General features: G+C 40.8%; 4 protein-coding genes across 7 annotated transcripts; 3 read left to right on the top strand and 1 right to left on the bottom strand.

The window, feature by feature from the left end:
* The first annotated feature begins 46,146 nt into the window (after positions 1-46,146).
* Positions 46,147-78,210, top strand: ACTL6A (actin like 6A). Its single transcript, XM_003412869.4, has 14 exons — positions 46,147-46,286; positions 50,944-51,020; positions 51,174-51,348; positions 57,858-57,958; positions 58,806-58,903; positions 67,731-67,825; positions 68,138-68,244; positions 68,341-68,430; positions 70,532-70,593; positions 70,917-71,031; positions 71,185-71,265; positions 74,363-74,458; positions 75,771-75,857; positions 77,361-78,210. Exons 1-14 carry the CDS (start codon positions 46,262-46,264, stop codon positions 77,439-77,441), a joined length of 1,290 nt encoding a protein of 429 aa, XP_003412917.1. The 5' UTR covers positions 46,147-46,261; the 3' UTR covers positions 77,442-78,210.
* MRPL47 (mitochondrial ribosomal protein L47) lies at positions 77,943-96,731 on the bottom strand. Of its 2 annotated transcripts, XM_010592774.3 has the most exons (7): positions 96,600-96,731; positions 93,125-93,276; positions 92,532-92,592; positions 90,215-90,311; positions 86,268-86,398; positions 84,580-84,675; positions 77,943-78,378 (listed from the first exon to the last, which is right to left on the bottom strand). In XM_010592774.3, exons 1-7 carry the CDS (start codon positions 96,695-96,697, stop codon positions 78,255-78,257), a joined length of 759 nt encoding a protein of 252 aa, XP_010591076.1. In that variant the 5' UTR covers positions 96,698-96,731; the 3' UTR covers positions 77,943-78,254. The 2 variants fall into 2 exon arrangements, with proteins under 2 accessions (XP_010591076.1, XP_064135802.1); XM_064279732.1 differs by lacking the exon at positions 93,125-93,276 and having other exon boundaries at positions 96,600-96,622.
* Positions 96,732-96,826: 95 nt separating this feature from the next.
* Positions 96,827-117,813, top strand: NDUFB5 (NADH:ubiquinone oxidoreductase subunit B5). The gene is made up of 6 exons (XM_003412871.4): positions 96,827-97,018; positions 110,463-110,551; positions 112,983-113,049; positions 113,423-113,484; positions 114,503-114,609; positions 117,541-117,813. Exons 1-6 carry the CDS (start codon positions 96,895-96,897, stop codon positions 117,659-117,661), a joined length of 570 nt encoding a protein of 189 aa, XP_003412919.1. The 5' UTR covers positions 96,827-96,894; the 3' UTR covers positions 117,662-117,813.
* A 17,046-nt stretch (positions 117,814-134,859) lies between these two features.
* Positions 134,860-285,631, top strand: USP13 (ubiquitin specific peptidase 13). 3 transcript variants are annotated; one of them, XM_003412873.4, is made up of 21 exons: positions 134,860-135,059; positions 169,245-169,370; positions 188,615-188,675; positions 192,753-192,874; positions 198,530-198,672; positions 199,891-200,075; positions 208,873-208,967; positions 209,902-210,098; positions 232,847-232,918; positions 233,277-233,370; positions 244,956-245,081; positions 246,358-246,511; positions 249,513-249,687; positions 253,022-253,110; positions 255,447-255,569; positions 256,915-256,941; positions 258,259-258,402; positions 261,019-261,185; positions 262,996-263,149; positions 279,891-279,975; positions 283,909-285,631. In XM_003412873.4, exons 1-21 carry the CDS (start codon positions 134,892-134,894, stop codon positions 284,000-284,002), a joined length of 2,601 nt encoding a protein of 866 aa, XP_003412921.2. In that variant the 5' UTR covers positions 134,860-134,891; the 3' UTR covers positions 284,003-285,631. The 3 variants fall into 3 exon arrangements, with proteins under 3 accessions (XP_003412921.2, XP_023407263.2, XP_064135781.1); XM_023551495.2 differs by lacking the exon at positions 256,915-256,941; XM_064279711.1 differs by lacking the exons at positions 279,891-279,975; positions 283,909-285,631 and adding an exon at positions 263,678-263,780.
* The last annotated feature ends 2,727 nt before the right edge of the window (positions 285,632-288,358 follow it).

Raw genomic sequence — 288,358 nt, 5'->3', positions numbered from 1 at the left:
TTTAATGTTGTCTTCTTTTATATAATAACATCACTGTTACCCTGTGTTGGGCTTTTTTTTTTTTTTTATATCTTGACTTTTTTTTTTTTTTTTAATTTCCCTGTCTGGGTTGACTTCTGGTTGCTCTGCCCCGTGTTCTAGTCTTGGGTCAATACCTGATATTATTGATTTTCTAACCAAAGAACTCCCTTTAGTATTTCTTGTAGTTTTGGTTTGGTTTTTACGAATTCCCTCAACTTGTTTTTATCTGGAAATGTCTTAATTTCACCGTCATGTTTAAGAGACAGTTTTGATGGATATATGATTCTTGGCAGGCAATTTTTTCTTTCAACTCTTTAAATATGTCATCCAATTGCCTTCTTGCCTGCATGGTTTCTGCCAAGTAATCTGAGCTTATTCTTACTGGCTCTCCCTTGTAGGTGACTTTTCTTTTATCCCTCGCTGCTCTTATAATTGTCTCTCTATCTTTGGTTTTGGCAAGCTTGATTGTAATACATCTTGGTGACTTTCTTTTAAGATCCACCTTATGTGGAGTTCGATGAGCATCTTGGATAGGTATCTTCCCATCTTTCACAATATCAGGGAAGTTTTCTGCCAATAAATCCTCAACAATTTTCTCTGTATTTTCTGTTATCCCTGCCTGTTCTGGTATTCCAATCACTCGTAGGTTATTTCTCTTGATAGAGTTCCACATGATTCTTAAGGTTTCTTCATTTTTTTAAATTCTTTTATCTGATTTTTCTTCAAATACATTAGCGCCAAGTGATTTATCTTCGAGTTCAGAAATTCTAGCTTCTACTTGCTCAGTTCTGCTCCTGTGACTTTCTATTGAGTTATCTAATTCTGTAATTTTATTGTTCATCTTCTGAATTACTGATTGCTGTCTGTCTATGGATTTTTCCAGCTTATTAAACTTTTCATTATGTTCCTGAATAATCTTTCTGAGTTCTTCAGTTGCTTTATCTGTGTGTTCCTTGGCTTTTTCTGTGTATTGCCTCATTTCCTTCCTGATGTCTTGAAGGGTTCTGTATATTAAACTTTTGTATTCTGTCTCTGGTAATTCCAGGAATGCACTTTCATCTAAAAGATCCCTGGATTCTTTGTTTTGAGAGCCTGTTGAGGTGATCATGGCCTGTTTCTTTATGTGACTTGATATTGACTGTTGTCTCTGAGCCGTCTATAAGTTATTGTATTAGTTTATGCTTGCTTACTGTGTCATAGCTGCTTGCTTTCTTTTGTTTTCTATACCCCTATGGGTTGCTTGAGTGAGCTAGCTTGATTATTTTTTCCTTTGGAGCTCTGGTGTCCTGTCCCCAGCTGGCTAGAGCTGTTATCAGGTATATCAGTCTAGGAGTCCATTCAGTTTTCTTGTATGAATTCAGCTCAGGTTTCCAGGTAGCTAATATCAAGTGTGTGGTACAGGCTCTGTCCTACAGTCTTAGAGGGGCAGGGGTGATTGGCGTATATACCCGTATCTGATTGCAGCAGGGGGTCATGCTCTGAACAAGGCAGGGGGCTGAGAACCGGCCCCCAAGTTTCTCTGAGGAAAACACGTCTCTGTTCCCTAGAGCATGCTGGTGGGTGGGCTCTGCAAAGAGACCATGGGCACCCAAAGTTTTTGTTGTAAGGACTGGGAGGTACCAGTTATCCCTGGGCCCCTGTCACAGGTGGCTGGGTGACCCAAGTGGAGCCACCAGTCCTTAGGTCCCTGTTGTGGGTAGGTGAGGACCTAGTTTAATAGGCAAAGCAATGTCAAACATCAAACACCCACCTCTCCACCACACCGCTGAAATGGTTGGAGTTTGCCAACAAGGGCCTATTCTCCTGAAATAGGCCCACACAGGTCCATGCAGAAGAGAATGGTGCTCAAGGTCCACGGACGGTTTATGCCTGGGCAGGAGCCGCTTCTGTCCTGAGCTCCCCCAGTTAATGGAGCTAGCAAATTATCTTTTCCCCCCAATTGCAAATTTTTTCCTTCCCCAAGGCTGGTAGGACGGCTCCAGGTGCTCACCAGGTTCTATCACAGGCCTAGGGATTCACCCACTGAAGGTGGATGGGGGCGGGGGGGGCATGGTGAAATATACACAAGTACTTACCTTTTGCCGAGAGCGCCCTTCTCCTCAGGTTCCGGAGGTGTGAGTGGGCTGTGTGGCTGGCTATTTCTCCCTGAGGAAACTGTGGCTGAACTCCAGGACCAGCCCGCTGCTGCTGCTACTCTGGGAATGGTGCCTGAGGGCTCCCTGCGATTCAGATCTGGTAACTCCTCTCCGATTCTGAACGGTCTCTTCCTTCCCCTGCCCCTCAGTTTGTTGTCTAAGCTTGCCTTTGATGCTCAGGGCTCCCAGCTTGTCACAAATATACTTGTTTCACTTATTTTTTCCGGTCTTTGTTGTAAAGAGGGCTCGACGGAAGCGTCTGCCTATTCCACCATCTTGGCTCCGCCTCCCCAAATCATTTTTAAATAATATGCATGCCTTCTTCATTATTGGTTAAATTCTTATAATAAAAGGGTCTATTTTTAGGATACATGTTCTATTTCATTGATTTATCTGAAATACATTAGCTATAACTTTTTTTAAATTGTGCTTTAAGTGAAAGTTTACAAATCAAGTCAATCTCTCATACAAAAGCTTATATACAGCTTGCTATGTACTTTTTTTTTTTATGTACTCTTAGCTGTTCTCCCCGTAATGAGACAGCACACTCTTCTCTACCCTGTATTCCCCCTGTCCATTCAGCCAGCTCCTGTCCCCCTCTGCCTTCTCATCTCGCCTCCAGACAAGAGCTGCCTACATAGTCTTGTGTGTCTACTTGAGCCAAGAAACTCACTCCACACCAGTGTCACTTTCTGTCTTATAGTCCAGTTCAATCCCTGTCTGAAGAGTTGGCTTTGGGAATGGTTCCAGGCTTGGGCTAACAGAAGGTCTAGGGACCATGACCTCCGAGGTCCTTCCAGTCTCAGTCAGACCATTAAGTCTGGTCTTTTTTATGAGAATTTGAGGTCTGCATCCCACTGCTCTCCTGCTCCATCAGGGATTCTCTGTCGTGTTCCCTGTCAGGGCAGTCATTGGTTGTAGCCGGGCACCACCTAGTTCTTCTGGTCTCAGGCTGATGTAGTTTCTGATTTATGTAGCCCTTTCTGTCTCTTGGGCTCATAATTACCTGTGTCTTTGGTATTCTTCATTCTCTTTTGTTCTAGGTGAGTAGAGCCCAACTGATGCCTCTTAGATGGCCACTTGCTAGCGTTTAAGACCCCAGATGCCACTCACCAAAGTGGGATGCAGCATGTTTTCTTAATAGATTTTATTATGCCAATTGACCTAGATGTCCCCTGAAACCATGGTCCCCAGACCCCCACCCCTGCTACCCTGGCCTTCGAAACACTTGGTTTATTCAGGAAACTTCTTATCTTTTGGTTTAGTCCAGTTGTGCTGACCTCTCCTGGATTGGGTGTTGTCTTTTCCTTCACATAAAATAGTTCTTGTCTACTATCTAAGTAGTGAGTACCCCTCTCCCTCCCTCCCTCCCCACCCTAGTAACCATCAAAGAATATTTTCTTCCGTGTCTAAACTATTTCTTGAGTTCTTATAATAGTGGTCTCATACAATATTTGTCCTTTTGCAGCCAATTTCACTCAGCATAATACCTTGTAGATTCCTCCATGTTATGAGATGTTTCATGGATTCATCATTGTTCTTAATCGTTGCATAATATTCCATTATATGAATATAGCATAATTTATTTATCCATTCGTCCGTTGATGGGCACCTTGTTTGTTTCCATCTTTTTGCTATTGTAAACAGTGCTGCAATGAACGTGGGTGTGTATAACATATTTTTTTAAAGCTATAGAATCATGTATTTATTTAGTAGAGTTAGGGCTTCCTCTTATTTTTCTATTTTAGACTTTTCTGTCATAAATATTATAATCATTTTGCCATATTTTAGGGGAAAAGGCCCATTGATACATGTCTCATTGATATTTGAATTGAATTGTCTTAAGCTTATAATTTGGGGAGAACTGACATTGATACAATGTTTAATCTCCACTCAGGAATATGGTATTGTTTTCATGTTATTAAAATTTCCTTTTATCTTTCAATAAAGGTTTATAGTTTCCTTTATTTATGTCACAGAGCCCTGGTAGTGCAGTGGTTGAGAGCTACGGTGAGCTACAGCTGCTAACCAAAAAGTCAGCAGTTCAAATCCACCAGCTGTGTGTTGGAAACCCTATGGGGCAGTTCTACTCTTTCCTATAGGGTCCCTATGAGTCAGAATTGACTCAATGGCAACAGGTAGAGGTTATTTATGTTACACATTTCTCTTTTAAATTTATTCTAAAATATTTTTATATTTTGGATGCTATTGTGAATGACATCATCATTGTATTTTCTAGTTTGCGATTGCTGGCAAATTTGCTGAATGAATGAAGGGTATAATTGAAGAGTGGGTGGCTGGAAAGATACAGATTATTCTGTTGTGGTCTTTGAAATGCAAACTTTTGAAAAAAAAATTGAACTTCTGTAAAATCTTCTAATGAAGTGGCACATGCAAGCCCTCAAAGTAAAAGGCAGTCATTTTAACCAGGGATTAAAACTCAATGTTCTATGTGTGTGTTTGTTAAAACTTGTTGAGTGGTACGTTTAAGACTTGCACATTTCACTGTATGTAAATTTTACCTTAAAAAAACTATAGACAAATATTGAACTCTACTTAATGAGAGCCATGCTGGAGTGTTTAGAAGTCGAGAACTGACGCCTGCAACTTGCTTTAACATGCATAAAAATAACTAATATGCATTGATGGATGGGTAAAAAAATGAATAGGTGGGTATATCTAATGAAGCAAATATAGGAAAATATTAATTATAGATGATAAGTGTTGGGTTAATGTGTGGTCACTGTACAATTTTAACAACTTTTCTGTATGTTTGAAATTTTTCATAATAAAATGTTGGGAAAAATTCTTATTATCAACTGTACAGTTCTTTATAGTACTCTGGGCGCCATAGCTGGCAAATAGTTCAATAACTTTACCTTCAAAGACAACCTCTGCTGAACTCAGACTTGGCCTGCCATTTGTTCACTAGTGGTGAATTAAGAGCATCCTCAATTTTCTGGTCTCTTCATTTCTATTCTAAGATCCTGATAATTAACACTGTCGGGAGCATGATGTCACAGCACCCAGTGTTACCTAGTGCTAGCCAGCAGACCAGACACAGGCTTCAGTCTTTAAGGTGGGTTGGCTCATTATCCAAAAACTGAGAGGCAAACCTACCATAGCTGCACTAAAAAGATTAAATTAAAGGGCACTGGCTTTAAATTGCAGAATGAATCACAAGCCAAACTTGTTTAATCCATTTTTCATTTGCTTGCAGCCAAGATTGAGATATTACTCCTGGGCTTCTGCATTGCTTTAATAAACCCATTGCTGTTGCTTTGATTCCAACTTATAGCGGCCCTATAGGACAGAGTAGAACTGCCTCATACGGTTTCCAAGGAGTGGTTGGTGGATTTGAACTGCCGACATTTTTGCTGGCAGCCGAGCTTTTCGCCACTGTAACACCAGGGCTCCAAGATGAATAGAGATAAGGCTAAGTTGAACTAAACTGGGGAATGGCTCTGTGTTCTGAACGTGCAGAACTTCCAAGCACACTTTCCCCCTTTTACACTGCTATACCCCCACTAAGATGGCTAAGATAGAAAAAAACAAAACAAAAAAACAGGAAATAAGGATGTGGAGAAATTGGAACCCTTGTCTGCTGCTGGTGATAATGCAAAATGGTACAGCCACCATGCAAAACAGTTTGGTGGTTCCTCAAAAATTTAATAGCGCTACCATATGACCCAGCAATTTCACTGCTAGGTATACAGCCAAGAGACTTGAGAGCAGCGACACAAAGATGCATGTACGTCAATGTTCATTGCAGCACTGTTCATAATACCCAAAAGGTGAAAACAACCAAAATGTCAACTAAAGGATGAATGGATAAAGAAAATGTGGTGTATACATACAACGGAATATTAATCAACCATAAAGAGAAATTAAGTCCTGATACATGCTACAATGTGGATTAACCTTAAAAACACGCTGAGTGAAAGAAGTTAATCACAAAAGGACAAACATTGTATGCTCTCACTCAGGGACAGATTACCCAATAAGCAAGGGTACACACTGGCTTACTTGTGCTTACTTACTAATCTGTAGTGCACAATTTCACCTGTTTTTCACCTGAGAAGGCAGTCTTTCTTTCTAGTGTCCAGGATCAAGGCTGGAATAGGGTACCTTCTGTTGACTTGTGTTTGCATTTGCACCACCTACTGGTTAAAGCCACGAAACAGAATGAGTTTGCTGAAGAGAAAGAAGCTGCCATGTGAGCCTTGGGGAAAACCCACAACTGGGAAGTGGAAGGAAGACATGAGCCTATTTGCCCTTCCTCCTTTCCTTCCTTTTTTATCCCTGACTTGTAGAATTCAGACTCAGTCCTCCCACCCCTCGCTGGAGCAAAGAATCTGCAGTCAGAAGCTCTGAGGCAAATCTCAAATACAAACCTCCTGCTCCCATTCAGTGGCCCAGCCTTCACACATATCCACCTTGACACTGCTAACACAGACACATGCACAAAGATCTCATTTGTAAGTTGTGTGCAGGCAGGCTGAAACCCAGATTACTTCTGATCCCCATTACAGACATCAGCCTGCATTCCATTTTTAACTCTGATGAAGGCTCATACCCTAGAGCCCAGGACATGTGAATCCGGGCAAACCAGGGAGGAGAGTGCCCTGAAGGGAGAGCAAGCTTTGTTTCTCTGTGGTCCTGTTCACCTGCAGCTTCCAAGTCTATCTCTCATTACCACCCCCTACTCACACAGACCTGTGGTAAACACGCAGCCATGGGGGGCAGGTGGGCACATGGAACTCTCACTGGATGGCAGCAGCCCAGGCAGAGTGAGGTTCCATGATCACCTCTCCTCTCAGTGTTGGCCTGCTCAGAAGAGCCACGTCTGGCCTCCCAACTGGATCAAATCTCCTTATTAAATACTCTCAAAGTACCTACAGCCCATCTTTTGTCACAATGCTGCCTTTTGTAACTTTACATGTATTTATGTGGGTAGTACAAACTGTTGTAAGTTCAAGTCCACCTACAGGCACCTCAGAAGAAAGGCCTGGTGATCTACCTCTGAAAAATCAGCCTTTGAAAACTCTATGGAGCACAGTTCTACTCTGACACCCATGGTGCTGCCATGAATTGGGGTTGACAGCAACTTGTTACTGATCATGTGTTGGATTAATGCCTGTTTCTCTTACTCTGAGGGCAGGGACCAGGTCTGCTCTGTTCATCAACATATATCCTGCATCTAACATACTTCCTGGCACAGAGTAGACACTCAATTGTGTAAATGAATAAATCCCAAATAATTGCTACTGGAAAGAAACTTAAGAGGTCCACTTTCCTATTTGACAGATGAGTACACCAATGAAGTAATTTTCTCAAATGACATAGATTTTCACAGAGGCAGCATTAAGTAGTGTTAAGACCACAGACTGAAGGTACGATGCCTGAGTTCATATTCGCTCTCCCTTATCAGCTTGGTAAGTTATTTGAGATCTCTGTGCCTCAGTCTTATTATCTAGAGAATGAGGATAAGAGTATCAGCTCACAGAACTGCTGTAAGGATTAAATGATATTTGTGAAGCGTTAAAAAGGGTACTTTGTACATTAAAAAAAAAAAAAAGTTGCTATGGGATCTACTCTGATTAATAGTGACCGCATGGGTGTCAGAGTGAAACTGTGCCATAGGATTTTCAATGGCTAATTTTTCAAAAGTACGTTATCAGGCCTTTCTCCTGAGACACCTCTGGGAAGACTTGAATATCCAAATTTTCAGTTAACAACTGAGCACATTAACCATTTGCACCATTCAGGGACTCTACTTGATACATACTGAATACTATACAAGTATTTGTCAAAAAAAGAAATAAAATAAATAGAGGCTGGAATAGCACCAAGTGCTTTTCATAAAACAGTAATGTTATTTTGTCGTTGGTGATGATTGGTACTGTCCAAAAGAACTTTCTGTGATGATGGAAAGTCTCTGCACTGTCTAATACAGTAGCCACTAACTACATGTGGCTGCTGAGCACTGAAATGTAGCTAATGTGACTGAGGAAATTAACTTTTAACGCGAATTTAATTTAATTTAAATTTAGACTATCCTGATGGACAGTGAAAAAAGCAGGGATCTTTGCAGCAGCCAAGTCATCACAGCTGGTGTCTCTTAAGCTGGTGTCTCTTAAGCCCAGAGAGTATTTTTTTTTTTAATAATTTTATTGTGCTTTAAGTGAAAGTTTACAAATCAAGTCAGTCTGTCACATATAAGCTTATATACACCTTACTACATACTCCCATTTACTCTCCCCCTAATGAGTCAGCTCGCACCCTTCTTCCAGTCTCTCCTTTCATGACCGTTTTGCCAGTTTCTAACCCTCTCTACCCTCCCATCTCCCCTCCAGTCAGGAGATGCCAATACAGTCAGAGAGTATTTTTGAGTGAGAACATCGCAGAGTTCTGGAAGCCAGAAACTCCCCCGCATCTTTGTCAGGCCTCCCAGGCCAGTCGCCAGGCAGCGAGCCAAGGTTGCTATTCTATCAGGTAGCTGTGCAGGTTGGCACATCCCTCCAGCGCTGTGGTTGACTAAACCAATCAAAGGCATTTTTATTTTTAAGGGCCACATAGCATGAATTAAAAAAAAAAAAAAAAAATCTTATAGGTAAACAAAAGCTTTCAAAGCTCTAGTAAGAACATTTTTGTCAACCAGCTTTAGAATTCTATATTCTTTGAGAATAATTACAGTGCTCCTTTTGCAGAACTCCTTGTCCATATTTATAGATATCTGCTGCCATTTAAACAAAAATTCCAAAAAAATGGAAGACCTCATGTGCTTGGTCACTGTGATGCTCTAAATTAAGCTACAGCTTGAGCTAAAAATAGCTTAGCCAGTGTGGAGAATCTGTGCTTTCTGAATTTAAATAGCTCACCTCTCTCCCGGAAGACAGCATTCACTATGTTCCATGGCAGAACTGGGCTCAGGCAAAGCACACTTTGTTTTCTCTGGGCTCATTTCTACTGCATGTTCAAAGCAGAGGAAAAGGAACCAATCATAGTTTCAGGTCCTATACCTATGCATTGTTCTTGAGCTTGTAATGAGCCTAAATATCTAGATCTAGTTTTAGTAGGAGGGTGTGTCTGTGTCTGTGAGTGTGTGCATCAGTTCAGCTCTGTGTAGATAATCCTGAAGGCGTCTACAATGGCCTATTCTGAAATAGTTTTTACCTTCTGCTTTAAAATTTTTTTTTAAAAAGTTAATCATGTTACTGTTTATTCTACCCAAACCTACCTCCTTCTCCTGTCACTGAAAGATATTATGCTTTTTTTTTTTTTTACTTTATGCTTTCTAATTTTAAATATAATCTCTATTTTTTCTGACATCTCCTGGATCTCTGGGATAGATTTCTATCTGGTATTGAACGCTGAAAGAGGAAAATAAGACATGATAAGCTGCAGGCCCAACGTATGAGAAAAGTTAGATTTCAAAATCAATTGCATTATTTTTATTGAACAAAATTTTTGGAATACAAAAGAAAGTATAAGGCATTTATCATTGAAACATTTTTTAAAGTTTCCGTTCCATCAGCTATACATACATTCACATAGTTTAAAGGATCACATAAAGCAGAGTATAAGCCTTGTAGTTATGTTTTAGGATGGGTCCTTCTACATATATACATACACCTGCCAGGTACCTCCAAGGCCCTCCTTCTTTACTATATCGGCCACATGGAAACACATTTTAAGTATAATGGCTATACTTCCTGACACCACTATTCTCCCTCCCTCCCATCTCTTTTTAACATTTTTGACACCTTCAATATTTTTTCTTATTAAAATAGTAATGCATCCATATTGCAAAAATTTCAAACAATCCAGAAAATATAAAATGAAAGCCCTCTGAAATCTCACTGCTTTATGGATAACCAGTTGCTACCAAGTCAATTCTAACTCATGACAGCGGATGAGCCAAGATGGAGGCTTAGTCAGACATACCATGCCATCCCTCTACAGCAAAGACCTGAGAAACCAAGTGAAACAGATACAGATGGCAATACAGATGGCATCAAATGAAAGCATAAAGAATTATATCAAACACTGACTGGAAGAAGAAACTGATTGAAAACAGTTAATGAGGAAAGATACAGAGCAGAGTTGCCCTGGTGGGTGGCCCAACACAGCGTGGCTATCTTGAGGCAAAGCCAGCGGTGATCCCAGATGAGGAGCACGTGAAAGCAACTTCACAGAAGTCCAACAGCAGAGAGAGAAACTGTGTAGACCTACCTGGTATCATGGATTGAATTATGTCCCCCCAAAAATGTGTGTATCATTTTGGTTGGGCCATGATTTCCGGCATTGTGTGGTTGTCCTCCATTTTGTGATTGCAATTTTATGTGAAGAGGATTAGGATGGGATTGTAACACCACCCTTACTCACCTTACCTCCTGATCCAAAGTAAAGGGAGTTTCCCTGGGATGTGGCCTGCACCACCTTTTATCTCTCAAGAGATAAAAGGAAAGGGAAGCAAGGAGAGAGTTGGGGACTTTATACCACCACGAAAACAGTGCCAGGAGCAAAGTGCATCCTTTGGACAGGAATTTCCTGTGCTGAGATGCTCCCACACCAAGAGAAGACTGACAACAAGGACCTTCCTCCAGAGCAGACAGAAAGACAAAGCCTTCCCCTGGAGCCGGCACCCTGAATTCGGACTCCTAGCCTGCTGGACTATGAGCAAATAAAATTCTCTTTGTTAAAGCCATCCACTTGTGGTGTTTCTGTTATAGCAGCACTAGATGACTAAGATACCTGGAGTTGAAGCAAACTGAGCAGGGCATGATCCAGCACTAAGGAAAGAAAGGACTCGAAAGGGGGTGAGAACTCCAGGGATCCTGATGTCCACAGAGCAGGGAGAGAGTTAGGACCCAGAGACAGGGCTACTCACCAGTGGTGGTCCCCATCCATTGGGGTAGGCAGTGCACACAGAGTAATAGATCCATAAAGTGTCAACAGGAGGCCCCTCTGACCCGACTGTACTGTAGGCATCCCTCTGTCCCTGCTCTTGACCAGGGCAGGTCCTGATTTCCAGCTGCAGCCAATGCGAAGTGCCCAGGCACCCTCATCCAGAGGAGCACAGTTCCCTTTCCATCACCTTCCTGGTGATGAGCAGCATAAACCCCCTCATCCCTGAAGCCCCAACTGCTGAGGATCACATTACAATCCCCCACTTTCCCCTCCACACAGCCCCATCCACCACCCTCCCTGCCAACCCACCGAGGAATGAGAGTGTACTCCTGCATGCCCGGCACCCTGGCTGCCACACCTTCCCCCTGATCCACCAGGTGGTACTCCAGCACTCCAGTACACTCAGCCATCACCCCCACCCCACCTTGCTGAGCAGCACTCCAGTGCTCCAGCACTTATGGCTGTCACTCCCCCTGCCAATGCACCAAGTGGTGAGAGAGTGCTCTAGCTCACCTGGCTGCCTGGTGACCACCCCACTGCTGACCCACCAAGAAGCGCAAGAGCGCCCATTCACCAACACCCCTGCCAGCCCGCTGAGCAGTGTGAGAGTGCTCAGATGTTCCTACCTGCCCACCACACTCCCCAGTCACTGTCCCCCCCACACACAAGACTAACAGTAGGCGGTGACCAGCTCCTGTCCAGCCTATTCTCAGCGATTTCACACACCCACTGAAAAGTGAAGTGGGCTTGTCCTGCTTGCTGCTGCCCTATTCCCCCAGAGACAGGTGGTGAGTGCCCCTGTGCCACCAGATAAGCAATTAGCAAAGCAGCCCTGACCTACCTGCCCTGATACATCAAAATAAAACAAAACAGGATGCCCTTTATCACCACTCTTATTCAACATTGTGCTAGAGGTCCTAGCCAGAGCAATTAGGCTAGACAAAGAAATAAAGGGCATCTGGATTGGCAAGGAGGAAGTAAAATTATCTCTATTTGCAGATGACATGATCTTATACACAGAAAACCCTAAGGAATCCTCCAGAAAACTACTGAAACTAATAGAAGAGTTTGGCAGAGTCTCAGGTTATAAGATAAACATACAAAAATCACTTGGATTCCTCTATATCAACAAAAAGAACATCAAAGAGGAAACCACCAAATCAATACCATTCACAGTAGCCCCCAAGAAGATAAAATACTTAGGAATAAATCTTACCAAAGATGTAAAAGACCTATATAAAGAAAACTGCAAAGTACTACTACAAGAAACTAAAAAGGACCTACTTAAGTGGAAAAACATACCTTGCTCATGGATAGAAAGACTTAACATAGTAAAAATGTCTATTTTACCAAAAGCCATCTATACATACAATGCACTTCCGATCGAAATTCCAATGACATTTTTTAATGTGTTGGAGAAACAAATCACCAACTTCATATGGAAGGGAAAAAAGCCTCGGATAAGTAAAGTATTACTGAAAAAGAAGAAGAAAGTGGGAGGCCTCACTCTATCTGATTTTAGAACCTCTTATACAGCCACAGTAGTCAAAACAGCCTGGTACTGGTACAACAACAGGCACATAGACCAATGGAACAGAATTGAGAACCCAGATATAAATCCACCCACATATGAGCAGCTGATATTTGACAAAGGACCAGTGTCAGTTAATTGGAGAAAAGATAGTCTTTTTAACAAATGGTGCTGGCATAACTGGATATCCATTGGCGAAAAAATGAAACAGGACCCATACCTCACACCATGCACAAAAACTAACTCCAAGTGGATCAATGACCTAAACATAAAGACTAAAACGATAAAGATCATGGAAGAAAAAATAGGGACAACGTTAGGAGCCCTAATACAAGGCATAAACAGAATACAACACATTACCAAAAATGATGAAGAGAAACCAGATAACTGGGAGCTCCTAAAAATCAAACACCTATGCTCATCTAAAGACTTCACCAAAAGAGTAAAAAGACCACCTACAGATTGGAAAGAATTTTCAGCTATGACATCTAAGACCAGCACCTGATCTCTAAAATCTATATGATTCTGTTAAAACTCAACCACAAAAAGACAAACAACCCAATCAAGAAGTGGGCAAAGGATATGAACACACACTTCACTAAAGAAGATATGCAGGCAGCTAACAGACACTTGAGAAAATGCTCTCGATCATCAGCCATTAGAGAAATGCAAATTAAAACTACGATGAGATTCCATCTCACTCCAACAAGGCTGGCATTAATCCAAAAAACACAAAATAATAAATGTTGGAGAGGCTGCCGAGAGATTGGAACTCTTATACACTGCTGGTGGAATGTAAAATGGTACAACCACTTTGGAAATCTATCTGGCGTTATCTTAAACAGTTAGAAATAGAACTACCATACAACCCAGAAATCCCACTCCTCAGAATATACCCTAGAGAAATAAGAGCCTTCACATGAACAGATGTATGCACACCCATGTTTATTGCAGCTCTGTTTACAATAGCAAAAAGCTGGAAGCAACCAAGGTGTCCATCAGCAGATGAATGGTTAAATAAATTGTGGTATATTCACACAATGGAATACTACGCATTGATAAATAAGTGACGAATCTGTGAAACATTTCATAACATGGAGAAACCTGGAAGGCATTATGCTGAGTGAAATTAGTCAGAGGCAAAAGGACAAATATTGTATAAGACCACTATTATAAGATCTTGAGAAATAGTATAAACTGAGAAGAACACATATTTTTGTGGTTATGAGGGGGGGAGGGAGGGAGGGTAGGAGAGGGTTATTTACTGATTAGTTAGTAGATTAGAATTACTTTAGGTGAAGGGAAGGACAATACTCAATACATGGAAGGCCAGCTCAACTGGACTGGACCAAAAGCAAAGAAGTTTCCGGGATAAACTGAAGGCTTCAAAGGTCAGTGGAGCAAGGGCAGGGGTTTGGGGACCATGGTTTAAGGGGACTTCTAAGTCAATTGGCAAAATAATTCTATTATGAAAACATTCTGCATCCCACTTTGAAATGTGGCATCTGGGGTCTTAAATGCTAACAAGCGGCCATCTAAGATGCATCAATTGGTCTCAACCCACCTGGATCAAAGGAGAATGAAGAACACCGAGGTCACACGATAACTATGAGCCCAAGAGACAGAAGGGGCCACATGAACCAGAGACTTACATCATCCTGAGACCAGAAGAACTAGATTGTGCCTGGCCACAACCGACGACTGCCCTGACAGGGAGCACAACAGAGAACCCCTGAGGGAGCAGGAGATCAGTAGGATGCAGACCACAAATTCTCACAAAAAGACCAGACTTAATGGTCTGACTGAGACTAGAGGAATCCTGGTGGTCATGGTCCCCATACCTTCTGTTGGCCCAGGACAGGAACCATTCCCGAAGACAACTCATCAGACATGGAAGGGACTGGGCAATGGGTAGGAGAGAGATGCTGATGAAGAGTGAGCTACTTGTGTCAGGTGGACACTTGAGACTGTGTTGTCATCTCCTGTCTGGGGGGAGATAGGAGGGTAGAGAGGGTTAGAAACTGGCAAAATTGTCACGAAAGGAGGGACTGGAAGGGCTGACTCATTAAGGGGAGAGTAAGTGGGAGTATGTAGTAAGGTGTATATAAGCTTATATGTGACAGACTGACTTGATTTGTAAATGTTCACTTAAAGCTCAATAAAAATTATTAAATAAATAAAATAAAACAAAAATCAGCACAAAACATACGATCAATGAATAAATAAAATAACACCTTATTGCCTTGGAGAAAACAAACAGTAACAAATCATACGAAGAAACAGGACAAGATGGCTCAAATAAATGACCAAAATAAAGGGGCAGAAAACCTTCCTGAAGAAGAAATGGTAATAGAACTACCAGATAAGAAATTCAGAAGACTTATATACAGGATCCTGAAAGAGATCACGGAAAACAAACAAACAAACAAAAACCCTAGAAGAATTCAGGAAGATATTGCAAGAATAAAATGCCAAAATATATAGGCAATTAGAAACCATACAAATCAACTAGAAATCCAGAAGATTAACAATAAAATATCAGAATAGAAGGACATAGAAGTAGAATTGAAACAATAGAAGAATCAGCAAAACAGAAGACAAATCCCTTGACACTAATCTGTTTGAGAAACAATCAGAAAAAAAGAATCAAGAAAAATGAGGAAAGCCTAAGAGTTGTGTAGGAAACTATCAAGAGAAAGAATTTACTGGTAATTGGAATTCCAGGAGAGGAAAAAAAAAAAGCGCACAAAGAACTTTTGAATGTTTGTTGACAGAAAACTTTCCGAATACATGAAAGATGAGAAAGTTTCCGTCCAAGAAGCTCAATGAACCCCATATAGGATAGAGTGCCAAAAAAAGTCACCAAGACATGACATATCATAATCAATCTTTTTAAAACCAAAGACAAACAGTTCTGAGAGCAGCTCATGAAAAACGAAATACCACCTACAAGGGGGCACCAATAAGACTAATTACTGCTGGTTTCTCAGAAGAAACTATGCAGACAAGAAGGCAGTGGGATGACATATATAAAATCCCAAAAGAAAAGAATTACCAACCACAAATCATATATTCAGCAAAACTGTCTTTCAAATATGATGGTGAACTAGGACATTCCCAGATAAACAAAAATTAAGGGAATTTGTAAAAACTAGACTAACTTTACAAGAAATATTAAAAGGAATCTGTTATGGATTGAATTGTGTCCTCCCAAAATGTGTGTCAACTTGGCTAGGCCCTGACTTCCAGTATTATGTGATTGTCCACCATTTTGTCATCTGTTGTGATTTTCCCATATATTGTAACTCCTGCCTGTATGATATTAATGAGGCAGGATTAGAGACAGTTATGTTAATGAGGCAGAACTTAATCTACAAGATTAGGTTATGTTTTAAGTCAATGTCTTCTGAAATATAAAAGACAGAAGTGAGCAGAGAGACTAGGGGACCTCATACTACCAAGAAACAAGAAACAAGAGCCAGGAGAATAGTGTGCCCTTTGGATCCAGGGTCACTGTGCTGAGAAGCTCCTTGACTGGGGAAGATTGAGGGCAAGGACCTTGCCTCAGAGCCGACAGAGAAAGAGAGCGTTTCCCTGTAGCTGGCACCCTGAATTCGGACTTCCAGCCTCCTAGACTGTGAGAGAATAAATTTCTGTTTGCTAAAGCTATTCACTTGTGGTATTTCTGTTGTAGCAGCACTAGATAACTAAGACAGAATCCTTCGGACAGAGAACAACACCAGACAACAACCTGAAATTAAGACACTTGACAGCATCACCCAGATGCCAAACCAGGCAATTCTCAAATGTAAAATAAAACTGAAAACAAGTAACCAGAGATATCATTCTGGAAATAAGGACTTCAAAACAAAACAAAAAAAGGGAATAAACGGTGTAGTTATAGAATTTCCATATGGAGAGGAAGTTTAGGTGATATCAAAATACAACAGATTGTTTTAAATTTAGGAAGAAAAAGGTAAATTCCAGAGTAACCACAAAGAAAATAAATAAACCTACTCACCAAAAAAAAAAAAAAGAAGAAAATCAAAAAGACTCATCAAACATAAACTCAACAACAATAAAGCAAACAAAAAGAAAATCCATAAACAAAAAGAACTCAGCACAGAAAATTAAGTGGAACAAAGAAACCACTAAAACCACAATAAAAAACGTAACAAAATGGCAGCAGTAAATTCATAGCTACCGCTAATCACACTGAATGTAAATGGTTTAAATGCACCAGTCAAGAGACAGAGAGTGGCAGAATGGATAAAAAATCATGACCCATCAATATATTGCCTACAAGAGACACACCTTAGGCATAAAAACATAAAAAGTTTAAAAATCAAAGGGTTAAAAAAAAATCATGCAAACAGCAACCAAAAGAGAGCAGGAGTGTCAATAATAATCTCTGATAAAACAGACTTCAAGTAAAAATGCATTATTAGAGACAAGTAAGGGCATTATATAATGATTGAAGGATCAATCCACCAAGAGAACATAACCATAACAAAATTTATGCACCCGATGACAGAGCTCCAGAATATATAAAACAAACTCTAACAGAATTGAAAAGAGAAATAGACAGTTCTACAACAACAGTACGAGTCTTTAACACACCACTTTCGATGATGGACAGAACAACTAGAAGGATACTCAACAAAGACCTAATTAACACATCAACCAACTAGACCTCACGGACATTTACAGAAGACACTACCAAACAGCAGCACAGTCCATATTCTTCTCCAATGTGCATAGATCATTCTCCAGAACAGACCATATTTTAGGCCAGCAAGGCTCAATAAATTCAAAAGCATCGAAATAATACAAAGCGTCTTCTCTGATCATAATGCTGTAAAATTAGAAACCAATAACAGAAATAACAAGAAAAAAATTAAATACATGGAAACTGAATAACACCTTACTTAAAAAATATTGGGTAATAGAAGAAATTTAAAATGAAGTTAAAAAAGTCCTAGGATCAAATGAGAATGAAAACACAGCATACCAAAACCTTTGGAACATAGCAAAAGCAGTGTTCAGAGGAGAATTTATAGCAATAAATGCATACATCAAAAAAGATGAAAGGGCCAGAATCATAACTTACCTCTACAACTTGAAAAAATAGAAAAAGTGTAGCAAAAGATGTCCACAGTAACCAGAAGAAAGGAAATAATAAAAGATCAGAGCAGAAATAAGTGAAATAGAAAACAGAAAAACAATAGAAAGAGTCAACAAGACTGGAAGTTGGTTCTTTGAGAGGATCAATAAAATTGACAAACCAGTGACAAAATTAACAAAGGAAAAAAATGAGAAGATACAAATAACCAAAATAAGAAATGAGATGGGTTACATTACAATAGAACTATCTGAGATAAAAAAAAAATCATAACACAATACCGTGAAAAATTATACTCCAACAAATTTGAAAACCTAGAAGAAATGGACACATTTCTAGAAACGCACAACTTACCTAAACTAACACAAACAGAGGTAGAAAATTTGAACAGACCCAGAACAAAACAAGAAATAGAAAAGGTCACTAAAAAAAACAACAACAAAAAAAATCCTGGTAACAAAAAGCCCTGGCCTAGGCAGCTTCACTGGAGAATTCTACCAAACATGGAGAAAAAAAGCTGACATCAATACTACTCAAACTATTCCAGAATATAGAAAAGGAAGGAATACTCCCTAATTCACTCTATGAAGCCAGCATAACCCTGATACCAAAGCCAGGCAAAAAAAAAAAAAAAAAAGACACCCCTAAAAAAAGAAAATTACAGACCAATATCTCTCATGAATATAGACACAAAAATTCTCAACAAAGTTCTAGCTAACAGAACTCTACAGCATATTAAAAAAAAAAAAATCCACGATCAAGTGGGATTCACACCAGGTATATAAGGATCGTTCAACATCAGAAAATCAATCAATGTAATTCACCATATACATTTAAAAAAGATAAAGAATCACATGATCATCTCAGAAAAGGCATTCAACAAAATCCAACATCCTTTCCTGATTAAAAAAACTCTCAGCAAAATAGGAATATAAGGGAAAATCTTCAATGTAATTAAGGCCATGTGTGTAAAACAAACAGCCAACATTACTCTCAATGGAGAACGATTGAGAGCATTCCCCATTGCCCATGAGAACAGGAACGAGACAAGGTTGCCCTTTATCACCACTCCTATTCAACATTGTATGGAAGTCCTAGCCAGAGCAATAAGGCAAGAAAGGGAAATTAAGGGTACCCAAATCAGAAAGGAAGAACTATCCATATTCTCAGATGACATGATTCTATACAGAGAAAATCCCAGAGGTTCCACAAGAAAGTTACTGGAATTAGTAGAAGGATTCAGCAAAGTGGCAGAGTACAAGATTGACACACAAAAATCAGTTGGGTTCCTCTACACTAACAAAGAGGATTATGAAAAGGAAATCAAAAAATCAATAACATTTACAATAACCTCCAAAAAGATAAAATACCTAGAAATAAACCTAACCAGGGACGTAAGAGACTTTACAAGAAAAACTTAAAGAGACCTACGTAAATGAAAAAACATTCCATGCTCATGGATTGGAAGGCTTAACATTGTGAAAAGGCCAATACTATCAAAAACGATCTATAGACATAATCTAATTCATGGCGACCCCATGTGTGTCAGGGTAGAACTGTGCTCCATAGCGTTTTCGATGGCTGATTTTTTGGAATTTGATCACCACCAGGCCTGTGTTCCAGTATGCTTCTGGGTGGAGTTGAACCTCCAATCTTTCGGTTAGCAGCGAGCACGTTAACCACTTGAATCACCTAGGAAGTCTCCTATATGGATAACTACAATTCAAGTTTGTTTATCATTGGTGATACCTCATACTCTGCCCCCCCCCCCAGTTGTCATACATGCAATCAACATTTCATTTATTCATTCAACACATACTTTTCTGAGCATCTATGTAGAATAAGGCACTGGGCTGGGGAAGGATAAAAGCAAAGACAAGGACAAATCAGAACTGGCCGATACCCTAGGAACTCACAGAGGAGCTAAGGCATAGACTGATATAACAAAAAGAAAATGAAAATTGTTGAAAGGGAGACATGGCACTTTGGGAGGTCAGCTGAGAAGAGAGAATTTCCATCAGGGAAGACTGGAACTGGTTTTTTGGAGGAAGTTGCATTTAGGCTGGATCTGAGATGCAAGTACGATATGGACATACAGAGATGGGGGATGGCATTCTAGGGGCAGAGAACAGAATTAGTACAGACTGAGCAAAACAATGCGTGACTAGTTTGCTCAAGATATGGAAGGGGCCTGCAGGGAAATGTTGTGGAGAGTAACCTTTAGCCATCATGTCTTAGGCTGGACTTGCTCTGAAGGCAATAAGGAGAGCTTAAAAGTTTCAGGGGAAGGAACTGCGGTGAACAGAGCTTAGCATTTGGTATAGAACATTTCTTACTAAATAATAGCCTTTATTTAGAATGGTCACATCTTTAAATGATAGAATTCCTCTGACCCTTTGTGCTCTTTGCTTCTCCATTTAAACAAGTGAGGCTGTCTCCATTGCTGTGTTTTATTATAATTTAGTATGATGGTCTGGTATCGAATACCCATTCACGTTTCCAAAGACAAACTCGTTGCCGTGAAGTCGATTCTGACTCATATTGACCCTATAGCACAGAGTAGAACTGCCCCATAGAGTTTCCAAGGAGCTGGTGGTTTTGAACTGCCAACATCTTGGTTAGCAGCCTGAGCTCTAAACTGCTATGCCACCAGGGCTCCCATTCATGTTTTCAGCGTGCATATGTTCTCTCTATATATTGTATGCATTATACAGTGTGGATGATTTCTATGCAAATATTCAAAAGCCGCAATTTTAGCACCCTGAGTGATTTCAGGTGAAATGGCTCAATAATAAAAAATAACAGTGAAATTAATGTACTGCCTAACACTGAGTGCTCACAGTGTATCAGACACTATTCTAAGTGTTTTACAAGTATTGATTCATCACAATAATCCTCACAATAACCCTATAAAACAGTTACTATTATCTCCACTTTGTAGATGAGAAAACTAGTCTTGGGTTAAATAACTTGCCCCAGGCTTTACAGCTAGGGAATGCAGAGTTGGAATCTGCCTAATTTAATTAGACGTTTGTCTATATTATTAGCATCCTAATAGGAAGTATTATCATTTGACACACTGAGGACATTTTCTGATGCAACTGAAAATTTGAATAGAATATGAGTTCTGTGATCAAACTAACCGCTTTGAGTGGAAGGCAAGTTAGGAGCATTTGGCTTCAAAGTGAACTCAGTTCCTCTTGGTCTTGCCCCATCCCACTGTTGCTGAAGTAGTGTAACTATATAAATAAAACGTATTACGTTCCAATTTGTAGAAATATGATCCAACATCCCTCACAAGATCCTGACAGCTAAACCAGAAACAGAGTTTCTGGGCCCACAAAGCTGAGGGTGACCCTTTGGACTTCGGAGGGCCACCCTGTAAAGGTGTTTGAGTGGTCTCCTAGCCTTCCTTTTTGACATCTCTGTTTCTCTTTCTAACTCAACGCCATCTTCATTATCTTTATTGCAAAAGTCTGAAATGTGCTTCTGTGCCAGGACTCTGTCAAGTTATATTCTGAGTTTTCTTAATCTGGTTGTATAAACTCTGGAAAACAGAATAAAATTTTCCTCATTGGGTAGTTTCTTAGTTGATAAATTACAGTGTTTATACATAGAAGATATTCAATAAACAGTTCTGAGCTATAGAAAAATTGTTTTGGGCACCATCCCCAGAATTAACAACAAAAATTTTTCTAATTTTATATAGGAACAATACAAATGTATTGTAAAGGAGGAAGAATTCTGTGGACAAAATCCTCTAAGTCAGCACTTTTCTGGGAAGAGAGTCCCTAGCAGTTAAATAGTTAAGGTTCCAGTGAAGACAGGCAGCAGCTAGAAAGTGTTTACAGCGCAAAGCAGGAAGTGGAGGCCCCGAGTTCTGCCGGCAGGAAGGACAGAGGGAGCAGGAAGTGCGGTCTGCGAGTTCTGCCCTAAGAGGGAGCAGGAAGTGCAGTCCCCGAGTTCTGCCTGCACGCGGAGCAGGAAGTGCGGTCCCTGAGTTCTGCCGGCAGGGGGAGCAGGAAGTGGAGTTCCCCGAGTCCGCCGGCAGGAAGGCCAGCGGGAGGGAAGGGAGAGGAGAAGGGCTTCCGGCAGAGACGGGAGATTCTCCTTGATTGGTCTCCGTCTGGAAGACTTTCTCTCACAACTTGAAGCCGGCTATTGACCAGAAAACTTCCCCCACTGCTTCAGGGAAAGGATGAAAAGGTGCTGGGAGCAGACAGATGGAAGCCAAAGAACATACAGGCACTGTGCCCAGAAGACACTTGGAACCTCCAGCGGTTCCACGGAGCTACATAAAAAGTAGGAATTGAGAGGTTAATTGATAATGATAATGAATAGCTAATACTTAGAAATTTTTACATGCCAAGAGTTGTGCTAAATGTTTTATATTCATGATCCCATTTAACTCTCAAAAACCCTGTAGGGAAGGGTCCGTATTTTAGAAATTATCCTCATTCTACAAAACAGCAAACTGAGGTCTTGCAGGTTAAATACTTTGCTTAAAGTATGGATTGTAGTTTGCCCCCGTCAAAGCACAAATTTCAAAAAGTTAGTAGTGAGTTAACGTCCATGAGGGAACCAGCTGGTTCAAAGAACAGATCCCCTAGAACCACGTAGTCCCTACACGGAAGGCAAGAAGGCTAGGTAAAATTGCAAGGTTAGGGAGAAAACTGGCTGATGGCCTGCAGAGCAATAACATCAAAATTTTTAGGGTTCTTTTCTACTGAACATAAATCATTTGCGTCTCTATAGGACAAAAATAATTTGAACTTACCAGTCTTCTAGATGTTAACATTGTTATTTTAAAGAGTTAGGACGCTAATCAGTAATAAATCAAGCAATATCACACCCCCCAGAATCAGACAAACGAGGCAGGTGAAAGCGATGTGGACTGCGGAGATGCAGAGCTGGGTGAGTGAAGCCAGACAGGAGGTCTGAGCTGGTCTGTAAAAGTCAGTGAGTACAGAGGGGTCGATTGTGCCTAGGTCAGAGTGTCACCGTGCTTCCGCTGTGTTTATTTACATAATCTCTGAAGCTTTATACTTGAGAGAGTCATACCTGTTATAGCCGTTGCCGTCAAGTCAACTTTGACTCATAGCAGCCCTATAGGACAGAGTACAACTGCCCCATAGGGTTTCCAAGGAGCAGCTGGTGGATTCGAACTGTTGACCTTTTGGTTAGCAGCCAAACTCTTAATCACTATGCTGCCAGGGTTTCCATGGGAGAGTCATAGGGAAGAGACAAATACTGTAATATCTCAGTGCCATGCCAGGCACCCAAACAGGGGCTCACTAAATACCCAATGCTAGATTTGTTGTTGTTAGTTGTCATCGAGTCGATTCCAACTCATGGTGACCCCATGTGACAGAGCAGAACTGCTTCACAGGGTTTTCAAGGCTGTGACCTTTGATAAGCAGATTGCCAGGCCTTTCTTCTGAGGCATCTCTGGGTGAGTTCAAACCATCAACATTTTGGCTAGTAGTTGAACACTTATCTGTTTGTACTGCCCCGGGCCTTCTCAATGTTTGATTAACTGTCATAAGGTTGTCCATAAGGGACTTGTCAATAGATGACTCTTACCCTAACATTCAAGTAAAGCAGAAGTCCAGAAAGTGTGAAAAGCTAACGCAACTCAGTGGGTATTTCAAATAGTAATTTCCTCCTCTCTTGCTCCTTTTCCATACCAGCAGTTTTTCCTCCCTGTGAAGATGTTACCATTAAATGTATAATTCACTGGTTTTAAAAATTAAATTGAAACCTATTTGCACACTAGCATGCAATGCGGACTACTTTCAAGGAAGACGTAACGGAGCTGGTGAAGTTCCAATGTAGAACATCCAAAATAATCGAGGGAGAGAGCATGGTCTCCAGTGATTGGAACTTTGACCCCTCGGCCTGTGGTGGAGACTTAGGAGAGTGCCATGATCAAATCCCATGAAGTCAGGCAATGAGTGGACTAGGTGGACGAAAGTAGAATTTCCATCAAAGTTCATACCAGAAGTGCACTTGATCTGAAGCTCGAACATGATAGGTTTTTTTTGTTTTATTGTTACAAATACGTATAGCACAACAGTGAACATGATAGTTTCAAGATGCATAAAAATACATATGCTACAATCTTACATATCGGGTAGTAAGTTTATAAAACCTCTTACAAGAAACAGTTCCGGCTGAAAGTAGAAATTGTATATATATGTTTTAAAAAAGTTTAGATATATTTGATCACCAAATTCATAATGGGTTATTAAGAGAATCTAAGGATGTTTGAGAACAGATATATACCTGGCCCTTTGTTGCTGGCATCCTAGAGGACAAACAAAATGTCCCTATATCTCGTACAAAATATTAAAAATGCTTGTCCAAGCATAAAAAGGCTTCTTCATCTTGCAGAATACTTTTCCTAGGAAATAACTTTTGTTCGATGCTTTCAATTTCATTTGAAAAGTAAATAAATGAATTTTGATAAGGCAGAATACTTAAGAGTGTATAGTAGTAAGAACTTATTTTGAAATAAAAGAGCCACCAACAGAAAGAGAATATCCCAAGTATATGCCAGAATCTAGTTTTCTAATACTAGTTGTTTATTTCAAAACAGAATGAAGCTCAACTTAACAGTGGTGGGGTTCTTTTAAACCACACGGTTTATTTATTGCTGCCACAAAATAAAAACATATTTATGTTAAAGGTTAAAAAAAAATTTTTTTTTTTTACAGTGGTAAAACTTGCCTTTTTGACATAAAACTTACGGTTAGTATAGATCTGTATAGTTGCAAACGTATCCATTAACCATATTGACTGACAACCCCAAATACCATTTCTTCATTAATTATTTAAAAGCACATGCTTTTCAAGCCACATTAAATATTCCTTTTTGAACAGATCCCACTGTTGCCCCATGCCTGCCTTTGAGGTAAACTGGGTCTTTATATTGACTTTATCAAAATGATTTTATGAAATATGCCCAGCTTGTGCTCGCAGCTTTTCCCAGAAAAAAAACAAAACAAAACCGTGGCATATATAAAAGTCTATATATGGTTCTTGACAAATTGTGTAATTAAAAGCAGAACTATAAAGATTAGAGTGGGGAATTTTTTTCCGTACTGTGAAGTTTGGTTTACTGTGAAGTGGAATTTCATCAAACTGGAATGTGTTACGAATTTTAAATATATTTGAAGCTAAAAGGGAAAAAATAAGTATGCTGTCCTTTCTTGTAGGCCTGTTTTTAGATGTGTCTGGTCATTACCTTGGCAACCCTTACAAATGGCAACTGATGTCAAAAAAAGAGGAAAAACACTGCTGAGAGCAAAAACTCCATGAATTATAATTGTGAGAACTTAGGCTCATGCAGTCCCTAGCACTAAATAGCTTTAAAATGAGCGCAAGCAATCCTCTCTCTCATAAAGGTTCTTTTTAAAAGCTTGAGAATCTGAAAATAGCATTTTTGAGTTTTTAACTTAAGTAAAATGAGCTCCAATCATTTCAAATAAAAATTCAGCTTTTAGCTTAGGTGTTCTCATCTCACCATAACTGCCAGCCCCATTAAAATCTTCGGCGTTGTTGTTGTTGTTAGGTGCCATCGAGTCAGTTCCAACTCATAGTGACCCTATGTACAACAGAATGAAATACTACCCAGTCCTGAGCCATCCTTACTATCATTGCTATGCTTGAGCTCATTGTTGCAGCCACTGTGTCAGTCCATCTCGTTGAGGGTCTTCCTCTTTTCCGCTGACCCTGTACTGTGCCAAGCATGATGTCCTTCTCCAAGGACTCATCCCTCCTGACAACATGTCCAAAGTATGTAAGACGCAGCCTTGCCATCCTTGCTTCTAAGGAGCATCCTGGTTGTAATTCTTCTAAGACAGATTTGTTCATTCTTTTGGCAGTCCATGGTATATTCAATATTCTTCGCCAACACCACAATTCAAGGGCTTCAACTCTTCTTCGGTCTTCTTTATTCATTGTCCAGCTTTCACATGTATATGATGCGATTGAAAATACCATGGCTTGGGTCAGGCGCACCTTAGTCTTCAAGGTGACATCTTTGCTTTTCAAAACTTTAAAGAGGTCCTTTGCAGCAGATTTGCCCAATGCAGTACATCTTTTGATTTCTTGACTGTTGGTTCCATGGCTGTTGATTGTGGATCCAGGTAAAATGGAATCCTTGACAACTTCAGTCTTTTCTCCGTTTATCATGATGTTGCTCATTGGTCCTGTTGTGAGGGTTTTTGTTTTCTTTATGTTGAGGTGTAATCCATACTGAAGGCTGTGGTCTTTGATCTTCATTAGTAAGTGCTTCAAGTCTTCTTCACTTTCAGCAAGCAAGGTTGTGTCATCTGCATAACGCAGGTTGTTAATGAGTCTTCCTCCAATCCTGATGCTCCATTCTTCTTCATATAGTCCAGCTTCTCATATTATTTGTTCAGCATACAGATTAAATAGGTATGGTGAAAGAATACAACCCTGATGCACACCTTTCCTGACTTGAAACCAATCAGTATCCCCTTGTTCTGTCCGAACAACTGCCTCTTGATCTATGTAAAGGTTCCTCATGAGCACAATTAAGTGTTCTGGAATTCCCATTCTTCCCAGTGTTATCCATAGTTTGTTATGATCCGCACAGTCGAATGCCTTTGCATAGTCAATAAAAGACAGGTAAACATCCTTCTGGTATCCTCTGCTTTCAGCCAGGATCCATCTGACATCAGCAATGATACCCCTGGTTCCACATCCTCTTCTGAAACCAACCTGAATTTCTGGCAGTTCCCTGTCGATATACTGCTGCAGCCGTTTTTGAATGATCTTCAGCAAATTTTGCTTCCGTGTGATATAATGATATTTTTCTATAATTTCCACATTCAGTTGGATCACCTTTCTTGGGAATAGGCATAAATATGGATCTCTTCCAGTCAGTTGGCCAGGAAGCTGTCTTCCATATTTCTTGGCATAGACGAGTGAGCACCTCCAGCGCTGCATCTGTTTGTTGAAACATCTCAATTGATATTCCATCAGTTCCTAGAGCCTTGTTTTTCACCAATGCCTTCAGAGCAGCTTGGACTTCTTCCTTCAGTACCGTTGGTTCCTGATCATATGCCACCCGTTGAAATGGTTGAATATCGACTAATTCTTTTTGGTATAATGACTCTGTGTATTCTTTCCATCTTCTTTTGATGCTTCCTGCATCGTTTAGTATTTTCCCCATGCAATCCTTCACTATTGCAACTCGAGGCTTAAATTTTTCTTCAGGTCTTTTAGCTTGAGAAATGCGGGGCGTGTTCTTCCCTTTTGGTTTTCCATCTCCAGCTCTTTGCACATGTCATTATAATACTTTGTCTTCTTGAGCTGCCCTTTGAAATCTTCAGTTCTTTTACTTCATCAATTCTCCCTTTTGCTTTAGCTGCTTGACGCTCAAGAGCAAATTTCAGAGCCTCCTCTGACATCCATCTTGGTCTTTTCTTTCTGTCCTGTCTTTTCACTGACCTCTTGCTTTCTTCATGTCTGATGCCCTTGATGTCATTCCACAACTCGTCTGGTCTGCGGTCAGTAGTGTTCAATGTGTCAAATCTATTCTTGAGATGGTCTCTAAATTTAGGTGGGATATACTCAAGGTCATATTTTGGCTCTCGTGGACATGGTCTGATTTTTTTTAGTTTCAGCCTGAACTTGCATATGAGCAATTGATGGTCCGTTCCACAGTCGGCCCCTGGCCTTGTTCTGACTGATGATATTGAGCCTTTCCATCATCTCTTTCCACAGATGTAGTCAATTTGATTTCTGTGTGTTCCATCTGGCGAGGTCCATGTGTATAAAAAAAGTCACCGTTTATTTTGGTGAAAGAAGGTATTTGTAATGAAGAAGTCGTTGGTCTCACAAAATTCTATCATTCGATTTTTGGCATTGTTTCTATCACCAGGGCCATATTTTCCAACTACTAATCCTTCTTCTTTGTTTCCAACTTTCCCATTCCAATCGCCAGTAATTATCAATGCATCTTGATTGCATGTTTGATCAATTTCAGACTGCAGCAGCTGATAAAAATCTTCTATTCATCTTTGGCCCTAGTGGTTGGTGCGTAAATTTGAATAATAGTCGTATTAACTGGTCGTCCTTGTAGGTGTATGGATATTATCCTATCACTGACAGTGTTGTACTTCAGGATAGATCTTGAAACGTTCTTTCTGACGATGAATGCAACACCATTCCCCTTTGAGTTATCATTCCCAGCATAGTAGACTATATGATTGTCCAATTCAAAATGGCCAATACCAGTCCATTTCAGCTCACTAATGCCTAGGATATCGATATTTATGCATTGCATTTCATTTTTGACGATTTCCAATTTTCCTAGATTCATACTTCGTACGTTCCAGGTTCCAATTATTAATGGATGTTTTTAGCTGTTTCTTCTCATTTTGAGTCGTGCCATATCAGCAAATGAAGGTCCCGAAAGCTTTACTCCATCCATGTCATTAAGGTCGACTCTACTTCGAGGAGGCAGCTCTTCCCCAGTCATCTTTTGAGTGCCTTCCAACCTGGGGGGCTCATCTTACATCAGTATATCAGACAGTGTTCTGCTGCTATTCATAAGGTTTTCACTGGCTAATGCTTTTCAGAAGCAGACTGCCAGGTCCTTCATCCTAGTCTGTGTTAGTCTGGAAGCTCAGCTGAAACCTGTCCTCCATGGGTGACCCTGCTGGTATCTGAATACTGGTGGCATAGCTTCCAGCATCACAGCAACACATAAGCCCCCACAGTACGACCAACTGACAGACACGTGGGGAACCCACCCCCTACCCATCCTTTAATTCAACTTATTTTTATACATTTCAAAGTAAATTGCATGAGTAAACTTCCCTCTAAATATTTCAACGTGTATATCATTAACTAGAGTTCAATACTTATTTATAGGGTTTTTTGTTTTTTTTGTATTGAACTAGAGTTCAATACTTGTTTATAGAGTTTTTTTTTTGTTTGCTTTTATTGCACTTTAGGTGAGTTTACAGAGGAATTTAATTTCCCATTCAATAATTTATACACAAGGTGTTCTGTGGCATTTATTGCAATCCCCGTAATGTATCAGCACTCACCCCATTTCCACCCTGAGTTCCCCGTTTGTCCACTTTTCCTGCCCCTCCTGCCTTCTCATCTTTACTTTTGGGCAAATGTTGCCCTTTTGATCTAGTATGGTTGATTGTTCTACGGAGCACTTTCCTCACAGGTGTTATTATTTTATAGACCTTTCTGTTATTTGGCTGAAAGGTGATCTCTGGGAGTGGCTTCAGATCCAAGTTAGAAAGGTGACTAAAGGCCATACTTTCAGGGGTTCCTCCAGCCTCTCAAACCAGTAAGTCCGGTCTTTTTTATGGATTTGGATTTTGTTCTCCCACTCTGTATGGGACCCTCTATTTTGATCTGGGTCAAATGGTTGGTAGTAATAGCCAGGCACCATCCAGTTCTTCTGGTCCCAGGCTAGTGGACGCTGTGGTTCCTGTGGGCCATTAGTCCTTTGAACTAATTGCTTCCTTGAGTCTTTGGTTTTCTTTACTCTCCCTTACTTCAGAAAAGACCAATAGTTGTATCTTAGATGGTTGTTCAAAAGCTTTTAAGACCCCAGACACTACTCACCAAAGTAAGTACTGTCCTACTCTTCCCAAAAGTTACCACTTACCTATTGTCTAGTTAGTGTTTTTCGATTCCTACCCCTCCATTTCCTCGTAACCATTAGAGATTGTTTCTTCTTATGCGTAAGCCTTTTCATGAGTTTTTATAGTAGTGGTCTCATATGATATTTGTCCCCCTGTGATTGACTTATTTCACTCAGTATAATGTCCTTCAGATTTATCCATGTTGTGAGATGCTTCACAGATTCATCATTGTTCTTTATCGTTGCATAGTACTCCACCGTGTGTATGTACTATAGTTTTCTTACCCATTCATCTGTTGTTGGGCACTTAGGTTGTTTCCGTTTTTTTGCTGTTGTGAACAGTGCTGCAGTGAATGTGGATGTGCATATGTCTATTTGTGTGTTGGCTCTTATTGCTCTAGGATATAGTCCTAGGAGTGGGCTTGCTGGATCGCATGGTATTTCTATTTCTAGCTTTCTAAGGAAGTGCCATATTGTTTTTCAAAATGGTTGTACTATTTTGCATTCCGACCAGCAGTGGATAAGAGTTCCAATCTCCCCGCAGCCTCTCCAACATTTGTTATTGTCTTTTTTTTTGATTCGTTCCAGTAATGCCAGGGTGAGATGATACATCATTGTGATTTTGATTTACACTTCTCTAATTTTTTTTTAATGGCTAGTGATCACAAGCATTTCTTCATATGTCTGCTGGCTGCTTGAACGACTTCTTTGGTGAAGTGTCTGTTGATTCCCTTTGCCTATTTTTTAATTGGATTGTTTTGTCTTTTTATTGTAGAGGTGTTGGATCTTTTTGTAGATTTTAGAGATTAGGCCTTTTTCGGATATAGGTTTTCTTTTGATATAATGTTTCATACAATAAAATGCACAAATATTAAGTATACACTTGTTGAGTTTTGACAAATACATACATCTGTGTAACCCAAATTCCTATCAAGGTTTAGAGCGTCACCATCACTCCACAAGGCTACCGCCGCATGCCTCTTCCCAGTCGATCCTGGCCTCACTCACCTCCACAGGCAACCACTCTTCTGAAAGTATTTTTAAAGCCAGGTGTTGGGGCTTGTTACTTCTCAGAGCCTCTCCCTTTGAAGTGTTCCAAGGACTCCCACTTATCCTTCAGATTAAAGAGTAGGACTGTACATGCTCATTTCAGTGTAGTAGTGGTGCACAGTGTTAGTGTGCCCAGCATCGACTTTCCCCTCTTACTGCTTTTCTCTTACATCCACCATGTAACTACAGTACCCAGCCTCCAGGGATGATAGTCAAAGTCAAGACAGACTACATAACTTGCAGGGCTCGGTGCAAAATGACAATGCAAGCACCTCATTCAGAATTTACTGACTTTCTAGATGATGACACCTGAGCGTTAAACTGTGTGGAACCCTTCTAAGCATGGGGCTTATGCAACTAACTGCACAACTTGCAAACTCAGGAAGCCAGCCCTGGTCAAAATATTTAACAACGGTATGCTGTGGCACCAACTGATCAAGTTGCATGCAAATTACAGCAGCCATGGCAACCCCATGTGTAAATAGTAGAACTGCACTCCATAGGGTTTTCAAGGCTGCCTACTTTTGGGAGCAGATTACCAAGCCTTTCTTTTGAGGCACTTCTGAGTGGGTTTGAACCACCAACTTTTCAGTTAGTAGTCAAGCACTTAACCATTTGTGCCACCCTTGGAGTCATATGGGGTCAGCATGAGTCAGAATCAACTCCATAGCAACTGGTTTGATTTTTTGGTTTTATAGCAGCCTAGCAGGGTTGAGAAGCCCTCTGCTGGGCCAGGTATTACCTTTAAGTAGGTGGACGATGAGGGGGAGTTCACTGGGTAAAGGGCCAAGATAGTTGGGCAGCAAAATGGTGCTTGGAGGATTCCAGCAGTGGTTATAGAACAGTAAATATGGACATGTCAGCATTTCCACCTTGGCTATGGCCCTTCTGGTATCCACTAAATAAATATCAGCCCAGTCCCTGGTGGGTGAATCAGGCCAGCCAGTCTCAGTAGCCCATTGCCTGGAATACTAAGGGCACAGGCAGTAGTGTTATGGATTGAATTGTGTGTCAATTCGGCTAGTCCATGATTTCTAGTGTTGTGTGATTGTCCGCCATTTTGTCGTCTGATGTGATTTTCCTATGTGTTGCAGATCCTACCTCTGTGTTAATGAGGTGGCATTAGAGGCAGTTATGTTAATGAGGCAGGGCACAATCTACAGGATTAGGTTGTGTCTTAAGTCAATCTCTTTTGAGATATAAAAGAAAGAAACAAGCAGAGAGACAGGGAGACCTCATATGACCAAGAAAGTAGAGCCAGGAACAGAGCATGTCATTTGGACCTGGGGTCCCTGCACTGGGAACCTCCTTGAGACCGGGGAAAATTGATGACAAGGAAATTCCCCCAGAGCCCATAGAGAGAGAAAGCCTTCTCCCAGAGTTGGCAATCTGAATTTGGACCTCTATCCTCCTTGAATGTGAGAGAATAAATTTCTCTTTGTTAAAGCCATCCGCTTGTGGTATTTCTGTTATAGCAGCGCTAGATAACCAAGACTCCCAGCCAGGCTAATCAGAGACCTTCTCTGTGATTCTTCTCTTTGGAGCTGTAGAAGCAGTACCTTCTTCGTTCTCCCACCCCTCATGTTTTGCATTCTTAGAAGGGTACCAAACCAGGATTTTTCAGGATTCTGATTAGTTTTAGATTTAGCAGGACAATTTTCTACATTTATGATGCTTTTTTTCCAGGGCCTCCATACACACCATTCATTCATTCAACAAATAGTCCAGATACTGGGTATAATTCAGTGGACAAGAAAATCTCTGCTTTCATGAAACCTACATTTTAATGGAGAAAATGACAACAAACATACAGTAGATATTAAGTGGATGTAGTCGCTCGGAAGGTAATTAAAACAGGGTAAGAGGTTAGAGTGACTGGAGAAAGATCATTCTGGCTGCTGTGTACACATAATGGGACCAAGAGTAAAACAGACCATAGTGGGAGCAAGAGCAGGCATGTGGGGAGACCCATCAGGAGTCTATTGCAGTCCTACAAGCTAGAGATGACATGGGCATGGGCTAGAGTGGAAGCAGTGGAGGTGGTGAGAAGCATTCAGATTCTGGACATATTTTAAAAGAAGGAGTGACATAACTTGTCATGGTTTGCGTATAAAAGAAAGGATTCAAGGTTGAAAGCTAGGTCTTAAGCAACCGAGTGAGCGGTGGAGAAATGGGAGGGTGAGGTGGGGAAGGAAAGGGGTAGACAGAGAGAACCAGGTTGGGAGGTGGTGAAAATCCAGGTGAAGATGTCTGTGTAGGTTAGTATCCAGTGTAGGTCAGTTTGAAAGGTTAGGGTCAGAGTATACACCGTCGAGTCTTCAGCGTCTATTTGGTGTACTGGACAGTTTTGTAGGCCCGTCCAGATTCGCTCTCCATCCTCCTCTGCCCTGCTGTCTGCCTCCATACAGACTGACTTATATGGATTAAGCCAATGGACTCCAACCCTCTTGTTTCCATTTAGATTCAGCCAGCCCAACTGCAGAGAAGAGAGAAGACTGAGGTTAGGTGATTTATCCCTCAACTCCCTCCGTGCCTGAATCCCTGGATCAAAAGTTACAGCTCCTGTCAGACAGGAGCCAGCCTGTCGCTCTCCAGATGCAGTGACACCCCCTCCCTGTGTCCCTTTGGGTCCACAGGTGGTAACAGCCTCCTGGTCTTATTAATCTCAGACTAGTAACTTTCCCTGTGCTATGCCCACGCCTGAAAAATAATAATTCTTGGACCCTGACAGAATAGGAGAAAAATGTAGAACAAAACTCAAATTCTTAAAAAGTTCAGACTTAGTGGACCGGTAAAGACTAAGGGAAACCCCAAGGCTATCGCTCTGAGATACCCCTTAAACTTTGAACTGAAACTGCTCCTGGAGGTCTCATTTCAGATAAATGACAGATTGGTTCATGGAAATAAACAATATCTCCCGTGAATACTATGCTCCTTTAAAAAATCATCTGTGTGAGACCAATTGTAAACGTTCACCTTAAAGCGAAGATAAGAAGGTAAGGGAGGGGCAGGGAAACTAGATTAATGGAAATAGAATAACCAGAATGGAAATAATGAGAATGTGAAAAATATAACTGATGTCTCTGAACAATCTGCATAGAAATTGTTAAATGGGAGCCTAATTTGTTATGCAAACTTCTACCCAAAACACAATAAAATGTTATTAAAAAAAAAAGTTCCATTAGTAAACTGCTGGAATTACCCCAATTTGAGTGTGCCATCTCTTTCCTGTTGGGCATTGACTGAATTTAAAACCCTGAGATTGGATGCGATTACTTAGGGAGTGAGAACAGGTAGACGAGAAAAAAGATGTAACAGCCAGCCTCCAGGTCACTCTAATATGTACAGGTCAGAAAGAGGAGGCGGGTCCAGCAAAGGCAGCCCAGTGAGGCAGGATGAGAACCAGGAACACGTGGCGTCTGTGCCTGGGTGGTTCAGTGAAGATGGGTTCAAGAAACAACCCTCCTGAAGTGGTCCCTGGGTGGTGCAAAGCATTTGTGCTCAACTGCTAACCTCAAGGTTGGAGGTTTGCACCCACCCAGCTACTCTGTGGAGGAAGGGCCTGGCAATCTTCTTCTCTTAAGATTACAGCCAGGAAAACCCCATGGAGCAGTTCTCCTCTGTAGCACGTGGGTTCCACCAAGAGTCAGAAACTCTACTGCAGCAGCAGCAACAACAAAGCCCCCCAAGCTGCCATTCCCCTCGGACTACCAGCGCCTCTCACTGCTCTGGCTTAGCATTCTCAACTCCTTCTCTCAGCTGAATGGCCTTTCAAGGGTCTTGAAATCCTTCGCAATTTGATTTCTGACCCCTCTAGATCACCTGATGTGTTGTATACGTCTAAGCCCTAAGATGATGATTTGAGTTCTCCTCTGAGGCTTTCAGCAACTGGACAATTCTATGGATGCATCAGGTTTGGGAGGGAGAGAGAGGCAGAGAGGAGCTGCCAAGGAGTACACAGACACACAGGGAATTTACAGCTACCTCAGGTCCTGTGCTGTGAAAAGGGCCAAGGCAGAAGCTATCGCAGACTCATCATTGTATGTTCGGTGCCTAATACAACTCCCAGTACACAGTGGTGTTGCAATAGATTTTTTTTCTTTTGGATGAATAAATTCTTTTTTTTTTTTTTTTTTTAAAAAAAACCTTATTGGTCAGCTCAACTGGACTGGACCAAAAGCAAAGAAGTTTCCGGGATAAACTGAAGGCTTCAAAGGTCAGCGGAGCAAGGGCGGGGGTTTGGGGACCATGGTTTAAGGGGACTTCTAAGTCAATTGGCAAAATAATTCTATTATGAAAACATTCTGCATCCCACTTTGAAATGTGGCATCTGGGGTCTTAAATGCTAACAAGCGGCCATCCAAGATGCATCAATTGGTCTCAACCCACCTGGATCAAAGGAGAATGAAGAACACTGAGGTCACACGATAACTAAGAGCCCAAGAGATAGAAAGGGCCACATCAGCCAGAGACCTACATCATCCTGAGACCAGAGGAACTAGTTGGTGCCCGGCCACAATCGATGACTGCCCTGAGAGGGAGCACAACAGAGAACCCCTGAGGGAGCAGGAGATCAGTGGGATGCAGACCCCAAATTCTCACAAAAAGACCAGACTTAATGGTGTGACTGAGACTAGAGGAATCCCGGCGGCCATGGTCCGCAAACCTTCTGTTGGCCCAGGACAGGAACCATTCCCAAAGACAGCTCAGCAGACATGAAAGGGACTGGACAGTGGGTAGGAGAGAGATGCTGATGAAGAGTGAGCTAATTATATCAGGTGGACACTTGAGACTGTGTTGGAATCTCCTGTCTGGAGCGGGGATGGGAGGATAGAGAGAGCTGGAAGCTGGCAAAATTGTCACGAAAGGAGAGACTGGAAGGGCTGACTCATTAGGGGGAGAGCAAGTGGGAGTACGGAGTAAGGTGTGTATAAACTTATATGTGACAGTCTGACTTGATTTGTAAACGTTCACTTGAAGCTCAATAAAAGTTAATAAAAAAAAAAACCTTATTGTGTTATAGTTGTACTATGCTTTTGGTGCATGAAGACCCTTTTTAAGACTTGAAAACTAATCTCTTGAATGTCTTTATTATTTTATGTCTCCAGTTACGCTTTTGCATACTACGTAATCTTAGATGTCTGAAGGTACTTTTTTTTTTTTTTTATAACAGAATTGTATTTAGAAGATGACAACATAAGCTCAGAGAAAACAAAGGCTGTGGATTTAGGTCCCTTGGCTTCTGGGGCTGTCAGATAAATATATCAGCATATACTTCCTACAACGATCTTCTTTGTTTTAAAGTGTGAAACTGCTATTCACTAATATCTTGGTGCGATTCCCAGAAAGTGTGCCTCACTTAACTGGCAAGTTTTTGCAAAGGCTATTCTTTATTATGCACTCTTCATATTAGCCTACTTAACTGGTTTCCTCAATATCCTAAGTCAGTGTAAGTGGAAAAAAACAAAAAACTCCCTCTTCCACATTGAGCACAAGGCATGTTTTTTGTTTTGGTTTGGCTTGGTTTTGGACAGCAAAAGTAAGCGTTCCATTTATGTAGCTGTGGCCTTCTAGATCTGACAGGGGTGCACAAGGATAAATGCGATTTGCAGACCCCTAGCCTTGGCATCACAAAGAGGTATGTAGAGGGGTAAGCTTGAGTAGACTCAATAACCAAGAGCTGAATAAACAGCCGAATGAGGTCAGGGGCTTCGGCAGCCTTATTAGGCTCTAGATGGGGGAGTGGGGGTGGGACAAAGTGACTCCCAAACATACCACACAGATAAAAAGTATTATATTCATCAGGACTCTTTTGGTTGCAAGTGACAAGTCTAACCCAAAATAGCATCAATAAAAATTGGAAATTTTGGTTCTTATAAACTGAGGAAAGGGTAGGGCACAACTGGGCTTCAGGGATGCCTGGGAAAAGGAAGTGAAATGCCATTAGGACTTCCTGTCCCTGGGTGGTGCAAATGATTACTACAGTCAGCTGATAACCAAAAGGTTGTAGGTTTCAGTCCACCCAGAGGCACTTTGGAAGAAAGACCTGGCAATCTACTTCTGAAAAAGCCATCGAAAACCCTGTGGAGCACAGTTCTGCTCTGACACGCATGGGGTTGTCATGAGCCAGAATCGACTCCAAGGCTGGTTTTATTGGTCTTTGCCCCTTCCTCAGACCCCACTGTGACTGATAAGTTCAAAGTTCTCCACAGGCTCACCTCTCCAAGCTTTGTCACAGAGGGGCAGCCTTTAATCCCTTTGTTCCAATTTCAAACATCCTGGAGGAAGATTTTGATGGGCCCCTAACCCAGCCCTGTGATCCATATTTGCCTGTCTCCAGATGGTTGGAGTTAGGGCAAGAGCCATGCTCCCTGCTCTTTCCTTCAGTTTCTTCTTCCATTCGGTGTTTGATCTAGTTGTTGATCCCTTCATTTGATAATTATGGTTCCAGGATTGATGTTTATATCTGTTCTACTTAGCTTTTTAGGTCTTTCCTGCAGAGGGACAGCATGATATGTCTGTCTAGGGTGCCATGTTGGCTCCCCCTCTCCTTGGTTGTAATCGTTATGGAAGCAGGTTACTAGGCCTTTCTTCCATGGCACCACTGGGTGAGTTCTAACTGCTAACTTTAGGTTAATAGTTAAGCACAAACCATTTGAGCCACCCAAGGACTTCTATTTGTTGTTGTTGCTAGGTGCTGCGGAGCTGATTCTGACTCATAGTAACCCTGTGTGACAGAGTAGAACTGCTCCATAGGATTTTCTTGGCTGTAATCTTTACAGACGCAGATCACCAGGGCTTGCTGCCGTGGAGTTACTGGTCATATGTATTTACATCTTTATATAAATAGCTAGGTAGTATAAACAAAGGAATAAAAACCTGAAATAATAAGAACCAAAATGTGAACCATGCTCAGTAAAGTACACATATTTCCTAGTTTTCCTTGCCTTATTCCTATTGTATTCTCAGAGTCAGCACTTTGCAATAAATACGGTTCAATAAGTATTAGTTAGTGGTTATGATTATAATCATAATGGTAATGATGGGAAGCTAAGCAATTTTTTTGATTTGGCTTTTTGGGGAAAATCAGAAATTGCAATCACATGTTACTCTAAGGTGTCACTCAAGAACATTCAGAGGGGATATTTTATTGAATCCTTCTGAATCTCTTTGTTCCCATGTTCCAGAGGACAGACACCAAAAAGATCCCAGGAGCATTGTTATCTCTATGTTTATTACTGTAGCACAGTTGAGAATATCTTTGATGGTTTCAACAGCTGACAGAATGATACAAAATGATGAAAGGTTCTGCTTGTAATTTATTCTGCTTGCTTTTGTCATCCAGAGACTGTTGTTGTTAAGTACTCATAGTGACTCCATATACAAGAGAACAAACCACCACCCAGTACTGCGCCATCCTCACAATTGTTTCTGTGCTTGAGCCCATTGTTGTAGCCACTGTGCTGACCCATCTCGTTGAGTGTCGTCTTCTTTTTCACTGAACTTCCACTTCACTAAGCACTGGTCCCTCCTGATAACATGTCCAAAGTATGTGAGGTGTAGTCTCGCGATCCTTGCTTCTAAGGAGCATTCTGGCTGTGCTTCTTCCAAAACAGATTTGTTCATTCTTCTGGAAGTCCATGGTATATTCAATATTCTTCAACAACACCATAATTCAAAGGCATCAATTCTTCTTCGGTCTTCCTTACTTATTGTCCAGCTTTGGTATGCATATGAAGCAATTGAAAATACCATGGCTTGGGTCAGGTGCACCTTAATCCTCAAAGTGACATCCTTGCTTCTCGACACTTTAAAGAGGTCTCTTGCAGCAGATTTGCCCAAGACAATACATTGTCTGATTTCTTGACTGCTGCTTCCACAGGCGTTGATTGTAGATCCAAGTAAAATTAAATCCTTGGCAGCTTCAATCTTTTCAGCATTTATCATGATGTTGCTTATTGGTCCAGTTGTGCAAATTTTTGTTTTCTTTATGTTGAGATGTAATCCATACTGAAGGCTGTGGTCTTTGTCAGTAAGTGCTTCAAGTCCTCTTCACTTTCAGCAAGCAAGGTTGTGTCATCTGCATAATGCAGGTTGTTAATGAGTCTTCCTCCAATCCTGATACCCCATTCTTCTTCATATAGTCCAGTTTCTTGGATTATTTACTCAGCATACAGATTGAATAAATATGGTGAAAGGATGGAGCCCTGACACAAACCTTTCCTGCCTTTAAACCACACAGTAGCCCCTTGTTCTGACTGAAAGATTGCCTCTTGGTCTATGTACAGGTCCCCTGTGAGCACAAGTGTTTTGGAATTCCCATTCTTTGCAACGTTTTCCATGATTTGTTACGATCCACACAGTTGAATGCCTTTGCATAATAAAATCCTTTGAGAGCCCCCAAAATGCACTCCTGGATCTGGTGCACTGCTGATGGCACAAATGGTAAAATCAGAGGCTCTTTAATCCTCGTGTGAGTTTATTGAAGTCTGACAACAGATAATCTAGGAGAGTGAGTTTAGAGTAGCGCGATGTGATTCTGTAGGCTATGTGGGGTGAGGGGAGAGATGGGTTGCAGAGGTTGTAATAAAGAACCCTAACCTCATGGCATTAATTATTGCAATGGACCAATTATGACCTAATTTAACCCTCAAATACCTCACAACAACTGAATAATTCCATCTGGATTATGGGTATTATTTGGCATTGTTATTAGAAATCACCGAACATAATGATAGGCTTAAATACAAGTAGGCTAAATGCAGTCTGTTTAGGTAGACCTGGAAGCCTACAGATATTTGAATTACCTGCGAAGACTGATGATTTGGGTAACTAACAATTAACCCTCTTGCTTCTGATACTTTGAAAAAAAAAAAAAACTTTGATGTTCCCCATCTCTACCTCCTCCCTCAGAGAAAAAACAAAGCAAAAGAAACACCTCCCCAAACCTGCCAATAAAATAAAACAAAACCGCTATCACTGTTGCTGATTAGAGATAGGGTGCTAACAACAATTAAAATATAAGTACCACCTATGAGGTGAGCAGGCTGACTTCTCTTTGTTTGCAGTTATCTTTTCTACAGAGTCACTATGAGTTAGAATCGACTCAGTGGCAATGGGTTTGGTTTTTTGGTTTGTTCGTGTGCCAGGGCGGATGTAAGAGACTTCAGACAGATAGGGATCAGGCAGGTTTATGCTACCACCACGCACATCTCCCCAAGCTTTATTGGAAGACTAAGTGAACATTTGGGGCCCGTTCTCCAAACAGCAACTTGGGATGTAGTTTTCATATAGTGTGAGGACTGTCACCCCTTGAGGAGGAACTGTGACTCACTTCTTGTATCCCTGGTTCCTGGCCTAGAGTAGGTGTTCAGTAAATTAGGGAATGAATGAATGAAAACATCTTATAAAAGTTCCGTTTTAACAGAAGTTTGATAAAGCTCTGTGTTGATGGGGGTTAGATAAAAAAGCGTACTCCTAAACGTGTTAGTGGAGGAAAGCAAGTTGTAGACCCCACATGGAATGTAATTTGCCAATACCCACCAAAATAAAAAACAGACATACCCTGGGACCCAGCGGATCCGATTCTGGGAATTCATCCTGCAGAAAAACTCTCACATACACACAAAGAAAAGAATACCCCTTACAACAGTCTTTGTAAAGCAAAAAACTAGAAACAAATGTTCACATGTAGACAACTGATGAAATAAATTATGGTATATAATACAACGGAATTCTGTAGTGATGTTGAAAAAAGATAAAATTATATGTACTGACATGGAATGATTTCTAAGATACATGGGTAAGTGAAAAAAGTCAGGTGCAAAACAGCGTGTTCAGTGTGCTACTACTGACGTAAATTTAAACAAACCATGGGGGAGGGGATACAGGCATATCTAGTATCTGAAAAGACAGTTTCTGGAAGGTTACATAAGAAGCTGGTAGCAGTGGTTCAATTTGGGGTGAGGAGCTGAGGAATGGGGAGGACTGCAAGACGAGGGAGGGGGACTTGCTTTTCCCCCTTGTATTGTTTGAGTCTCTAGCCGTGTATGGAGTAGCAAATTAAATTTTTAAAATAAAAATGTTCAAAAGTAAATACTTTAACATTAGTTTCCAAACAGAATGGTTTTTAAAGTTCACTAGTATACTGTGAATTACCCTTTGCATCAGAAAAAAAGGGCAGATATATCTACATAATTGCTTGTATAAGCACAGGACATCTCTGGAGAGGAGAACTGGGTAGCTGGGCCCAAAGTTGGAAGGGCAACTTATTCTTGTATATCTTTGTACCTTTTAATTAAAAAAAAAAATAGAGAGAGAGAGATAAATTGTTCTTTTTTACAAAATTCACTAGGAGCATGGAGGCAGTGGAAAGGCAAAGGTACCTTGGGAAGTATGGTAGGGTCAGACAGCTCTGTTTTCAAATCCTGGCTTTCTCTCTAGCTATGTGACCTTTGGCCTCTTCTCTAAGACCCTCATAGGGATGTTGTGTGGATTAAATGGAAAACATCATACATAAAGCACCTTTCCAACGCTAGCACATAAAAGGAGCTCAGTAATTAATAGTCATTGTTATCATGTAGCAGATGAAATCCTTTCTATTCCGAAACAGTTTCAAGGGTTCTAACAATGCAGTACAGAGCAAGAACCTTGGATTTGGTTCAGTGTTTCTCCCAGCACCACAGTGTCATGGTGCTGGCCCATGGTTATCAGCGGGAAGCCCATGACTTGCCCCAAAGTGACCTGAGGTGGCATGGGCCACTTGAACACACAGTTAAGTGTTGACATCGTTTACTTGTCTTGTGATTTCTCACAAGATCTCTGTCAAATGAACAGAGGTTTTTAAAAGTGATAATGAAATAACAGTGAAAACTGACGTTGAAATTGGAAAAACCACAGATCATCTAGCTCTCCATCTTTTTCTTTCTTTCCTTTTTTTTTTTTTTTTAGGACCACAATGTTAATACTACAGTGAAACCTGTGAGAGTTGGAACTCGATGGGGCTGCCTTGTTTTTCCAGGTCTTGCGAGTTTTCCTGCTCTGACAGGGTGCTGTCTTGCCACTTTTCTGTTGCTTCTTTTAGTGGAAAATATTTGCTTTTTCCTTCTCTGACGGTTTCCATCTTACACAGGTCCTGGCTTCGCAGGTTTTACCATACATCAAACCTATTGGTATGCTATAAATGTACCAGATATAACCAAATGTACTTTCATTTGCTTCTTTGTATGTTTATATCACCTTATTGAGATGGTTGGTACTCTGTTCTGTAGGGTCGCTATGAGTCGGATTCGACTCGACGGCACTGGGTTTTTTTGGGGGGGGGTATTGAGGTGGTTAGCAGATTTCTTACAATTTTAATGGCAAACAGATGTGTGAATCTGACTGATCGTATTTCTATTGTTGAAAAACCCTAAATTCCAGGTATTCATTCTCTCTTATGTAGTGTCTACATGAGTGTTATATTTTTAGAACTTCAGTAAACAGAGGATGGTGCTTACAATGGCTTTTTGTACATGTGTATTATATCCAGACAGAAGTGTCCACATTGAAATTTGCTTTTCATAAATGCTAGTGTCATATATAAAATTATGTTATGAAATAACATAATTTTAAGTGTACCTGAATGTTTGTGTCATTTCCTTTAGGACCTGTCTTAACAGATGGATGCTAATGTTCTGAATTTGTATCCTAGATTGCATTAATAACAGTTTTTTTCAACTCTAAACTTAATAAAGGCTGAGACAAAGGACAAGAGCAGTCTTTTTGCAATAACTGCTGTGATTCTATAACCTGAGGACTGGGGAGCCAGTGACAAAAGGAGTAAAGCTGTAGCATCCCAAGTGTCCAGATGCAGCATTACAAGAATGGAAGACCAGTGCCTCCATGAGGCAAAACCAAGTGCTGTCCCTCAGTACATGGAAGACAGTCTGGATGCTTGGATTTTCTAAAGGAGTTTTGAAAGTGCACATGTTTTTGTAGATTTGGATTCAGAGTCAACCACTGAGCATCTACTGTGGGCTAGGTAAGTTAACACACATGCTATTTCAATCTCTTTTGGGTTTAGGTTGACATAACTAATAAGCATTGATTTTTTTTTTTTTTTATTTCGATATGTTATGCCCGTGAAATGGAAGTGACAGATAGTAACCTTGAGTAGCATCTATTGTTGTTGTTTTTAAATTTGACTAGCTGTCTGTAGGAGTTCCTGGGTGGTGCAAAGTGAAAGGTTGGAGGTTCGAGTCCACCCCGAGGCACCTTGGAAGAAAAGCCTGGCGATCTACTTCAGAAAAATCAGGCATTGAAAAGCCTGTGGAGCACAGTTCTATTCTGACACACGTGAGGCTTCCTTGAGTTGGGGGGCGGGGGGGAACTATCTGTAACATAATGTAGCAGAGTTTACATTAGAGAAAACATACTAGGGTACCCACTCAAATGCACTGCCATTGAGTGATCCCCATAGTGACCCCATGGGGTTTCCAAGACTGTAAATCTCTATGGAAGAGATGTCTTTCTCCCAAGCAGTGGGCTGGAGGTTTCGAACGCCCACCTTTTTGTTATTAATTGCTTTAACACTGTGCTACCAGAGCGCCTTGTGTTAGGCTACAGAGGAGAAATATTAATGCAGGAAAAAAAAGCCTCAGGTATTTCACGTTTGGTAAAGTAGATTCTGCTGGGTTAATACTTTTAATGTATTTTCTACTAATTTTTCTAATTATGAGAATGGAAGAAAACAAGCTGCTATTGCAAAAGTTTCCCCAGCATTGACAATGGTATAACAGCTTGTTTAGCCTGCTGAATGAGTGTCCTTTCTTTTTTTTTTTTTTAATAATTTTTATTGTGCTTTAAGTGAAAGTTTATAAATCAAGTTAGTCTCTCACACAAAAACTTATATACACCTTGCTACATACTCCCAATTACTCTCCCCCTAATGATACAGCCCACTTCCTCCCTCCACTCTCTCTTTTCATATCCGTTTCGCCAGCTTCTAACCCCCTCTACCCTCTCATCTCCCCTCCAGGCAGGAGATACCAACATAGTCCCAAGTGTCCACCTGATCCAAGAAGCTCAATGAGTGTCCTTTCTTAACAGTCACCTGTCTCTGCATTAACATGTGATGAGCACTGACACATCAGATGTACCATGAAGAAGTTCATTTCATTTGAAGCTCATTTCAATGGTTAATAAACACAATGAGTTCAGTGATACATCAAGAAAACAGGCTGACCTGAAATTATGAATGGTCTGCTTTCTAATATTTCTCCAAATTACCAAAGAGGGCAAAATCCTTCCTTTAAAATCAAACACATCCAAGCATGACTTAGCAGTCTTCTCTCTAGCTCTCTTCTTGGTACTATCATATCTGAGATTCCCCCTGCCCCCCGCACTGCAGTGTGAAGATGGTGGGAGAAGACAGTCTGAGCATCCCAGGCTTCTCCTCTGCTGCACAAATAAGGTAGGTATCTTATTTCTAGAATATATTCTTTTCCATGCACGGGAGACGATGGAGATAATAAGAGCAGTATGTATAATCCATTTAAGTTGGTGTGTGTGTGTGTGTGTGTTAGCTGAGACTCCATGTATAATAGAATAAAATGTTGCCCAGGACCATACCATCTTCATGATTGTTGGCCTGTTTGAGTCCATTGATTCTGCCACTGTATCAGTCCATCTTATTGAGGATTTCCCATGCCTTTGCTGGCTCTCAACTTTACAAACATGATATCCTTCTCCAGTGACTGGACCTAGTATGATGCATTCAAAGTAAGCAAGTTGAAGTCTCAGACAATGTTCTTGATTGATAGAGTTTTTCATTATGAATTACTATGCATTCAAATGCTAAATTGATTAAATGCATTACTAATTTAAAAAACTTACAAATAGTATCTCTTCAATATTTAACTATTAAAGATCAAAGTATCACAATATTTTATAAATCATCAGCTTTATTAGCCAAACACATCATAAAAACAGAGTGGAAGTAGAAGCATTTTGGGGATTTGAGATGCCCCTACAGTGAGCTACAATCATGGGGACCACAGTTAACACAGCGTACCTCGGTGCACCCTCCATTACATGTGTTATCTGCGGGGTTGGCAAACTTCTCCTGAAAAGGGTCTGAGAAAGTATTTTAGGATTAGTGGACCACACTGTCTCTGTTACAACTAGTCAACTCTGCTTTTATGGAGTGAAAGCAGCTATAAGTGAACGAGCTTGTATGTGTTTCACTAAAACGTAGTTTATGGTCACCAAAATTTAAATTTTCACATCATGAAATACTATGCTTAAAATTTTTTTTTGTTGTTTTTTGGTAAACTCTTAAAAATGTAATAACCATTCTTAGCTCTAGTAATAGGTCATACAAAAACAGATGATAGGCTGGGTTTGGCCTTCAGGCGACAGTTAGCAAACCCCTGCATTACCTCATTGGGTTAAATGATGGGTTAAATAATCAGATGTGATGTGAGATAGTCCTATTGTCAAATGAATGGGAGTTTTCTCACTAGCCCTGTTCAGCACCCCAATTCTCATCTCTTTCCCACTCTGCTGGCTCTGAGACTGATGGGGGCTTTATTCAATCGATCCTAAAGAGTAGCGGCTATCTGTCCAAACTCTAGATATACTAACTTAAGAACTGATATTAACCGCAAGGATATGCAACACCGTTAAGTGTCCGAGTTGGACTGGCATGGCCAGATTTTGTAAAGATTAAGCGTCCTGTAGTGTGGTGAAAAGGCAGAGTAACAAGTTGTTGGAGTAATCCAGGGAAGAAGCCACTGTGATCTGGACTGGACCAGACTGGTGGAAACAGGGGACTATGAACAGTCTAGAGATAGATTTAGGATTAGGATTAGGATAGATTTAGGATTAGGTGGTTGCTGGGATGAGGGTTGATTGAAACCTATCTCACAGGATTAAAAATAAAGGATGACAGTATAAAGTGCTACCTGAATTTACTTATGTCTTTCTCCTTTAAATTATTAGCAACCATTTAAAAAATTCCAGGATCCTTTCAGTTCGTTTGATTTACTGATTCCTTGTACCCTAAATATTTTAATTTTTTCAACATAAAAGTTAGTGAAAACTACTTTTTCTAAAAGAAAAAATATTCCTCATTCATCACATTGCAAAGCCAGGAATCACTGCATGAAAACACTTTGAATTTCTAGACTCTACTTCCAGTGGTTGGAGCCCTGGTGGCGCAGTGGTTTAGAGCTCAGCTCCCAAAGGAAAGGTCGACAGTTCGAATCCACCCGCCGGTCCTTGGAAACCCAACGGTAGTTCTGCTCAGTCCATAGGGTCGCTATGGGTCGGAATCGACTCCACGACAACCGGTTTGGTTTTTTTTTTATTTTACGGGTGGTTTGCCTTCCTTTACCCGGTTCCCGTCGCTCCCCGGAGCCCAGCCACACCCCCGGACCCGCCCCCGACACTGCCGTCCAGCCTTCCTCCTCATCCTCCTGCGCCACCACACTCTCCCCGCCCACCCCGGTAAGCCCCGCCCTTCCAGTTCCGCAGCCAAACTCATTCTCTCTTTGGGTCGCTCCCTCCCCTCCCACTCCCCATGGCTGCCTTCGATTGGCTAAACTAGCTGAGCCGCGGCCGGGAAGCAGCATAAGTTCATTCTGAATGGCCAGAGCGTAGCCTGGGCCGCTCGTGATTGGCTGGCAGGAGGGGCCAGCAAGTTTGGCTGTGCTCCAGGGTGTGCGGACGCTGCTTTGTTGCCTGAGGGGCGTGGCGTTGGAAGTTGAGGGGGTCGGCGTAACGCGTCGTGGGACCTGCAGTTGCAGCCGCTGCGGTTCCTTGGCCGGGTGTCCTGTGGCGTAAGCGTCGCGCCAGAAGCAACCATGAGCGGTGGTGTGTACGGGGGAGGTGAGTGAGTGCGGCCAGAAGGGAGCGCGGCTCCTGGAGTGTGGGGTCCGTGACTGCCGTCCGCATCCCTCCTCGTCGGCCCTTTCGGGTTTCCCACTCGGGACCGGCTCCCCGCCCCATCCCCGCCCTGCGCTCTGCCCGCCCCAGACCCCCGGGCTCGGTGAGCGCCTCGGGCTCAGGCCCTTCCGCGGCCCCTGGAGGGCGCTCGGGCTCGGGCTGCGCAGGAGCTCCGCTCGGGGCCGCCGTTTTCCGGAGTCTCCACAGCCGGCCGCGTCGGGGTGCGTGTGAGCTCGGGCTTGGGAGGTCCGGCAGTTCGCTAGCGTGGAGCCTGAATCGCAGAGCGCGCCGCGACGGGCGGAAGGGCTTGGAGGCCCGGCGGCCGCTCGGGACCAGCCCTCCGTCCGCGATGCCTCCCGCCTTCAGTAGCTCCCGGCGCTTTGTTGACTGGAGTCCCTGACTGGGACCCCTGACTGGGGGCCCTGACTGGAGTCCCCAGAGTTCCTCGTGGGCGGGTTTGTTTGGGATTACTTGAGGAACACGTGTGATTGAAGGGTGTCGCAGAGAGCTTGCCGCCATCCCGCGTGCCTTTTGGTTTGTTTCTGTGGGTAGGCTGTGGTGTGGGGGAAGATCACAGCGGGCCTGGGACCGACACAGACCTGCGCGGTAATATCATCCGCCCCATTTGTTCGGCCCTTGGGGCGAGTCACCTCTCCACTTGAGGCTCCTCCTTTATGGAATGAGAACGATCATACTTACCTGAGGGGGTGGTCGTGAAGGTAAACTGAGATAATGCGTATCCATATTACTCAGTGAGGTTCATGGACCAGCAGTATAAGCATCACGTGGGAGCTTTGTAGAAATGCAGAATCTTAGGCCTTCCTCTAAATCTACTGAATCAGATCCTGTATTTTTGTAAGATTCCCGGGTGATTTGAAGCACTGATGTATATGGTTCACATTTTGCATTGTGTTTGATGAGTTAGAGAACAAGGAGACAAATCCAAAGTATGGGCATTGTTACTGTTTCTAGTAAGGATTTCTTTTCTGAAGATGGCATTTATTGGGTAGGGGGTAAACAAAAACAAAGCTTCAAAGTTCTTAGTTTTTGGAGTGTAGTTTCAGAGTCTCTTCTGAGGTAGTATAGGGACCCTTGCCCCCTCTCTCCCTTTTTGTTTATGTCCTTGGTTTGCATTTCTGAATGTAAGAGTCAGTAGTTTCCCACTATTATTTTGGAGAGGTCCTAGAGGATCTTCATGATTTACGTCTTCCCAGTCTAAAGGTGCAATCCTGACAGAAAAACAGCGTCTATGTGCCCTGTGCCTCATGGAGGCTGTTGATGTTATTACGACTTTAGGTTCACTGATCCAAGAAGTATTTCCTGACAAGGTGTCTCAGCTATCTATTGCTCCTATAACAGAAATACCACAAGTGGGTGACTTTAACAGAAATTTATTTTCTCACAGTTTAGAAGACTAGAAGTCTGAATTCAGGGCACCGGCTCTAGGGGAAGGTTTTCTCTCTGTTGACTCTGGGGGAACGTCCTTGTCATCAGTCTTCCCCTGGTCTAGGAGCTTCTCAGCACAGGAACCCGGGGTCCAAAGGACCCCTTCCTCTCCTGGTGTGAGGTCCATCTCCTCTCTGCTTGATTCTCTCTTTTATATCTCAAAAGAGATTGACTCAAGATATAACCTAATCCTGTAGATTGAGTCTTGCCTCATTAACATAACTGCCTCTAATCCCGTCTCATCAGAAATGAAATGGAACACATAATGGTTGATGTCCTAGGCGTTGTTAGTGAGTTGAAATGGACTGGTATTGGCCATTTTGAATAGGACGATCGTATGGCTGACTATGCCAGTAACAACAACTTGAAGAGGAATGGTGTCAAATTCATCATCAAAAAGAACATTTCAAGATATATCCTGAATTAAACCCTACCAGTCGTAGGATAATATCCATTCGCCTACAAGAAAGGCCAGTTAATACGACTATTATTCAAATTTATGCACCAACCACTAATGCCAAAGGTGAATAAATTGAAGATTTTTACCAACTTCTGCAGTCTGAAATTGATCAAACGTGCAATCAAGATGCCTTGATAATTACTGGTGATTGGAATGCAAAAGTTGGAAATGAAGAAGGATTGGTAGTTAGAATATACGGCCTTGGTGGTGGAAGTGATGCCGGAGATCATGTGATAGAATTTTGAAAGACCACTGACTTTTTCATTGCATGTACCAATTTTCAGCAACATAAATGGCAGCTATACACGTGGACCTCGCCAGATGGAATATATAGGAATCAGATCGACTGTATCTGTAGAAAGAGACAATGGAGAAGCTCAATATCATCAGTCAGAACAAGGCCAGGAACCGACTGTGGAACAGAACATCAGTTGCTCATATGCAAGTTCAACTTGAAGCAAGTTAAAGAAAATTAAAACAAATCCATGAGAGCCAAAGTATGACCTTGAGTATATCCCAGCTGAATTTAGAGACCATCTCAAGAATAGATTTGATGCATTGAACGCTGATGACCAAAGACCAGACATCAAGAACATCATACATGAGGAAAACAAAAGGTCATTAAAAAGACTGAAAAGAGAAAGACCAAAATGAATGTCAGAAGAGACTCTGAAACTTGCTCTTGAACGTGGAGTAGCTAAAGCAAATGAAAGAGATGATGAAGAAAGTGAGCTGAACAGAAGATTTTAAAGGGTGGCTGGAGAAGACAAAGTATTTTAATAAAGTGTGCAAAGATCTGGAGTTAGAAAGCCAAAAGGGAGGAACACGCTTGTCCTTTCTCAGGCCAAAAGTACTGAAGAAGAAATTCAGGCCTCGAGTTACAGTATTGAGGCATTCTATAGTTGCAGCAGTGCGTTGACAGGGGAGCTGCTAGAAATTCAAGCTGAATTCAGAAGAGGATGTGGAACCAGGGGTATCATTGCTAATGTCAGGTGGATCCTAGCTGAAACCAGAGACTATGCAAAGGCATTTGACAGTGGATCATAACGAATTATAGGTAACATCGTAAAGGATGGGAACTCCAGAGTACTTAATTGTACTCACGTGGAACCTGTACACAGACCAAAAGGCGGTTATTCAGACAGAACACAGGGATACTGTGTGATTTAAAATGAGGAAAGGTATGTGTCGGGGTTGTATTCTTTCACCATGCTTACTCAATCTGTATGCTGAGCAAATAATCAGAGAAGCTGGAGCACGTGAAGAAGAATGCGGCATCGGAATTGGGGGAAGACTTACTAACAACCTGTGAGATTCAGATAATACAACCTTGCTTGTTGAAAGCCAAGAGGGCTTGAAGCAGTGATGAAGATCACACTACAGCTTTCAGTATGAATTACACCTCAACATAAAAAAAAAAAATCCAGCCATGATCCATGGACCTTCCGTTAGCCTAAGACTGGAACCATTTCCAAAGCCAACTCTTCAGACAGGGATTAGACAGGGACTGTAAGATACTTGTGTAAGATACTTGTGAGGAGTGAACTTTTTGGCTCAAGTAGACATGTGGAACTGTGGGCAGCTCCTATCTGGAGGCAAGATGAGAAGGTAGAGGGGGACAGGAGCTGGCTAAATGGACTCGGGGAATATAGGGTGGAGAGGAAGAGTGTGCTGTCTCGTTAGGGGGAGAGCAACTAGGAGTACACAGCAAGGTGTATACAAGTTTTTATATAAGAGACTGACTTGATTTGTAAACTTTTACTTAAAACACAATAATAAAAAAAAGATGCCAAAAAAAGAAAACACAAAAATCCTTACAACTGGACCAATGAGCAATATCAGGATAAATGGGGAAAATACTGAAGTTGACAATTTCATTTTACTTGGGCCCACATCAATGCCCATGGAACCAGCTGTCAAGAAATCAAAAGACATTTTGCACTGGGCAAATCTGCTGCAAAAGACGTTTTTAAAGTGTTAAAAAGTAAAGATCTGTTATTTCTCAGGGTCAGCCATGGATGGCTGCATTCCTCAATTGAAGGTCACAGCTTCTATCAGGTAACCCTTCCTTCACAACTTTCTCTCTAGGTTCTGTTTAAGAGTTTCTTCTCCTTGCTTCTAAGGTTGGTAACAGATCTCTGTTATTACTAGCTTTAGGGTACTGATGGCGCAATGGCTAAGCACTCGGCTGCTAACCTAAAGTTCATTGGTTCAAGCCCACAAGCAGCTCCACAGGAGAAAGATGTGGCAGTCTGCTTCCATAAAGATTTACAGCCTTGGAAACCCTATGAGGCAATTCTGCTCTGTCCTATAGGGTCTCTGTGAGCTGGAATCGACTCAGTGGCAATGGATTTGGTTTGGTTTCTATTTCAGGTACTGCACTGTCCCTTCTGGTTTCCCTAAACCATGCCTATATAGTCCCTTTATTAAATAAATTATTCTCAATTTATCCAGTTTTAGTGTACCATCTCTTTCCTGATTAAACCTCTCCCAAAACACAATGTTTGGGTTGTTTTATTTTAATTAAGTTTTTAATTTGAGATGTATTTCAAATTGGTACTAGTAATATTATGAATGTAATACCTGGTTTAATTTTTATGGAGTTTTCACATGTATTATGTCGTTTTAAGCACGTTAAGTACTTTAATTTTTGTATAGTAATTGTTAATGTTAATTATATTTTCATCTTTTCAGATGAAGTTGGAGCACTTGTTTTTGACATTGGGTCCTATACTGTGAGAGCTGGTTATGCTGGTGAGGACTGCCCCAAGGTAAATGTAATGTGGGTTAACTCAGGGCAATTCGTGTGGAATTCAATTATGTAGAAATTCTGATTCAAGACAAATATGGTTAAAGACATATTTAGGGAAAGGAAATGACTCCTTAATAAAAACAGGTGAAAGGTGATGTTTTTGACTCCACAGGTGGATTTCCCCACAGCTATTGGTATGGTGTTAGAAAGAGATGATGGAAGCACCTTGATGGAAATCGATGGTGATAAAGGCAAACAAGGCGGTCCCACCTACTACATAGATACCAATGCCCTGCGTGTTCCAAGGGAGAACATGGAGACTATTTCACCGCTAAAAAATGGGATGGGTATGATGTTTTTTCTATGGATTTGATTATAAATACACAGTGTGCTTAATGCATTTTCTGTGTAAAGCAGTGGCTTCTTATAAATAAGTTCAATATCAGTTATATTTTTAAATTTTTCTTCTACAAACTGATATGCCAGGCACTGAGAATACAGAGATGCCTAAGACGTGGTCGTTTCCTTTAAGTTATTTATAGTCAGGTAGGGGAAACAAATGTGTACATACATATATGGTATTCTCTGAGGCAAGTGCTATAACATATTGTTGTTAGGTGCTGTCCGGTCAGTTCCGACTCATAGTGACCCTGTGTACAACACAACAAAACACTGCCTGGTCCTGCGCTGTCCTCACAATTGTATGCTTGAACCCTTTGTTGCAGCTGCTGTGTCAGTCCTTTTCATTGAGGGTCTTCCTCTTTTTTGCTAACCCTCTACCAAACATGTTGTCCTTCTGTAGGGACTTGTTACTTCTGATAACATGTCCAAAGTATATGAGATGCAGTCTTGCCATCCTTGCTTCTAAGGAGCATTCTGGCTGTACTTCTTCCAAGAAGATTTGTTCGTTATATATTTAGTATTCCTTGCCAACACCATAGTTCAGATGCATCAATTCTTTTTTGGTCTTCCTTATGCATTGTCGAGGTTTCGTATGCATATGAGGCAATTGAATACACCGTGTGCCTGGGTCAGGCTCACCTTAGTCCTCAAGGTCACGTTTTTGCTTTTGAACACTTCAAAGAGGTCCTTTGCAGCTGATTTGCCCAATGCAATAGTCTTTTGATTTCTTGGCTGCTGCTTCTCTGGGTGTTGATTGTTGATTCTGTGGGCGTTGATTGTTAATTCTTGACAACTTAAATATTTTCTCTGTTTATCTTGATGTTGGTTATTGTTCCAGTTGTGTGGACTTTTGTTTTCTTTATGTTGAGGTGTAATCTGTACTGAAGGCTGTAGTCTTTGATCTTTATCAGTAAGTGCTTCAATTACTGACAAGAGTTGTGTCATCGCATATTGAAGGTGGCTAATGAGTCTTCCTTCAATCCCAGCAGCACATTCTTTTCATATAGCCCAACTTCTCTGATTATTTGCTCAGCATACAGATTGCATAAGTATAATGAAAGGACACAACCCTGATGCACACATGTCCTGACTTTAAATCATACAGTATCCCGTTGTTATATTCTAACACCTGCCTCTTGATCTATGTACATAAGCACAATTAAGTGTTCTGGAGTTCCCATTCTTTGCAGTGTTATTCATAACTTGTTATGATCCGCACAGTTGAATGCCTTTGCATAGTCAGTAAAACACAGGTAAACATCTTTCTGGTAGTCTCTGCTTTCAGCTGGGACCCATCTGACATCAGCAGTGATATCCCTCGTTCCGTGTCCTTTTCTGAATGTGGCTTGAGTTTCTGGCAGCTTCCTGTCAAATTTCTGCTTTTAGAACGGTCTTCAGTAAAATTTTTCTTGTGTGTGGTATTAATGATATTGTTCGATAATTTCCACATTCTTTTGGATCACCTTTCATTGGCATAGGCACACATATGGATCTCTTCCAGTCTGTTTGCCAAGTAGCTGTCCTCCATATTTCTTGGCATAGACCAGTAACCACTTTGAGTGCTATATCTGTTTGTTGAAACATCCCAGTTGGTATTCCATCAATTCCTGAAGCCTTTTTTGCAGTGCAGTGCAGTGTATTTGCCAGTGTCTTCAGTGTAGCTTGGACTTCTTCCTTCAGCACCGTTGGTACTTGATCATATGCTACCTCCTGAAATGGTTGAACATTGACCAGTTCTTTTTCGTACATCTTCCTTTGATGCTTCCTGCATCATTTAATATTTTCCCTGTAGGATCCTTCAATATTGCAACTCGAGGCTTAAATTTTTTCGTCCAGTTCTTTCAGCTTGAGAAATGCCCAGCGTGTTCTTCCCTTTTGGTTTTCAACTCTAGGTCTTTGCACATTTCATTATGATACTTAGTCTTCTGGAGCCATCCTTTGAAATGGTCTGTTCAGCTCTTTTACGTCATCATTTCTTCCTCTCGCTTTAGCTACTCGACGTTCAAGAGCACGTTTGAGAGTTTCTTCTGATACCCATTTTGGTCTTTCTTTTCTGTCTTTTAAATGACCTCTTGCTTTCTTCTGTATAATGTCCTTATGTTATTCCACAGGTCGTCTCGTCTTCTGTCGTTAGTGTGAAATATATCAACTCTGTTCTTGAGATAGTTTCTAAATTTAGATGGGGATATACCCGAGGTCGTACTTTGGCTCTCATGGAGGTATTTTGATTTTCTTCAGTTTGAGCTTAAACTTGCATGTGAGCAGTTGATGGTCTGTTCCACAGTTGGCCCCTGGCATTGTTCTGGCTGATGATATTGAGCTTTTCAATTGTCCCTTTCCAGATATGTAGTCGATCTGGTTCCTGTGTATTTCATCTGGTGAGGTCCAGATGTATAGTTGCAGTTTATGTTGTTGAAAAAAGGTTATTTGCAATAAATAAGTCATTGGCCTTGCAAAATTCCGTCATGTGATCTCCAGCATCATTTGTATCACCAACGTCATATTTTCCAACTACTGTTCCTTCTTTGTTTCCAACTTTTGCTTTCCAGTCACCAGTAATTATGAGTACATCTTGATTACATTTTTATCAATGTCAGACTGCAGAAGTTGGTAAAAATCTTGAATTTCTTTATATTTGGCCTTAGTGGTTGGTGCATAAACTGGAATGATAGTCATACTAACTGGTCATTCCTGTAGGAGCATGGGTGTTATTCTATCACCGACAGTGTTGTACTTCAGGACGGATCTTGAAATGCTCTTTTTGACGAAGAACGTGACACCATTCCTCTTCAATTTGTCATTTCCGGTGTGTTAGACCATATGATTGTCCTATTCCGAATAGCCAGTACCAGTCCATTTCAGCTTACTAATGCCTAGGATATTGATCTTTATGCGTTCCATTTCATTTTTTGATTTCCAGTTTTCCTAGACTATTACTTCGTACATTCCACATCTAATATTAACAGATGTTTGCAGCTGTTCCTTTTCATTTTGAGCCGTGCCACATCAGCAAGTGAAGGTCCAGAAAGCTTGACTCCATCCACATCATTAAGGTTGACTACTTTGAGGAGGCAGCTCTTCTCCAGTTGTGTTCTGAGTGCCCTGTAACCTAAGGAGCTCCTCTTCTGGCACCATATCACTGTGTTCCACTGCTATTCATAAGGTTTGCAATGGCTAATTTGTTTTCAGAAGTAGATTGCCAGGTCCTTCTTCCTAGTTTGTCTCAGCCTGGAAGCTCAGCTGAAACTTGTCCACCATGGGTGACTCTGCTGGTATTTGAAATTCTAGCGGCGTAGCTTCCAGCATCACTGCAACATGCGAGCCCTGCAGTACTACAGATTGACAGACACGGGTGATATAGTGTGCTCGATATGCAGTGGGTTTAGAGAGGAGAGGTATGTAACTGTCATTGTGAGTCAGGGATGGTTTTCACAAAGGAGGTCACGTTTGTGCTGAATCTTGTTGTTGAGGATATACACAACAAAACGTACACCAATTCAGCAGTTTCTATATGTACCATTTAGTGACATGGATAACATTTGAGCTGTGCAACCATTCTCACCCTCCTTTTCTGAGTTGTTTCTCCCTCATTAACACAAACTCATTGCCCTCTAAGGTTCCTTTGTAATCATTTGAGTTGCTGTTGTCAATTTGATCTCGGCGGGAAAAAAAAAATCAGTGCCATAGAGTGGATCCTGACTCATAGCGACCCTATAGAACAGAGTAGAACTGCCTCGTAGGGTTTCTAGGGAGTACCTGGGGTATCTGAACTGTTGACCTTTTAGTTAGCAGCCATAGCTCTTCACCATTACGCCACCAGGGTTTCCTTGATCCAATATGGATAGTTCTTAAAAGAGCATAATGCTCAAGAAAGACTTTTTTTCATTTTACTAGTTACGCTAAGCTATTGCTTGGTTTAAGAAGACTTCAGGGAATATTTTTTGTTTAAGTTTTCTTTTGTGGTGAATCTTGATCAATGAGTGAGAATTTCCCTGGCTGACAGGCTGGATAAAGCAGAGGAACCAGCATGTGTTAAGGAATGAAGTTGTGAAAGAAACATAGGCATTTAGTAATGTCATACAATTAAGTACGGTTTCAACATTGGGTGTGTTAGGGCCCGTAGTAGAAAAGGTAGGCAGAGAACAGTTGTAAAAGGGCTTGTGAACCATCCCAGAGGTTTGTTGAACTGATCACTGAAGGATAACCCCAAAGAGTTTAAACAGAGGCGTGATTTGCCAGTTGGAAAGAATATTCTAACACCAATACGTAGGGTGGATTGGAAGTAGATACGAGGGACAGGAAGACCAGTTAGGAGGTGAGAGTCCAGATGAGAAGACATCGATGGTGGGGATACAGAGGTGACTTTCAGAGCTATCCAGGAAGGAGACAAAAAGTTACGAAGTCATTGAAGGGGTAAAAGGGAGAGAGAAGTTGAGAAAGTTTCCTAGATTTTTGATTTGTGTGTCTGAATGGAGGGCACCATGCTCTGAGATAGGAATAAAAGGGGAAGGAGCAAGTTTTAAGACCTTAAAAGGCAAGTGTGTCAGGATTACTCTGAGGTTCAGTTACTCACTAGGACCCACAGGACTCATTACATTGAAAGACTGATTACACTGAAAGGATACAAAGCAAAATTGGCAAAGGGAAAGGGGCATGGGATGAAGTCTGGAGGAAACCCAGGTGCAAGCTTCCAAGAGTATTTTCACAGTGGAGTCATATAGGACATACGTAATTCTTCCAGTAGCGAGTTGTAACAACACATGTGTTATTTACCAAGGAAGCTCATTAGAGACTCGGTACACAGGATTTTTATTTGGGGTGAGCATATAGGTCCCTTTTGTCTAGCATGTACCAAAATTCCAGACTCCCAGAAGGAAAGTAGGTGTTCAGCATACAGCTTGTTGTACAAACAGTTTAGGCACTTAGGACCATTTTTTATCAATGTAGGGGACTGTTTATCAGTTCCCAGATGCCAGCCAAGGTTAACTCTGCCAGGAGGCCCTTCTAAGGATAGCAGAGTTTGGAGTTTTGGGGATATCCAGATGGTGGTCCAGTAAGCAGGTGACTAAAAGATCATGAGAGAAAGATTTTAAGATGCGGAATTGTATTATGTTACCCGGAAAAAGTGTGAGAAGAGGGTTGAGGATGGGGTTCCTAATGAAAACTTACCTTGTATTTAACATAGAGAAGAAGAGAATGAAAAGGAACAGCTAGGCGTTTAGGAGAAGGCCAAGAGAATAAGAAGTTTTTGAAAGTATAGAACAGTCCAGCGACTCTCATTATTCCCTGCTGGGACATTGAGATTTACACTTAAAAGGGGAGACAAAAGTTGAAGCCGTCAACAAAGTCCATTGACAAACACACACACAAAAAAATCCAGATACGCCTGTGGAGCTGTGGTATACAGATTAACGACATTGCTCCTTTGGGCTGTGTCAGAAAAATTTTGTAAAATCTTGAGTGGTCAGTAGCGTCAGAGGTCAAGTAAAGTTAGAAATGTGAAGGATTTACATCTTAGAAGGTTGTTAGTGACTTATGTGAGCCGTTTCAGTGGAATGTTTAGGTGAAAGTCCAGTTGAAGACTTACTGTCTCAAAATTCCTTTTTTTTTTTAAATCTTAATGTTTTATAGCCTTCTTTTTCCAAATTGTGAGCTTTGAGAGTCAGATATATATCATGTAACTATTTTGAATATTTGCTATTTCAAGTCTGTTAGATATATTAATTACATTTGGGACAGGTCAGGGGGTCTTGATACTAATGAGGTTGGAGGGACGAAAAAGCCGTTCTGTATCTAGCAAATAAAGGTGATCTATAAACAGTTAGAAGGTGAGCTATATATAGTTATTTGTTATGAAATAGACATGTAAAATAAGTAGATTTTCTTTGTTGAAGTATTAACTGCTAAATCATAGATACAGTTGTTCAAAACGTGCTGTATTACATGAGACTAAATGGGAAGCTACTGTCTGGAGGAAAGATGAGAAGGCAGAAAGGGATAGGAGCTGGTCGAGTGGACACTGGAAGTCAAGGGTGGAAAGGAGGAATGTGCTGTCATATTATAGGGAGAGCAACTAGGGTCACATAACAATGTGTGTATAAATTTTTGTGTGAGAAACTAACTTGAGCTATAAACTTTCACCTAAAGCACAAATAAAAAAAAAAAAAAAATGAGACTGAATGGACACACCAGCTCAGGGGCGAGGATGAGAAGGCAGGAGGGGACACGAAAGCTGGTAACGGAGAACCTAAGATCGAGAAGGGGAGAGTGTTGACATGTCTTGGGGTTGGCAACCAGTGTCACAAAATAATATGTGTATTAATTGTTTAATGAGAAACTAATTGGCTCTGTAAACCTTCATCTAAAGTACAATTTTAAAAAATGAAAGAAAGAAAAAAGATGCTGTATTTATCTTTAAAAGTATTGCTTTCAAGGTGTTAATCTTATATTCTAGTTGAAGAATGGGATAGTTTCCAGGCTATTTTGGATCATACCTACAAAATACATGTCAAATCAGAAGCCAGCCTGCATCCTGTTCTCATGTCAGAAGCACCGGTGAGACAAAGACTTTTCTTTTCCAGGTTTCTCTAAATAGTATTTTTTTCCTTTAGATTTCTACTATTTGAAGAATGTTTCTATTTTCTTTAAAGAGGCATAGAAATTCATATTTTGAATTCTGAAAATTAAGAAATGGGGGTTACATTAAAATATTATAATTTTTCTATTTTTTTTCTTTTTTCAGTAAAATAGAAAGTTAAAACAACAACAAAATGCCTTAGTGAATTCTAGTGATTATTTCTTTGCCTAGGGATTGGTTTAACTTTTGATTTCCTTTTGAATTTGAGTGGACTGCTTCCTGTTTTAGTTTATGAGTTGTCCTCTGTATCCAAAGGCAGTATGTATCTACTTTTAAACCCAGGTCTCCAAGACAGAAGTCAGATGTTAAAACAGGGTTTGAAATTGCTGCACTGAAGTCTCTTGTAACATACATTTGCCAAAAGACTAGCATAATGATTTAATTTATCAATATTTTGTTACTGTGTCTAAACTCCATTTTCTTTTATGAGTACCAGCTATAGGTGGGAGAATTTGGTGGTTTACAGTTCCAAATTCGGATTTTGATAGCCAGATACTCTGGTTCACTCTTAGAATTTAATAGTACATATTTATTATATTTATAAGAATTCTGATTGTAATTTCTATAATTTATAGCAGCAGGTAGTTTTCCTTATGCTCAAATTAAATATTATAAAATATTGTAAAAGGTTATTTGCCATCATTGTATTTTATTCTGATTTTTAATGTTTTACATCTTTGTTAATATACTGTTACATGAACCTTCAAATAAATCAACAGTATTTAAATAACAAGTAACTTGCATTTCTTTTTCCCTCCTCTCAAGTGGAACACTAGAGCAAAGAGAGAGAAACTGACAGAATTAATGTTTGAACACTACAACATCCCTGCATTCTTCCTTTGCAAAACTGCAGTTTTGACAGCGTATCCTTGAAAGAGTAACACTGAACTTTTCTGTAGAAGTAAATATGGTGCTACTAAATATGGTACCCTGGCAGGAAGACATGAGCCAATTCTTGGTTTTCAGAGGTTTATTATGTTTTTTTGTTTCTCACTTGATTTTTTTACCATCTGTCTTTTAGAATTTCTTATTAGAATTGATATACCAGAAGATATGAAAGAAAAGTCAGAAAGTAACATACAAATACTGCTTATTAACAAGGATTTTTTTTTTTAGAAGAGAATGTGGAGAAAGGTCAGTGTTTAACTGGTTTAAATGAGTTCCAAGATTGCCATTTTCTCCCTTCCCTCCAGTACCTTAGAAAATTGGAAATTGGCTGTAAATTCATTTAAGATTTAATTATCAGATATTTATTGCAAGCATGTTAGGGAACAGACAAGGAAATACTATGCCCTGACCTCAGAGAATTTATAACATAGTACAGGCAGTCCATGACTTAAAACGAGGTTCCATTCCAATGACTCCGTCGTAAGTTGTTGCTGACATAAGTCAAATACCTCATTTTTTTTTTTATAGTTTTCATTGTTATTGCCTTTTATTATGAGTATCTGATCTTTATTTGTCTTTGGGGATGAGAATGATAACATCAGCAAATTATGCACTGCAACATTGTATGGTCGTCAGTGCGGTTAGTTGTAACTTGAATATGTCGTAAGTTGGGGACTACCTGTATTTCTAAATAACAAAGATTTAAATAAAGTAGTCTTTAAAGTAACATTGGGAAAAGTCACAAAGAAGTACTTGATTAATTTGAATTGTTTAGAAAACAATCGTAGTAGTTCGTGAGAGAAATACAGTAGTCTGGCAAACCTTTATAAAGAAAATAGAATTTAGTTGCATGATGTAGGGAAGGTCCTGTATATGGACTCCAAGTTGCACTGCTTTTAAACTGTGATCCTGTGTCAGGTACTTAACACCTGAGCTTCACTTTACTCATCTATCCTGTGTACCTCCCTGGATTGTTGTCATAGCCACATAAGTTTTTTATGTATTTGAGAATCACTGTAATAACTGTTATCTAACATTTGTCCTTCGAGATGACTTTAGCAAAAGTGTGGAGATGGAAAGTATGTGTTTGTCCCAGTGACTTGGTTTATAATTGAAGATTTAGTTAAACTTCAGCAGGAGTTGGAAAAATAGGTTTAGAGTTGATCGTGGAGGCCTTGTGTATAAGATTTAAAAAATTTAACTTTAGAGAACCATAGAAGGTTTTTGAGTAGGGGAAGAGACAACTAGCATATTCGTTGTGTGCACGATTCCAATTAATTTTCATGATAACCTTGTCAAGAAACTGAGTCAGAAAGTAAGAAAACTAGTCCAAGTCTACAACTTGAAAATGGAGTCCTGAATTTGAACATTGGTCTTTCTGGCTGCTTCCTTAATATGGAATATGTGAACAAAATTGGGCATCTTTGAAAAACACTTTGATATATTTGAATCAGGACCCAAATAAGTTTTACACATTTTATTTGTTTGCTGTGTTTCTTCCAAAAACTAAACCCATTGCCATCAAGTCGATTTCTACTCATAACAATTCTAGGATGGGGTAGACCTGCCCCACAGAATTTCCAAGGCTGTAGTCTTTACACAAGCAGACTGCCACATTTTACACAGAGCAGTTGATGGGTTAGAACCGTCGTTGACTTTTCAGTTAGCAGCTGAGTGGTTAACTGCTGCATCACCAGGGTTCCTTGCTCTGTCTCTTAGATCTCTTTAATTTGTAGATTCCTTCCCTTCTTAGCCTCTTTACAGTTTATTTGTTAAATGAAGTAGATTGTTTATCTTCTAGGATTTCCCATATTATGGATTTTGGTGATTGGTGTCCCTTTACTGTGTCCTTCTAGCCCAAAGGTTATCACCTTTCTGGTTTCAGGGCCTTTTACACTCAAAGTGAGTTATGGCTGTTAGTATTTACCATGTTAGAAATTAAAACAAATTTAAAAAACATATTTACTTATTGTTGCTTTAAATAAATTAATGCTAATTTCAGTGTATATTAATATAAATATATCTTAATGAAACATTATTCAAAACCAAGAAATTACAAGAGTAGCATTGTTTTATATTTGTTCAGATCTCTTTAGTCTCTGATCTGATAGAAGACAGTCAAATTTTTGCATCTGCTTTTGCATTCAGTCTCTTAGGTATCACGCATCATGGACCCTCCAGAAAAGGCCCCCATGTACTGATCTGAGAATGAGAGTGAAAAAGGCAAATTACATCTAAGTATTATTATAAAAATCGTTTTGAAGAAAAAAATAGTTGTGAATTTTCAAACATCATGGCTTCAGAACTGCTTTACGCTGTTAAAAATTATACTTTAAAAAATTTTAAAGGACGCTAAAGAGCCTTTGTTTATATGGGTTATTATCTATCAAGATTACTGTATTAATAAAACCAAGAAATTTTTTTAACATTTATCTGTCAACTCATTTAAAAATAACATTGGCTATTAATGTTAATACAAATAACATTTTTATGAAAAATAGAACCATATTTTCCAATTACTAGTGAGAAGAGCAGCAGTATTGTTTTATCTGACTTAATTGAAGAGAGCTGGATTCTCCGATCTGCCAGCCTCAGGCTCTGTCCTCAAGCTAGTGAGGCCTCAGCCCTCTGCTGTCCAAGCTGTTGGGGGATGCGTCTAGTTAGAAAGGTAGCAGCATCACAGAACTTACCTGGTACAGCTCTGTCTTCTCTCTTCTCTGCTTTCTTGTTGATCCCCTGAAGGTTCTACACTTGCATAGTTTAGTGGTCAGCCAGGGATTTGAGTAGATTTTATACTCAGATTTTGGGTTTCGCCCCTTCTGTGGTTCTCTTGGAATCCCTGGGTGGTGCAGACAGTTAATGTGCTCAGTGCTAACTGAAAGGTTGGTGGTTCGAGTCTACACAGAGGTGCCTCAGAAGAAAGGCCTGGTGACCTCCTTCCAAAAAGTCAGCCACTGAAAACCTTATGGAGCACAGTTCTACTCTGACACGACCAACTTGATAGCACCTGGTTTGGTTTTGCCTTTTAGTGATTGTTTTTCTTCCAGGGTTTCCACCTTACATCCAACTTTGAACTCTTTTGTTAACTCAGGAGGTGAAGGAGCACCAGCTCTGGGGGCTGGAGAACACTTGTAGGTAAGAAAACTGAATACTTAACAGTTCCTACCTTTGCAGTGGCAGTTTCTCCAGAGTAAATTCTTTGGATTCTGACTGTTTTTGGACACTGCATTTGAACACAGTTTTTATAATTTGTCCAGATTTTATAATTGCTATTTATACAAATAACATTTTATAATTTTATATATGTGTGTATAGTGGTGGTGTTCACACAACCGCAATAGTGTACTTGTATTTCTGGAAGTTCTAACCCATCCCTTTTGATACTTTTAGCCTGTGTTACTGTATCACTTTGTACTGATACAGATAAAATTTGTATCTGTAGTTGACCAGGGGTTGGTTAAGTACCGGTAATAAGAAGAGTAGCTAACTAACTTACCTTTCTGGTCATTTATTCTCGACTCTTTCCTCCAATCATTCCTACCCATTCCTTGGGTTTCTGCCCTTAACCGTTTGCCTCTCTTGACACACTCCCTCCTGGTTTAGCTCATCCATTTCCTTGGCTCTAGATACCACTTACAGACTGACAGATCCAGATCTGTATCTGCATCCCAGATCTTTCTTGTGAGCTTTGGGCCTTCGTCCAGCTGCCTACTAGAACTTTGACTTAGCTCTCCGTATAAGTACTTCAGACTCAATATATCCAAGCCTGAGTTTATCTTTCTTCCTTCAAACTTATCCTTTCTCCTCTTGTGTACCCTGAATTTATGATGTCATCATTTTCCACCCATTTGTCCAGACCAGAAATCTTTTTCTCTAACCTTTCAAAGTTAGTCTGTCACCAAGATCTAGCTATCCTTCCCTGGTATCTCTCAGATTATTTGCTTCCCTCTGTCCCACTGCCACTGCGGTAGATGCAGAGATGACTGCAGGTCTTCTTTTTATCTTGCCTGTTCTTCATACTCTAGCAATCTTTCTAAAGTGCTGTAAGCCAGAATCATCTTGTACATTCTTTCCTTCGTTCTGCTTTCAGGTTGTACTGAACTACTCGCGGTTTCCCTGACTCCACCATGTTCTCTTGCCTCCTGGTTTTTCCATGTACTCCTACTCCTCCCTCGCTCCTTCCCCAGCTTACATAGTAAAACCTGCAAAAGCCAGAACCTATGTAAGGCAGAATCCTGTCGGAGGAGGAAAACTCAATTTTTTTCCACTAAAACGAGCCTAGAAAAATGGTAAGACTACACCCTCTCAAAGGTAGAAAACTTGGAAGATCTGGAAAAACAAGGCAGTCCTGTCTAGTTGTGGCTCTCACAGGTTTTCAGTGAACTTGGATTTCTCAGATGTAGGTTAGGTGGTCTCTCCTTTATGTCCCTGAGGACATTGTGAGCTTTTCTGTTGACAGCTATACTGGTCTCTGCATCCTTCAGGGCAGAGACAGTTCCCACTCACGTTACCTGTCTTCTGTGCTGAAGAAATGCTAGTGCATGCCTGCCTGCCTTCCTTGTAGCAACAGATAAGTTACTAAGCACCAGACTGAGCAGTAGACACATAGGAATTGCTCAGTATGTGTTTGTCGAACGAGTGAATTGTACTACCACTAAACGTCAGTTTCTCCTTCTGTAAAATAGAATAACTTTACCTGTCTCTCTCGTGTGGTTATTTGGAGGAGAAACCTTTGCAAACTGTAGGAAACAACATGAATGTGAAATTTAGTAGTGTTGTTAGGAGTATGAATCTGTGAAATGACTTTCTAAAAACTATAAATTATTTCTAAAACCCTGCCTTCAGAATAGTATCTTTCTAATCAGTGACTCAGAACTGTAGTGGTTGTATAGATCTGCTGGGGTTATATTGTGGTTCAGTGGAAGCATCTTTATGTCTACTGATTTATTTCACCATCTTACATTTCTGTCATTTTAAAAACAGCTGTATTGAATATAATTCATATACCATATAGTTCACCCATTTAAAGTGTACAGGTCAGTGGTTTTTAGTATATTCTCCGAATTATGCAGCCATTACCACAATCTAATTTTAGAACATTGTTTATCACCCTCTTGTCTCCAAAACATCCATCCCCCTTCCTTCAGTCCCATTTTAGGCAACCATAATCTGTCTTCTGTCTCTCTTGATTTGCCTCTTCTGGACATTTTATATAAATGGAATAATACATGGCCTTCGTGACTTGGCTTCTTTCACTTAGAACAGTATTTTCAGCGGTCATCTATATGTCAGTGCTTCATTTCTTTTTATTGCCACATAATATCCTGTTGTATGGATAATACCACATTTTATTTATCTGTGTACATTTGGATTGGTTTCATTTTTGGTTACTATGAATAATGCTGTTATGAACATTCACATATAAGTTTTTGTGTGAATGTATGTTTTCATTCCTGCTGGATATGTACCTAGGAGTGGAATTGCGGGTCGAAATCGACTCGACAGCAGTGGGTATGGTAACTCTATTTAACTTTCCAAGGAACTGCCAAACTTTTCCAGAGTGCTGCCCCATTTTACGTCCCCACTAGCAATGTAGGAGGGTTCCAGTTTCTCCGTATTCTCACCAACCCATTTATCGTCTCTCTGACAATAGCCATCCTAGCAGGTGTCAAGTACTATCTCACTGTAGTTTGATTTGCAGTTCCCTAATGACTAAAGATGTTGAGAATCTTTGGAGAAATGTCTATTCAAATTTTTTGTCCATTTTGTAATTGGATTATTTATCTTTTTATTGTTGAATTGTGAGAGTTCTTTATATATCTGGATACTGGACCCTGATCAGATACATGATTTGCAATCATTTTCTCCCATTCTGTGATACCAGCACTTTCCTGATGGTCTCCTTTGCTGTCCTGGATTCTCCCTTGACCTGTGTGTGGGGGTGGGGACAGAAGTTGTGCTGTTGCCGCTGTCCAGTGTGGATTTCCACAGCCCAGAGCCAGGGAAGATGAGATCTGCCAGTGTCCGCTTTCTGCTGAATCTGGGGCCCCCTGGGGCAGCGCTCCTGAAATGCAGATCAGTGCAGGGTGGGTGGGTGGGGATGGGTGCTACAGCCTTCACCAGCCACTCTGCCTGGATCCCCCCTATGTAGTGGGAGTTCAGTTGGAGTGGGGAAATGGGTGCTTCTGCCTGGCCGTCACCACCCATGCGATATAAGCTCTCTGCTGCAGAGCTGTGGAAAATAGGATCTCTGCATGTTCACTGCTGAATCCACCTGCAATAGCTCTTTTACTCCACTGAGTTGGGAGAGATGGGAACTACCACTCTGTTGACAAATGGTTCTGAAATGGCTCTTCTGTAATGGAGAGCTGTGGGAGAATAGTTGTACTTCTGAGCTCAGATGCAATGGCCTCTTACTGTTCTTACTGAGTTTCCATAGATTCTATTAAATAAATGCTACTCAATTTGTTGTAAGTGCTTTGCTCAACCTCCAGAGACTTTGAATGATTGTCCATGCTAATTTTTTTTTTTACACTGGGTAAAAGGTTTTATTGCAAATTAAATTAACCATGAAATAATTTGCTTGTTTCAACAAATAAATTCACTATTTTTTTAAATTAACTTTTATTGAGCTTCAAGTGAACGTTTACAAATCAAGTCAAACTGTCACATATAAGTTTATATACGCCTTACTCCGTACTCCTACTTGCACTCCCCCTAATGAGTCAGCCCTTCCAGTCTCTCCTTTCGTGACAATTTTGCCAGCTTCCAACTCTCTCTATCCTCCCATCCCCCCTCCAGACAGGAGATGCCAACACAGTCTCAAGTGTCCACCTGATACAAGTAGCTCACTCTTCATCAGCATCTCTCTCCTACCCACTGTCCAGTCCCTTCCATGTCTGATGAGTTGTCTTCGGGAATGGTTCCTGTCCTGTGCCAACAGAAGGTTTGGGGACCATGACCTCTGGGATTGCTCTAGTCTCAGTCAGACCATTAAATATGGTCTTTTTGTGAGAATTTGGGGTCTGCATCCCACTGATCTCCTGCTCCCTCAGGGACTCTCTGTTGTGCTCCCTGTCAGGGCAGTCATTGGTTGTGGCTGGGCACCAACTAGTTCTTCTGGTCTCGGGATGGTGTAAGTCTCTGGTTGATGTGGCCCTTTCTGTCTCTTGGGCTCGTAGTTATCGTGTGACCTTGGTGTTCTTCATTCTCCTTTGCTCCAGGTGGGTTGAGACCAATTGATGCATCTTAGATGGCCGCTTGTTAGCATTTAAGACCCCAGATGCCACATTTCAAAGTGGGATGCAGAATGTTTTCATAATAGAATGATTTTGCCAATTGACTTAGAAGTCCCCTTAAACCATGGTCCCCAAACCCCTGCCCTTGCTCCACTGACCTTTGAAGCCTTCAGTTTATCCCGGAAACTTCTTTGCTTTTGGTCCAGTCCAGTTGAGCTGGCCTTCCATGTATTGAGTATTGTCCTTCCCTTCACCTAAAGTAGTTCTTATCTACTAACTAATCAGTAAAAAACCCTCTCCCCCCCCGCTCATAACCACAAAAGTATGTGTTCTTCTTAGTTTATACTATTTCTCAAGATCTTATAATAGTGGTCATATACAGTATTTGTCCTTTTGCCTCTTAATTTCGCTCAGCATTGTCCATGCTAATTTTGACCAGCTTAATAGATGTCTGTCTGAGAGAGCGGTTTCCCTAAGCTCCTCACAACATCATGCCAGCAGTCTTTTCTCATGTGATTTGTTTTTAAACCAGAATTGTTATTTCATACTAATTGTCATTCCTAGATTTACTTTAACACACTTTAAACTATAATGCACATTTTTTTTTAATGGCTTATTACATAACTGGACTAAACCAAAAGCTATTAAGTTTCCTGAATATAATCAAATGCTTAGAAGGCCAGAGTAGCAGGGACGGGTCTGTCAACCATGGTTTCAGGGGACATCTAGGTCAATTGGCATAACAAGATGTATTAAGAAAACGCTCTGCATCCCACTTTGGGCGTCTGGGGTCTTAAATGCTAGCAAGCGGCCATCTAAGATGCATTAATTGGTCTCAACCCAGCTGGAGTAGAGGAAAATGAACAGCAAAGACACAAGGTAAATAAAGAGACAGAAAGGACCACATAAACCAGAGACTCCATCAGCCTGAGGCCAGAAGAACTAGATGGTGCTTGGCTACAACCGATGACTGCCCTGACAGGGAAGACAGCAGAGAATCACTGATGGAGCAGGTGATCAGTGGGATGCAGACCTCAAATTCTCATAAAAACACCAAACTTAATGGTCTGACTGAGACTAGAAGGACCCTGGAGGTCATGGTCCCCAGACCCTCTGTTAGCCCCAGACTGGAACCATTCCCAAAGCCAACTCTTCAAACAGGGAATGGACTAGACTATAAGACAGTAAATGATACTGGTGAGGAGTGAGCTTCTTGGATCAAGTAGACACATGAGACTAGGTGGGCAGCTCCTGTCTGGAGGCGAGATGAGAAGGCGGAGGGGGACAGGAGCTGGTTGAATAGACATAGGGAATCCAGGGTGGAGAGGAGGAGTGCGCTGTCTCATTAGGGAGAGCAACTAGGAGTACATAGCAAGGTGTGTATAAGTTTTTGTGTGGGAGACTGACTTGATTTGTAAACTTTCATTTAAAGGACAATAAATTAAAAAAAAGAAGTGATACCTAATTTTTTAAAAATGGCTTATTATGGTAGGAGTCTGTTCTTTACAATAAAAATTATTTTAGGAGTCTCGATACTTTGCTTTCCTTAATACTTTTAAACTAGATTTGCTAATGGTCGTTCTACTGGGCTGATTTTGGACAGTGGAGCCACTCATACCACGGCAATTCCAGTTCACGATGGCTATGTCCTTCAGCAAGGTAAATGTATTTAACCAGGGCACACTGAGATGATTTTAGATGTCATGAGGACAGAGATAATGAAATAAAACATTGAATTAGACTATCGAAGCACAGCAGTTGCCAAATAAGGTCTTTGAGTATTTTTAAATAATTTAGTTTATAACGTATATCTAAAACTGATTTATGCTGAGAAGTATGGCCTTACTCATGCTTTAAGGGATAGCTTAGTTGATTGTCCTTGAAAAAAACTACTCATCTATAAACACACAGGTAATTTATCCTGAGGAGTTTGGGCGTAATGCTCTCCTACCAGTTTAATCTGTCTCATAGGCATTGTGAAATCCCCTCTTGCTGGAGACTTTATTACTATGCAATGCAGAGAACTCTTCCAAGAAATGAATATAGAATTGATCCCTCCCTATATGATTGCATCAAAAGTAAGTAATGGTTCAATCTTTTTTGGAAATTTATCTCCAACTCCCCACCCCATGATTTTAACTTTATTAACCTAGCACATGCTGTTGTAACCTCAGGAAGCTGTCCGTGAAGGGTCTCCAGCAAACTGGAAAAGAAAAGAGAAGTTGCCACAGGTTACAAGGTCTTGGCACAATTACATGTGTAATGTAAGTAACCCTTACTCTCTTCAAGAGAATGTTAAAGGCTGTAAGTCCTTGAATAGAATCTGGGCACTTTATATTTTCAATAATGTTTTACAAATAAATTTTTAAAAATAGCTTACTTGGGATGCTTTTCATACTTGCTGAATACCTTTACAAACAACATGTTGGATCACTACGGTGGAACCTGGGAGGAATTTTGGTTTTGAGGTAGAAACAAGCATTATGCTAGTCTGTAATAACATTTGAGTCACTTTGAGGACTAAGGTGTGCCTGATCCATGGTATTTGCATTTGCCTCATATGCATGCAAAAGCTGGGCAGTGAATAAAGAAGACGAAAGAATTGATGCATTTGAATTGTTGGTGAAGAATATTGAATATACCACAGACTGCCAGAAGAACGAACAAATCTGTCGTGGAAGAAGTACAGCCAGAATACTCCTTGGAAGCAAGGGTGGCGAGACCGAGTCTTACATACTTTGGACGTGTTCTCAGGAGGGCGAATGAAAAAGAGGGAGACCTTGAATTGACACAGTGGCTGCAACAGTGAGCTCAAACATAGCAATGATTGCAAAGATGGCGTAGGACCGGGCAATGTTTTGTTCTGTTGTTCATGGTGTCATTATGAGTTGGAACCTACTCGACAGCACCTAACAGCAATAATAACATTTACATTTTTTGGCTATGAACTCTCTACCGAGACCTACTATTATGGCTCACGTGTGTTTTCTTTCCTGACATCAGTCAGCCGTATAAAAAGCATGTTCTGTGGGGTCTTAAACGCTAGTAAGCGGCCATCTAAGATGCATCAATTGGTCTCAACCCACCTGGAGCAAAGGAAAATGAAGAACACCGAAGACACAAGGTAATTATGAGCCCAAGAGACTACATCAGCCTGAGACCAGAAGAACTAGATGGTGCCAGGCTACAACTGATGACTGCCCTGACAGGGAACACAACAGAGAACCCCTGAGGGAGCAGGAGAGCAGTGGGATACAGACCTTAAATTCTCATAAAAAGGCCAGACTTAAGTCTGGTCTGACCGAGACTAGAAGGACCTCAGAGGCCATGGTCCCTAGACCTTCTGTTAGCCCAAGCCTGGAACCATTCCCAAAGCCAGCTCTTCAGACAGGGATTGGACTGGACAATGGGATAGAAAATGATACTAGTGGAGAATGAGGTTCTTGGATCAAGTAGACACATGAGACTATGTGGGCAGCTCCTGTCTGGAGGGGAGATGAGAGTGCAGAGGGGGTCAGAAGCTGGCAGAATGGACACAGAGAGTGGAGGGAAGGAGCGAGCTGTTGCCTTCGGAGTATATAGCAAGGTGTATATAAATTTTTGTATGAGAGATTGGCTTGATTTGTGAACTTTCACTTAAAGCACAATAAAAATTAAAAAAAAAAATACATATTCCTAGCAAGAAGAGAGTCTCTCTATTGAAATCCATCTGTGAACATATGATTTACTACTGGGAAGAGGTTAGTAAAACAACCTCTCACACCAGGTATATGTTCTAACAGTAAAAGGATATGAAAGCCATAACTTACTATGGCAGGGATATATCTTATTTGACGTTTTTTTTGCACCTAAAGAGAGAAAAATTTTCGTAGGCATTATTTGTACAAGACAGAGTTGTGAGGATGATGACTAATTTTGCCCAGGTTTTAGATGAGATTTTTCGTGAGTTAAATGTGTATTTCAGCAAAATTAAAAGTAAATGAAAGTTATAGTATGATATGACATGAGTGTATATTCAGGTAATGAAATCCGGCTTCTAAGTCTAAGCTTCGGAAAAAATAGTGTTCTGAAACTGGTCTTATTATGCAGGACTGTGGTACGAGGGTTCCCAGTTATCTCTTGTTATTTTCCGTAGGTCTTATAATTTACGTGTTAAATAATTTAGCATCTAACATGAATATTCAGAATTGAGTTTGTATATACTAAAAAGCACTGAGTCCTTGCTGGGTAGATTTGTACCCTGGAAATGACTTACCCATCCAGAAACTTAGTCCAGTTTCATTCAGAAAAGTATTGTAAATATAGTTTTACAAAAGTATATATTGCAAAGAAAAATCTCAGTAACTTTTTTTTTTTTAAATCTAGTGTGTTATCCAGGATTTTCAAGCTTCAGTACTTCAAGTATCAGATTCAACCTATGATGAACAGTATGTTTTCCTATTTTGTCTAAGAGGCTTTAATATTTAATAGCACATTAAAACCTTCAGAAAAACTATATACTTGATAAATGAGCTTTTTTTTTCATTTATGTTAAAAGATCTATTTGCAGTTTTAGAAGGGGACAGAAATTCGCTAAAAGAAAACAAAATTGTATGTGCTTAACTGGCTTAAAGGTATAAAGCTATGCTGAGATATTGAGTAATGTTTTAAAATATTCACTCTGATTTCTTCCAAGTTGATGATTTCTTAGTAATTTATAATTTTGAAGATGAGTCTTTTTGTCTTTATTTCATATTTAATGTGTTTTCAGAGTAGCTGCACAGATGCCAACAGTTCATTATGAATTCCCCAATGGCTACAACTGTGATTTTGGTGCAGAAAGGCTCAAGATTCCTGAAGGACTATTTGATCCTTCTAATGTAAAGGTATGAAAGCTTAGTTCTTAATTAGCCTGGCTTTTCCTGTATATGTAAAGATCTTATGTAATTATAAACCCAAGTGAGACTGACCACATATTTTTGGATATGCTTTATTGTGTGATGTTCTTACATGTCACTGCTTGTTTTATTTTGTTGTAGGGGTTATCAGGAAATACAATGCTGGGAGTCAGTCATGTTGTCACCACAAGTGTTGGAATGTGTGATATTGATATCAGACCAGTAAGTGCCAGTCTCTGTTATGTTGACAGCTTTGGCCATTGGGTTTGAGGCCCATTTTATAATAGAATATGTAAGAAGATAAAGTACTAAAAAAAAAAAAAATAAAGTACTAGACGGCCATAAAATACTAGATGCAATAAAAATGAGTTCCTGAAACATCTTTCAGCATGGATGAACTTGGAGGACATTATGCTGGGTGAAATAAGTCAATCACAAAGGGACAAACGTATGATACCAGTTTTATGAAATGACAAGAATATATGTACAGAGACCAGTGTTCTTTGGTGATTACCAGGGGTGGGGAGGGAAGGAAGAGTTGGATCATTCTCTAGAGAGTAGTCACTTTTTGTTAATGGTGATGGGAAAGGTAGTCCTGAATGTAGGTGAAGTGTGTACAGCTTGACTAACTGATGCCACTAAGTAGTTACACGAGAACAACAACGTAGTGGTAAATACTATGTTATATATAATCTTGTAACCACCACTACCACCCCCTAAAAATTTTGTATACACACGTGCGCTTGCACGTGTGTGTGTGTGTGTGTGTGTGTGTGTGTGTGTGTGTGTAGGGGTTACAGATACTCATATTTCATAGACATAACTAACCACCTCACAGAATTAGTTTTCTTGGTTTGAAGACTTAGGGTCATAGTCTTATGGGACAGCTTGGTTGACTGGCATAATATAGTTCACAAAGTTTATGTTCTACATCCTGGTTTGGTAAGTAGTATCTGTCTGGTGCCTTAAAAACTAGCAAGCAGTCATCTAAGGTACAACTATTGGTCCTTCTTCATCTGGAGCTAAAGATAAAGAAGGAAACTCAAGGATCAGAGAAGGAACCTATCTACAGGACTGACGATCTCCATGAACCACAGCCTCCTCTACCTTAGAGACCAGAACTAGATGGTGCCCGGCTACGACTACTGAATGTTATGATCAGGGTCAGAATAAATGGATTCTGATAGAAAGGCAGAAAAATGTGGAACAGAACTTCAAATTATCAAAAAAAATCCAGACTTGCTGGACCCATTGAGACTGGAGTAATTCCTGAGACTATTGCCCTTAGATGTTCTTCAAACCTTGAATGGAAACTATCCCCTGAAGTCACCTAAATAAGTAGCAGGTTAGCTCAAAAAGTAAAGAATGTCACCCTTGATTACTGCACTCTTTTAAAAAAAATCATATGAGACCAAACAGTCAACAGTTACTGTAAAGAGTGGATGTGGGAATGTTGGGGGCAGTGAGATTGAGTTAATGGAACTGGAACAACTGGAAAGGAAATAATGAGAAAGTTGACACAGTGTGAAGAGTATAACTAATGTCACTGAACAGTGTGTGTAGAAATTGTTGAATGGGAACCTGTCTTGCTGTGTATACTTCCACCAAAAACACAATAAAAATTTTTTAACAAGTCCCAGACAAGGAAAAAGGCAGAACTCTAAACTTGTGCTGTTCAGTGTGGTAGCCACCAGTCACGTGTGGCTATTTAAATAACAAAATTTAAAAATTGATTTCTTCAGTTCCACTAGCCATGTTATAAATGTGGCTAGTGGCTACTGTAGTGGATAGCGCAGACAGAACATTTTCGTCGTCACAGAAAATTCTACTGGACGGTGCTGCTCAAGAGGCTTCCTAAAATGTGACAAACCAAAGTACATATTGGTGATTCTTGTATGGAGAATCATTTTTTTTTTTTCACTTTTACATGGAGTTTGTGATCTTACCTTCCTATTTCTTGTGCTTTGTCAAGTTTTAAATAAACTCCATACATTACTCATTATTAGATTATTTAAACTTTGGATTCAGCTTGTAGCCCACATACTGCCTTGTTTTTTCTTTAATTTGAATTAATTTGTTTGCTTACAGGATGGTGCTAATAGCTAAGGGTGTGGAAAAAATCATGTATTGAAAAAAAGGCTACCAACAGCATTCTTTATTTCAGCCAGTTCCTAGTAGGCATGTACTGCTTCTGGGAGAATAATGGTATTTTTTAGGGTAAACCCAAAGCCACTTTTAGTTGTAGGTAATTGAACTAAAGTATATTTACTGTAAGGGAGTGATAACTTTTCTGTTATTAGTGAGATTTCTCCTTTTAACTAACGTTGGTTGCAAAGGAGACGCTTTTACATTCCATTTTTTCTCTTTTAAAAGTTAGATGATTCAGACATGTGGAGTAAGTTTTTAAAATAATATGAACTTAGCTACCAAAAAAGCAGACTGACATTTAACATTTCTGATGCGTACATACAAACTAAAAACCCATATTCACCCCTCTTGCCCCCGGCATCCCCTCCCACCCACCTACCATCTTCCGCTCCCCCCCATATCCTTACAAATAGGAATTGATTTTTTATTTGGGGAGGCCACAGCATATATGTTTTGAAAAGCTCCCCATGTGGTTCTGATGCAGAAGAGCAAGGTAGTCGTCATTTTGGCCAGAATACTTTCAGAGTAGATGTTATGTCATTATCCATCATAATGATAAAATAATTTCACTGTCTAATTTAAAATATAACTTCCAAATGAACACTTGAAGATGAAGTCATTATAAAATGTACTTCTAACTAAATATTGGCAGCCATCTGCCAACGAATTGATTAGATTTTAGGATAATGAAGTTAGTGGTTCTTAAACCTTAGTGCACATTAGAATCATATGGACAGCTTTAAACAGACAAACTTTCTCAGACCCCACCCACTCCAGAGATTTTTATGTAATTAGACCCAGACATTAGCGTTTTAAAAGCTCCCCAAAAACCAAAACGAAATCCGTTGCTGTCGAGTTGATTCTGACTCACAGTGATCCTACAAGACAGAGTAGAACTGCCCCATAGGGTTTCCAAGGACCAGCTGGTGGATTTGAACTGCCGACCACCTGGTTAGCAGCCGAGCTCTTCACCACTGTGCTGCCAGAGCCCCAGAAGTTCCCCAGATGAGTGTTAATATGCAGTCAGGATTGAGAACAACTCCATCCATATAGAAGTAAAACTTTTCCAAAAGAAGGGGGAAAATTGTTGCGAAGGATCTTGGTTTATTTTTAGTTGTATTTAAAACTGTTGGAAACATTTGGATCTAATTTGTCTTGCTTTTTATCCTAGGGTCTCTATGGCAGTGTGATAGTGGCAGGAGGAAACACGCTAATACAGAGTTTTACTGACAGGTTGAATAGAGAACTCTCTCAAAAAACTCCCCCAGTAAGTTCTGTTTGTTATTCAGTAGTCTTCAGTCATATGTTATCCTTACTGATGGTGTAATTTTACAGATACGGGTTAATTTTTCAGTAGATTGTTACTTTCTGTGTGCTTGGTATAGTATTACTCAAATAAAATGAATAGATCAGGTGGTTATTTGTAAGGTGTTCTGCCTTAAATACTAAGTTAAAACAAAACTTAGGGGCTACATAGGCCCTAACAGTATCTATAGAATTTGTGTATTTTAATAGTCTCTTGGCTTCCCATATAGAGGAGTGTTTTATCTATGTCACATTTAGTAGCTAACTTTTATAACAATTAAAAGTAGTATTTTAAATATTGCTATAGGGACAAGATTGACATCTGCCTTATGTTTACCACATTTTGGAGCTATAATCTGATGTAGGACATAACCTGAATCACAACACTAATCTTAGATTTCCCTGGTAGGCTCTGAATAATGAATGCAGACACAGGCTGTCCAAGGTACTGGTCAGGACCAGTTAGATGCTGTCCTTGTCCCTTAGGGGGCAATTAAAAAACAATGAAATAACGGGTGAAAGAAAATTCTGTTGTAATAGGTATCTCACCTATAAAAACCCATATTCACCCCTCTTGCCCCTGGCACCCCCTCCATATTCCGAACCCCCCTCCATTTAGTTCACTGAAAGAGACTCAAGCCATGTGATTATATATAGAAATTGTAAAGTGTCAACAACATGCAGACTGCCCTCTTGACAAGAAGTGAGACAGGATAGTACCGAGTCATATTGTTTATCAAGAGTGTGAGTCTAAAACAAACACGTTAATTTGGAGGGAAAGCAGCATGAATAAAAACTTACCTGAGATCTGATGTCTAGACTGAGTTTTGATTTGGAAAGGTGGGGGATGGGGAAGGGGGAGAAGGTAGCTCCAGAGAGGAGGGATTAGGATAGCATCAAGGCCTAGAACTACCGGAAAGGAGCAGGTGGGGATGGTAATTATGTTTCTAAGGGTTGAGGTGAAATAATGTATAAAACACTTAGCACAGTATCTGACTTAGTATTATGGACATGCACTGTGTACATGTTTGCTATTATAGAATATAAACCGTGAGTGCCATACTTTTTAGTATGCAGTTTTATAAAATTTATATATTTTCTTATCACATATTTCACATTACAAGCTCTGTAATTACTTTAAAATTTTTTTCTATTTAGAGTTCTAACCTATGCCTCCTATTAGCCTAGTTTTCACCAAAACTGAATTTCCTAAATTGAGTCACCTATTTTATTTGCTTGTACTAATAACGCTTTTTCTTCCTTCTCTACCTTAGAGCATGCGGTTGAAACTGATTGCAAATAATACAACAGTGGAACGGAGGTTTAGTTCCTGGATTGGTGGCTCCATTCTAGCTTCTCTGGTTAGTAGATAAGCTACTGTGCAAAGCAGTTTAAGATTCTTCCCACATGGTTTAACGTACTTAAATGTACCCCTAAAAATATCAAATTTAGTAAAAATACTAAAAGTAATTCCTCCATATCATTTATCTTTGGATTTTATAACTCTCAGGTGAGTGGAGGGGGCCTAGTAAGAACACCAGTTTCACATGGTCTAACAAAAAGGAGCCCCGGTGGTACAATGGTTAAGCACCCAGCTGCTAACTGAAAAGTTCGTGGTTTGAACCCACCCAGTGGCTCCTCAGGGGAAAGATCTGGAGATCTGCTCCCATAAAGATGACAGCCTAGAAAACCATATGGAGTAGTAGTTCTACTCTGTCACAGGGGTTCGCTATGAGTCAAAATGATTCAGCGCCATCTAACAACAACAATATAACAAAATGCCACATGGCCTTATTAGTGGGTATTTGCTAGCCATATTTCAATGTCTCCTCTCAAACAGCGGTGGAAATCTGTTAACTTATTCACGCCTCTGTTAATAATACCCTCATTGGCACTGGTTAGGACTTGTCTGCAGTATGTTTAAAATTAAATTATTCTTTGTTGGGTTCTGGTTGCTCCCTGGCTTGTTGGTGAGGTAGAAGTCAGGAATTGGTTCTTGGGACAAATGATGAAGTAGTGGTAATAGGTCTTATATGCTGCTTAGACTGGTGCCTGCCTTGGATCAAGAGAAAAAGTCCTTCTACTTACCTGTACCCAGACCCATTTCCCCTTTCCTTCCAGAGCAGCCAAAGTAAATATCACCAAGTAATTAGGTTAAATATTCTTAGGCTGTTAAATGTTTGTAACCTTTTTATTGGTTTTACTTGCTATTTATGTATTTCTTGTCTCTGTTCTATTTTTATCTCTTAATAGATCAGAGATCAAAACTGGATTCCGTGTGAATCCACGTGAATAAAAAGTTCATCACAGTAGTTCCTCTCCTATTGACATGTCCTATTATTGTCCTGTTATTAACGGGGTCATTTTCCTCCCCTCACCTTCCCTATGTATATGGTAGTGTCTGTGTACTATCACTTGTGTACTTGCAAAACCTCATCCGTGTTTTGATGAGCACTTATTGAGTTGTAAACATTACTGTCAGTCCAGTCTTTTCAGTTCTGTACTAGGATCAAGCGTTCCAACAATTTCTGTTGTTGCCTTAGATTGGCACAAATCATAGCTACGCACATAACCTTCCTTGCTGGCCATTTTCTAAACCCTTGTGACAGTGTAGCAGGTAGAGGAGGATTTAATATTCTTTAGAACCTTGACAAGGAGACTGAATAGTGGCTCTGAGAGCTTTGGAGGAGAGTAAAAATAAGTTGAGTAATGGGAGTATTGTTTTGTGGGGAGAAGGTTTGGTTTAAGAGTTCTTGAAAGATCTCCCTTTAGAAGATGTGAAAATAAAGACAGTAAAAAAAAAAAAAAAAGACATTTTCTAATAAGGCATAATCATATATATAATTTTCTTTTCCATCTTACAGGGTACCTTTCAACAAATGTGGATTTCCAAACAAGAATATGAGGAGGGAGGGAAGCAGTGTGTAGAAAGGAAATGCCCGTGAAGAGTTCCCAAACTTCTGCCTTCCCCGTGTCACCTTATGTTTCATAGCTTTAGAATACTCAGGAAAAGAATAACCATCTTTTGTAGAAAGTTTATACATTTTTGCATATTTCAATTTCCACTTAAATTTTTTAAGGCTTTAACTTGTTCTATAAATTGAGTTTGTGCATTCCTTGAGATGCACTTATTCTTATTATAAGCATTTTATAATTTTGTATAAATATCTATTTTCTCTAAATATTTTGCTTTCAGTAAAATGCTTTCCAACCCTATTTAGTATTTTAATTATAAGTGGATTGGTAGAATTGTTTTTTATTGACTAGTAAAACTTAACTGCCTATGCTTTTTACCTCAGGCTTGCAAAATTAAATAAAAGTTACCAGCCATTGCAGAAATACTTCTATATTGTTGTGTGTTATGACTACTTACTTTGAAGTACTAAATGCATTTACAGTTATTCTAAGTGAAACAATTCACTGCTTATGAACAGTATCCAAATCTCTTTGGTATCTTATTAAAAACCATAAAAAACCACTTTATTGCAGCAGTTGACATCACTTTCACACACTCAGGAAGTTATATTAAAATTTGCTTAGATGTCAGAATTTATAAAACAGGAATTAAGTTTGAACACTATACCTGATTTTTTTGGTAGAAGCATGACCGCTTCCAGAATTAGCATGCCATGTTAACACTTAAAACCAACTGAGAGTAAACATAGTCATTTACTGGAAGAAGAAAAAAAAAAAAAGTGTATACTTTCGTGTGAAGGCTTTTACCCATGGGAAAAGAAAATGGTAAGAGTTCGGACATCTTAGGCAAGACTTGACTTCTGGGCATCAGAAAGATGTGGAAACTTCTGCTGAAGAATTTTTTGTTTCTTTTTCTTTAAACTTTTCTTTCTTGATTCAATGCGGGCATATTTCTCAAATCTCAATCTAGAATAAAAAAAGCGTAACGGCAATTTATACAAAACTATTTCACTGTTACCCAATACTATTGCGGTAAAATATGCCCAAATCAATTACTTGAAAGTCTTAATCAAACAGTGACGAATCTGTCAAACATTTCATAACATGGAGGAACCTGGAAGGCATTATGCTGAGTGAAATCAGTCAGAGGCAAAAGGACAAATATTGTATAAGACCACTATTTAAGATCTTGAGAAATAGTATAAACTGAGAGCAACACATACTTTTGTGGTTACGAGGTGGGGAGAGAGGGAGGGAGGGAGGAAGAGGGTTTTTTACTGATTAATTAGCTGATAAGAACTGCTTTAGGTGATGGGAAGGACAACACTCAATACACGGAAGGTCAGCTCGACTGGACTGGACCAAAAGCAAAGAAGTTTCCGGGATAAACTGAATACTTCAAAGGTCCGCGAAGCAAGGGCGGGGGTTTGGGAACCATGGTTTAAGGGGACTTCTAAGTCAATTGGCAAAATAATTCCATTATGAAAACATTCTGCATCCCACTTTGAAATGTGGCATCTGGGGTCTTAAAAGCTAACAAGCGGCCATCTAAGATGGATCAACTGGTCTCAACCTACCTGGAGCAAAGGAGAATGAAGAACACCAAGGTCAGACGACAACTAAGAGCCCAAGAGACAGAAAGGGCCACAGGAACCAGAGACCTACATTATCCTGAGACCAGAAGAACTAGTTGGTGCCCGCCCACAATCAATGACTGCCCTCACAGGGAGCACAATAGAGAACCCCTGAGGGAGCAGGAGATCAGCGGGATGCAGACCCCAAATTCTCATAAAAAGACCATACTTAATGGTCTGACTGAGACTAGAGGAATCCTGTCGGCCATGGTCCCCAAACCTTCTGTTGGCACAGGACGGGAACCATCCCTGAAGACAATTCGTCAGACATGAAAGGGACTGGGCAGTGGGTAGGAGAGAGATGCTGATGAAGAGTGAGCTAATTATATCAGGTGGACACTTGAGACTGTGTTGGCATCTCCTGTCTGGAGAGGGGATGGGAGGATAGAGAGTTGGAGGCTGCCAAAGTTTTCACGAAAGGAGAGACTGGAAGGGCTGACTCATTAGGGGGAGAGCAAGTGGGAGTAAGGAATAAGATGTATATTAACTTATATGTGACAGACTGACTTGATTTGTAAACGTTCACTTGAAGCTCAATAAAAGTTAATTAAAAAAAAAAAATGCCAAGGAGTGAAGAAGAAAAAGTTATCAGTCACAAGTCAGTTACTGCGATAACCTCTGTTAACATTTTGGCGTGCACACTTGGCAGTCGTTTCTTCACACACACTTTTTTTTTTATTATTGTAAAAATACATGTAGCACAGCATTTTCCAATCAGTGGTTTTCACATGTACAGTTAGTCATGTCACACACACACAAATTTTAAGAACAAAAATAAAATCATACTACAAACAACAACAAAAAAGTCTTAAGCCAATCTCTATTTGGTGTGTCATGTATATTATTAAACTTGAATAATCACTGTAAACCCACACAGGTCAAGAGATAAACCTGAAATCAAAAGCACCTTGCCCCTATACTAACTACCCTTACTGTTTCCTGAATGGAAAGAATGCCCAGATCTAAGCTTGTAACAAACTGGGCCTGAAGGGCAATCCTGTGTGACTAAGGGTTTCTACCTTATTTTGGAAACACTAATTGTATTGAAACTGTTGCCGTGGAGTCGATTCTGACTCATAGTGACCCTGTAGGCCAGAGTAGAAGTGCCCCATAGGGTTTCCAAGAAGCACCTGGTGGATTCGAACTGCCAACTTTTTGGTTAGCCAGCCGTAGCCGTAACTACCACGTACCCGGTTATAGGGGGTCACTATGAGTCGGAATCAACTCGACGGCAATGGGTTTTTTTTTTTTCAAATTGCACTGAATACATTCAGTCTCTGACATCCTGAGACCTTTAAAAACTTTAGACTTCCCTAATTTCAAATAGCACTCAGTTCCCCTACAACAGAGAGAATAAGCCAGGCTGGGACAATGGTTGGCAGCTGGGTTGGAATCAGCATTCTGAGTGACTTTGCTCCCACACATCAGCATCCCAGAGTGTGAAGCATTTCTGCCTCAGTTAAATTATGTTGAGGGTCACCTGGGAATCATCAAAATTGCGAATGATAAATTCAGGGACGCCAAGCCTCTACTGTACCTAAACTGATACTTGATAGGATATTTCACTGATCACTAGAATATGTACAGATCCCATAAAGGTGATACTTTGATAATTCTCATGCGTTATTTTAAATGTCATGTTACTTAGAGCTTCACCTTATATGACTAAGGGGCAAAAGGACCAAATGGTATAACATTAAGCTTGGAGAAAATAGTAGTTAGATTTCTTCAATTGCTTAGCATCAGAACTGGATCTTAAAATGTGAACAGGTAGTGAGATTTCAAGGTATAGGAACAGGAGGAGGATAAGAGGAAAATGAGCAAGACAAGTTTAGGAAACAGGAGAAAGGTCTGGACTGGATAAAGGGTAAGTCGCTTACAGCCCTGGTGATGCAGTGGTTAAGTGCTTGGCTGCTAACTGGAAGGTTGGCAGTTAGAATCCACCAGCTGCTCTGCAGGAGACAGATGTGGCAGTCTGCTTCCATAAAGATTACAGCCTTGGAAACCCTATGGGGCATTCTACTCTGTCCTATAGGGCTACTATGAGTCAGAATTAATTCTACAGCAATTTTTTTTTTTTTTTTTTGGTTTTAAGTATGTAGCTAAGACTAAACTGTAGGAACACTGGTTTGGAAGGAGTTTGGATTTTATTCTGTAGACAAGAAACTACATTTTTGAACAGCACTGATGTGATAAAAAAAAAAAAAAAAAAATTGAGGAGTATTAGCCAGGAAGCAATATTTGAATAGACTGGAGTGAGGAAGATGTTCAATAATTGAATTTGATAGAGATTTCATTAAGGCAGAAAAAGTGGGAAAAGAAAGGACAGATCCTGAAGACGTTTTGCAAGAAGAATTAATTCAAGGATTGATTGAATCTAGAGAGTTGAGGATGAAAAAGATGACTGATGTTTAGTGCCCACATAGATCAGACATAAATAAACTGAAATGGGGAGAGGTAGCTGGCTGGGTGGATAAGATGAAAATTTTAGATTATCATTTCATAAAGCTCGGTTTAAAGATACATTCTGTTTCTGTTTAAATTGTTTTTTAAAAGTTTTTTTTTTTTTTTTTTTGTATGAGTACAAGCTTTTTTGGGTGGGGGCATGACAGTTTTTGAATAACTCTTGCTAAGGCAGTTAGTTGTTAAAAGCTGTGGCCTTGTGGTGCTTGGACTTCCCCTTGAAGTTGCCAGCCTTGAATTTTGGTCTCTAGCACCCTAGTAAACCCTGCAGCTCCCTGACTCCTTGTCATTTTCTGTAGTCAAAGCATGGGGGCTGAGCAGCACCCTTGACCCAGGAAACCACAAACTTGCAATTCTTTCCCATTCCAGTTGCAGTTTTGAGGATCAGAATCTTCAAATTCTAATGGACTAGAAAATAAATATGCAAGTCTTTTAAGTCTAAAAATTGCACAATGAAGTCTGAGGAAAAGCTTTAAAAAAATCTATCATCAGAGCAAATAAACATTATCTTTGGTTATTTTCAAAGAAAAATGTAGGAGATGGAGGAAAAATGCAAATGCTGTCTAATAGTATTTCAAAAGTAAAGTCTGATGAGAAAAGGGAGAAAGATGTAAAGTAACTGAACACTAGTAACAGTATAAGAGATTCAAAGGGATAAAAAAGTTGGTCTGTTTAAACAGCTTTACACACATAACAGCCCCAAACTGAAAACAGCTCAAAGGTCCATCAACACAAGAATGGAGAAACTTGGTATATTCTTCCCATAGAATACTGCTCAGAAATAAGAACAAAGATATACTCTACAACAAATGTAAATCTCACAGATAAATGAAGCAAAAGCAGCTGAACATAAAAATGCACATACTGTACGATTTCAATTCTATGAAAAAATTAGAACAGCCATTGTCTCTCGAAGACGGAGGGGATGAGTAAGTAGGAAGCTCCAGAGAACATTCTGGAGGGATGGAAATGTTCTCTATTTTGATTAAAAAAAAAAAAAAATTTTTTTTTTGATAGGAGTGGGTTATTCAGTGTATGCATTTCTCAAAACATCAAATTGACTGCATTTCACTCTGCAAATTTTACCTGAAAAAATGAAAACCCCTTGAGGAGGGAAAAACACGAACTAAATAGTAGGTAAGTGGTAACTTTGATGAAGGGTAATACAATACACAATACTAAGGAAGTCGACACAACTTGACCAGGGCAGAGTCACAGAAGCTTCACAGACGTACCCAAACACCCTGAGGGACTGAGCTACTGGGACGAGGGCTGTGGGGATCATGGTCTCAGGCGACATCTAGTTCAACTGGCATAACATAGTCTATAAAGAAAATGTTCTACATCTGACTATGGTGAGTAGCACCTGGGGTCTAAAAGCCTACAAGTGGCCATCTAAGATACATCTACTATTCCCATCCCAGCTGAAGCAAAGGAGAATAAAGAAAGCCAAAGACACAAAGGAAAGAGTCCAAAGGACTAATGAACCACAACTACCACAGCCTCCACCAGTCTGAGCCCAGAACAACTAGATAGTGCCCAGTTACCACCACCGACTGCTCTGGCAGGGATCACAATAGAGCATTCCGAACAGAGTGGGAGAAAAAGGTAGAACAAAATTCAAATTCACACACACACACACACACACACAAAATGACCAGACTTGCTAGTCTGACAGAGACTGGAGAAACCTTGAGAGTATGGCCCCCAGACACCCTTATAACTCAGTACTCAAGTCACTTCTGAGGTTCACTCTTCAGCCAAAGATTAGACAGGTCTATAGGGCCAACGATAACACACGTGAGGAACGTGCTTCATAGGTCAATCATGTATAAGACACTAACGGGCACACCAGCCCAAATGCAAAGACGAGAAGGCGAAAAGGGACAGGAAAACTGGATGAATGGAAACAGAGTACTCAGGATGGAGAAGGGAGAGTATTGACACATTGCAGGTCTGGCAACTGATGTCACAAAACAACTTGTGTATTAACTGTTTAATGAGAAACTAATTCACTCTGTAAACTTTCACCTAAAGCATTAAAAAAAAAAAAAAATTAACACGCTCCCATTAAAAAAAAATACTAGTTGTGAAAAAAAAAGTTGAGGCTTTCATTTTTTTAAGGATTTTTAAAGATTTTTAACTGTTTCTCGATTGAAATATGTTTAGTGCACGTAAGTTCTCCATAACCACCATCTGATAAAGGATATTCTTAAATGTTTCTTTTCTACATGCGCAGTAACTTCTATCTGTACAGACTCTCTTACTTTTCACCTGTACATGCTAGCTCATTCACTGAGTTCCAGCTACTCTTCTTCTGATGTGAAGAAATCTCACCTAAGATACACTACCATAAACCATAGGATACACTAAATCACAAAACAACTATATTCCTGACAGGGCCACCTTAAATCCTTTTTATAAAGAGGTAAGACACACCACAAAACAATGCTGATCCTAGTGAAAGCCTGGAAATCACCTCTAAATCCAGTAAGAGAGGACTGATTAAAATAACTTACGGAACACATCTGGACTAAATGCATGCGTTAAAAATGACACTACAGAAAGCTATCAACATAAATACTGAGGATCAAGTGAAAAAAGAAAAGCTAATTCAAAAACAGTAGATTCAGTGTTTCGTCTGAAATATACTAAAGCCCTGCAATAATGCACTCCAGGAAAATGTGAATTCAGACATATCCCAACAGGGTCCTCTCCTCTCCCTAGCCCATTTTTTCATTTCTTCAACCTTGTAATACATAACGAGCTCACACTTCATGCAGTTAAATTACTTGGACCCTCATTTTAACATTACAGTAGAATTTTGCCATCTAGATAGATACACATCATAGAAAGGCAGTAAAACTTCTGAAAGGATGTACGCCAGAATGTTAACAGGGGCTATTTCTGATGCTGAGATCATATATGACATCACTTTTCTGTTTTACCTGACTTTTTAAAATTTTTTCCACAAGAATCATGTAATCATGGAAATTAAAATAAAAAAAAAGCTTAACATATGTCATCTGTTGTAGAGATGACACGCCTGGTGAAGGGTCACCGTGCTCACCTGACAAACCGCTCCACATAGGGCATGGCAAAGAATCGTTTCCTGTTGTACCGTTTATTTAGGTACCAAGGTATAGGCCAGTGCTTGAACTTGTGCCTGCAGAGAAAGCAAAAAACCATCACCTTAGAGAAAACATTCAGTACATTTTCACTTTTTTATGAACAGTTTTAACTTTCTTTGGACTATGTTTTCAATAAAATGCATTTTTAAATTTTCCTAGTTTTCAATTATGAAATAGGCTAAACTTAGCAAAAAGTATAAATAATACAGCAGACACTCATGAATCCACCATAAAATTGCATGGATGTTAGTATTTTCTGATCTTTGCTTCAGATCACTTAAAAAAAAAAATTACATATATATATATAAAAAAAATCTCTGACATTACTGACATATGTTCTTTTTGACCAAAAAAATTTGGATGTAATATTTTTAAGAAGGAGCTCTGCATTTAAAGGCTATCTTAACATACAATAGGGAATGAGGAAAATAAAGGCACCAGGATTATAATGTGAGTTAATAAGCTACATTGGAAAGATGATATAATTGCTATCTCACTACTTTTTTTTAGCTCTGGAAAAGTCAAAAAGCAAAATTAAAAAAACAAAGAGAATACTAGTCTTATGACTTTCAATACAGATTCTGCCCTCTACCTCCATCTTTTCCTATTTGATCTCAACCAGACGAATACAAGGAAAAAAACCCAGAAAAACAAAACAAAACAAGGAAAAAACAGCAGAAAAGGAATTTTAGTGAGATGTTTTCAGCAGTTTATCTTTTCTGTGGTGGATCAGAGGGTCACAGACAGCACAGCTGTCCCCTCAACTTGGCTCCGAGCACACCTATTACCATGAATTCCATACAAGACTCTTATCAGGTGAATGAGCCGCCATTATGGAGTATAATTTCAAGGGTACAGAGAAGGTCTCTCCAAAATGCCTTCCCCATTTTGCTGACTGATATTTAAAATTCTACTAACAATGCTTCATTTTGGTTGCTTAACTCATAGGTACATAAATTCCCAGGAAAGAGAGTCTAAACTGGGCCTTCTCAATTATTTATGCCTCAGTGTAAATGTTTATTATCAGATCCTTTTACAAGGTCTGACAGGACTATGAGAACTGGTTGTAGGGGACAAGGTGTCACGAAAAGCTAGAAGATTTAATGAAAAGAGAGACTGAGGAGTGAAATAAACTCTTCCATGAGTTGGCCTAGGGCTTATCCTTATGGCAATGGGAGCAAAGTGAGACTGGTTCATGACCCTTATTCCTCTAGAACGTCTTTTTCATAGTCCCAGGTTCTTAATAGGCAAAAGAGCAAGTGTTATATCCTGAAATTAACTTCATGGAAATATACACCCTCTGAAATCTTATGTCTATGTGTACATTTTTCAGGGGAAAGAATCTATAACTTTTATTGAATTCTCAAAAGGTCATATGGCCCACATAAGATTAAGAACCACCGTTAAAACAAACTTATCGATTATCATGAGGTTGGAGTATCTGGGCTGGTAGTGGTTTTACTAGATAAGGCTACCCTTATTCATAACCCGGAACTGCAAACAGGTTTGGGATCTCTGCTTATATTACATATATCTCATATGGTGAGAGTTTTCTTAAAAGATACTGAGAAGAGGAATGAGGTATGAGATTTTCACTCTCATAAGAGCCACAATGTAATCTATGTACCAGATGATTCTTCCAAAGAGGTCTCTTCTCCAAGCACCGGGTCTAGCTTTTTCTTGACCAGTCTGAAGAAGTCGTAGGGCATCTTCTCTTTCCTGGACGACTTTATCTAATGCATCCATGGACTCTACCACCTGAGAGGAGAGAGATGCAATTTCAACAATCAACTACAACAGAATTCAAAAGGAAGTGAGCATATAAAGACTTCTGCTACACAAAACTTACAGTGAATATTTTCGTCAATGAACCATTCTGTCAAATATTTCCTGAAAATCTTTTTTGGAAGAGGTACACATACACGGGTGTCTGTAATATCACTTTTTGTAGTTTTGAAAAAGTTTATAGTTTCATTTAAATGAAAATCAATTTAGCTCAGACTTCCATATATTAGTTTTGGATGGAGTGAGATACACTTAAATTTCTTTTGAAGACCCAATTTAACTCGTATTACTTCAAGACTCAATGAGCTATTAAGAAGTGGTAACAGCTTGTAACTTATACTTATTAAAAAACATGCTTTGGCCTCAACGCATCAGTGGGTCTTTCACATGCAGGCACAGGTATTTTGGCTGTTTGGCAGTTGCTATTGTAGGGACAGAAATATCAGTCTATCATGATACTTGAGTGATTTCCAAAGTTCCATCAAGATGCAAGAAGATAATATTAGAACTTCTATTTATTTTCATCTTCCTTTAAAGATTTCTATCATGTATTTACTTTACAATGTACATAAGGTATCACGTATAGTGATACATATGTATTTGTTTATAAATAAATATTCAATATACTGGGGATCATAATGTCAGGTGAGCCAAACTTTTTCACAGTTCTAAATACTGAGAGCCATTTTAGGTGGGTACGTGTGCTATCTCAAGCATCATAAACAGGTATCAAACACCGCAAACACACATTTGCTTCTCATAAGAATACTCAGCATGACTGGGGGAACCCCCAAATCTATTGTCCTGAAATACTGTTTAATTCTTGAACCAAAACAACCGTATGATGTCATCAGAACAACAGTTTAGCTCACTTAATAAAAAATGTCAGCCTTAAACGTTTCACTCTTTTCAGGAATTACCTACATGCAATCAAACTGACAACAGTAACACTAAAGCACAGATGAGGACTTTAAAGGGCAGAGAGAATAAAAGTTAATGGTGGTGAAACACGGGTAGAGATAATGAGGATGGTGATACAATGTGAAGAATGTAACCAATGGCTATGATCTGTACATGCAGAAACTGCTGAATGGGTGTATGTTTCGTTGTGTATATTTTCACCAAAAAAAAAAAAAAAATCCCCCGAGACTCAAGGAAAAAGGCAGATCAGATTATAAAGACAATCTCCCTGAAAGCCCCAGGATTTGGATGAACTACCTCAGACGCTGTTTATGTGCTCACAGTCACCACTTCTTCTGCTACTCCTGACTTCACTCAATGCCTTACAATGGCTGAGTTCACGTCTTCCTTTCAACTATATGAATTTCTACAAAATCTCTGAGAAATAAAACATGGGTAAAAATGACAAATCTTATTTTTCAGACAGACAAATTTTGGAGAACGAAGGGATCAGATTAGTAAGGGCCTCGCTCATCAATACACTTAAAAGATTCTTTTAACACTTAACTGTCCTTAGTAGCAGAGTCTGTATATATATCTGAAAATAAAATCACATTACTTTATTAATGCTATGTAGGAACAAGCATACCTACTGCCAAAGTCTTGGTTTCTAAATATACCATTCTCCATGAAAAGAAATCAGGATTCCTCTGTAAAATGGCCGATTCCAGGGCTGGGCAGGGAAGCTACACAATGAACCCGGAACATCTTGCTGGGCACCACCAAAGAATCATGAGGATGCCAAGAGGATGCCACAGCCAGCTTGAGAGGACTCAAATCTAGGATCGTGATACTGAGGGATTATAATCCACTAAATAAAGCTAGAATCCATGAATCTACACTGAAACGGAGGAGGCAAGAATGAAGGAATGAATGAGAGAGAAGGGAAAGCTCTTCCTTACAGAAGAAAGCCAACTGATAAATGTAGAAGGAATGATGGAATTAGAAAATCACCATTTGGCAAACATCGTAATAATAAATGATTCGGGCCAGAATCATCAATGGATGCTAGAACTAGTGGGTGAAAACTGGAGGAATTACAGGACATTTGCAAAATCTCAAAGAAACTCCTCACAAGACACTTATTTAGATACAAAGAAAAAACGGGACAAAGCTGACAGACCAAGTTATCAACACTAGCACCAACAGCAACAGAGCACACCAACATCCTGTGCCTCCTGACATGAAGCACTGACCGGAGAACAGCACCACTTCTATGATACTCCTGCCAATCCCACCACGAAAAACATCAGAGGAGCCCAAAAGTGAGAGACAGCGTACAAAATAACTCATCTATACTCTTAAAAAATGTCATTGTTACAAAGCACACACACACACACACACACACACACACACAAAGACTGAATCTCCAGATTAAAGGAGACTGAAGACACATGACAACTGAACATAATGCATGATCCACGGTTTTCTCTTGCTATAAAGGAAATTGTTGGGACAACTGTTAAAATCTGAATAAAATCTATAGATTAGATAATAGTATTGTATTAATGTCAATTTTCTGATTTTGAAAATTATGCAATGGTTATGTAAGAGAATGTTTTTTTTGGAAATACATATCCACTTAAGCAATTATGGATAAAGGGATCATATCTACAACTTATTCCCAGTTGAGGAAAAAAACAATATGTGTGTGTGTGTGTGTGTGCATGAGTGTAGGCAGAGAAAGGGAGGGAAGAACAAAGCTAATGCAGTAAAATATTAGCATGGGGAACGTGGGTGAAAGGTGTATGAGAATTCTCTGTACTATTTTTGTAACTTTTCTGTAACTCTGAAATTATTTCAAAATAAAAAGTTAAAAAAAAAAACAAAAACATTATGTAACTCAATTTTCACTAAGTCAGAATAACCTTCTCTGTAATCATGGTAAATAGCTAAGCCTTCTTTGGCTCTCAGGAGCAGCATGGTTATGACTGGTGTGGGGAAAGGGAACTAAAGAGCTGAGGTTAGGCAGCAGGACTGAAGCAATTACAATAGGCTGAGTTCTTTCTCACTGACTGCTTACTCTGACTTAGAAAAGTTAATAAACAGCTGACCTTAAAAACCATCTACTAAATAAAAAGATACATCTGACTAAATACAAATATAAAACCTGTACATAGAAAAAAACTTAAACACGTATAGGCAAATTTTGAAAAATAAGTAGATCTGCATATGAAAAGATATCCATTTACACTAGGCCAGTGAAAAATGCAAGCTGCAGAATACATACAGTATAATCAAATTCGTGTAAATAAAGTTAGTCATACTTCTACATGCACAGAAGATTTCTGATGGATAAATAAGAAATGCTGAAGAGTGGCTACCTCTGGGAGTGAGAATAAGGGACCCAAGAGATTTCTTTTATCATGAAGAAAACTTTATTTAAAAAATAATTGACTTGGTTGGTGAGGAAGTGGAAAAACTGGAACTGGAAACGTACAGTGGTGCAGCCATTTTACATAGATTTACCAAGCAACTTCACTCCCAAGAGTGAAAGCATACATTCAGTTAAAATAGTCAATTAAATAAATTAAAATATGTTGGGAGTTGGGAGCAGAAACTGGGAGGGAAATGTTCTAAAATTAGACTGAAATGAGGGTCAGAACTCCATAAGTCTTCTAAAAAATCACTGAATTAATACACTTAAAACGAGTGAATTTTATGGTATGCTCATTATACCTTAATAAAGCTGTTTTTTAAAAAATGATCGAAACTGCCTAAAAATTAAACACAAATAGGAAAAAAGAAAGAAACAAACCTACTTGATAACAGATAGAGGAACCATATAGTCCTTAGTTTACAGCCACACAACAGTCTCCAAAGCCTTACCTTTTCTAACCTCTCCGGACTTGGCATTGGTAATCTCTGCCGCTTGGCCTCTTGCTCCAGAGTTAAGAGCATGTTTCTTTCCTTCAGTAGGACATACCTGTGTCAAAGAACACAAATCTTGGGATGCTATCCTGTGGTTAACAAAGATGCAACTTCTGACATTAAACATTAATCAACAGTACTAAAAATCCTTTAGAAACCTCTATATACCAAATATCATTACAAACAATAACCTTTTATTGGAAAAACTTTCATGTACCACATATTGTATTAAGTGTGACAAGAGTTTAAAAAAAGCATAAAATATTTCTTACATTCCAAATGAAGAGAGAAAAAAAAGGAAGATGGAAGAAAAGCAATGTTTACTGAATACCTGTTATATGCCAGGCAACGTGCTAAGCACTCCATATAAGTTACTTTGTTTAAATCTCTTAACAACCCTTTGGGTTGGTACTATTTCTACTTCCTAAATGAAGAAACCATGGATGAGGGAAGTAATTCAGGAATGAAATCCCAGATTGCCCGTGTGCTATCTACCACACAGCATCTGAAACCATAATTATTGTGGTATCTTGAGTGGTACAGACAAGTACCAGAAGAAGTAAGTGGGAGAGATGAGATACCTCTTCTAGCTAAGATTACCACGGAAAGCTTCATAGAAGAGACGGGATAAGGTACTCAAGCAGCAAAGCTGAAGTGGGGTAGGTTTTCTCTGTTTAAGAATCAGAGCTCGAGAGATGGAAATAAACGTGGAGGGCATCGAAAATGAGACTACGTTATGGAAAAAGACAAGTTTGGGGGAAGGAGTGGCAGAAAATAAGCTGTTTGGTTTTAGCCACAATAAATACTGCAACAGCCCTGTCTCTTTATCAGAGCTTTAATACAATTTACTTTCTACAACGAATAAACCTATAACACTAGTGTTTTTATAAGCACTTCACAAATCTTTAATCTGCCATAAAAGGAAAAAAAAAATGACCCTTTAAATCAGGGAGAAAAATGTGAATGTCTACTACAGTGCCTAGGCAGGTAACAATCTGGACGGAAGTGGACTTGATGAAAGATGACAGGTAAGAAACAGCGGTGTGCAGTGCCCTATCTGGAAGGAGCAGCTGGACACAGTCCCAGCCAGTTGTTACCACGTAGGAATGCAGGTCCAGTGTTGTAGATCACTGAAGGGAAGCCAGAAATCCATCTGTCTGCATGAAATTTCCTAATTTTAAGAACATAGTGCAGTCCAAACAAAACATATCCTTGGGCTAAATAGTGAATTAAATCACTTAAGAATACGACCCTGTCTTAAACTTTTTCAACTCTAATTGATAAGAACTCGCCAGATAAATTTTACTTAAATTCCCAATTAAAATGTACCCTCCAACACACAACCTCAAAGCAAGTAAGCTGGAGATTCCATACAAAATGTAATGAAGAGGGAGGTCTGAGTATAATTACAGGACGATGGATTACTTTTGTATGTGGCCTTTCTAGCCATGGTCTTGTAACTCCCACCCCTGGTGACTGTGTGATAAGGTAATTGTGGCCTACCAAGGGGATTGGTCAGTTTTGCTTAAAAGAGAGCCAGTTCTGGAGCAAAGCAGAAAAGCCTACCAGCACCAAGGAAGACGATACCAGCAGGAGAGATCTGGCAGCAGAAGACAGCGCAGTAGGCTTCCTGGCCCACAGGGAGAGGTAAGGCTGTGAGCACAGCTGGGGAGACGCTGTCCTGATGGAAGAACTCTATCCTGAGCCTGAATTGTTACTGTTACTTTCCTTATAATAAGCCCTATAATTGTGAGTATAGTCTTTGAGTTCTGTGTGGTCATTGCAGTGAATTATGGAACCCAGCAGAGGAGCAGAGGGTGCTGTGGGAGGGAGGGCTGGTGTCAGAATTAGTAAAGATGGTGGAGTGAGGAGGCTTGTCTGGCCTCTGCCTCATGGGAGTCTGCCTTGGGCCACTGATCTTGTGGTTTGGAGGAGGTCAGACACTGCCCCCACACCATTTTTACAGTAATCAACTATTTCCCCATTTCATTTTACTAGTTAATTTTATTGATGTTCCCAGTGCAATAGTGCTATTAAGACAGGCAGCAGTTACAGTCATACTTCTCAACCATTGACTACCTGGTAACTCTAATACATTTGTCTTAATGGAATCTGACCTCTGTCTTATTTACAAAATCTTTAATCATTTTATATATCATCTACAGGTAAATCACTTTACTCAATTTCTCACATCACAGATAGATGCAGTTTCTACCTCATTGTTATACTACAATTGCTTCAAGCAACTAGCTTCTAGTGTACTTCCTATACTTACCAAAGTTTATGCAAGTCTTCATTACTTTTGTTCCTTAACTGTTGACACGTCCATGAAGCTCCTATTAAGATAATAAATTCATAACATGAGATAACGTTTCTAGTTATGTGCCCTTTGGCAAATTACTTAATCTTTCTAAACTTCAGTTTCCTTATCTTTAAAATGTACAATAATAGCTAACAACTTCATAAAGTTGCTGTGAGGATTAAATTAGATAATACACATGAAAATATTAGTAAAGTGACTGGCAATAGCACTCAAAAAATGTTAGTATAATATGTATTTCCACAGCCTACTGTCAAACACTTTATATCAGTTAAAAGTTAATTTCCAATTATCTCTAGAAAATATAATCTAAAACAAACCCCCACGCCTCACTTTAGTTAATAATTTTATCGTATGTCTCTTCAAACCTTCTGCCAAACTGCCAAGGAACAATTAATTCTACTATTATTATTATCCTTTTAATTTTCTTTTATAGAAGGAAAATCAGAAAAAGAAAATCTCTAAATAATTCCCAAACTGGATAAATAACCTCATAAAGAGGAAGGGTTCGATAAATATATTTAATATTGATCAACCCACTGTCTCACCAGATTTTACTTTCTCTTGCCCCCAATTCTTTGGATCATCAAAAAATTCTTCTAGTCCTTTTCTTGACAATGTGGTATGAAGTAATCTACACTGGTGAAAAGATGTGACATGTAGTGTATTCTTAGACAACAAACCAACTGCAAACCTGCAACTGAACATACAAATAAGTGATTAAAGTTTCACAAAATCTGGACTTTACAAGCAATAAACTGAATCATTTCCTCATCTACACTGTTAAAAAATTTATTCAGGGTTTCTGCACAGGAAACAATAAACTTTTAAAATGTATTAGAAAGTATTTTTAATATTACATTGTAAGTGACAGTGACTGTAACTTCACAGGTAACATTTGTACATTATTACATTTTAAGATAACATTTTTATACTCTGCTCAGTGAGTTTATGAACATGTAAAAACATTCTGAAGGTCAATTTTATAACATAAATCAAAACCTCAAAATGCTACCTTTAACCAGTAATTCCACATGTAGCCATTTCAATGAAAGAAATTATCACAGATGGGAATTTTTAAATTAAGATGTCTATTAATGCATATTTTTAATATCAAAAAGATTATAAGGTAAATGTGCAAAAACTGGGAAATGGTTAAATAAATTATCCACATGATAAACCATTATGGAGTAATTTCAAAATCATGGTTTTTAAGAATACTTAATGCCCTAGGAAAATGATTTAAAACAGAGCAATGAAATGCATCACCCATGTTGTATTCCTGCCAAAAATGTTTACTCTGAACCTAATCATGAGGAAGGAGTCCCTGGGTGGGCAAACGGTTAAGTGCTTGGCTACTAGTCGAAAGGTTGGCGGTTCGAGCCCACCCAGACACGCCTCAGAAGACAAGTCTGGAAATCTGCTTCCAAAAGGTCATGGCCTTGAACTCCCTATGAAGCAGTTCTACTCTGCACACTTGGGGTAGCCATGAGTCGGAATCCACCGGACAGCAATTAACAAAAACAACAATTTTAAGGAAACAGAGCAATCTAAATGGAGGCATAGTCTGCAAAGGCTGATCTTGTCAAAAATATCAATGTCATGAAAGAGAATAAAAAAAGGAACCATTCTAGAGTAAAGGAAACTAAACAGACTTGTCAACTAAATGCAATAAACGATACCTGAGTAGGTCATGAATCAAGAAGAAAAAAAAGGAATTACCAGGACAACTGCAGATACTGATTTGAACCATGCACTAGATAACTGCAGTGTAACAGTAACATATTAATATTAAATTTCTTGGGTGTGATCATTGTAATGCGGTTATTAAATGAACGTCCTTGTTCTTAGGAGGTATGGGCTGAAGCTTCATGATGTCTGCAACTCTGTCATATTTCAAATAGTTTTAAAAAAGCATAGATATAAAAGGGATTAAAAAATGTGCAAAATGTTAGTGACTGGTTAACCTACGTATAGGGTATATGCGTATTTTTGGTACTACTATTGCAACTTTTCTGTTGGTTGAAACATTTGAAAAGAAAAAGTTAGGAAAACAATGGTAAGCACAAAAATGAATATATGTGTTACGAGAGGGGGGATGGAGGAAGAGTGGGGGGGCACTCATTAATTAGATAGTAGATAGGAACTACTTTAGATGAAGGGAAAAACAGCACATGATACAGGCGAGGTCAGCACAACTGGACTAAACCAAAAGCAAAGAAGTTTCCTAAATAAACTGAATGCTTCAAAAGCCAGTGTAGCAGGGGCAGGGGTCTGGGGACCATGGTTTCAGGGGACATCTAAGTTAATTGGCATAATAAAATCTATTAAAACATTCTGCATCCCACTTTGAAGAGTGGCGTCTGGGGTCTTAAACGCTAGCAAGCAGCCATCTAAGATGCATCAATTGGTCTCAACCCACATGGATCAAAGGAGAATGAAGAACACCAAGGCCACAAGGCGATTATGAGCCCAAGAGACAGAAAAAGCCACATGAACCAGAGACTACATCATCCTGAGACCAGAAGAACTAGATGGTGCCCGGCTACAACCCGATGACTGCCCTGACAGGGAACACAAGAGAGAACTCCTGAGGGAGCAGGAGAGCAGTGGGACGCAGACCCCAAATTCTCATAAGACCAGACTTAGTGGTCTGAGACTGGAGGGACCCCGGTGGTCACGGCCCCCAGACCTTCTGTTGGCCCAGGACGGGAACCATTCTCGAAGCCAACTCTTCAGACAGGGTTGGACTGGACAATGGGTTGGGGAGGGATGCTGGTGAGGAGTGAGCTTCTTGGATCAGGTGGACACTTGAGACTATGTTGGCATCTCCTGCCTGGAGGGGAGATGAGAGGGTGGAGGGGGTTAGAAGCTGGCAAAATAGACACGAAAAGAGAGTGGAAGGAGAGAGTGGGCTGTCTCATTAGAGGGAGAGCAATTGGGAGTGTGTAGCAAAAAAAAAAACTACTATTTTTAGTTTTTTTTAGCAAGGTGTATACGGGTTTTTGTGTGAGAGACTGACTTGATTTGTAAACTTTCACTTAAAGCACAATAAAAATTATTAAAAAAAGAATATATGTATGTGTATATATGCAAAGTTAAAACGAATGGCAGGAAATCCATTTATCACAGAGCAAGGGAATTATAATTGCTTTTTACTTTCTCCAAAATACCCCATTTTCCAAATTGTCTGAAATGAACAGATACTCATTTTTAATAATAATTTTAAAAGCTTAGACTATTCTTTTTTTTTTTTTTTTTTTTAGGAAAAGGGATGACGTGAAAGAGACAACTGATCTGAATTTGCCACCAGAATCAAGTTACAACCTCTGAGCCTCTGCAAAATAATTTTTTAAGAAAGTTCTTTTCTCCGAGGTTAACATAAATAGCAGTACATAACACTGAAAAATCTGTGCATTCAGGAGCAGGTACATTACTTCAAGAAAATGTGACATACCCTACTACTTATAAAATTCAATTCGCTTTAGAAAAGTGGAATAAATAGAATGAAACCATACACTCAAAAGTAAAAAACGATGGGTCCGTAGAGAAGACAAGCTGTCTTTACACCGCGAAATAATTTCTCACACCTGCAGGGCGACTTTGGATTTATTCAGCTACTTTAATTTTTTTCATTCAACATTTACTTAACAATCTCTTTGTGAGAGAGCTTAGAAATACAGAGGCCTCTTCTTTTTTATCCATTCAAACCTGACGCATCCTTCAGTTCCATAGCAAAGATCTCTACAGTAAAGTTTTCTCGAACCCACCCAGCCCAACAGCATGCTCTGTACCTCTCGGTTTAATTCAACAAATACTGCCGTCTAACAGCAGGCGACGGCGGAATGTCTGAGGAAAGGATAGAGGTACCCGACTTCTCCACGGCCACTCCCTCCTCACAGAGGCGGGGGTTTGCGCTCAGTCACCCAGGTGGCTTTTGCCTCCCGGAGCTCTTCTCAGCCTCTCGGGACCAAAGATCCAAAGCCGGAAAAAATGGACACACCCACTCCTCATACCACTTACCCTGGACTAGTAGGGGCGTGAGAAGTTATTAACGCTCTGGAAGCCTTCAGGGCGGCTGAAACCCCTTGGCACAGAGCTGCCAAACGGGACGCAGCCATTTTTTTCAATAAGTAAGCAAACCGCGTTTCCGCCGACCGAGCGTCACTTCCGCTGTCGCACGCCAATCGGACGGAGGGGGCGGGAACAGGCTCTCGCCCTCTCTCAACATGGCCTCCCTCCGCCTTTTCCTCATTGGTGAATTAGTTCCCTCGACTCCTATTATTCTCCCTGCTGCTTCCGCTTGCCCGGATCAGCCATGGCGGCTATGAGCTTGCTTTCGCGGGTTTCGGTCACTGCATTGGCAGCTCTGTCAGGCCGCCGCCTTGGCACTCGACTCGGATTCGGAGAGTTCCTCACCCGTGGCTTTCCGAAGACTGCCGGTGGGTGCTAACCTTGGGAGGAAGCGCGTGCAGGGCATGCAGAGTGAGAGATGAAGGACTCTCCTGGGTGACCTTGGTGGGATTCGGAGGGAGCGGGGAGAAATTGTGAGCCCCGGGCTTGAAAGGAGGAACGAAGCAGGAGCTGCCTGACGAGGTTGAAGTGATTAGATCAGTCGCGCTTGAACTATTAACTAGCATTTGTAAAACGCTTTACCATTCACCAGCCCAGTTGGTGCTAATTTGCCGATGAAGCTGAAGCTAGGAGGGGATAGAGCTGAGATCCCAGTCTCTCAGGCACCAAATTTTTTGTACGTTGCACCTGTAGTGGGCTCTAGTCACACAAGATGGGAAGTCATATTGCCGAGGAGACAGCTGATATTAAATGTTATGTGGACAAGAGGAGGTTCAGAGACAAATATCCAGAAGGCACAGTGCCTATAGAGCCCACGGTACTTTTAGGGGTCCAGAAAATGTTTTTAATTTTTTTTTAATCGGAAAAAAAAAGAGACGATAGCGTTAATGAATATGGGGTAATGAATCCAACCTGGCTTGTATTCGTTTTATATCAAACGCAGTCAGAAGATATTGTCTTAAATATCTTCTTATAAAAGCAAAGGTACCTAGGTCCCAGGAAAGTTACACTGCAGCCCCCGGAGGGCTGTTTGGAGTCCCTTGGAGAGGATGGCAGCCTTCCAGGGCTATGAATAATCATAATATTCTTTATTATGTGTCTTTACTATGCAGAATGAAATTCTTTATATTCAGTCTTATTCTCTCAAAGACTGCAGAGTAGGTACGCTGTTATTAGTTCCATTTTACAGATGAGGAAACTGAGACTCAAATGTTACAAAAATTATGCTCCATCAATTGGTCTCAACCCACATGGATCAGAGGAAAATGAAGAACACCAGAGACACAAGGTAAATATGAGCCCAGGAGACGGAAAGGACCACATAACCACATAAACATCAGCCTGAGACCAGAAGAACTGGATGGTTCCTGGCTACCACCGATCACTGCCCTGGTAGGGAACACAATAGAGAATCCCTGAAGGAGCAGGAGAACAGTGGGATGCAGACCATAAATTCTCGTAAAAAGACCAGACTTAATGGTCTGACTGAGACTGGAGGGACTCTGGAGGTCATGGTCCCTGGACACTCTGTTAGCCCAAGACTGGAACCATTCCCAAAACTAACTCTTCAAACAGGAATTGGACTGGACTATAAGACAGTAAATGATACTGGTGAGGAGTGAGCTTCTTGGCTCAAGTAGTCACATGAGACTATGTGGGCAGCTCCTGTCTGGAGGTGAGATGAGAAGGCAGAGGAGGATAGGAGCTGGCTGAATGATCAAGGGGAATACAGGGTGGAGAGAAGAAGTATGCTGTTTCATTATGGGGAGAACAGCTAGGAGTACATACCAAGGTGTGTATAAGTTTTTGTATGAGAGACTGACTTGATTTGTAAACTTTCACTTAAAGCTCAATCAGTCACCACTGTAGTAAATTTAATAATAACAACAGCCAATACATTTATTTACTGAGCACTTACTATGTGTCTGATGCCAGTCTAAGAATTTTAAAGGTATTAATTCACTCAATCCTGTTGATCAAAGATGCACTGTAAGCTATTTGCCCAATTCAGCCTTAAGTAGGTAAGAGGAACTGAAATTTGTTACCCAAAAGCCAAAAGGATCTTGTCCAACCTCAAAACAGTTTTTACTATTGTATTACCCTTCTCTTCTTCCAGTTTAATTTGAATTATGCCATTTCACATGATAAGGCAATTTACATAGAACAGACTTGCTGGAAAAAATGATGGAAAGGACAAACAGTATATGACAGATTTCCAGCAGGAATCGTAGCATGTCACAAAACTACCTATGCTAACATTTTTTTTTTAAATTTTTATTGTGCTTTAAGTGAAAGCTTACAAATCAAGTCAGTCTGTCATACAAAAACTTGTATACACCTTGCTACATACTCTCAATTGCTTTCCCCCTAATGAGACAGTCCGCTCCTTCCCTCCACTCTGTCTTTTCGTGTCCATTTCGCCAGCTTCTAACCCCCTCGACCCTCTCATCTCCTCTCCAGGCAGGAGATGCCGACATAGTCTCAAGTGTCCACCTGATCCAAGAAGCTCACTGCTCACCAGCATCCCTCTCCAACCCATTGTCCAGTCCAATCCCTGTCTGAAGAGTTGGCTTTGGGAATGGTTCCTGTCCTAGGCCAACAGAAGGTCTGGAGGTCACGACCACCAGGGTCCTTCTAGTCTCAGTCAGACCATTAAGTCTGGTCTTTTTACGAGAATCTGGGATTTGCATCCCACTGCTCTCCTGCTCCCTCAGGAGTTCTCTGTTGTGTTCCCTGTCGGGGCAGTCATTGGTTGTAGCCAGGCGCCATCTAGTTCTTCTGGTCTTAGGATGATGTAGTCTCTGGTTTATGTGGCCATTTCTGCCTCATGGGCTCATAATCGCCTTGTGTCCTTGGTGTTCTTCATTCTCCTTTGATCCATGTGGGTTGAGACCAATTGATGCATCTTAGATGGCTGCTTGCTAGTGTTTTAAGACCCCAGACGCCACTCTTCAAGATGGGATGCAGAATGTTTTCTTAGTAGATTTTATTATGCCAATTAACTTAGATGTCCCCTGAAACCATGGTCCCCAGACCCCTGCCACTGCTATGCTGGCCTTCAAAACGTTCAGTTTATTCAGGAAACTTCTTTGCTTTTGGTTTAGTCCAGTTGTGCTGACCTCCCCTGTATTGTGTGTTGTCTTTCCAGTCACCTAAAGTAGTTCTTATCTACTAATTAGTGAATACCCCTCTCCCACCCTCCTCCCCTCCTCCCTCTCATAACCTTCAAAGAATATTTTCTTCTCTGTTTAAACTATTTCTTGAGTTTTTATAATAGTGGTCTTATACAATATTTATCCTTTTGCAACTCACTAATTTCACTCAGCATAATGCCTTCTAGATTCATCAATCCTATGACGTGTTTCACAGATTCATCACTGTTCTTTATCGATGTGTAGTATTCCATTGTGTGAATATAACATAATTTATTTATCCATTCATCCACTGATGGGCACCTTGGTTGCTTCCATCTTTTTGCTATTGTAAACAGTGCTGCCATAAACATGGGTGTGCATATATCTGTTCGTGTAAAGGCTCTTATTTCTCTGGGATATATTCCAAGGAGTGGGATTGCTGGATCAGATGTTCTATTTCTAGCTTTTCAAGGAAACGCCAAATCGATTTCCAAAGTGGTTGTACCATTTGACATTCCCACCAGCAGCGTAGAAGTGTTCCAGTCTCTCCACAGCCTCTCCAACATATATTGTTTTGTGTTTTTTTGATTCGTGCCAGCCTTGTTGGAGTGAGATGGAATCTCTTTGTAGTTTTGATCTGCATTTCTCTAATGGCTAATGATCGTGAGCATTTCCTCCTGTATCTGTTAGCTACCTGAATGTCTTCTTCAGTGAAGTGTCTGTTCGTATCTTTTGCCCATTTTTCAATTGGGTTATTTGTCTTTCTGTAGTTGAGTTTTTACAGTATCATGTAGATTTTAGAGATCAGATGCTGATCGGAAATGTCATAGCTGAATCTTTCTCCCAGTCTGTAGGTAATCTTTTTACTCTTTTGGTGAAGTTTTTGGATGAGCATAAGTGTTTGATTTTTAGGAGCTCCCAGTTATCTAGTTTCTCTTCTGTGCTGTTAGTAATGTTTTGTATACTGTTTATACCATGCATTAGGGCTCCCAACATTGTCCCTATTTTTTCTATGATCTTTATCATTTTAGATTTTATATTTAGGTCTTTGATCCATTTTGAGCTCGTTTTTGTGCATGGAGTGAGGTATGGGTCTTGTTTCATTTTTTTGCAGATGGATATCCCGTTATGCCAGCTCCATTTGTTAAAAAGACTATCTTTTCCTCATTTAACTGTTTTGGGGCCTTTGTCAAATATCAACTGCTCATATGTGGATGGATTTATGTCTGGATTCTCAATTCTGTTCCATTGGTCCATGTATCTGTTGTTGTACCAGTACCAGGCTGTTTTGACTACTGTGGCGGTATAATAGGTTCTAAAATCAGGTAAAGTAAGGCCTCCCACTTTTTCAGTAATGCCGTATTTATCCGGGGCCTCTTTCCCTTCCATATGAAATTGGTGATTTGTTTCTCCATCTCATTAAAGAATGTCGTTGGAATTTGGATCAGAATTGCATTAAATGTATAGATCGCTTTTGGTAGAATCGACATTTTTATGATGTTGTCTTCCTATCCATGAGCAACATATGTTTTTCCACTTATGTAGATCTCTTTTGGTTTCTTGCAGAAGTGTATTTAGTTTTCTTTGTATAAGTCTTTTACATCTCTGGTAAGATTTATTCCTAAGTATTTTATCTTCTTTGGTGCTTCTGTAAATGGAATTGAGTTGGTGACTTTCCTCTTCGATGTTCTTTTTGTTGGTGTAGAGGAATCCACCTGATTTTTGTATGTTTATCTTGTATCCCAATACTCTGCTGAACTCTTCTATTAGTTTCAGTAGTTTTCTGGAGGATTCCTTAGGGTTTTCTGTGTATAAGATCATGTCATCTGCAAATAGAGATACTTTTACTTCTTCCTTGTCAATCTGGATGCCCTTTATTTCTTTCTCTAGCCTAATTGCTCTGGTTAGGATCTCCAGCACAATGTTGAATAAGAGTGATGATAAAGGGGATCCTTGTCTGGTTCCCGATCTCAGTGGAAATGCTTTCAGGCTCTCTCCATTTAGGATGATGTTGGAAGTTGGCTTTGTATAAATGCCCTTTATTATGTTGAGGAATTTTCCTTCTACTCTTAATATGCTGAGAGTTTTTATCATGAATAGGTATTGCACTTTGTCAAATGCCTTTTCTCTATCAATTGATAAAATCATGTGATTCTTGTCTTTTATTTATGTGATGAATTACATTAATTGTTTTTTTGATGTTGAACCATCCCTGCATACCTGGTATGAATCCCACTTGGTCATGGCAAGTTATTTTTTTGATATGTTGTTGAATTCTCTTGGCTAGAATTTTGTTGAGGATTTTTGCATCTAAGTTCATGAGGGATATAGGTCTGTAATTTTTTTTTTGTGGTGTCTTCAGCTGGTTTTGGTATCAGGGATATGGTGGTTTCATAGAATGAGTTTGGTAGTATTCCGTCCTTTTCTGTGCTCTGAAATACCTTTGGTAGTAGTGGTGTTAACTCTTCTCTGTAAGTTTGGTAGAACTCTGCAGTGAAGCTGTCCGGGCCAGGACTTTTTTTGTTGGGAGTTTTTCGAGTACCTTTTCAATCTCTTCTTTTGTTATGGGTCTATTTAGTTGTTCTACCTCTGTTTGTGTTAGTTTGGGTAGGTAGTGTGTTTCTAGGAAATCATCCATTTCTTCTAGGTTTTCAAATTTGTTAGAGTTTTTCATAGTAATCTGATATGATTCTTTTAATTTCACTTGGGTCTGTTGTAATATCGCCGGTCTCATTTCTTTTTCAGGTTATTTGATTCCTCTCCTTTTTTTTTTTTTCCCTCAGTTTGGCCAGTGGTTTATCAATTTTGTTGATTTTTTAAAAAGGCCAGCTTTTGGTCTTGTTAGTTCTTTCAATTGTTTTTCTGTTTTCTATTTTGTTCTGCTCTAATTTTTATTATGTGTTTCCTTCTGGTGCCTGAGAGTTTCTTTTGCTCTTTTTCTATTTGTTCAAGTTGTAGGGATAATTCTTAGATTTTGGCCCTTTCTTTCTGAATGTGTACATTTATTGATATAAATTGACCTCTGAGCACAGCTTTTGCTGTGTCCCAAAGGCTGTGATAGGAAGTGTTTTCATTCTCATTGAATTCTATGAATTTCTTTATTACATCCTTAATGTCTTCTATAATCTAGTCTTTTTTGAGCAGGGTATTGTTCACTTTCCAAGTGTTTGCTTTCTGTTTCCTGCTTTTTCTGTTATTGATTTCCACTTAATGGCCTTAGGGTTAGAGAAGATGGTTTGTAATGTTTTGATGTTTTGGATGTTTCTAAGGCTTGCTTTATGAGCTAATATGTGGTCTACCCAGTGCCTTCAAGTCGATTCCAACTCATAGTGACCCTATAGGACAGAGTAGAACTGCTCCATAGAGTTTCCAAGGAGCACCAGGTGGATTCAAACTGCCAACCCTTTGGTTGGCAGCCGTAGCATTTAACCACTACGCCACCAGGGTTTCCATATGTGGTCTATTCTAGAGAATGTCCCATGTGCACTAGAAAAGAAAGTATACTTGGCTACTGTTGGGTGGAGTGTTCTGTTTATGTCTGTGAGGTCAAGTTGGTTGATTGTGGCATTTAGATCTTCCGTGTCTTTATTGAGCTTCTTTCTGGATGTCCTGTCCTTCACTGACAGTGGTGTGTGGAAGTCTCCTACTATTATTGTGGAGCTGTCTATCTCACTTTTCAGTGCTGATGCAGTTTGTTTTATGTATTTTGCAGCCCTGTCATTGGGTGCATAAATATTTAATATTGTTACATCTTCTTTAATCATTATATAGTGTCCGTCCTTGTCCTTTATGATGGATTTAACTTTAAAATTTATTTTGTCGGAAATTAATATTAACACTCCTGCTCTTTTTTGATTGCTGTTTGCTTGATATATTTTTTTCCATCCTTTGAGTTTTTGTTTGTTTGTGTCTCTGAGTCTACGGTGTGTCTCTTACAGGCAGCATATAGACGGATCGCGTTTTTTAATGCATTCCGCCACTCTCTGTCTCTTTATTGGTGCATTTAGTCCGTTTACATTCAGCATAATAATGGATAGATATGAATTTAGTGCTATCATATTGATGTCTTTTTTTGTGTGTTGTTGACGGTTTCTTTTTCCCACTTAGTTTTATGTGCTGAGTAGATTGTCTTTATATATTGTCCTTTCCTCATATTCATTGTTGTTGATTTTGTTTCTGCTGAGTCTCTATTTTTTTCTTGTATTTCATTTTGATGAGTAGGCTAGTTTGTCTCCTTTGTGGTTACCTTATTATTTACCCCTATTTTTCTAAATTGAAACTGAACTTTTATTTCTTTGTATCGCCGTATATCTTCCTCTCCATATGGAAGGTCCATGATTACATTTCTTAGTCCCTCTTTATTATTTTAATGTTGTCTTGTTTTATGTAATAACATAGCTGTTACCCTGTTTTGAGCTTTTTTTTTTTTAAATCTTGCTTTGTTTTTTTGATTTCCCTGTCTGGGTTGACTTCTGATTGCTCTACCCAGTGTTCTAGTCTTGGGTTGATAGGTGATATTGATTTTCTAACCAGAAAACTCCCTTTAGTATTTCTTGTAGTTTTGGTTTGGTTTTTAAGAATTCCCTAAACTTCTGTTTATCTGGAAGTGTCCTAATTTCACTTTCATATTTAAGAGACAGTTTTGCTGGATATATGAGTCTTGGCTAGCAATTTTTTTCCTTCAATTTTTTTTAAATAAGTCATATCATTGCCTTCTTGCCTGCATGATTTCTGCTTAGTGAACCAAGTAGTCTGAGTTTATTCTTATTGGTTCTCCTTTGTAGGTGACTTTTCATTTATCCCTAGCTGCTCTTAAAATTCTCTCTTTATCTTTGGTTTTGGCAAGTTTGTTTAAGACTTTCTTTTCAGATCTACCTTATGTGGAGTTTGATGAGCATCTTGGATAGATATGTTCTCATCTTTCACGATATCAGGGAAGTTTTCTGCCAACAAACCTTCAACAATTCTTTCTGTATTTTCTGTTATCCCTCCGTGTTCTGGTACTCCAACACTCGTAGGTTATTTCTCTTGATAGAGTCCCACATGATTCTTAAGGTTTCTTTATTTTTTTTAATTCTTTTATCTGATTTTTTTTCAAATACATTAGTGTCAAGTGATTTATTTTCAAGTTCAGAAATTCTGGCTTCCACTTGCTCAATTCTCCTTTTACTTTCTATTGAGTTGTCTACTTCTGTAATTTTATTGTTAATATTCTGAATTTTTGAATGCTGTCTATGGATATTTCCAGCTTATTAAATTTTTCATTATGTTCCTGAATAATCTTTCTAATTTCTTTAGTTGCTTTATCTGTGTGTTCCTTGGGTTGTTCTGTGTATTGCCTCATTTCCTTCCTGATGTCTTGAAGGGTTCTGTATATTAAACTTTTGTATTCTGCCTCTGGTAATTCCAGGAATGCACTTTCATCTGAAAGATCCCTGGATTCTTTGTTTTGAGAGCTTGTTGAGATGATCTTGGTCTGTTTCTTTATGTGACTTGATATTGACTTTTGTCTCCAAGCCATCTATAAGTTATTGTATTAGTTTATGTTTGCTTACTGTGTCATACCTTCTTGCTTTGTTTTGTTTTGATACGCCCAAATAGGTTGCTTGAGTGAGCTAGCCTAATTATTTACCCCTTTTCGGCTCTGATATTCTGTCCCCAGATGGCTAGAGCTGTTATCAGGTATATCAGTCTAGGCGTCCATTCACTTTTCTTGTATGAATTCAGCTCAGGTGTCGAGGTAGCTGATCATCAAGTTTGTGGTACAGGCTCTGTCCTACAGTCTTAGAGGGGCAGGGGTGACTGGCGTATGTACTGGTATCTGATTGCAGCAGGGGGTCACGCTCTAAACAAGGCAGGGGGCTGAGAACTGACCCCCAAGTGTCTCTGAGGAAAGCGTGTCCCTGTTCCTTAGAGTGTGCAGGTGGGTGAGTCCTGCAGATGGACCATGGGCATCCACTGTTTTTGGTTGTAAGGACTGGGAGGTAGCAGTTATCCTTGGACCCCTGTCGCGTGTGGCTGGGTGACCTCAGTGGAGCTACCAGTCTTTAGGCCCCTGATGTGTGTAGGTGAGGATCCTGTTTAATTGGCAAAGCAGTGTCAAACATCAAACACCCACCTCTCCACTGCACAGCTGAAATGGTTGGAGTCTGCCAACAAGGGCCTATTCTCCAGAAATAGGCCCACCCAGGTCCATGCAGAGGGGAAAGGTGCTCAAAGTCCACAGACTATTTATGACTGGACAGGAGCCGCTTTTGTCCTGAGTTCCCCAGGGTAGCGGAGCTGGCAAATTATCTTTTCCCCCAAATGCAATTTTTTTGCTTCTCTAAGGCAGGGAGAATGGCCGTAGGTGGTCAATAGTGCCTATCTCAGGCCCAGGGAATTCAGCCGGTGAAGCTGGCTTGGGGGCAGGGGGCATGGTAAAATATATGCAAATACTTAGCTTTTGCCCAGTGTGTGGTTCTTCTCTGGATCCGGAGGTGTGTATAGGCTGTGTGGCTGGCTGCTTCTCCATGAGGAAACTGCAGCCGAGTGCTAGTACCAGCCCGCTGCCGCTGCTCCAGGAATGGTGCCTAAAGGCTCCCCACGATTCAAGTCCGGTAACTCCTCTTCGCTTCTGAACTGTCTCTTCCTCCCCCGCCCCTCAGTTCATTTTCTAAGGTTGCCTTTGGTGCTCAGGGATCCTAGCTTGTAATAAATATACTCGTTTCACTTGTTTTTGGGGGTCTTTGTTGTAAAGAGGGCTTGCTGGAAGTGTCTTGTCTATTCCACCATCTTGGCTCTGCCTCTCATATTATTTGTGCTAACATTTCTTGATAAAGTCTTCTTGTAAGTTATTTTTTTATTACAAAGACCCTCTTCTTCAAATCCTTCACCTAACGTTTAATCAAGCCTGACTGGAGATAAACAGGCAAAATTTCTCTCTCAGCTCTTCCCATTCTTGGAGTTCTGGAAAGATCACTAACAGGTACTCTAAGCCCTTTCCACCTGGAGCAAGAAAAGATCTAATAGCCATCTTTGGGCTACTGTTTCAGTTATGTGTACCTGGCTTTTAAAGATATTTGGCATGCAAAACCTTTGCTTTCACTGTAGAATGAAAGATTTTAATCTGCTTATGTTGTGTTCTTGTTTATGTCTGCCCCTCCTAGAATGTAAACTGCAGTAGAGTAGGGGACCTTGTCATTTTGCTTTATTTTCTTTGGAGCTAGACTGCCTAGGTCCAAATCCTGGCTCAGAACTTTGTAGCTTTGTGGCCCTGGGCCTTCAGGTCTTGGAAGCTAAGTGGAAGGGACTTGGTTAATGTGTATACTTAATTGCTCAGAACCTGCACTTCCTCGTCATTAAAAAAAAAAAATTTGCCATAGAGTTGATTCTGACTTACAGTGACCCTATAGGACAAGGTAGAACTGCCCCATAGAGTTTCCAAGGAGCACCTAGTGGATTCGAACTGCCAACCTTTTGTTTAGCAGCCTTAGCTCTTAACCACTATGCCACCAGGGTTTCCCTGGGGGTGATAATTGTAACCTACCTCATAAAGTTGTTGTGAAGAATGAATGGGTTAATACGTTCAGTGGGATGGATTTCCAGCACGTGGCATCAGCCTTCTGTAGGGCCTTATGACCACTCACACCTTTCTTAAACATCTAGTGCTGTCATGCTGTCTTCATTCAGCCTCGGTGAAAACCTTTGTCAAAAAAAAATGAGCAGATTAAAGTATTCTCTCTATTTAATTAAATATTTTTAAATGTCAGATATCAGGGATTCCAAAAATGAGCTTAAGCTCTCCCTTCAGCTGCAAGAAACTTTAATGGGGAAAACTGATAAGAGCAAATTATGGTTAAAAAGAAACTGAGAAGAGCATTAGAATGGACATAGAATGGAGTTAATCCAGACCGGACAGATGTGGCATTTTAACCGGATTATGGGGATAGTTTTAACAGGTGAAGTTTGCAGAAAGGTAAAGGGCGAGTTTTCTGATATGTCTCAGTATGGGATAGGTAGGTGTTGAGAGAGAAGGCTAAAAAGGGAGATTGGGACCAAATTGGGGGAGAGGAGGGGCTGAATTCAAAGACAAACCTTCTTAACATTGTTTTGTAGCCACCAGAGTGCCACAGGCAGTGTTTTAGCCAAGAATGACATCAGTTGTATGTTTTAGGAAGATGTTTCTGAAGATTGGATGGCTTATAGGGGATACAGACTACTTAAGCCACTGAGGTAATGAGGGCATGGAAAGAAATGGAGAGTTTAAGTCTTATAATCAAGAAGCTTTGAAAACTGATGAATGAGGAATAGTACAGGGAAGATGACTGAGATTTTTGTGTGTTTGAGACACAGTAAGTTTCAACATTAAGTTTCAACATTATCTTACTTGATCTTCTGAAAACTCGCAATTGTCAAAGACTCAGTAACTTTCCTGAGGCTATTTGTATTTTTGAAAAATGGTTACTGAAGCCTTAAAATGGGTTGCTTTTGAGCTGACTCTGACTTGTGGCGACCCCAAGTGTGTCAGAGTAGAACAAGCTCCATAGGGTTTTCAATGGCTGATTTCTCGGAAGTCTATCACTAGGCCTCTCTTCCAAGGCGCCTCTGGGTGGACTCCTACTCCCAACCTTTTGGTTAGCAGCTGAGTGTGTTAACTGTTTGTACCACCCAGGGACTCCATTGAAGCCTTGTTGTTGTTAGTTGCTATGGAGTCGATTCCAACTCATGACCCCATGTATGCAGAGGAAAACTGCTACACAGGGTTTTCAAGGCTGTAACATTTTAGGGAATGGAGGTGGAGGCTCCTCCTGCACCAGCTGTATACTTGTAGTATATCAGGTTAAGATTGAACTGGCCTTTGACTTTTTTGATAACCATATCACATATCAATGATTCTTAAGTTTATGGGCAACTTTTTTTTTTTTTTTTTTAATCTGGTTAGGACTTTACATTTGATTTATTACATTTAATCCTTTAAGAGTCATTCTTTTGTAAATGTACGTGAAGACTTTTTTGGGGATCCCAATTTCATCATCATCATATTACCCAGTCTTGCAGAAACAGCTTTACGTCCTCCTCTAAGACTTGTCAGGAACGCCATCTCGCCTCATCCAAGCCAGTCACAGAAAGTTTGACCGTTAAGAGAGCCTTTGGCAGTTTACTGCATGAATTAATTAGCACCTTTTTGGGTATATCAATCAGTGACCCATTACAGATTCATCTAACTTGCTTTTCTCAGCTTGGGTTGTGCCTCCCTCCCCCACATTCCCACGCTCACTCCTCTGTCATAAGTAGGAATTTTCCCTCTGCCCTGTTCTTCTGTGACACTGCATCCTGCTTCTCTCCTTTCTTGCCCTAATAAACTTGTAATTATGTTTATCTGTTTTCTTACCTGCCTCTCCCAGCAGGATATATACAGCCCTTAGACTGCAGACCTAGCATAGGACCTGAACACAGCAGGTACTTAAAAAAATAATAATAGTGTCTTTCAAATGATTTGCTTTGTCGAGTTCTTTTAGTCATTTTAGAAGGCTTAGTAGTATGAATTGCACTTAGTAAATTCATGTGAGCTTCTAATTCTCATGTGAATTAACTTCCTAAATTCATTGCAAGATGTCACAGGTGTACTAAAATTAAGACAGTTTCTACCTTCAAGACATTTACAGTTCAATGGGGGCAGTGAAAGCAAGCACAGCTGTCACTAGAATACACAGTATTCAAGGGAGAGAGATTGCCTTTGGCTGGGAAGAGTATGGGTCTCTTGGAGGATAGTAGATTCCAGCAGAAGGGAAGGCATTCTGGACATTATAGTGCCAACAAAGGATACAGATCTTCCTGACGTTGTTTGTGTCTGAATTCTTTTAATAGGAAGTTAAAACTTTTCATTCCACGGTGACAGCTAAGGCTTCACATGCAAAATTTCCTTCTGAGGAATTACACAGCTGAAACACAGTAACCCTCAGTTACTCTGACAGCTAGATCCTTTTTGTTATTGTTAGTTGCCATCAAGTTGGAAAGGGGTTAGAGCACCCTCCAGACCTCCAAGAAAGTAGAATAATATAGAAAGAGAATCTGGGAGTAAAATTTTGCCTCAGTTTTTCTCCAGCTAACTTTACTAAATACTAGCTGGGGAGGGATTTGAACAGTAGGATATTTGTAATTAGAAACAATTTACAAAGGGATTTTATCAAGATATGTTAGTGTGTAGTTTTGCAACATGTTTAAGTTTCTACTGAGGATTTGTTAAATAATTGTTGCTGGTCCTTTCCATCTATTTTGTATCACGTGCTTAATGTATATTGCTTCGTGGTGTGAAATGGCATAATTTAAGTTAAATTTCTTCCTTTTGCAGCTTTGGCGCATATTTGTTGCAGATGTAAAAGATGAGTAGCCCACCAAGAGTGTCTGACCTCCCTGCCTGCTGTTGAAACAAACTGAAACAATTATTTAGATATCTCATTAACATTGAGTGAAAATGAGGAGAGCCATAGTTTAGAACAGTGCGTCAACCTATGGTTAAAGATGTCCTATTTGCCCTGGCCTTAGTACTGAAATAAAAAAATGTTTTTTAAAAATCTTAATTCATATTAAACTTTTACAAGTGTACGTGTTATTATATTATCATCTGTTTTATCTTAGACTGTAACAGTATACCTCTGTGAACCTTGTTTAAAACAGGATGTTTTAATATTTGCAGCTCCTGTTCGACACAGTGGAGACTATGGGAAAAGATTGTTTGTCATCAAACCTTCTGGATTTTATGACAAGCGCTTTTTGAATTTACTGGTGAGTTAAAATATTTTGTTGAACTTTTTACATACAAAGTTGTGGGGTTTTTTTGTTTTTTTTTTTTTTTTTGCCTGTTTAGAAAACATTTCATTTTATAAAAGGTTTTATTTTGTAAAATCGTATTTCTTTCCTCAGAAGATACTGAAATAATGTACTAAGATTTGTTACAGTAGTCCCCCATATCCACGGTTTCGCTTTCCATGGCTTCAGTTACCCATGTTCAGCTACAGCCCGAAAATGTTAAATGAGTAGTTGTTATAATTGTTCTATTTTATTATTAGTTATTGTTAATCTCTTAACTGTGCCTAACTTATAAATAAAACTGATATGTATTTATAGGACAAAACATAGTATATATAGGGTTCAGTACTATCCATGGTTTCAGGCATCTATAGAAGTCTCAGAATATATCCCCCATAGATAAGGGGGGGGGTACCGTACTGAATCTTTTCTTTATTAGCCAAACTTGCTTTAAAAAAAAAGATTCATGCTAATTGAAGACAAAACTTGAACCATTCTTTTCTTCCCAAGATAATGGGGTTTTAAAATATAATCTATGTTCCCTGCAGTAAGTACAACAAAATTACAAAATGCAAAACTTCAAACACCGATTCGTTTTAGGATGGTTATTTGTATAACTAAAATGTTCTTTAAATTACAAAAGAACTCATTCAAAGACTTCTTTAAATAAAGAGCTCCCTTACTTTTTTTTTTATTTTTAATTTATGGAAACCCTGGTGGCATAGGGGTTAAGAGCAATGGCTACTAACCAAAAAGTCAGCAGTTTGAATCCACCCGGTGTTCCCTGGAAACTCTATGGGGCAGTTCTGCTCTGTCCTATAGGGTCGCTATGAGTCAGAATTGTCTAGTTTGGTTTTTTTTTCTTCGTGTGTTTATTTTTAATATATTTTACATTTTTAATGTATTTTTCTTTATGCATTATATGAAATCAAGAACGTTGATTTTAGAGAGTGAAGCATGCCTACAGCACAATCTTAATTTAGTAGCAAAATAATAATCGCATTGCTTATTTAGGGTACTTACTTTATCTTTGTGTCTCAAGACTCTTTTAAGAACAAACTGTTTCTAAAGCTGTGAATCACCCACCATTTGAGCACCGACTGGCCTCTGTACTTTTTCTTGCCCTCCCATTGTGGTTATTGCCCCCCTTGGTTGAGCTCCCAGTTTTCTTGCCATGACCAACTAATACCCTCCATGGGGGCTGATGCTTTTGTCTTCTTAATACAAAATTTTCTAATAATTATTACATTTAACAAAAAAAATGAAAAACCACTGTTAAATATATATTGTATTATGAAATTGAGTAATTAGAACAAAAGCACTATGCTTCACTGAGAATATTTCTGGCCAGTGGTCAGTCACCGCTATTAAGGTGGCAACAGTTGAAGGATGGCCAAACGCTAAGGGAAGTGAACTGTTCTGGATTGTGCCACTAACCTCACTGATTATTTTTTTCTCCTTTACAGCCGTCAAACTGCTGATTTTTCTTAATCCTTACTTTTTCCCTTCACTTTTGGTGCTAAATATAACCAAAAACCAAAACCCGTTGCCCTTGAGTCAATTCCAACTCATAGCAACCCTAAAGGACAGAGAGAACTACTTAGGGTTTCCAAGGAGCAGCTGGTGCATTCCAGCTGCCAACCTTTTGGTTAGCAACCAAGCTCTTAATCACTATGCTGTTGAATATAGGCATCTAAAAACCAGAGCAAAAGAAAATCACAGAAATCAGTAATTTGATACTGCATCTCCAATTAGGCAAATTTATTTTACAGTATAACAAAATCAGAATAATGGACCACAACTACCACAGCCTCCACCAGACTGAATCCAGCACAACTAGATGGTGCCCAGCTACTACCACCGACTACTCTGACAGGGATCACAACAGAGGGTCTCATACAGAGCTGGAGATAAATGTAGAACAAAATTCTAACTCACAAAAAAAGACCAGTCTTACTGGTTTTACAGAGACTGGAGAAACCCTAAGAGTATGGCCCCTGGACATACTTTTTAACTCAGTATTGAAGTCATTCCTGAAACTCACCCTTCAGCCAAAGATTAGACAGGTGCATAAAATAAAATGAGACTAAACAGGCACACCAACCCAGGGGGAGGGACAAGTAGGCAGGAGAGGACAGGAAAGCTGATAATGAGGAACCCAAGTTTGAGAAGGGGAGAATGTTCACACATCACAGGGTTGGCAGCCAATGTCACAAAACAGTTTATGTATTAACTGTTTAATGAGAAACTAATTTGCTCTGTAAACCTTTATCTAAAGCACAATAATAAATTGTTTAGTGAGATGGAAATAAAGAAATATAATGAAATCAGGTAATGGGAACAATTTGAGGCTGGTGAAGGAGAGCGAGTTATGAAATAATCATGTGAATATTTTTTTTCTTAACAGAAATTCTACATTTTGTTGACTGGAGTACCAGTAGCAATTGGCATAACTCTGATAAATGTATTCATTGGTAAGTTCTCCACACCCTAGTTGGTAACCAGTTCACCAGTCTCTACATGTACAATTCGGTGACATTGATTACATTCTTCCAGTTATGCAACCATTGTCACTGTCCTTTTCTGAGTTGTTCCTCCCTCATTAACATAAACTTACCACCTAAGGTTCCTATCTAATCTGTCCAGTTGCTGTTAATTTGATCCCATATAGATAGCTCTTAAAAAAGCATAATGTTCAAAGCAGACATTTTTTACTAGTTATGCTAAGCTATTGTTTGGTTTTAAGAACTTCAGGGAATACTTTTGGTTTAAGGTTTAAAGATTGTCTCAGGGTAATATTATAAACTTCTGATGCTAAAGTTGAATGTCATCATTTTCTCTTATTAGGTGAAGCTGAATTAGCAGAAATTCCAGAAGGCTATATCCCTGAACATTGGGAATATTACAAGGTTAGTTTAGGACGTTGAAAATGTCTTCTGTTAGATATCTTGTCAAAGCACTGGTTAATGTTTTAATTTAGCCATTGTAATATAGTTAGTTTTATATATAATTTTTGATATCAAGTAAATGATATATTTTTGTTCTCTCTTTATAAGCAACTTCTCTTGGTACTTTTTTGCATTGATTTCATTATTTTAAGTTTTATGGTTTTTGAACGAATCACTCTGAAATGTTTTCTTGACCTAGCCAAGTAACAGATTTTATCTTTTGTTCAATGCCATGGGAAAGATTTTACCTACTGTGTAGCAGGCACTGCGCTAAGGGTTTTGCAAATATCTCATCCCATGTAAAAGGTACTGTTGTTATTCCCACTTTAGAGATGAGGAAACTAAAGCTTAACAGTTATTAAGCGACTTGTCTCAGAGTTAGGACCAGTATTTGAACCCAGGCAGGCTTGACTCCAGAGCCTGCACTGTTAGTCATCACAGCATACTGGATTCACTACCAAAACGCAAAGTTAATTCTGTAACTTGCCTTGACAAGTGTTGTAGTGAAATAGCTTTGAATATAGAACCCATATGTTTGTAATATGAATGAATTATGTTTTAGAAAAGAAATACTTTGTTATTAAATGTTAAGATAAACCATACATTAGTTTCTTTGCTAACTGATGTAAAGAACTGTATTTGTAGATAACCAAATTGTAGACTTGGCTCCTGAATCTTGCATTTAAGATGTTCGACGTAGTGTAATGGAAAGTGCAGGCTTTGAGGTTAGACAGGCCTGGCTTGAGTTCAGGTGCTGTCACTTAGTAGCAGTATAACTTTGTGCAATTTGCTCATCTATAACATGGGGATGAAAATAGCATCCACCTAATGGATTAAAATTATTGAAAATATATGAAAGTAGTTCACATGTAGTAGGTTGGTTTACCTAACTGAGATGGCCAGTTTTTAAGAACAGTAAGCTAGAAAAGCAAAGTATTGTTTGGAAACTGACAAATTTTAAACAAATTTTCTTTTATAGCATCCTATATCAAGATGGATTGCCCGTACTTTCTTTGACTGTCCTGAAAAGAATTATGAAAAAACAATGGCTGTCCTTCAAATTGAAGCTGAAAAAGCTGACTTACGGTAAAAAAAAAAAAAGGCGGGGGAATATCAACACTCTCCCCATCTATACCCCAGGTTCCCTGTTTCCATTTGTTCAGTTTTCCTGTCCCTTCCTGCCTTCTCGTCTTTGCTTTTGGGCTGGTGTGTCCATTAGTCTCCTCGTATACATGATTGAACTATGAAGCACGACCTTCTTGTATGTTATTGTTGGCCCGGTAGACCTGCCTAATCTTTGGCTGAATGATGAACCTCAGAAGTGACTTGAGTACTGAGTTAAATGGGTGTCTGGGGGCTATACTTTCGGGGTTTCTCCAGTCTCTGACAGACCAGCAAGCCTGGTCTCTTTTTTTTTTGTGAATTTGAGTTTTGTTCTACATTTTTCTCCAGCTCTGTCTGGAACCCTCTATTGTGATCCCTGCCAGAGCAGTCAGTGCTGGTAACCAGGCACCATCTGGCTGTGCTGGGCTCAATCTAATGGAGGTTGTGGTGGTTGTCCATTAGTTCTTTGGACTGATCTTTCCCTTGTGTCTTTGGTCTTCATTCTCCTTTGTTCCAGACAGAATAGGACCAGCAGATGTGTCTTACTTAGATGGCTGCTCACAGGCTTTTAAGATCCCAATTGCTACCAGTGAGAAGGAACTTTTAAATATCGTATTCCTTCATTAAAAAGTTGGTTAATATTGTTAGTTGCTGTCAAGTCAGCTCTGACTCACAGTGATATCTTATGCAGAATAGACCTGTGCTCCATAGGGTTTACAAGGCTGTGATCTTTTGGGAACAGATCACCAGGCCTGTCCTCTGAGTGGAGGTTGTAGTCTTTTACCTTCAGCTGTAAATGCTTCAAGTCCTCTTCATTTTCAGCAAGCAAGGTTGTATCATCTGCATATCACAGGTTGTTAATGAGTTTTCCTTCAATCCTGATGCCATGTTCTTCTTGGTATAGTCCAGCATACAGATTGAATAAATAAGGTGAAAGGATACAACCCTGCTGCCCACCTTTTCCAATTTTAAACCACACAGTAGCCTCTTGTTCCACTTGAATGACTGCCGCTTGGCCTATGTACAGATTCTGCATGAGCACAATTAAGTGTTCTGGAATTCCCATCCTTTGTAATACTGTCCATAATATGTTATGATCCACATGGTTGAATGGCTTTGCATAATCAGTAAAACACAGGTAAACATCTTTCTGAAATTCTCTGAATCTGGTCTGAAAAAAAAAAAAAAAACTTCTGGCAATTCTGTATCAATGTACAGCTCCAGCTGTTTTTCAGTTATGTTCAGCAAAATTTTGCTAGAATGCAATATTAATGATAATGTTTGTTAATTTTCACATACCATTTCATTGCCTTTCTCTGGAATAGGCGCAGATACGGATTTCTACCAGTTGTTGGCCTAGTAGCTGTCTTCCAAATTTCTTGACATAAGCAAATAAGTGCTTCTAGAAGGAGACTCTTAGGAGATGATATCTGTCAGAATAAAAGAAATTCAACTTAAAATATCCTACTTTTTTTTGTGTGTGTGTGCAAGGCAACCCTCCCCCTCCCAATTGCGTTCCCTTCTGCACCCAGTCTCATCCTTAAAGGTGACCCTTGCTTAACAATTTCGTATATATATTCCTAGAAAAAAAATGGATGCATGAGAAAGTTCATATATCATTTAAAAGTGTACTAATACAAATGGACTCATTTTATAAATAACGCTCTTCTGCACCTTTTCTTTATTTCACCTAACACATCTTGTTGCAGCACGTACCCCATTCTTTGTAAAGACAGCATCATGTATTTTATCGGATAGATAGGCCTTTGTTTTTTTAACCAGTTGCCAGTTGTTGGCATTTAGGTTCTTTCTGGGTTTTCTGCTGTTATACATAATGCTGTGGTGAGTATCCTGGTATTTTTGCATACTTAGTGCAACATATCCAGGAAGTAAATTCTGACAGTGACACAGAAAACCAAATTACATGTGCTTTCAAGTTCTGAATAGATCGCCAAGCTCTTGTACCAGTTGTCCTGTCCATCAGCCATGATGATAATTCTTGTTTCTCCAAATCCTTCCCAGTAATTACATTTATCAAACTTCAACATTTTTGCTGATATAGTAGTTGAGAAATGTAATCATTTCAGTTTTGTATTTCTTTGTGATGTTGAGTATTTTTTTCATATATCTATTGGCTGTCTCTATTTCTTTCTCCGTAAATTGCTCCTTTTTCTACTGATTTGTACAATAAGTAAATTAGTCCCCTTTTTTCTTGTTGCAGATGTGTTTTCCCAACTTGTCATTTGTCTTTTGACAGTGTAGAAGTTTTTTGCAGCATAGAAGTGTTTTTATGTTTCCGATAATAAGAGTGTTGTTGTTAGCTGCCATCGAGTCAGCCCCGACTCATGGCAATCTCGTGCACAACAGAATGAAGCACTGTCCGGCCTTGTACCATCCCCACGATTAACTGCAAATCAGACTGTTAATAGCACTTACTAAGTAGCAATGTTTTAATCACTTCATATCTATTTACTTATTTAATTATTGCCAGGTTTGTCAGTCTTTTTCTTTAGCGTCTGGGATTTTGTGTCATGCATAGTTCTCTGACTGTAATTAAATAAGTACATAATTCCAAAATATTTTTTAAAGGTCCACTCATGTTTTCTTTTGCTGCTTTTAAACTTGAACCAATCAGAGATAGAGTTAGGAGTGGGGTATAATATACATTAAGTTCAGTGAGTTTTTGACAGAAACCTGCACCTATGTGACAACTACCACAATCAAGATCATTTCGCTACCTGGACATCTCTTGTGTGCCTCTTTCCCACCCATTCCAGTCAATTCCCATCCCATTCTCTTGGCCCCAGGCTACCACCGATCTGCTTTCTCTTCTTTCTATTTTGAACTTTGTAGCTCCTTAAACTTGAAATTGGAAGTGCTGAAATCACAGTGTTGCTTTTCCATTTGTTGCAGGTTAAAGGAGCTGGAAGTACGAAGATTAATGAGACTAAGAGGTGATGGGCCCTGGTATCAATACTCGACTGTTGATAAGGCACTTGTTGATAATTCTCCAAAAGCAACTCCCGACAACTAATCTTTTATTTCTCTGCATACAAAGTGTATTCTCTTTAGTGACAAAAAATTAAGAAATATACTCTGTATTTTTGCTCTCTGTGATGAATAAAAGAGCCTCTGTCATTGCTCTGTTTCTCAATGTTAGTTCCAATTAAAGTTTTTGATTTTGGAGTTTTGGCTTCCTCTTTTAAGGAGGTTTAAGATGTTGTAATAAAAACTGGGAGAAATAGAAGTGTGCGAACTCCTAAAGTTGTGGCAACTTTGGAAGGTTAGTCTTTTCTTTATCTCATGAATGGAATTAAAGAAGAGAAGGCTAATTATGTTAAGTGTCAGGAGTATAGTTACTTGTACACATGGCCGTATTGTAGACCTCTGGATTATTCAGTGACAACTCAGGATTTTAAATTACACAAATATTGAATCAGTTATGTAAAATAACACCATAATAAACAAATTTTGAGATACCAAATCTTAAAAGTTTGTTTTTGTGTTTTTAGCCACATGCAGTCTTCTTTGGAAACCCTGGTGGCATAGTGGTTAAGTGCTATGGCTGCTAACCAAAGGGTCGGCAGTTCGAATCCGCCAGGCACTCCTTGGAAACTCTATGGGGCAGTTCTACTCTGCGCTATAGGGTCGCTATGAGTCGGAATCAACTCGACGGCACTGGGTTTGGTTTTTGGTTCGGGCAGTCTTCTTTTTTAATGTATGTACATTTTTCTTAAGGTTCCTTAAAGTGCTTTTTTGTAAACACTGCAGAAGTTGTTGCATAAGGTAAAATGATTACTGCAAAGATATGTTAGGTAAGGCTGAAAAGAATAGCTGTTATTTATCAAGCATTTACTCTGTGCAGAGCACTGTGCTAAATAATTTTTTTCATGTTATTTTCAAAATGATGTGAGGTATTATTACTGTCTGCATTTTACAGATGAGAAACCTGTGTCTTAGAGATTTTAAATATACACTCAGAATTTATAGTAATAAGTATTTAAAACATACATTTTAGTGTCCAAAATGGCCTTGTAGCTTCAAACATCAATTTATTTTCAAACCTGTAACAGCAAATCAGTGCATTCTGCATGAAAGTAAAAATGAACCCAGGTCTCCTGAAACTCAGGCCAATGGCCCTCCAATCCAATATGCTGTCCTCAAGGCCAGATGGAGAACTCAGGTTTGCTACATAAACAAAGGAAAGGAAATAAAGCCTCAGGCCATTTGCCCACTCTGCAATCCCACTAATATCCTTAGGAGTGGTTGCATTTTCTAATTTCCCCAGAAGAGGGCTACCACACTCAGCTACTCCCAGATTTTGTTCCTAGGATTCAGATGCAACCTAATTAAAAATGTAAACCAAACACATTGCAGTCAAGTCAATTCTGACACACAGTGGCCCTATGGGACAGAGTTAGAACTGCCTCCGTAGGGTTTCCAAGGCTGTAAATCTTTACAAACACAAACTGCCACATCCGTCTCTGGTGGATCAGCTGGTGGGTTGGAACTGTAAACCTTTTGATTGGCAGCCCAGTGCTTAACCACTGAACCACCAGGGCTCCTTGCAATCTAATTAAAAAAAAATTTTTTTTTGCCATTGAATCCATTCTGACTCATAGGGACCGTACAGGATAGAGTAGAACTGCCCCATAGGGCTTCCGAGGAGTGGCTGGTCGATTTGAACTGCCAACCTTTTGGTTAGCAGCTGAGTTCTTAACCACTGCGCCACCAAACTAAAAAAATCAAACCCGTCTCCTTGCAATTGAATTAAAAAAAAAAACAACTGTCAAGTGGATTCCGACTCACAGTGACCCTATAGGACAGAGTAGAACAGCCCTTTAGGGTTTCCAAGGAGTGGCCGGTGGATTCTAACTGCTGACCTTTGGTTAGTAGCCATGGCTCTTAATTGCTTCTCCACCAGGGCTCTGCAATCTAATTAAAAATTACCACCCCATAATTCTGCCGAAGAGCTGGGGAGAAGGCATACTGTCCCTAAAGCCTCTGCTTATACCAACAATTCCGTTTTGTAGAAGGATAAGGAAATGAAGCAGATGAGCTGCTTAAGTCATGGTTGTAACTGATGTTGGATCTGTATACATTTATGTATTCACTTCTTTTAGACCTCACCTGTTATTTCTTCGTTAGTAATAGATTTTACTGTTTTCTCCTTTTTGCTATTACCATCTAGTAAAAGCTCAATGTAGAAAATATGAAAAGTGTTGCAAAAATACTGGTAGTTCTACCACCCATAAAAAAGTCTGGGAAATTGCTTTCAGTCTTTTATTTTTAAACATAGTTGGGATCATATACATAAAATACAGTTCTTTTTTTTAAGTTTGAAAGTGTTTCTTAGAAAAGTTTAATAAAGGTCACATATATATATAATATATACGTTTTTTGCAAACTTTTTTCCAATTCAAAAATGTATGCATTTATTACTGTTTTATGTTCAGGGGATAAAGGAGTCAGCACAATGGGCATTTCCCTCCAAAGAGCTTATAGCACAGAAGACAGACATTAAATCAGAAATTACAATGCGCTGTAGCAACCTGTGGGGCCCAGACTAGCCTGAGGATCTGGAATGATTGTGAGCAACTACCTGGGGTGGGTAGAGGGGAGGGAAGGGTCTTCCAAGCAGAGGAAGTCTGAGAGGCAAGGGAAAATTGAATTGAAAAAAGTCTAGAGAAGTCTGACAGGTAGGGTATGAGTAGGAGATGTGAGAGAAAACGTGTGATTCAGACCTTTCAGGGTGTTACAGCTCTTGTTGAGGAGTTGGGAATTCATCTTAAGGGCAACGGAATGTCACCGAAGAGTTCACAGTGGGACCTAGCATGATTAGATTTGTTTTTTAAAGAGGCTGGCTACAGTCTGGAGAATGAATTAAAGGGCCAAACCAACAAAACCAAATGCGTTGCCCTGAGTCCATTCCGACTCATAGCGATGCTATAGGAGAAGAACTGCACCATAGGGTTTCCAAGGATCTGGTGGATTTGAACTACCAACCCCTTGGTTAGCAGCTGAGCTCTTAACCACTGCGCCACCAGGACTCCAAATTGAAAGGCCAAAAAAAAAAAAAAAGAACCCATTGCCGATGAGTGGATTTCGACCCATAGGACTCTACAGGACAGAGGAGAACTGCTCCATAGAGTTTCCAAGGAGCGGCTAGTGGATTCAAACTGCTGATCCTTTGATTAGCGGCTGTAGCACTTAACCACTACTCCACCAGGCTTTCCAAATTGAAGGGCAGTGAGTGTAAATCATTCATTCTCAGTAGAGTCGCTATCACCCACAAGGGGGCGAAAATTGGTTCTTGGGAGATAGAAAATAATTGTTTTACTCTTTATGTATAAAGGGGGTCCTGGTGGTGTAGTGGAAACCCCAGTGGCGTAGTGGGTAAGAGCTACAGCTGCTAACCAAAAAGGTCGGCAGTTTGAATCCACCAGGTGCTCCTTGGAAACCCTATGAGGCAGTTAGTTCTTCTCCATCCTACAGGGTCGCTATGAGTCAGAATCCACTTGACAGCAACCGTTTTTTTACGGGAGTCCATTATGTATGTTTTTGAATTGTCTATCATGTTCTCTGCTCGTGTTTTGTTCTTGTATTGGGCTTTTTCTTGACGTGTAAGACCTCTTCCTAAATTAAAAAGAAATTGTTATCTTTAAAGAGTACTGCAGTTAGTTTTCCCAGATTACAACTTAAAATTCATATTTTTTTTAATGTGCTTTAGATGAAGGTTTACAGAGAAAATCCATTTCTCACTAAACAATTAATACACATGTTGTTTTGTGACATTGGTTGCCAACTCCACGATGTGTCAATACTCTCCCCTTCTCGACCTTGGATTCCCTGTTACCAGCTTTCCTGTCCCCTCCTGCCTTCTAGTCCTTCCCCTGGGCTAATGTGCCCCTTTAGTCTCATTTTGTTTTATGGGCCTGTCTAATCTTTGGCTGAAGGGTGAACCTCAGGAGTGACTTCATCACTGAGCTAAAAGGGTCTCTAGGAGCCATACTCTCGGGGTTTCTCCAGTCTCTGTCAGACCAGTAAGCCTGATCTTTTTTTGTGAGTTAGAATTTTGTTCTACGTTTTTCTCTAGTTCTGCCCAGGAACCTCTATTATGATCCATGTCAGAGCAGTTGGTGGTGGTAGCTGGGCACCATCTAGTTGTGCTGGATTCAGTCTGGTGGAGGCTGTGTTAGTTGTGGTCCATTAGTCCTTTAGACTAATCTTCCCCTTGTGTCTTTGGTTTTCTTCATTCTCCTTTCGTCCAGATGGGGTGGGATCAATGAAATAGATGGCTATTCACAAGCATTTAAGACCCTAGAAGCTACTCACCAAAGTAGGATTTAGAACATTTTCTTTATAAACTATATTATGCCAATTGAGCTAGATGTCCCCTGAGACCATGGTCCCCAGCCCTCAACCCAGTAATTCGGTCCCTCAGGGAGTTTGGATGTGTCCGTGACTCTTCCATGACCTTGCCTTGAACAAGATATGCTGGCTTCCCCGGTATTGTGTGCTGTCCTACCCTTCACCAAAGTTACCACTTACCTATTGTCCGTTTAGTGTTTTTCCCTTCCCATTCTTCCCCTCCCTCCTAACCATCAAAGAGTATTTCATTTTGTGTGTAAACCTTTTCATGAGTTTTTATATTAGAGGTCTCATACAATATTTGTCCTTTTGTGATTGACTTACTTCACTCAGCATAATGCCCTCCAGATTCATCCATGTTGTGAGGTGCTTCACAGATACATCATTGTTGCATAGTACTCCATTGTGTACCATAGTTTGTTTATCCATTCATTTGTTGATGGGCACTTAAGTTGTTTCCATCGTTTTGCTATTGTGAACAGTGCTGCAATGAACACAGATGTGCATATGTCTATTCTTGTGATGGCTCTTATTTCTCTAGGATATATTCCTAGGAGTGGGATTGCTGGATTGTATGCTATTTCTATTTCTAGCTTTTTAAGAAAGCACCATATCGTCTTCTAAAATGGTTGTACTATTTTGCATTCCCACCAGCAGTGCATAAGAGTTCCAGTCTCCCTGCAGCCTCTCCAACATTTGTTATTTTCTGTTTTTTTAGATTCATGCCAGTAATATCAGGGTGAGATGGTATCGCATTGTAGTTTTGATTTGCATTTCTCTAATGGCTAGCGATTGCAAGTATTTCCTCATGTGTTTGTTAGCTGCCTGAATGTCTTCTTTGGTAAAGTGTCTGTTCATACACTTTGAACATTTTTTAATTGGATTATTTGTCTCTTTGTTGTAGAGGTGTTGGATTTTTCTATTGATTCTAGCGATTAGACCTTTGTCGGATTTGTCATAGCCAAAATTTTTTTCCCAGTCTCTAGGTTCTCTTTTTACCCTTTTGGTGAAGTCTTTTATTGAGCAAAAGTGTTTAATTTTTAGAAGATCCCAGTTACCTAGCTTATCTTCTGGTGTTTGTGTATTGTTCATTATGGTTTGTATCCATTAATGCTGTGTAGTAGGGCCTCTAGCATTTTTTCTTCTATGATCTTTATAGCTTTTGGCTTTATATTTAGGCCTTTGATCCATTTTGAATCAGTTTTTGTGTATGATGTGAGGTATGGGTACTGTTTTGTTTTTTTACAGCTGGACATTCAGTTTTGCCAGCAACACTTGTTAACGACTGCTTTTTCCCTATTTAATGGACTTTGTGCAAGAGTGGGTGACTGTAGGTGAATGGAGAATTTCCATTTTTAATGGCTGCATTTTATGCACTGTATGGATGTGCTTTTTTTTTTAATCCCCTATTTTTGAACATTTATGATGCTTCTAATCTTATAGGTAAATATTTGCATTCCTCCTTAATTGGTTACCTGGAATAAATTTCTAGAAGTGAAATACTTGTTTTTAGGCTTTAGGTACATGTTTCAAAGTTGCCCTCAGGAAATGTACCAGTTCACACTCACATTGGCAGCATAAGAGGGCATCAATTTTTCTAAGCCCTGAAAGCTTAAAGCCCTAAAGTCCCCTGTGAGCTTGATGGGAGAATTTTGGTGCAGACAGGTTCTTTCAACATCCCTAAGGTCTTGTGAACAGTATAATTCTCAACATACTATTTCCCATTCATCACACACCTTATACCTTTGTTCAGCATTCCAGATTTTGAATATTTGATTCTGTTGATTAAATTGATTTATGTACTCATTGAATTGTAATAAAGTATGATTTATGTCAACAAATTTATTCAGACAGCAGTCTTCTTATCCCTGCAGTTATTTTAAAATTTATCATTAATTTCTTTAAACATGATAATTATGGTTATTTTATATGTGTGTTTGACGCTTTAAATAGCTGAAATCATTTGGATCTGTTTTTGTGTATTATTTCTGCTTGTTCTCACTCATGGAAACTTGTTCTTTTCTTGTACACTTAGCTATTTTTTACTGTGAGTTTTTTGTTTTCCTTGCATTTGATTTTGCCAAGCTTACAAATCCAGGAGCATTTTAAATATGAAATAGGTCTTCACAGATACAGTCATGGCCTACTGTAGTGTTCTAAGTTAGAGGAGAAGGAAAAGGGTAATTCGAGTTGACATTAATTTCCTTTGGCTGCTGTCAAAAATTACCACACATTTGGTGGCTTAAAACAACGGAAATGTATACTCTCACAGTTCTGGAGGCCAGAGGTCTAAATTCAGTATCACTGGGCCAAAATCACAGTATTAGCAAGGCCATGCTCTGGGGGAAATTTGTTCCTTGCTACTTCCAGCTCTGGTGGCTGCTGGAGCTCCAGGTGTTACATCCAGATGCCACACAGGAGAATGGCATAACACCTCGGCTTACATCTCAGCATCTTAGTCACATGTTTACATCTAGATACAAAGGAAATGGGGAAATTTAGTTTTCCACCAGGTAACATTATCCAGGTTTCTCTTTCTAAGGCAGAGGGAAGAATGGCTATTGGGAAACAATTAACAATCTTTTCACAGTAATTTCCTAAAAAACAAACTTTTTTTTTTAAACAACTTTTGTATGTAGAAACACAACTTAGAGCTGGAAATACAAAGATTTTTTAAGATGGTCTCTGCCATCAAGAACCTTGCAATTTATTTAGAAAGACAGAGGGCATACCCAAACCCGTTGCTGTCAAGTCAATTCTGACTCACAGTGACTCTATACGACAGAGTAGTAGTGCCCCATAGAGTTTCCAGGGAGCGCCTGGTGGACTCAAATTGCTGCCCTTTGGTTAGCAGCCGTAGTGCTTAACCTCTACACCAACAGCGTTTCTGAAAGAGTGCATAGATATGGGTAAAAGTAATATACCCAGCCCAGTGCCCTCGAGTCAATTCTGACTCATAGGGACCCTATAGGAAGGAGTAGAACTGCCCCATAGAGTTTCCAAGGAGCGCCTGGCGGATTCGAACTACCGACCCTTTGGTTAGCTGCCGTAGCACTTAACCACTACGCCACCAGGGTTTCCATAAAGAAATTTAGTATCGAATAAGTGATACTAAGGAGTCCTGGTGGGACAATGGTTAGGCACTGGGCTGCTAGCTGGAAAGTCGATGGTTCAAACCCACCAGTAGCTCAGTGGGAGAAAAGACCTGGCAATCTGCTTCCATAAAGATTACAGCCTAGGAAATCCTATGGGGCAGTTCTACTCCATCCTATAGGGTTGCTGTGAGTTGGAATCTACTTGAAGGCATGAAGCAACAACAACTAGTGATATAGGTAGTAAGTGTATGGGGTAGGCTTTCTGAAAAATGTGGGGGAAGTAAGACTTAAAGAAGTGAAGTGAATGAGGTAGGCTGTTCCAGTTGAGGTTCGTCATGAGCCAAAGTATAAAGGTGGGAATGCTCATCAGTTGATCAATGAACATGGAGTAGATGGATTTGGTTAGAGATAGTATGGAGGAAAGCAGTTTGCCAAAATAACTTGCTGTCACTTCCTTAGAGAAGGAAGAGATCAGATTCCTGGCTGATGATAGAGATAATAAGAAAAGTTAGCATGTGCTGGCCACTCTGATGAGTGCCTTACGGACATTTATTTCATAACTTCATAACAGTCCTGCGCGGTGGATATAGCTGTTGCTGTCTTTGTTTGTTGGTGGTTTTTCATTTTGTTTTGCTTTGATTTTGTTTGTTTTTGGCATTCCTTCTTTGCAGAATGACCTCTTCTGAATCATACATTCTGGCAGGTTCTAGGGCTCAGCCCAGCAGATTCTCTCCCAGAAACCTGGATCTCCAGCCGAGACACATGTGGGAAGAATGAAATTGTCGTTGCATCTACTGCTAGCACATCTGTCAAAAAGGTCTGTGAATGGTTGCTATCGTGATTCTCAGAGCTCTGGTTTCTGATCACTCAGCCTACCCTTCTGTACTGGGAGTCATCCATCACCCTCCCAAGACACCCCTGCTTATTGTTTATGTTGGTCAGAGCTGTGTCTACAGTTCACAATAAAGGAAACCTGAGCTTTCAGTCTCGGAGACTGTGGTGCAAGCAGAAGATCCACAGAGATATGAGGGGTATTTGAAATTGTTTTTCTGTTCACCCAGTGCTGTCGAGTCGATTCCAACTCATAGCGACCCTGTAGGATGGAATAAGCGGCATCCATACAAATTCAAGACAGAAATAGCAGACCACAGTACACAGTGGTGAAACAGATAAATCAAGGTAGCATGTGTGCTACCTGGGACTGTCTGCCCAGACCCCTGGGGGTGGAGAGTGTTACAGCTGTGTTTCAAAAGGCATTGGATATTTTGAAGCAAGAGATAGACGTGCTTGAATCTTTAAATTCTTCGAGGAATAAGATGAATTTCAGATTATTTAACTATGATGAAAGAATTACCATTTGTAGCTGTAGAATGATATTCCTAAAAATCAAATTCTAGAGTTGAAACTACTACTTCACTTGCTTTTATGTGCAAGTTATGGTATGGATGAGGAGAGAGTCAGATCTCCATAACTGAGATAGAGAAATCTAGGAGTATGCAGAAGACTTGGAGAATTCCAAATTCTGAAACCCCTCTACCCATACTCTTCCCTTCTCTAAGAAGCTGTAACTTCCACTATGAGCAGGTTAATGTTTTACCCTTTGTCCAGCCCTTCAGTGTTTTCTGCGGATAGCCATTCTCATTGATCACTGAACATGGGCCGCAGGGGCAGACTGCACATGAGAGTGGAAAGAGTTCAGCAGTTCAGTAGTCCAAAAATTCTACAAAATGGGCCAGTGTATATGGAAATGCATTTTGAGAATATTTAGCTAAGGGTAGCAAAACAGATATTTGGATCAGACCAAATGATTGATGTGGATAGACCTCGTAGACATTCTGCATAGAATCTATTAGTGGGGGCTGTGATCCTAATGCCAATCTGGGCTCCCCCATAGAAATCTGGACCAAATGCTGGCTCATACCAAATGATGACAAAGGGTTAGACATCCCTTGGTATAGGGAAGGAACCCAAGAGACGGAAATGCTGAATTTCATTTGGCAAATATGTCTCCAGTGGAGCCCAGGAGACTATCCCTTCGTTCTTGTATTAAGAAATGGATTGCAGAAAGATGCAACAGTATTATCAAATATGGACACTGAACCTTCCTCTTGGCCTTCTCTGTGGCCACTCCCCAGTAACTGTGCACTGGAGAATGGGAAATATCCAAACTTTTCACAGACTATTGGAAACTGACCGATCAAAACTGTAGTTTGTCAGAATGCCACTCCTGTCTGCCAGAGTGGAGGCTAATTGGGGGCAGATAATATATGAGATTCTGATCCTAGTTCATGTCATGGTAGGACCAGTAGGACCCCAAACTCATCCTGTGGATAAGTACCCCCGTTCCTGAAGGTTTTGAAATAAATAACCTTGGTAATATATATAACCAATGTAGAATCTCCACATTGGCTCCCTGACCTGTGGAGTAATAATTACTATAGTAGGAAGGACCAAGAGGATGCCACTGGAGTTCCCCCTCCCTAACATAATGGTAAATATGAAACAAAGCTGCAATCCTAGTGTAACTGCAGGAATTAGTGCCATTATCAAAGACTGGGAAGACACTAACTTGGAGATTCCTATCATAACCAGTTGCCATTGAGTCCATTTGACTCATGGGACCTCATGTATGTCAGAGTAGAACTGTGCTCCATAGGGTTTTCAGTGGCTGATTTTTCAGAAGTAGATTGCCAGGTTTTCCTTTAGAGGAGATTCTGGGTGGATCCAGACTCCCAACCTTTTGATTAGCAGCTGAGTGCGTTAACTATTTACACCACCTGGGTACTGCGATTCCTGTAACAGATACTCTCGTCCTATTTCCTGGCTTGGAAATAGGATGAAGAATGATAGTGGATTGTGGTAAAGATAACAAGGTGGTGATTTCAATTTCATTGAAGTTCCCGAGATGCTCCCCTTACCAAGCCAAACTAATACATCTGGCATTCGGTTTGCAGCTACTGATCTGGTGAAAACATTTTTCTCCATTCTGATAAACAGGTTTGCCATCACCTGAAGGATAAGTAAAGGATAACTTTACTCTCTTACTCATGGCCATGTCAATTCTCTGATGCTGTATCACAGTCAAGCCTGCAGAGATCTTGACTATAAAGGGCCAGATGGTAAATATTTTGGGTCACTATGAGTCTGAATCAACAACAATCCATATGCTCTTTGTTGCAACTACTCAAGCCTGCTGTCATAGTGTGAAAGCAACCACAAACAATATGAAATGAACAGATGTGGCTGTGTTCCAACAAAACCTCATTTACAAAAACAGGCTGTGAGCTAGATTTGGTCCACAGGTTGCAGTCTGCTGACTTCTCATCTTGACTTTTGACATCCATGAGACACCACATTAGTCCCTGCAGGGATGACAACATGCAGATACGACCTGGAGAACAGAAAGTGCTGTGCCCCACTACAGAGTGGGGGGAGATACATTCTGAGGAAATACATGGGCTTGCCATCCCAGTGAAACTCCAAAGGAGGTTTAATAATCTAGAAAAGTTTGTGAATTTCTTCCAAAATGAAGGCCAAGTTCTTCATCTTGAGCTCCCAACATTTAACAGTGAGGTGCAATATTTGGTGAGCTTCTTTGGGTTCTGGAGGCAGTATGTATTTTATCACTTAGTTACTTTGCTTTGACCCATTTATGGGGGAGCCTGAAAAGCAGCCTTTGGTCCCATGGTTAGTTATCTTATCACTACTGTGTTCTCACAGAGCTCCTCTGTGCCTAAGTGGAGGACATGCCTCCTCGTGTGTGCATGGGAATGGCGGTGGTCATGATAGGGACAGTGTTGTCAGGTTGGCCTGAAAGACAACCTGCTACCTCTGCAGGTGTCTTATGAGTCAGGCTCCTGGAAGGCCTGTGGTGAATGTTACACATCCTGAAACTGGAAAGGGGAACAAGCATCTCAGATTTCGTCTTTAGCTGAATAACAAACAGCCTACTGCATCCTGAAGTTAAGAGCCGCTCAAGGCATTTACTCATTCTAACGTGAACCTAAACCTACTTAGGCTGATGGTCTATAAACCTGACATTAGAAGTTGCTCACTTTTGAATGGGTGGTGAAGGCAGCAAGTGGGTAAAAGAAGGAGCCAAATAAGAAAAAAAAAAAGACATGATTGGGGTAAAAAGTTAACATTTCCCCTTTATTCACACAAGGAAATAGATGCTTAATGCGAATGATTTAGATAACACAGAAAAGCACAATGGAAAAAAACGAAACAAAACAAAAACCAAGAGTAGTTTTTTTTATTGTACTTTAGATGAAGGTGTACATAACAAACTAGTTTCTCATTAAACAGTTAGTACACATATTGTTTTATGACATTGAAAACCAAGAATAATTTTATCACCCAGAGCTAACCACCGTCAATATATGGCCTATTTCTATCTAGTCCTCTGTTTTTGCTATGATACGTGTATGTGTCTATGGATTTAAATGGAGTAATGGTATATGTGTTCGTTTGTAGCCTGCTTTTGAAGTTTGCTTTATAGTTGTCACTCTTCCATTTAATGGATATGCTTACGTCACATGATTATTAATGGCTACACAGAATTCTTTCAGACAGAAAACACTACACATTTCTTAACCAATGCTCTACTGTTTTACATTTAAAAATCAGTGCTTCTGGTAGAGGCTATCTGCCATCAGGGAACATTTTATGGATGTTGCTCCACAACAAGCCATTATCATTAAGTGGAAAAAAGCAAAATTCCGCTTCTCAAATCAGACTGTAGGATCAATTGCCCTCTCGAATTAGTCTATTATCAATATTCTGTTCCTCCCTTTTCCACTCCTGTCTGACACCAGCTGTGCATGCAGCACTTCTTCCTCTGACACGAACCACCGTGTTAGGTCAGACCTCACAAGTCATAGGCTCAGTCCTCCAGACTTGCCAAGTCTGCCACCTCAGATGCCAGCCACAAGCTTTGAATCCCCCACAGTATCCTCACTTTTGACCTGCTGGCTACAAATTTGTGGATTTCCCACTACCCTTTCAGGATGCCAGCTGTTAGTTCAAGAGTCCCTGGGGCTTCCCGCACTTCTAACTTGTGAACTACAAATTTAAGGGTTCTCTCTACCTCCTCAGGAGTCCTCAGCCCCTCTCACTTCTGACCTGCTGGCTCCCGCTACCCGCTAAGGCTTGGAAATTCACTAGAACAACTCACAGAACTCAGGAAAATCAATACACTTACCATTACAGTTTTATTATAGCAAAAAGAATACAAATGAAGAGACACATAGGGCATGTTCTGGGAGGGTCCCCAAAGCGGAACTTCCATGTCCCAAAAAGGGAAGCGCTACCCTCCCACACACTTAGATGACTTTCACCAACCAGGAAAGCCCGTGGAGCATCCGTGTCTAGAGCTTTTACTGGGGGTAATTCAAACACCAGCGCCCCTTCCCTGAGGTCCCTTGGTATCATGAGGTGGGTTTTCTGTCACGGCCTGCCCCCACCCAGGCGTTACCTCATTAACGTAACTTGTTAGGTTAAATGTGATCCGGCGCCCTCATCTAAGGCACAGGATTACTGGGGAAATTTCAAGGTTTTACAGGTTATCCAAGGACAAAGACCAAATTCTTTGGGTAAAGTTAACGTAACACCCACAGCTCTGTATGACTTTACCGCAGCACTGGACATAATTGGAAAAGGTCAGAGGTCAAGAGTCATTACATTAATTGAAATAATTAAGATATCTTATATTTCTCTGTAAATTTTCCCGATTTCCCTTTTTGCATTGGTCACAGTAACTCATATTCATGTCATATTTTGGTCTAACCTCTGTCAGTTCTGGGAATGACATTCGTGCAGCAATGCATTTTGCCTAAAGACACAAAATGGACTGAAAAACATATGTATTACAATGTCACAGATGTGAGTTATTCATTTTGTAGGCAATTATTGAGTGCTTAAAATAAACAGAGCAGTACCATTTCAATATTCCAAAAACATGGAGTTTCCACAACATACAAGGTGAGTGATACTAAGAAATAGAATTTCTTCCAAAAAGTTTGCCTTCTAGATAGAGGAGAAGACATGGAACGAATTAAATAACAGTACAAAAGAGCTCATAAGGCCGCATCCAAAGACTGGGATAGGCAATAAAACTGAAAAACCAATTCCATTGCCGTGGAGTCAATTCCGACTCACAGCAACTCTATACGACAGAGTAGAACTGCCCATAGGATTTCCAAGGAGTGGCTAGCAGCCCAGCCCTTAACCACTGTGCCACCAGGGCTCCGGCAGCACAGGCAATAGGAACTGCAATTTTTTAAGATAGGTCGCTGAGGGTTGGGGCAGTCAGAAAAGGCTTCACAGAAAAATACGAGTTCTTGGATGGAAGTGAGAGCTTTCACTTAAGGCTTGGAGACAAGTACATCTATCCTTTTGGGATAGTAAATCTAGCTCATCAGAAGAGTATGAGTGGAAGGTAAGGTCTGAAAAACAGATGAATGCTAGACTGGAGAGGCCCTTGAATGCCGGGTCATCAGAGTCCGGGCTCCACCCTGAGCATCATGCGAAGGGGGCTTTTAAGCAGTAGCCTTGGTGGCATGAACACCTTCATGTGATAAAAGTCAGTTCTTAGGTTCTCTGAAATCCCTGTGGTAAGACTTATTCAATTTATTTTGGAAGTTAAAATTGTTTACTGATCATCACTTCTTCACTCCAGCTGATTGATACAAGATCCAGGTGCAGAAATTGTCCCAGTAGTAAAATAGCCCAGTTATAAATTCGTATGCAGAATTTGCAAAATTAAGTTAAAAGTTCCTGAAAAGTAATAATGAAGACATCGTCTTACTTCTGTGCAGCTTCTTTTAGTAATTTTTTTGCTCTGGATAAATTTTCATATTATAAAACACATGTAACATCCTTGAAGACATTTGAAAATAGGGGGGAAAAAAAAGTATAACCAAATCCTAAACATAAAATTCTACATGTCTTTCCAGTCTTGTTAAAATGCACATTTAGTTTTGCCAGTTGCAATAATATTGTACAAGCATTGTAAGGTTCTTTTTAAGGTAACATTCTACAAACATATGAAAACAATAATTTTGGTAATGATATATATGTATTTTAAGATTTATGTAAGCAACTTTTATAGGTGTACCCAATTTAATCATTCCTCCATGTTCAGATGGTTTCTATATTTTAATTAGATTTTTCCAATTGGTGTTCTATTGGCATTCTGGTCTGCAGAGGTGGGATTCAGGTGTGATAGCCTCTTAGGCCTCTGGGAGGCTCTGGGTAGGGCTTTTGGAGACTGGAGGCCCAGACTAGTTGCCTCCGGCTGTAAGAAGCATCCTTTACTGATTACTCCAATGGACTGTACAAATATTTGAATTTTTGATGTATATCACTACGTGAAAAAAGTTGGAAGGCAATCGTCTTTAGCTTCTATTACTATTAACTGGTTACTAAACTTGCATTATTTTTAAAATTCAGTGTTAATTATTTTTGCAAGTGATAAAAATTCAACTAGTATAGAAAGGTAAAGATAGTGGTAAGCCCCCTGGAACTTCAGGCTTCCTGTTCCTCTCCTCAGAAGCCAACTGTCACCAGTTTCTTGTGTATCCTTCTAGCAACAGCCTAAGGGTAAACAAGCACACACGTGTGTGCACACACACACACATGCATCAAGGGACAATGTTAACAATATTTTCCATAGGTAAGACCAGTTGGAAAGAAAGCCCGCGGTATACAAGATGTGCCAGGGTATCTACTGCCTAGCATCGGCCTTGCACTTATTCCTTGATTTTACATAGATCTGCACTTTTCACTTTTCATCTAATTATGTGATTGGGAGATTGTTCCACCTGTACATATAGAATAACTTCATTCTTTTCAATGGAAGTATTTTAACCACTTCCTACAGGTTGATCTTTAGGTTGTGCCCAGTCTTCCTGCGTGAATTTGTGGAATAAATCTGTAGACAAGGAATTGCTGGAAAAGAGTTTATGCATATAAAATTATGAAAGATATTGTTAGATTTTCTTCCAAAGAGATTTATCATTTTCATTCCCACCAACAATAAAGACAAGACCCTAACATATTCTTGCAAATAACGGCTCACATAAATAAGGCACGTATAATGCGCGCATAGCGTGCCCAGGAAAATAATGGCAAGAGGGTTGCACGGTTGGTCAAAAAAAAAAAAAAAAAAAATAGCGCCAGTACAAAAGAGCGCCAGTTACTTGTATAAAAATGTGGTATATCCCAAGCCCAGGCCAACTCGGTGTATCTTTATCAGCCTGAAGGGTGAAAAATAGTGTCTTTCTGATTTAATTTGCATTCAATCTCAGAGTATTTTAAACTTTAAATTTTGAATGTTTTGAATCAAGTATTCCTCTGTAATCAGACAAGTGACCTTCATCTGTGAAGCTGAAACAGCCACTGATACTAGACGATAAACTGGTGAGGATAAATTCAAAACAAAAGCTGGCTGAATGCAGCTGTCCAATGATGGGAACGACCATAGTGCTTGTGTTTAATTTTTTGTTCTGAGTCTCCTTCCTTTCGCTTTCCACCAGATAGCATTGGGGAGTTGTGAGTTACACAAACGTGTGGTGCGCTTGAGCCTGGCTTGAGCCTATGGGAATCTAACAGCGGGCAAGTAAGGGCTCGCTCGTCTACTTCACATCTACTTCCAGGGGCCGCCGTTTTCTCCCTAGCGAAAACGGGCAAGTCGGAGTCAGGGAGGGTAAGAGAGAAATAACGTAACGAAAAAAAGGAATTTAAGGACTATTTGGTTGTGGTTTGTTTCACTTCATTTCTTGCTATTTCTGCGTTTCCTTAAACGTCAGGGATCATTGGGTGCTCTGACCTGTAAGTACCTCGGGGGCGATCAAGGAAACTCAGTGGAATGGAACTCATGTTTTAAGGGTATTTTGGAGGCAATAAGGGCGTGCTGTGAGGTGTGCTCTGTTCGCATCACCTCCCCCCTCCCCCAGCCCAACCCCATTTGTTATTTATTTTAAGGAACTGCAAGAACAAGACAGGAATATGTATGTCTGCACATAGGGTCCCTTTTGAATGTTCGAGACCGGCACCTTGAAACTCGCCCTAAATGTACCAGAAACCTTTATGATTGCACAATATACCTCTATCTTCACTGTAACTTACTCTATTCTATCTGAGCTTTGGATGTTAAAAAAGTGAGGAAAAAGGCTTAGTGAGGCAACACCGAAGTGCAAAGGGCAAATTTAGATTTGGGCCTGATGTTAGGTTCCAGATTTGCACATGGAGTGCCACCTGGACCCAGTCCAGTGAAGGCACCGCTCTTATCTTAAAAGAACCGTTTTTTAAAAACCCCTAAATCCTGCTTTTTGTGTTGGCTGCATCGAATTGCCCCTTTACAACCGAACTGATAGGAACACCGTGGCCCCGCCACTCCGCAGCTGCCGGCGTGGGCAAGGAGCGCCCCCCATGGAGCCCTCCTTTTCCGGGGTCCTCGTCCCCGCCCCCGCCCCTCCCGGCTCCAGAACCCAGGACCCCGGGGCTAGCCCTCCGCCCCACGCCGCCGAGCCCGCCGGGGCACAAGGCCTCTCTCCAGAGCCTCTTCCCCGGCGAGCTGCGGCTGGCGCTCCCCAGCGCCCCGCCTGACGCTGCAGCTGGGCCGGCCATTCGCTATTGGATTAAAAATAGCAACGTCCCCCCGCCCGCCCCAGTCCCGGGGGCCCGCTCCCGTCCCGTGGCCCGCTCTGCGAGCCCCGGCTGGGCTCTTGTCGCCGCTCGCCCGCCGCCGGCCACCCCGCGCTTCGGTTCCGCTGCGCTCGGGCTCGCCCCGCGGCCATGCAGCGCCGGGGCGCCCTTTTCAGCGTGCCGGGCGGCAGAGGCAGCAGGAAGATGGCTGCAGGAGACATCGGCGAGCTGCTGGTGCCCCACATGCCCACGATCCGAGTGCCCAGGTCCGGGGACAGGGTCTACAAGAATGAGTGCGCCTTCTCCTACGACTCCCCCGTAAGTGAGGCGCGGCAGCCGGCGCCTGGGGGAGGGTCGCGGTGCGGGCGGCCTGTGGCGCCCGCGAACCGCGGAGCTCGGCGGCACATGAAGCCGGGGGCAAAGATGCGCAGCGGCCGCGGGGACCTCCTCCTCCGGGCGGCGGAGTTGGCTCAGGGGCGCTGCAGTTGGGAAAATAGTGAACGCCTACTGGTGCCTGGCGCTGCGTTCTCCAAGGCTGCTGCAGCCCAAGACTGGGGCGCGAGAGTGGTTCGCTCCGCCAGCCTCTCTGGGCTGAAAGGGACCCAGTTCCCAGCAGCCCGCCCACAGCCCCGCCATCGTTTGAAAGACCGAATCTAAGAGTTTCCTGCGCTTAACTGCACGTTGCAGATAGTTTGCTTCCTCCCCGGGGCGAGAGGGAGAGCGGAGGGCGGGTCGGTGGAGGCGATAGATTCCACCGGGCTCACAGCCCTTCCTGTTTCTGTGACCGCTTGCTTTGCCCAGGGATTCCCACTCCTGGACGTGCCAGATAACGCCCTCAGCTTTTCTTCCTTCACGTCCCATGTTCTCCCCACTCCTTTCCTTCCCGTCAGAATGTCAGAAGAAACTGTCGGGTGCTTCCACTCAGGCAGCAGAAATATGGGTCTGCTGGATTATTAAGGTTTTCTTAAGCCTTTCCCCTTCCACCTCAAAATGAGTCACTTGGTAACGCTAGTATAAATTATTAAAAGTTCAATTCCAAGTCGTGACCTCAGAGACTGGAGGGGAAAGATAAGACCGATCAGCGCCTTCCACACAGGGCTGTCGGGGGTGGTTTCCACCTGGTTTGTGTGTGTGTGTGTGTGTGTGTGTGTGTGTGTGTGTGTGAAGGAGACAGAGGATGAATGCCCCTTTCAGGAGTCAAAATGGACTTCAAAGTGACTCAGCTGTCTGGCGTTTATCATGTCTTTTTGAGGACCGGGTTATTTTTATCCACACACTTCAGAGCTCATGTGTCATGGAGCAGATCTCAGTGCTTTGGGAGGTGTGTTGATTGCAGGGACAGGCAGATTTCACAATAGACAAACACATTTTATTCATATTCTGTAGAGTAGTGTTGGGGGGTGACATAGGGGCTGCAAATTATCCAAAGAAAACTTTATTACCTTGTGGGCTGTTTTCAAAGCATTTTGTGTTTTGTTGAGATTACACGCGCGTGCACACACACACCCCTTGCGGTCGAGTCGGTTGGGACTCATAGCGACCCTCTAGGACAGAGTAAAACTGCCCCATAGAGTTTCCAAGGAGCGCCTGGTGGATTCGAACTGCTGACGTTTTGGTTAACAGCCTTAGCACTTAAGCACTATGCCACCAGATTAGAGTCCCAAAATTAGTATCTTCGCTGTGATATTTAGGTTTTTTTTTTTTTTTTGTCAGCCCCGGATCATTTTGGAGATAAAAATCTACTGTTTGTTGATTACTTTTTTCTTCCAAAAAGATTCATGTAGAGTGGAGTGAAATGGTTGTATTTAATCTAGTGATGATACTACTTAAAGCTACTGCGAGCAGTGCCATTAAGTCCTGTTATTCCCAATTATTCGAAAATGCCAATTTCAGATTTTGTGTCTAGTGTTGGGAATGGTTCCCACTGATTGCTCCTGAGAGTGAAGCGCGATGATGGTCCTAATTTAAGCAGCTGAGAGGTTGTGAACTCCAGGAATAGGGAGAAAAGCGGCCCAAGTCTCTTAGGATGGCACAACACGTGGAATTGGAAAAACGGCTTTCTCCGTATTTATTTTGGGTTGCTCTTCGTGTTCTACTTACCAACTTTGTTATCAGAAATCTTAACCACATTATAGACTGTATGGGAGGTTTGAAAAAAACTGGTTATTTTAATTCAATCCCACAAATAGTTATTGGTAGCATACTGTGTGCTGAACACTATTTTAGAAACATCTTGTTAAGTGTAATATGTTGATTCCATTCAAATCACATTAGTTCCTTTGGGGAGATTGGGTTTATTTACAAGGGCAGTATAATCATTATCTATGTTTCAGGGGAGGAAGAGGAGGAAGGTTTTGTAACAAGTTTTTTTTTTTTTTTTTTTTTAGCTTAATGCACAGTGCCTGATAATGAGAGATCTTTCCTTATAAAATGCTTCATGAATCCAGTAAGGGTTTATGGAGCACCTACTGTGTGCCAACTCATACATGCATGAATATAAGAACCATACAGAGCAAAATCTTTAATCTATAACTACTTTGGAACTGTGGTAGAGAAAAAGCTAAAATCGATTGGAAAAAAAAAAAAAAAACACTTCCTTGCATTGGATGCATTTGGAAAAGGTCATAGATAAAGGTGAAGTAAAGGAGACCAACATCCCAGCAGGAGAAATTACATGTGCAAACACATGAACTGTGAAAATTTTTTAATTTTTTTGCCTGTAATGTATTTGGAAGAAGACGCTAATTTGGCAAGTAAGAAGAAGTGAGTTCAGAACCAAGTGGAGAATAGATGATAGGGCCTTGAGTTCAGAGCCAGGTGCAGAATTGATGATGGGGGCCTTGAATGCCTGGGAAAGGATCTTGAGTTTATACAGTCAGTTACAGAAAGTTAGGGTAATTGATGTGATTTTAAGAGGTGTTGGAGGAAGACTGTGAATCAACAAATTATTAATGTACCCAACGTCAGGAAAGAGTATCACGTTTGGTAGAGTAGAGGGGTCATCAAAAACTAAGAAAAACCTCAGTGAGCTAAATGGATTGGCACAACAGCCTCAACAATGGGCTCAGACACATCAAAGATCATAGAGATGGCACAGGACCGGGCAACGTTTCCTTCCGTTATAAAGTCACCGTAAGTCGGAGCTGACTTAACTGCATCTAACAACAACAACAACAACAACAACAACAACTGTGTCTACTGTGTCTAAGGCACCCTATGAACATTGCAATTTACCTTTGTGGGATGTGGGTATTGAGCAGGATAGTGTGATAACTCATTTCAGAGTCTACCCCCACCCCCAGCCTCTCTTCCCACCTTCTAGAGCTAAGCACATAGAAGATGCTCAATAACAGTTATTTTGGGATAAGTGAGAGTTTGTTTTTCTATCTAACTCTTTGCTTTCATCCAGGTCCACCATCAACCTAGACTTGTAGGTTTACCTCCCCATATATTGGTTCATCTTGCCTGGTCTGTAATGTGCCTTCTGAATGGAGTCTTTCTTCAAGACTCAGTTAAAGTGGTTCCCAAGTTAAAGTTTCCCTATTGCTACCACTAGGCCATGAGCATTTCTACCCAACTCCCTGTGACGCACTTACATGATTATCACTGCCTTCTGGAATGTGACTTTCCTGGAGAGTTGTTGTTAGGTGCCCTCAGGTAGAACTGCTGTAATCTTTACAGCAGTAGATCGCCAGGTCTTTCTTCCATGGAGCCGCTGGTTAGGTTTGAACTGCCAATCTTTTGGTAGTAGGGACTTTGTTTGGCCTAGTCCTCTCTGTGTACCGAGTAGCTGGCCTAGTGTCTGGTATGTACCAGGAACTCAATAAATGTTTAGGAAATGTATGAATTACGTGGCGTTATAGGCTCTGAAAATACTAAGGGTACATATGGGAAACATTGGGAAAGAAATTATGTGGGATTATCCTGGTGACTTCACTGATTATGGAGGATAAAGGTGAAAGCTCCAGACTGGCAGGGTTTGAATCCTAGCTCTGTGACCACCTGTGGAACTTCCCTGTGCCCTAGTTTCCCTGTTTCTAAAATGGGGACAATAATAAAACTAACCTCATAGGGTTGTTTTGTGGATTAAATGAGTTGATACGTAAAGTGTGCTTGGCCAATTAGTAATCACTGCATATTTGCCTCTGGTGGCACAGTGGCTAAGCGTTGGGCTGCTAACCAAAAGGTCAGCAGTTTGAATCCACCAGCTGCTCCTTGGAAACCCTATGGGGCAGTTCTGCTCTGTCCTGTAGGGTTGCTATGAGTCGGAATTGACAGCAACGGGTTTGATTCTTTTTTTTTTTTTTTTTTTTAATGCATATTTGCAAGTAGCCCTGGTGGTACAGTGGTTAACTGCTCAACTCCTAACTGAAAGGTCAGTGGTTCGAACTCCAAGAAGCCAGTCTTTGGCTTCTCAGTGTTATTACTCATTTCTCAGCCTTCTCTTTCTGCATCAGATTTCATTCTTTCCTCTGAATGCCTGCATTACTTAGAGTGTGTATTGCACTGCACAGGAGTTAGTTACAGTGTATGTTTTATAGTTTACTATCATTTTTTTTTAACCCATTTAACTCACATATTTGAAGCATCTAGAGGATGGGAAGCACTGTGCCAAGCGTTAGGTTCTGGTAAGGAGCTGTGCCACTCTTGTGCTAATTGTGACCCCTCCCCAATTGTACTGAGAGCTTGTCTTGTGCCTTGTCTTAGCTTTGGTCAACTGCAAATGCAGACTGAGACCAGGGCTTTGGCACAGACAGGTAATTTTAGGAAGGTTTCCCTAGGGGACAGAAGTGGAATAGTGATAAAGGGAAGGAAAAAAAGCAATCCAAGAGTGCGTTATTGAGCTGGTTACCGTGGCGGGCAACTGGCACTCAGTCCCACTGGGGACTTTGAGGACTTATAGAATGAAACTGGGAACTGTCCGCCTGAGACAGGGAAGAGGGCAATATTTACGCACTGGCCCCCATGCCCCATTGCTCAAAAGTTACTCCAGGGGATGGAAACTTCCTCACTCTGAGGAAGGCTGAGAAAGTTCTTGTTAGGCATCCCAGGACCGGGAGAGAAGCAAGAGATCCTTGGACAGGCTCTAGGTGCAGATTCCAGGACTATCAGGCTACAATACACCTGCTGTGGCAATCAGAGGTGGAACCAAAAAGGTGGCTCTTATGGATTGAATTGTGCCCCCCAAAAATGTGTATCAACTTGGCTGGGCCATGATTCCCAGTATTGTGTGATTGTTCATCATTTTGTCATCTGATTTGATTTTCCTCTGTGTTGTAAATCCTACCTCTATGATGTTAATGAGCCACGATTAGAGGCAGTTGTGTTAATGAGGTAGGACTCAATCTATAAGATTAGGCTGTATTTTGAGTCAATCTCTTTTGAGATATAAAAGAGAGAAGTGAGCAGAGAGAAAGGGAGACCTCATACCACCAAAAAAGTAGTGCCAGGACCAGAGCACATCGTTTGGTTCTGGGGGTCCCTGCGCTGAGGTGCTCCTAGACCAGGGGAAGATTGATGACAAGGACCTTCCTCCAGAGCCAGCAGAGAGAGAAAGCCTTCGCCTGGAGCTGGTGCTCTGAATTCAGACTTTTAGCCTACTAGACTGTGAGAGAATAAATTCCATTTGTTAAAGCCATCCACTTGTGGTGTTTCTGTTATGGCAGCACTGGATGACCAAGACAGTGACCATACCAGAAAGGTGACCCCAGAAGTTGTGAAATGCAGTGTAAATGATGCCCCACACCCTCTACTGCCCTTCCAACGTTAGGACTGTTTTGTAAAAAGGAGTTTTTTTTCCATACTCCAAAGCTCTGAGATCTCTTAGTGATGATGAGATGTTACTGTTGGTTCTCCTCCTTTCTGGGAGTCTTTGACTGAAGAGACTGAGAAAGTGACCCTGGTGGACAGGCCCAATCTGCTTGTGGTGAAATATCATATTAGAGGTTCATTAAATCCTTCTGTCTTTCTACCCTTCCTTCCACAAATATTTATTGATGTGCCTGGCACTCTTTTGGGCATTGCCAATAATAATAATGACAACTAACATTTATATAGAGCAGTGGTTCTCAAAGTGTGTTTCCTGGACCAGCATCATCAGCATCTCCTGGGAACTTGGTGGAAATGAGATTTCTACGTAATCAATGACTCTGGGGTGGGGTCCAACAATCTGTGTTTTAATAAGCGCTCGAGGTGATTCAGATGCCAGGTAAGGTTTGAGACTCAGTGATACAGAGCTTACCAGGTGCCAGACGTCTTTCTAAGCATGTATTACATACGTTAAGTTGTTTAATCCACACAACAACCCTATGTGTACGCTATTATTATCACCATTTTGCAGATGAAGAAACCGAAGTACAAAGCTCACATAAATAGTAAGTGGTAGAGCTGGGATTTGAATCCAGGCTGCTTGGCTTTGGAATCTGTCTGGCTTTTCATTATTGTGATGTGTGCGCTGCCCTACAGGCATCGAGACTTGACATCATGGTGCTCATTTGTAGGTGGAAGATGATTTAATTTGGGTTCTATGTGGACAAATCCTCCTAATGGATAAATGGATATAAGATAGTAAAGCAAAATCTAGGAGCTTACAAACTTTTTTTCTCTCTAGAGAGGTAAACTTAATAAAGTAAATCAAATCAGTTTCACATGGCATGAATTTCTCTTCCCAAGAAGACTAGTTGAAAAGTTGTTCTAGGGGAGTGATTCTCAAACTGTTTGTTTCTGGGCAGCTTTATACTCTTAATTATTTTAGAAGACCCCAAAGAGCTTTGTGGTTTCTATTGATATTTACTAGATTAGAAATTAAATCTGGGAAAATTTTGAAACACATTCCTCTTTCCATTAGCTGTGAGAGAGGTGATGGCGTGATGCTGCCCCTGAACAATACTGTGGTACACTCCTAAGAGAAGAAGAGTGAAAAAGGCACACACAGTTGATTCTCATTACTCACAGATTCTGTATTTGAGAATGTGCCTACTTGCTAACATTTATTTATAATCCCAAAACTCTGGTCATTCCTGGACTTGCATATGGGCTGAGCAGTGAAAAATTGGAGTTGTCCAAAGAGTATGTTGCCAGCCGAAGTTGAAAAAGGCTCCGCAGTGACTAATTCAGTGTTAGCAGGGACTTTATAGAACAAAACTACTATGAATAAGGAATCTACTGTAACTTCTTTGTGCTATGAAAATAATTTTGACTTTGTGGATGGCTTGAAGGGTCTTCAGAGCCTCAGAGAGATTCCCAGGTCATACTTTGAAAACCAGAATTCTAGAGTTTAGTTAGTGTCTGCCAGCCCCTACATGTCTGTCAGTTTGTCATACTGTGGGGGCTTGTGTGTTGCTGTGATGTTGGAAGCTATGCCACCACTTTTCAGATACCAGCAGGGTCACCCATGGTGGACAGGTTTCAGCTGAGCTTCCAGACTAAGACAGACTAGGAAGAAGGACATGGCAGTCTCCTTCTGAAAAGAATTAGCCAGTGAAAATCTCATGAATAGCAGCAGAACACTGTCTGATATAGTGCCAGAAGATGAGCTCCCCAGGTTGGCACCCAAAAGATGACAGGGGAAGAGCTGCCTTCTTAAAGTAGAGTTGACCTTAATGACATGGATGGAGACAAGCCTTCAGGACCTTCATTTGCTGATGTGGCGGCATGGCTCAAAAAGAGAAGAAACAGCTGCAAACATCCATTAACAATCGAAACATGGAATGTACAAAGTATGAATCTGGGAAAATTGGAAATCATCAAAAATGAAACAGAACACATAAACATTGATATACTGGGCATTAGTGAGCTGAAATGGACGGGTGTTGGCTATTTTGAATCAGACAATCGTGTGGTCTACTATGCTGGAAGTGACAGCTTGAAGAGGAATAGTGTTGCATTCATCACCAAAAAGAACATTTCAAGATCTACCCATAGTGCAACACTACCAGTGATAGGATAATATCTGTACGCCTACAAGGAAGACCAGTTAATACGACTATTATTCAGATTTACACACCAAACACTAAGACCAAAGATGAAGTCAGAAATTTATCGAATGTGCAATCAGGATGCATTGATAATTACTGGTGATTAGAATATGGAAGTTGGAAAAGGAAGAAGGATTGGTAGCTGGAAAATATGGCCTTGGTGACAGAAATGATGCCAGAAATCGCATGATAGAATTTTGCAAATTTTCATTGCAAATACCTTTTTTCACCAACATAAACAGCAGCTATACACATGGACCTCACCAGATGGAATACACAGGAATCAAATTGACTACATCTGTGCAAAGAGACATTGGAAAAGCTCAATATCATCAGTCAGAACAAGGCCAGGGGCTGACTGTGGAACAGACAGACCATGAATTGCTCATATGCAAATTCAAGTTGAAACTGAAGAAAATTAGAACAAGTGCACAAGAGCCAAATTATAACCTTGAGTGTATCCCACCTGAATTTAGAGCCTATCTCAATAGTAGATTTGACACGCTGAATGCTATTGACCGAACACCAGACGAGCTGTGGAATGACACCAAGGACATCATACACGAAGAAAGCAAGAGGTCATTAAAAAGAACAAGAAAGAAAAGACCAAAATGGATGTCAGAAGAGACTCTAAAACTTGCTCTTGAACACCTGGTAGCTAAAGCAAAAGGAAGAAATGATGAAGTAAAAGAGTTGAACAGATTTCAAACGGTGGCTCGAGAGGACAAAGTAAAGTATTATAATGACATGTGCAAAGAGCTGGAGATGGAAAACCAAAAAGGAGGAACATGCTCTGCATTTCTCAAGCTGAAAGATCTGAAGAAAAAATTCAAGCCTCGGGTTGCAGTAGTGAAGGATTCTATGGGGAAAATATTAAATGATGCAGGAAGCATCAAAAGATGGAAGGAACAAAATGTATTAAAAAAATATTCTGCATCCCACTTTGGTGAGTGGCATCTGGGGTCTTAAACACTAGCAAGTGGCCATCTAAGATGCATCAATTGGTCTCAACCCACCTGGAGCAAAGGAGAATGAAGAACATCAAAGACACAAGGTAATCATGAGCCAAAGAGACAGAAAGGGCCACATAAACCAGAGACTACATCAGCCTGAGACCAGAAGAACTAGATGGTGCTCAGCTACATCTGATGACTGCCCTGACAGGGAACACAACAGAGAATCCTGGTGGAGCAGAACAGTGGGATGCAGACCTCAAATTCTCGTAAAAAGACCAGACTTAATGGTCTGACTGAGACTAGAAGGACCCCAGAGGTTATAGTCCCTGAACCTTCTGTTAGCCCAAGATTGGAACCATTCTCAAAGCCAACTCTTCAGATAGGGATTGGTCTGGACTGTAAGACAGAAAATTTTACCAGTGAGGAGTGAGCTTCTTGGGTTAAGTAGACACATGAGACTATGTGGGCAGCTCCTGTCTGGAGGCGAGATGAGAAGGCAGAGGGGGACAGAAGCTGGCTGAATGGACACAGGGAATACAGGGTGGAGAGGAGGAGTGTGCTGTCTCATTAGGGGGAGAGCAACTAGGAGTACATAGCAAGGCGTATATAAGTTTTTGTATGAGAGACTGACTTGATTTGTAAACTTTCACTTAAAGTAAAATTAAAAAAAAAAGAAGATGGAAGGAATACACAGAGTCGTCATATCAAAAATAATTGGTTGATGTTCAAACATTTCAAGAGGTAGCATATGATCAGGAACTGATGGTACTGAAGGAAGAAGTCCAAGCTGCACTGAAGGCATTGGCAAAAAAGAAGGCTCCAGGAATTGACGGAATATCAACAGAGGTGTTTCAACAAATGGATGCAGCGCTGAAAGTGCTCCCTCTTCTATGACAAGAAATTTGGAAGACAGCTACCTGGCCAACAGACTGGAAGAGTCCATATTTATGCCTATTCCCAGGAAAGATGATCCAACTGAATGTGGAAATTATCAAACAATACTATTAATACCACATGCAAGTAAAATTTTGCTGGAGATCATTCAAAAGCGACTGCAGCAGTATATCAACAGGGAACTGCCAGAAATTCAGTCTTGATTCAGAAGAGGACGTGGAACCAGGGATATCATTGTGCTCATGAGGAACCTTTACATAGATCAAGAGGCAGTTGTTCGGACAGAACAGGAGGATACTGTGGGGTTTCAAGTCAGGAAAGGTGTGCGTCAGGGTTGTATCCTTTCACAGTACCTATTCAGTCTGTATGCTGAGCAAATAATCCGAGAAGCTGGACTATATGAAGAAGAATGGGGCATCAAGATTGGAAGAAGACTCATTAACAACCTGCGTTATGCAGATGACACAACCTTGCTTGCTGAAAGTGAAGAGGACTTGAAGCATTTATTGAAGAAGATCAAGGACCACAGTCTTCAGTATGGGTTACACCTCAACATAAAGCAAACAAAAATCCTCATGACTGGACCAGTAAGCAACATCATGATAAATGGAGAAAAGGCTGAAGTTGTCAAGGATTTCATTTTACTTGGATCCACAATCAACACCCGTGGAAGCAACATTCAAGAAATCAAAAGACACATTGCATTGGGCAAAACTGCTGAAAAGGACCTCTTTAAAGTGTTTAAAAGCAAAGATGTCATCCTGAAGACTAAGGTGCGCCTGACCCAAGCCATGGTATTTTCAGTCACATCATATGTGTGTGAAAGCTGGACAATGAATAAGGAAGACCAAAGAAGAATTGACACCTTTGAGTTGTGGTGTTGGTGAAGAATATTGAATATACCATGGACTGCCAAAGGAACGAACAAATCTGTCTTGGAGGAAGTACAACCAGAATGCTCCTTAGAAGCAAGGATGGTGAGACTGCGTCTTACGTACTTTGGACATGTTGTCAGGAGGGATCAGTCCCTGGAAAAGGACATAATAGTTAGCAGAGTACAGGGTCAGTGGAAGAGAGGAAGACCCTCAGTGAGATGGATTGACACAGTGGCTGTAACAATGGGCTCAACCATAACAATGATTATGGGCTTGACTCAGAACCAGGCAGTGTTTCATTCTGTTGTACAAGGGGTCACTATGAGTCGGAACCGACTCTACAGCACCTAACAACGACAACAATAGGCAAGAAAAGTGTAACCTGTTACGGCAGCCACCTAACTCACTTCACCGTGACTTTTATGGGTTCAGATTTTTGCATTTGTGGTGATTGAATTCTTGGTTGTTTTCTTAATCTTGGCTCATCTATAAATGTCATATGTCACATGTACAGTCTTTTTGGAGCAAATTAAAATTTAGAGAATTTGACCCCTTTTGGAAAAAACTGAAGCTGCTGAAGTTGGGAATTGTTGACTCTTTCAAAAGTAGAATTCCGTGTTCTGGCATGATAGCTAAATAGGAAGGGCAGTTCTGATTTTTAGAGGTGATCACAAATTTTTTTTTCAAAGTATTTATTTATTCATTTTTGGTCATTTTGCTTTTAGGTGCATGTCCTTGCTTTCCTTCCCCGCCCCCTCCCGTCCCCGCCGTGAATTTGATGCTATTTATCTATTTTTTGATTTTTAGTTTTTATTTTTGTCAATGTTATGCCTACAGTTTAAGAAGTTCTACACGATTTCTTTTGAAATCCCATTTTCCTCTGTCCACAGATCCACTTATAACTCATTTAGCTGGTTAGTTTGGTGTTTACCTCTGTATCTCTAACCAAGATGCTTAGATTGCTTCTTCGGGATTTTCCAGAAAATGAAGATTTTGTCCTCCCCCCACACCTTGCTTCCACTGCTCATACTTAACTTCCACCCCCACATCTCCTCTGCAGGTCATAATTTTTTGTTGCGATCGATATTCAGAGTTTACATTACAACCGTATAACAGCTAAGCCAGGCAGAAAACTATGATTGCTTTTCCTTTTCTAAATGACTATTTTCTCTGGAGCTAATAACTTTTGTGTTTTTGTTTTTTAGAGTTATCACTAATTCCACTGAAGACTCTTTGCCATTTGTTTGAATCTCTCAGAACATTCAGGTGTATCAGTAATTCTACCAGTTTTGTGCCCCTAAAGAAGTTTCTTGTGGAGCCTTCTGACCACCTGCAGTCTGAACTGGTTGCTCTTTTACCCTGAGAAAATCCTTGCAAAGGACAATATATGTGTATATATGATAATCCACTAGGAGTACATAGCTGTCATTCTGGAGTCTGCCTTCATCACCATCCTGTGATTCCTGTCACCTCTCCTTTCATCCCATTCTGGAATTCCCTTCACATCTCTCCTGTGGTCTGTTGGCTTATAGCCTTGTTTCAATGAGGTACATAGTCTATTAGCTTTCCAAAAAAGGGTGTGTTGAAGAAAATGGCTTGAAACCTTGTATATCTGAAAAGGACTTTATTCAAGTGATAGTTTGATTAGATGTAAAATTCACGGCTGGAAACAGTTTCCCTTCAGAATTCTGAAGCTTTGTTCCACAGACTTACAGCTCACAGTGCTGCTCTTGAGAAGTCTGAAGCCTCTTCTGATTTCCTGATTCTTTGTATGTGACCCATTGCCCTTCCCCTCCCACTCACCCAAGCTTGTGGAATCTTTATTAAAAAAATCAGTTGCTGTAGAGTTGATTCTGACTCAAGGTAGTCCCAAGTGAGTCAGAGTAGAACTGTGCTCCACAGAGTTTTCAATGGCTGATTTTTTTGAAAGTATATTTCCAAGCCTTTCTTCGGAGGTGCCTCTGAGTGAACTTGAACTTCCAAACTTTTAGCTAGCAGCTGAGCGTATTAACCATTTATACCACCCCAGGGGATCCTCTTTGTCCATAAGGGTCTAGAATTCGGAGATAATATGCCTTGATGTGGGTCTGTCTTCATCCTTTGTCCTGGGAAGTTGGTGAATCCTTTCAATTTGAAAACCTCCAGCTATGGAAAATTTTCTTAAATTATTTCTACAATGAGTTTCTCTCTCTTTTTTTTTTTCTTCTTTTTCTATCTCTGAAACTTTCTTACTTAGCTATTAGACCCTCATGAAGTGGTTCTCTAATTCAATTTTTTTCTCTCATTTTCCATCTCTATTTTTTGCTCTACTTTCTGGGAGAATTTCTCAACTTTTCTTACAAATCTTTTATTGAATTTTTAAGTTCTGATATATTTACATTCTTAAGAGCTCCTTTTTGGTCTCTGAATATTCTTCTTTTTAAAATGGTATCTTGTTCTTGTTTAATGGGTGGACTATCTTACTCTCCTGAGGGTATTAATGATAAGTTTAACGTTTTTGTTCCATTGCTTGTTTTCTCCATGTTGATTTTAGAACGAAAATTGTTTTGATTGCTGTATTTCATGTTGGAGGTTTTCCTCAGATGACTTTTTTTTTCTAAATTGTGATTTAGGTGAAAGTTTACAGAGCAAATTAGTTTCTCATTAAACAAATTGTACACAAATTGTTTTGTGACGTTGGTTGCCAACCCTGCCATGTGTCAACACTCTCCTCTTCTCCACCCCAGGCTTCCTGTTTCCATTTGTACAGTTTTCCTCAGATGACTTTAAGTGGGCTTCTTAAAGCTGATTGGAAGCTACGCGTTGTGTGTGTGTGTGCATGTGTGTCTCTGTGTGTGCATGGGATGTTGACTGTGACAGTCACTGTGGTGTGATTTGGCTGAGCTGTTTCTTTGAAGAGCCTTAAATTTCAGTATCTGAACATTTTTTTCCTTTAATCGTTGGTGCCTGTGCTTTGGAACATGGCAGATGTGAGGTTTTCTAGTGGCTTCTGAGCATCTTCAGTGGTGCAGGAGCCGAGGCCACCTGTGCAGTTTCTGTGATGCTTGAACATTTGATTTCCTGAACATGAGTGGTGGCTTCTCTGACTTTGGTTCTCAGAGCTCTTCCGTTGATTTTGTAAGCCTCTAATTCCCTGTGTTAAGTCCTTTCCTGCCTGAAAGACCTAAAACAAAACAAAAAAACCAAATCCATTGCCAGCAAGTCGATTCTGATTCACAGCCACACTATAGGACAGAGTAGAACTACCCCATAGGATTTCCAAAGAGCAGCTGGTGGATTTGAACTGCTGACCTTTTAGTTAGCATCTGAGCTCCTCTGGACTGATACACATATGTTTTCTGAATTCCTGTGTATTCAGGATGGTACCCTGCTCTCAATTAAGCCTGTTGTTTCACAATTCTGAGACCTTTTTTAGAGTCCCGAGATCTGCTTTAGAGGATAAATTTGTAGTAGTTTGCCAGGTGTGGCGGGGCTACTTGGAGTAGAGGAGGGATCTGGGCTCTGCTACTGAAGCAGACTTCCACCCATCCTCCTCCTTACTGTAGCCCCTGTTTCACCCTGACTTCCGGAGGTACTCGTAGCTGCCAATTCTGGGGTCTTTGGGAAGTTCTGGGAGTAAATCGGCTTGGATCTTGGCTTTCCCTGCTGCTGTCCTACGACTCAGCTCTGTCAGCTTTTCTTAGTCTTTTAGCATTTACCCATCTGCATTTCAGCCTTCCAGATTTTGTTGCTGAGTTTTAAACAAAAGACAAAAAAATTGTCTTTAAACAAAATTTCTTTACTGTTCTTTTTATAGAGTTTCAGAAAGGAGGGAAAATTGATGTATGTATGTAACCCGAAAGTTCTACTTTTCCAAACGAATAATCAAAAAGCTACCCATTGTGACCCTGTAGGTCATGGTTCCTGTACCCTTTGTTAGCCCAAGATAAGAACCATTACCGAAGCGAGCTCTTCAGACAGGGATTGGACTGGACTGTAAAACAGAAAATGTTACAGGTGAGGAGTGAGCTTCTTGGCTCAAGTAGACATGTGAGACTATGTGGGCAGCTCCTGTCTGGAGGGGAGATAAGAAGGCAGAGGGGACAGGAGCTGGTTGACTGGTCACCGGGAATATAGGGTGGAGAGGAGGAGTGTGCTGTCTCATTACAGGAAGAGTAGCTAAGAATACTTAACAAGGTGTGTATAAGTTTTTGTATGAGAGACTGACTTAATTTGTAAACTTTCACTTAAAGCACACACACACAAAAAAGTTACCCACTGTCTCTCTTTGGCAGCAGTTAATTACTTTTAAAGTTGCACCATTTTTAGAGTTTTGGAATGTGAGAGATGATGCTGATCTTGTCAGGAGGCCATTTTGGGAAAGTTTGTGTTCTCAGCTCATGTTGGATCTGGGCATCTGTGCAACTCTGAATTCTCTTTTCCCTCCCTGCATTCTTCTTTCTGTGGACTGGAGCTCAGTTAAGGGTTGTTTTTAGCTGCTGTCGAGTCATCCCCTCACTCGTGGCGATTTCATGCACAATGGGATCCAACTGTTGTCATCCAGCTTTCATTGGCTGATTTTTCAGAAGTAGATCACTAGGCCTTTCTTCCTAATCTATCTTAGGCTGGAAGCTCCACTGAAACTTCTTCAGCATCCCAACAACGTGCAACCTCCACTGACATTTGGGTGGTAGCTGTGCATGAGGTGCCACCATCCATTTAGTGTCCCGGTCTAGAAAGTGCAGTGGTGTCCACTCTGCCTATCTCTCCTTTCAACCTCACGTCCCATTAGTCACCAAGTCCCAGCTCAGCCTCCCTCTCCATCCCCACTGCTGAGGCTCAGCCCTCATTGCTGCTTGCCTGGAGTCTGGCAGAAGCCTCCTGACTGACCACCTTGCCTCTTTTCCAGTCTATCTATCACAAGATACTCTAAGTTACTTTTCTAAAACACGGGTCTAATCTTGTCATTTCTCGCCTAGAAATCTCCGTGGTGCCATTCAGACTTTTCTAACATAGCTCATCAAATCAGTTTACCATGTTGATCCAACTTTTCCTTCCAGTGTCATTAGTAACGCCGGAGCTCTGCTTACATTCCTTCTGGCCCAAGGACTTTCTGTTCTTCAGACACCTCCTGCATTCATATCTCCTCCTGTTTGCCCATGCTCTAGTGGCGTAGTGGTTAAGAGCTACAGCTGCTAACCAAGAGGTCCGCAGTTCAAATCCACCAGGTGCTCCTTGGAAACTCTATGGGGCGGTTCTACTCTGTCCTGTAGGGTTGCTATGAGTCGGAATCGACTCGTCGGCAGTGGGTTTGGTTTTTGGGTTCTTGCCTAAGCCTGTAATGCCTTCTCCCCACTTGTCACCCCCCCTACCCCCACCCTGGGGGAGCCCCACTGATCCTTTAAAGCCAGCTCAGGAGTTCTGTGTGAGGCCTTCCCCCGAATACACCTATTTCCTGTATTTTCAAAGCACTTTATACATCTCTGTGATAGGTGGGGTACTGATGCCCAGAGGAAGGGAATAGCTGAGGTCTTGGAGAATTAAAGGGAAAGGAGCAGAGGACTCAAAATTGTGCTGTTTGTGGAACTGTGCTATTAAGGCCGCATCTTTTCTTATTTCCTATTTTTTAAAATTATAAACATGTATTTTGGAATAAAAAATGTTATTAAAAATAACCAATTCTATATTCTTATTTTATCATCTTATCTGAAAAGTTGTAAGCATGACCCTTGAAAAGCCAGGGGAAGGAGTCTTGGGTACTTGCCACATGTTTTATGTGTTGCCATTCTAGATGCCCCAGATCTCCTTCAAGCCCCTGGGCTGGTCTCTCTGTCTGCGCTGCTGCTCACAGGTCAGTATCATCAGTGATCAGCCGAGGGCTCCCCTGAGGGAGGGAGCAAGAGCACCTATTTTTAGGGCTGCAACAGGAGAGCAATGCAAATATGACAAGAATTTAATGAATCTGAATAAGGCTCCAGACTAGATATGTGGTTTGAGGTGCAGAGTATTGTGTGCTTCCTGCGATAAGATTAAAAATAAACATCTCATTTTGTGCCAACTAGCAAGTATTAGTGCTTATTTAGAACCTACTGTGCACCCAGCACTGTGCTAGGTTCTGTAGGGGTAGAGAGGGCATAAGTGTATGGGAAGAAAGAAGATAAGACGTGGATCCTCCTGTCAGAGTGGAGTGCCTGTCAGAGTGGAGTGTGTGCGCGCTGACTTTGGAGTGTGTAGTATGAGGCAAACACTACTAGGTGCTTTTACATACACCATCTCATTTCAGTATGATGGTAATCGGTTTATAAGTTATAATGACTGTTTTTGCATCTGTTTTACATAGGAAGAAACTGAGGGTCAGAGAGGTTAGGTAACTTGTTCAAGGACTTGCTCAAAGATTGGAAAGTGACAGACATGGGATTTAAGCCCAGATGTGTCAGGAGGGTAAATGCTGAAGCACTTACGGGGTGTTTAAGTTTTAACCAGTGTGGCCCTTGCTGTATGTGAATGGAGATTTCAGACGAGGGAGTAGCTGATAGAATCTGGAAGGGTTACTGACCAGGACAGCAGAAGGGGGTCTGAGTAGGCAGCCTTGTGGCAGTGAGAGGACAAGGCGTGGAGGGGGATGGGCTTGGCATGTGTGACAGAGTAAACTGTGACAGGGAAGACAGGATTACTGGGGAGAATGGAAAGCAAGACTGAATCCTCTTGGATTATAAAGGAGGGTGATCTTGATAAGATTAGGCCATTTAGGAGCAAGGGAACAACAAGAGGACAGTGGTCATTTGGTGCAGCTGGTCCAGAAGTGAAATGAGGACTGGGCTGGGAGGTGGGCGGCCTTGAATAGGACATCAACTAGGAAGCTGTTGTAGTCCTGGAAGTGGGGTGCTTTCATTAGAGTGATGATCTTGGGGATAGAAATGGAGGGGGGGAAGTAAATCCACAAGAGGTCTTGAAGGAACGTTGGTGGTTCGAACCCACCCAGTGGCACCATGGAAGAAAGTCCTGGCAGTCTGCTTGCATCAAGATTACAGCCAAGAAAATCCCGTGGAGCAGTTCTACTCTGTAACACATGGGGTTACCATAAGTCAGAATCAACTCGATGGCGACAGTTTATGGCCTAGCTTAGTGCAGAGTGTACAGTAGGTGAAGGAATGGGATGACTTTTGGCTCCTAGACTGGGAGATGGAGTGTGTAAAGGACATAAGTGAAGAAGGCGAGATAGTCAAATATAAGTGAGCAGGTACTGTGTGGCCCCTGGGAAAACTGGGAAGTGGCATGGAGCTCAGAGATCAGGGTTCATATTCAGAGTCTGGCAGTCTCTAATTTAGAGACACTGGGCTTGTGAGCAGCCCGTCTTTATGAATGGCCACAGGACCCCCACTCTGCTCCTGGGGTCTTGCCCTCTGGGCTGTGGAGGAAGCAGTGATTGGCACATGCTTCTTGCCTCCCACCTATGGGCACAAGTCCCAGAGAAACTCAGACAAGACCCAGGGCCAGCTTTTCCTCCAGGAGTCAGAAATTTGAACAGATATTCTGGCTGAATGAGCAGGTGTAGACAGGATACATGCAGAGTCTACTGTTTTGTGAAATCATTCTAGAGTAAATTTGTCCCATATTAACAACATGGCAATTGGCCAAAAGGCTAACTGTCCTCATAAGTGACTTACAATCATAATAATGTTGTTTTTCCTTGTCTCGGTTAATTCTTTGGGTGTGGTTGGAGACGTGGTGAGCCAGAAGATGTCTCTGCCCCAGCAGCCCTTGGAAATAAGCGTGGAGAGCTCTTAGGGGGATTAATGGTATTGGTTGGCCAGGAGGAAAAACGTAAGGCCTGAAGGTTGCGCGGTGGGTGTGGAGACCAGGATGAAAGTAATCCTCTTTCATCTTACCTCTGCGTAAAACTGTCACATTGCTCCTTTGGTTGTGCCATCTGGGCAGGTTCTCCTGTGAGTCTCCAGGGTGAGGCTGTCTCTCCAGGCAAGACTACTAGTAGACTTGTTGGACACAGACGGGGACGATGAGGGGAGTGGACGGTGGAGAATGCTAAATCTTGCAGCTTCTCCTCTGGCCTCTTGGAGACCAGCTTCTTGGGTCTTGCACTTTTTGTCTGGGAGCTGTCAGCCTGGAGTGGCCACCTCCAGGGACTCAACACTCCTTCCCCGCCTGGTGAGTGGGACCGGTGGGACCAGCTGAAGCCTCTCACCTCCCCTTCAGGAAGGCCTGGCATACTGCCTGGTGCAGGGTGGTTACATAAGTGAGGCAGCTCTCGTTTGCTTGCCCCTCCTGCTTTCCTCGAAGGAAACAGACTTAAAAACAAACAAACCTGCGCATTTCCCCAAGCTCCACGGCTGCGTGAGCTTGTTGACAGCTGCCCACCTCACTCCTGCCACAAAAACGACCTCTGCTGTCCTTAACTTCTCAGTTGTACCAGGCAGCATGTGGGGGGCCAGACTGGCATGGGTTCAAATCCCCCCCTTGCCACTTAGTAGCCATGTGACTTTAGCAGTGCCTTGCTCTCACTGAATTTCTTGAGCCTTGGTTTTGCCTCTGCAGTACTTGCCTTGCAGAGTTGTAACCAAGGTGGACCGTTAAACTGTACTTATTGGAATCGCTGTCTGGGACTCTCCCCTCCATTGCTGTCAGTTTCTAGCCCAAGGATCTGTGACAGAATGTGTTTGCCCTTTTTACTTTGGGGTGGGTGAGGGAGACCTCTTGAAAAGGGGATGAGATGGCACTTAAAGGGTCTTGTTATTAGGTGCTGTTGAGTCAGTTCTGACTCATAGCGACCCTATGTACAACAGAATGAAACACTGTCCAGTCCTGTGCCATCCTCACAATTGTTATGCTTGAGCCCATTGTTGCAGCCACTGTGTCAGTCTACCCCGTCGAGAGTTTTGTGTGACGTCCTTCTCCAGGGACTGGTCCCTCCTGATAACATGCCCAAAGTACATGAGATGAAGTCTCGCCACCTTCATTTCTAAGGGAGTACTCTGGCTGTACTTCTTCCAAGACAGACTTGCTAGTTCTTCTGACAGTCCATGGTATATTCAATATTCTTCACCAACACCACAATTCAGAGGCATCAACTCTTCTCCGGTCTTCCTTATTCATTGTCCAGCTTTTGCATGCATATGTGGTAATTGAAAATATCATGGCTTGGGTCAGGTGCACCTTAGTCCTCAAAATGACATCTTTGTTTTTGGGTTATTTTTTTTAAAGGGTCTAGGGTTGCCAAAGAGAGGCATTCCTGTACTTGGCAATTCTGCTGGGTTCTGCCTTAATTGCTGGCCTCTTCAGGGCCATTCATATTCCAATTCAGCTCATTGTGACAGGCTTTTATGGGGGTAGCCTGGAAACAAAGTCCTCATACTTAACGTAGTTTATCAGGGAAAATTCATTCTGACTTCCACGCAAGAAAACCATCTCATTTAAAAATAATAAGAAATGACTACATAAAGTTTTTACTGTTTACAAGGTGTTTTCACATAATATCTATCTGGCTAGCTATCTAGTTTGAGCACTGCTTACACGGTTTTTTCTAGCCTTCAATTCAGCACCGCTGAAAATGCTCACCTCAGAATCATCATCCGTGACCTGGTCTGCCCGCTGTCCTGTGAGAGTCATAGCGGCTCTCTCTGTCCATTTACCCATGTCTTGCGCTGACTCTTCCCTGTCCGCGACAGTGTCTTGATTGCTCAGGATACCCTGAGCAAGGATTAGGTTTTATACTTAGTGAAAATGTTAATAAATGACTCCTCAATGGACTGACTGGTAAATTTGTGGTGGTCTCAGAATGAAAACCTGGCTGTTTGGTTTGACTCTACTACCTTCAGCTGCCTGGGACTGGGCCGTGCAGCTCTAAGGCAGAGTCCTCTGCAGAGAGGAAAACTTCCACAGTCCGAGAGAGCTGGAAGAGGCATTGCTGCATTAGCCTTGCTGTTTTCTCTTGATGCTTAATGGCCAGAAGCATGATTTACTAATGTTTAGCCAAGGAAAGGGCCTGCACACTCTTAGGATTATATGCATTTGTTTTTTAAGTGGATTTGCTGTTGAAACCAAGCTTCTGGGATTTGCAAATATTGTATTCTGTTTAATTTTGTTCTAGTGGTGAAGTGCTTGGGCCTTCCTTGCTATCCAGCCTGTTTTCTCATAGTGCTTTTTCTGAATTACTTTTTCCCCTTCTGTGGATTGCATGCTTGCTGTTCTTTGCTGTAAGCTTGTTTTATTTTCATATTGCACATTTGCTTCCCACCTGCATGTACTTAATTTTTGCATTTTTAAACTGTTGTTTGTTTGCTGCAGCAGCCAGAATGTATGGGGATCTGTGCTCCGATTACTAGAATATTCATGTCCGCCATTCAGATGTGGAAGCATGAGAGAGGCAGAATTAATAGGCAGGTGTTTGCTTGAAGAAAGCAACAGCTGTAGAGGGAGAGGTGGGTAGTTTTATGGAATAAGGAGTCAAAACAGTTAGAAGTTGTCCTGGCTTCCACCCTTTCATGCATGGCCCTACACCTAATTCATGAGCTCTATCCTGAAATTCTACTGTGAATCTGCCTCAGTTTTTTCCATCTCTGCTGTGAGCCCCATGCCCAGTCTCTTCATTCTCAGGCTCCTCTATCATTCTTTTATTCTCTCACTGTTGGAAATTATTTTCAACATTTCTTTCCTGTTTATTTTGTGTCCCCTTACTCAGATGTAAACATCATTAGGACATGAGCCTCGCTTATCTCTCTCTGCTGTAGTGCACTGAATAGACTACCCACAGGCCTGCGTCTCAAATTCTCTTGTGCCCCGAGGCCGTGTCACTGCCTCATTTTTTTTCACAGCACCTTTTTTTTTGATGATGATGATGATGGTGATAATGGATAAATATGGGGTTTGGGGATCAGCTCTTAGATGCTGAGGTTGGGAGTTTGAGGGAGATTTTTTTTTTTCTAAGACTGAGTGAGAGAGCTTATGGATAAGGTTCCTTTACTCTTGTGTTCTACCACCCATCTCTCAGTTTTTCATACTGTGGTGGCTTGAATGTTGCTGTGATACTGGAAGCTATCCCATGAATATTTCAAAAACCGTCAGGGTCACCCATGATGGACAGGTTCCTACGGAGCTTCCAGGCTAAGATAGACTAAGAAAAGCCTGGCTTTCTACTTCCAAAGATTATCCACTGTAAACCCTATGGATCATAACAGATACATGTTTGATATAGTGCTAGAAGATGAGCCCCCTAAGTGGGAAGGCACTCAAAATACACAGTGGCCACAACAATGGACTCCAGTATACTAACAATTGTGAAGATGGTGTAAGACCTGGCAACATTTTATCCTGTTGTATGTGGGGTCTCTGTGAGTTGGAACTGACTCAGTAGCAACTGACAGCTTTTGTCTTCTTTTGTCCTAGCACAAGGTTGTGTAACAGGTTGGCAGAGAGAGGTGGGTATTCAGAGTATTTGCAGGCTGTTGTTGTCAGGTGTTGTTGTTAGGTGCTGACTGATAGCGACCTTACGTACAACAGAATGAAACACTGCCTGGCCTTGCGCCATACTCCCAATTGCTGCTATGCTTGAGCCCATTGTCGCAGCCTGCCATGTCAGTCCATCTCATTGAGGGTCTTCCTCTTCTTCACTGCCCCTCTACTTTACCAAGCATGATGTCTTTCTCCAGGGACTGATCCCTCCTGACAACATGTCCGAAGTATTCTAGGGAGCATTCTGGTTGTACTTCTTCCAAGACAGATTTGTTCATTCTTTTGGCAGTCCAAGGTATATTCAATGTCCTTTGAAAACACCACAATTGAAAGACGTCGATTCTTCTTCGGTCTTCCTTATTCATTGTCCAGCTTTCACATGCGTAGGAGGCAACTGAAAAGCATCATAGCTTGGGTCAGGTTCACCTTAGTCTTCAAGGTGACATCTTTGCTTTTCAACACTTTAAAGAGGTCCTTTGCAGCAGATTTGCCCGATGCAATGTCTTTTGATTGCTTGACTGCTGCTTCCGTGGCTGTTGATTGTGGATCCAAGTATAATGAAATCCTTGACAACTTCAATCTGTTCCCCATTTATTATAATGTGGCTTACTAGTCTAGTTGTGAGGATTTTTGTTTTCTGTATGTTGAGATGCAATCCATACCGAAGGCTGTGGTCTTTGATCTTAATCAGTAAGTGCTTCAAGTCCGCTTCACTTTCAGCAAGCAAGGTTGTGTCATCTGCATATTGTAGGTTGTTAATGAGAGTTGTTCCAATCCTAATGCCCCGTTCTTCTTCATATAGTCCAGCTTCTCGGATTATTTGCTCAGCATACAGACTGAATAGGTATGGGTGAAAGGATACAACAGTGATGCACACCTTTCCTAACTTTAAACCAGGCAGTATCCACTTGTTCTGTTTGAACAACTGCCTCTTGATCTGTATAGAGGTTCTTCATGGGCACAGTTAAGTGTTCTGGAATTCCCATTTGTAATGTTAGCCATGATTTGTTATGATCCACACAGTCAAATACCTTTGCATAGTCAATAAAACACCGGTAAACATCTTTCTGGTATTCTCTGCTTTCAGCCAGTATCCATCTGACATCAGCAATGATATCCCTGGTTCCAAGTCCTCTTCTGAGTCTGGCTTAAATTTCTGGCAGTTCCCTGTTGATATAGTGCTGCAGCCGCTTTTGAATGATCTGCAAAATTTTATTTGCATGTAATATTAATGATATTGTTTGATAAATTCCACGTTTGGTGGGATCACCTTTCTTGTGAATAGTCATTAATATAGATCTCTTCCATTTGTTTGGCCGGGTAGCTGTCTTGCAAATTTCTTGGCAAAGATGAGTGAGTACTTCTAGTGCTGCATCTGTTTGTTGAAACGTCTCAGTTGGTATTCTGTCAATTCCTGGGGCCTTGTTTTTCACCAATCCCTTCAGTGCAGCTTGGAATTCTTCCTTCAGGACCATTGGCTCCTGCTCATATGGTACCTCCTCAAATGGGTGAACATCAACCAATTCTTTTTTATATAGTGACTCTGTGTATTCTTTCCATCTTCTTTTGATGCTTTCTGAGTCATTTAATATTTTCATCATAAAATCCTTCACTGTTGCAACTTGAGGCTTGAATTTTTTCTTCAGTTCCTTCAGCTTGAGAAAAGCCAAGCATGTTCTTCCCTTTTGGTTTTCCATCTCCAGCTCTTTGCACATGTCATTATAATACTTTGTCTTCTCGAGCTGCCCTTTGAAATCTTCTGTTCAACTCTTTTACTTCATCATTTCTTCCTTTTGGTTTAGCTACTCGACTTTCAAGAGCAAGTTTTAGAGTCTCTTCTGACATCATTTTGGTCTTTTCTTTCTTTCCTGTGTTTTTAATGACCTCTTGCTTTCTTCATGTCTGATGTCCTTGATGTCATTCCACAGCTCATCTGGTCTTCCTTCATTAGTGTTCAATGCAGCAAATCTGTTCTTGGGATGGTCTCTAAATTCAGGTGGGATGTACTCAAGGTTGTACTTTGGCTGTTGTTGACTTGTTCTAATTTTCTTCAGTTTCAACTTGAACTTGCATATGAGCAATTGATATTCTGTCTGTTCCGCAGTTGGCACCCGGCCTTCTTCTGACTGATTATATTGAGCTTTTCCATCATCTCTTTCCTCAGATGTAGTCAGTTTGATTCCTGTGTATTCCATCTGGCGAGGTCCATGTGTGTAGTCACGATTTATGGGTGAAAAAGGTATTTGCAATGAAAATTCGTTGGTCTTACAAAATTCTATCATGCTATCTCCAGCATCATTTCTATCACCAAGGTCATATTTTCCAACTACTGATCCTTCTTCTTTATTTCCAATTTTCACATTCCAATCTCCAGTAATTATCAATTTCATACTGCAGAAGTTGTTAAAAATCTTCAACTTCTTCATCTTTGGCCTTAGTGGTTGGTGCATAAATTTGAATAATAGTCTTATTAACTGGTCTTTCTTGTAGGTGTAGGGATATTATCCTGTCACTGACAGTGTTGTACTTCAGGATAGATCTTGAAATGTTCTTTTTGATGATGGATGCGACGCCATTCCTCTCCAAGTTGTCATTTCCTCCATAGCAGACTATGTGATTGCTTGATTCAAAATGGCCAATGCCAGTCCATTTCAGCTCTCTAATGCCTAGGGTATCGATGTTTTATGCGTTCCATTTTATTTCTGAGGACTTCCAGTTTTCCTAGATTCATACTGCCTATTTTCCACCTTCTGATTATTAATGGATGTTTACAGCCTTTCTTCTCATTTTGAGTTGTGCTGTATCAGCAAATGAAGGTCCAGAAAGCTTGACTCCATCCATGTCATTAAGGTCAACTCTACTTTGAGGAGGCAACTCTTCCCTGTCATCTTTTGAGTGCCTTCCAACCTGAGGGGCAGTGTTCCACTGCTGTTCATAAGGTTTTCACTGGCTAAATCTTTTCACAAGTAGACTGCCGGGCCCTTCTTCTTAGTGTGTCTTAGTCGGGAAGCTCAGCTGAAACCTGTCTGCCATGGGTGATCCTCCTGGTATTTGAATACTGGTGGCATAGCTTCCAGCATCACAGCAATACACAAGCCCCCACAGTACATCAAACTGACAGACACGTGGGGGATATGCAGGTAGTAGATTTTAATGGGCAGAGCTAGGTTACGTTTAAGAAACCCACTGCCATTGAGTCGATTCCGACTCATAGCGACCCTATAGGACAGAGTAGAGCTAGCTGTGACCAAATTTCCAGGTTTGCCAGCTTCTGGGTTGGATCCTTTTGTTACATTCAGTCACATAGTCTTTTTTTTTTTTTTTTAAGTGTCTTATTGTGTCCTAGGTAAAAGTTTACACAGTAAATTAGATTCCCATTCAACAATTCATACACAAATCATTCTGTGACATTGTTTAAGCTCCCTGTAATGTATCAGCACTCCCACCATTTCTGTCCCGCCTGCCCTGCTTCCATCCATTCAGATTTCCTGCCCCTCTGTGCCTTCTCATCTTTGCTTTTCAGTAAATGTTGACTGTTTGGTCTCGTATAGTTGATTGTTTAAAGGAGCACATTCCTCATTGGGTATTATTGTTTATTTTATAAGCGAATCTATTACTTGGCTGAAAGGTGACCTCAGGGAGTGGCTTCAGTTACAGGTTAAAAGGGCATCTTAAGGTGATAGCCTTCGGGGTTCCTCTAATCTCTATCATCCCAGCAAGATGGTCTTTTTCGTAAATTTGATTTTTTTCCTACATTTTTCTCCCTTACTTGTTTTTTATAGTCATCATTCCTCTGCTAAGATGTAAACTTAAGAGGGCGACATTTTGTTTTGCTGTTGCTCTACCATTGTATCAGTGGTTGGCAAATAGTAGGTGCTCAGCAAATACCATTTGCTGGTTGAAATGAATGAATGAATGACTTAGATTGTGTTCTAGAATAAGTGATTGTGTTTTAGTTACTGCAGATTTTCAAAGCAAATTTGGGAGAAGTAAGTCAGTGTGTGTGGCGTTTTGAGCTCCTGGTGAGGGAGAGTAGTTGTTTTAAATAAATATTTTTGTTAAATCCAGTTTGAAGACTGCTTTAAGACGGCATATTCACTGGAAAGGGATCTACATGGCAATGCTTCTCAAACTTTAAAGTGCATAGGGAAAAAAAATGTAAGAACCTGGCAATCTTGTTAAACTATAGATTCTTTTTCAGTAGCTTCAGGGTGGTGCCTGTGAGTCCGTATTTTTAGCAATCTCCGGGGTTACCAATACTGACAGCCACACTCTTATTTTGAATAGCGAGGATATACAGCCCCCTTAAAGCTATGAAATGGGTTTGTAAAGCCTAAGGACATCCTAAGTTAAGAAAAGGGAACATCCAAAAGACTGCCTGTCCTATGCTATATAAACATATTTCGGTTCTAAACATAGTTAAGAATTTTACTACTTCATTAGTAAGAAATGAATTCATGTTCATGAAAGAAAATTAGAAAATGCTGAAAGGCGACATGAAGGAAAACGCCACATTCTCCCCAGGCTGAGATAGCATCTTACACCATGCAGAGCTTTTCCTGTGCACAGGTAGCGTATGTTATAACATCATGCACTCTGTTTAGTTTCCTGTTTTCTTCACTCAAAAATACCATGGACATCTTTTCATATCAGTAAATGCTCACCCCAAAGTCAGTTTTATTTTATATTTTGTTGTTCAGAATATACACAGCTGAATATACACCAGCTCAACGGTTTCTACATGTACAGTTCAGTGATGATTATGTTCTTCAAGTTGTCAACCGTTTACACCCTCCTTTTCTGAACAAAAGTCAATTTTAAAGGGCTTAAGTGTTGCGTTTAAGGAAAGTACCGTAACTTACTGAACAAATCTTTTGTTCCTGGACGTTAAGGTTATTCCATTTCACTGACTCGACGGCACTGGGTGGGTATTACAAATAGCTAATTTATTTTCTCTCTTTTTTTCCTATCACTTTCTCTCCTCCCCTCCCTGCCCCTTTGCAATCTGTGCTCTAAAAAATACTGCCCTCTTGTCCCTTTTCCAGGAGTGTGTGAGTCACAGTCTTCCCCTGGTGTTAGCATGTAACTTGTCCTGAACGTGGACTTGTTGTGATTCCATCTGCCCACATCATGTGGCAATGATCGCTTGTTTTCCACAGGAGACACTGTTCAGTAGTTAAAAAAAAAAAAGTGTTATACAGTGACTCTGTTTCCTGAGCACACTGCTCACACAAGCTCACTGTCCCTTCCTGTCTTCTACAAGGGCGGCTGGTCTCCAAGAAAACACAATGGTAAACAAAGTTCTCTGGACACCTACTGACTGACAATGTGATGTATTTTTATTTAAAATGACTGTTCACTTGCTCCTCTGAAACATGTTGTAACCTTGACCTTTATACTCATGACCGTTTTAACATTCTTTTAAGTGGCAGGCAGTATGAAAAGTGACTTCTTCCTTGATGTTACTCCTGAATAGTACCCAGGGTAATACAGTGTAAAACAGTAAGTGAATGGCAATGTATCTATGGTATATGTCTTGAATTGTACTGAAGAGTGGGTTTTAAATAATACACGGGTTTCTAATGTTGCTTCTCTCTCTTAGGATTTGGTCATGCTATGGGAGAAGTTGTCAGAGGAAATCATTATAAAGCCTTATAGAAGCCCCTGAGCAGTATTTCTTGACGCCATTGTGATGAACCCTTTTTAGGTGACTAAATAAAGTCTTGCACCTTAGTCAAGTTTCTGGTGTTGTTGTTAGTTGCTGTCAAGCCAATTCCGACTCATGGTAACTGCTTATGTTAAAGAGTAGAACTGTTCCGTAGCGTTTTCTTGGTTGCAATCTTTGCGGAGGGCACCTTAGGTGGCACAAATGGTTAAGTGCTGGACTACTAACTGAAAGGTTGGCAATTCAAACCCACCCAGAGGCACCTGGAAGGCAGGCCTGGTGATCTGCTTCTGAAAGGTCACAGCACTGAAAACCCTACTCTGCACACATGGGGTTGCCATGAGTCAAAATCAACTCAATAGCAAATAGCAACCACAACCCTTAGAGGAACAGATTGCCAGGCATTTCTTTTGCAGTGCCACTGAGTGGGTTCAGGCTGCCAATCTTTAGGTTTGCAGTTGAGTACAAATTGTGCCATCTAGGGACTTCCAAGTTTCTGGTTAGTGCTTCATAAAAAAGATAATTAGAATCCTATTTAGCTAAGACCATTCAGAGAAGTGCCCATTGGGTATTCTGGGCTGTGTGTCTCCTGAACGTAGGAGACAGATAGGGTCCATGGTGTGATGGGGTGTGGAGATGGCAGTTGCTTTCCTGAAGAATCATGAGGGGCTGGCCGGTTACAGAGGGGAGAGCTGCGGTGGTAGGGTTCACGTGTCCAAGCCAAGGTCATGACTTTAGCTAAACAAGCCTGAAAAGCTAGTGTTCTTGCTGATGCCTCAAGCTGTTTATCCGTGTGGAGGCCATCAGTTTTTTTCTTTTTTTATTGTGTTTTAAGTGAAAGTTTACAAATCGAATCAGTCTCTCATACAAAAATTTATGTACGCCTTGCTATGTACTCCTAGTTGCTCTCACCCTTACGAGACAGCACATTATTCTCTCCACTCTGTATTCCCCATGTCCATTCAGCTCCTGTCCCCCTCTGCCTTCTCATCTCCCCTCCAGACTGGAGCTGCCCACATAGTCTCATGTGTCTACTTGAGCAAAGAAGCTCACTCCTCACCAGTATCATTTTCTATCTTATAGTCCAGTCCAATCCCTGTCTGAAGAGTTGGCTTTGGGAATGGTTCCTATCTTGGCCTAACAGAAGGTCTGGGGACCATGACCTCTGGGGTCCTTCTAGTCTCAGTCAGACCATTAAGCCTGGTCTTTTTATGAGAATTTGAGGTCTGTATCCTACTGCTTTCCTGCTCCATCAGGGATTCTCTGTTTTATTCCTTGTCAGGGTGGTCATTGGTGGTAGCTGGGCACCATCTAGTTCTTCTGGTCTCAGGCTGATGTAGTCTCTGGTTTATGTGGCCCTTTCTGCCTCTTGGGCTCATAATTATCTTGTGTCTTTGGTATTCCTGATTCTCCTTTGCCTCAGGTGGGTTGAGACCAATTGATGAATCTTAGAGGCCATCAGTTTTATTTTGATGATTCCCATCAAATGCTATGAAGTACTTTAAATCCAGGTCAGAATGGTATTGAGGACAGAAAGATAGAGAGGGAGGAGAAAGGAGAGAAAGAGAGAAGAGACACTTTTGTTTTGGGGGTTTAATAATAAATATGACGTACCTGGGTGGCACAAATAGTAAAGTGCTAACTACTAGCTGAAAAGCTGGCAGTTTGAACTCACCCAAAGGCACCTCAGAAGACAGGCCTGGTGATCTGCTTCTGAAAGGCCACAACAGCCTGAAAACTTCTGTGAAGCACAGTTCTATTCTGAAACGCACGGGGTCACCATGAGTTGGAATTGACTCGAAGGCAACTAACAACAACAATAAATATGACATAATTTTCCTGCCCTCAAGGAGTGAATGCGTGGTTCACCCTCTGAATGGGGTGACCCAATGAAGGAATCTTGGGTTTCTCACAGCTACAGGGTTCAATAAGCAGGCTGCTAACAGTTGTGAAGTGAAAGTGAATTTGGGGGTCAAGGACTGTCAGAGTAGGGGGACTAGCAGGGGGCTGTGGGCGGAGGCTGACAGGTGGTCAGGGGGAAGACGTGAGACCTGGGGAGTGTCCACAGTCCTTCAGGTGCAGATGTGCGTGGTGGGTATTGATGTGGTCTGCCCTGAAAGCTTGATGGCTGACCTCATGTCCCCGAAGATCCTTCAGGTGAAGTTTTCCTGCCAGTGAGAGATACGTTTTCAGGCAACTCTTAGAATTTGGGCAGAGTTCACGTAACTCTAGACCAGTGTTACACAGAGTGAGGTCAGCTGGCTGGTGCCGAGAGACGAGTATAGACACTGAGAGTAACTGGGTGTTTAGAGGAGTCCCTGGGTGGTACAAATGGTTAAAGGCACTGTGCTGCTAACTGAAAGTTTGAGTCCACCCAGAGATGCCTAGCAAGAAAGGCCTGGCAATCTACTTCTGAAAAAGTAGGCGTTGAAAACCTTATGTATCACAGTTCTACTCTAACATACATGGGGTTGCCATGAGTTGGAGTTGCCTTGATGGCTCGAGCAACTTGACATTGCGGCCACGTCCAAGTGTGGTGGAAACATTTGTTTGGTTGAACAGGATACAGACCATTTTTGGTTTTGTGGAACTTATACATATACATTAAGTTGGCATCTGCCATCTGGCTTGAGCTGTGAACTACTGGTGAGCAGTGAGACGAAGTATCTTAATGGACAGAAACAAAACGAAACAAAAAGCAAAACCACCTGGTCCTTCATGACAATAGTTTGGGAAGCAGCACTCTAGACTGAGCAAGGTAGTGGGAGGTGAGGCTTGGGCCCAAGAACCAAGGACTTAAATAAACATAAAACTGAGTATCACATGCCAGTACCACTTCAGGTCTTTGTCAGTAAAGAGACTTCCCTCCCCCTCTTTTTCTTCCCCCCTTTTTTTGTAATGAGGATGTGTTTTCTCACTATTTTTCTATACACATTTTTATACATATTATACATAATTCTATACACATTTTTCATACATGTTATACACAATTTATACATTTGTCATTTTAAATAAAGTCATAGTATTGTGTTCATATACAACAGTTTCTTAGCTTAGCATCTGTGAATATTTTTGTACAAATTACGTATTTTTTACTCCCTTTTAGGCTCCTGAAGTCTGTACTCAAAGGGGAAATACTGTGTCAAAGGGTCACAGTTTTATTGATATCCAGTAAGACTGAGGAAACTCTGGTGGCGCAGTGGTTAAGTGCTATGGCTCCTAACCAAAAGGTTGACAGTTCAAATCCACCAGGCACTCCTTGGAAATTCTATGAGGCAGTTCTACTCCGTCCTATAGGGTCGCTATGAGTCGGAATTGACTTGATGGGAACAGGTAACAACACTGAGCTGATTTCTATTGTAGTTGTAGATACATGGGCTCTTACATTTGTGGCATTAGGCTGTGTAATTCTAATATTTTTTTGCTAGTTTAGAAGGCAGTAATGATGCTTACTTCAGGAGATAGTGAGTCTGATTGTTTTCTTTCAACATTTTGTCACATTTAGACCCAAATGATCTTTTTTAGAAAAAAAATTTCTTATGAAGTTGAACCTGAATGTTGTAATTTTATCAGTTTCTTTTACATAGTTTGGATGTAAGCTTTTATTCATTATACTTTACATATTTTCCCCATTCTATTATTGTTGTTTTTATATTTGTTTCATTACTTTTTTTTTTTGCTTTTCAACACCTTTTTTTTTTTAATTGTACTTTAGATGAAGGTTTACAGAGCAAATTAATTTCTCATTAAACAATATACATATTGTTTTGTGACATTGGTTGCCAACCCCACAACATGTCAGCACTCTACCCTTCTTGACCTTGGATTCCCTGTTGCCACTTTTCCTGTCCCCTCCTACCTTCTTGTCCTTGCCCCTCGGCTAGTGTGCCCGTTTAGTCTTGTTTTGTTTTATGGGTGTGTCTAATCTTTGGATGAAGGGTAAATCGCAGGAGTTAAAAGGGTGTCCAGGGGCCATACTCTTGGGGTTTCTCCAGCCTCTGTCAGATAGTAAGTCTGGTCTTTTATTGTGAGTTAGTATTTTGTTCTACATTTTCCTCAGCTCTGTCTGGGACCCTCTGTTGTGATTGCTGACAGAATAGTTGGTGGTGGCACCATCTAGTTGTACTGGACTCAGTCTGGTGGAGGCTGTGGTAGTTGTCCTTTGGACTAATTTTTACCTTGTGTCTTTGGTTTTCTTATTCTGGATGGGGTGGGACCAGTGGAGTATCTTACATGGCTGCTCACAAGCTTTTAAGACCCCAGACGCTACTCACCAAAGTAAGATGTAGAGCGTTTTCTTCATAAACTATGTTATGCCAATTGAGCTAGATGTCCCCAAGAGCAAGGTCCCCAGCCCTCAGCCCAGTACCATTACGTTTTTTGACGCACAACTTGTTTGTTAGTGTTTATATTTTCATATTAAATTACCTCATCTCTGATGATATCCTTTATTTTATGGGCCAGAAATGATCCCTCCCTTCACAAATGGGATAAGAATTCTATTCATCTCTTTTCTATTCAAAAAAAAAAAGCATATCCCTTGGATCTCTCTGTTTGGTACAAGGTGTGGATGTAGACATACTAAATGTGTAACTGTCCCAGAAACTTTTCTTTCTATCTAGCTGTCTGTCTGTCTGTCCCTTTTTTATTGTGGCAAACATAGAGGTAACAAAACATTTGCCATTTCAACAATCTTTACACGTACAGTTCAGTGACATTAAATATGTCCGTCATGTTGTTCAGCCATCACTATTGACTGTCCTTAATTTTTCCATCACCCTTAGCAGAGGTTCCCCTAAGCACTGAGTCCTCCTTCCTCCGTCTGCCTGTTCGCCTCTAGCAAGCACTAATAAACCTCAGTCTGTATACGCTTGCCTATTCTAGATATCTCATGTAGATGGGATCATACGGTATTTGTCCTTTTGTATCTGACTTATTTCACTCAGCATAACGTCTTCAAGGTTTATCCATGTTGTAGCATGTATCAAGACTTCACTTTTCTTTAACCACTTGTATTAGTGATTCTTTCCCCAGTTTTTGTGTTTCTTGTGGTTCGACATATATTAAACAATTACTATAGTGAATATATTTCTGAAATCTCCACTTTTATCTCACTGGTTATTTTCTTAAATTACTATGATATCATCAGCAAATTGAGACCATCTTACTTCTTTCTTTGCAATCTTTATCCCTTTTATTTTCCTTTCTGGCCTTGTTGCAATGTGTACACTATAGTAAGAAGCGCTGAAATAATGCTGTTTTAATGTTCTTTTCTGTCCTGTCTTATGTACCATAGCTATAACATTGGAGAAGTTTTTTGCTAGAAAGTCTTTTTAATAAACAATCTTGAGTTATTTGAACTTTAACAATTATTTGCTCATTTATTTCTAATAAGCATCAATATCTGTCATGATATTGTTATTTGTGCTGTACTGAAATTTGGCAATTTTGATAGATGTTGCACAAGTGTGTTTTTTATTTGGTGGGGTTAGAATAACAGAAGCTTAATTAAAAAAAATACTTCCATGGAGGAAAAGATGGCTAATTCCGTGGCTAAATTTACAGAGACATATTATCCAAAGTAAGAGAAAAGGAGGGATGAAATTGGGGTAGAAAATAAAGTATCTAAAATGTGAACAGTATCTTTGACTGTTCATTGTAGCAGTATGTCTATAATTAAATATTATCCCGGGGTTTGAAAAGTGAGATGAATGGACAAAAAGAGAAATAGAATCAGTCTAACTCTGATACTTCCAAGCTGTGTTAATTTGGGCAAATGACTTAGCCTTGTTTTTTTTTTTTTTTAACTGCAAAATGGAAATTACAATAAGAAGCTTACAGGTCTGTTAGGATTAGAAATAATATAGGTAAAGCACCTGGCACATATTGGAGCTTTTGGGTGCTGTTGAGTTGATTCTGACTCATAGCAACCCTATGTGACAGAGTGGAACTGCCTGATAGGGTTTTCTAGGATGTAATCTTTAGGGAGCAGATTGCCAGGTCTTTCTTCTGCAGAGCTGCTGGGTGGGTTCGAACTGCCAACCTTTCAGTTAGCAGCTGAGTGCTTAACTATTGTACCACCAGAACTCCTTTGAGCTCATATTAGGCATACAGTAGTGTTTGGCTGTATTACAGGGCTCCATTCTTTATTATTGACTTATTAAGTCATAATTTATTAAATTACTATTCTAATTTATTAATGTTTATCATCAAATACGTGTCACCAAAGGAAGGGAACAATGTCTTCGGAACCCTATCCTGATAAAAGGATCTAAAACTTTATGTTCCTGCACTGATGAATGTGAAAAAATGATGATAAGATAATTGTAGTGATGGTGGTTGCATCCCTTGCCAACTATCTTCCATCCTTTGTTCCCTTGCTCCATTTTGGAGGGCCAGACAAGCATGTTTATTCCCCAGGCATCATGGAGGATCTCACCTGTCTGTGAGTGTAGCCAGTGTTCGGTAAAGCGAGTGCTCAGCTGTCCAGAAGCACTTGCAGCCCAGAGTTGGGTGGGAGCTTTGGGTGGCTGTGGAGCCGCTGGAGGCTCATTGCAGTGACTGTAGCAGCTGGGTGGCCTTTGCCCGGCTTCGTCTTCATTGTTTACCTTCCTTCTCCTTTCCTTTTTCTGTATGTAGATTACTTGGCTAGGTGCCCTTGGCTAATGTTGTAACCTGTCTCTTTCTTCTAGAATTCTGAAGGTGGACTCTATGTATGCATGAATACATTTTTGGCCTTTGGGAGGGAACACGTTGAAAGACATTTTCGAAAAACTGGACAGAGCGTATACATGCACCTGAAAAGACACGTGCGAGAGGTAAGACCACCACTTTTGGAGAACTAGCCTTGGTATTTTTCCTGTGACGTTGTCCTAAGGTGGTTTATCATGTGGAGATTTTACTGTGCCCAGATAACTTCTGACTGTCTTTCATGGTGGGAAACAAACAGCACTATTGCAGAAATTCATAGATTCCTCCAACTTTATCCTAACTGGTTTTATTTTCCTGTTTCTCTAAACCTCTGATTCGAGTTGTTAAAGAGGCTGATTGAAAAAAATATGTTCGAATCTAAAAGTACAGAAAATAATGCCAGAAAAACCCATGGACCCAAAAATCAGAATTGAAAAGTATTAGCATTTGGATTTCTTACTTCATGTATTTAATGAAAGAAATAGTTTTCTTGAAAATTTTAGTCCCTTTTGTTCCCTCCCTCCCCCAAGATAACCGCTGTCATGAATTTGCTGTTTCTCCTCTGTCCTATAGGGTCGCTATGAGTCGGAATTGACTCGACGGCACTGGGTTTTACTGGGTTCCTTCCCATACATGTCATTATATTTTATCTTCATATGTGTTTTCACAAACGATATGTAGTAATGTTTTAAAAATATAGACAAATTCTATTACACCTATAATTATGCATAGAGTTTTCCTCTTCAACACTGTTTTTGAAATCTACCCATGTTGAGATGCATCTGGATGTACTTCATTCATTTTAATGGTTGCTTAGCATTCCATCCTGTGAGTGTCTTGCAATTTACTGTTCTGTACTTCTTTTGATGAACATTTAGATTGTTTCCTTTTGTGTGTGTGTGTGTGTGTGTTTTACTACAACAAGACAACAATGAATATCTTTATACATTTTTTCTGGGGACAAGTGCAAATTGCTTTAGAAAATATATCTGCAAGTGCAGTTTCTGGCTCATGGGTGTGCTTGTCTTCAGTTTTACCGGATATTGCCAGATAGCTCTCCAGCCTTATCTGCAGTGATTGTGAATTCCTGTTTTCTTATACCCTTACCAACCCTTGGGATATTCAGACTGTTGATTTTTGCCAACCTCATGTTCGTTGGCCATTTTGTTTTCTCTTCTCTGATTTGCCTATTTGTATTTTCAGCCTATTTCTCTGTGGATTTATCTTTCTCCTACTACTACATATTAGTTTGAGGAGTTTCTTTTACATTCTGGATACGAATGTTTGTCTGTTACATATGTATTGCAAATGTTTTCTTATAGTCTGCTTTGTCTTTTTACTTTGTTTATGGATTATTATGTTGAGTAAGAGTTTTAAATTTTGATGTGGTTAGATTAAACTTTTTCTCTTATGAATTGCACTTTTTGTATCTTGTTTAAGAAATTGTTTCCTAACATGAAGTCATGTGTATAGTCGCCGTTTATGTTGGTGAAAGAAGGTATTTGCAATGAAGAAGTCGGTCTTGCAAAATTCTATCCTTTGATCTCTGGCACTGTTTCTATCACCAAGGCCATATTTTCCAACTACTGATCCTTCTTCTTTGGTTCCAACTTTCGCATTCCAGTCACCAGTAATTATCAATGTACCTTGACTGAATGTTCGATCAATTTCAGTCTGCAGCAGCTGATAAAAATCTTCTATTTCTTCATCTTTGGCCCTAGTGGTTGGTGCTTAAATTTGAATAATAGTCATATTAACTGGTCTTCCTTGTAGTAATGTGGACATTATCCTATCACGGACAGCGTTGTACTTCATGATAGATCTTGAAATGTTCTTTTTGACAATGAATGCAACACCATTCCTCTTCAAGTTGTCATTCCCAGCTTAGTAGACTATATGATTATCCGATTCAAAATGGCCAATACCAGTCCATTTCAGCTCACTAATGCCTACGATATGGATGTTTATGCATTGCACTTCATTTTTGACGATTTCCAATTTTCCTAGATTCATACTTCGTACATTCCCCGTTGCAATTATTAATGGATGTTTGCAGCTATTTCTTTTCGTTTTGAGTCATGCCACATCAGCAAATGAAGGTCCTGAAAAGCTTTACTCCATCCACGTCGTTAAGGTTGACTCTACTTTAAGGAGGCAGCTCTTCCCCAGTCATCTTTTGAGTGTCTTCCAACCTGGGGGGCTTATCTTCCAGCACTATATCAGACAATGTTCCGCTCCTATTCATAAGGTTTTCACTGGCTAATGCTTTTCAGAAGTAGACTGCCGGATCCTTCTTCCTAGTCTGTCTTAGTCTGGAAGCTCAGCTGAAATCTCTCCTCCATGGGTGACCCTGCTGGTATCTGAATACTGGTGGCATAGCTTCCAGCATCACAGCAACACGCAAGCCCCTACAGTATGACAAACTGACAGACACGTGGGCCTCGCTAGATGGAACACACAGAAATCAAATTGACTACATCTGTGGAAAGAGATGATGGAAAAGCTCAATATCATCAGTTGGAACAAGGCCAGGGGCTGACTGTGGAACAGATCATCAATAGCTCATATGCACGTTCAAGCTGAAACTGAAGAAAATGAGAGCAAGTCCATGAGAGCCAAAATATGACCTTGAGTATATCCCACCTGAATTTAGAGACCATCTGAAGAATAGATTTGACGCATTGAACACGGGTGACCAAAGACCAGATGAGTTGTGGAATGACGTCAAGGACATCATCCTTGAAGAAAGCAAGAGGCCATTGAAAAGAAAGGAAAGAAAGAAAAGACCAAGATGGATGTCAGAGGAGACTCTGAAACTTGCTCTCGAACGTCGAGCAGCTAAAGGAAAAGGAAGAATTGATGAAGTAAAAGAACTGAACAGAAGATTTCAAAGGGTGACTCGAGAAGACAGAGTAAAGTATTATAATGACATGTGCAAAGAGCTGGAGATGGAAATCCAAAAGAGAAGAACACGCTCCGCGTTTCTGAAGCTGAAAGAACCAAAGAAAAAATTTAAGCCTCGAGTTGCAATAGTGAACGATTCTATGGGGAAAATATTAAACGACGTGGGAAGCATCAAAAGAAGATGGAAGGAATACACAGAGTCATTATACCAAAAAGAATTAGTCGATGTTCAGCCATTTCAAGAGGTAACATATGATCAGGAACCGATGGTACTGAAGGAAGATGTCCAAGCTGCTCTGAAGGCATTGGCGAAAAACAAGGCTCCAGGAATTGATGGAGTATCAACTGAGATGTTTCAACAAACAGATGCAGCACTGGAGGTGCTCACTCGTCTGTGCCAAGAAATATGGAAGACAACTTCCTGGCCAACTGACTGGAAGAGATCCATATTTATGCCTATTCCCAAGAAAAGTGATCCAACCGAATATGGAAATTATAGAACAATATCATTGATATCACACGCAAGCAAAATTTTGCTGAAGATCATTCAAAAACGGCTACAGCAGTATATCGACAGGGAACTGCCAGAAATTCAGGCCAGTTTCAGAAGAGGACATTGAACCAGGGATATCATTGCTGATGTCAGATGGATCCTGGCTGAAAGCAGAGAATACCAGAAGGATGTTTACCTGTGTTTTACTGACTATGCAAAGGCATTGGACTGTGTGGATCATAACAAATTATGGATAACTTTGCGAAGAATGGGAATTCCAGAACACTTAATTGTGCTCATGAGGAACCTTTACATAGATCAAGAGGCAGTTGTTCGGACAGAACAAGGGGATACTGATTGGTTTCAAGTCAGGAAAGGCGTGCGTCAGGGTTGTATTCTTTCACCATACCTATTCAATCTGTATGCTGAGCAAATGACCCGAGAAGCTGGACTATATGAAGAAAAACGGGCCATCAGGATTGGAGGAAGACTCGTTAACAATCTGCGTTATGCAGATGACACAACCTTGCTTGCTGAAAGTGAAGAGGACTTGAAGCACTTCCTGATGAAGATCAGAGACCACAGCCTTCAGTATGGATTGCACCATAACATAAAGAAAACAAAAATCCTCACAGCTGGACCAATGAGCAACATCATGATAAATGGAGAAAAGATTGAAGTTGTCAAGGATTTCTTTTTACTTGGATCCACAATCAACAGCCATGGAAGCAGCAGTCAAGAAATGAAAAGATGCATTGCATTGGGTAAATCTGCTGCAAAGGACCTCTTTAAAGTGTTGAAGAGCAAAGATATCACCTTGAAGACTAAGGTGGGCCAGACTCAAGCCGTGGTGTGTTCAATCACATCATATGCATGTGAAAGCTGGACAATGAATAAGGAAGACCAAAGAAGAATTGATGCCTTTGAATTGTGGTGTTAGCAAAGAATACTGAATATACCATGGACTGCTAAAAGAATGAACAGATCTGTCTTGGAAGAAGTACAACCAGAATGCTCCTTAGAAGCAAGGATGGTGAGACTGCATCTTATATGCTTTGGACATGTTGTCAGGAGGGATCAGTCCCTGGAGAAGGACATAATGGTTAGCAGAGTACAGGGTCAGCGGAAGAGAAGAAGACCCTCAACGAGGTGAATTAACACAGTGGCTGCAACAATGAGCTCAAGCATAGCGACAATTGTAAGGATGGCTCAGGACCGGGCTAGGGTCACTCTTAGTCTGAACCGACTTGATGGCACCTAACATCAGAACAACAGCTACATGAAGTCATAAAGATATATTTTCTTCTAATAGTTTTTTTTTTAAGTCTGTGTACTTTTGTGTGTGCTTTAACATTTTAGGTTTAACCATCTATAACTTTGTTTTGTATGGTTGAAGTATGGGAAACTACTTTTATTTTTTGCCGTACTGGTAACCAGTGGCCCCACCACGGATACGGTAGCATATCCTTTCCCAGTGATTTATATTGCCATCTTTTTTATGTCTGAACTTGGGTTGATTTTGAGGCTCTCAGCTCTGTTTCTTTGGTCCTATTTGTCTTTGTATTGATGTGACAAGCTTGATATTTTTCCTGTTTTTTTTTCCAGAACTTTTCTGGATGTTTTTATACCTTTATTTTTCCATATGGATTTTAGAGTCAGTTCACGTAGTTAAAAAAAATCCTGTTAAGATTTTGTTTAAATTTGCATTGAATTTATAGATGAATCTAGAATTGGCGTCATTGTGTCAGCTTCATGGGGGCGGGGACTTTTGTCTGCATTGTTCGCTGCAACATCTTCAGTACCGAACAGTGTCTGGCATGCGGTAGGTTCTTCATAAATACTTACTGAATGACTTCAATATGATACCTGTCTAAGGAGGCCTGGTGGTGCAATGGTTAAGCACACAGCTGCTAACCAAAAGGTTGGCGGATAGAACCCACCTAGTGGCTCCACAGTAGAAAGACCTGGCAAACCGCTTCCATAAAGATTACAGCCTAGGAATCCCTATGGGGCAGTTCTACTTTGTTATATAGGGTCAGTATGAATTGGAATTGACTCGATAGCACCTAACAACAACAGCAACATACCAATCTGTTTATTCTGGTCTTTTTAATGTCCTTCGATAATATTTTGTAAATTTCTATAAAAACCAGAAAAACCAAAACTACTGCCATTGAGTTGATTCCAAATCATAGTGACCCAAAAGGACAGAGTAGAGCTGCCCCATAGGGTTTACAAGGCTGTAAATCTTTACGTAAGCAGACTGCTATGTCTTTCTTCCGTGGAGAGGCCAGTGGATTCAAACCGCCAACATTTTGGTGAGCAGGTGAGTCATTTTAACCACTGACCCATCAGGGCTGTTTATTAGACATTTTTTCCCCGAGTACCTTATAATTTTTGTTACTATTGTTATTGATATCTTTTATTTATGTATACATATATGTATTAATTGGTTATTTGTTACTGGGGTTTGGGGATGCTATTAATTTTCAAATGTTGATTTTATATTGAGCAACAGTATTCAATTATCATTTTAATTCTTATAGTTTATGTAGAGTGTCTTGGATCTTCGAGATAGTCGGTGCTGATTTGAGTTTCATCTAATCTCCCACACTAACCCATTGTAGTCTAGCTGATTCTGACTCTTAGTGACTCTGTAGGACAGAGTAGAACTGCTCCATAGGGTTTCCAAGGAGTGGATGGTGAATTTAAACCGCAGACCATTTGTTTAGCAGCCAAGCTCTTAACCGCTGTGCCTACATAATAATATATTCTCTGTTAAAGCTCCTAATAAAGTAGAGATCCCAAAAGTGGACAGTGGGGAGAGGAGGATGAGAAAGAAAGGCCAGGAGACCAGATAAGCCATAAGCTCAATGAATAGCTATGAAACATTTTAATGTTGGCCTAATATGTGGTTTACATTCACTATTCTGTTAGGTGATACATAGCAATTCTTATGAAATTCAGTTTGTCCATATGTCTTAGTGTAAAGTGATGGAGTTTTTAGGAAACTAGAAAATAAATGAAACTGGGACCTAGAGAGTTGAAATGTCTTGCTCAGCATCACAAAGTTAGAGGCAGAATTGTAGAATGATGGTAATCTTGTTCACTCAGCTCTCTCTCTGAGATGTTAAGCTAAATATTTCACTCTGACTACAACCCCTCTTGTTTTAGCTCTTTCACTCCATTTCATTCCATTTCTGCCTCTTCTTCTTCCTCCTCAAGGACTTCAGGCCCGTGACTTGTCCAGTGCGCCACTTCCACTCTGCTTTTTCACCTCAAGATTCATTACTTTAAACATTCTTTTAACACTACCCTCAACTGACGCATATGCTCTCTTGCCTCTTTAACTATCCTACAGAACATCAACCAGTCAATGCATTAACATCATCCTCTGCTTCCACGCATGGACTACAACCCTCCTTTACCATGTGGTTTGGGACTCTGTCATATTCCAGGTGTTCCTTCCGCCTTCTGCTGGGGCCTCTCATTGCCCAGCAAACCTTCTAGTCTATACTCCCACTCCCATGAGTGGCTACTCAAAGAAACTATTTTATCTTGTACTTTACAGAGAAAACAGGGACCCCGGACAGGAAATCACTTCACTTCTTTCTTGCCTACTGGAAACTCATCAGCATCTACATCCACTTTCCCCCCACCCCATCTCAGCAGGAGGCTGTGTTCCTCTGTCCTCATGGTCCTGTTTCTCCTGTCTCCAGAAACTTGCTCCTTGGCTAACTCTGTTATTGTTTTTAACTGCCATCAGTTGGCCCTGACTTACAGCGACGCCATGCACAATGGAACTAAATCCGCCTGGTCTTGTGCCATCCCCGTGATCAGCTGTGGATTGGACAGTTATGATCTGCAGGGTGTTCATTGGCAGACTCTTGGAAGTAGATTGCCTGGCCTTTCTCCTCATTAACTCCACCCCTTCTTATATCTCCAGCTTCTCCCTCTCCTGCTTATTCTCTCCCACCTTAAAAAAAGAACCTGCCACAAAACTATCCTCTAATGCATGTTCCTTCAGTCGTTTCACCCTCCAATTAAAGCTTCTTGAAGAGATTTTCTGTTTTCATCGTTTCTACTACACTTTCCTTTAAGGTTCAGCATTGCATTCTGATCTATCTTCCTGCCAGTCCACTAAGACTGCCAAGGGTGCCAGAGAGCTCCTAGTTATCACACGTAGTGGATATATGGTTCAGTTTTGATTTTACTTGACTTTTTGGGTATTTGAAATTGCTTTTCTTTTAGAAATTTTCCTCCCTTGGTTCCTTCGGCATCATTCTTTCTTGGCTTTCCTTCTGTCTTCAGACTGCTCCTTCTTTGATTCTGTCACTAGCATCTCTTTCTCCATTTACTTCTTAAATATTGGCATTTTCTGGGATGGTTATTTGACCATCCTCTCTTCTTTCTCTGGAAGCGGTTCTTCGTCATCAGTGTCGTCCATATCCTTTTTAACCTCTATCTCTAAGCTGATGACCTCCAAATTCATCTCTTCCCAGAGCTAAGATCTGACCATCCAACTCTGACTTGGATTTTTCTGCTTGGACATCTCATGGGTAATTCAAGCTCAATATGCCCGGGCTGAACTAATTAACCTCTTTCTCAAAATTGTTTTCTCCCTTGGATTCCAGAGACCTAGACATCCTTTGGACTCTGCTTTCCTTCCATGTCTGTTTGCTGACTAAGTCCTGTCACCTGGGCTTTCCAAATAGTTCTGAAGTTCATCCTGTCCTCTCCATTGGTGCTATTCTTGTCTGAGTGCTCATTATCCCTTAAAAGAAATAGTGCTGTAGCTTAGTGACTAATCTCTCCTCTTTCAAACTTGCTGTCTCTTCCTAGTCTTCACCCTGCACCCAGAGTGATCTTTCCAGATGCCTGTAACCCTGTGGCACACTGAAGCTTGAGTCTCTGATGTCTCTCCTTTGTGGCAGGATGAAGTTCAAACTCTTTTGCCAATGATTACAAGGCCCTCCATGGTCTGGACCCATGCAGTCTTTCTAACCCTCACTTTTACTCCACAAGCTTTGTGCTTCAGCCATAGCAAACCTGCTCTCCTTCCTGGAACCCACTGTGATTTTGTGCCTTTGCACATGCTGTTTTCTCCATCTGGACTGTTCTACTTCTACCTCTAGACTTCTTTTACCTGTTGTACTGCCACATATTTTTTTTTAAATAATTTTTATTGTGCTCTAAGTGAAAGTTTACAAATCAAGTCAGTCTCTCACATATAAACTTATATACATACCTTACTACATACTCCCATTTACTCTTCCCCAAATGAGTCACCCCGCTCCCTCCTTCCAGTCTCTCCTTTCATGACCATTTTGCCAGTTTCTAACCCTCTCTACCCTCCCATCTCCCCTCCAGACAGGAGATGACAACACAGTCTCAAGTGTCCACCAGATACAAGTAGCTCACTCTTCATCAGCGTCTCTCTCCAATCCATTGTCCAGTCCATTCCATGTCTGATGAGTTGTCTTCGGGAATGGTTCCTATCCTGGGCCAACAGAAGGTTTGGGGACCATGACCACCGGGATTCTTCTAGTCTTAGTCAGACCATCAAGTCTGGTCTTTTTATGAGAATTTGGGGTCTGCATCCTACTGTTCTCCTGCTCCCTCAGAGGTTCTCTGTTGTGCTCCCTGTCAGGGCAGTCATCGGTTGTGGCCGGGCACCATCTAGTTCTTCTGGTCTCAGGATGATGTAAGTCTCTAGTTCATGTGGCCCTTTCTGTCTCTTGGGCTCATAATTATCTCGTGACCTTGGTGTTCTTCATTCTCCTTTGATCCAGGTGGGTTGAGACCAATTGATGCATCTTAGATGGCTGCTTGTTAGCATTTAAGACCCCACTCGCCACACTTCAAAGTGGGATGCAGAATGTTTTCTTAATAGAATTTATTTTGCCGATTGACTTAGATGTCCCCTTAAGCCATAGTCCCCAAACCCCTGCCCTTGCTCCGCTGACCTTTGAAGCATTCAGTTTATCCCGGAAACTTCTTTGCTTTTGGTCCAGTCCAGTTGAGCTGACCTGCCCTGTATTGAGTATTGTCCTTGCCTTCACCTAAAGCAGTTCTTTTCTATTAATTAATCAGCAAATAACCCTTTCCCACCCTCCCTCCCTCTCCCCTCTCGTAACCGCAAAAGTATGTGTTCTTCTCAGTTTAAACTGTTTCTCAAGATCTTCTAATAGTGGTCTTATACAATATTTGTCCTTTTGCATCTAATTTCACTCAGCATAATGCCTTCCAGGTTCCTCCATGTTATGAAATGTTTCACAGATTCATCAGTGTTCTTTATCGATGCGTAGTATTCCATTGTGTGAATATACCATAATTTATTTAACCATTCATCCGTTGATGGACACCTTGGTTGCTTCCAACTTTTTGCTATTGTAAACAGTGCTGCAATAAACATGAGTGTGCATATATCTGTTCGTGTAAAGGCTCTTATTTCTCCAGGATATATTCTGAGGAGTGGGATTTCTGGGTTGTATGGTAGTTCTATTTCTAACTTTTTAAGGAAACGCCAGATAGATTACCAAAGTGGTTGTACCATTTTACATTCCCACCAGCAGTGTATGAGAGTTCCAATCTCTCGGCAGCCTCTCCAACATTTATTATTTTGTGTTTTTTGGATTAATGCCAGCCTTGTTGGAGAGAGATGGAATCTCTTCATAGTTTTAATTTGCATTTCTCTAATGGCTAATGATCGAGAGCATTTTCTCATGTATCTGTTAGCTGCCTGCATATCTTCTTTAGTGAAGTGTGTGTTCATATCCTTTGCCCACTTCTTGATTGGGTTGTTTGTCTTTTTGTGGTTGAGTTTTAACAGAATCATATAGATTTTAGAGATCAGGCGCTGGTCGGAGATGTCATAGCTGAAATTTTTTTTCCCAATCTGTAGGTGGTCTTTTTACTCTTTTGGTGAAGTGTTTAGATGAGCGTAGGTGTTTGATTTTTAGGAGCTCCCAGTTATCTGGTTTCTCTTCGTCATTTTTAATAATGTTTTGTCTTCTGTTTATGCCTTGTATTTATGCTCCTAACATCCCTATTTTTAATTCCATGATCTTTATCATTTTAGTCTTTATGTTTAGGTCATTGATCCACTTGGAGTTAGTTTTTGTGCATGGTGTGAGGTATGGGTCCTGTTTCATTTTTTCACAAATGGATATCCACTTATGCCAGCATCATTTGTTAAAAAGAGTACCTTTTCCCCAATTAACTGACACTGGGCCTTTGTCAAATATCAGCTGCTTATAGGTGGGTGGATTTATATCTGGGTTCTCAATTCTGTTCCATTGGTCTGTGTGCCCGTTGTTGTACCAGTACCAGGCTGTTTTGACTACTGTGGCTGTATAATATGTTCTAAAATCAGATAGAGTGAGGCCTCCCACTTTCTTCTTCTTTTTCAGTAAATGCTTTACTTATCTGGGGCTTCTTTCTCTTCCATATGAAGTTGGCTACTTGTTTCTCCATCACATTTAAAAATGTCATTGGAATTTGGATCGAAAGTGCATCGTATGTATAGATGGCTTTTGGTAGAATAGACATTTTTACTATGTTAAGTCTTCCTATCCATGAGCAAGGTATGTTTTTCCACTTAAGTAGGTCCTTTTTAGTTTCTTGCACTAGGACCTTGTAGTTTTCTTTGTATAGGTCTTTTACATCCTTGGTAAGATTTATTCCTAAGTATTTTATTTTCTTGGGGGCTACTGTGAATGGTATTGATTTGGTGATTTCCTCTTCGATGTTCTTTTTGTTGATGTAGAGGAGTCCAAGTGATTTTTGTATGTTTATCTTGTAACCTGAAACTCTGCCAAACTCTTCTATTAGTTTCAGTAGTTTTCTGCAGGATTCCTTAGGGTTTTCTGTGTATAAGATCATGTCATCTGCAAATAGAGATACTTTTACTTCTTCCTTGCCAATCTGGATGCCCTTTATTTCTTTGTCTAGGCTAATTGCTCTGGCTAAGACCTCTAGCACAATGTTGAATAAGAGCGGTGATAAAGGGCATCCTTGTCTGGTTCCCGTTCTCAAGGGAAATGCTTTCAGGATCTCCCCATTTAGAATGATGTTGGCTGTTGGCTTTGTATAGATGCCCTTTATTATGTTGAAGAATTTTCCTTCAGTTCCTATTTTGCTGAGAGTTTTTGTCATGAATGGGTGTTGGACTTTGTCAAATGCCTTTTCTGCATCAATTGATAAGATCATGTGGTTTTTGTCTTTTGTTTGATTTATATGGTGGATTACGTTAATGGTTTTTCTAATATTGAACCAACCTTGCATACCTGGTATAAATCCCACTTGGTCGTGGTGGATTATTTTTTTATATGTTGTTGAATTTTATTGGCTAGAATTTTGTTGAGGATTTTTGCAGCTATGTTCATGAGGGATATAGGTCTATAATTTTCTTTTTTTGTGATGTCTTTACCTGGTTTTGGTATCAGGGATATGCTGGCTTCATAGAATGAGTTGGGTAGTATTCCATCATTCTCTATGCTTTGAAATACCTTTAGTAGTAGTGGTGTTAACTCTTCTCCGAAAGTTCGGTAGAACTCTGCAGTGAAGCCGTCCGGACCAGGGGTTTTTTTTGTTGGGAGTTTTTTGATGACCTTATCAATCTGTTTTTTTGTTATGGGTCTATTTAGTTGTTCTACTTCTGATTGTGTTAGTTTAGGTAGGTAGTGTTTTTTCTAGGAATTCATCCATTTCTTCTAGGTTTGCAAATTTGTTAGAGTACAATTTTTCGTAATAATCTGATATGATTCTTTTAATTTCAGTTGGGTCTGTTGTGATATGGCCCATCTCATTTCTTATTCGGGTTATTTGTTTCCTTTCCTGTATTTCTTTAGTAAGTCTGGTCAATAGTTTATCAATTTTGTTAATTTTTTCAAAGAACCGGCTTTTGGCTTTGTTAATTCTTTCAGTTGTTTTTCCATTCTCTAATTCATTTAGTTCAGCTCTAATTTTTATTATTTGTTTTCTTCTGGTGCCTCATGGATTCTTTTGTTGCTCGCTGTCTATTTGTTCAAGTTGTAGGGACAGTTCTCTGATTTTGGCTCTTTCTTCTTTATGTATGTGTGCATTTATCGATATAAATTGACCTCTGAGCACTGCTTTTGCTGTGTCCCAGAGGTTTTGATAGGAAGTATTTTAATTCTCGTTGCATTCTATGAATTTGTTTATTCCCTCCTTAATGTCTTCTATAACCCAGTCTTTTTTGAGCAGGCTATTATTGTGCAGTTTCCAAGTATTTCATTTCTTTTCCCTGATTTTTCTGTTGATTTCTACTTTTATGGCCTTGTGGTCTGAGAAGATGCTTTGTAATATTTCGATGTTTTGGATTCTGCAAAGCTTTATTTTATGACCTAATATGTGATCTATTCTAGGGAATGTTCCATGTGCACTAGAAAAAAATGTATACTTTGTAGCTGTTGGGTGGAGTGTTCTGTATAAGTCTATGAGGTCAAGTTGGTAGATTGTAGCAATTAGGTCTTCTTCGTCTCTATTGAGCTTACTGGAAGTCCTATCCTTCTCTGAAAGTGGTTTGTGGAAGTCTCCTACTATAATTGTGGAGGTGTCTATCTCACTTTTCAATTCTGTTAAAGTTTGTTTTATGTATCTTGCAACCCTGTCATTGGGTGCATAAATATTTAATATCGTTATATCTTCCTGGTCAATTGTCCCTTTAATCATTATGTAGTGTCCTTCTTCATCCTTTGTGGTGGATTTAACTTTAAAGTCTATTTTGTCAGAAATTAATATTGCCACTCCTGCTCTTTTTTGATTGTTGTTTGCTTGATATATTTTTTTTCCATCCTTTGAGTTTTAGTTTGTTTGTGTCTCTAAGTCTAAGGTGTGTCTCTTTTAGGCAGCATATAGACAGATCGTGTTTCTTTATCCAGTTTGAGACTCTCTGTCTCTTTATTGGTGCATTTAGTCCATTTACATTCAGTGTAATTATAGATAAGTATGAGTTTAGTGTTGTCATTCTGATGCCTTTTTGTGTGTGTTGTTGACAATTTCATTTTTCCACTTACTTTTTTGTGCTGAGACGTTTTTCTTTGTAAATTGTGTGTTCCTCATTTTCATAGTAGTTGAATTTATGTTTGCTGAGCCATTATGTTTTTCTTGGTTTTTATTTTGAAGTATGGAATTGTTAGACCTCTTTGTGGTTACCTTAATATTTACCCCTATTTTTCTAAGTAAAAACCTAACTTGTATCGTCCTATATTGCCCTGTTTTCCTCTCCATATGGAAGATCTATGCCTCCTGTATTTAGTCCCTCTTTTTGATTATTGTGATCTTTTACATAATGACTTCAATGATTCGCTGTTTTGAGCATTTTTTCTTTTTTTCAAATTAATCTTAATTTGTTTTTGTGGTTTCCCTATTTGAGTTGATATCAGGATGTTCTGTCCTGTGACCTTGTGTTGTGTTGGTATCTGAAATTATTGATTTTCTGACCAAACAATTTCCTTTAGTAATTCTTGTAGCTTTGGTTTGGTTTTTGCAAATTCTCTAAGCTTGTGTTTATCTGTAAATGTTTTAATTTCACCTTCATATTTGAGAGAGAGTTTTGCTGGATATATGATCCTTGGCTGGCAGTTTTTCTCCTTCAGTGCTCTATATATGTCATCCCATTGCCTTCTTGACTGCATGGGTTCTGCTGTGTAGTGTGAACTTATTCTTATTCATTCTCCTTTGTAGGAGACTTTTCTTTTATCTCTGGCTGCTTTTAAATTTTTCTCTTTATCTTTGGTTTTGGCAAGTTTGGTGATAATATGCCTTGGTGATTTTCTTTTTGGATCAATCTTATATGGGGTTCAATGAGAATCTTGGATAGATATCCTTTCGTCTTTCATGATGCCAGGGAACTTTTCTGCCAACAGATCTTCAACTATTTTCTCTGTATTTTCTGTTATCCTTCCCTGTTCTGGAACTCCAATCACACCCAAGTTATTCTTCTTGATAGAGTCCCACATGATTCTTAGGGTTTCTTCATTTTTTAAAATGCTTTTATCTGATTTTTCTTCAATTAATTGGTGTCAATTGCCTTATCCTCCAGCTCCCCCACTCTGCATTCCAATTGCTCGATTCTGCTCCTCTGACTTCCTACTGAGTTGTCTAATTTTGTAATTTTACTGTTAATCTTTTGGATTTCTGAATGCTGTCTCTCTATGGATTCTTGCAACTTATTAATTTTTCCACTATGTTCTTGAATAATCTTTTTGATTTCTTCAACTGCTTTATCAGTGTGTTCCTTGGCTTTTTCTGTAGATTGCCTTATTTCATTTCTGAGGTCATCCCTGATGTCTTGAAGCATTCTGTAAATTGGTTTTTTATATTCTGCATCTTGCAATTCCAGGATTGTATCTTCATTTGGGAAGGATTTTGATTCTTTAATTTGGGGAATTGTAGAAGCAATCATGGTCTGCTTCTTTATGTGGTTTGATATTGACTGCTGTCTCCAAGCCATCTATAAGGTATTATAATGATTTATTTTGTATTTGCTCACTGAGTCTTATCTTGTTTTGTTTTCTTTCAATATACTCAGGTGGGCCACTAGATTGCGCTGTTTTGATTGTTGTAGCCTTTGAATCACTTATGTCCTATTACCAGCTGGTTTGGGCTGTTACCCAATATATAAGCCTAAGAGTCCACTCACTATTCTTGAATAGAATCAGCTTAGGTGTTCTGATTTTGGGTCACCAAGTGTGTGGTGTAGACTGTCACCTATTCACTTAGAGGAGTAATGGTGATAGTTGTGTGCACCAGATTCTAGTAGCAGTAGGGGGGTCACACTCCAGGGGTGGCAGGATGCTGACAGCCTTCCCCCACGTGCCAATGTGGTAGGTGTGCATTATAATAGTCACCTTGTTCCCTGTAGGGATGAAAGCCAAATACTGGATCTCATATGCTTGGCTGGAGCTGGTTCTGTATTTTTATTCCAGTTTAGGGAAGCCAGGGAAGGATTTTTCGTCCCTGGGTTTTTTGTAGCTGCTTCTCTCAGGCCAGGAGAATGGATTAGGAAAAGAAAAAAAAAAAACCCGCAGAGCACTTCACTCCCTGGCCCAGCAAATTCCAATGTTAATGAAGCCACCAGGGGCAGGGAGTGGAGGGATCAGATAGATAGGAGAGAGTAGCGCCCAGCAATATAGACAAAGTTACTTATCTTGCTCGGTTATGACTGTTTTATCTGAGATTCCCGAGGGACGTGTAGCCTGTGTGCGCTGGCTGGGTCGAGATTGCCCCCTAGGGTCAGGCCCACATCCCGTGTGGTGCTTGTGCTGTCTTAGAAGCTGTGGTCAGCTCCTCCGCTCCCAGTCCAAAGCCCAGCGCCAAGGTTCCCCAGCTGGGACGCCGCACTCCAGGCTCCAAAAGCAGTCCCTGGCTCCCGGTGACTTCTCCTTCGGTCAGCCGCGCTGCTGTGCTGCTTGCATGCGCTGGCTGGGCTTCCCCTGAGGTCACTTCGGGGCGCTAGGGCTACGTCCCGTGTTTGCGCTGTCTCAGGAAGCCATGCTCAGCTCCGCAGCGCCCAGTCCAAAGCCCAGCGCCGAGGTTTTCTGACTGGGATGCTGGCTTCAGGCTCCGAAAACAGTCGCTCCTTCTCCGTGGTTGCTCATTCTTTCATTAGCCACGTCAGTGTGCAGCCTTCTTGCACTGGCTGAGTTTCTACCGAGGTTACCCCAGGGGATTGGGGTTAGGGCTGTGTCCCGTGCCTGCCCCGCCTCAGCAAGCCGCAATCAACCCCGCCACGTGGCACCAGGGAACGGCGAGGGCTCAAGGCTGTGGTGCAGGAAGCCGGTTCCAGAGGCTGTCGCTGCTTCAGGGCACAGCTTTTCACTCCCCTGTCACTCAGGTCAACTCTTTAGATCTGTGTTTGATGGTCAGGGTTCGTAGATTGTCATGTATGTGATCGATTCACTTGTTTTTCCGAGTCTTTGTTGCAAGAGGGATCCGGGGTAGCTTCTACCTAGTCAGCTGTCTTGGCCTTGCCTCACTACTACATATTTTTTATGTGTCCCCGGTGGTCAGGGATATCCATCCATCCATCCATCCATCCACCCATCCATCCATCCATCCACCCATCCACCCATCCACCCATCCACCCACCCATCCACCCATTCACCCACCCATCCACCCATTCACCCATCCACCCCTCCCTCCCTCCCTCCCTCCCTCCCTCCCTCCCTCCCTCCCTCCCTCCCTCCCTCCCTCCTTCCTACCATCCCTCCCTCTATCCATCTACCCATCCATCCAACACATATTTACTGGTACCTGCAATGTGCCAGGACTGTTGCTTTTCTTACCTGACAAGCTTCCTTTCCCCTTGTGCAGATGAATTGATCATTTCTTCCTTTTGATTGTATCTTTTTTGACCCTCTCTTAACACTCTCCAAAATATATTGTGCTGTTTGTTTACGTATATGTTTCCCTGCTATGCTGGTGAGCTCCTCCAGAGATGCAAAGTGTCTTCTTTCCCTTCGTACTAAGCTCTGGCACAGAGCCTGACACAGGGGCACAGTCTTGTTTGCTGGGACAAGGAGTTCCAGTGCTTCAGCTCTGTTGATTTCTAGTGTTGACTGGTGTAGAAGCAGAGCTGGTGTTCTTTGGAAGAAAGACGTAGTTTCCAATCCCCCAAATGGAAATGGATCTAATCCAAGTGTAAGGTGTGAATACCACCATCAGCGAGAGCCTCATTTTCCAGCAAGTCTTATAAAGCCTCTCTCCTACTTTCTCCCTTCACCATCTTGCAGTACTGAAAAGGGCAGTGAGATTGGAACTATTAAAAGGATGGCACAAACTTCCTTAAAGAAATTTCAAGTGATTTCCAAGACTGTTAAACATAGATTAAGTGGGCCTTTAGTACAGGCTTTATTTAATCCTTTTTTGAGGCAGACACATGGAAAGGAGGGGACAGAGGCTCTGGGACCATGGAAGAGTGGGATTAAGAGAAATATGCATTACCATTAGTATTTGGAGGCATAGGTTTTTGAGCTAAAAAAGCTCCCAAAAAACCCACTGCCGTTGAGTCAACTCTGATTCATAGCAACCGTGTAGGACAGAGTAGAACTGCCCCATAGGGTTTCCAAAGCTGTGATCGTTACAGAAGCAGACTGCCACATCTTTCTCCTGTGGAGCAGCTGGTGGGTTTGAACTGCTGATCTTTCATTTAGCAGCTGAGTGCTTAACCACGGCACCAGCAGGGCTCCTTCTGAGCTGAAGGGTTCTGTAATTTTCACGTTCCTAAGATGTGAATTACACCCACTCCTCACTTATCGGTGTAGGTTCTAAAGACCAGATCATTATGAGAAAATTGGCGTTAGGTAAAAGTTGAGGATGACTACATCATTACGTAACAACTGCCAGATTACATCATTACCCCTTTCGTTATTACGTTTTTTCTCCTTAATTTTTTTCTTTTTTGATGGCCTGTGTTTTCAGTATTGAAATGCATGCTTACTAATTGAGTGTATTTAAATTTTTGTTTGGGTGGATTTTGAGAAATATGTTCTGGTACTTTATTGTGGGTGCCTTTCCATTAAATTACATGGAGGAAACTCTGGTTTTATAGGATGCAGAAAAACCAAAATAAACTCCTCAGGGCTCCATAACTATCATACAGGAAAACCATAGTTATGTTTGCAAGTCCTATTTCACAGAAATAAAGGAAAAAAAGGCCAATTTATAAAATTAACATATCCCAGAAGCATCACCTAATAGAATGCTCAACCTACTCCCACTCCAGTATGCTGAGCTTTATGCATTTCAGAAGGGACCCACCTTGATACTAAATGCGTTAGAACTGGAATAAGGCCTTACCTCTGAGGTCCAGAAGCATAAAAAGTGACTGGTATACCATTAACTCAATCATAATGAAACTATTACATAACTGCCAAACCACTGAGAATCATGGCCCAAGCAAGTTGACACATAACCTTAACCATCACAGCCAGCATTACTCTCACCTCGCACCTCGGTGTTTGTTACTGCCAGACGTATGTCGTTAATGCACAAAATAGTCTGGTAGTGGATTTTTTACTATTGCCGTAAATGCAAAATGTCGGATAATGAGATAGTCGGTAAGTGAGGAGTAGGTGTACAAACCTATAGTAGAAGCTATAAAAACTTAATGTGAGAGTCACAAAGGTGAGTCAGCCTTTGATGTCAAATACTAAAAGGTAGGAAAGGAGACTTAGGACATGCTGCAGTATGCTGAAAACTCTCTCTAATAACTGAAAATATGTAAAGGGTGGAGATATAGTTTTAGATCCCTTTGAAATAAAAATTATTATCCTATTTGAGATTAAAATTTTTTGTGTGAGCATCAGAAAGGTAATGAATGACTCCTATGTAACTGTTTAATGGGCATTTATTTCATTGCTGCTAGGGACTTCCACCAGGGGTAGAAAAATATGTGAAGCTTAGGGTGGCAAACATAGTCATCTATTGGTGCTCCAAAATGTTTATAAAGGTTAGACTTAAGTTTAATTAATCAGAGTATAAGTGCATATTTGCTGATAGTTATTCAGTCTTTCAGTAATAATTGTTGAGCACACCTGGGGCCGAGTACAGGGACCCAGTGGGTAAGCAAGGGAACAAGATCTTTACCTCCTTGAGCTGTGATTCTCCTTCCTCAGTTGTGGCATCATCGGGGTGGATGCCAGCCCTCCTGGGAGCACACGCTGATTGAAAGTTGAAGCATCTAATTTGCCTTGATCTTTGACTCCTCACTTCCCTTTCCAGAAGTGCTTTTATAGTTGGTAAAATGATCAGGTGGAACAAAATAGCATTGCCCTTCACCTACCTTCATGACCCAGGTCAAGTTCCTGTTTATCCTAGACTGTCTTGTCCAGGTTGAATATTTCCCCTTGGCCTTTTATAAAAACTGGGAATCTCCGAGAATACCCCCCACCCTAGTATTGTTTATTCCATAGGCTGCATTTTAACAATCTCCTGTTTCCTTTTCAGAAGGTAAGAGGGGCATCTGGTGGAGCTTTACCAAAAAGAAGGAATTCCAAGATTTTTTTAGGTAATGTAAATAATAAGTATTTCACCCAGATTTCCTCCCTCCCTCCCTCCCTCCCTCCCTCCCTTCCTCCCTCCCTTCCCTCCTCCCTCCCTCTCTCTCTGCTTCCCTGCCTTACTGCTCCCTCTTATATGTTTGATTTGGAGTAATATGTTGCTTATTACTCCACAGTTTAAGAATGAGAGGAACAAATTAAAACCTAGATTGTCTGATTTCACTGTTGACTTAGTGGTGACGGGTGTTCTTAACACCCATTTCTCTGTTGGGTTGAGCGTTTTGGAGTGGTTACACTTGTAGGGACTGGAGAGTAATTGTGATTCTGCTTCTGGTCTTTTTTTTTGTTGTTGTTGTTGCCTTTAAAACAGAGCCAGTGTCTTTTTTTTTTTTTTAATTAGCTAAACTACAGTCTTCATATTTTGTCATTTTTTCCCACTAATGCTCTGTTTCTGTTCCAGGATCCAATCCAGGATCTCACATTGCATTTAGTTACCATGTGTCTATAGTCTGTTCCAGCCTGTGATACTTCTTCAGTCTTTCTTTTCTTTAATAATTGGGGCACTCTTGAAAAGTTCTGGTCAATTATTTTGTGGAATACATCTCAAGTTCGGTTTGCCTGACGTTTTATTGTGATAACCGTGAGGTTAAGTATTAATGGCAAGAATGTCACAGAGGTAATGCGCCCTTCTCGGTGATGTGGCTCTGTCTTCATAGTGGTGATACTTTTAACTGTGTGCTGGGTTTCTCCATGGTAACGTTACAGTGTAATTAATAACTGTCTTGGAGGTGATACTTTGAGACTATTCTGGTATCTTGTTTCTCCTCAAAGCTTTGCCCACTAATTTTAGCATCCATCAGTGGGTCTTGCTTGCAGTAATTATTATTGTGACATTTGCCTAGTGATTTTTTTTCTCTCATTCAGTAGAGCCAGTTTTGCATATGCAAATGAGTATTAACTTATCCTATTAAACATCTGATATAGTTTTCGCAGGAGAAGTGGTTTCATAATATTTGACCAAGTACGTTTAAGTGGTTTATATCCCTAAATACTTGAGATTATTGTTTGAAAGGAAATTTAAAAATTATTTGCATTTTATGAGTTTATTTTGGTAAAAAATATTTACACGTACACATATATATGTATATATATTTGTATTTGTATATGTATTTGTATGTGTGGGAGCCCTGGTGGTGTAGTGGTTAAGAGCTTGGCTGCTAACCAAAAGGTCGGTAGTTCAAATCTGCCACCCGCTCCTTGGAAACCCTATGGGGCAGTTTTACTCTGTCCTATAGGGTCGTTATGAGTCAGAATCAACTCAATGGCAACAGGTTTGGTGTATGTATGTGTGTATCTATGGATCTCTATCTATAAATCTCTCTATATTATTTATATATCTGGAGACTGAAAGAGCCTGGAAAAATGTACTCCAGTTGTTAATATTAGCTATTTCTTGGTGGTAGAATTGAAGTGATTGTTATTGTCTTCCTTTTGCTTATCTGTTTTAAAGTTTTCTTCTACAACAAACATAATGTTACTTTCAAAATAAAAAGACACATTAGTTATATGAAAAGTAAAACCATTGAAAATAGTCACAAAAATGAATTTCCTTCAGTTATTCTGGACTGGACTTGACCTTGACGTCTTCTCTCCTAATTTTCAGCTCATGTTTTTCTTTATATGGCTTATTTGCGTGGTTTAAAGTCAGGAAAGGTATCCATCAGGGCTGTATCCTTTCACCGTACCTATTCAACCTGTATGCTGAGCAAATAATCCGAGAAGCTGGACCATATGAAGAACAGGGCATCAAGATTGGTGGAAGACTCATTAACAACCTGTGATATGCAGATGACACAACCTTGTCTGCTGAAAGTGAAGAGGACTTGAAGCACTTACTGATGAAGATCAAGGACCATAGCCTTCAGTATGGATTACAGCTCAACATAAAGACAACAAAAATCCTCACAACTGGACCAATAAGCAACATCATGACAAACAAAGAAAACACTGAAGTTGTCAAGGATTTCATTTTACTTGGATCCACAATCAACACCCATGGAAACAGCTGTCAGGAACTCAAAAGATGCATTACGTTGGGCAAATCTGTGGCAAAGGACCTCTTCAAAGTGTTGGACTGCCAGAAAAATGAACAAATCTGTCTGGAGAAAAGTACATCCAGAATATTCCTTAGAAGGGAAGATGGCTAGACTTCGTCTCACATACTTTGGACATATTATCAGGAGGGACCAGTCCCTGGAAAAGGACATCACACTTGGTAAAGTAGAGGATCAGTGAAAAAGAGGTAGACTCTCAATGAGATGAATTGACATAGTGGATGCAACAATGGGTTCAAGCGTAGCAAAGATTGAGGATGGCGCAGGACTGGGCAGTGTTTCATTGTGTTGTTCATGGGGTCAGTATGAGCCGGAACCTACTTGGCGGCACCTAATAACAACAGCAACGAGATTTGAATTAACATTAAGTGTGTATATTTTCTGTGGAAAAGAGACACTTAGATGATACCTGTAATGAAACGTATCTGCACATACGAACAAAAGATTTGTGCTTTGGTTACTTAGTATTGTTATATATACAATATTACATCTATAATAAAGAATTTTTTAAGAATAGAGAAAAATTCACCCACTCACTATTTTTATTTGTTCAGGTTTCTTCCTAGTTCTTGTCTATGAATATAACTTTTACAAATCTGTTTTTACAATGAACATAAATTTTGTATTTTTTAACATTAAACATTTCCATGTTTCTACATAGTCTAAATAAATACCATTTAAATAATATACCAGTGAGTTGACACACCATTCTCACTGAATGCTTATAGTCCAAGTGTAGCCCACACCTTTAGCATAACTCTTGGAATCGTCTTTAAGGTTGCTTTTCTCAAATTAACCTCATTGCTGTCTAAGAGTGTTGTTTGGTTCTGTATTTTGGCACCTTTGATTCTTAGAAAAACATATAATTAGAATCTTTTATTAGCATGTTTGGGTTGAGTCTTAGCTGTATCTCCTTTTTTCCTGAAAGTTGACCTTTGAGATTCCAAGAGCAGAGCTTACCCAAAAAGATACTAGAGTTTTGGTTGGAGGCACACAAAAAGGTAATAACAGAATGCAGATCCTTCAGTTCTCAGGCAACTGCTCTGTGCAGTAAAATAACTTTCTTCTGTCTACAGAGCCATATTTGTATGTTTGTGTACCTGTTTGTGTGTACATCAAACATATGAATATATAAACACAATTTGGGATGCCGGCATCTGTGTGAAAGTGCGGCTGAGATGTCCATGTAAATATTGTGACAAGACATTTCCTTGAGCCTTCACCTAACCTTTGCCAGGGATTAGCCAAGCAAAGAGACAAAGACTTGATGAAAGGCTAGAGGAGCTCCCGTTTCTTACAGAGAATTCTCCGCAGCCTGAGGACAACATGATTACATTATGGTGTTTACTTATCCGGGGCTTCTTTCCCTTCCATATGAAGTTGGCTATTTGTTTCTCCATCACATTAAAAAATGTCATTGGAATTTGGATCAGAAGTGCATTGTATATGTAGATGGCTTTTGGTAGAATAGACATTTTTACTATGTTAAGTCTTCCTATCCATGAACATACAATTTCTTACCTAAGCCCATATAAACTGTGTATTATTTTCTTTGTGCTACAAATGAGGGGACTAAAACTTAGTAAGTTTGTGACTGGCCCAAAGCAACATTAAGTTCTGGAGTCCATTTTACACTGTTGTAAAAAACATCCCAACCCATTCTGGTGAAATCAAGGGCCAGGTACCAGACAAATCACAATCTATTCCTTTACAACTTTTAAAAATGGAATTATCTAGCACACTTGTTTATTTTAACCATAGGGCTTTGTGATATGACATCTGTCAGTAGAAGTAAGTGTTCATAACTCATTAAGGTGGAAAGGCCTTGACTCCTGGTGTGGGTCGGATGGACTCACGACAGAGGAGGCAATTCATTGTAAATCCTTGTGGATTTCTGGTTTTCCTAGTGAGTGCTGCCTTAGAGTGGAATATCACTTTCCTCACTTCTTGTTCTTTTTGTTTTCTCCTCAGATCTAGATACTGATGATGATTTGAATAGCGATGATTATGATTATGAAGACGAAGCCAAACTCGTTATATTCCCAGACCACTATGAAATAGCACTACCCAATATTGAGGAGTTACCAGCCTTGGTCAGTGAGTGTGCACCCTGCTAGCTAGATGCGTGTGACTCTGTGTCAGGTGTGTGCGCGCGTGGTGTGCGTGTGGTGTGTGTGCGCGATGTGTGTGAGCGTGGCGTGTGCGCGTGTGGTGTGTACGTGTGGCGTGTGTGCCCGTGGGGTGTGTGCACGTGTGGTGTGTGCGTGTAGTGTGTGTGGTGTGTGCGTGTAGTGTGTGTGGTGTGCGCGCGTGGTGTGCGTGCGTGTGGTGTGTGTGTTGTACACGCGGTGTGCGTGCGCGCGTGGTGTGTGCGTGTGATGTGTGTGGCGTGCTCGCGCGTGGTGTGCGTGCGTGTGGGGTGTGTGCGCTCTGCGGCGGGGGTGGGGAGGCGTGAGAGAAGATGATAACAGGGAGCATCAACGTGAGCACCTACCTTCTCTCCTGTGGGGAGGGTCCTGCAGGGTGACGTTTCAGTAGCGTGGACCTTACCTGCCCTTGGCTGCCTGTTACTTCCCAGCCCTGTCTGGGCTTTATTGCTCCTGCTGCTGCCCTCCAGGATGGCCTGGATCACAGTCTGTCCTTAGATTTTCAAACTGTGCAGCTGAGTTTGTGGGGCTGCTACAGAGGGGCTGTCTTGTATCAGCAGGACAACTGTATCTTTATCTCTTCTATACGTTGACTGCTTATGTAAGATTTTCTTGGGAAAAATAAAAGACCATTGTTGAAACAACAGCAAAACAAGATTAGAAAAAGAACCAGACGTTTACAGATCACCCGTCTGCAGGAGCTCTGTGGTAATGTGAGCTCACTTTTTAGATTGCTCCTCACGTGGACTAAGACCATGTACTTTCTAGGTTTTAGGCTTTTAGTGGTGAGTTTTTCTCCTTCCCTTTTCTTCCTTTTCCTTTCCAATTTGTTTTTGTGGAGGAACTTTAATCTTCCCAAATAACTTGAAACCAAATCCTCTTTTACTCTGATTCTTGCACCTGTAAGTGGGCACAGAGTACCTATGGGGACCCTAAAAGTGGCGGTGGTTCAGTGGTAGAATTCTCACCTTCTGTATGGGAGACTCAGGTTTGATTCCTGGCCAGTGCACCTCATGTGCAGCCACCACCCACCTGTCATTGGAGGCTTGTGTGCTTTTATGATGCTCAACAGGTTTCATCAGAGCCTTCAGACTAAGACAGACTGGGAAGAAAGACCTGACGATCTGCTTCCTAATGTCAGCCAAAAAACCACAATGGTCAGAGCTCCAACCGATCATGGGGATGGTGCACGACTGGGAGGCATTTTATTCCGTTGTATATGGGGTCTTCATAAATCTGGAGCTGACTCGATAGCAGCTAACAATGGAAACATGGAACCTAATCATTTTTCCTACTCTCCTCATTTCCTGTATCGCCTCCTTCATTCCATCCTTTTCTTTTTTCCACTCCATGCACACCCTGACTCCTCAGAGTCTGGCCCCAGATGGCAGTGGGATCAGGGTCAATTGAGTTTAGACATCCTAGTTCATGTCTTCCCTTCTCAAACTCTGCTAGCACCAGAGCCAGGTGCCTAGGTTCCAGAGTTGCTGTATGGCTCTGTATCTGTGGGTACCTGCTCACTTGCCCCTGACAAGAGGGCACATTTGTATTTGGGGTGCCCAGGTCATTAGGGACTAGGTTTCTACTCTTCTGTCTTTTTTTGCATCTGAACTGCTTTATAAATAAATATAAGCTCATAGAAATGAAAATTTTGGGTATTTATCTATTGAAGCTCTTCTAATTATTAAGCTTAACAGAACTTTTTTAGTTCTGAATATATCGTGTTGAGTAAAAAATGTCTGCCTTGAACATTATGCTCTTTTTTTTTAATAATATTTTGTTGAGCTTTTGAAGAAAGTTTACATACCAAGTTAGCTTCCCATTTTGCAATTTCCACACAAATCATTCAGTGACGTTAGTTACATTTATTACAATCTGCCAGCATTCTTTTTATTTTTGAACAGTTTCTCCATGTACAATTCAGTGACATTGATTGCATTCTTTGAGTTGTACAGCCATTCTCACCCTCCTTTTCTGAGTTGTTTTCCCCATTAACATAAAGTCACTGCCTATAAAGTTCCTATCTAATCTTTCGAGTTACTGTTGTCAATTTGATCCCATGTAAAACCAAACCCACTGCCGTTGAGTCAATTCTGACTCATAGTGACCCTATAGGACAGAGTAGAACTGCCCCATAGAGTTTCCAAGGAGTGCCTGGCAGATTTGAACTGCTGACCCTTTGGTTAGCAGCTGTAGCACTTAGCCACTACGCCACCAGGGTTTCCTAATCCCATAAAGGTAGTTCTTAAAAGAGCATAATGCTCAAGGGAGACCTTTTTTACTAGTTAAGCTAAACTGTTATTTGGTTTTAAGAAGACTTCAGGGAATATTTTTGGTTTATGGTTTAAAGATTATCTTAGGGCAATAGTTTCAGGGGTTCATCCTCTCTGTGTGGCTCAGGAAGTCTGGAGTCCATGAGATTTGAAGTTCTGTTCTGCATTTTCCCCCTTTTCGTCAGAATTCTTCTATGGAATCTCTGATCAAAACATTCAGTAATGGTAGTTGGGCACCACCCACTTCTGGTCTCCTGGCAAAGGGGGCAGTTGTTCATGGAGGCAATTAACCACACATTCCATTTCCTCCTCCTGTTTGTTACTCTCATTCTTCTTCTGTTGCTCCAGATGAACCATTATGCTTTTTTAAGAACTATCTACACGGGATCAAATTGACACCAACAACTGGAAAGATTAGATAGGAACCTTAGGGGGTGGTTAGTGTGTGTTAATGGGGACAAACAACTCAGAAAAGGAAGATGAGAATGGTTGCATAACTCAAAGAATGTAATCAATGTCACTGAATTGTACATGCAGAAATAGTTGAAGTGCTGTATGTTTTGCTGTGTGTATTCTCAACAACAACAAAATAAAAAAAGTAAATAACCTCAAGAGCACATAATAATAGTATGATAGAGTAAAATAATTAGGAAGTGATGACTTTTGGGTATTATCTTTTAAAAAAATATATTTTTTTGTAATTTTATATAATTTAATTTTTAATAATGGCTTGAAAAATTTATTAAAATTTAAAAATTGGCTCTTGTGAGCCAGTTTGGGCAGGCTCCAGCACATCACTGAACTTGAGGCTTACAGAGACTTGGGGTAGAGCCAGGACTAGCACCAAGGTTTCTTTACCCCACTCCAGGTAACAAATCCAGGAAAGAATAATTCATAGTGTAATTATAGGATGGTGGATCCTGACCTTCAGCTACGACCCACAAAAAAGGGGCTTTAAGTAACTTTAGATGATTTGCTGAAAACACTAAATCAGTGTTTTATAGCAGCTTAGAACTCTAAGGAAATTTTGTTGGTTGTCACCAGGAAGGATATTCAAAGAAAACAGACCAGTATATCATCGTGCATTGCAAACCAGAACACAAAACGATGTCATGGAGGTGGAGAAAGTCTAGAGGAGGACAGGGAGACATTCCAAGTCGCAGCGAAACACGCAAGGAGGTCATATCAGGCTAAAAAGATTATGACGCTGTTCCCAGAAGTGCTAAAGGCAGCATGGCCCAAACCCGTAAAACCTGGAATGGGTTTTTGGTGAACTTAGCCCTGTTTTCTAGGAACATCCGTGGAAGGGGGTGGGAGATGAATTTCACATAATTCAAGGGAAAGGCTAATGTTATACACCAGCACTTGTGAGAGATGAATGAGAGTATCTCTTCTAAAAGGTTTGCCTGCATTTGTAAATGCCTGATCCATAATAGATGATAAACTTTTCGAGGGCAGGGACCCTTTCCTTATTCCTGCCAAGCCCAGTGTCTTTAATTGATGGTGTTCAGTATAACCATGGACAGTTTTAAGCTGGGGAATGATAGGATCTAATTTTTACAGCAGGTTGCTCTGGCTGCTGTGCAGAGAGGAGGGGATGAAAGACCTGCAAGGAGGCTATTGAATGACCTTTCCAGAGAAACATGATGGTGTTGGGACTAGGGTATGGTTGAATTGGAGAGAAGGTAGACTCCAAGTGTATTTTGGATGTAGAATTTTTAGGATTTGCTTATGGGCTGGATGGGGGTGGGATAGTGGGTCAATCCTCAGTGCTACCCCAGGAAAACATTGTGTGTGAAGTTTAGCTCATTGTGCTGGATGTTAGTGAGCTAGAATCCAAATTTTTTTTTCTTAAACAATTCTATGATTTTTTATTATATTCATAGAGATGGCCATCCATTTCTACAACCAATTTAGAGATTTTCATTACCCCATGAACTCCCCCTCATTCCTTCACCACACCCCCCCTACTCCTACCTCCCCAGCCCTAGGCAACCACTAATCTACTTTTTGTCTTTGTTGGATTTGCTTATTCTGAACATCTTATAAATGAAATCGTACATTGTGTTGTTCTTTGTGACTGGCTCCTTCTGCTAAGCATAATGTTTTCAAGATTCATCCATGTTGTAACATGGTTCAGTACTTCATTCCTTTTTATGACTGAATAATATTCCATCATATGAACATAAATTATATTTTATTTTTTCATGTATCAGTTGATGGGCATTTGGGTTGTTTCTACCCAGTAATAATGCTGCTATGAACATTCATGTTTTTGTGTGGACTTATGTTTTCATTTCTTTTGGATAGATACCTAGGAGTAGAATTGCTGGCTCATACGATAACTCTGTTTCACTGTTGGAGGAACTGCAACATTGTTTTCCTAAGTGGCTGCACCATTTTACATTCTCACCAGACTATAAGTTTTTTTTTTAAAAAGACAGTTAGAAATAGTGATATCATTAAGCCAATAGGAAATATAATGCTGGGCACACTGCCAGGGTCAGTTTGGGTTTGGGAGAGGGCAGAGAAACTATCCTTCCCCTCTCCTGTGGTCAGTTGGTGCCAAGCTGGATATCATAGATTTGCTTATGATGTAGACAGGTCTGGCACAGAGACACCTAGGTATGTCCCTGTCCAGGGTCACATTTGTCCCAGATTAAGAAATGGAGCCATGCCACTGACATTCCAATAAGGTGCCCTTGACCGCATGCCACATGGAAACCCTGGTGGCATAGTGGTTAAGTGCTACAGCTGCTAACCAAAGAGTTGGCAGTTTGAATCCGCCAGGCGCTCCTAGGAAACTCTATGGGGGCATTTCTACTCTGTCCTATAGGGTCGCTATGAGTCAGAATCAACTCGACGGTACTGGGTTTTGACCACATGCCATTGTGTGATGAGTTAAGGATACTGGACATCTGGGCATGAATTTGTTAGGAGGAAAACACACCACTTTGGCAGATCCTAGACTTTCCCATGCTTAATTTGATCCTTGTAAATTGTTCACCTCATGTTTTTCACCCTGCTTGCTAAGAGGTAGGGATTGTTAAGTATGACCCCTAAGCTTGGGCTGACAAACTGGTGGATTGATTGGTTCCTTGCTATCTTGTGTCATTGTCAACACTACAAATTCTAGCCTGAGGACAAAACCTAGCTCAATCCAGGGGGAAATGCTGGTGTCTGGATACCAGGGTCTCACTCTCACGTAATTGTGCAGTTTGAATTTTCTTGAATAAAGTGGTATTTACTAGTAAACTTAAATTTTCTTTCTAGAAGTTGCTGTTCTCTCAAACTGCTTTTACATGTTGCATCTGGGTTTGTCTTGTAGGTAACAATTGCTTGTGATGCTGTTCTTAGTTCAAAATCTCCGTACAGAAAGCAAGACCCAGACACATGGGAAAATGAATTGCCAGTATCCAAGTACGCCAATAACCTGACCCAGCTGGACAACGGAGTCAGGATTCCTCCAAGGTGAGAGTCAGATAGTGAAATGGAGCTTCACCCCAAAACTGGCCAAAGGAAGATTTGCTTCTCTACCTCTTTGGTCTAAAGTTGGGTGTATTTTTGTAGTAAATGCTGTCCGTGCCCAGCTCGTACCCCCTAAGCCATTCTCCACCCTAAGGCTTCCGCTTAAAAGCACCTGCAACTCTTTGCTTGATGGCTTTCTCTGTCTGCTGAAGCCAGATAAGTCTGTGCAGGGGATAGTCAGGAATACCACAGAGTTCATGCCCACTGCCCAGCCCTGGAACAGCCATCAACCAATGACTGGTGGAGTGGGTGCATACATACCCCAGCCTCACTGCGCCTCAGGTGGGTTAACTGTCTTCTGGGGGTCACCAGCTGGACTGAGCCCCAGTTGGCCACAGTGGTCTGTACTGGTCCTTTTTCTTCCCTCCCTTCCACATTCCCTTGTGGTGCGTGCTCAGATCACCTCCCTAACAAACTGATTTCGTTCCAGTCCTTGTCTCAGAGTCTGCTTCTAGGAGAATCCAACTTAAAACAGTCTTTTGGTTGTCAGGTTTTGGCTGGAATGTTCTTTGGACTACATTGGCTGCTCCTCCAATTAGGTGCAGGGGTATTTACAGGGGCAGGTTCTAGAGACAGAGTCGATGGGTTAGGAATGTGTCCCCTACCTGGGTGGACCCTGACAGTACAGCTTTCGTGTTCTGTGTGGCCTTAGTTTCGCCTTGGTAAAAATGAGGATGGTAAGACTGATGCCGAAGGGCGTTTATTAGAATGAAATGATAAAATTTCTGTAAGATGCCTGGCACACAGTCGGCCTTCAGGTAGTTAGTTTCCTTTCTAATTAATTTAGATTCACGATGTAGCAGGGTTTTGTTTGAAGCAGTTTTACTATGCATGGTTACTGCTAGAACTTCAGATGCTTACACACATGAGACCCTTCAAGGTTTAAACTTGCTCAAGCTCTGCTTTCTTCACACGGGGATTTTGTCCCTCGTGTTCCTCATGATTTTCCGAAGCAGAAGAGCCATGTCTGGGAGGCAGGCAGGGTGCTCAGTGGTCATGCTGCTCTGGGGTGGGTGACAGTTTTGAAGGGAGCTCACCAGCAGTCTGTTACTCCAGGGAATGTTTCCTGTGACCCCCACCTTGAGATTTTTTTGAGATGTTAGTTTTCTCATTACGCCTGGCACACTCTGCTGCACTAACTGTTCTTTATTGATTTTCCAGTGGCTGGAAGTGTGCCAGGTGTGACCTGCGGGAAAACCTCTGGTTGAATCTGACCGACGGCTCCATCCTGTGTGGGAAGTGGTTCTTTGACAGCTCCGGGGGCAATGGGCATGCTCTGGAGCATTACAGAGACATGGGCTACCCGCTGGCTGTGAAACTGGGAACCATCACTCCGGACGGGGCAGGTCAGTGGGCCTTTGACAGATTGGGGAACTCACGGTGGCTTGGTCTTAGATTTATCAGGGCGCCAGACCCATAATCCCTATTTTGGAGGGTGTAGGCTTTGGACTCAGACTGCCCAGCTTTGAATCCTGACTGCCTCCTGTTAGCTGTGTGATCTTGGACAAGTTTAAACTCTTTTCTAAGCTTCAGATTCTCACCTTGACGAGATCATGGCACCTCCCTCATAGGTCTGTTAATGTGCATAAAGCATTTAGCCCAGTTCTAGAAAGGTCTCTGGAACAGCTACTATTATTTTTATTATCTTTCTGCATGTTGGCTAAGAGGAAAGGCCAGGAAACAGGAATTGTTTAGTGAATGTGCTTGATCAAATCCCCGCTAGAGCAGGAGGGGAAGCCTTAGCATTCACTCAGGAGATTAGCATCATTTTAGGAAACAATGGATTGATTATGAGGAAGGTGAGTTGTAAAGAGTCCCTGAAATCATCTTGCAAGGAGGTTTTTATGTGCCAGAAGGATTAGAATTGTTTCCTACTTGGAGTGTCAGCTTCAGAATCAGGTCTGTTTTTGTTTCGTTTGCTAGCTTTTGGCATGCTTGTACAGTTAGTTCCTTCTACCATTTTGTGAGGGAAAAGAAAAATAATATCAGGGTCAATAATAAGAAGCATCAATATCAGGCAGGCCACTAGCTGCTCTGGCTATAAGAACACAGTACCCTATCATCATTGAAGACACTTACTAAGCAGAGACCTAGGCCACACCCAGGTCAGTCTTCTCTGTCTTTCTAGGCTTTAGTTTATATTTCCTCTTTGCCTTCAGGTAAGATGATGTTTTTAGGAGAAATATAAAGACATCTGTCTTCTTTCTTTTTTCTTCTTCCCTGTTTCTATGACCAGATTAGCCTCCTCAGAGTTAATTGGCCAAGGTGTTTCCATTAAATGATACTCTTCCCAGGAAACATTGCTTTTCCATCAAACTGGTTTAGTCTCTCGATTGTTTGCTAATTGGGGCCTGATGGTTAGTTCCTATCAGGATTCTTTGGTCTCATATTTTGGAGAATTTTCCTGCATCAAAATTTAGTGGAATTATTTTAACTCAGTAGAGAAAAGTGGGCGTGAGCTTTTGAGATGCTGGTTCCAAACCTTTTCTCCTGAAGTAAATAAACCTATCTGCAAGCCAGGTCTGATCCTAGGTCTTCCAGGATATAAAGAGAAGATTCAGGACCCCTAATTGGATTCCGAGTTACACCATGCGGGGCTTACACGTCATTGGTATTCAATAGATTGTTGTGGCATGACTGCTGTAGAAGGTCTCTCCTTTTCCTTTTAGGGAGTTCCAGAGAGAATGGTTTGCAACGTAGAAATCCTGTGGGATAACACGGCAAGGGAAGAATAATTTAGAATTTCATACTTTCCATGGTGCTTTTATAGGAACAGATATTAGAAACCCAGTTCTCAGAACAACCTGTCCAACACTACAACTGTGTATAGACGTGATTTAATTCTCCTATATTTTCAGTTATTTTGAAGGTAGGGGCTACGTCTTACTCATCTTTGGGCTCCATACAAAACCTTACACATAATAGAAACAAATACTTTTGTTAAATGAACCAACTGGATAAAAGGTATTTAAATAATTAGATTCTATTTAAACATATGTTAATAATAAAGACAAGGGTTAATTCTATTCCCTTTGCAGCTTTAATTTTCCAGAAACTTTTTTTTTTCCTAGTGGAAACTTATTTTCAAGTACTGTCTAGAAGAATAAAGCTAAAGTTTCTTTTCTTTCAACTTGAGGCGGGGAAGTTTTACATTTTTCCCTTGACTATGCAAGCACCAGATGTTCATTGTAACATATTTAGAAATTAGGAAAGTTTAGAGAAGTAAATAAAAAACAAAACAAAACAAGCAAACAAACCAACACAAAACTTGGGTAGTAATACTACTGTCCAGAGAAATCACTGTTAACAATTTAAGCATTTTCTTTCAGTTTTTTTTCTTTTTTAATGATTTAACCAGTTCTTGTTCATATATTCACACACACAGTGCATTTTAATGAAAATTGGATGACACTGTGTAAAATATTTAGCATTAAATTGTATTTTTCCATGTCATTAAATATTCTTCAGTATTCCAAGATACTTCCATGAATTATTTCACTACCCTGTAATTATTACAAGTTTTTGCTACTCTGATGAACATCCCTGTACATAAATGAATCTTTGGGTATTTGCCTAATTCTTTAGGATAAATTCCTAAGAACAAAGGGTTAAACTTTTTTAAGGTTCAGTTAGGGAGTTTCTCTATAAAACAATTGTAACAATTTACATTACCACCAGCAGTGTTTGAAAATACCAGTTTCAACAAATCCTTGAATACTTTGGGTATTAAAACTCAAAAAAACAAGCCATTGCTAATCTGATCAGGTAAAAAAGGGTGTCTTTTTAAAATTTGCTTTACTAGTGGAACTGAACATTATTCGTAATATTTCTGGCCATTTGTAGTTCTTTTTGTGAATTTCTTAGGCTCATTTTCTAGTGGATGTTGTATAGGTTTTTTTATTTTATTTTTTTCTTGTTGGTTTTTAAGAGTTCTTTAGCTGTAAAGAAATTTATGTATGTATATAAATTTATATATATACGAAGTTAAATATATATATTTTAAAAAAACCCAGCGACCCTATAAATATATATATATATATATATATATGTAATTTTTTTTTTGTCCAGGAGGGAGAACTTCTCAAGCTTTCCTCATTGTATAACTGAGAGTATTTTAATAAACACTCCTATTTCAATTACAGAAAGTATAAGACATTGGGCAATAGTGATGCACATCACATACCCTGTGATCAGGGTTCTTGAAGTTATTTAGCTGAAATAATGATTACCGTTTGAAAAAAGATCAGAAATTGATTCTTGCTTGTGTTGTGCATAACCAAAGCCTGTCGCCCGTTTAGTCGGTTCTGACTCAGAGTGACCCCATGTGACAGAGTAGATAGAACTGCCCCAGAGTTTCTAAGGCTGTAATCTTTATGGAAACCGACTGCCACAGCTTTCTCCCATGTGTCGTGCATAAAAAACATACTTAGTTTTAATTCAAATGATCATTTTCAGTCTAATTAATTCATACTAGCTTAAGGGATGTAACAGTTTTGTTAGTTTGCCTTTGAATTTGTTTCATAAATAACTTATTATTTATTTAAAAGCCAAGTAAATCCATAAAGACACGTGAACTGTATCCTTAAATGGTAAATGAGGAGCTTTGTAGATGGTGAGGCCCAGGAAGTCAGGGCACCCTTGGTCTGGGGCTGGGGTAGGTATCTCCTGGTGAGGGTTCAATCTTCCTTCTTCATGAGGCTGACTCAGGCTAATTGAATGCACAGAGATGAAGTCTCAAAGTCAGGGCATTTAATTTTTATTTTAATTGTGCTTTAGATGAAGGTTTATGAAGCATATTAGTTTCTCATTAAACAATTAATGCACATATTGTTTTGTGACATTGGCTGCCAACACCTGGATGTGTCAACACTCTCCCCTTCTCAGCCTTGGGTTCCTCATTACCAGCTTTCCTGTCCCCTCCTGCCTCTCCTCCTTGCCCCTGGGCTGGTGTGCCCATTTAGTCTTGTTTTGTTTTATGGGCCCTTCTGATCTTGGCTGAAGGGTGAACCTCAGGAGTGACTTCAGTACTGTGTTAAAAAGGCGCCAGGGGGCCATACTCTTAGGGTTTCTCCAGTCTCTGCCAGACTAGTAAGTCTGGTCTCTTTTTGTGAGTTAGAATTTTGTCCTGTGTTTTTCTCCAGCTCTGTCTGGAACCCTCTATTGTGGTCCCTGTCAGAGCAGTTGATGGTGGTAGCTGGGCACCATCTAGTTGTGCTGGACTCAGTCTGTTGGAGGATGTGGTAGATGTGGTCCATTAGTCCTTTGGACTCATCTTTCCCTTGTGTCTTTGGTTTTCTTTATTCTTCCTTGCTCCAGATGGGGTGGGACCAGTGGAGTATCTTAGATGGCCACTCATAAGATTTTAAGACCCCAGACCATGACATTTAATTTTTAGCTGATAATGAAAACCATACACTACCAGTCAGTGGGATGTTTATATCATCCTGACCAGTAAATTCCTTCCCTGTGGGACACTGAATTATATTTAGAAGATTGATTAGTGAGCACGGAATCCAAAAAGGTTGTGGACTCAAATATTTAATGGTAGCGTTATGTGATAATCCTGGTTGCCTGTTCGCTAATAAGGATATACCTGTTAGTGACAAACTCCTACTCATCCTTGAGGCCTCAACTTAGATTTTACTTCTCCAAGAAGTCCTGATTCTCTAGGCTATGCTAGTGCAGTGGCACAAGTAATAAAAATAGGCTCTATATTAAATTCCACTCTGGGTCCCCATGGGTACAGCAACAAACAAACCAAGAAACAGATCACCGCACAAACAAACGATTAAAAAGATTTTTTCTGTGTAGGACACGTTGGTTTGGCAAAGCAAGGATGAGTCTCTAGAGGGGGAAGGGAGTAAGGACAGATGCAGATGGGAGAGGATGTTTCATCTTTCCAGGAGTATATTAGTTTACCTAAGAAGATGGATGCTTCAGTGCCTTGAGTAGATGTAGGAGAGGCTTCCACAGATACCCAAGACAGCTGTGAGATTGTCTGTTCCACTGGCCCCTGCACCAGCTCAATATTATCTCACACTGGTCTTTCTTCTTTGGTTTTCTTCACCCCTGACCTGGGAGCGGGCTCTCTTGAGTTTCTCACAGCCCAGGGACTTGGATTCGAGGCACTGACTATTTTGTTCTAGTTTAACTTGGCTTGTGCCTCCCCTGTGTGCATCTGTAGTGCTCTGTGCTGTGTCCTCACGGGACTCTTCACAGGGTCCTGTGGCTGTTTAGTGGTGGTCACCTAGGACAACAGGGCCTGAGCACCACTTTTACTGTGCGCCATTATATCTATCTCCAGCATCTGCTTTTGCCCTTCACGTAGTAGATGCTCAGTAAATGTTTGTGGATTAAACAAATGGAAGAAGAAACACCAACAAAGTATGCTCCTCTGATTCACCTTTTTTCTCTTTCTCTCTTTTCTGTTTTATTGACATCTTTTTACTCTTACCTGCTTTCCTTTCCTGGCCATAGTCCAGGTTTTGTCTGGCCTAGGAGCTATTTAAAGCAATATTACATGCCTCTGACTTTACTCGTTTTGTGTTTAGTTTTTTAGTTTAATTGCCAGAGCATTCTCTCATTTCTTTTCTTTCCATCTATCTATGACAGGTGGCTTTTAGGCACACAGAGATAACTCTTGGTGAAGAGATGTAGTTTGGGTAGAAAGATCATTACTCAAATGGAAAAGAACCTTTCCTCATCCTCTCTTCTCTGACTTATTACTTGGTGTTTGAACAGGAGTGCTGTTTTTCTCTCTACTTGAGATGTGAGGGCAGGCAGCAAAGCCAACTTCCCTCGTTTTGTTTTTCGTTCTTAATACAACAACTTGCTGAATGTGGAGGTACATCTTTACCTCTTCCTCCCTTCTACTTTCTCTTGTGGGAACCTGAGGGCAGGATTTGGACTTCTGCCATTTTCTGGGCCATAGGAAAAGAACTTTAACTTGCATGACTAAACCATAGCCAAGAAGATGTTCGTTGAATTCCCTCACGTGAAATCAGCATTTCTTTGAAGATTATTTGAAACATTAAATTTTAAATGAGTGTAGGCACCCTGCTTGTCTTATTTGACATTATATCCTCAATATCTGTATATATTTGGTGTTCAGTAAATATTTCTTGAATACAATGCCTGACTGAGTGAATCAATGAGGGCGTTCTCTGGTTCTAACAGCAAACCATCCAATAGAATAATTTTAATCTTTGGGAATTACTTATAAAACATCTTTTTTCAATCAAAATATTATAATAAATTTGGAAGAAAAACAGAAAAACAAAGTTATTATTGATAAGCTTCTCATTTAGAGACAACAAATTATTACATATTGATACGATTTCTTGCAGATTCTCAACCTTGGTCTTGGTCTCAGTCTCCATCTCTACTCTAATTAATGTTGGAACTATTTTTTAACCTGCTTATCACATCAACAGACTATTCATGTTCTGCATGTTTTATTCTTTCTGTTGATTTCTGCCTCATGCTCTCCATGGTTAACTTGTCATTTAACTTGAAAACAATGAAGGGCTGACTTCTAACGTGAACGTTTTTACTCATGAAACACTGCAGGTGCTGTTCCTGAGAAAACTCCTTCCTGAATTTCCTGCGGTTCTTGGTTCTAAGTTTTTGAGCCAAGCTCGGTGGGCACGTGGGTGGGAAGCTAATACTTACTGGCTATAGTAATTTCTGAGGTAAAACCTTTGCTAAGCTGAAGATGGAGATAAAATGAAAGTTCCCTGAGAAAAATACTTATAGGGCAGCATTTTAAGCCACCGAGTTCACTTGAAATTTTTCCCTCTCTGGCTATATGTCATTTATAAATTCTTCATGATTACCAGGATTATGGATCACCATTCATTTTTAGATATCTTGTATGTTACTCACTAAACTGTTCTTGTCTTTGTGGTAAGAAATAGCTCTTGTGTCTGTCACGTCTTTGGAGCAGTTAATGACCTTTGGAAGTAGGAAACATTAATTTATCAGTGTAACAAGAGCCTAATGGGTTTGATTTTCACTTATTTCAAAATCCTAGACCAATGCCAACCAGTACAGTTCTAGGAATTTTATTATTTTCTAACTGAGCTCTGATAATTAGAGACCTAAAGTCTTAAGTCTTCTCAACTATCTCACTAGTTAATAATAACCAAAGTTAGTAGTGTCTTCGGAGTGCCAGTTTCATCTTCCAGCTGGTATCTGAGTGTTATTTCTCTGTCACTTTTTTTTTTTGTCATAGATTAAAAATACCATTGACATATTTGTTTCAAATGATTAGTTCAGAGATTTTGTTTTGTTTTAGTATTTAAATTTTTATTATTTCTTAATTGGGGGGCTGGGGATTTTGTTTTCTGTTTGGTTTTGCTTTTGAGAACTCTGAAGTATATTAAAAAGATATACAAATGAGGGCTGTTAGCCAAAAGTTAAAATTAGCCTCTAGGGGAAGAAGGGTACAGAGAGCTATAAAGTGTTTGATCTATTAATAGACTGACTTCCTCTGGTGGAAGGGCATCTCTGCACATCTGGGTTTGGATCAGACTCTCACCACAGCTCCTGTGTGTTTCTTTCCTTTCTTTCTTTTTTTCTGGTGCTTTCCTACTCCTTGGACAGCTTGTATTTTACGGTTCTAAGTGTGATAGGCTCTCCTTTAAGAATCTGTTCTTCTTGTAATGTTGTAATATATTTTCAATTTTAGAAGTGAAGACGTGGTAGTTCTTGAGTCTCCATTCTTATGTAGGGCCTGGAATGGCACTTCACCAAGTCCTTTGGTGTCCGGAGGCATCTTGAGAATTAGTCTGGTGTAGAGGGAAGGGAACTGGGCCAGGAGTCAGGATACCTGGGTTTGGGGCAGCCTGTGGGATTTGAGGCTAATCATTTAACCTTTATGAGCTTGTTTTCCTCCTCTGCAAAATGAGCCTGAAAATGGCCATCCTCTCTGTCTCACAGCACTGTTAGGTAATGCAATGGGTCAGACAGATTTTGAAAACTCTAAACAGTGCTTCTCAAGGTTTACCGTGCACCTGGTGGTCTTGTTAAAATGCAGATTCCCATCAGTAGGTCTGGGATGGGGCCTGATATGCCTCATTTCTTATAAGCTCCCAGGTGATGCTGCTGCCTGAGTCCGTACACCACATTTTGAGAAGCAAGGTTCAGTCTAAAGCAGTCTGCAGGTGTTGTCAGGTACAATATTAGACTCTAAGGAGAGAAGCTTCCCCCTTAGTACAAAGCTTCCTAGCACTACCTATTGCTTTCGAGTCAATTCTGACTCATAGTGACCCTATAGGATAGAGTAGAACTGCCCCGTAGGGTTTCTAAGGAGTGGATTTGAACTGCTGACCTTTTGGTTAGCAGCTGAACTCTTAACCACTATGCCATCAGGGTTCCTTCCTAACACTGGTGTGCCAAGAACGGGTTACACGTATTGCCAAGATGCAGCACCTTCAGCCCCGAGTTACCCTGATGTGTCATACAAACCATCATTTTTCATGTGTGCCAGGAGGTGAACACGTGGAAAACACTACACAGTTTTCACAAATCTCTCAGTAGCTCTGCAAGGTGTGGGTACCAAACTAGGGAATGAGGGGCAGGAGGGAGGTGGGAATTGGTGAGCTGATAGGCCTGAGAATGCAGAGGATTTCATAGGCAGAACTGGTACCCTAATCCTGCCATCCAGCTGTCCCTGAGGGCCACTGTGTTCTCTCTGCCCCACCCACCGTGGGTTGTCTGTGCCCGTGGGCAGATAGCTCTCACCCTCTCCTTCCCTCTTCCTGAACTTATGGGGCCTAGATCTTCTAGTTATGCCACTGTGGTTTTTAGGTTAGGAAAATCAAATGTTAGGCATTAAATTGGCCTGATTTTCAGCTATTCTGATTTTAAATTTAGGCACTTTTTTTCAGAGAACATTTTGTGCCTTTCTGAAATGCTAAAAGAATTGATATGTGGGTATATTTACAAAATATACTTATTTAGTATGTTATTGCTTATCACCTGCTTTCCCTGTTTAAATGTAACTCATGGGCAGAAGTTTTTGTTTGTTTTGTACTTTGATATAGTCCAAGCCTGGTGTATCGTAGGAGTGCTATAGATACAGGTTGAATGTTGAATGATTTGATTACAAATCTCGGTGTTTATTTTCTTTCCACCCTCTAGATGTTTATTCTTTTCAAGAAGAGGAACCTGTTTTAGACCCTCATTTGGCCAAGCACTTAGCACATTTTGGAATTGACATGCTTCACACGTGTGGGGTGAGAACGTCTACTTTTGTTTGTATTCCAGCCTTGCGAAGAGGGAACTGCTGTGTTTATTTAGTTTATAATCCTTCTAATACACATCTTCATTTTATAGAATTTAGGTTTTAATTGTCACATTTACTTCTTGAATATAATTAGTATTTTCTTTTAGTTACTGGCTTAGATTATAATGCTGTAATAAAAAGGTGCCTCCTCAAACACTGTTCTGTTTAGTTGGCGTTTACCTGCAACATTTCTGTCTCTGCTGATAGAGAGCTGCATAAATCACTCGTTGTTTGATAAAGGGAGAAGGTTTGGAGAGACGATGACCTTTAAAATTATCTGTGGCCAACATCATTTTAATTAATTTCAGGAAGGGAAGCAGAGCTCCTAAGGGTGGAAAAAATAAGCCAACGCATTATTGCTGATAGATAAGCTTTATCTCATCTTGTATTGTGTTTTCAAGCTGATAGTATGACTGTGTAATACTTTTCCTCTGTGAGGAGCTATTTCAAATGTGTGTTTTGTTTTAGCCCTTTCCTTGAGGTCCAGGTCATCTCCTCCTTCCCATGTTCTTATTCGCCTCTTTCCTCTTTCTCATTCATAACCATTTTTTTGTTTATTTTCCCTCATCTTTTTTCGGCCTCTTTCCTCTTCCAAGGCATCCCCAAACCCATGTGCTTTTCCACACTCCCCTTACGCTGCCTTGCCTTTTTGTTTGCTGTGTTGCATTGCATCTTCTCTTGTAATTATTCTACTTGCTGTTTGTCTTTCTTTTTTCTGCCTCCGGCCTTCCCTCTCAGTCTCTTTTAATTAGGTTGTTTATTTCTCTACCTAATTGGGAAAAAATGGGCAGAAACATCCATTGCCTTTAGAAATAACTCATGGAACCTAATCCATGAATGACAATTGCATTTAAAATTGTTCTTCTTCCATGACTTCGCCCCAGACAGAGAACGGGCTCCAGGACAATGACATCAATGACATCAAACCGAGGGTCAGCGAGTGGGAAGTCATTCAGGAGTCGGGGACGAAGCTGAAGCCCATGTATGGCCCCGGGTACACAGGTCTGAAGAACCTGGGCAACAGCTGCTATCTCAGCTCCGTCATGCAGGCCATCTTCAGCATCCCAGAGTTTCAGAGGGCGTAAGTTCCTCCCCACTGCCGGCCGGGGGCGGCTCTGCCCTGGCCCCCTGTTTAGGTCTCATCCACTTAGTGTCTGCTGTTAGGCCCATCCTTGCTGGCTTTAGGTCATTTTGCCATATCATCCGTGACATGATTTTATTATTGATCTTTCTTCTGAGGCATGGATTTGAAACTCATACTTATCATTATTTAAAAAAAGTTTTGGTAAAAATACATATAATAAAACATTGGCCATTTCAGTATGTATGATTTTTTTTACACATGTGTTTTTTTGTATGTGTATAGTTTTAGTGACATTAATTACTTTCACCATGCTTTACAACCACTGTTTCCAAATTTTCTCATCGCCTCTAACAGAAACTCCGTGCTCCTGAAGCAATAACTTCCCATTTCCCCTCGCCCGCACCCTGGTCACCACTAATAAACTTTGATCTCTGTTCATTTGCTTATTCTAGATATTTCACGTAAGTTTTTTAGGATAGTACAGTATTTGTCCTTTTGTGTCTGATTTGTTTTCCTGAGCACACTGTTTTCAAGGTTCATCCATGTTGTAGCTTGTATCAGGATTTCATTTCTTAGTGGCTGAGTTGTATACCATTGTATGTTTGTAGCACATTTTGTTTATCCATTCATCTCTTGATGGGCACTTGAGTTGTTTCCATCGTTTGGCTTCCGAAACCACTATTGTGAATAGTGCTGCAGTGGACGTTTGTGTACAAGTATCTGTTTACATCCCAGCTTTCGAGTTTTTTGGGTATATATGACATGACTTCTTACACCGAGTTTGGGTGAGAGGATTTGGAAAAGTGTTATGGGGATAAGGTGAAATAAGTAAAGCTTTGTAAACTGAAAAACATCCTACAGGCTTTTGTGGTATTCATAATAGCTTCCATTGTTATATCATCGCAGCTCTCTGTGCCAAGAATATATTCATCATTAATCCTCAAAGAAAGCCTGCCAAATAGGTCTTATTCCTTTGTATAGCAACAGCACGGGTGGGGCGGGGGGGGGGTGGTGGTGGTGAGATAAGCTAGGAGAGATTCCGTGCTTTATTTGGTCAATGTCTCCCTGTTGGTAAGTGGAGTTGCTTGGAGGATTTAGGGTTTTTATTTTTTGTTACTCAAACTGTGGTTCACAGACTGGTGCTGGTTCAGGAGCTGCTGGAGATATGTTCGAAAATTGAGAGTGAGCATTTAGGATGTTTTGTAGAAATTTGACTTTGCAGCATCTTACAAGTGGCATTTCATTTTACTGGTAGTTTATTCTTTTTTTGTCACATGCATATCTCAGGTTGTTAATGAGTCATTCTCCAGTCCTGATGCCGAGTTCCTCTTCTTATAGTCCAGCTTCTCGGATTATTTGCTCAGCATACAGATTGACTAGGTATGGTGAAAGGCTACAACCTGATCCATACCTTTTCTGGTTTTAAACCACACAGTATCCCCTTGTTCTGTTCAAATGACTGCATCCTGGTCTATGCACAGGTTCTGCATGAGCACAGTTAAGTGTATGCAGATGACACAACCTTGCTTGCTGAGAGTAAAGAGGACTTGAAGCACTTATTGATGAAGATCAAAGACTACAGCATTCAGTAGTAGTCAACATTATTAGAAAACAAAAATCCTCACATCTGAACCAATAAGCAACATCATGATAAATGGAGGAAATACTGAAGTTATCAATGATTTTATTTTACTTTAATCTACAATCAATGCCCATGGAAGCAACAGTCAAGAAATCAAACGACTTTTGCATTTGGCAAATGTACTGCTAAAGACCTCTTTAAAGTGGTGAAAAACAAAGATGTCACTTTGAAGACTAAGGTGTGCCTGACCCAAGCCATGGTATTTTCAGTCACTTCATATGCATGTGAAAGCTGCGCAATGAATAAGGAAGACTGAAGAAGAATTCATATCTTTGAATTATAATGTTAGCTAAGAATATAAATATACCATGGACCACTAGAAGAACAAACAAATCTGTCTTGGAAGAAGTACAGCCAGAATGCTCCTTAGAAGCGAGGATGGCAAGACTTTGTCTCACGTACTTTGGACATGTTGTGAGGAGGGACCAGTCCCTGGAGAAGGACATCATGCTTGGTGAAGTAGAGGGTCAGTGAAAAAGAGAAATACTCTCAATGAGATGGATTGACAGTGCAACAATTGCGCTTAAGCATAGCAACGATTGTGAGGATGGTACAGGACTGGGCAGTGTTTTCATTCTATTGTACATGGGGTTGCTATGAGTTGGAACCAATTCGAAGCCACCAAACAACAACATTTTAACTGTATTTTCAAAAGTATTCTATGAGTTGAAATTAAAAAAGAAAGCTGATCCTTCACCACTGATGATTTGGGAGGTGATTTACATGGCTCCCTTCTTCCCACACCTGGGGGAAGGCTGGCAGTGTCAGTGGCCATTCTCTTCCTTAGGTTGTGATTGGGACAGGAAGCAGCAGAGCGCTAGAGCTGCAGCTGGTGTGCTCATGAGCAGCTACTGTCTAAGTTTAGAAAATAATCTCTAGTGTTTTCCAGAATGAGTAGGTTTCCATCTTGGTTCAAGTATGGCAGAGAGCACACGTGTGCCAGAATGGACTGATGGGCAGACAGCATGCTAGGAATAGCACAGGACAATTTACCTACATGGAGTCAAACACATGTTGAAATCCTCATGGCTTTAATAGTAACTAATAAAAAGCATGTCAAATACCTATTTATTTCCTCTTTTGTAGTTTGAAGACTTGCCACTTTTTTGCTGTTTTCTGAGTTTGAAAATTTATGGTCAGTTTTACATGTCTATTTTTCATCCAACTGACAAAGAGTAGGTTCTGCCCTGCTAAGCAGAGCAATGGGTGTGGGGATTTAGCATTGAACAATAATGATATGGTGCCTGTCCCCATGGAACTCACAGCCATTTGCAGAATGAGACAATTAGAAGAACCTGATTAGCCCCATGGAGGACAAGGGAGGGAGATGGCCAGGCAGAAGCCCTTTCAAGAAGGGACATGCAAGAGATGCCTGGCAGATGTGCGGGAAGAGTGGGGAGAGGGCTTTTGGGCAGAAGGAAGAGAAAATTTTAATCTCTTTAATTTTAAATTAAGTTAAATTTTAAAGGTACATATTGTTTATTTTCATAAATTCTTTCCCAAGTCTCATACTTGCATTATTATCATTTGATTGGGGAACAATGTAGCTTCATCTCATATGACTCATCCTCCATAATTTTTTAAACCATTGCAGGAATGTCCCTATGTTGGTGTTGTATAATTACTATTTCTTTATATTAGAACGGAAGAAACTTGCGTTCTTTTGTTACAAAGCTTAACAACATTTTTAGTGTTTTAGAATCTGCAAATTTATAAATTCTTTTTATACTGCAAAGTTGGATGAAGAATTAAATTTCTAATTTTTTTCTTCAGTGAAAAAATGTATGTCTGTCTTTTGGATTTAAGATTCATATCTCTCACCCTAGTCTTGTTTCAAGAGTTTTAGAAATTTATATAATATTATCTAATATTTTATATACTATTTTAAATATATATATGTTGTCATTGTTAGTTGGTTCTGACTCATGTACAAGAGAAGGAAACACTGCCTGGTCCTACACCATCCTCACAATCGTTATTATGCTTGAGCCCATTGTTGCAGCCACTGTGTCAGTCCATCTCATTGAGGGTCTTCCTCTTTTTCACTGACCCTCTGCTTTACCAAGCATGACGTCCTTCTCCAGGGACTGGTTCCTCCTGATAACATGTCCAAAGTAAGTGAGACGAAGTCTTGCCATCCTAGAGTCTAAGGAGCATTCTGGCTGTACTTCTTCCAAGACAGATTTGTTTGTTCTTCTGGCAGTCCATGGTATATTCAATATTCTTCTCCAGGGCCATAATTCAAAGGCATCAATTCTTCTTTGAAATCTTCCTTATTCATTGTCCAGCTTCCGCATGCATATGAGGTGATTGAACATACCATGGCTTGGGTCAGGCAGGCTTTAGTTATCAAAGTGATATCTTTGCTTTTTAAAACTTTCAAGTAGAGGCGGGGCCAAGATGGCGGACTAGGTGGATGCTACCACAGATCCCTCTTGCAACAAAGACTCGGAAAAACAAGTGAATCGATCACATACATAACAATCTACAAACTCTGAACAACAAACACAGACTTAGAGACGGAGAACGAACAAATACGGGCAGACAGCAATCGTTTTCAGAACCAGGAGCCAGCGTACCAGGCAGGTGACCTTCGGAGCCCGATCTGGGGCAGAGCCCAGGGGGGCAGACAGCACAGACAAGGGGCCCAGCCCTACCCCCCGAACTCATCCCGGGAGGGAGCCTAGCTGGTTGGCACGGGCGGCGTAGCGGCGCAGCCAGTAGGAGAAGCACCCGAGAGGCAGTGACTGATCTTGGAGCGGGGAGAGCAGCATCCCAGCCAGGGAGCTGTCCCGCCGGGAGTTTGGGGGGAAGCGGGCGTGGCGTGAGCGTGGGGATCAGCTATATTTCCCTAAAGCGACCCCGGGGGTGGGCCCAGCCGTTCGTGCGGGTGACGCCCACCCAGTTCGCGCAAGCGGTGCGGCGCACCGGAGGGAGAAGTCCCCGGGAGGAAGTGACATGTCTTGGAGTGGGGAGAGCAGCGTCCCAGCTGGAGAGCCATCCCGCTGGGAGTTTGGCGGGAAGCGGGCGTGGCGCGAGCGTGGGGATCAGCTATATTTCCCTAAAGCGACCCCGGGGGCGGGCCCAGACGTTCGTGCGGGCGACGCCCACCCAGTTCCGTCGAGCGGTGCGGCGCACCAGAGGGAGAAGTCCCCGGGAGGAAGTGACTGGTCTCGGGGGGGGGGGGAGCAGCATCCCAGCCGGGGAGCCGTCCCGCTGGGATTATGGCAGGCGTGGGCGGGGCGTGAGCGCATTCCCCTGAATAGACCCCGGGGGCGGGCCCAGCTGTTCGTGAGGGTGACGCCCACACAGTTCGCGCGAGCCGTGTAGCGCACCGGAGGGAGAAGTCCCCGGGAGGAAGTGACCGGTCTCGGAGCGGGGAGAGCAGCATCCCAGCCAGGAAGCCATCCTGTTGGGATTGTGGCAGGCACAGGCCGGGCATGAGCGCGGGGACCAGTTATATTTCCCTGAATTGACCCCGGGGGCGGGACCAACTGTTCGTGCAGGCACACCTACCCAGTTCCCGCGAGCGGTGCGGCGCGCCGGAGGGAGAAGTCCCGGAGAGGAAGAGACTGGTCTTGGAGCGGGGAGAGCAGCGACCCAGCCGGGAAGCCGTCCCGCCAGGATATAGGCAGGCGCGGGCGGAGCGTGAACGTGGGAATCAGCTCTATATTCTGAGGTGCTACACTCCTAGCTCTCTGATCCCTCCCCCACCCTCCCCAGGCGGCTCCATTAACATCCGAAAACCCTGAGCCAGAGGGAGAATTCAGATAGGGATCTGACTGCATATTTTTTTAGCTGATTACCTGGAAAAACTAGTTTCCCAGTGATGGCTCGGAGACAGCAGTCCATATCAAACCACATAAAGAAACAGACCATGACAGCTTCTCCAACCCCCCAAACAAAAGAATCAAAATCTTTCCCAAATGAAGATACAATCCTGGAATTAACAGATACAGAATATAAAAAACTAATTTACAGAATGCTTAAAGACATCACAAGTGAAATTAGGCTAACTGCAGAAAAAGCCAAGGAACACACCGATAAAACTGTTGAAGAACTCAAAAAGATTATTCAAGAACATAGCGGAAAAATTAATAAGTTGCAAGAATCCATAGAGAGACAGCATGTAGAAATCCAAAAGATTAACAATAAAATTACAGAATTTGACAACGCAATAGGAAGTCAGAGGAGCAGACTCGAGCGATTAGAATGTAGACTGGGACATCTGGAGGACCAGGGAATCAACACCAACATAGCTGAAAAAAAATCAGATAAAAGAATTAAAAAAAATGAAGAAACCCTAAGAATCATGTGGGACTCTATCAAGAAGGATAACTTGCGAGTGATTGGAGTCCCAGAACAGGGAGGGGGGACAGAAAACACAGAGAAAATAGTTGAAGAACTCCTGACAGAAAACTTCCCTGACATCATGAAAGACGAAAGGATATCTATCCAAGATGCTCATCGAACCCCATTTAAGATTGATCCAAAAAGAAAAACACCAAGACATATTATCATCAAACTTGCCAAAACCAAAGACAAACAGAAAATTTTAAAAGCAGCCAGGGAGAAAAGAAAGGTTTCCTTCAAGGGAGAATCAATAAGAATAAGTTCAGACTACTCAGCAGAAACCATGCAGGCAAGAAGGGAATGGGATGACGTATACAGAGCACTGAAGGAGAAAAACTGCCAACCAAGGATCATATATCCAGCAAAACTCTCTGAAATATGAAGGAGAAATTAAGATATTTACAGATAAACACAAGTTTAGAGAATTTGCAAAAACTAAACCAAGACTGCAAGAAATGCTAAAGTAGATTGTTTGGCCTGATGACCAATAATATCAGGTACCAGCACAATACAAGGTCACAAAACAGAATGTCCTGATATCAACGCAACTCAAATACGGAAAGCACAAAAACAAACAAATTGAGATTGATTCTAAAAAATAAATAAATAAACAAAATAATACACATAACAGGGAATCATGGAAATCAATAGATAAATGATCACAGTAATCAAAAAGAGGGACTAAATATAGGAGGCATTGAACTGCCAGATGGAGAGTGATACAAGGCGATATAGAACGATACAAGTTAGGTTTTTACTTAGAAAAATAGGGGTAAATAACAAGGTAACCACAAAAAGGAATATCAATTCCATAACTCAAGAAAAAAGCCAAGAAAAATGTAACGACTCAACTAACATAAAGTTAAACATTATGAAAATGAGGATCTCACAATCTACTAAGAAAACCGTCTCAGCACAAAAAAGTATGTGGAAAAATGAAATGGCCAACAACCCACATGAAAAGGCATCAAAATGACAGCGCTAAAAACTTATTTATCTATAATTACGCTGAATGTAAATGGACTAAATGCACCAATAAAGAGACAGAGAGTCACGGACTGGATAAAGAAACACGATCCATCTATATGCTGCCTACAAGAGACGCACCTTAGACTTAGACACACAAACAAACTAAAACTCATAGGATGGAAAAAAATATATCAAGCAAATAATAAGCAAAAAAGAAGAGGAGTAGCAATATTAATTTCAGACAAAATAGACATTAGACTTAAATCTGCCACAAAGGATAAAGAAGGACACTATATAATGATAAAAGGGACAATTGACCAGGAAGACATAACCATATTAAATATTTATGCACCCAATGACAGGGCTGCAAGATACATAAATCAAATTTTAACAGAATTGAAAAGTGAGATAGACACCTCCACATTTATAGTAGGAGACTTCAACACACCACTTTCGGAGAAGGACAGGACATCCAGTAAGAAGCTCAATAGAGACACGGAAGACCTACTTACAACAATCAACCAACTTGACCTCATTGACTTATACAGAACTCTCCACCCAACTGCTGCAAAATATACTTTCTTTTCTAGCACACATGGAACATTCTCCAGAATAGACCACATATTAGGTCATAAAACAAACCTTTGCAGAGTCCAAAACATCGAAATATTACAAAGCATCTTCTCAGACCACAAGGCAATGAAGCTAGAAATCAATAACAGAAAAACTTGGGAAAAGAAATCAAATACTTGGAAACTGAACAATACCCTCCTGAAAAAAGACTGGGTTATAGAAGACATCAAGGAGGGAATAAGGAAATTCTTAGAAAGCAATGAGAATGAAAATACTTCCTATCAAAACCTCTGGGACACAGCAAAAGCAGTGCTCAGAGGCCAATTTATATCGATAAATGCACACATACAAAAAGAAGAAAGAGCCAAAATCAGAGAACTGTCCCGACAACTTGAACAAAGAGAAAGTGAGCAACAAAAGAATCCATCAGGCACCAGAAGAAAACAAATAATAAAAATTAGAGCTGAACTAAATGAATTAGAGAACAGAAAAACAATTGAAAGAATTAACAAAGCCAAAAGCTGGTTCTTTGAAAAAATTAACAAAATTGATAAACCATTGGCTAGACTGACTAAAGAAAAACAGGAAAGGAAACAAATAACCCGAATAAGAAACGAGAAGGACCACATCACAACAGAGCCAAATGAAATTAAAAGAATCATTTCAGATTACTACGTAAAATTGTACTCTAACAAATTTGAAAACCTAGAAGAAATGGATAAATTCTTGGAAAAATACTACCTACCTAAACTAACACATTCAGAAGTAGAACAACTAAATAGACCCATAACAAAAAAAGAGATTGAAACGGTAATCAAAAAACTTCCAACAAAAAAAAGTCCTGGCCCGGACGGCTTCACTGCAGAGTTCTACCAAACCTTCAGAGAAGACTTAACACCATTACTACTGAAGGTATTTCAAAGCATAGAAAAAGACGGAATACTACCCAACTCATTCTATGAAGCTACCATCTCCCTGTTACCAAAACCAGGTAAAGACATTACAAAAAAAGAAAATTTTAGACCTATATCCCTCATGAACATAGATGCAAAAATCCTCAACAAAATTCTAGCCAATAGAATCCAACAACACATCAAAAAAATAATTCACCCTGATCAAGTGGGATTTATACCAGGTATGCAAGGCTGGTTTAATATCAGAAAAACCATTAATGTAATCCATCACATAAATAAAACAAAAGATAAAAACCACATGATCTTATCAATAGATGCAGAAAAGGCATTTGACAAAGTTCAACACCACTTATGATAAAAAATCTTACCAAAATAGGAATTGAAGGAAAATTCCTCAACATAATAAAGGGCATCTATGCAAAGCCAACAGCCAATATCACTCTAAATGGAGAGAACCTGAAAGCATTTCCTTTGAGAACGGGAACCAGACAAGGATGCCCTTTATCACCGCTCTTATTCAGCATTGTACTTGAAGTCCTAGCCGGGGCAATTAGGCTAGACAAAGAAATAAAGGGTATCCAGATTGGCAAGGAGGAAGTAAAGCTATCACTATTTGCAGATGACATGATCGTATACATGGAAAACCCTAAGGAATCCTCCAGAAAACTACTGAAACTAATAGAAGAGTTTGGCAGTGTCTCAGGTTATAAAATAAACATACAAAAATCACTTGGATTCCTCTACATCAACAAAAAGAACACCGAAGAGGAAATAACCAAATCAATACCATTCACAGTAGCCCCCAAGAAGATAAGATACTTAGGAATAAATCTTACCAAGGATGTAAAAGACGTATGCAAAGAAAACTACAAAGCTCTGCTACAAGAAATTCAAAAGGACATGCTTAAGTGGAAAAACATACCCTGCTCATGGATAGGAAGACTTAACATAGTAAAAATGTCTATTCTACCAAAAGCCATCTATACATTTAACGCACTTCCGATCCAAATTCCAATGTCATATTTTAAGGGGATAGAGAAACAAATCACCAATTTCATATGGAAGGGAAAGAAGCCCCAGATAAGCAAAGCACTACTGAAAAAGAAGAAGAAAGTGGGAGGCCTCACCTTACCTGACTTCAGAACCTATTATACAGCCACAGTAGTCAAAACAGCCTGGTATTGGTACAACAACAGACACATAGACCAATGGAACAGAATTGAGAACCCAGACATAGATCCATCCACGTATGAGCAGCTGATATTTGACAAAGGACCAGTGTCAATTATAACTGGATATCCATTTGCAAAAGAATGCAACAGGACCCATACCTCACACCATGCACAAAAACTAACTCCAAGTGGATCAAAGACCTAAACATAAAGACTAAAACGATAAAGATCATGGAAGAAAAAATTGGGACAACCCTAGGAGCCCTAATACAAGGCATAAACAGAATACAAAACATCACCAAAAATGATGAAGAGAAACCAGATAACTGGGAGCTCCTAAAAATCAAACACCTATGCTCATCTAAAGACTTCACCAAAAGAGTAAAAAGACCACCTACAGACTGGGAAAGAATATTCAGCTATGACATCTCAGACCAGCGCCTGATCTCTAAAATCTACATGATTCTGTCAAAACTCAACCACAAAAAGACAAACAACCCAATCAAGAAGTGGGCAAAGGATATGAACACACATTTCACTAAAGACGATATTCAGGCAGCCAACAGATACATGAGAAAATGCTCCCGATCATTAGCCATTAGAGAAATGCAAATTAAAACTACCATGAGATTCCATCTCACACCAACTAGACTGACATTAATCCAAAAAACACAAAATAATAAATGTTGGAGAGGCTGCGGAGAGATTGGAACTCTCATACACTGCTGGTGGGATTGTAAAATGGTGCAACCACTTTGGAAATCCATCTGGCATTATCTTAAACAGTTAGAAATAGAACTACCGTACAACCCAGAAATCCCGCTCCTCGGAATATACCCTAGAGATACAAGAGCCTTCACACAAACAGATATATGCACACCCATGTTTATTGCAGCTCTGTTTACAATAGCAAAAAGCTCGAAGCAACCAAGGTGTCCCTCAGCGGATGAATGGGTAAATAAATTGTGGTATATTGGGGGGCGGAGCCAAGATGGCGGACTAGGCAGACGCTACCTCGGATCCCTCTTACAACAAAGACACGGAAAAACAAGTGAATCGATCACGTACATAACAATCTACGAACCCTGAACAACAAACACAGATTTAGAGACGGAGAACGAACTAATACGGGGAAGCAGCGATTGTTTCCAGAGCCTGGAGCCAGCGTACCAGTCAGGTACGGCACAAGCACAGAGAGCTACTCCACCCCCCTGAACTAACCCCGGGAGGGGGACCAGCCGGTTCCGCGGGCGACGTGGGACGCAGCCGGTAGGAGAAGTCCCCGGGAGGCAGTGACTGGTCTTGGAGCAGAAAGAGCAGCGTCCGAGCCGGCGAACCGTCCTGCAGGGATTTGGACTGGACGCAGGTACGGCATAAACACGGAGAGTTGCTCCACCCCCCTGAACTAACCCCGGGAAGGGGACCAGCCGGGTCACGCGGGCGGCGTGGGACTCAGCCGGTAGGAGAAGTCCCCGGGAGGCAGCGACTGGTATTGGAGCGGGGAGAACAGCGTCCCAGCCAGGACACTCGGTCACGGCACAAGCACGGGGAGCTGCTCCACCCATCTGAACTAACCCCGGTAGGAGGCCCAACTGGTTCTCGGAGGCGGCACGGCCACGCGGCTGGAGGGACGAGAAGTCCCCGGGAGGCAGCCACTGATTTTGGAGTCGAGAGTGCACCGTCCCAGTAGGGGAGCCTTGACGCTGGGCATGGGGCTGGAAGCGGAGGATCTGAACGTGACTCCAGCGGGCCAGACCCCCCGGGGGCAATCTCCACACAGCCAGCACACATAGGCGATGTGCCCGCGGGAATCTCAGATATAATAGTCATTCCAAGCAAGACAAGCAACTCTGGCTATATTCTGAGGTGCTACTCTCCTATCTCTCTGTTCCCTCCCCCACCCTCCCCAGGCGGCTTCATTAACATCTGAATAGCCTGAGCCAGAGGGAGAACTCTGATAGGGATCTGACTGCATTTTTTTTTAGTGGATTTTCTGGAAAAACTAGTTTCCAGTGATGGCTCGGAGACAACAATCCATATCAAACCACTTAAAGAAGCAGACCATGACAGCTTCTCCAACCCCCCAAACAAAAGAATCAAAATCTTTCCCAAATGAAGATACAATCTTCGAATTATCAGATACAGAATATAAAAAACTAATTTACAGAATGCTTAATGATATCACAAATGAAATTAGGATAACTGCAGAAAAAGCCAAGGAACACACTGATAAAACTGTTGAAGAACTCAAAAAGATTATTCAAGAACATACTGGAAAAATTAATAAGTTGCAAGAATCCATAGAGAGACAACATGTAGAAATCCAAAAGATTAACAATAAAATAACAGAATTACAACGCACTAGGAAGTCAGAGGAGCAGACTCGAGCGATTAGAATGTAGACTGGGACATCTGGAGGACCAGGGAATCAACACCAACATAGCTGAAAAAAAATCAGATAAAAGAATTAAAAAAAATGAAGAAACCCTAAGAATTACGTGGGACTCTATCAAGAAGGATAACCTGCGGGTGATTGGAGTCCCAGAACAGGGAGGGGGGACAGAAAACACAGAGAAAATAGTTGAAGAACTCCTGACACAAAACTTCCCTGACATCATGAAAGACGAAAGGATATCTATCCAAGATGCTCATCGAACCCCATTTAAGATTGATCCAAAAAGAAAAACACCAAGACACATTATCATCAAACTCACCAAAACCAAAGATAAACAGAAAATTTTAAAAGCAGCCAGGGAGAAAAGAAAGGTTTCCTTCAAGGGAGAATCAATAAGAATAAGTTGAGACGACTCAGCAGAAACCATGCAGGCAAGAAGGGAATGGGACGACATATACAGAACACTGAAGGAGAAAAACTGCCAACCAAGGATCATATATCCAGCAAAACTCTCTCTGAAATATGAAGGCGAAATTAAGATATTTACAGACAAACACAAGTTTAGAGAATTTGCAAAAACCGAACCAAAGCTACAAGAAATACTAAAGGATATTGTTTGGTCAGAGAACCAATAATATCAGATATCAGCACAACACAAGGTCACAAAACAGAACGTCCTGATATCAACTCAAATAGGGAAATCACAAAAACAAACAAATTAAGATTAATTAAAAAAAAAACACTACACATAACAGGGAATCATGGAAGTCAATAGGTAAAAGATCACAATAATCACAAAGAGAAGGCATTGAACTGCCAGATGGAGAGTGATACAAGGCGATATAGAACAATACAAGTTAGGTTTTTACTTAGAAAAATAGGGGTAAATAATAAGGTAACCACAAAAAGGTATAACAACTCTATAACTCAAGATAAAAACCAAGAAAAACGTAACGACTCAACTAACATAAAGTCAAGCACTATGAAAATGAGGATCTCACAATTTACTAAGAAAAACGCCTCAGCACAAAAATGTATGTGGAAAAATGAAATTGTCAACAACACACATAAAAAGGCATCAAAATGACAGCACTAAAAACTTATTTATCTATAATTACCCTGAATGTAAATGGACTAAATGCACCAATAAAGAGACAGAGAGTCTCGGACTGGATAAAGAAACACGATCCATCTATATGCTGCCTACAAGAGACACACCGTAGACTTAGAGACACAAACAAACTAAAACTCAAAGGATGGAAAAAAATATATCAGGCAAACAATAAGCAAAAAAGAAGAGGAGTAGCAAAATTAATTTCTGACAAAATAGACTTTAGACTTAAATCCACCACAAAGGATAAAGAAGGACACTATATAATGATAAAAGGGACAATTGACCAGGAAGACATAACCATATTAAATATTTATGCACCCAATGACAGGGCTGCAAGATACATAAATCAAATTTTAACAGAATTGAAAAGTGAGATAGATACCTCCACAATTATAGTAGGAGACTTCAACACACCACTTTCGGAGAAGGACAGGACATCCAGTAAGAAGCTCAACAGAGACATGGAAGATCTAATTACAACAATCAACCAACTTGACCTCATTGACTTATACAGAACTCTCCACCCAACTGCTGCAAAATATACTTTTTTTTCTAGCGCACATGGAACATTCTCTAGAATAGACCACATATTAGGTCATAAAACAAACCTTTGCAGAATCCAAAACATCGAAATATTACAAAGCATCTTCTCAGACCACAAGGCAATAAAACTAGAGATCAATAACAGAAAAACTAGGGAAAAGAAATCAAATACTTGGAAAATGAACAATACCCTCCTGAAAAAAGACTGGGTTATAGAAGACATCAAGGAGGGAATAAGGAAATTCATAGAAAGCAACGAGAATGAAAATACTCCCTATCAAAACCTCTGGGACACAGCAAAAGCAGTGCTCAGAGGCCAATTTATATCAATAAATGCACACATATGAAAAGAAGAAAGAGCCAAAATTAGAGAACTGTCCCTACAACTTGAACAAATAGAAACTGAGCAACAAAAGAATCCATCAGGCACCAGAAGAAAACAAATAATAAAAATTAGAGCTGAACTAAATGAATTAGAGAACAGAAAAACAATTGAAAGAATTAACAAAGCCAAAAGCTGGTTCTTTGAAAAAATTAACAAAATTGATAAACCATTGGCTAGACTGACTAAAGAAATACAGGAAAGGAAACAAATAACCCGAATAAGAAATGAGAAGGACCACATCACAACAGAACCAAATGAAATTAAAAGAATCATTTCAGATTATTATGTAAAATTGTACTCTAACATATTTGAAAACCTAGAAGAAATAGATGAATTCCTGGAAAAACACTACCTACCTAAACTAACACATTCAGAAGTAGAACAACTAAATAGACCCATAACAAAAAAAGAGATTGAAACGGTAATCAAAAAACTCCCAACAAAAAAAAGCCCTGGCCCGGACGGCTTCACTGCAGAGTTCTACCAAACTTTCAGAGAAGAGTTAACACCACTACTACTAAAGGTATTCCAAAGCATAGAAAATGACGGAATACTACCCAACTCATTCTATGAAGCCACCATCTCCCTGTTACCAAAACCAGGTAAAGACATTACAAAAAAAGAAAATTATAGACCTATATCTCTTGTGAACATAGATGCAAAAATCCTCAACAAAATTCTAGCCAATAGAATCCAACAACACATCAAAAAAATAATTCACCCTGATCAAGTGGGATTTATACCAGGTATGCAAGGCTGGTTTAATATCAGAAAAACCATTAATGTAATCCATCACATAAATAAAACAAAAGACAAAAACCACATGATCTTATCAATTGATGCAGAAAAGGCATTTGACAAAGTCCAACACCCGTTCATGATAAAAACTCTTACCAAAATAGGAATTGAAGGAAAATTCCGCAACATAATAAAGGGCATCTATGCAAAGCCAACAGCCAATATCACTCTAAATGGAGAGAACCTGAAAGCATTTCCCTTGAGAACGGGAACCAGACAAGGATGCCCTTTATCATCGCTCTTATTCAACATCGTGTTGGAAGTCTTAGCCAGAGCAATTAGGCTAGACAAAGAAATAAAAGGTATCCGGATTGGCAAGGAAGAAGTAAAGTTATCACTATTTGCAGATGACATGATTATATACACAGAAAACCCTAAGGAATACTCTAGAAAACTACTGAAACTAATAGAAGAGTTTGGCAGAGTCTCAGGTTATAAAATAAACAAAGAAAAATCACTTGGATTCCTCTACATCAACAAAAAGAACACCGAAGAGGAAATAACCAAATCAATACCATTCACAGTAGCCCCCAAGAAGATAAGATACTTAGGAATAAATCTTACCAAGGATGTAAAAGACGTATGCAAAGAAAACTACAAAGCTCTACTACAAGAAATTCAAAAGGACATGCTTAAGTGGAAAAACATACCCTGCTCATGGATAGGAAGACTTAACATAGTAAAAATGTCTATTCTACCAAAAGCCATCTATACATTTAACGCACTTCCGATCCAAATTCCAATGTCATATTTTAAGGGGATAGAGAAACAAATCACCAATTTCATATGGAAGGGAAAGAAGCCCCAGATAAGCAAAGCACTACTGAAAAAGAAGAAGAAAGTGGGAGGCCTCACCTTACCTGACTTCAGAACCTATTATACAGCCACAGTAGTCAAAACAGCCTGGTATTGGTACAACAACAGACACATAGACCAATGGAACAGAATTGAGAACCCAGACATAGATCCATCCACGTATGAGCAGCTGATATTTGACAAAGGACCAGTGTCAATTAACTGGGGAAAAAATAGCCTTTTTAACAAATGGTGCTGGGATAACCGGATATCCATTTGCAAAAAAATGAAACAGGACCCATACCTCACACCATGCACAAAAACTAACTCCAAGTGGATCAAAGACCTAAACATAAAGACTAAAACGATAAAGATCATGGAAGAAAAAATTGGGACAACCCTAGGAGCCCTAATACAAGGTATAAACATAATACAAAACATTACCAAAAATGATGAAGAGAAACCCGATAACTGGGAGCTCCTAAAAATCAAACACCTATGCTCATCTAAAGACTTCTCCAAAAGAGTAAAAAGACCACCTACAGATTGGGAAAGAATTTTCAGCTATGACATCTCAGACCAGCGCCTGATCTCTAAAATCTACATGATTCTGTCAAAACTCAACCACAAAAAGACAAACAACCCAATCAAGAAGTGGGCAAAGGATATGAACACACATTTCACTAAAGAAGATATTCAGGCAGCCAACAGATACATGAGAAAATGCTCCCGATCATTAGCCATTAGAGAAATGCAGATTAAAACTACGATGAGATTCCATCTCACACCGGCAAGGCTGGCATTAATCCAAAAAACACAAAATAATAAATGTTGGAGAGGCTGCGGAGAGATTGGAACTCTCATACACTGCTGGTGGGAATGTAAAATGGTACAACCACTTTGGAAATCTATCTGGCGTTATCTTAAACAGTTAGAAATAGAACTACCGTACAGACCAGAAATCCCACTCCTAGGAATATACGCTAGAGATACAAGAGCCTTCATACAAACAGATATATGCACACCCATGTTTATTGCAGCTCTGTTTACAATAGCAAAAAGTTGGAAGCAACCAAGGTGTCCCTCAGCGGATGAACGGTTAAATAAATTGTGGTATATTCACACAATGGAATACTACGCATCGATAAAGAACAGTGACGAATCTTTGAAACATTTCATAACATGGAGGAACCTGGAAGGCATTATGCTGAGCGAAATGAGTCAGAGGCAAAAGGACAAATATTGTATAAGACCAGTATTATAAGATCTTGAGAAATAGTAAACCTGAGAAGAACACATACTTTTGTGGTTACGAGGGGGGGAGGGAGGGAGGGTGGGAAAGGGTTTTTTATTGATTAATCAGTAGATAAGAACTGCTTTAGGTGAAGGGAAAGACAACACTCAATACATGGAAGGTCAGCTCAATTGGACTGGACCAAAAGCAGTTTCCGGGATAAAATGAATGCTTCAAAGGTCAGCGGAGCAAGCGCGGGGGTCTGGGAAACATGGTTTGCGGGGACTTCTAAGTCAATTGGCAAAATAATTCTATTATGAAATCATTCTGCATCCCACTTTGAAATGTGGCGTCTGGGGTCTTAAATGCTAACAAGCGGCCATCTAAGATGCAGCAATTGGTCTCAACCCACCTGGAGCAAAGGAAAATGAAGAACACCAAGGCCACACAACAACTAAGAGCCCAAGAGACAGAAAGGGCCACATGAACCAGAGACCTACGTCATCCCGAGACCAGAAGAACTAGTTGGTGCCCGGCCACAATTGATGACTGCCCTGACAGGGAGCACAGCAGAGGACCCCTGAGGGAGCAGGAGATCAGTGGGATACAGACCCCAAATTCTCATAAAAAGACCAAACTTAATGGTCTGACTGAGACTGGAGGAATCCCGATGGCCATGCTCCTCAGACCTTCTGTTGACACAGGAGAGGAACCATCCCCGAAGACAACTCATCAGAAATGAAAGGGACTGGTCAGTGGGTGGGAGAGAGATGCTGGTGAAGAGTGAGCTAATTATATCAGGTGGACACTTGAGATTGTGTTGGCAACTCTTGTCTGGAGGGGGGATGGGAGCATAGAGAGAGAGGGAAGCAGGCAAAATTGTCAAGAAAGGAGAGACTGAAAGGGCTGACTCAAGAGGGGGAGAGCAAGTGGGAGTAGGGAGTGAGATGTATGTAAACTTATATGTGACAGACTGATTGGATTTGTAAATGTTCACTTGAAGCTTAATAAAAGTTATTAAAAAAATTGTGGTATATTCACACAATGGAATACTACGCATCGATAAAGAACAGTGACGAATCTCTGAAACATTTCATAACATGGAGGAAGCTGGAAGCCATTATGCTGAGCGAAATGAGTCAGTTGCAAAAGGACAAATATTGTATAAGACCACTATTATAAGATCTTGAGAAATAGTATAAACTGAGAAGAACACATACTTTTGTGGTTACAAAGGGGGGAGGGAGGGAGGGAGGGAGAGGGTTTTTTATTGATCAATTAGTAGATAAGAACTGCTTTGGGTGAAGGGAAAGACAACACTCAATACAAGGAAGGTCAGCCCAATTGGACTGGACTAAAAGCAAAGAGGTTTCTGGGATAAAATGAAAGCTTCAAAGGTCAGCAGAGCAGGGGCTGGGGTCTGGGGAACATGGTTTGAGGGGACTTCTAAGTCAATGGGCAAAACAATTCTATTATGAAAACATTCTGCATCCCACTTTGAAATGTGGCGTCTGGGGTCCTAAATGCCAACAAGTGGCCATCTAAGATACATCAGTTGGTCTCAACCCACCTGGAACAAAGGCAAAGGAAGAACACCAAGGTGACACGACAACTAAGAACCCAAGAGACAGAAAGGGCCACATGAACCAGAGACCTACATTATCCTGAGACCAGAAGAACTAGTTGGTGCCCGGCCACAATCGATGTCTGCCCTGTCAGGGAGCACAACAGACAACTCCTGAGGGAGCAGGAGACCAATGGGATACAGACCCCATATTCTCATAAAAAGACCATACTTAATGGTATGACTGCGACTAGAGGAATCCCGGAGGCAATGCTCCCCAGACCTTCTGATGGCACAGGACAGGAACCATCCCCGAAGACAACTCATCAGGCATGAAAAGGACTGGTCAGCGGGGAGGGGGAGAGAGATGCTGATGAAGAGTGAGCTAATTAAATCAGGTGGACACTGGAGAGTGTGTTGGCAACTCTTGAGTGGAGGGGGGACGGGAAGATAGAGAGAGAGGGAAGACGGCAAAATTGTCTCGAAAGGAGAGACTGAAAGGGCTGACTCAATAGGGGGAGAGCAAGTGGGAGAAGGGAGTAAGGTGTATGTAAACTTACATGTGACAGACTGATTGGAATGGTAAGTGTTCACTTGAAGCTTAATAAAAATTAATTAAAAAAAAAAAACTTTCAAGTAGTCTTTTGTAGCAGATTTGCCCAATGCAAAAGTCGTTTGATTTCTTGACCGCTGCTTCCATGCCCTTTGATGGTAGATCCAAGTAAAATGAAATCCTTGACAACTTCAATCTTTTCTCCATTTATCATGATGTTGCTTATTGGTCCAGTTGTGAGAATTTTTGTTTCTTTATGTTGAGGGGTAATCCATAGTGAAAGCTGTAGACTTTGATCTTCATGAGCAAGTGCTTCAAGTCCTCTTCCCTTTTAGCAAGCAAGGTTGTGTCATTTATGTAATGAAGGTTGTTAGTGAGTCTTCCTCCAATCCTGATGCCCTGTTCTTCATATAGTCCAGCTTCTTGGATTATTTGCTCAACATACAGATTAATAAGTATGGTGAAAGGATGTAGCCCTGATGAACACCTTTTCTGATTTTAAACCACCCAGTATCTCCTTGTTCTGTACGAACAACTGCCTCTTGATCTATGTACAAGTTCCTTATGAGCACAATTAAGTGTTCTGGAATTCTCACTCTTCTCAGTGTTATTTGTTATGGTGCATGCAGTTGAATGCTTTTGCATAGTCAATGAAACACAGGTTAAACATCTTTCTGATATTCTCTGCATTCAGCCAAGATCCATCTGACATCAGCAATGATACAAACACAAGCAATTTACTAGTCACATTCATTCTCAATTTTTTCATTCTTTGACCAAATATCGCTGGACTGAATTATGTGCTCTTCATGTCCCTTGCTCCCTGGTAGGTCTAACTCAGTGGATGTAGGTCCAGAAGCAGTGTCTCCATTCAGTAAGTAGAAAGAGTGACTCAGAAAAATTAAACGACTTAAGCAAAAACAGTATGTAATTCTTATTCTTTGATACTCTACCTGCTACCTGAACCCAGTTTACATTCCGAAATAAGTTTGATGAGGATTGAATTTGAATGAATTGGTGTGCACATTGATGACAACCATGATGAATAGTCAGCAAAGCTGCATTTTTTCTTTGTGAATCACTAGATGACAAACAGAAGATATAATATGTACTTTTAAAATTATCTATCATTTTAATTGAATTCTGTTGTAATGGAGAATATTTCTTGTAGGTTAGAAAAAGAAATTCGTTAGTAAAATGGACTTTTCTGACATGCCTTTTAACTCTTCTTTTCTCTACCAATTTTATCGAGAAACATAAGTCTTTTTCACTAACGTTCATTTTCCTTGTCAGGTTTGTGTTTTCTCATTTGGAGATATAATAAAGATGGGCTCATAAGAGAGATAATGAGCTCATCACATTGTGTATTATATTAAGAGTTCTTTCGTGTGGCTGCTGACTTAGAAAATAATTTGATTCCAGAATTTTGTTTATCTTCTGTTTGGCTCTTGGTCCTTTAGAAAATTTCTAGATGTAGTTGTTGGCTTAGTGCCACCACGTTGAAAAGGCATTTGAATTGGACTGATCCAGAGAAGGGCCCTGTTAATTTTGATATAGGTACATAAACTGAAATAGAAAATCTGAGCGTGTGAACAGCAGGTGCCTAGTAGCGGAGAGGTTGTATCAGATAGAGACGATTATTAATTACTAGTGCTGTCTGCTAGGGCTTTGTTGCAATAATGCCTTTTCTCTTGGGTTACAGGTAATCTCTTGGTTTCTAGAATTGGTTGCTTGTATGATTCCATATATGGATTTACTCATTCAATAAATACTTATTTCATGCCAGATGCGGTTCTAGTGCATCTACCTTTATGGAGATGACATTCTAGTGTGAAATGCAGGTAATAAAAAGAAGAAAAATAAATTATATCATTGCTCGACTCGATGGCACTGGGTTGCTGGCTTGGTCATTGCGAATAGTGATGCATGCTAAGAAAAACGTCAGCCAGGGCCAGGTGATAGGGAGTTATGGAATGGTGGGGAGTGGGCCTTGCTTTTGTTAAGTGTCTGAGGAGATGACTTTTAAACAGACTTGACGAGGAGCTGCCGCCGAGCAGGTCATAACATCCTAGGGCAGACACCAATGTCACTATCCTGAACTAGGAGTGAGCTTGGTGTGCTCTGAGGCAGCTAGCAGGGGCTGGGGCCATGTGGGCTGGGTGAGGGTGGTGGGAGATAAGGCCAGAGAAGCAGGCAGGGCAGGGCTCATGGAGGGCCAGAGAAAGGGATCTACTTCTTGATTCTTCTTCCTAGAGCTTGCAGGCTCAGAGAGTCAAGACTGAAGGGTGAAATAACGAACAGCACAAAGTAGAGGATGTGAAATAGGAAATGAATTTAAGATGTGAATGGAAAGATTGTGTTGAGACTAGAGAGAGGTGTTGTGTCAGGATGAACTGTTTAGAAGGTGAATTTCAGACCCTTCACAGGGGACAGTGGATAGGCAGGTACAGCCAGCAGAGTGGTCAGAGCCCAGCTCTGGAGCCAGGCTGGCTGGGTCCACTCTGGGCTTCATCACTCAAAACTTGGGTGGCTTTGGGGGAGATACCTAATGAATTTGTACCCCGATTTCCCTCTTAAATGGGGTTAATGATCATAACACCTTCCTCATATTCCTTCATATAATGAAGACCCCTACTAAAGGAAGTCCTTAAGAAATAGTAGCCATTACTATTATTACAGGCAGTCCCGGACCTACGAAGGGGTTATGTTCTGATGACTACTCCATTGTAAATTTGGTTCTGACAAAAAAGATCAAATACTTTTTTTTTTTTTAGTTTTCATTATTATTGTCTTTTATTATCAGTATCTTTATAAATCCGATCTTTATTTTTCTCTGGGAGTTGGGAACATTACGTCTGAGAATGATTACTTCAGCAAATTACAAGCTGTAACATTGTATGTAGCACATATTACTAATGATAAGATGTATGGGGAAAAAAACACACAAGACAACAGAAGGTCATATGTTCACTGTATCATAATTTGGATACACTGTAAATTGGGGACTGCCTATAGTATCCATTTTAAGATTACTGGAACAATTCCTAACCTAACCTTTTTTTAAGTTGTGGTACAAATATATATAATAAAACACTTGCCAATTCAACAATTTTTACATGTATTGTTCAGGGACATTGAATACATTCTTCATGTTGTGCAACCATTATCACTATCCTTTTCTGAATTATTCCACCATCATACATAAACTCAGGGCCCCCTAAACAGTATACTGTTTGCTTTTGAAGTAGCAATTGTGATGCCACAAGTCAGTGGTTCTCAACTGTGGCTACATGTTAGACTCACTTGGGGAACTTTTAAAAGAGTCCAAAATGGCAGACCCCAATCTTGATCAATAAAGTCAGAATATCCTTGGGTGGTGCCAATGGTTAATGCACTTGGCTGCTTCCTGATAAGTTGGCAGTTCGAGTTCACCTATAGGTGCCTGGGAAGAAAGGCCTGGTGATCTACTTGATGGCAACTAATTTTGGCGGGGGGAGCGAGTGGGGGCGTTGGTATTTAAAAAAAAACTTTAGTTGATTCTAAAGATGCGGTCATGGTTGAGAACCCCTGAGAAAAGAATAAGCATTTTAGGGAGGTCCAGGATCTCTGGAAAAACTTTTCTTCAGGTGGATAGTTTTATTTTGACACAAAAGCAAGGCGGTCTCAGTGAGAATGAGGGCTTATTTTGGTTCTGTTCTCCTCTCAGTTCCTATGTTTTGACTGTCACTTCTCATCTTCTAGGTATGTAGGAAACCTTCCAAGAATATTTGACTACTCTCCTTTAGATCCAACGCAGGATTTCAACACACAGATGTAAGTGCCAGATGGTTTTTTTTTTTTTTTTTTTAAAGAATCCACTAAAGCATTCATAGTAATTATCTCTGGTTTGCAGAATTAAAGACAATTCTCTTTTCTGTGTTTTTTGAAAAGTTTTCTAAAATGAGCATGTGTTACTTTAACAAGAAGAAATTAATAAAGTTATCTTCAAAGTGCTGAGGAAAATTTGAAAAATTTCAGAATCAAATAAATGAAACCAGTTATTTGTGAGTCATCGAGATAAATGTTCTACCTAAAAGCAGCTGTACTTACTGAAATTCATAAACAATGCTAACATCTCTAAGGAAAAAAAAAAAAACAATGACCTGTTTGTTTGTTTCTCCCTGCTGTCCAGGACTAAGTTAGGACACGGCCTTCTCTCAGGCCAGTATTCAAAACCGCCAGTGAAATCTGAGCTCATTGAACAGGTGATTAAAGAGGATCACAAGGTGGGTGTCAGAGTGTTTGCCGTGTTGACATACAGGCAGGAGGGACCTTTATCAGACAAAACGTGGGTTTCCTATGATTTGGCAAATGGCGGCAGTAAGTTTAGCAAGCTTCTGGAATAACTGTTTCCTTTCAGAATCTAGGGTGTCTGTCTGCATACTCTTAAAAATTGTGGTAAGGAATAACCAAGGTCAGGGTTTCTAGTGACAGCTGCCTCATGGATTATACGTGTGTGCCATCATTGTTGATCTTCAGAAACAATATCCTTTATAAAATAGAGTTGAGATGGAAGGAACAAACCTTATGAAAATATAAACTTCCTCCTCTCAGTAACACAATCTCATCTTGCCCCCTGTAGTGTCTTTTTCCTCCTAAGCCTCAACCTTGTTTGCTAGTGTTTCTCAAGGGGCTGCTTGGTAAAAAACACCACCACAGATTCCTCAGCCCCTTCCCAGGGCTGAGGATTCAGAATTCTGGGATGGGCTGGAGAATCCTCATTTTTGGTATGCTGCTACCTGGGGGGTTTTTAAGCACACTCAAGTATGAGAAGCTCGGTTGGGCCTTAGGTCCCTATTAATCGATGGAGTCATTGAAAGACAGGCTCTCTTAGTTACCCAGTGTTGCTGTAACAGACATACCACAAGTAGGTGGCTTTAAAGGACAGAAATTAATTTTCTTACAGTTCTGGAGATCCATCAGGATCTTGTGTGTCAACCCCTTCCTTGTTTGTAGCCCTGGGTTGTCCTTGGTTCCTTGATGATTTTCACGTGGATCTGTCTTCCTCTGTTTGTGCTCACTTGTCTCTGTGTCTGTGCTGCCCTTTATATAACTCACAAGGGATTAGATTTAGGATCCACCCTGTACCAGTATGACTGCCACTGATGATTGATTACATTAGGTTACAGTATGGAAGGTGACCACATTACATTACATTAACAGATATATTAAAAAAGAAAACAAAAAGCAAAACCAAACCCACTGCTGTTAAGTGAACTCCAACTCATAGGGACCCTATAGAACAGAGTAGAACTGTCCCATGGGATTTCCAAAGCCCTTGGAGTTCGGCAGTGCACAGCTTATATGGCTTCTCCAGTACTGGCTCTGCCTTCTGAGTACCGGAGCTTGACATAGTGGCAGGGTCTGTCCTGTTTTTCATGTGTCTGATCTCTGTGCTTGGATCTTGAGTCAGTCATGCTTTACTGATACTTGCAGACTGAGGGCAAGAATCGAAAGTGAATAAACTCCTGTTCATAATGAAGCCAGCTGTTGAGGAAGTGGGGCAGACAGGAGAAGGGAGATTATGAGGGGCATGTAGAGTGGCCCTGTTTGGGGGAGGCAGGTTGTGGGTAAGGTGAGGGGGAGTCAACATGTTTCAGAACGATGTAGGAAGAACTTAAGTTCTCAGGTTGCTGTGCTACCAGCATTATAGGCAAGGAGTTCCTCATCCACCAGAGGCTGGAAGACCCTCACAGGGAGGCAATCGTGGAGACTAGCAGGTGTAGGGCTGGAGTGGGGCGTTACCCAGGCTTTTTCTGCCTCGGAGCTCCTATGAAACTTTGAAGAGGTGATGGTGAAAAAATTTGGTCCAATACAGGGAACTCGGGCTGGAAAGGGGGAGCATGTTGTCACATTGTGGGGATTGCAACCAATGTCACAAAACAACTTGTGTATAAATTTTTTGAATGAGAAACTAACTTGAGCTGTAAACTTTCACCTAAAGCACAGTAAAAAGAAAAAAGAAAAAAAAAACCTTGGTCTAAAATGTTGTTTTGGTTGCATCTATCCTGGGTTTTCATCCAGGCTGTGTCACTTCTTGGGTAGTTCTCCTCTTGGGACAGACTGGAGCTCAGGAGCTTGGCTGCCTCTCTGGGCTCAGCCACTAAGGAGCCATGTGACCGTGGACAAGTCACTTAAACTTCCTCTTTTTAAATTGATATATATTTCACGTATTATAGCATTCACCAATTTAAAAGTATACAATTAAGTGGTTTTTTGCGTATCTGCAAGACTGTGCAACTGTCACCACAACCTAATTCTAGAATGTTTTCATCACTCCCAGAAGAAACCCCGTACCCACTAGTAGTCATTCCCCATTCATCCTTCTCCCAGCCCCTGGCAGCCACGCATTTTCTTTCTGTCTCTGTGGTCTTGCCTATTCGGGACATTTCCACTTAACCTCTCCTGACCTCAGCAATCTGGTCTGGGTGATTGTTGTGAATGTTTCAAATATGAGGATCCCCTTTCTAATGTAAATAAGATCTGTATCATTGCATGATCATTGTGCTTTGGAATCTCCTCATTTGAGAAAATGTGATATGAAATCATTCATTTAGTGATGTTTGGCAGTAAAATTTTGCCCTTAGAAAAAAGTAGTTCTTGTATGAGCAAGACGTATTATTCAGTCAACAAACAATGCCTGCTGCAGCTGCCCATTGGTTCTCTCTCCCGTTGGATTTAGTGACCATCGTACAGTAGCTCTGTAGATCTCCAGAGGCCTGAGGCTTACCGGTGGGACACACTACTTTGTCTAGGTCAGGGCATGTAACCTGGCGGCACTTGGGCCATATCTGGCCCGCAGGTGTGTATTGGTTGGCCCACACAGAAACATCTGAATTTCCGGCTTTCCATGAACAATCAGAACCTCTGCCAATACCAGGCTCACGATAGCGATTGGTGGGAGCCAATTAGCCGCCCTCCCTTTACACAAACCATAGTCTCTCTTTACACAGGACACACAGTTCCCAGCAGGCCTCAGTTGCTTTCTGACTTACAGCCTCGCTGGTGCTCTGGCTATTTGGGTTTGTGACCCTTGATCTAGGTGTTTTGTAAAATCCTTTCTGGCTCTGAGGATCATCATCTAGTGATCAGTGTCATCAGTGGTGCAATGTGTACTTGGCCGCGGTGGGGAGGGTCCATCCACCTGGGTGGGAAGCGAGTGAGCATTTGGTCCAAGCACCAATAAGCTTCTTTTAACATTCAAAATAGAGCTTGAAATGACCATATGATTTTCTTTCTGGCCCTGGGGTTGTCAGTTTCAAGCTGTTATTCTAACAGACGAGTAATTCATAGCAAAAATCTCCACTTCCCTTGACAGGGGAGGGAATCACTTTCTGAAGCATCAGGACTTTTTCTGGTTGGTTTCTGAGGAACCAATTTTTAAGAATCTTCCTTCTCTCAGGTGTCAGGTACCCTTTGGCCAGATGGTTTTGCCTCAGGCTTCTGATGCTTGTGACTTGTAGCTGAGCCTGAGATGGCCCAAGAGAGGAAGGAAGACATGCTGAAGCAGTGAGGGGATAGATTTTAAGAGGAATATGTAGCAGAGGGGAGAGGGCATGAGAGATGGGGCAGAGGCATGTGGCAGAAATAGCTTTTTACAGAGCCAGCACCAAAAAAGATACTAATAACTAGCATTCAAAAAAACAGAAACAAAAATCCATTGCCATCAAGTAAATTCTGACTCATAGCGACTCTATAGGACAGAGTAGAACTGCCCCATAGGGTTTCCAGGGAGTAGCTAGTGGATTTGAACTGCCGACCTTTTTGTTAGCAGCCAAGCTTTTAATCACTGAGCCACCAGGGTTCCCAGTTACATAGTGCTTAATAAGAGCAAGGATCTTGAGGTATGTTCTCTGATGTAGAAACTGATGCACAGAAACCTTGCCCAAAGTTACAAAGTGGATGAGTTGCAGAGCTGGGATTTAACCAGGCAGTCTGGCTCCTGAGTCTGCTTCCAGCCACTCTGCTGCCTCCCTAGCAGCTGTTCCAGCTCGTGTGTCAGGCTCCCAGTGCCTCATATGTGGGTAGTGGTTGGTGGGTGACAAGGGCGACGTTTGAAATTTTCATAATTACCAGATAGCCTGGGAACATGCGTTTCTCACCTCTATCCATATTTGTGTCTATTGCAAAGAAAGGTGATCCAACAAAATGTAAAAATTTTCACACAATATCAATAATATCACACACAAGTAAAATTTTGCTGAGGATAATTAAAAAGTGGGTACACAGTACATCCACAGGAAACTGCCAGAAATTCAAGCCAGATTCAGAAGAGAATGTGGAATGAGGGATATCATCGCTGATGTCAGAAGGATCTTGGCTGAGAGCAGAGAATACCAGAAGGATGTTTACCTGTGTTTTATTGGCTATGCAAAGGCATTTGATTGAGTGAATCATAACAAATTATGGATAACATTGAGAAGAATGGGAATTCCAGAACACTTACTTGTGCTCGTGAGGAATCTGTACTTAGACCAAGAAGCAGTCATTTGAACAGAACAAGGGGATACTGTGTGGTTTAAAATCTGGAAAGGTGTGTATTGTACCCTTTCACTATACTTACTCAATCTGTATGCTGAGCAAATAATCCGAGAAGCTGAACTATATGACGAAGAACAGGGCATCAGGGTTGAAGGAAGACATATTAACAACCTGTGTTATGCAGATGACACAACCTTGCTTGCTGAAAGTGAAGAGGACTCGAAGCACTTACTGATGGTGATCTAAGACTGCAGCCTTCAGTATGGATTATGCCTCAACATAAAGAAAACAAAAATCCTCACAACTGGACCAATAAGCAACATTGTGATAAACGGAGACTATATTGAAGTTGTCAAGGATTTCATTTTACTTGGATCCACAATCAACGTATTGTATTGGGCAAATCTCTGCAAAGGACTTCTTCTAAAGTGTTAAAAAGCAAAGGTGTCACTTTGAGGACTAAGCTGTGCCTGACCAAGCCATGGTATTTTCAATCACCTCATATGCATGCAAAAGCTGGACAATGAATAAGGAAGACCAAAGAATTGATGCCTTTGAATTATGGTGTTGGCAAAGAATACTGAATGTACCATAGACTGCCAGAAAAATGAAAAAATCTGTCTTGAAAGAAGTACAACCAGAATACTCCTTAGAAGGAAAGGTGGCGAGACTTCATCTCATGTACTTGGGACATGTTATCAGAAGGGACCAGTCCCTGAAGAAGGACATCATGGTTGGTAAAGTACAGGGTCACCAAAAAAGAGGAAAACCCTCAACGAGATGGCTCCAACAATGGGCTCAAGTATAGCAACGATTGTGAGGATGGCACAGGACTGGGCAGTGTTTCGTTCTGTTTTACGTAGGGTGAGAGGGTGACTATGAGTCAGAGGCAACTTGACAACATGTAACAAGAAATAACAACATCTTTGTTCTTAGATCATTTCTAGAATATGTACTTCCTGATAGTAAATTGTTCTGCTACAGATCAAGGTGAAATCTAGGTTTTATATATGCATGTTTAACAAACATTTTCATCTCTAAAAAGATTTACGGTATTTTTTTGGACACTTCCAGCTTTTTAAAAATTTGTTGAATTGATTTTTTAAAAATTTCATTGTGAATAGAACTACCATACAACCCAGAAATCCCACTCCTCAGAATATACCCTAGAGAAATAAGAGCCTTTACACGAACAGATATATGCACACCCACGTTTATTGCAGCACTGTTTACAATAGCAAAAAGCTGGAAGCAACCAAGGTGTCCCTCAACGGATGAATGGTTAAATAAATTATGGTATATTCACACAATGGAATACTACGCATTGATAAAGAACAGTGACAAATCTGTGAAATATTTCATAACATGGAGGAATCTGTAAGGCATTATGCTGAGTGAAATTAGATGCAAAAGGACAAATATTGTATAAGACCACTATTAGAAGATCTTGAGAAATAGTTTAAACTGAGAAGAACACATTCTTTTGTGGTTATGAGACGGGGGGAGGGGAGGGAGGGAGGGTGGGAGAGAGTTATTTGCTGATTAGTTAATAGAAAAGAACTGCTTTAGGTGAAGGGAAGGACAATACTCAATACAGGGAAAGTCAGCTCAACTGGACTGGACCAAAAGCAAAGAAGTTTCTGGAATAAACTGAATGCTTCAAAGGTCAGCGGAGCAAGGGCGGGGGTTTGGGGACTATGGCTTAAGGGGACTTCTAAGTCAATTGGCAAAATAATTCTGTTATGAAAACATTCTGCATCCCACTTTGAAATGTGGCGTCTGGGGTCTTAAATGCTAACAAGCGGCCAACTGAGATGCATCAATTGGTCTCAACCCACCTGGATCAAAGGAGAATGAAGGACACCAAGCTCACACGACAACTATGAGCCCAAGAGACAGAAAGGGCCACATGAACTAGAGACTTACATCATCCTGAGACCAGAAGAACTAGATGGTGCCTGGCCACAACCGATGACTGCCCTGACAGGGAGCACAACAGAGAACCCCTGAGGGAGCAGGAGAACAGTGGGATGCAGACCCCAAATTCTCATAAAAAGACCAGACTTAATGATCTGACTGAGACTAGAAGAACCCCGGCAGTCATGGTCCCCAAACCTTCTGTTGGCCCAGGATAGGAACCATTCCTGAAGGCAACTCATCAGACATGGAAGGGACTGGACAATGGGTAGGAGAGAGATGCTGATGAAGAGTGAGCTACTTGTATCAGGTGGACACCTGAGACTGTGTTGTCATCTCCTGTCTGGAGGGGAGATAAGAGGGTAGAGAGGGTTAGAAACTGGCAAAACGGTCATGAAAGGAGAGACTGGAAGGAGGGAGCAGGCTCACTTATTAGGGGGAGAGTAAATGGGAGTATGTAGTAAGGTGTATATAAGCTTATATGTGACAGACTGACTTGATTTGTAAACTCTCACTTAAAGCACAATAAAAATTATTTAAAAAAAATCCATTGTGGTGAATATATATAAGAAAATATTTGCCATTTTAACCATTTTTAGGTGGACAATTCTGTGACGTTATTGTTGAATTGATTTTAAAAACTTAATTGCATTTGTAATACATTAGCCTTTCTTCCTATGAAAGAACTTCAAAAAGTGTTTTCCTGATATTTATTCATTCTAAGGCAGTGCTTCCAAAAATTTTAAGGCTGAATACTCCTTATTTTATTTCTCCTTCTCAATATCACTTTTTAAACATTTCTGTGCTCCGAAAAAACTGCATTTCTTAAGTGACAATTCACTTGAGTTCCCATTCAAATAAATCGTTGAGACACAATTGCAGCTCTCAGCTTTTGTTCAATGCGGGATAACCAGTGTCGTACTTTGAGGTGGTGTAATTTTAGCTCCAAGTGTAAAAACTTTGTTTTTGTTAACCTCCATTCTCTTATGTTGGGCAAATGTAAAATCTCTAATTCACCTTTTGAAATATGAAAAATTGCTTGGGAAATGTCCCCTGGCCCCTGAGCTTGAGAGATCCAAGGATTATGTTCACTAATAGATTAAAAGTTTGAATCAACAGAATGCAGACACCTGTGTACTAGGGGCCGGCTGCGATGTGTCTATCTTTTTATTCCTTGTGGTCTTTTATTGTAAATCTCTGTACAGGTATTGCTCCAACGTGACACAAAGCCTTAATCTTGCTTATTAATCAAAGCATTAGGCTCAGGGGAAAATGTGTGGAGGGTGTCTGACTGCCTGCTTGGTGCACTGTTAAACAGAAAGTGATATGTAAACATTTGGAGAGATTCTGGACACTGTGGTCCTCTCTCTAATTTTAGCTAATCTGTTCTGCAATTGCTGATGGGGAGAGTAAGTACAGCATCCTATAAATATGACATGTTCCTTAGTGGTTCCTATTTTGGAGACTATCTGGGGCCCCCTCTTAGGAAGTTCGTTGTTAAGATGCTGGAGATGGTGCTCTAGCTAGAGGGTGTGCTCCCTGAGGGCAGGTCTGACTTCCTCAATTTCAGCCTCTCCCTCTCTTGTGCAGCCATAGGCCTGTAGCGGACACTTGGTTGATGTCACTAGCACACTGTCAAGTAGACAACGGGCTTCAGTTCACCTCAGTTCTTCAGTTCTTATTTTGGCTTCTTGATTTCCTTTCTTGGAGTTACTGCTTTACTCAGGGTCTGACCTTTTTTTGTTGTTGTTATTTAAATTTGCACGTAGTAGACAGAATAGTGTAAATTATATTTACACTAGAAGCTGTATGCATTGTGCAGCTTCCACAGCCACCATTTTGCCAATCTGGTTTCGTTAATTCCCCCTAAGCTCATCTCTTCCTTCCTTACGCTTTCTTTTCTTCCCTTCCCTTCTCTGGAGTGTTTGAACACGAATTCCAGGCATTTGCCTTTTCACCTGTAAATAGATTGCATCTCTAACTAATAACTTCTTTTATCTTTTAACATAAACATCATGTTAAAAGTTGTTTAAAGTGTTAAAAGCACACCAGAAAAATTAACAGCCATTTCTTCATATCCTCTAGTTCCTATCCATGTTCATACTTTCCCTGTAGTTATCAAAGATGTCTTTTTTAAGTCCCCTTCCTTTTCTTTTTTTTTACAAGCCATTGGTTTGTTGAAGAAGCTGGATCACTTGCCCTAAGATTGCCCTAAAAATTGCTTCCTTGAGATATTGTTTAACTTGTGTTTCTTAGAAACTGATAGATTTGAAGGCTTGGTTAGATTCAGGCTCAACTTTTTAAAAGCCTGACTTTCTATTATCTGTAGAAACACAGTAATACTTGAGCTATGAGAGTTAGTAAGAGTTAGTGAGGCCTCCCCTCTGAAATCAGATGGAACGGCTGTGGGGCACAGATGCAGGCAGACAGGGCTAGGTGATGATCAAGGCAGTCATGTTGGGGGCTGAGTTTGAGGTAAACTTCTCAAAGTCAGCTATGGAACTGGGAGCTGGCCTGCAGCAGGATGTGGAGATGGAGAGGCATCATCTCTCTGGTTAGGAAACTTTTCTGAGTGACTTCTAAATGACGAATGACTCTCAGGCTTGACTGTCGAACAAAGGATTAAGGAATGCCCATGGAGGAGAAATAAGGAGATGAAATGGGCTCAGAAGAGGAAGAGGTACGGGAGGGGAAGGAGTGAGACTGTGCCTTAGTCACAGTGTGGGGCTGAGCTTCCAGTGTTTGTCATCATGATCTCCCCTGAAACTTCTTCTCCCAGTTGTAAGAACAGGTGGTGGCACAGAGCGGCAGCCAGCAATTAAGAAATTTCCTGACTTGTCGAACTTTCCAAGGCAGCTGCTTGCTATGGTCTGTTGGGGACTGGCAGCCACACCAGCTTGAATCATAGTTTGTAAGAAATAACACCATCAGCAGCAGGCAGTGAATGCGTGCCTATATGACTGCCTAAACAGAAATGCACAAATGTGAAAAGATTTATTCCAAGCGGTGCCTCCATACTGTTGAGAGTGGAGAAATAATTGCTGGACTGGCCAGTGATAATGCTCTCAGACATGAGTGGGTTTGGAGAAGGCTTACCCAGAGTCCAAGATGTACCGTCTTCTCTTTTCAGCAACTGGTAAGATGGACTCAGGGACATCAGAAATGAGCTCTGGTCACACGTGTGCCAGAAGCAGCATTAGGACATTAGAGAGAGTGAGAGGCTTGTGTAGCCATGTGACCCAGGACCACCTCTTGAGGAGATAATGACAGTGGTCAGCTCCTGGGGTTGTGTGAGTTAAGCAAGATGCATGTGTAACATGCTGAGAACTGTGCCTGGCACCTAGGAAATATTCATCCAGGTACTTAGTAAATATCCATCCAGGCACCTAGGAAGTATCTATCCAGGTACCTAAAATAGTGTCTGACATTTCAGTGTACTCAGTAAATATCTGTTCTGTGAATGAATAAATGTTAGCTATTGTGCAAAGATGAAGCATGTTATTGTATGCTTGTGTTGACTGATACTATATAGATATACATCAGCAATATAAGTCAAGAAAGTTACGGCTTTTCCATAGTTTTCAGGTATATATACAGGTAGTTAGGAGCCCTGGTGGCGCAGTGGCTAAAACACTTAGCTGCTGACCAAAAGGTCAACGGTTCAAACCCACCAACCACTCGACAGGAGAAAGATGTGGCAGTCTGCTTCCATGAAGATTTACAGCCTTGGAAACCCTATGGGGTAGTTCTCCTTGAAGGCAGTGGGCTTTTTTTTTTTTTTGTGGTTATATACAGATAGTAAAATCAAGTCAGGTGTGAATTGGTCTTCACCCAGCACTGGGAGCATGTCTGAAGCCCTGTGTGTATAAGCTGGTCTTTCATGTACAGGTCCCAAGTCCTCCAATGCCCAACCGCTGCCACCTTGGGGAATTGTCCTGAGAGCTTCTAGCACTGTTCAACTTCTCAGTAGTGTGTCTCTTATCTCTCCTGTTACTGTAAACTTTTGGGGAGCAGGCTTCTCCATGGTGCTGTGCATGAAGTAGGTGGTAAGGGAATTCTGGGTGACTTATACCAGGGTATGTTTTCATCAAGACAGGAAAATTCACCTTTTTTTTTTTTAAAGAAATCATGGCTTATAACATGTGTATTGGTGAGATTGGCCACAGGGAGGTTTCACATCACCTGTTGCATCTGACTATGCGATTGTGTAAACCAGCCACAGTCTCTAGACTGTAGACATTGACCTGGATGCCCGTGAGAACTCAAAGGGATGTGAGACATGGCCCCTGCTTGCTAAGGAGTACCATGAGGCAGCGGAGGCGGGCCAGAAACAGGCTGAGAGTTACAGAAGAGTAGAAGGCAGGTCCTGCTGTGTCCCAAACGATGGCCCAGATAAGGAGTTCTCTGGACTTCAGGAGAGGGCAGGGTGGCCTGGAAGCTGAGAAAGTGGAGATTTTGAGAAGTGGGTGGGCAGCAGGCACGTTTATAGAGGGAATGTGATTTACTTTTTTTGCTTGATTGACAAGGTAAGGTTTGTTGCCCTGAGACACTTATCTGTTTTTGCTATAAAGAGCCTGGAACTAGAATCAAGCAGAACCTCAATGCCATTGTGGCTCTGCTCATTTCTCAGTTGCATTGTAATCTGGTTGTTAGGACTACTTGAGTTGGAAGACCTGTCTGGCACTTCTCTGTCAGCCTCCGTTTCTTCAGCTATAAAGCAGGGACAACAGTGAAGCCTTCTTCATAGGCCGTTGTGGGTATTAAGTGAGGTAGCTTGCACCACCATTTTCAGATGGGCTCCCCTGTCTCTAAAGGGTTCTCTCATGTGCCCTCATGAGGAGGTAAGGGAAGATGCTGCACAGCTCTCTCCTCCTGACTTCCTCCCTGATGCTTCTCTATCCTGTTCTTAAAGGGGCTGTGATGGACCACCTGGGCCACCATGTTGCAAGTCCTGTGAGGATGGATCTAGTGTCTCTCTTTAAAAAGCGGGTGTATTTATCACCTACTACCCTCAGCTTTAAGTGCTTTGGCTGCTAACCAAAGGGTCGGCAGTTCGAATCTGCCAGGCGCTCCTTGGAAACTCTATGGGGCAGTTCTACTCTGTCCTGTAGTGTCGCTATGAGTCGGAATTGACTTGATGGCACTGGGTTTGGTTTTTTTTTTTGGTGACCCTCAGCTTTGAGTCAACAGGAAGAGCACCATCCTGTTGTCACTTAGGGTTCATAGCGAAGTGCCTGGTACATACTAAATGTCCAGTGAGTGTTGGCTCTTACCATGAGTTAGGTCTTTGGGCTTCAGTTTTCTCATCTGAAAAATGAGGCTTCTAGTAACCCTTGCTTTGCTTGCCCCTTAGGGCTGTTAGAAGGCTCCTCTAAGTTAATTATTGTAAGTTGATATGATTTTTATACTTTAGCCTCAACAGAATGGGATCTCTCCACGCATGTTTAAGGCCTTCGTAAGCAAGAGCCACCCAGAATTCTCGTCGAATAGACAACAAGATGCCCAGGAGTTTTTCTTGCACCTGGTGAACCTAGTAGAGGTGAGTGAGTAAGCCTTTCTTCAAAACGTTCAAAGGGCTTTTATAAAGTGTGCCCAGCCCCTAACCACCGTGGCTTGGCCAGAAGGTCTGCCTGCTTCCTGCCCCTTACCTGAATCTCTCCATGTCAGAGGTGGACCAGAATCGGCTTCTTTGAAGAAGTCTTTCTCTGCTGAGCTCCCTGGATGTAATCACTCCTCACACCTTGTTTTCTAGGCATTTGTGGATCTGTCTGTTTTTTAAATTTGCGGCTGTGATGGCAGTGTTTGTCAGTTTTTTGGTCTCCGTGACAAAACTCCTTGAGGGTCCTATGGAGTATTTGCTGTCCCCTGCCACCACTCAGAGGCAGTCACGCTTTGCTCAAAGCAGAGTTGAAGCACATTAAACGTGAGATTTTTAAAAGCCACTGAGGTTTCCTAGGTGAAGGCTCACTTTTTTTTTTTTTTTTTAAATAAACAAAACAAGAACTTTTTTCTCATTATAGAAGTGACGCATGTTCTTCATGGAAAGCACAAAGGAGAAAATAAAAATCTCCCACCATACCAGCCCCTGAAAACAAGCTGGGTTGGCATGTTGGTGTCTGACCCTCCAGTGGTTTTCAAAGTGCATGTATTCTGTACACGCTGTTTTGTTAACAGTGTTTCCTGCTTTACCTGTTGGGAACATTTTTCCACAGCATTACATATTCTAATATGGCATGTTTTTTTTTTATTCTCCTGTAATTATATGAGTGCATTTATACAGTCATATCACATATGCCTTAATTTTCCAGGGTAGTCCTGTATGTTTCCCTTTCCCCTTTTTGTTTGAATTTTCCGTCTCCTCACTTCTTCTAATTCCATTTACACCCATCCTCCTAATTCCATTTACATCCATCCTCCTCCTTTGATTTGATTTCTAGCGGCTGCATAATACAAATTCACATGATGAACTATACACCAACGCCATCGAGTCAAGCCCAACTCATAGTGACCGTAGAGGACAGAGTAGAACTGCCCCATAGGGTTTCCAAGGAGCAGCTGGTGGATTCGAACTGCCGACCTTTTGATTAGCAGCCACTGTGCCACCAGGGCTCCATAGTTTATTTTACCACCCCCCTATTTTGGGACTTGATAAAAATTTTCCTGGTTTGCTATTAATATATTCTAATGAACTGGCTTGGCCAAAGGAAATTTTTAGTAAGGCCAGACCTTTGCACTAGATTTATATTTGATATCTTGCTAATTTCTATTCATGGCTTAATCATAAACTCACTAACCTGATATACTCCAACCTTTAGAGGCACCGCATCGGCTCAGAAAACCCAAGTGATGTTTTCCGGTTTTTGGTGGAAGAACGTATTCAGTGCTGTCAGACCCGCAAAGTCCGTTACACAGAGAGGGTGGACTACCTGATGCAGTTACCTGTGGCCATGGAGGCAGCAACCAACAAAGGTGAAAGTTCCAAAATGGGACATAAGTAGCAAGCTGCTTTATACATGGAAACCCTCAAGCCAGACAACATGGTTTTAGTCACTGAAAAGTTGTATCAGGAGTAGGCCTAGCCTACATGGTGTCTGTCTTGCATGTCCCTTTTCATCTTCAGTCTCTGTGTGACTTTCTTTTGTGAAGGACTGACTGTATCCCAGGCTTCCTGCAGTGTTTATGAATGGAGCCTATTTCAATGCCCATAAAGTTGATCATCTGGTTGGTTTAGAGTCAGCTTAATTTGGGGGCAAATTATTTGTAATAATATGCATAGAAGATTCTTTAACAACATCACTCATATTTTATGCTACAAAGGCTGAGGGAAATGGTTAGAATTGGTGTTTTAATGTTAGATGTTCATGTGGAGGTCTCTTCTGAAATTGGGCAACTTTGATGTCTGAGTTTTTAAGACGCTTCTCATGGGGCATACTTGTGCAGAGCTGCTTGTAGGAGTGAGGCCCCGTGAAAGGGTCTCTGGAGTTTGGAAGGGAGAAGGCAGAGATGACCTGCCATGGGGGGTTCTTGGGGAAGTTTCCTTCTGCATTCAGTCTAGTCTGGTTCTTCTCAGGCAGAATAGATGGACGGTATTTCTTAGAATTAACATCCTAGAAGCAGAAAAAAGCAACTGGGTTGCTTATCTCCTGAGAACTGGTCATTTTTGTAAAGCTTGATAGCTTCCTGGGTGGCCTTTTTAGCTCTTTTCTGGTTTTTTTTTTTTTTTTTTGTCAATTATTGTGTTAATTGGAAAGTGATAATTATGATGATTTTAAGAAGAATGGTAATCCCTGGATGGTGCAAATGGTTAATGCCCTGGGCTGCTACCTTAAAGATTGGAGGTTTGAGCCCACCCAGAGGCACCTTAGAAGAAAGACCTGGAGATTTACTTCCAAAAAATCAGCTACTGAAAACCCTTTGGAGCACAGTTCTACTCTGACACACATGCAGTTGCCATGAGTTGGAATTGACTCAATGGCAACTGGTAAAATGATTTCTATTTTCTATAAGCTCGTGGAGCTTTTGACCAGTTCTCTATTCTTTGGCTATTATACAACATAGAAACGAGGGCTGAGTCTGTGGGTTGTTTCTTTTTTAGATCTGGGCTTAATTGCCCACCTCTGGGATAGTGACTTACACGTTCTGCCATCTTTTGTAACCCACTGTTTATATTTTATGAGTGGTAATTATTTTTTCAGGAAGGAGATTTATGATTTAGTTTCTGGAAATTGACTGCTGGGAATGGCTGGTGGTAACTTCCTAGATATATAAAAAAAAAAGTAACCATAAACTGATCATGGATGGGGGAATAAATTTTGAAAGCATATTCGGATAAGTCAGACATAAAATGACAAATATTATTTGATCCTGCTTATATGAAATATCCAGAATAGGCAAATGCATTGAGACTAGAGTTTATGAGTGGTTACCAGGGGCGGGTGGTAGGGGGTAGACATTGCTTTAGGGGTACCGAGTTTCTGTTAATGATGAAGAAAAAATGTGGAAATGGATACCGGTGATTCTTGCACAACATGATGAAGGTGATGGAAGTCACTGAATTGTACATTGAACAGTGGTTGCCATGGCAAGTGCTTTGTTATATACATTTCACCACAATTTAAAAAGAGCGTATCCAGGTATGTTTAAGAAAACACATATGCACACATGTGTACCTAAAAACTGATAAATTGGGAGTGAGTTTTTTGTAACCCAAAAGGATTTCACATAAAAATCCACTAAAAATCTGTGTAAAAATTGATTTACAAAACCATTTCTAGGAGCAGATCTTTGACTCTGAGAGGTTCATGGCACACTCACTTCTCTTCCTCTGAGTGTTTAATCACTTGGGTAGGAAGAGTATGAAATCAGTGAGTCGACTCCAACTCACGGTGACCCCATGTATGTCAGAGTAGAGCAGTGCTCCATAGGGTTTTCAGTGGCTGACTTTTCAAAAGCAGATCGCCAGGCCTTTCTTCTGAGGTGCCTCTGGGTGGACTCAAAACCTCCATCCTTTTGGTTAGCAGCTGAGCGTGTTAGTGTTTGCAACACCAGGGGTAGTGTAGAGAGGCCTTTGAGGCTGGCTGCCCCATATGTGAGGTATTGGGTAACACCCACAAGGAGTTGTCTTGCAGTGCTGTTTAATATCATGGGTTGTGCGATGACGGAGATGCAGTTACCACAATTCACCCTCCTCCTTGGCCCCTGCATCTTCCGTAATCTCTGGTGACAGTTGCTGGTAGAACGGAATGAGAAAACATGTAACACTGTGTCTGCTCTATTTTAGGAACTTAGAGGTAGTTCTTTTTGTTTTTATCTTTTTTTTTTCCTTTGTCATTTAATTTTAGAACAGCTTAGAGTTAGTAGGAATGTCTTTGTTACTTTTTTATTTTAATATATCTGATTATTGCAAGATTTGACCTCTTGACACAATTTAGCATACCTTTCTGGCCTTCTCTGTGGAATAGTGGAAGGAGGGAGGGGGTGCTGGCCAGGGTTTTAAGTCCAGCTTTGTTACTGATTATTTTGACCTCTAGCCTCAGTTTCCTCAGCAGGGCAGTGAAAGGCCTGGGAATAGATGAGCCTTTGGGTCTCCTGCAGCTGAAAAATTCTCAGGTGTGGAGCTTTGTGGTTGGAGGGTGGTGTCTGGGTGATCCCAGGCTTGGTCTCTGGACTAAAGACAATTAGGTCATGCCTGGTCTGAACTGCTCACCTGGGCCTGAGCTCACAGCCCCCACCTGTCAGACTCAAAGGGGAACAGACCATAGCACCCGAGTGGCTGAACACAGCCTGACAGAGCTGCCATAGAGACAGCCCCAGGAATGGCCTTTCACAGGCTAGTGTGGGTCTGTGTGGGCAAAGAGCGAGCAGCCCTGACCCAGCCAGAAAGCCCTCAAGGAAATTATCCAAAGAGGGTATTTTCCATTTTAAGAAGATAAGAGCTACTGCAAAGTTGTTCATTTGCCCTTTCACTCAGATGAACTGATTGCCTATGAATTAACGAGAAGGGAAGCAGAAACAAACAGAAGACCCCTGCCCGAGCTGGTTCGAGCCAAGATACCATTTAGTGCCTGCCTTCAGGCCTATTCGGAACCAGAAAATGTGGACGATTTCTGGAGCAGTGCTCTACAAGCAAAGTCTGCGGGTGTGAAGTAAGTGTGTGTGACTAGTGTGTGCTTGTGCGGTGGTAACACGGAGGGAGACGAGATGGGGTCTGGGCCTGGGCATCTGTGTGTCTGCAATGCCTGCTTGTGTATGGTAGGTTGAAACTGTGACTCAGTGCAACCCTAGTTGTCACACACTCACCAGTGTGATACCTGTCCAGTAAACAGTGAGGCTTATAATCTATGTTATGTGGTAGGGAGGGAATGCCTTTTTTTTTTAAATGCAAAGTTGTGGTTTATCTTCTGTTAGGAATTTATCTCTTTTTTTGCCAACAGAGTGCAGCTGAAAACACTCCCCAAAATGGCAAGAATAATATTAATGAAGAAATTACAAAAATACTTATGACAGGCTTCATCGTTTAAACTCTGTTGTGATATATTAATTCCATTACATTTAAAGACTTGGCTTAGACCCTGGTTGACTGTGTTCCTACTTGGAGACAGGGTTCTAGAGGGTTCTCCAAGTGGACACAAGGGCCCCTGAGCATTGTTCAAATGAGCTGCTCAGGATTTGTCAGGGGATGCATATTTCAACACCGTGGGGTTATTCATCAGCTGCATAAAAATGTTTTTGGCAACTTAATTTATTTCATGCAGGCAAGGCCTTGCCAAAACGGCTCATATGGCTGCGCTTACTTGGAAAAAGAGTCCTTATGGTGGCATAAAATGAGGTGAGGTCTGAAAGCTTGGCTCTGGGAATTTTGCTGCTTTTAGCTGTTCTGTGGCCGTTTTTCTTCTAGGCTAAGATCGAGCGCTCAGTTGATACAAAGGAAGTGAGGAAGAAGGAGCCACCACTGGCTCTTTGTATTACAACCTCACGTCGTAGTCAAATCTAGATCATTTATTCTCTGCGGGACCCTTCTGTCAGGATTCCTCTTGGTTTTAGATTGCAGACTTCATATGTTAAAAGTGTGCAAACAAAACAGATTTATTTCAAAAGCTTAAAAAAAAAAGGCATATTTTCTTAAAACAATAATAATAAAAAAATTTCTTCGTGTCCAAATGTGGATTAATAATGGTTCATTCTGTTGTGAGTTGTCCATTTTTGGTTAAGTTTTCATCCTGGGACTGCTCAATGGTGTGTGTGTGTGTGACCTAGCAGGTAATGTCTGGTGAGTCGACGTGGTTAAGTGAGAGATGCACTTCATTGTAACTCGGAGACATCTTTGGGCAGTTAAAATTCTACACACTGTATCAGTGGCGGAAATAATTTCTCTAATCACTGCCAGCGAGTTGGAGACTCCTCAGACGCGTATTCTTTTCTCTTTATGCTTCAATCCTGAATCTGGGAGGTGGAAAGGGGACCTGGCAGCCTGTTGAGCCCCCTCCACAGCCCCCCACACCATGGTGTTACCAGCTGAAATCTCACCCAGACACACACCACAGGCAGCTGGAAATGTCTTAGGGCCTCTGCGTCCCATTTTGGAAATCACTGAAGGACTGCTAATTTTTGCTTGATTTCACTGTTACATATTTCCCAGATTTTAATTAAGTTATAATGTGGTAAGAGAAGTCACTGAGGTAGAATTTTTACATTAGTTGAAAATACAGTATCAATTGCAGTTTGTTGGTACGTACTAAGGAAAAAAGAGACAGGATTACTTTTTTTTTTTCTCTTTTGGTGAAATTAAGGAACTGGCTACATTTAAATAAAAATGATGTTTATTACTGCTGCTCTGAATATAGAAAAACCTAATTAAAGTCAAACAGTCAACTGCTAACTGAAACGTTGGCGGTTCAAAACCACCAGCAGCTCCTCAGGAGAAAGAAGTGGCAGTCTGCTTCTGTAAAGACTTACAGCTTTGGAAACCCTATGGGGTCGCTGTGAGTGGGAAAAGACTCTGACAGCAGTGGATTTGGTTTTGGGTTTTTTAATCAGAGATAATATATAATTTCTGGAGAGTGATCCAGGGTAATAATAGATCAGCTCCTTAGGATGGGTAAAGCTCCTGTTCTTCCCATACCCATCTACCATCCTTGTGAGGGAGTCTGTGGGGTACAGAGAGGCTAAGTGACCTGCTGAGGGTGAAATACAGATCATAAGGGATCGAGTCAGTGTCCACGGCCTCATAGAATTTAGCTCTTTCATGACAAAATAACTGCTTCTTCAGCTACACATAGTACTTTCTGGTCTGCCAAGCGGTTTCACATCATTTCATGAGCATTGCACACCACTGGGAGGTACATGTTATTAATAAATCCATGTTGTAGATGTGAAGCCTCAGGGAGGGTCAGTGGTTTGTGAAGACTGGGAGTGAATTAAGCCGCATATCCGAGACCCAAATCCAAGCCCTGACTACGTCTGGTGCTCCACTCCTTGCTGTTCTGCCGTTGTACACCAGGTGGCGCCAATGCATTTGCCTTTGTTTTCTGAATTCTGGGGCGAAGCTACCAAATAACATGCGGTGACTTAGATTTGAGAAGCGAGGTTCTCGGGGAGGGCGTTCCGGAGTCTGTTATTTTAAAGGTATCCGTAGTGCCTATCTACAGAGCATTTCTTAAAATACGTATGCCTACCAGGCCACAGTGACACTCAAATAGAAGTGGTTGTTATAAACAAGATGGTAAACTCATGGACAGAGTGAGCTAGAATGGGGCGTGAATTTGGTGTACTAGTTGAGTGGCTGTGCATAGAATTCAGCTTTTCTGAAAAGGTTGATGAGAAACTCAAGACATTGACTGTATGTATTAATTTTAGAATTTAAGGCCCAGAATTAGGAATTTTAGGCACTTACTTAAAGCACTTATATCTATGCTTAGGATCCACGTGACCACGGATTTAGGTACAGTGGTGTTTTAATGAGGCCCTGGCACTTTTAATAATCAACCTCAATCAAAGTATAAGCCTCCCTTATACCAATTTTGCTGTAAGACAGTGATTCTTGGTGGGAGTGTGTTAGGACCACCTAGAAGCTTTATCATACAAACACGTAATGCATATATGCCTGCATATACCTAAAAACATGTAGATACTAAATTCTAGCAGGGATTATTAGAAAAATACATGTTTATGGTTGAAAAGGACTTTTCTAAAATACAAAATGCCACAGCGAAGTAAAGTAAGAATTTTGAAATGGACCCATGTCATTCACAAGGACAGCATTCTCCTCTGTTAAACATTTTAATTTTTGTGAAAAGATCAGGAAGAGTGAGCAGAGGTGAGTGAGTTTGTGTGCACTTATGTGCCTGTGTCTGTGTGTTCTTCCTCAGTCCAGCCACTGGTACTCCAGGTATACCTCCGACAAAGTTTACAATACTTTATGAACTGTGTTCTCAATTCTTGTTGCTTGTTTCATTGATTCAATTCCCTTGTGTTTCCTAGAACATCCCGCTTTGCCTCCTTCCCTGAATACTTGGTAGTGCAGATAAAGAAGTTCACTTTTGGTCTTGACTGGGTTCCCAAAAAATTTGGTAGGTATCTTTTGCATACTTTTTCTTAAAACATCAAATTAGCCATTTTGAAAACATGGCATGTGAAAGAGCCCATGTGGTTGGCTGCCAGAAACAGTTCCATTTCATTCTTTTTACCAGTATTTCCCCCTACCTCTCTTTGGAGTCAGAGTATAGGGTGAGCACCAACAGTAAAAACTACCAGACACTAACCCTCCATCTGGAACGACTGGATTCTAGGAGTGAAAACAGGATCTTCATATTATCAAATAAGCAGTGCTTCTCAAACTTTACTGTGCACGCAGATTACCTGGGTGCTTGGGAAAATGTGGTGCTGAGTCAGCAGGTCTGGGAGGGGGCTGAGGCTCTGCATTCTGACAAGCTCCCAGGTGCTGCTGGTGCTGCTGGTCCAGGACCACACTTTGAGTAGCAAGCAGTTGAAGATAGACTCTCCAGTCCGCATCTCTCCTCAGCCTCTGAAACAGGCAGATGTGACCAATAACAGTCACTAAAACCATACAAATGATTAACAAGTCAAAAGAGGGATATAACTTTGGCTTAGTTGGGCTTCCTTCTTGCTAATTTTGAAGGCCTTTGACCATTATTAGAGGTTAATTTTCCAGACAGTGCATAAGAACACTCCTCCATCACAGTGACCTGAGATACCTCATTAGGCTTCCAGTGGTGTGGAAGAGTGTGCAGTTCTACCATCTGTGGTTTCTCAAGCGACTACCTCTGGCTGTTTGCAAGTCTTTTGAAGTTTTTATGTTTTTGAGCACTGTAAAAAAAACTCAAGTCTCTGCACTGGCTAATTAAGTACTCAACAGACGGGGTTAGGCAAAAAGAATGTAAAATCGGCATGAGTAATTTTCCAGAAATCTCCAGCACCAGCAGTTTACTTAGCATGTCTTGGCCACCTGAAATGGGGCTGGGCTGATTCTGCTCACTTTTCCTGGTGGTTAGTTCTGTGGGCGGAGCGGGCAGACGGTGGATACTTACACTCAAATTTCTTCTGTGGACTTGAGACTCACCTGGGAGAGAAAACCAACCTGTTTTGAAAACACTGAACTGCTTAGGAAGTGGTTTTCTTATTTGTTTTTGTCCTTGGAAATTCTCTAAAGGAACAAAAAGTTGAATTAGATTCCATAGACTTGCTGAATTTGAAAGACTCCCAAAGCTTTCTTTAATGAACCTGAGTTTTTCTCCTGAGGAGCAGTAGTATTGATTTTTTTTCTTTCTTTTTTTTGTCAGATATCATTTTTGCTTTTGCTGCTCACTGAGAAACTAAATTTGTTTTTTAAGTAAGCTTTGTTCTTTGGGTGGTGGTTTTAAAATAGGATTTATGTTCTTGGCATCAGAACTGGTTTTGGGGACAGTAGTTTCAGGTTCTGTTTTCTAGGCCAAAAGACATATCCTGGACTCACATTTGAACCCATTTTCTCAGCATTATCATACTGAATATGTGTAGTACTAAATCTCAACAGGCTGTTAGACTGATAAATTTTGTATTTAAGTCAACTAAGCTGAGAAGTAAAAAGAAAAAAAAAAGCACCCCCTAGACTAAGACATTTGGGATTCAATTAATTTCTTTAAAACTCGTTCTTTATTTTTGTTAGTTAGAATAATCATAGGACCCACCATGATTTGAGAAAAGGCTTAAAGTTGGGGTTGCACACTCAATGCCTAAAAAGGGGAGGTGATAGTGGAAAGGAAAGAAACCGGCTAGGTATAAGAAACATGCAACTATCTTGGTCCTCCTTGGATATTCCCACTTTGGATAAAGATATACTAGAAAAACATTTCTCTGCTATAAGGATCAAAATGGCAGAAATATGGTGCTCAGGATCATGGGGGCAATAGGGAGTGGTGGAGCCTGTGTCAGACTGTCACAGAACATTCATTGTCTAGAGTAGAAGCTGAGGGTCAGCTCCAGGAATTTGTTACCGTAGGAGAATGTGCTCCAGGTTTGTGCTTTTCCAAATAAGTTGAAAATCAAAAAAATTTAAAATTAAATCTTCTCTTCTAAAAATTGGAATTTATTGCCAACATTTAAAAAGCATCAAACAGAAAGCACCTGGGCCACAAGTGGTCTGTGGGCTGCCGTTTGTGACCTCTTGCTTAACCTATTTGTTCTTGTTCATCGTGAAATCTTGCCACCCTGTGTACCTCCCCAGGTTCTCCATTAAAATCTAATCAGCCAAGATGGATTTGCTGGCCCAGTGATCCATCCCAGGGACTGAAAAACATCCCTCAGCCCCAGCTAGACATGAGCATGTGGAGTTAGTGGTGCTGGTTTTATAACAAGGCAATTCTGGATTTTTGAGATTCCAGTGAACATAATCTCTCTCATTTTGCAGACGTTTCTATTGACATGCCAGACCTACTTGATATCAACCATCTTCGAGCCAGGGGGTTACAGCCAGGAGAGGAGGAACTTCCAGACATCAGCCCCCCCATTGTCATTCCTGATGACTCCAAAGGTACCATCTCCACCCTCCCACCATCCTCTACTGAAATAGCCAATTTTCTTCCTCTACTCTGTTATTGCCACTGCCACCCGTCAGACTTTCCTTGGTTGCCTTCTGGTGATGTAACACCATAGACACACAGAAATGAGGGAACTGGAAACTTAAAATAGAAATTGGAAGAGGCACAGACCCATCACAAGTGGCTGCAATGGGCCTTCGGAAATAACTGTCAACGGAGGCCAACAAATCTCTAAGACTTTTCAGGTTACGTTGCCTCTGGCTTTGTCTTTCTGCCTTCTCCTGACGTCCTCCAAATGGGCCTGTAGGGAAGAGAAGGAGTGTGTTACGAGAAGGCTGTTAGGCAGTCCAGGGGGAGCTGTGTCGTTCTTAGGAGTGCCTTTGGGTAGCCAGAAAGGGAAATTAAACAGTGAATGTTGGTTTAAAATCTTGACCACATCTTGTCTCTCCAGCTTTGTCCCTGCTTTGTAGCAAGGGAATGGTTTGAATTTCTCTTTCACACTGTGAATGCTAACTTGGTTATGGTTCAGAATACTGAACTCTTTAGGGGAAAAGAACACAAAGAAAGTAGCCTCATTTTTTTGGGTTCAAGGACAGTGTCAGGAAAATCTTGGTTTAATTCTTAGCTCAGTTATTATGATGAAATCAGTTTCATTGGTGGCTTAGTTTGCTCACCAGCTTACTGTACACCTTCCTAATGAGTTAATTAGGTAAATTAGCTAATAATGGTAGCACATTCTGGACCCTTCCACCAAACGTTTTCCATCAGTTGAGCACAGAATATTATTGATGACTATGTCCAGGTAGGATGGGTCCAAAGGAGCAAGATTGCATTCAAGACAGACATCTAGGTTACGTTCTCTAAGTCAAATGCCGAACCATGGAGTGCAGATAGAGAAGAGGCATGTACATGAGATGTGCAGGGTTTGTGGTACAGGTGGTTCATGAGGGGGTTAGAGAGAGGTCAATATGAGCATCAGAGAAGTAAACCCGACCCGCTGCCGTCAGAAGATGGTTTATTAGCACTGTCCCTGCTATCTCTCCAGTGTCCATAATGAACCTTGGTTTGTAATTATACAAACTTCCTAGAAATACAAGGGGAGAAATTATTTGGTTCATCAAGATGATAGTCTGAACATCATATTGTATCTGGTCTAAGTGCCTGAAGCCTGTTAATTTCTGTCATTACTGTAATGACTTTATGTTGTGCTGGTTGGGGTTTTCTGTGTAGGGAGTTGAGGGGAGGCCTGCGAGTTTGGGAATGTCCTGGATCAACTGTTTTTCTAAAACTCTTTTACATGGTTTGGTCTCACTTTCTACCTTCTCCCTTAATTTCCAGATCGCCTGATGAACCAACTGATAGACCGTATGTGTCTTCTAAATTTTTTTCTCAGTGTCCTACAGTTGTTATTGTCTGTGGACGTTCAACAAAGGGGCATTTCTCTGTACTTGTATATGTGCAGCTTTACCTGGGCGGGAACAGTTCTTGGCTTGCCAGATGAGTTAGCAGTAAAGGTAAACTAGTGACATGGTGATGTCTGTGGGCCGTGTTTAGTGTGACAGCCAACCAGCCCTGGGCTGGAATCTCAGCTCTGCTACTTATTACCATTCTGCAGTTCTTCTACTGATTGCCGTCTTGGGGCGGGGGTTGGGGGGGGTGTGTGGAATTTTCAATAGATTAGAGACCTCAGGACATGGAAAACAGAAGGGATATATTTTGGGCTACTGTGTTTTTCTCCCCTTTAATGCAATTTGAGAGCATCGTGTGTGTGTGTGTACAAGCTTACATATGTACACACAAATGTATGTACACACACAGATCCATCTCTATCAGTGTGAATATGTGTGTGTGTGTACAATCTTACTTATGTATACGCAAATATATGTACACACATATCCATCTATATCAATATGAATACATATGTGTGTGTACAAGCTTACATATGTATACACAAATATATGTACACACACAGATCCATCTATAGCAATGTGAATATATGTGTGTGTATATACAAGCTTACCTATGTATGTGCAAATATATGTACACACAGATCCATTTGTATCAATATGAATATATCATTAAGAAAACAGAATCCTCTTCGTCTGAGTCTGTTAGAGTTGTAAAGCTATCGCTTTTAATATCTTTTCTTTATTGCATTCAATTAAAAAACATATTCTCTCCTTCTATCCTTAACATTTGGGCTCTGTACTTCCCATAGCTGATTACTCACTGATGTTGCTAGATGTACGTAAAGACCTTCTGTAACTTTCTGTGAGATTTAAGGAACAGGCTTTTTGACTCGTAGGTAATGCTTTTACCTTCACATTTCAGTCAGGAGAGAGGCTGCTACAGAGGTCTTGAGAATGATCCGGGAGGCGGAAGTGGTTCTGGAACACACTAAATGTCCCCGTTTGAAATCAGGCAATTGTTTCTTAGTGCTTGAATTGTTCAAGTGATTGCCATGGTTTCTCTATTTAAGTCAAAGATATGAGCTCAGCTCAAATAATGTAATATTTGGATGGCTTAAAGCAAAAAAAAAAAAAAAAGGGAAGTAAAACCACTACCCACATACCCAACAAAACAGCACCTTTTTTGGTAGGATGTGGATAAGGGGATGAAGAGAAGCCCAGATAAAGAGAAATAGTTTATTTTCACCCCAGAATATCTTGTTGTGCTCCACAGCATCAGACATCGATGAGTCTTCAGTGATGCAGCTGGCTGAAATGGGCTTCCCTCTAGAAGCCTGTCGGAAGGCTGTGTACTTTACTGGAAATATGGGAGCCGAGGTGGCCTTCAACTGGATCATTATTCACATGGAAGAGCCGGGTAGGTGGTTGGGAAGTGGTGAATGGCTTTGGAGTCTGAGTGACCTTCAGTGATGCTGAGTCTTGGTCCTGCCATGTCCCTGTGAGTGTGCCTCAGAAAATGACTTTCTAGTTCATGGTCTGCTGAGTGGGGGGCTTTGCCAGGGTAGCCAACTGAACTCACGAACTTTGTCCTTCTTCTTTCTTTAAATAACAGCTTTACTGAGATATAATTCACCCTTTTAAAATATACCGTTCAGTGGTTTTTATTATATTCAGTGTCCTGCAACCATCACCACCATCTAACTTTACAACTTTTTTGTCCCCCAAAAAAGAAACCCCAAGCCCATTAGTTTTTTATTCCCACCCCCTGGCAAACACTAATCTACCTTCTGTCTCTATGAAATTGCCTATTTTGGACATTTCATATAAATGGGATCGTGCAATATATGGCCTCTTGTGTCTGACTTTGTTCGCTTAGCATAATGTTTCCGAGTTTCAGTCATGTTGTAGCGTGTATCAGAGTTAATTGCTTCCTATTGCTGAATAATACTCCACTGTATGGATAATCCACTTTTGGTTTATCTGTTCATCAGCTGATGGACATTTAGGTTCTTTCCACTTTCTGACTATTATGAATAATGCCATTGTGTGGACATGTGTTTTTGTTTCTCTTGGGGAGTGTGTGGTCAGGATGAGCATGAATCTCATGCCCAAAATGTGGAGATGGATCCAGTCCTCACATCCCCACTTCTTTGTCGTCATCGCCAGCCACCCCTGTGGCACCCTCTCTCTCTGACTCTAGCCACCCAGAGGGCTCACAAGTTAGAAGGAAACCATCCTTCAAACTGCCAAATAGGCAGAAGCCAGCTGCAAGTTTGGGGGGCCCACATGACACCCAGTATTTTGGTCTGCTGGCCACAAACTTGGAGCTGGTTTCCCACAATCCCTTCAGGATGCTGGCAGCAAGCTTGGGAGCCCACATGGCACCCATACTTTCTCACCTTCTGGCTCCCACTAACACTTAGTTTTGATAATTTGCTAGAATGACTCATAGACTTCACAGAGACTACACCATAATTACTAAAAAAAAAAAAATAATTACTACTACAGATTTATTATAGCTAAAAAGGATATAAACAAAGAGAGGCATAGGGTGAAGCCTGAAAGGGTTCCCAACCCAGAGCTTTCGTGTCCCCAGAGATGCACTACCCTCCTGAGAGCAGATGTTCTCACCAACCCGGAAGCTCTTGAGCCTCCGTGTTAGAGCTTTTATCATCCAGTCCTACATGATAGGCTAAATTATGCCCCCTGAGGCTAGCTGGTATCAGCTTCTCAGGTTATTCTTTTCTAGTCTAGCTGGTGACAAATTCTCAGGTGTGGCCTGGAAGTCCCAGACCAAGGCACTCCAGTTACTCCAAGGGTTATTTCTCTGGTGCCAAGGACAAAGGCCACCTTACTTGGGGTAAAACTAGGTTCTTTACCCCACAGGTATATATACCTAGGAATGGAATTGCTGGGTCATATGGTAACTCAAAGTTTAACACTGGAAGAACTGTTAATCTGTTTTCCAAAGCAGCTGCACCATTTTACATTCCTACTAGCAATGTGCAAGTATTTCTTGTTTTTCACTTCCTCGCCAACACTTGTTATTATCTGTTTTTGATTATAGCTATCCTAGTGAAAGTGAAGTTTTATCACATGTGGCTTTGAATTGTATTTCTCTAAAGACTAATGATGTTGATCATCTTTTCATGTGCTTATTAGCAATTTGTATATCTTCTTTGGGGAAATGTTTATTTAAGTTCTCTGCCTGTTCTTTCTTTCTTTATTTATTTATTGGGTGGGTTTATCCTAGTGGAAGTGAAGTTTTATCACATGTGGCTTTGATTTGTATTTCTCTAAAGACTAATGATGTTGATCATCTGTTCATGTGCTTATTAGCAATTCATATATCTTCTTCGGAGAAATGTTTATTTAAGTTCTTTGCCTGTTCTTTAATTGCCTTGTTTATCTTTTTATTGTTGTGTTGTGTAAGTTCTTTATGTATTCTGGATACTAGACCCTTGTTAGATTATGATTTGCAATTTTTTCTCTCATTATCTGGGTTGCCTTTCACTTTCTTGGTAGTGTCCCTTGATACACAAAAACTTTTAATTTTGATGAAGTCCAATTTATTTTCTCTTTTGTTGCTTGTGTTTTTGGTGGCATATTTAAGAAATCGTTGCCTGATCCAAGGTCATGAAGATTTACCCCTGTGTTTCCTTCTAAGGTTTTAGCTCTTACATGTGGTCTTTGATCCATTTTGGGTTAATTTTTGTACCTGGTGTGAGGTTGGGGTCCAAATTCATTCTTCTGCATATGGGTATCTCGTTGTGCCAGCAATTATTTGTTAAAAAGACTATTCTTTCTCCATTAAATGGTCTTGGCATCTTTGTCAAAAATTAATTGGCCATAGGTGTATGGGTTTATTTCTGGACTATGAATTCTATTCCAGTGATCCACATGCCTGCCTTTATGCCATTGCCAGGCTGCCTTGATTATTGTAACTTTGTAGGCATCTTTCCTTCTAAGCTCTGAAGTGTTGTCTATCCAAGACCAAAAAAGAAAAAGGCCTGAGTTTGATTGTTTTCCCTAGATTTTGCTGAACCACTGACCATACCTGGCTACGGAGGAGCAGCTTCTGCTGGAGCGTCAGCTTTCGGTGCTACTGGTTTGGATAACAAGCCTCCAGAGGAAATTGTAGCCATCATCACCTCCATGGGGTTCCAGCGAAATCAGGCTGTTCAGGCACTCCGAGCAACGGTGAGCATGAGAGAGAGCATGTGTGTGTGTGCGTGTGTGTGTGTGTGTGGGTGGGTGCCTTCCTCTTACTGGAGATACTTTGTATTTCTAACTGTAGTGGTTGAGATTTTACAACATCTTTGATCATTTTGAATCATGTTTGTTTGACCCTGTACTCCACTGTGGCCCACAAATGTGTATCTGCATATAGTATTTAAAAAGCTAAGTGATTGAGGGAATCAGTACAGAGGATTTAAGAATAGAGAGATAATAAAGCTGGACAAGATGATGAAACTGAAAGAAACTCCATATCATCTTGAATATTACTCAACAGGAGCCCACAGATTTGACTTTGAGCTTGCTTGCCGGTGGTCTTAGAGTAAAGAAGGAATGTGTGATGTTCAGTGTTCAGTAAGACAGTCCTTAAGGAGAAGTAATGCTTTTCTGATACCAAGACCTTAGAGAAATGCCCCTCAAAAGTCCTCTCAAAAGTCCTCATAGAGAAGACTGCATTGAAGTTCCCTCTAGAGAGAGAAGGTTTTTCTGATAGCTGTTAACTGCTGTTGAATTGGCCCCTGACTCTTGGTGATCCCATGTGCAATGGAAGAAGTACTGTCTGGGCCTGCACCATCACCATGATCAGTTGTGGATCAGACGGTCGTGATGCGTAGGGTTTTCAGTAGCTGATTTTTAGAAGTGGATTGCCAGACCTTTCTTCCTAGTCTGTCTTGGTCTGGAAAAGGCTCCACTGAAAACTGTTCAGCACCACGGCATCATGCAAGGCTCCACTGACAGTTGGTGGCTACACATGACGTGCATTGGCCAGGAATCCTGATATTACCGGTGAGAAGGGACCATGCCACTGAGGGGCGGAGAGAAGTCTTCCTCTTGTAGTACAGATGTATGTTCACTATTGAGAGAAAGTACCTTTTTTTAAACCCATCTTTCCTTGGCACAGCCGTAATTCACTTTCTGGTGTATGTCTGCTGCAGATTTCTGCTGGCCTGTCCTGAGTGTTGCCTGCTAGGTGTCCTTTTTGAGGCCAAAGTGGTCTTGCTTGGCTCGTGGGAATATGGCAGGAGAGATCTGTTTCCCTTTAAAAGGCTCGAAATAGCTAGCCAGAGTTTGTTACATTCGGGGTCCTTTCTCGGGCTCTGCTTACTTTACATGCTGACTTATATTGGAAGTGCTGACTGTGTCTAAACAGATTCTTTAACCAACCAGTGAAAGCACAAACAAGGGAAGTCTGAAAGGTTTTAGTGGTTACTTGGTTTGAATTGCGTGTAGTTCAGTTAAAAATTACTTAACCAACTAGGGTTGTCATTGTTAATCAAGGCATGAGTCTTAATTGTACTGAAACTCATCAACCACTCCACCAACCTTCAGGGAAAAGAGGCCCTCGCACTGGTGTCCCTCTGGTGCGTGGTTACCTGGACAAAATGCAGTTGTTAGGGAGGGTGCTGTACGCAGTTAGTGACTGTAGAAAGGGCTGTGTGTAAATGAATGCCGTACCCTTTGGCTTTCTGTACGCCATCCTTATCAGCACCAGCCTACAGAAATTCTGAGCTATAACTGATGTGAGCTTTGGCATGCTGCTCGGCTGCTCAGAGCTGTTTCCCAGTGAATCCAGTTACAGACCTTGGCTGGAAGACTTGCAGAATGCCTTCTGAATGTGCATTTCATCCACAGAGTCAGAGTGTCTTGCTCAGAGGCACTTAGGACTAATGAATTCTGGCCCTCTGTCCTATCTGCTTGACATCCTGGCTCAAATGGTCAGGATATAATGAGGTCTGGGGACTGTATGCAATGTCAAAATGTTTTATTTTGTTAGAATCATAACCTGGAAAGAGCCCTGGATTGGATCTTCGGTCACCCTGAGTTTGAAGAGGACAGCGACTTTGTGATTGGGATGGAGAATAATGCCAATGCAAACATTATTTCTGAGGCCAAGCCTGAAGGACCTAGAGTCAAGGATGGATCTGGAAGTAAGTTCCTGCCTTGGGGATTGCCTGAGCGTTCACTGCTGTGCACTTGGCTCATGCCCTTCCCTTTTATCACTGCATATTAAAACCTTTGCCATTATTGAGGAGTTAGCACAGATCCTTTTTCCTCATAAATAGCACAGTCTGCCACTCTGCTCAGGCCACTGTCACCTGATAAGGACTTGAGCTAACTTAGAGTCCCATCACCTGGACTGTGGGGACTCCATAGTTTAGCACCAGATTTGACTTTGTCTATTCCTTTCGGTAAAATTTCTTCATGGACCTTGGAAGTTTTCGTCTAAAAGAGAGCATTTATTTTCATGATTTTTTTTCTTTTAATAATTTTTATTGTGCTTTAAGTGAAAGTTTACAAATCAAGTCAGTCTGTCACATATAAGCTTATATACACCTTACTCTATACTCCCACTTACTCTCCCCCTAATGAGTCAGCGCTCTCCCTCCTTCCAGTCTCTCCTTCCGTGACGATTTTGCCAGTTTCTAACCCTCTCTACCCTCCTATCTCCCCTCCAGACAGGAGATGACAACACAGTCTCAAGTGTCCACCTGATACAAGTAGCTCACTCTTCGTCAGCATCTCTCTCCCACCCATTGTCCAGTCCCTTCCATGTCTGATGAGTTGTCTTCGGGAATGGTTCCTGTCCTGGGCCAACAGAAGGTTTGGGGACCATGACCGCCAGGATTCCTCTAGTCTCAGTCAGACCATTAAGTCTGGTCTTTTTATGAGAATTTGGGGTCTGCATCCCACTGTTCTCCTGCTCCCTCAGGGATTCTCTGTTGTGCTCCCTGTCAGGGCAGTCATCGGTTGTGGCCGGGCACCATCTAGTTCTTCTGGTCTCAGGATGATGTAAGTCTCTAGTTCATGTGGCCCTTTCTGTCTCTTGGGCTCATAGTTATCGTGTGACCTTGGTGTTCTTCATTCTCCTTTGATCCAGGTGGATTGAGATCAATTGATGCATCTTACATGGCCTCTTGTTAGCATTTAAGACCCCAGACACGCCACATTTCAAAGTGGGATGCAGAATGTTTTCATAACAGAATTATTTTGCCAATTGACTTAGAAGTCCCCTTGCTCTGCCCTTGCTCTGCTGACCTTTGAAGCATTCAGTTTATCCCAGAAACTTCTTTGCTTTTGGTCCAGTCCAGCTGAGCTGACCTTCCGTGTATTGAGTATTGTCCTTCCCTTCACCTAAAGTAGTTCTTATCTACTAACTAATCAGTAAATAACCCTTTCCCACCCTCCCTCCCTCCCCGCCTCATAACCACAAAAGAATGTGTTCTTCTCAGTTTATACTATTTCTCAAGAACTTATAATTGTGGTCTTATACAATATTTGTCCTTTTGCCTCTGACTAATTTCACTCAGCATAATGCCTTCCAGGTTCCTCCATGTTATGAAATGTTTCACAGGTTCGTCACTGTTCTTTATTGACGTGTAGTATTCCATTGTGTGAATATACCATAATTTATTTAACCATTCATCCATTGATGGACACCTTGGTTGCTTCCAGCTTTTTGCTATTGTAAACAGTGCTGCAATAAACACGGGTGTGCATATATCTGTTCGTGTAAAGGCTCTTATTTCTCTAGGGTATAGTCTGAGGAGTGGGATTTCTGGGTTGTATGGTAGTTCTATTTCTAACGTTTTAAGAAAATGCCAGATAGATTTCCAAAGTGGTTGTACCATTTTACATTCCCACCAGTAGTGTATAAGAGTTCCAATCTCTCGGCAGCCTCTCCAACATTTATTATTTTGTGTTTTTTGAATTAATGCCAGCCTTGTTGGAGTGAGATGGAATCTCATCGTAGTTTTAATTTGCATTTCTCTAATGGCTAATGAACGAGAGCATTTTCTCATGTATCTGTTAGCTGCCTGAATGTCTTCTTTAGTGAAGTGCGTGTTCATATCCTTTGCCCACTTTTTGATTGGGTTGTTTGTCTTTTTGTGGTTGAGTTTTAACAGAATCATATAGATTTTAGAGATCAGGCACTGGTCGGAGATGTCATAGCTGAACATTCTTTCCCAATCTGTAGGTGGTCTTTTTACTCTTTTGGTGGAGTCTTTAGATGAGCATAGGTGTTTGATTTTTAGGATCATGATGGTGTTTTTTTAAAAACAGTTTAAAAGCAGTCTCACACCCTTGGCCCAGTCATTGACAGTAAGTGGTGCCATTTATCATTTTAAAATGGCCAGTAGTGGTCTTTCCAGACCTAACATGTATGTATTGACCACAGCTAGAGAGAGAGGGTGGGAAGAAGACTTCCTTCTTTTTTATATAAAATTAGAATTTCCTCCACTGAAACAGTTTTATTCCCAAATGGGTAAAAAGAAGGATAAGATGTTGTTCCCAGCTTCCATATTTATGTAACGGCTCTTGTATTACTTTTTGAAAATCACTGACTTGCCTAAAATACTAAAAGCAGTAATGGACAAGTTACTCAATAATTCATGAGCAGGATTTATTATGTATTTCATGTCCATTGGTTCACCGGCTCATTGATTTTCTGTAATGGACTTCTCATTGGGGATGATCAGTCCTTCTCACAGAAGGAGTAAGCCACAAGATGGAGCCATTGTAAAACTGCCAGGGTATTTGGCTGCAGTAAGAGTGAGTTTGATCATTAGGATTTCCTTTCTTCTAGTTGGGCTTGGAGGCCCTAACCACTCTCTTGCAGATGGTCATTAACGATACAGAGTGGCCACATTTTTCCTTTGGGACTTAACTGTTCTCAGGGAGATCAGCAGATATTCCTGGCGCTGCTGAGTTTTTGAGTTGGGTCCTTGAATAGGATACCATGATGATGCTCTCAAGCATCCTTTAAGGGTTTTATGCGTTAAACTCTGTGACCTTGGGGAAGGGGTAGGGAGGGAGGCAGTGATGCACCAATACCTATTGCCATTAAGTTGATTCCAACTCATAGTGACCCTACAGGACAGAGTAGAACTGCCCCATATGGTTTCCTAGGAGCATCTGGTGGATTTGAACTGCTGACCTTTTGGTTAGTAGCCGAGCTCTTAACCACAACTCCACCAGGGTTTCCATGCACCAGTAGAAATCACATATGGAATAGCAGAATATAAGAGCAGTAATAGGTGAAAAATTTAGTTTAGAAAAAACAAAAAGCATGAACCACTCTAACTCACCAAATGCATTTTGAGTCTGATTTTACAGAAAAGCAAATATTTGCTAAATAGCTTCCCCTGCACTGTGCCTGGGCCCGGTAAATGATCAGCAAATGAATGACTGGATGATTACCTGATTGCTAGGAAGTGAGCAGTCTCAGGGGTAGGTTTCTGCTGCCCCCACTAAGTGTCCTCTGGAGGAATTGGCAGTGTCCTGTTACGTTAAATTGTTCAAATCAAAAGAAAGGAAAAACATGATTTCCTAACTTTGCTGCATTAGCCCCTGAATTTATACATCAGTCATTTCTTTCTTTTTCTTTTTTAAAAAGTTAACATTTATATTATTTATTTTTTATAATCAAGTGATATATATTAATCTTTAGAACTTGAGAAGATATAGTTATATGAAAAGAGGAAAATAAAAATTACGATCTTACTATCCAGCCATATCACTGTTAGTGTTTTGTGTATACTCTTTAGAACTTTCTGTGCAAATATATAAAAATGAATATAAAATATAACATTCTATTCTATACATGCTAAACAAATAATTTCTTTTATAAGGATCAGCACAAAGCTGGCTCCTATGAGGCGGAGGTTAAAGATGTCCCAAATGCCCAACTTTCCAGCTGCTGTACCACTCCATTGTCTCTAACATCAACCCCTCTTTCTCCCCTCAGCACTCTCCCTCCCATCTTTAGGGTACCTAATTCACTGCAACATCTCACCGAACTCAGGAACTGTATAAAGGAAATGACTCACGTGGTTGTGGAGGCTGGCAAGTCCCAAATTCATGGGTCGGACGTAGACTTCTTGGCCCTCAGTCTCTGCCCAAAGGCACTCAACTTTCTTGCTCCGTGGGCTGGGAAGCCCAATGCATCGCCTCCTGTGGGTCTCAGCTTCAGGTCTCTGCTTCAGGTCTCTCCTTCTTTGGTGGTGGTGAGCTCTCCTTTCTGTATTGGAATTGATATTCTTTTAAGGCAAAACTAACCAATCTTCTTGGTGGGCCACAATTATTTGCACAGCCCCACCCAATTGCCTGGGTGGGAGTCACAAGATTATGGCTAGAAAGGCCGCGCCCAAAAGTAATTAATTGCACCATACATGATATTTTGTAACCTGCTTTTTCCCCTAATTCTGGGTGTACCTATATGCAGATCTGTAATATTGAACATATACTAATAATATCTCATTACATAGATATATCATAATTTATATACCTAATTTTAGGCCAATTATGTATCATATCCATCACTTGTCTGTCAGTTTGTTGTACTGTGGTGGCTTGAGTGTTGCAATACTGGAAGCTATGTCACTGGTATTTTAAATACTAGCAGGATCACCCATGGTGGACAGGTTTCAGTGGCGTTTCCAGACCAAGACAGACTAGGAAAAATGACCTGGCGATCTACTATTGAAAAAATTTGCCAGTGAAAACCTTATGAATAGCAGCAGAACATCATCTGATATAGTGCCGGAAGATGAGTCCCTCAGGTCATCATCAAAGATAATGGGGAAGAGCTGCCTCCTTAGAGTTGACCTTAATGAAGTGGATGGAATAAAACTTTTGGAACCTTCATGTACTGAAATGACATGTCTCAAAATGAGAAGAAACAGCTACAAACATCCATTAGTAATTGGAACATGGAATGTAGGAAGTATGAATCAAGGAAAGTTGGAAGTTGTCAAAAATGAAATGGAACGCTTAAAGATCAATATCCTAGGCATTAGTGAGCTGAAATGGACTGGTATTGGCCATTTTGAATAGGTCTACTATGCCGGAAATGACAAACTGAAGAGGGATGCCATTGTATTCTTCATCAAAAAGAACATTTCAAGATCTGTCCTGAAATACAACCTTTTCAGTAATAGGATAATATCCATATGCCTACAAAGAAGACCAGTTAATACGACTATTATTCAAATTTCCACACCAACCATTAATGCCAAAGATGAAGAAATTGAAGATTTTTAACAACTTCTTCAGTATGAAATTGATCAAACCTGCAATAAAGATGCATTGATAATTACTGGTGATTGGAATGCAAAAGTTGGAAACAAGAAGGATCGATAGTTGGAAAATATGGCCTTGGTGATAGAAATGACGGGGGAGATTGCATGATATTGCAAGACCAACAATTTATTTATTGGAACCTTTTTTCAACAATAAAAACGGTGATTATACACATGGACCTCACCAGATGGAATACACAGGAATCGAATCGACTACATCTGTGGAAAGAGACAATGCAGAAGTAGTCAGAACAAGACCAGGGACCAACTGTGGAACAGACCATCCATTGCTTATATACAAGTTCAAGTTGAAGCTGAAGAAAGCTAAAACAAGTCCCTGAGAGCCGAAGTACAACCTTGAGCATGTTGTTGTTAGGTGCCATTGAGTTGATTCTGACTCATAGCAACCCTATGTACAACAGAATGAAATACTGCCTGGTCTTGTGCCATGCTCACAATTGTTGTTATGCTTGAACCCATTGTTGCAGCCACTGTGTCAATTCATTTCGTTGAGGGTCTTCCTCTTTTTTGTTAACCCTGTACTTTATCAAGCATGATGTCCTTCTCCAGGGACTGATCTCTCCTGAGAGCATGTCCAAAGTATGTAAGACATAGTCTTGCCATCCTTGCATCTGAGGAGCAGTCTGGCTGTACTTCCTCCAAGACAGATTTGTTTGTTCTTTTGACAGTCCATGGTATATTCGATATTCTTTGCCAACACCACAATTCAAAGGTGTCAGTTCTTCTTCTGTCTTCCATATTCATTGTCCAGCTTTTGTATGCGTATGATGTGATTGAAAATACTATGGCTTGGGTCAGGTGCATCTTAGTCTTCAAGGTGACATCTTTGCTTTTCAACACTTTAAAGAGGTCCTTTGCAGCAGATTTTCCCAATGAAATGTGTGTTTTGACTTCTTGACTGCTGCTTCCATGTGTGTTGATTGTGGATCCAAGTAAAATGAAATACTTGACAACTTCAATCCTTTCTACATTTATCATGATGTTGCTTATTGGTCCAGTTGTGAGGATTTGTATTTTCTTTATGTTGAGATGCAATCCATGCTGAAGACTGTGGTCTTTGATCTACATCAGTAAGTGCTTCAAGTCTTCTTCACTTTCAGCAAGCAAGGTTGTGTCCTCTGTAGATTGCAGGTTGTTCATGAGTCTTCCACCAATCCTGATGCCCCATTCTTCTCCATATAGCCCGGCTTTTCGAATTATTTGCTTAGCATACAGATTGAATAGGGATGGCTAAAGATACAACCCTGTTGCACATCTTTCCTGACTTTAAACCATGCAGTATGCCCTTGTTCTATCCAAAAAACTACCTCTTGATCTATGTACAGGTTCCTCATGAGCACAATTAAGTGTTCTGGAGTTCCCATTCTTAGCAATGTTATACATAATTTATTATGATCCACACAGTCAAATGCCTTTGGATAGTTGATAAAACACAGGAAAACATCTTTCTGGTATTCTCTGCTTTCAGCCAGGATCCATCTGACATCAGCAATGATATCCCTGGTTCCACGTCCTCTTCTGAATCTGGCCTGAATTTCTGGCAGTTCCCTTTCAATATACTACTGCAGCTGCTTTTGAATGATCTTCAGCAAAATTTTGCTTGCATGTGATATTAATGATATTGTTCAATAATTTTCAAGTTTGATTGGATCACCTTTCTTGGGAATAGGCATAAATATGGATCTTTTCCAGTCTGTTGGCCAGGTAGCTGTCTTCCAGATTTCTTGGCATAGATGAGTGAGCACTTCCCAGCACTGCATCCGTTTGTTGAAACTTCTTAGTTGATATTCTGTCAATTCCTGGAGCCTTGCATTTTCGCTGATGTCTTCGGTGCAGCTTGGACTTCTTCCTTCAGCACCATCGGTTCCTGATCATATGCTACCTCTTGAAATGGTTGAACATTGACCAATTCTTTCTGGTATAACGATTCTGTATTCCTTCCATCTTCTTTTGATGCTTCTTGCATCTTTTAATATTTTCCTCATAGAATCCCTCACTATCGCAACTTGAGGCCTGAATTTTTTCTTCCGTTCTTTGAGCTTGAGAAAAGCCAAGTGTGTTCTTCCCTTTTGGTTTTCCATCTCCAGCTCTTTGTACATGTCATTATAATACTTTGTCTTCTTGAGCCACCCTTTGAAATTTTCTGTTCAGTTCTTTTATTTCATCATTTCTTCCTTTTGCTTTAGCTGCTAGATGTTCAAGAGCAAGTTTCAGAGTCTCTTCTGACATCCATTTTGGTCTTTTCCTTCTTTCCTGTCTTTCTAACGACCTCTTGCTTTCTTCACGTATGATGTCCTTCCACAACTCATCTGGTCTTCGGTCACTAGTGTTGAGCGCGGCAAACCTATTCTTGAGTTAGTCTCTAAATTCAGGTGGGATATACTCAAGGTCGTACTTTGGCTCCTGTGGACTTGTTCTAATTTTCTTAAGTTTCAACTTGAATTTGCATATTAGCAAATTCTGCTGTCGGCCCCCGGCCTTGTTCTGACTGATGATATTGAGCTTTTCCATCATCTGTTTCCACAGATGTAGTCAATTTGATTCCTGTGTATTCCATCTGGTGAGGTCTGTGTGTATAGTCGCTGTCATGTTGGTATTTGCAATGAAGAAGTAGTTGGTCTTGCAAAATTCTGTAATGTGATCTCCAGCATCGTTTTTATCACCAAGGCCGTATTTTTTAACTACCGATCATTTCTTTTTTCATTTCCAACTTTCCCGTTCCAATCACCAATAATTCTCAATGCATCCTGATTGCATGTTCAGTCAATTCAGGGCTGCAGAAGTTGGTAAAAATCTTCAATTTCTTCATCTTTGGCCTTAGTGGCTGGTGTGTAAAGTTGAATAATAGTCATATTAACTAGTCTTCCATGTAGGCATATGGATATAATGCTATCACTGACAGCGTTGTACTTCAGGATGAATCTTGCAATGTTCTTTTTGTTGATAAATGCAATGCCATTCCTCTTCAAGTTGTCATTCCCAGCATAATAGACCATATGATTGTCTGATTCAAAATGGCCAATACCAGTCCCTTTCAGCTCACTAATGCCTAGGATATAAATGTTTATGTGTTCTGTTTCATTTTTGACGATTTCCAATTTTCCTGGATTCATACTTTGTACATTCCAAGCTCTGATTATTAATGGATGGTTGCAGCTATTACTTCTCATTTTGAGTTGTGCCATGTCAGCAAATGAAGATCCTGAAAGCTTGACTCCATCCACTTCATTAAGGTCAACTCTACTTTGAGAGGCAGTTCTTCCCCATTGTCTTTTGAGTGCCTTCCAACCTGAGGGGCTCATCTTCCGGCACTATCTCAGACAATTTTCTGCTGCTATTCATGAGATTTTCACTGGCTAATTCTTTTTTTTGTCTTCAACAAACTGAAGTTTATTCTCTCACAGTCTAGTAGGCTAGAAGTCCAAATTCAGGGCGTCAGCTCCAGGGGAAGGTTTTCTCTCTGTTGGCTCTAGAGGAAGGTGTTTGTTATCAATTGTTCCCTGGACTAGGAGCTTCTCAGCACAGGAAACCCAGGTCCAAAGGACACACTCTGCTCCAGATGCTACTTTCTTGGTAGTATGAGATCCCTTTGTTTCTCTACTCACTTCTTTTATTATTATTTTTTTATTATTGTACTTTAGATGGTTTACAGAAGAAACTAGTTTCTCATTAAAAAGTTAGTATATGTATTGTTTTGTGACATTGGTTAACAACTCCATGACATGTCAACACTCTTTCTTCTTGACCTTCGGGGTTCCCTTTTACCGGCATTCCTGTTCCCTCCTTCCTTCTAGTCCTTGGCCCTGGGCTGGTGTGCCCCTTTAGTGTCATTTTGTTTTATGGGCCTGTCTAATCTTTGGCTGAAGGGTGATCTTCAGGAGTGAGTTCATTACTTAGCTAAATGGGTGTCTGGGGACCGTATTCTCAGGGTCTCTTCAGTCTCTGCCAGACCAGTAAGTCCGGTCTTTTTTTGTGAGTTAGAATTTTATTCTACATTTTTCATTGGCTAATTCTTTTCAGAAGTAGACCACTGGGTCCTTCTTAGTCTGCCTTAGTCTGGGAGCTCAGCTGAAACCTGTCTGCCATAGGTGACCCTCCTGGTTCCTGAATACCTGTGGCATAGCTTCCAGCATCATAGCAACACACAAGCCCCCACAGTACGACAAACTGACAGACGCATGGGGGTCAGTCTGAGTTGCACTCCCTAATGGTCACAGGATGGCTGCCAGTGCTTCTAAACGACTACATTTTTCTAGGTTGAAATTCAGCAGAAAGAACCATTGTCCCAGACTTCTCTGTCATGCACCCACCCCCACGCCTGTCACTGAGGAGGTTGACCAGGGCTGGGCCATGCTCCTAAGGGTGTAGCCTAAGGGTGGAGACATCTCTCTTGCTAATTTGTGAGCTGAGAAGGGAAGGGCTGGTTCCCTTAAGGCAGTGGTTCCTGTGTTCCTGGGACTAAAAACATCAGCATCAGCTACACCTGGGAACTTGTTAGATATGCAAATTATTGGGCCCCACCCCAGACCTAGTGAATTAGGATTTCTATGGGCTGAGCCCAACAATCTGTGTTTTAACAAACCCTCTAGGTGGTTTGCAAACCCTGGTGTAGTGGTTAATAGTTTGGCTGTTAACCAAAAGGTAGGTAGTTTGAATCCACCAGGTGCTCCTTGGAAACTCTATGGGGAAGTTCTACTCTGTCCTATAGGGTCACTATGAGTTGGAATTGACTTGATGGCAATGGGTTTTGTTTTGTTTTTCTAGATGATTCTGCTGTAGCTAAGATATAGGGTCACTATGAGTTGGAATTGACTCCACGTCAGTGAGTTTGGTTTTTTGGTATGGAGCCCTGGTGGTGCAGTGGTTAAGCCTTCTGCTCCTAACCAAAAGATGGGCAGTTGGAATCCACTAGCGACTCCTTGGAAACCCTATGGGGCAGTTCTACTCTGTTGCTGTGAGTCGGAATTGACTTGATGGCAATGAGTTTAGGGTCACTATGGAGCCTTGGTGGTGCTAGTGGTTAAGAGCTACAGCTGCTAACCAAAGAGTTGGCAGTTCAAATCCACCAGCCATTCCTATGAGTCTTGATGGCATTGGTTTTTTTGTGTGTGTGCGTCTACGTGAGCTAACAACAACAACCTTAAAATCAAAATCAGAGCACAATTGCCTAGTGCCAAAAGAAGGGGAATGGCTATTGGGACATTACCTACAGCAGGTTAATGCTGAAAATAGTAAGAAAGCAGGTATTTGAATTGGAAAAAGTGATTACCGTATTTTTTTCCACATGTAACATGCCCATGTAAATAACACACCCACACATATAACGTGCACGACACGCTCAGGAAGAAAGCACACAAAGAGGTCACGGGGTTGAGAAAACGTATAACGCATGCCTTATTTGGGTAAAATATGGTATTACAAAGACAGGGATTAAAGAAACTCTCATATCGAATCTTTCCTTTAGGGACTATGTTAATTAAAAATCACGACTGTCATCTTTCTGGATAAGGAAGTAATATCATTGCCTGAAACTCTTCTGTTTAAATGATATCTAATTCGCTTAAAAGGAGTCCCTGGGAGGCACAAACGGTTAACCACTGGGCTACAAACCAAAAGGTTGACAGTTCAAATTTACCCTAAGTCACCTGGGAAGAAAGGCCTGGCAATCTACCTACAAAAACTCAGCCATTGAAAACCCTAGGGAACACACAGGAGTCACCATGAGTCGGAATCGACTCTACAGCATCTAACAACACATTTTAAGGCTAGTACCTGATTTTCTGTTGAGTTTTTAAAAATCTCAAAAAACGAGAAGCCCTGTCTGGGCTTCTGTCATTTGCAAAATCATTTTATGTTTCTGTGTTGCACTTAGTGAGCATTTATTTATTTTTTAAAAAGAACTCACTGATTAGCAATGTAATTAAAATGTGATTAGGCCGAGATTGCTCAAAGCCTGCTCTGCCTGCTTCAGCCACATCGGTGTAATGGTTCAGACATTTTCTTTACAGCTGAGATTTTCCAGCAAGGGAGTGGAATTAGAGATTCCCTTTACTTAATGATAGAGCTCCCCACAGGCAGCACTCCCTGAGGAATGCAGCCTGGAATAGGATCTGGGAGCCCGGGTGCAGCTCCACAGAGAAGCTGAGCGCCAGGGGTCTCCTGGAGAGTCACACACACACACACACACACACACACTCACATACACACACACATTCACATACACACACACATACTCATACGTACACACTCACCATACACACATACACACGTGCACACACACTCACACACACACACACACAGTGCAATTGGGTGCTGCTTTTACCCTCACTTGAGCAGTGGTTGCAATTTCTGGTCTTTTTTCAATGGTGCTGCTGGGAGTTAAGAGGAAGCCACTCTGTGGAATAAACTAATTTACACTAAAGTATGAATGACTGAGAACTATTGAACTTGGAGGGTTGTCTTAGTCATCTAGTGCTGCTATAACAAAAGTACCACAAGTGGATAGCTATAACAAAGAAAAGTTTATTCTTTCACAGTCCAGTAGGCTAGAAGTCCAAATTCAAAGCACCAGCTCCAGGGAAAAGCTTTCTCTCTCTGTCGGCTCTGGAGGAAGGTCCTTGTCATCAGTCTTCCCTTGCTCTGGGAGCATCTCAACACAGGAACTCAGGTCCAAAGGACACAGTCTGCTCTCAGCACTGCTTTCTTGGTGTTATGATGAGGTCCCATGTTTCTCTATTTGCTTCTCTCTTTGTATCTCAGAAGAGATTGGCTTAAGACACTATCTTATAAATCTCATCAATATAACTGCCACTAATTCATCTTATTACATCAAAGTGGTAGAATTTATAACACAGGGAAATCACATCAGATGGCAAAATGGTACACATCATACAATACTGGGAATCATGACTTAGCCAAGTTGACAGATATTTTTGTGGGACACAATTCAATCCATGACAAGGGAAGTGTTTAATATTTGGAGTTCTGGGCAGCAACAAAGAGAAATCAAGGGAGGGTTAGTAATTTTGAGCTGACTGGGGTTGGGGCAGCAATTTGTAGACCCTTTAAGATTTGATCCGTATTGTGGCGGCACAGTGTTTAAGAACTACGGCCGCTAACCAAAAGGTCAGCAGTTTGAATCCACCAGCTCCTGTGTGGAAACCCTATGGGGCAGTTCTATTCTGCCTTACTGGGTTGCTATGAGTAGGAATTGACTCAATGGCAACAGATTTTTGGCTTTTTGCTCAGCTGCCTTAAGTAGCCTCGATTTGCCCAGATTTTTCTCTTTCTCTTTTTTGTGAATTTAGATGTTTTCTAAAAGCTCCAACTTTTCCCCCTCACTGATTTTTTTCTTAGAGCAGGGGTGAGGGAAATCCAGCTGGTGGAAGAAGCAACTATTTGCAAATATACAGTGTGAGTCAAGTGTTGGTATATTGGGGATCATGTTTTCCTTCCTGACGTATAGAGGGAGTTGGGGACAGGTCCGGAGCAGATTATCTAACAAGCGAGGTAGGCACGGGCTTACTTAAGCTTACTTACTAATCTGTAGTGAACAAATTCACATTTTTTTCACCACATCAAAGATTCTGCTTCTAGGTATGCTGTCTCTCTCCTAAGCCCACAGCATCTTCCTACAGAATCAAAGCTACTTATAAAATTTATAATCCCTGACAGGGGTAGATGATCCAGGGAGCAAGGTAAGCACGGGCTTACTGGTGCTTACTTTAATCTGTAGTGAACGATTTCACATGGGTTCCACCACATCTTTGATAAGCAACGTCTTTGATGTGGTGAGACCCATGTGAAATTGTTCACTACAGATTAGTAAGTAAGCACCAGTAAGACTGTGCTTACCTTGTTTATTAGATAATCTGCACCTGGGTAAAACACTTAATTAGAAAACCCAGTTTGGGTTTATCTCACCAAAAGGCTGTAAAGCCTCTGGGGTTTTTTGATGGATTTTGACAAGAGTCTTTTGATGTTTGTGTATTTTGAGCACTAACTGTGGACTCAGAAGAGGACATGGAACCAGGGATATCATTGCTGATATCAGCTGGATCTTGGTTGAAAGCAGAGAATACCAGAAAAATGTTTACGTCTGTTTTATTGTCTATGCAAGGCATTTGACTGAGTGGATCATATAACGAATTATGGATAATATTGCAAAGAATGAGAATTCCAGAACACTTAATTGTGCTCACAAGAAACCTGTACATAGTTCAAGAGGCAGTTGTTCAAACAGAAAAAAGGGATACTACGTGGTTTAAAATCAGGAAAGGCGTGCATCAGGGTTGTATCCTTTTACCATACTTATTCAGTCTGTATGCTGAGCAAATACTCCAAGAAGCTGGTCTATATGAAGAAGAACTCAGCATCAGGATTGGAGGAAGACTCTTTATAATGCGCAATATGCAGATGACACAACCTTGCTTGCTGAAAGTGAAAGAAGCACTTACTGATGAAGGTCAAAGACCACAGCCTTCAGTATGAATTACACCTCCGCATAGAGAATCCTCACAACTGAACCAATAAGCAACATTATGGTTAACAGAGAAAATATTGAAGCTGTCAAGGATTTCATTTTCCTTGGATCTACAATTAATGCCCAACGGAAGCAGCAGTCAGGAAATCAAATGACGTGTTGTATTGGGCAAATCTGCTTCAAAAAACCTTTAAAGTGTTAAGAAGCAAAGACTAAGGTGTGCCTGACCCAAGCCACGGTATTTTCAATCACTTCACATGCATGCAAAAGCTGTACAATGAATAAGGAAGACTGAAGAAGAATTGATGCCTTTGAATTATGGTGTTGGTGAAGAATGTTGAATAAACCATGGACTGCCAGAAGAATGAACAAATCTGTCTTGGAAGAAGTATAACCAGAATGCTCCTTAGAAGCAAGGATGGCCAGACTTTCTCTCACGTACTTTGGACATGTTATTAGGAGGGGCCGTTCCTTGGAGAAGGACATCAAGCTTGGAAAAGCAGAGGGTCAGCAAAAAAGAGGAAGACCACCAAAGAGATAGATTGACACAGTGGCTGCAACAATGGGCTCAAACATAGCAATGATTGTGAGGATGGCAAAGGACTGGGCAGTATTTTGTTCTATTGTACCTAGAGTCACTGTGAGTTGGAACCGACTCAACCGCACCTAACAGCAACTGTACACTGACTAAATATTGTGTCATGTCCTCACAAGAAGCTACTGGTTTTCAAATGTATGTAGATGCTATGCTGATTTTTAAAATATAAATTAATATAAAGGCATTCCTAGATCTACAGTCACTTTTGGTCATTATGTGTTGTTATAATTTTCAAGAAGGTGAAATCATGACTCTCAGGCAAATATATAATGAACACATGTCAAAGATTTTATTTAACTCATTAATGAGGGATCAATTAGATATTGTAAGGTGTTCAAAGAGCACTAAAGACAGTTTGACAGAGAAATGTTTGGATGAGATTGCTGGGGTAGATATAAAATTATTCAACCTCCATGAGAAGCATACATCCTTGAGGTGATCTCTTCCACTGGACAGAAATTTTTGGCATCTCTACTGGACAAAAATCTATCTGTTAACACATAACTTTATTATGTTTAGGACTCTTAATCAGTAGTAAACAGTGAGAAGAACTAAGTTATTCCCTCCACCAGGGGCTGGCAAACATTTCGGTAAAATAAATGTTTTTATAGGCTTTGTGGGTCATATACATGCTATTTCATGTTTTCCTCCTTCTAGTTCTCCTCATCCCCATCCACCTCAGCAGTACAATAAGAGGCCAGGCCGTGGGCCCAATTTGGCCTCCTAGTTTGCCAGTCCCTACCCTAGATAGTCCTTGGGTGCCCTTCCTCCCCATGTCAAGGCATGCTACCCACCTGTTTTACCTTCCAAGGTCTGTATAATTTTTCCGACAGTACTTTCTCAAAGAACAAAATCAAAGAGAATAGTTGCTATCATGTGGGATGGGGTGGTGGTAGTAAAATTTTTCATGTTAAAATTTCTTAATGTTAGAAAGACATTTTCCTAGAGTTCAGAAAAGGAATAAGATTTGTTGGGAGAGAAAGTAAGAAGAAAGGACGTTAGTATCAGAGACAGTTTAACTCTGGTTATTTAGGGGGACATTACTCCCTACAGGACATAGTGATTTAGGCAGTTTTGTCTAGCTCTTCAGGGTGCTTTGAAAATTTCTCTGCTGAAAGTTAAAAATTTTGAAATGATTTACCTTGCCACAGACTATCTTTTCTATCTCTACAAAAAAGATTCTATTTTTTTTTTTTTTGGATTGTGTATAATGGTGCTGTTTTTTGGAAGAGGACCTCAGGAACTCAGAAGTTTTAGCAGTACCTTCCCTGTCTGGTTTATTGACCTTGACTTTATCTTTGGAAACAAATAGAAACTGGGACTTCTTACCTGTTGAGGTGTTGACGGAGGTTCTCTGTTTTGCTGTTGGTTCCTAGCAGGAAGTCTTGAATAACGCGTAGGGTAGTTGTTTATATTGATGAACATGTTTAATTTTAATTATAGGACTAAGAATTATGGTAAATTGCTTTCTTTATTTTTATGATTCAGAGCATACATATGAGTTGTTTTTAAGCAAAGATGGGAAAATGCCTTTGGGGGTTTAATGACATTTTTGGATGTGTTAAGCCACTTTGTGTTGTGTTGGTCTAGGTTTGGCTGGGAAATTGGAGATGAAATTCAGTCAAATGGATTTGTTACAAAGTGCTGCACTAGATGGCAGAAGGTGCTTGTTAAAGGATAAACATTGGTTTCACCCTCTAAAGGGCTATATGTCTCCTTATTCAGAAATCATGAAGCTTGAATTTTAATCCTGCTTAGTCAATAATCATGGACAAATCAGAAATCTTTTGTGAAGCAATATCCCTTTCCATAAACAATAAAAGCTATCTGCCATCTTTCTCATAATCCTAACAGTTATATAGTATCTTAGTCTAAATTTCCCATTTAAGCCTCACACAGCCCTGTGAAGTGGGTGGATTTCTCATTGTCATGAAGAAACAGTCTCAGAGAGATGAAAACAACTTACCATTGCACTGCTTATGGTGTTAGAGCTGTCCCTACTCTTAGACCCATGAGCTTTCTGCTCTACTGGGCTGTGGGATTCTTAATCCCCACCCAAATATGAATTTAATGTTCCTGGGTGGCATAAATGGTCAATGCACATGACTGCTAACTGAAAGGCTGGAGGTTCAAGTCCACTCAGAGGTACCTTAGAAGAACCACCTGGAGATCTTCTGAAAAACCAACCATTGAAACTCTATGGAACATAATTCCACATTGAGTCACAGCTGACTCAATGGCAACTATTTTTTTTGGCACTTTGATAGTTGATGTTGTGTTTTGCTATCATGTAGCTGAATTTTCAGGTTGAATTTGGTGTCACTTTGGTTGTGTGTGTGTGTTGTCAGCGTAGCAATGTAAGGAGACTTTATTTTTCAAAGCTAAACATTGCAAGCAGATTACACTATTTTTTGTTTTAAACTCTGATCAGAAGTGCTCTTAATTTCTAGAAATGCTGCCTTGTAACTGAGTTGTTTCCTTTTTCGTAGCATATGAATTATTTGCATTCATCAGTCACATGGGAACGTCTACAATGAGTGGCCATTATGTTTGCCATATCAAAAAGGAAGGAAGGTGAGTTTTTTTAGAAGGTAAATGATATCATTACTTTATTGAGCACCCATATGTGCCAGGCACTTCTACTAAGTGCTTCATATGTTATCTCATTTGTTTCTCACAATGGTCTTGTGGAATGTTCTCTTAAAACTGTTCTACACACCACGAGACTGAGGTTCAGAGAGGCTGAATAGCTTGACCTTAGCTAGGAAGTAGCTATCAGAACTGGAATTCAAAGCCATTCTTACCCACCACACCAAGGTGACATCCCAAAATAAACATGCAGCATGCAATAGAATGTATGTCATATTTGGAACTTCTATAGGATTGCCTGATTTAGCCAAGAAACAAACAGAAAAGACCCACCAAGACAAACTAAGATAGGATGCCCAGTTAAATTTAAGCATTGTTCAGATAAGCAATGAATAATTTTTTAAATATAACTATGTCTCAAATATTGCATGTTCCAAATGTTTTATGGGCCATAAAGATAACCATCATCTATGTTTTGATTTGTTTCTCTTTGTTTTATTGTTTTTTTGAGAGGAGGGTATGTATATGTGTCTTAGGCTGGACTCCCTAGAGGAGCAAAACCAGTGAAGGACATATATATATATAAATACATAGAGAGAGACATTTAGTTTAAGGAAATGGCTCACGCAGTTATAGAGGTAGGCAAGTCCCAAATCCATGAGTCAGCTGTCAGGCTGGGGGCTTCTCCTGACTCACATGGTTGCAGGGCCTGACGAACCCAAAGTCAGCACATCACATGGCAGACTGGTCGCTCATGGGGCTGTGGGGGCTGGCAAATCACAAAATCTTCAGATCAGGTGACAGGCCGCTGGCTAACATCCCAAGAACCAGAGGTCAGATGGGGACAAGCTGGATGCAGGATGGAGAGAGAGAGCTTTGCCAGAACATTTATTGGATACAGGCCACACCCCCCAAGGAAAATCCTCTTACATCAGATCACAAAATGGACGGTAATTACATAATACTGAGAATCATGACCTAGCAAAGTTGACACATAAAATTAACCTTCACAATCTACCTCTTGTCAACTTGACATCTGTACACATCTCTTTAAACCATACATAATCTCTAAATAAATAAATAAAGTCATACTTGTGCCTAACATGGTACAACTGAAAACGTACTAGCCCCATTTATATCTTATATTTTTATAAGTAATGGGATAAGGGAGGGAAGAAAACAAAAATATTTGCTATATATGTATGTAAAGCATATACATACATATGTGTGTGTGTATATATATGTACACAACACATATAATAAATAAAGAAGACATACTCATAACGATTACAGACCTCATTTCTGAGACTGGTCATGTGGTTGTAACTGGTATTTAGAACTACCGTCTTCTACCACCCATTCCATATTCCCTTTGCCTTCAGCAAGCACCTCAGCTGGTTGGGGTTCTTTGCCTGATGGGGTCACCCAAACCTTCATTCCTGAAGGGTCTGGGCCATTAATGGTCATGTCGGAATTGGATCACTGTAGTTTTCCATTGACTTTAATCATAGGGCATGGTAATGTTAAGAGATGCTGTAAGGGATCTCCTGCATTCCAGACACACTCTTCTTTACCTCCATTATGTAATATCAGTCCAATTCCCCTTGGTAATCAGTATTAATCGTGCCAGCCAATATGGTAACTCCCTTCTTTGCCTGTTGATCCAGAGACATGAGAAGCCCAAAGTGGCCAGGTGGCATTCTTAGCTTCCAGTTCAATGGAATCAGTGTTGTGTCTCCAGATGGGAACATTCCTACCTTTGGAACTAAGACCTCTAGACCTGCAGAGCACAGGGTCATGGGTCATGGGGACAGGAACCAAACATTTTGTGAGTGGGTCACTAGGGGTAATAGTAAGTGGTGCCACTCTCGTTTCTACCCTTTGATTCCTGGATCCATTAATCTTGGCTGTGGGAGAAACAGCACCATATACTGAACACTGGTTTAGAGTATATATGGCCTCCTGGGGAATATTGCACCAATCCTGCAAAGTATTGCCACCTAGCTGGCACCGTAGTTGTCTCTTTAGAAGGCCATTACATTGTTCTTTCGAGCCAGCTGCTTCAGGATGATGGTGAACATGGCAAGACCAGTGAATTCCATTAGCATGGGCCCACTGCTGCACATCATTTGCTGTGAAGTGAGTCCTTTAGTCTGAGGCAATGCTGTGTAGGATACCATGACAACGGATAAGGCATTCTCTGAGTCCATGGATGGTAGTTTTGGCAGAAGCATTGTGTACAGGGAAGGCAAATCTGAATCCAGAGTACATGTCTATTCCATCAAGAACAAAACACTGCCCTTTCCATGATGGAAGCAGTCCAATGCAGTCAATCTGCCACCTCATTGCTGGCTGATCACTTCAGGGAATGGTGCTATATCAGGGACTCAGTGCTGGTCTTTCTGCTGGCAGATTGGGCACTCAGCATTGGGTGTAGCCAAGTTGGCCTTGGTGAGTAGAAGTCCATTTTGCTGAGCCCAGGCATAGCTTCCATCCCTGCCACCATGGCCACTTTGTTTCTGAGCCATTGGGCAATAGCAGGAGTGACTGGGGAAAGAGGATGACTGGTTTCCACAGAATTCGTCACCCTATCCACTTGATTGTTAAAATTCTTCTCTGCTGAGGTCACCCTTTGGTGAGCATTTGCATGAGACACAAATATCTTCACTTATTTGGCCCGTTGAGAGATGTCTACCCGTATACCTATTCTCAATACCTCTTTGTCACCATTTTTCCAATCATATTCCTTTCAAGTCCCTGACAATCCAGCCAAACCACTGGCCACAGCCCATAAATCTGTACACAATCACATACCTGGCCATTTCTCCTTCCAAGCGAAATGAACAACCAGTTGTACTACTCGAAATTCTGCCTATTAGGAAGATTCTCCTTTACCTCTCTCCTTCAGGGAGGTCCCAGAAAGGGGCTACAGTGCTGCTTCTCTACTTTCAGGTGGTGCCTACGTATTGCACAGAGTCATCTGTAAGCCAGGCATGAGTTTTCTCTTCCTCGGTTGACTGATTATAAGGAACTCCCCATAAACCCATAGATGTAGGCTGGGAGAGGGAAGGAAATGTGACAAGAATGGATACCAAGAGCATCTGGGCCACTTCCTCTTGTAACTTACTGTGCCTTCAGGTCTTCCTTGAGCCCAGTCTTGTATATACCACTTCCATTTTTTTTTTTTTAATTTAATGATGGAGTACTACTGTGCATGTCTGACTTTATGACTCTGTGGGTCAGACAGCACCCATTTCATGATGGGCAGCTCAGGCTGCATGGTGACTTGGTGGTTCAGTCCCCTCTAATGCCCAGTAACAAGCCAAAGGCTGTTTAACATAACAAAGACAATATATGTATATATGTGCATACTATATATAAACATGTATATATGTTCACAGGTTTTTTTATACTTTCAGGTATGTGCAGGATACATATAATTTTGTAACTCGCTTTTTCCCACTTCATATTATAATTATTTTCTCATTTCACCAAATCATTTTTGAAGACATTTTAATAGCTTTATAATAGTTCACTTTATGGGTATTTAGTTCTGGTTTTTAGCTCATTTTATAGCTAATACTGAAATAAACATTGTTGTGCATAATTCTTTAACTCAATTTCTTGAGTCAAGAAATTTCTACAAGGGGAATTTTGGGATCAGAGGGTTTACAGTGTTTGGAGGCTCCAGATATATATTAGTAACTATTTTTTGTTTGAGCTGTAGAATCAAAAAGCAGTTGTGATTTCCCGCCATTCTTCTGTTTCTTTTTATACAACAGATGTGAGTTTGGTTATCTCAAGGCATGTTGGTTTTTTTATCAACTGTGCTGATATTACGCAGTAACTTCTTTCTGCAGATTTTCTTGGAACTGACTTAAATCTATCCAAATGCATCTGCTTTTTTCTTTTTTTCAGGTGGGTGATCTACAATGACCACAAAGTTTGCGCCTCAGAAAGACCCCCCAAAGACCTGGGCTACTTGTACTTTTACTGCAGGATACCAACCTAAACCTCACACACATAAAATCGGCAAGAGAAGCCATATGCCTTTTTAATTTGCCAAAAAAGAAAAAAGTAAGAAGTTGGGACAGCCAGATATGAAGGAATACATTGGGTATTTATAGTGTATTTAAAGAGCACGATCGTTTGACGCCTTCTGAAGAAATTTCTATTAATGATGAGACACTACCGTAGATAGTTTTTGTAAATGTTCAAGGAGAGGATGATTTACAAAAAAAAAAAGTATTCATATTGCTGGTGGGGGTCCACCTCCAGTGTATCACAACTGGGAATGTACCGCCAGCCCTCTCCACCGCTGTTGTGGCCTCGAGAGAAACCAGTTAATGTGGCCAGAGTGCGGCTTCACCAACCATCAGCGAAAAGCCCGCTTTTGTTTCATATCAAAAATCAGCCACTGGGCTAGGCTCTATTTGTGACACATTTTTTTTTTTTCATTACACACAATAATTTCTGACCTCTCTGTGTATAATAAGAGCATCTGCAATGAAAGATATTTTTTGTTTAAATCATATCAGAATTCATAATATGATTGTGTGAATGTGTGTGAATGAAAAAGAGAGTGTGAGATCTTTATAGTCAACTAGAAAATCTGTGATGGATTGGTTTTTAAAGGCTAAAACAGTATTAAGTGTAGCTGGAAAAAAGCAAGAAAATATTTTAAAGAAACTATAACTCAGGAACAGTTTTAAAAATTAGTTTCCCAGTTAGATTTAAGGAAAAGGGCTGAGTTATCCCTTTAAGTGCTGTGAAGAAGTCACTTAGGTTTGTGACACTCGATGGTATAACACCAGATGTCCACAGCAGCACAGTGTTGTACTTTGCCAAAGGTAGATGAATTCCGTTTCTTAGCAACCCTTCTCCCAAAAGTTAGAGTGTTCGTTTTTGGTTAAATCAGCCGATTTCTTCTTATCATAACACATGACAGCTTCCTGGAATCATGTTCTCTGCCCCAACTTTGTTGGTCATTTTCCCGTCTCTGAGCTCTTTGCTGCCTCCATTTCCGTGTTTTCCGGGGCTGAGTCTTGTCTCTACCCTTCTCGTTTTATTGCCTCCTGATTTGCCTTCCAGGGCCTGGTGGCACAGTGGTTATGTGTTTGGCATTAACCAAAAGGTCGGCAGTTCAAACCTACCAGCCACTCTTTGGAAACTCTATGGGGGCAGTTTTGCTCTGTCTTATAGGGCTGCTATGAGTCAGAATCGACTCGATGGCAACGAGTTTGTTTGTTTTTGACTTGCCTTCAATGCTTATCTGCTGTGATCAACAATTGGATCTTGGACACTTTAAGGATTTCAGATACAAAGAAACTTTACATGACATCATGGAAAACCATTCTTTTCATTTTGGTATTTTAGCATTTTAGATGCAACCTGGGATTCGATCAGAATTTCAAATGTGATTTAAGAAAAAATTGGAACAGTAGCATCCTATAATTTTCCTGCTACTCTGCACCAAATTCCAGGGCCTCTCAAGTTTCTGTTTCAGATTATTAAGTCAAATGAAAAAAACAGGATTTATTGCTGACTGCTTAATGTGTATTTGGTTGAAAGACTCTTTCTAGAAGACTGTAGGAGAATAATGTAAAACCAATTGTGTGAAATAAAGCATGGTGGATCCTGACGTGGTGAGTTGTGAACAATCAGGATTCTTGTTACCACTGGGGCCCTTGTCTCACAGGAGACCAGTTAGGCCATGTGAATGAGGGACATGGAACCCAGGCCTGTGGCCTGGAGACCTGGGTCCTACCCTGACTGCTGTGAACCTTGGACAAGCCCCTCACGCTCTCTGAGCCTCACTTTCCTCCCCAGCACAATGGTGTGTTGACACCTGCCCTCTCTTCACGGCCGTGCTTTGAGGATACAGTGAGATATTTAATACGACAAACCTTTCAAGAGCAGAAGGTGGTGTGCCAGGGTGGGTTCTAGTAGAGTTTACTCCCTCCCTTCTCTCGCCTGATGTTTTCTTCGCTTTGGGAACAAATGAGACTTGGCAGGAGCGAGCTCATGGTGCAGCCCCCTGGTGTCACCTTTAGCGTTGACTCAGATATCCTAAAGCAGCCCCACTTTGTTACAGGAGTCCCTGGCTCCTGTGGAAACCCCCAGGCTAACTAGCCTTACAAAAAAACAGCCGCTTAGGGCTGAGCATCATAGAATAGGCTCCAGACATGCATCAAAAATGACCTGTTTTCAACCATGTTATAAAATGAAGGCCTTTTTGGGGGGGAAGAGGAGGATTAGGAATTTGGAATGAAATGTAGAGAAAAGATAGCATGTGTATTTTGAACAAAATAAACATTTTATAATAAAACTTTGCAAAATGGTGTAAAATCAGTATTTAAAATTATAGGCTACAAATTATTTAATTTCATGAAGTAGAAAAAGAAATTTAGCCCTTCTGATGCCTAAACATATTGTAAGGAGGTGTAATATGGCTGTCTTTTTTCTGACTCACAAAACAAAGGGCTATTTCTACAAGGCAAAGTTTTGTATCTGTACTATTCTTCCTTTCAGATGAGAGTTGGGATAAACTGAAGCAAATAATAGGTTTCTTTTTTGCTTAAAAATGTATTTATATGTATATCTTAATATATACAAAAATATATTTCCCGGGAATAAATGTCTGGAATATACTGCTTAGTTTTACACATGTGCCATGTCTAGACGAGATTATTTGTGGCTAAAAACTGGAATAATGTGGACTGTGTCACCTGATTATCAGCCCGTTGGGGTCGTCTGTGTGACGCGTGTGATATAATTGTGAAACCCTCACTGTGTGTGGCTGTATGTATGAAACAGAGTGCTCTCTTCCTGTAAATACCTTTTGATACCCATTTCTGTAGAGCCCCAATGAATGTGTCTTTAGAGAATATAATGTATCAAAAATGTATTTTGTCGATTGATCTAAATGCCCATGTAACTGATCAGAGTTCCGTTTGGGTCAGATTGGGGTTTTCCTTTAAAGGGAAAAACTATGCAGAAAGGACTCCTGGAAGAATTGTGTTTTCATGACATTTTGGGGACATCCGCATAGCCTCAGTGTTTTGGAATCAGCGAGGCTGTTTTCTTCCCCTACAAGAGAAAGTGCCTGCCTTTCCCCCATTGGTCGCTTTGGGCTGCAGAAGTCCATGGTGAGTAGCATCATTTATTGCCCTTACCTGACCCAGAGCCTTACCTGCAGCTCCGAGTCAGAGCGCCTGGTTTGTAGCCCATCGGAGCCGCTGAGTGTACATGACTGAGTCACTTTGCTTCTCGGGCCTTTTTCTTTAGAATGAGCCGGTTGGACTAGATGAGCTCTGAAGTCCCTTCCTGCCCTATCATCCTAGTCTATTTTCCTACGGTTGTTACTGGGGTCAGGTGTATGCGATGTGAGGGGTCACTCAGAGGTGTAGATACTATCTTTTTGGTTTGTTACTGCCTTCATTCATACCAATGTAGGACCTTGTCATCTTTAGTGTCCACACTCCTGTTTAGTTCCTGCTCCTCTTATTTTTATTTCTTTGGTAATCATTGCATTATTTTTCTACCCTTGAAACTCTAATTTTCCAGTCTATGAGGTACTTTGCTACCCCCCCCCAAGAAAAAAAATTTATAATGGCCTTCAGCTAAATCTGTAACATTTCAAGGAGATTTTGTATCCTGATTCAGTTAAGACTATGGTCCTCAAATAAGTGCCACAAAACTGTCCATTACAAAAGGATGTCTCTCTCATGTTGTAGGCACCACTTCGTACATCACTTCATCAGCACACACCACCTGAGGGAAGACTGCATGTATCAGGGGACAGGACCTGGATGATGGGATTAGATGAAATGGGATTCTGCCAACCTTTAACCCTTAGGGCAAAAATCCTAGGTTACAGAACAAAGTTCTATACTCTTAAGTTGGTGTATAAGTTCTCCTACGTGGTGTCATGGGGGTTCACCACTTGGTGAAGCATCCGGAAAGTGGTCTCAAGACCTGCGCTGTCCAGTACAGCAGTCAATAGCCACATGTGGCTGACGAGCACTTGAGATGTGGCGTGTCCAAATTGAGATGTGCTGTATGTGTAAAATACGTGTAAGAATTTGAAACACACAAAAAAGAATGTAAGATATTTCAACAGTATTTTATATTGATTACATGCTGAAATGACAATATTTTGGATATATTGGATAAAAAAGATGTATCAAAGTTAATTTCACTTATTCTTTTTACCTCTTTGAATGAGGCTACTAAAAATTTACAATTAGAATGTGGCTAATGTTATACCTACTCCTCACTTATGGACTATCTCATTTCATATTTATGACAATAGTAAAAAATCTACTATCCGCCTATTTTACACATTAACATCGTATGTCTGACAGTA

Source organism: Loxodonta africana, chromosome 1, assembly GCF_030014295.1.
Source record: "Loxodonta africana isolate mLoxAfr1 chromosome 1, mLoxAfr1.hap2, whole genome shotgun sequence".
NCBI classification, from domain to species: Eukaryota; Metazoa; Chordata; class Mammalia; order Proboscidea; family Elephantidae; genus Loxodonta; species Loxodonta africana.
Note: the sequence above shows the minus strand (reverse complement) of the source record. Positions and strands in the feature narration are given on the sequence as shown.

Bases quoted from the DNA above. Each gene is read 5' to 3' on its own strand.
- ACTL6A (XM_003412869.4), top strand. From the start codon at position 46,262: ATGAGCGGTGGTGTGTACGGGGGAG. The intron at 46,287-50,943 runs GTGAGTGAGTGC...TCATCTTTTCAG, and splicing joins CGGTGGTGTGTACGGGGGAG to ATGAAGTTGGAGCACTTGTT. The intron at 51,349-57,857 runs GTATGATGTTTT...CTTATATTCTAG, and splicing joins ACCGCTAAAAAATGGGATGG to TTGAAGAATGGGATAGTTTC.
- MRPL47 (XM_010592774.3), bottom strand. From the start codon at position 96,697: ATGGCTGCGTCCCGTTTGGCAGCTCTGTGCCAAGGGGTTTCAGCCGCC. The intron at 93,277-96,599 runs GTAAGTGGTATG...TTGTATGTTCAG, and splicing joins CACGCCCCTACTAGTCCAGG to TTGCAGGTTTGCAGTTGGTT. The intron at 84,676-86,267 runs GTACATAGATTA...CTTTCTCTGCAG, and splicing joins CTCTTTGGAAGAATCATCTG to GCACAAGTTCAAGCACTGGC.
- NDUFB5 (XM_003412871.4), top strand. From the start codon at position 96,895: ATGGCGGCTATGAGCTTGCTTTCGCGGGTTTCGGTCACTGCATTGGCA. The intron at 110,552-112,982 runs GTGAGTTAAAAT...TTTTCTTAACAG, and splicing joins AGCGCTTTTTGAATTTACTG to AAATTCTACATTTTGTTGAC. The intron at 114,610-117,540 runs GTAAAAAAAAAA...CATTTGTTGCAG, and splicing joins GCTGAAAAAGCTGACTTACG to GTTAAAGGAGCTGGAAGTAC.
- USP13 (XM_003412873.4), top strand. From the start codon at position 134,892: ATGCAGCGCCGGGGCGCCCTTTTCAGCGTGCCGGGCGGCAGAGGCAGC. The intron at 233,371-244,955 runs GTGGGTGTCAGA...TTTATACTTTAG, and splicing joins TGATTAAAGAGGATCACAAG to CCTCAACAGAATGGGATCTC. The intron at 253,111-255,446 runs GTAGGTATCTTT...CTCATTTTGCAG, and splicing joins CTGGGTTCCCAAAAAATTTG to ACGTTTCTATTGACATGCCA.